Source organism: Sinohyriopsis cumingii, chromosome 12 (genome assembly GCF_028554795.1).
Source record: "Sinohyriopsis cumingii isolate HCF-2022 chromosome 12, ASM2855479v2, whole genome shotgun sequence".
NCBI classification, from domain to species: domain Eukaryota; kingdom Metazoa; phylum Mollusca; class Bivalvia; order Unionida; family Unionidae; genus Sinohyriopsis; species Sinohyriopsis cumingii.
Window position 1 is genome coordinate 20,861,722 of NC_142972.1, and position 284,674 is coordinate 21,146,395.

General features: G+C 36.1%; 2 protein-coding genes across 3 annotated transcripts; one reads left to right on the top strand and one right to left on the bottom strand.

Annotated features, from left to right (window-relative positions):
• Nucleotides 1-845: 845 nt before the first annotated feature.
• Nucleotides 846-42,050, top strand: LOC149786074 (catalase-like). 2 transcript variants are annotated; one of them, XM_089976367.1, is made up of 12 exons: nucleotides 846-1,029; nucleotides 8,338-8,509; nucleotides 11,693-11,803; nucleotides 14,364-14,494; nucleotides 15,677-15,727; nucleotides 16,770-16,949; nucleotides 19,909-20,100; nucleotides 22,521-22,673; nucleotides 25,307-25,445; nucleotides 32,159-32,310; nucleotides 33,561-33,737; nucleotides 40,769-40,830. In XM_089976367.1, the coding sequence occupies exons 1-12, from the start codon at nucleotides 973-975 to the stop codon at nucleotides 40,790-40,792; spliced, it is 1,539 nt and encodes a 512-aa protein (XP_089832493.1). In that variant the 5' UTR covers nucleotides 846-972; the 3' UTR covers nucleotides 40,793-40,830. The 2 variants fall into 2 exon arrangements, with proteins under 2 accessions (XP_089832493.1, XP_089832492.1); XM_089976366.1 differs by lacking the exon at nucleotides 40,769-40,830 and adding an exon at nucleotides 41,021-42,050 and having other exon boundaries at nucleotides 847-1,029.
• A 5,003-nt stretch (nucleotides 42,051-47,053) lies between these two features.
• Nucleotides 47,054-232,221, bottom strand: LOC149786075 (cation-independent mannose-6-phosphate receptor-like). The gene is made up of 44 exons (XM_089976368.1): nucleotides 232,048-232,221; nucleotides 212,176-212,470; nucleotides 195,361-195,589; nucleotides 193,293-193,498; nucleotides 190,996-191,158; nucleotides 189,623-189,818; nucleotides 186,174-186,280; nucleotides 181,694-181,858; nucleotides 178,949-179,089; nucleotides 173,783-173,932; nucleotides 172,536-172,673; nucleotides 171,904-172,078; nucleotides 164,735-165,025; nucleotides 162,681-162,843; nucleotides 161,510-161,668; nucleotides 160,600-160,818; nucleotides 159,072-159,249; nucleotides 152,576-152,872; nucleotides 147,670-147,860; nucleotides 144,501-144,581; nucleotides 139,057-139,285; nucleotides 136,033-136,253; nucleotides 122,215-122,362; nucleotides 120,947-121,013; nucleotides 117,932-118,079; nucleotides 116,254-116,392; nucleotides 113,080-113,223; nucleotides 104,612-104,871; nucleotides 101,052-101,270; nucleotides 93,299-93,445; nucleotides 91,786-91,965; nucleotides 90,447-90,633; nucleotides 85,551-85,624; nucleotides 80,444-80,607; nucleotides 79,386-79,528; nucleotides 77,447-77,591; nucleotides 75,305-75,373; nucleotides 71,890-71,973; nucleotides 69,595-69,746; nucleotides 65,575-65,678; nucleotides 62,218-62,303; nucleotides 59,608-59,787; nucleotides 57,868-57,928; nucleotides 47,054-52,259 (listed from the first exon to the last, which is right to left on the bottom strand). Exons 1-44 carry the CDS (start codon nucleotides 232,158-232,160, stop codon nucleotides 52,137-52,139), a joined length of 7,131 nt encoding a protein of 2,376 aa, XP_089832494.1. The 5' UTR covers nucleotides 232,161-232,221; the 3' UTR covers nucleotides 47,054-52,136.
• Between the last annotated feature and the right edge of the window lie 52,453 nt (nucleotides 232,222-284,674).

A 284,674-nucleotide genomic window follows, 5' to 3' on the forward strand; every position in this document is an offset into this window, starting at 1 on the left:
GGGGGGCGATGACATCGACGCGGTCGTCGATGTGCTTACCGGACGCTGACGACGCTGGGGATCGGCGCGCAGAAGGTGTTAATTAAACCAAATGACGATTGGACGATCCCCCAACGACGACGTCGTTTTTTTTTTACCAGGCGCTGACGACACTAGATCGTTGAGTGCAGAAAGTAATAATTAAGCAAAATAACGATTGGACAAAATGTCCGATTCGCCCCCCCCCCTCTCCCTCGGACACGATATCGTATCGGACTTGGTTAGTTGTAAATAACCACTTAGCAGCAGGGGGGGCAATGACATCGACGCGGGACGCCCGATGATTACCACGGGAAAACACCAACGAGATGTTGTCGCGAAATATAGCGTTTTCGAGCAAAAAACGCTAAGTCTCCATTTGCCAAACGGAGCCTTTATTTTTTTTTTTTGTTTGAAAAGTGAGATTTCGAAGGAAGGCTCTATTTGTCGTTTTGAGGCCTCAATCAAAATTTTGTCGGAATATTGTCCGAATCGCCCTCCCTGCTGCTAATGGAGCCTCGAGGTTCCGGCTGTGTTTTCCTCGTGTTGGACCCAATGGTTTGCCATACTGTTGGCTTGTTTGCAAGTTTGATTACATGCAGTGGGAATTTAGAATTTGCGAAGTGGCAAGCTTGATTGTACGTTAAAAAAAAAATATATATATATAAATATATATACCGATATCGTGAGTTACAGGGATAATGTGATTGAAAAGTATTATTCTAACTGGCTATCTCGCGTTCGCGTAACCGAGTTGCGCCATCGCGAATTTTTTTTCAACAGTTATGGTCCTGTTGGTTCACCATTAAGGTGACTAGTCAACCTAGATTACGGTGAAGGTCCCAAGTACTCTGTGCATCGGACTTTGCACATAGTGGGTGCGAGATCGTGGCGTTAGCATTGCAAGACTCTCAGACTTCGTTTGATTCAGTTGCGTCGTCTTCACCAGAAGCAATGGCTAACAGAGACAAGGCAGCTAACCAGCTGAATGACTTCAAGAAAGCTCAAACCGTGAGTTGTCAAGTCGGTGCTTTGCACAAAAAGCCTGTACAATGAGAGTGCTTTATTTATGCAATTATTTTGTGTAAGGAATATAAAGTCATTTATGCATACTCAGTTAAACGCGGTTTAAAAGTGTTCGAACATATGCCTATATTTAAATCGGATAGGACTACAATATGAATCGGGTTTTACACAAGTGCAGCAGCAAAAACAGTCTTGTAGGGCCTATAGAATTCCATTTTCAAGACTCGCCTTGCCCAACCCCTAGACTACCCAACCCCCTGCCATTCCAGTTGATACGTGACATTTCAAATACCTAGTATCTGTTTGTTTTTTTCAGTGCAAGCAATAAAGCTAAAGGATTATATTAGGTTCAGGAGAACAATGATATCAGACCACCAGAGTTAGGATTATTTTTGTATATGCATTGCACAAAAAAAATGTCAGGCACACGGCCAGTGGATTTGGCTTGAAATTTTTTTTACTTGCCTGGATTTAAAATCCACTTACCTAACAAGGCCATTCATTTCTTTTCGCTATTCTTTTTATACCCCCACCCCATCTCAAAAATAAAATTGTCTGCATGACTTAATATTAGTTATGAGACTGAACTCTCATTCCAGTTGTGCTCAAAAAGGGATCATAAAAGTAACATTTCCAAAAATATCTCACTTTCATGTTCATATGTGGAATTTTATATAATTGTGCCATACACCTTTGCATTTGCGATCTAACCGCTCCCGTGGCCTAGTGAATAGAGCGTCCGCCTCAGATGCGGGAGGTCGTGGGTTCAGTCCCTGGCTGAGTGATACCAAAGACTTACAAAAATGGTACTAACAGCTGCCTCGCTTGGCGCTCAGCATTAGGAGATTAGTGTTAGGACTTGTCGGCCTGGTGTCAGAATAATGTGACAGGGTGGGACATCATGCTACATGTTTGCGGCATGATGCCCCTGTACTAGACATCACTATAAACTGCCACACTGCAGACATCTTAGCAGTATGACTGAAAAATTGTTAAAGCTACGTTAAAAATCCAAGTCATACATGCATTTGCGATCTCTGATTGTATGCATTCAGCTTTGTCTTCATTGTACAGTCTGTGTATTTTGCCAAAATCTGTATATAGCAGTATTTATTTGAGAATTTTTTAAATGTTGCTAAATCAGTGTTTATTAATTAAAATTGAAAACAAATGATGTTGGAAAGGCATTGATCTTTTTCTTAAATCAGTCAGTAAAATTAGTAATGTAATGCTTTGTAATTGGTTTAAGGGATAGTATTGTGGTTGTATAACAATTATAGAAAACACTTGGCATTAACAGGATCAGCTTCTACCACCTCACGGAGCCGAATTAATTAGAATGTAATGTAATGATCCCAGTTTCTTTAGGGTGAAAAGATTGTAGTGGGGGATTTTATGTCTCTAATTCCCTAGCTTAACTTAATTGTGAAACAGTCATCACATAGAATACTAATTGATATTCTAGCTTAGCTTAAATATCAATCACTGGCAAAGGTACTGCTTCATGCATTTAACCACTGATGCATTACCTTTAGTCCACATGAGAAAGAACAGCTTAGTGTTCTTCTTTAGGTGATTAATCAGTATGTGTATGTATTGAATTTTTTTCTCAAGTAAATTGTCTTTTGTTTTAACATGCCCGATGGGCACTTCACTTAGAATACAGAAATGGCTTAATCTGAAATTAGAAGGGCCCAGGTCATTGGGTTATTTGATTTTTTGAGCACTGACTTTATGGATCATTTAATAACCACTTATGCACAAAGTTTTACTATTGCTTCACGTCTTATCTAGTTGTTTTGAATATTAGGGCTATGCTTTAGTCCAGTGCTGTCCAACCCGCAGGCTGCATGCGGCCCAGTTTTAAATGGCCCACCAGAGCTCAAACAGCTATATAGTCGTTGCTTTTCAGTTTTCTGCTGTGGCCCTTGGCGTCAAGAAAAACATTTTTCAGTGGCTCTTGGTGTCAAAAAGGTTGGACAGCACTGCTTTAATCCGTCATTCAGTGTAATATGTTACATTCAATTCTGATTGATGGTTTTATGAATTGTTCAAGTCCAGAGTAAAACAATAACCACAAATCAGATCTAACTCTAGCTTATTCTTTACACGACACACAGTTACTTGATAAAAATAGATTCAAATCAGCAGAGAAACTTAACACAAAAGTGGCTGTTAAATGATCAGTAAAGTACTTAAGTCGTACACGGGAAACAAGTTTGGAATGTCTCCTTTTATACTGATATATCATCAGCAACTGAACTTGCCAACAGCCAAAAATGGAATTTTACAAGAAATAATTTGAAAACAGCAGTGATGCAAAACAGTGTAGTTTCAACACTGTTTGCAAATTTGACAAGCTGAATGATTGTGTGTTTATCAGAAAAAAACATTCTATCTTGGGCCCTATAATATACTGTGTGAACATCTCTCTCTGGTCACATAAGCACGATGAAAACTTCAATAAACCACAAATCTTTCAGAGCCAATTTTTTGGGGAGGGGGCTTCCAAGGTTTTTGGTTTATGAGGGGTTCCACTATAAACAAATATATATATATATATATATATATATATATATATATATATATATATATATATATATATATATATATATAAAATCTTAAATTATGCACAATACATTACTTGCAAAAAAGAAATCACAAAAGTATCCACGATTTTATATCAATGTGTATCTAAATTACAACTCTGTCCACTTACAGTTTCTGTCAGTACAGACTTGTCTAAGTATTTAGAAAGAAAAAAAGAATGAAGAAAAACTTTTGGAAACATATTCCATTTGCTTCAGTAATATGATGAATTAATAGTATAAAAAGAAAACACTGTTTCATCACTGTTTTCAAATTATTTCTTGTAGAATTCCATTTTCTTTGACTATTTGAAACAGTTGTTGTTCCTATGCTGAAAATACCCCTCCCCCCTTTTCTTCACTGTAGGTTTTGGCACAGATCCATATTCATTGATCAGACCAATTTTGTCCTTGATATCTAATTTTAAGAAAACCCAATTAAAATATGTTCTATTGATCATGTAGACAAATAAATATTATCAACCACAATTACCTGCAAGCATTTAGTTCTGAATAAATAACTTCAAAACTTGTGAACATTTCAGATTAACCTATTGCCAGCACTGATCTGTGTCAGCATATTCTTCAGTTTTTAGTTAATCTTTATTCTTTAAATTTACAAATTCGTCTTAAAGATATGCTGAAATATAGTTCATTCCTTCAAAGTGTAGCCAGTAAAGATTGCAAGGTAATGGGATTTTGAGTAGCGCAAATAGTGGCTGGTTGCTCTGGCAGATTTAGGCAGGTAAATTACCTGGCTACTAATGCATAGGGAAAGCCCTGTAGTGGTTGAAATTATGTTGTTGTATAAGTTGGTTCATGATGTTGCATATTCTGAATGTGAAAACTATGTAATCTTCATTGTGTTATCTTCGGGTTGGAGTGGTTATATTTGTTAATGAAAATGGACTCATTTCTTTGTTGGCATTAGTTATCATCAGAATTGCCAATGTTAATGTTAATGTAAATGGACTCATTTCTTTGTTGGCATTAGTAATCATCAGAATTGCCAATGTTAATGTTAATGAAAATGGACTCATTTCTTTGTTGGCATTAGTAATCATCAGAATTGCCAATGTTAATGTTAATGTAAATGGACTCATTTCTTTGTTGGCATTAGTTATCATCAGAATTGCCAATGTTAATGTTAATGTAAATGGACTCATTTCTTTGTTGGCATTAGTTATCATCAGAATTGCCAATGTTAATGTTAATGTAAATGGACTCATTTCTTTGTTGGCATTAGTAATCATCAGAATTGCCAATGTTAATGTTAATGAAAATGGACTCATTTCTTTGTTGGCATTAGTAATCATCAGAATTGCCAATGGCAGTCATTATTCTCGGATAATGATTTCTTTGCCAATGAAATATTTACCAGTTGAAAATATAGGGCCATGTTCTATTATCTTCAGATAGTGGCCTTGAAGCTGCAGATAGCTGCTGGCATAGCATTTTTAAAGGCACTTGACCAGTTGCCACACTTTGCATACATTGTTTACTCTTGACTTTCTGCAGTACTTATTGAAATGTCAGAAGTAAACAAACAATAAAATGATTAACAACATAAGCTACATTAACATTTACTCGAAGAACATGATGCTTATAAAATGATGGTTACAAATTTTTGGAAACCCAGTGAATGTTAGAAACTTTTGGAATTGCAACTGTTCATTTCATCATATAATATTAGCATGTATGACATTTCTGCAGAAGCAGTTTTGATGACAGTCTTTGTTTGAATAGCATTTTTGGAAAATTAATTTGCTCACTAAAATCGTTAAACTCATATGCTAGATAAAAAGTTTTGATTTACATTGTTACAAAATTGAACCAAAAGTGTGCCAAAAGTTAGCAGAAAGTTTGCCAGAACTGTTTGCCACATCCATGCTGTAGATTGTTTTGCAAAACTAATTTGCATATGAAAAACAACATTCCTGCAATGTTTCTACACAGATATTTTGCATGGTTATAGGAAAATTATTGCAGGTTGCTACAACATACGGTACATGCCACAGGCTGGATTTTTGGTCTTGAATAACAGACTTTGATATAAGTTTCATTAGAAAAAAAATACATCAGATCCCTTGTTTTAGTCAAAAATAACAAACAGCAATTTTATGAAAATAACCCCTCCCCACCTCTTTACGTATCACTCTTATCTTCTTAGATAAATGTTGTGCCATGTTATTAATAAAATTTGCTGCTTTTATTTCTCCACAACTTTATAAAGCAAAGGTGTAATGCAGATACGTTTACACAAGAAGGGAATTACTTTTCTGTCTCTCTCACCCAATCTTTGTCCCGAGATATATGTAATTACCTTAAACATATGTAATTACCTGAACCATTATTACACTTGTTTAGAAGGATTTGTTGTGATTTCATTGCTCATAATATTGTGGAAAACAATGTGAAAGAACTGTACTCTCAGTCTATGTGGAAAGCTCGTCATGATACATCCCAGTTTGATTCAGTACAATTCATAGATACCTGTTTTCATCCTTTTTGTTTAGAAATTAAAAATAGTTAAACAGTAGTTATTTGTGTGTTTATTATCACAATTTATGCTGTATACTATGCAAAATACATAATGCAGTCAATACATTTCTGACTCGGATGCTTTCAGTTCATTCTAGAATGAAACATTATAGCAGCAAACCGAACCTTAGTAAATGAATGTAATTAATGCAGTTGGTAATTTTTAACTCTTCATTAATATAAACTGTAAATTTAGGAATTAGGTTTGGGTTAATGTTACCTGAGAAACATCATTTTAATCTGTTCATAATGTTCTATAAAAAGACTTGGGAAATTTACATTTGGAAGATTTTCTCCCATTTTGACCTTTATGGTTTGCTTGCTGAAATTCTCAGTGAAACTTTCCAACTTTTGCCATCTTAATGCTTATAATGCTTTGATCTAAAGCAGTCTGGTCTGAACTGCACATGGACAGGTGAACTTAAGCATGTAGGATAAATTCAAGATTTGGAGTAAAAAGGGGCCAGGAAATGAAAATGATGGTTCTAGTACGCAAAAAAAAAGAGAAAAAGAGGGAGAACCCCTATTTTTACCCTTGGCACATGTGTGAGCAAAATATCCAATCCAGAACAACATCTTTAATACATCTAGGCATCCAGCAAAATGAAAATCTCTTGGGAGTGGATGTATTCAGAAGTAACCCCAAAAATGCATTTCCCACCTCGATTTCTGGCAAAAATGACAAGAATTTCCATGTGTCAAGGGCCAATCTGTATAAGGCATGGCCTGATTGGACCATTAAAATTATAGTATGCTTTACAGGCCAGTTGGTAAAAGGGATGGTATAGGACCATTAACGTTATAATGTGATTTATGAGCCAGATGGTGAAAGGGAGGGCCTGATTGGACCATTGTTATTATAATATGCTTTTGGAGCCATTTGGTAATGCATCAAATTCTTATGATTTCAAGAGGACTGGACTACTTTTTTTGTCTATCAACCCTGTTGTCAGTTAATTCTGCAAGGAATACTCAAACTGTTTTAAACTATTGAAACTTCTTGTGTTCTGCTCTATGGTCACAAATAAAGTAACAGAAGAAAGTCAAACCAACAAGTTTTGTAAAACTTAGCACAGAATTTAATTATCAAAGTTGTAAATGAAAATGTGAGAGGAACTTACAGTATTATGAATCCAAAATAATCCTGATAAAGTTCTATTTAAGTCCTAGATGAATGAAAAGTTCTATATAAATTTCATAACTTAAAATGTACTGGTCTGCCAAGAGTCATAATATTGTCAAGATGGCATTGTCCAGAACTCTTTTGAATAATTCACAACAGTTCCAGAATAATCTTATAGTCCAAACAATGAGCACTTTCTGTTTCTTTGAACAGGCCAATTTCCAAACAAATGTTTTTCCTCTCAAATAATATCTAAGTACAACATAAGACTTACAACAGGAACACAAGTGAGAATGGCTCTAAAACTGGAATAAAATTCGATTGCAAAGTAGTCTCCTTATATATATATATATATATATATATATATATATATATATATATATATATATATATATATACACATACACCATCTATTGTGATTATAGACCCCAGGTGAAAAATAATACTACTCGATATGCATTGATTTGGCCAATTCATGTGACCTAACCCAACCAATGGGAAATTACAGAATTACTCTAGAAATGTTGAAACCCCATCAGCTACTGAGAAATAAAGCCTTAGGCACCACTAAGTCTTATTATTAAGATTATTATTAATAATTGTCATTACACACGTAAGTATCTATTTATAGAGCCTATGTAACTACTACACCCTTAAGATACTCAGGTCACATGTGCAAAATTTAACGAAGATATTCTGTATGATATACATCCATGAATACAAATTAAAAAATTAGACAATCATGTACCAGGAGTTACAAAAAAATATAGATATACATAACACATGTAAGGTGAAAAAACAACTCACAAAAACCAAACACTTTGAACAAAAGGAAAAAACTTATTCTTCGCATGTTTTAATTATAGGCGAAATTTATTAAGAGTTATCCCCTAGATGAAAAAAAGTACCTAGTACATATATATGGGGCTTATTGTTCTGGACACTCTCTGTAGGTGGATTTATATATGCTGGTGGTTAAGGTTCTGTTGTAATAAATGTAGCTGTACTTTAAACATGGGAAACATTGTTTTATAATTACAGAAACCTGATGTGCTGACTACCGGTACTGGGGCCCCAGTGGGGACCAAGACAGCCACAATGACTGTCGGTCCAAGGGGTCCAGTCCTTATGCAGGACTTTGTCTTCACGGATGAGATGGCCCACTTTAACAGAGAAAGAATCCCTGAGAGAGTTGTCCATGCAAAGGGAGCTGGTGAGGACTTTCTGTTACTACTTACAAGAAATTGTTTACAGGTTGAAAGTTCACTAAATTTCAATAATAACATTTTCAAGAAATCACCCATTTGTTGAAACAAAAATGATTTTTATGTTTTCAGCCTGCATTTATCATTAGTCATCAATCATTGTGCGTTATCTGTCCATCAAGAATTACTTGTTCCACTCTGGAGTCTATACTTCTGATGCAGTTTTAATCAGTCTTGTTTTTTGAGTTTATATTATCAAAATCTCAGACTAAAACTAAGTAATAAGCATTGTGTGAGATCCATGCAACGATAAGGAGGTAAACTTGAATCTGATTGGCTGACATTTTTAATAATTGGGAAGCAATATTTCTGATCTGATTTTGATCAGACTTGGAAAACTTGCTTCAGTCATGAAAATCTTGGATGAGTTTGATAAGGAGAGCCATGCATACTAATGAGGTGATCTTGCATCTGATTGGCTAAACTTGTTACCGTACTGGAAGGCATATTTCTGATCTGATTTTGATCCAGCATTGAATGGATGTTTATCTCAGTATTTGTGGCATAAAATATGGAATTAATTTCTGTGCACATTCAGTTTGCTGACTGATTTAAAATGTACATACAATATCTGAACCCACATATTAACAAACTATGAAGAAAAATTCATGATTGAGTTCTGGAATTTATTGAATTACTTCTTTTTTTTATTTGCTTGTTTTGTTGCTTATATAGAGGGGATATTTGCTTGAAATGAGTGTATAATGGATATACTTCGTAAAGTGATTCAGAATATCACTATTTTCACCAGTGGCAAGGCATGAGTGAAAATTCTTGAGGTTTTCATTCATGAGATGACATGTATCTGTTATTCACTTGGAGGAAGCCAATTACTTTTTATTTTATACTTAAATGCATTGACTAGCAATATCTTGATCGATAGCAGATTTATTGCTGTTTTCTTCATGATAATATCAGTGGTTTACCAGTTATGTTCTGTGGTGTTTTGTGTTTCCTCGCAATATCAGTAGCAACGTAATTCTGTTTCTTAATTCAAGGAAAAACAGCACATCCAAACAATTGAAGAAAAAATATTAGCATGTTATTAGATTTGAACTTGGTTCATCTGCATGCAAGGTGGAAATAGTTACCACTAGACTGCAAACATCTAAAAATAGCTCAAATTTATTGATTATAAGATTATTAACAATGCAGTGAAAATATATTTCAGGGATCAGGGATATTCAGACTGTTAGTGAATGTTAAGGATATTCATCATGTTAAAAAATATCAAATAATGCCCATTTCGTTTCATTGGAGTGTATGACTACAACTTTTAATGTATCAATTATACCCTTTACCTTATCCATGTCTTGAATATACATGTATACGACTGACCTACATATCAGAGATAAGTACCATTATCAATGTAAGGGACAGATGGTAGTGTGACAATACCTAGAGCAATTATTATGCAGGTCAGTATCTTGTAATGTAGCACTCTGTACTATGAACACCAAAATGTAAGTCAAGGACACATTTACTAAAGCAGGTAGACAAATCAAGAAAAATGTAAGCTTGTGCTGTTTGAAATTGATGTCTTGAAGCTTGTGGTAATGTAAAAATGTATATCCATGTACTCCCCCAACCCAATAAATCAATGGTGGAAGGTTTAGCAAAAGTGTTGCATACATTCAAGATACCTTTATCACTTTAATTGTTTCCATATTAATGTAGATAATTCAGGTTAGATCTTGGATATAAAATTAGAGTAACCAGATGAAATGTACTGAATAATGATTGACAGATTGATGATTTGAATGCATTTAGAATACACAAATACAGGAGTAAGGCTAAGAAATGGCTGTCCCCCCCCCACCAATTACAGAAATGTTTAAGCTAGCTTAACATGGTTTTTTTATTTAAAATAATGAAATTGAATATTTTGATTCACTTCCAATAGATGGGGATTTTGTCCCATGGTCAAAACTCCTGACACAAATAGTTTATGTATATATGACCCAATTAAGTAATACCAGCTCATAAGAAACCATATTTTGGTGAAGTGGTCCAAATATAATTTCACTTCCCGTTTGTGTACCTGGTTTCATCCACAGAGTCAATACATTCAGATGACTGCAAGACAAGGAAATGCTAGTTGCTGTGTTAATGGTTGTCTTTGGAAGCCTTTGCCAAGCAGAGATACAAAAATATAACTCCAAGATTTTATTACTGCATGCAACAGTACTTACCACCTACATTTTTTATGTCCCACCACAAATTTGGCAGGATCATATTGTGTTATTTTTTTTGTATCATCATTCTGTATGTCAGTATGGCAGGGACATATAATGTTATCTTTTTCCATCACTGCTAATGTATTTCTGTGAATATGGCAGTGGCATATAGTGTTAACCCTTTTCTGTCATTCATATATCTGTCAGCATGGCAAAGGAATATACTAAAGTGTTTTCCTTTTACATCATCCCTCTATTTCTGATTGTTTATACAGCTGGTTAGGTTTAGAGATTAAGTAACTGTGGTGATGCATTCATGTTCTATGAACACCTTTCTAGTCTGACTGTTTTTTCTTTGTTAAAAAATGACCCCCCTGTGTTCCATCATGTCATGGATTTGCATCAGTTTTATCCAGGAATTGTGGTGTTATTTATGTGCTTGATGTTATGATTCCATTCAACTGTCAGTGGAAGATTTTTCTGAGATAACTTGCCAAAGACAACTATAACAACACAAAAATAATGAAGAGTTCATAAAGGTTTTGTAATTTTTTTAATTTGCTGGATTTCTTTCTATACAGTTATTAGTTTTTTCCACATCTTCACTCAACAGGTGATTCTAGGCCATATGGCCAGGAGATCAGAACTCTTGAGCTAGAGTTTAAGCTTGAGATCAAAACTCTTGAGCTAGAGTTTAAGCTTGAGATCAAAACTCTTGAGCTAGAGTTTAAGCTTGAGATCAGAACTCTTGAGCTGGAGTTTAAGCTTGAGAATAAAACTCGAGCTAAAGTTTAAGCTTGAGGTTTTTATGATTGCCAGGTCAGGATTACTTGATCTGATTTATAACTCTATATACCAACAAAAAAGTCAACATATTGGTATAAAATATAAGAATGTTAGATATAATTATAGACATATGGAATAGTTTTAAAATTTCATAATCATTGATTTCAGGTGCCTTTGGTTACTTTGAGTGCACACATGACATAACCTCGTACTGCAAAGCCAAGCCCTTTGAATATCCTGGCAAGAAGACACCTTTGGCTGTGCGTTTTTCAACAGTTGGTAAGTAATTCTTGCCATGTGTTTCAGAATATTTAATACCTAATGTTAGTTTTGTTATTCCCACTTTACATGCAGTAAGGACATTTTGATTTGATTATTTTTATGTCCCTCTTTCCTGCGAAACATGTTTGCCCAGTTGCATTACTTCATATTGACAAATATAATTTATGCCAATGAAGTAATGTGTGTTTGCATGAAAACATTGTTAGTACAATTGCATGAAAACCACCAGACAAGTAGAATCTGATAGCTATCTATGTATGTTTTGACCCTCATACAACTGAGGCATTTTTTTCTATTTAAAATTTAATTTTTTGTTTTATTAGTTAGGGACACTTGAAATTCGCAGAGTTTGGAAACCACTCAAAAGTTTGACACTGATGCATTTGTGTTAAGACTTATTGTAAGGTACCTTTGTAATTATGCACATTAGTATCAAGCATTACCTCAATTAAAGCACTCATATGGCAAGTGCTTCAGAACTGGGCTACTAAACATGACCTCAGTTAGAACACATGTAAAGCAAGTGTTACAAACTGGAGTTCCAAGCACAACCCCAATTAGAGCACTTTAAAAGTGCTACAAGCTGGACTGCCAAGTATGACCAAAGTTAGAGCAGCTGCTTTAAAAGTGCTACAGCTGGACTACCAAGCGTGACCCCAATTTGAGTGCTTACTTTAAAAAATGCTTCAAGCTGGACTTCCAAGCATGACCCTAATTAGAGCACTTGCTTTAAAAGTGCTACAAGCTAGACTACCAAGCATAACCCCAATTAAAGCACATGCAGACTGACTTTAGTCTCATCCTGGTATCAATGTATAAAGAAGAGGCTTCTTTTGTATCCTTTTGGCATATACCAACTTGTATGGGCAATTATTATATATTTCATAGTGGGATACTGAAATACATCTGTGGGAGAAAAATGATACTGATACAGTGGCATTACCACTTTTAGTAACACAGTGGCAATATCACTTTTGGAACTTCTTTCTTTTTTCATGTAGAAAGTATACCTGCCCTTATGTGTGTTATTCAGACCCGCATTTCGAACCTCATGATTAAATATAGTAATAAAAATTTTAAAGTGGCAATTTTCACATTCATCACAAACTGAAATTAAATGACAATTGAAAATTGAATAGTTTCTGCTACCACAGCCACACAAAAATTGTTGTTTCAGTGTAGAAATGAACAAAATGAAGTATGAAAATTCTTACATGTAAACACACAATCATTAAAATATTTTGTTGAAAGATGTTATGAAGTCAGTCAGAGACACCTGCTCTTTTATGTTTCTAGATACCCCACACCGACAGTTATCAGTTTGTGCATGAAATCGGTCAACAGAAATCAAAATGTTTTTATGTCATGCTAATACAGGAAATCGGTCAACAGAAATCAAAATGTTTTTATTTCATGCTAATACAGGTTTTTATGGACAAAATACACAATCTGAAGCATTTTATGTACAAACTAGTTTTGTAAATTGTCACTATCCCTAAATTATTGTCAAATTTAGGTACTTTTTTTGACTGTAGCAATGCAAAGTGATGGTTTTTGTCTTTAAAAAATACATAATAAGAAGAAAATCTTAATGTTTTATTTCCAAATATTTCTCATGTGAATTGGAAACATGTTGTATTGTCTGCATTGGCTTTGCCACTGGTGACAGTACATTGTTTCCACTTCTCTAATGAAGTATTTTTACATATCAACTTAAGAAACATGGAAAACATCTGTTTATTGATTAATTATGCAAAAACAGACCATACATAGTTTGTTAAATTATTATAATTGGCAAAACACTTGTAGATAACATTTTAACTCCGATGCTAAATTATAATTACCAAAACACTTTTAGATAACATTTTAACTCCGATGCTAAATTATAATTACCAAAACACTTTTAGATAACATTTTAACTCCGATGCTAAATTATAATTACCAAAACACTTTTAGATAACATTTTAACTCCGATGCTAAATTATAATTACCAAAACACTTGTAGATAACATTTTAACTCCGATGCTAAATTATAATTACCAAAACACTTTTAGATAACATTTTAACTCCGATGCTAAATTATAATTACCAAAACACTTGTAGATAACATTTTAACTCCGATGCTTCACTGATTACATATGGCAAATGACAGGTCTTTAGATAATGCAGTGTATTCACATATTTTAAACAAATATTTTTTTTTTTAAATGCAGAAAATTGTGTTCATAAACACTTATGTTGTTTTATCTTGTCTATGTTTTTATTCTGTGAGAAACTTGAAGTACAATCTGAATTATATTTGTGCAGATTTTCATTGTAGGATGGTAACACATTGCAAGTCTTTGCTTCCCATGTTTTGTTTTCCAATGTGCTTGACTTTTTTCTGGGATTGAAAATCTGGTGCAGGTTTGTATTGGTGTTCACAAAATACTTTATGAGGAATTTTGAAAAAAATTTAAGTTTCAGGCCAGGGATAAAATATTGAATTCATAAAAATCATACCTGAAATGTTTGAGCATAACTAATTATGTAAGAATGAAGAAAATGGTTCTTCCAGGTGGTGAGAGTGGCTCAGCTGACACGGCTAGAGATCCTCGAGGATTTGCTGTCAAATTTTACACTGAGGATGGAAACTGGGATTTGGTTGGGAATAACACTCCCATCTTCTTCATCCGAGACCCAATGTTGGTAAGGCATTTATGTTTATAGTTTCCTCCAGGCCCATATGTGTGGCTTGTGCCACTGTTTAGATTGGTCTAATTAAAAGCACCGTAATGCTAAAATATGGATGGAAATAATTCACTTCATTTAAAGATTTTAATTTTTATGTGAACCTTTTTTTAATCTCAGTCTAAACTGCTTTATCCATTTCCGTTGGCTTTCTTAATGTTAAACAAGTGCTTTTGATAGTATCAGCAAGCATCTATACAAGTGGGGCAGGTATGACATGGAAAATGAACTTGTCACTTAATCATGTCCTTCTTTTGGTTATATAACAGAATAAGAATTTATTAATATTATGTTTCCAGCTCCCAAATTTCATATCTCCCCCCACAAATGTATAACATAAGATCAACTTCTAAGCAAGTTTGTATGGCTGCTTGATTTTATTAATATTGTATTTCAACTTCCCAGGTTTCCTCCATACCAAGCAGAGTTAAAACACCAACTTAAAAACAAGTTTTTGTGGTTGCTTTTTTAAAATTTTATTATTATGTTGCCACTTCCCACATTTCATCCACACCTAACAGTTAAACATCAACTTATGAACAATTTTATGTATTACGTTTGATTTTATTAATGTTAAGGTTCCACTTCTAAATTTCGTCTATTCCCAAAAGAGTTAAAACATGAACTTGTAAGCAAGTTTATATGGTTGTTTGATTTTATTAATGTCAAGGTTCCACTTCCTAAATTTCATCTATTCCCAAAAGAGTTAAAACATGAACTTGTAAGCAAGTTTATATGGTTGTTTGATTTTATTAAAATCATTTTTCCACTTCCTAAATTTCATCCACACCCAAAATAGTTAAGATATTAACTTACAGGCAAGTTTATATGGCTATTTGATTTTAATATTATGTTTCCACTCCCCAAGTTTCATCCAGAACTAATAGTTATAAATATCAACTTATAAGCAAGTTCATGGGGTTGTTTGTGTCTATTATATTACATTTCCAATTCCCAAGTTTCATCCACACCCAGAGTTAAACATCCCTTTATAAGCCAGTTTATATATATATATATATATGGTTGATTTTATTAATATTATGTTTATACTTTCCAAGTTTCATCCATTCCCAAAAGAGTTAAAACATCAATTTATGAGCAAGTTTATATTGTTGTTTGATTTTGTTAATATTTTTTCAGTTCCCAAATTTCATACATACTCAGAAGAGGAATCCCCAGACTCATTTAAAGGTAAGATTTATGTTGTGAAATACAGTACATTGTGTCAAATGTTCAGACCTTGGGGTTGTTGCAATAAAGCATGATGTAAATGGTCTCACAGTTCATGTGTTTTTTAGGCATTAAGGATGCAGTGGACCAGATCTAAAACAAATATACAGTCTGTGCATTAATATTACAAACACAATATTATTGACAACTAATTTTTTTAAAAGCATTATCTTAACCGATATATAATTACACACACTACTACATGTTTTGTTTGGAGTTGGTGAAATAGAACAAGTTTGATATGGTGTCAGGATACATTGAGGCAATCAGTCTCAGTTGTATTCATGAGCCATATTGAATAAGGTAAATTCGTTGACTGTCAGCAAAGTATGAATGTGGTTTTGTATTTATTATGTATTCTTTTTATGCTTTTCAAATATGTTTAGCTTTACAGTATAAATTAAATTGAAAATGAATTGGAATTTATAAAAGTTTGATTTACGGCATCTAAATTATTGACACGGATGAATGAGAAAGCTTGTAAGTAGTTCCAGTCAGGTGTGTGATATGGATTAAATAGCTGTATCAAATGCCTGTTAGACTGTAAGATTAAATGGGTATGTAATAGATTTTGTCTATCTTCTTTCAACTTGTTAAAATACTAACCTTCCCTACCCTCACATTAAAAAGTACCACGTCATGTTTTTGGGATGTTAAACTATAAAATACACCTCATCATGTCATACAGAATTATACATTTTGTATATCTGTCATTATTCAGAAATTTATAAAACTTGTCAAATGATTGAAAACGCTTTGGCTTAGAAATTATGAAACTTACAGTTTGATTTTGAACTTAAGTTTCATTTGCAGCAAATCACAATGAACTTTTGAAAAGTTCTTTGCGATTGGTGGATAACAATATTTGAAGTTTAGAAGTTTTACAGTCTCTGTGCCTGTTTGTCAGGGTTTGCAAACCATAGAGATATCACACTATTCAGTCTGTTACACTGCACATTATATGCTGTGATTCTTTAGGTAATTTGTATTTGATTTTATCAAGGACCCTGACATGTTCTGGGACTTCATCACCCTTCGTCCAGAAACCACCCACCAGGTGTCCTTCCTCTTCTCTGACCGTGGCACCCCAGATGGTTTTCGTCACATGAATGGCTATGGCAGTCACACATTCAAAATGGTGAACAAGGACGGCAAGCCAATCTACTGCAAGTTCCACTGGAAGGTATATAAACTCACCACATTCACCTTGTACAAAGAAATAGGTATTTATGTACCACTGGTTGCAGCAGGGGCATGTTGATTTTGGATCCTGTCTGGTCAACCAGCTGTCTGCCTGTCTGGTGTTATGTTTTGAGATGCCTATTTGCACAATTACACAAAATCAATTTGAGGTAGAAAATTGAAATCTGGTAGGCTTATTTTTAGCTTTATGTTGATGACATGCCTAGATTTTCAGAAAGTGTCCAGAAATGTGTTGGATAATTAATTAAACATTGTTTTACAGCAGAAATGGTTTTCATGGTGTTCTTTGATGGTGTGTTAGGTGGATTCTGATCAAATCTTGTCATGGGAGATGTGCATTCTGCTAAGAAAAAGTGGTCTCTCAAGACAGGTGTTTCCTCTTTCTTGAGGTTAGCACACTGTATGCCAAATTAAACCATACATTAAAATTCTGTCTCTTTGTACTGACCTCTAAAGACAGGTTATTTTATTGGATTACTATTAAGGATGGAAATCAGCTGAAAGTAATGAATCAAAACTTACTTCAACTTTAGCGTTCAAAATATTTGCAAACCTGTTCAAGCTACTTGTATATAAACATTTATCTTTTGTCTGTTGTAGTATATTTTGACACATTTTTAGTTGTACTGGTTACAGACTGTGAGATAACCTGTTGTCAACAGTATATCCCTCAGGGGTGTGAAATTGAGGGTTAAAAAAACACCTTGTTTTCAGAACTGGGGGTCAGATAAAAAATAGGGGGGGGGTAAAAAAAATGTACTGAAAATTTTCATCTCACCCACACTTTTTCAACTTGAAATAGGATATTGCAACTTGTATGACATTCTCTCTCTCTCATTTTCTTTTTGAATCAATATTATAGACCACACATTACATATAAGCCAATACAAAAAGCCAAATAAATCTTTTTGACCATATGGCAGTTAATTTATTGCCTGTCATAAAATATGTACTAGCATCGGGTTCATTGTACTTTGTCCAAGAACACATTTATCCAAAAATCAAAAAGGCTAATGATTAATCTTCTTTCTAATAAGTTACACTTTGACTTTAAGATCTTTCTTTTATTACAGCAAGCTAAAAACCAACAAAATCTGCAATGACCCCCTGACTTTGTAATCCAAATAACGCAGTTGTCTATGGCAAGTTTACTGATTTCTTTGTTGTGAAAGAATGTCATGGGTTATAATGTGTTCTCCAGATATCTTGTGGCAAATGAGGGCAGATTTTTAAAAATTCTTAAACCCTGTCATTGAAGGATTATTCACTTTTGCACTTTTCGCAATCACGCGATCAGAAGTCACACCAGTAATCATAACGGATGTGCCATACTCCAGTCAAGGAAATTATTTTCTCAGTTTTTCATTAAATTTAGATCCACAGTTACTCTTTTGTGTTCTGCTTCTTTCACTTTCTTCACTAATGATTCTTAGTCCACACCATTTTAATCTGGTGATCACTTTCTAGTGCAACAAGCATTGCTGTTAAACATCTGGACGACATCTTGATGAGCTCGATGGAAATCACATGAGAGCTCATGAGATTAGGGGATGCTACTCCATCATAACATTGCCTATGCTAGTCTGGTTCCCTGTTTCATATGCTCCCAGTGTTGCACTCTGCTATACAAATAGTGGAGTGCAATGCAGGGAGCATACGAAGCAGTGAAACAGACTATGCCTATGCTTGAAGTATATATGATGCCATCCCTCAGCCAAAGAATTAGATATTAAATAAGTCCTGATCACATTATGTGAATCCTTTGCATAAAAAAAACACACTGCAACAAAATGTGTGCGTCAGTTTCCTCCAGCATGCGTCCCCTGATGCACAAATATGTGTAAAGGGAAACACTGTGTTTGTCTGATGTCCATCCATCATCCAGCATCCATTTGCTGTATGTCCATTAGTGCAAGTTTCCTATCACTACTCCTGCTAATCTACTTGGAGAATTGCCATTAAAGTTAACATTAAAATTAACATACACTTTCATCCCATTGTTTACTTGGTCCTAAACTGGTTTTGCTTGGGCATCTAGTGAGGTGGCTATCTTGAAAATTTGTTTATCACTAGTCCTCCAGAATGGATTATTTTATCAGTATAGAGTTTTCACTGAAGGACTTCTTTTGACAGATAATTGGGTCTCATTAAAAATGTAGTTTTCAGTATGGTCACAATGGCAGCCATCTTCAAAATTTTGCTGTTGCTACTCCTGAGCAGAAAGTCATATTGACACTGGGTTTTCACAATACTTTTTTACAATGTCTGGTTTGTCCTAAATGAAAATTGTGCTGCTTGACATCTGTCATGAAAATCTTGCTCTAGCTGCTCCTTTTGAATGGATGATCATATCAACATGAAGTTTTCACTAGAAGACTTCTAATGAAATTTAGTTTGGCCTAAACGAAAATGGTTCTGATTTGATATCCAGTATGACCTTGATGACAGTCATCTTGAAATTCATGCTATTGCTACTATTCCTGAATGGATATTAACATGACAGATTAATATTATGAATATTTAATTTGTATTGTTTGTTGACTTTTCTACTATTCTGGAATGGATATTAACATGAGAGATTAATATTATGAATATTTAATTTGTATTGTTTGTTGACTTTTCTTAATGATTATATGTCATGTACATCTGTATTTTGTACTTGACCTTGTCCAAAATCAAGGTAATGGTGTACCTGACCAGTGGCATTTATTTTGTAAAAAACATAATACATAGCTTTAAAAAAAAATTAAAAGCTTAGATTAAATATTCAGATTATTATTAGCAGTAAACATGTTTACTTCAATTTGAGTTAAATATACAGTCTTGATTCTCATCTTAGAAACTTCCAGAATGGATTGATGTCTACAGAATCAACCAGGTTGACATAATTTAATCAGATATCATATGTTTCATAAAATATTCCGACTTTTACTTTTTAGACTGACCAGGGTATCAAAAACTTGCCAGCAGACAAAGCAGCTGAACTGGCCAGCAGTGACCCAGATTATTCCATAAGAGACCTGTACAATGCCATTGCTGAGGGCAACTACCCATCCTGGTCACTGTATATCCAGGTCATGACCTTTGAGGAGGCAGATAGGTTCCGATTTAATCCATTTGACCTTACCAAGGTAAGAGCTATCTTTTTTTTGGATAGAATATCTATTATGAAAACTTAAGAAATAGCTGGAGTTTGATGCTTCTCTATTGATATAGATTACTGCAGTAGTTATATCTTAAAGAACCAGACTAAAAATGCTGATGGCTCAGTCTTTTGAAGGAATATTGCTTAACTATGTACTCAGACAAGACTCCCTACAAATCATACATCATGCAAGGGTAGATTTAATGGACAGAAATGTATTTGAACCCCTGAATTATTTTCTTGGCTTAACGTTTTTTTTCTTCTCGAAACACATTACCCAATCACATCTTAGGAGAACATTTACTACCTTGCAGATTCAGCTCTTCCACACTAAATATGATGTTAACCATATCTTTTGTGCTGTTTTAGCAGTAAAAATGCTGATAAGTTGTCTGCTTGCCAAGACAGATGTCAGATGAGAGTGGTCTTTTCTTGGACAGATGGATTGGAGGCAAATCTGGTCATTTGTCAGTTACAACTTATACTTGTGACTGGTCAGTGCACTGTGTTAAGATGCATTCTGTTATATGCCTTTCAACAAGTTTTGGCAATCCTTACAACTTTGCTCATCACAGGGACATGTATTCCATTTGTTCTTGTCTGCTGCCTTTTAGAAAACAAAGTGGGGTGCATAATACTATTTGGCCATCTGTACATCACACTTTCATTTCTTCTCTGTAGCTTCAATGCCATTTGTGATTAAGGATTGATGCTTGGTTGTACATCATAACAAGAAAGTGTGTTGCCTTCCACATTGTGAGTCCAATATTTAGGGTCAAAGTCACAACTTAGTTTTCCTTCACCCATTTCTGCTTGGTCAGTAACTTTAAAACCTTTCGAAAGTTATGGGATAAAACTTGGTATACTTGTACCTCATTAATAGAAGTTGTGTCATTTGGCACATCAAGGTCCTATCCTTATAGTTAGGGCATACCTGCTGTGGTCAGCTTCAATTATCTTTTTGATATCAGTGAGGTTTTCATCAGGAAACAGCTTTCACATTGTTTACATTGATGTCTGCTATTGACAAAGGATTTTCCAGACAAAACAAACCTGTTGCAATGCTTCTTTCATTGGTGTACTGTTCCATTTACTCGGGCTGTTGGTGTTTTGCAAAGAAATGCAGAACCATTTGGTTTGACATTTTGCCTTCTGTTTCCAGGATATCTGAATGTTCTAAAGCTTTGCATCAAATCACAGTATTTTGACTAGTTTTAATAAATATAACTATTGTAAAGTGATTGAAGTGGTTTTTAAAATAAAAATAAAATTGCTCATTTTTTTTCTATAGATATATTTTCATCAAACTAGACAACATATTCATTTTGCAAGACAAAGATTGACAGTGATTTGTTTGCCAGTGGAGACCATGGATTGATGTCATAGTTACTTTGATCAGTGCTTTCTATATAATTTACCTTCTGCTGATATTCATGAAAAAAGGAACAGTTATTGTTTACAGACATTTTAGCTCTACAGCTCAGAGGATGATCTTTCATCAGTCCGTTCATAAACACAAGTTTGTTATTCCCATTTCTCATTACCAACTTGGGAGGTTGTCATAAAACTTTACACAAGTTTTCAGCTCAAGGTGTGTGCTGTGGCCATCATGAAAACATTTTTCTTGCTTCACAAAAATGGATGGGTTTTTCATGACAAGACACATATGTCTTGTTGGTTCTGAATGATAATGGTGCCAATCTGACATCCAGTATGGCCACCACATTGTCAAACTTCAAAATCTTATCATTTTTTTCTAAATGACTGGTCATATTGACATTGTACTTTTCCAAAAGACTTATTATAATGTTAGTTGGTCCTGATTGGAAATGGTGGTAATCTGATTTCCAAAATGGCCACTATGACAGCCATCTTGAAAATCTTGTTATCATTAGTCCTCCAAAATGAAAATAATGTCAACAAACTGTTTTCACCAGAGAACTTCATGTGATGTATTATTGGTCCTGCATGAAAATTGTGCTGATCTGGCATCCAGTATGGCCACAATCTTGAAAATTATGTTGTTTCTACACCTCTTAAGTGGACCACCATTAGTCCAAATTGAAGCTGCATAGGATTTTAGAGCCATGTGAAATAAATGGATGAAATTTAGTATCCTCCTACATCATCACTTGGTGTGTGGTGTGCCACATTGGATTACTATCTTCAAGGTTGGGGTCACATCTGAATATTTAAATTTTCTGTCACTCCTTTCTTTTGACTTGGCAACTTTAGTCACAAACATTAAGAAAAGTTAAGGAGAGAGGCCAGCCACCATTAAGGAAAAAATGAAATGGAGAGAGAAAGAGAGATAAACTGATAGATAAAAGAAATAATAGTACAGATGATCTATTCTTTAATGAGAAACTACATCTAATTTATAAACTCTTGTATTCTTGATGTCAGATTTGGCCACAAGGGGAATATCCACTGATACCTGTGGGAAGAATGGTGCTCAACAGAAACCCAAAGGATTACTTTGCTGAAGTGGAACAGATTGCTTTTTCACCAGCTCACATGATTCCTGGCATAGAGCCAAGTCCAGATAAAATGCTACAGGTCAGTATAAAGGACAAATTGAAATACAGTTAGTTACTGATGACATGACAGGTACCATGATCCCTGGCATAGAGCCAAGTCCAGATAAAATGCTGCAGTCAGTATAAAGGACAAATTGAAATACAGTTAGTTACTGATGACATGACAGGCACCATGATCTCAAATTCGAATTTTTCAAATACCAGCTTGGCTTTTTATCTTGTGTGTATTAGATAACAAGACAGAGGTACCTTTCTTCTTGGCTCAGTCATCTGAATGGTTATAGTGGCAACAAGGTAGATAAGTTCCTTAAAACTAATTTTGCCACCTTCTTTAAATAAAGTACTTATTATAATAATTATTATTATTATTATTATTATTATTATTATTATTATTATTTGCTCACCTGGCCATAAGCCCATTGTTAAGCAGTGCATCCTGTGTGTGTTAGTCATCCGTTGTTCATCATCTTTCAGATATTTGTTATTTTAAATATTTTATCCAAAACCAAGATACGTTTCAATCAAAACTGGGCAGAAAGCATCCATTCATAACGAGCGTTTAAAATTGTTTTTGTACAAATGATGCCAATCTGCCATTACTAGGAGTTAGAACTTTTGTAAAGTAATTTCTCAAAAACCACTGAACAAAATTTGACTGGATCTGACAAAGCTTGTCTTGCCTGTATTGCACAATGAAAGCTTATCTTGGCTGTATTGCACAAGCTTGTCTTGGCTGTATTGCACAATAAAAGCTTGTCTTGGCTGTATTGCACAATGAAGGTTTGTCTTGCCTGTATTGCATAGTGAAAGCTTGTCTTGGCTGTATTGCACAATGAAAGCTTGTCTTGGCTGTATTGCACAATAAAAGCTTGTCTTGGCTGTATTGCACAATAAAAGCTTGTCTTGGCTGTATTGCACAATGAAAACTTGTCTTGCCTGTATTGCATAGTGAAAGCTTGTCTTGGCTGTATTGCACAATGAAAGCTTGTCTTGCCTGTATTGCATAATGAAAGCTTGTCTTGGCTGTATTGCACAATGAAAGCTTGTCTTGCCTGTATTGCATAGTGAAAGCTTGTCTTGGCTGTATTGCACAATGAAAGCTTGTCTTGGCTGTATTGCACAATAAAAGCTTGTCTTGGCTGTATTGCACAATGAAAGTTTGTCTTGCCTGTATTGCATAGTGAAAGCTTGTCTTGGCTGTATTGCACAATGAAAGCTTGTCTTGCCTGTATTGCATAATGAAAGCTTGTCTTGGCTGTATTGCACAATGAAAGCTTGTCTTGGCTGTGTTGCACAATGAAAGCTTGTCTTGGCTGTATTTCATAGTGAAAGCTTGTCTTGGCTGTATTGCACAATGAAAGCTTGTCTTGGCTGTATTGCATAGTGAAAGCTTGTCTTGTTTTTATTACATGATGAAAGCTCGTTTTGGCTGTATTGCACAATGAAAGCTTATCTTGACTGGATCAGCAATGTATTTTTTTTAAGTTGTCAATTCTTACTATGTGGCCACCTTTTCTAAAATTTAAAAGAATGTGTCAAACAGAATTTAACAAATTTGACAGAAATCATTCTGGTGTTCAAGTTTGTACAGGTGCAGTGGTAGCTTAGTTGATAGAATGTCAGATTCCTATTCGGAGAGTTGCATGTTCAATACCCATCCAGGCCATCCTGTGTCGGCTGCCTAGGTGCCTCTTTGGGAAAGGCACTTAGCTCTCATTTCCTCCAAATGATGTAGCTAGTATTGTTGTAAAAGGATGATTAAAGTCAACAAAAAAAACAGTCCCCAAAGAAACCAAGTCAGTACAAATCCACCATCATATATAGCAACTATTATTGAAAATGGAAAAACCATTAAATGAATTTGTTTTAAAAATCTGCTGAACTGATTAAATCAAATTTGACAAAATCATTTGGAAAAAAGAGCTTTCAAGTTTGTACAGACAGTGCTGATATGCTATTAGATATGGCCACAATTGCTAAAAACAGAAACTGTTTAAATTTTTTCGCAAAAAAACACTCAACAGAATACAAGGAAATTTGATAGAAAGCATCATGGTATGACGGCATTCAGATTTGTACAAATGGCCATCAAATATAAACACTGTTACTATAAATAGAAGCTTTTGAATGACTTGTTCTCAGAAAGTGCAGAACAGAATTTGACAAAATTTCATAGATAGTACTGTCTTATATGGCTTAAACATTGCTATAAATGATGCTGGTCCACCATTTAATATGGCCACTTTTGCTAAAATAGATAAATCTTTTAGCAAATTATTTTCAAAAGCTGTTCAACAAATTTTTACCAAATTTGACAGTAAGCATCTGGCTTTGATCACATTTTAGTTTTGTACAAATGATGAATATCTTCTATCAAATATGTCCACCTTACTACAAGTAGATTCACATTTCAACAACTGTAATTAAAAGCACTTGCTCAATAGAATACTACACACTTTAAAAAATAAGCACATTCAACCCTCACTAATTTAAAAAAAAAGTGTCTACTTTTGTTATCCATATTTGACTTATCTAATTTCCACATACCCCTACTTAACATTTCTACACTTTATTTATCTACATCTTGTTCTTTCATTAATACATAAACAGTTTGTTACACAAAAGTTTTACTTATGTTCTCTGTCAATCCAGGGACGTCTGTTTTCTTACTCGGACACCCATCGTCATCGACTGGGAAGTAACTACCTTCAGATTCCTGTCAATTGCCCATACAATGCCAAAGTCAAAAATTACCAGAGGGATGGCCCACAATGTGTTAATGATAACCAAGGTAAACATCATATGTAATTTTCCTTGTATTATGGTCTTGTGAAATTTTGATTTCTAGTGAGATTGCATTAATTTGCTTGTTTGATAGCAGCAATACATTACCTGCTATCTCTTTCCTGGCTGTAGTCCCCGGTTCATCTCTTTTCCTGGCTGTAGTTCCCAGTTCATCTCTTTTCTTGGCCGTGGTCCCAGTTCATCTCTTGTCCTGGCTGTAGTCCCCTGTACAAGGTGAATATTCCCTTCTCCAATTAGTAATTTGCAGCCTAGAATAAAAAACATCATCCCATTTTGAGGCAAATTGTCTGTCTTTGTTTATTGAATTGGTCAGTTTTTCCTATAAAGAGTTTGTGGAATTATAAAAACAAATTTTGGGAAAATTCCACATTTCAAATTATATTGATGAAGTTCTGGAAAATCAAAATTGTATTCGGTAGAATTTAGTTTCACAGAGAAAAAAAATAGATTTAGACAAACAATAAGTTGATTAGACTGGTAAAACTGTTGAAAATAATGACAAAGATGAAGAGTAAAATGCTGTTAATTCCTGAGGGAAACTAATGTTCATGGTCACTTAGTTTTTCCAAAAATTCTGAAACAAACTTCACACTTTCAGAATTGGAGGAATGGATAAACCATTTATTTTCATTGGATCTTAATTATTGCTGTGTACAGGTGAATGCTGGCTTTTTTGATGATGTAATATTATTGTGGAGACATTTGTAATTTTTATCAAACACGTTATCAATTACTGATATGTTGCCTGGTTTAAAAGAATTTGGTGCTGGGATTGCAGACCTGCCAACTCTTATGATTTTGCCATAAGTCTGAAAATTACCCTTAAAATACCAACTTACGGCATAAAAGCAAAAACGACAGAAAAATGATCATTGCCGAAAAATCTTGAAAATTTGTTCATCCGTGTTTGATTTAGATCTGGGTTTCATATTAGTAGTGAAATTGATCAGGGAACCAGACTAACTTTACAGCAGCACATCAGATGCTTTAATCTGCACCTGTTTGTTCACGCAAAGCGTCTTCATGATCAAACTGTTGATCATATAATTTTTAAAAAAAAATGTCATCCAGCAAGTGATGCATCTTTAAGACGAAAGGGAAAATAAGCCTCTTGAAAAGTGTTAATAATCAACACAAGAAAAATAAAAAGGAATATTCAGATTATTGTGAATAAAAGCTGGAAGGGACACAATTATATTTATTGGACATCATGTGCCAGTTTGAGTATGGCTCGTGGTGGCAAATATGATTGCCGTAGTCATGTAAAATGGAAAAAGAATTTCCAGGAATTACGTCAAGTTGAGAGACAACAACAAGCCATTGAGCTGCATAGGGTTTGGAACGAAAATTTGTGCACTGTACTAGAGGTAAAGTCTACACGTACTTTACAAACTTTTCAGTTGAACATAATGTTTATTGTCGCTGCTTGTTCTGAATACTGAACTTTTAATTACGTTTTCGAGCTTTACAGTAGCAGTTTATGATATTTTGTTACACCTTACTGAAAACTGGTCGAACTTACGTAAAAAAAAGCAAGTGTCTTACTGAGATGGACTTGTCAGGGTAGGCAGGTCTGGGATTGCTAAAAATCATTCTGATGTTGGCATCTCTGCTTCATATGGTGAAAATTTAGCATATGTTACAAGAATACATTCTATTGGAAATGGGCTTAAATTGAATAATGCATGTGCACCATTTTCTTCTATGTACAACTTGCACTATGCAAACCATAAGTAGGGTCCTATTTTATCTCACCTGTACTCTTTCCTATCACCTGTACTCTTTCCTATCACCTGTACTCTTTCCTAAGTTCAGGTGATCCAGGTCTTCTCATCACAAGGAAAATATACCCTGCCTGTTCACACTGAATTTTACACTATCGTCGTTATAGACAAATATTTTTCAGTTTTCTATTTCACTGTAGCAGGAATGATATACTGTCAGTTTAATTCTTTATTCTAATGGTCAGTAGTACTTGCACAGTATTCAGTACCTGACTTAATTGCCACTTATTTCAAGTGTATGATCACCTTGTACAATTTTGTGCCCTTTCCTAAGTTCAAATTATCCAAACATTTTCTCATCACAAGTGAAGTATAATCCATCTGTTCTTGCAGAATTTTCCTCAGTTCTCATTGTAGACGGTCAAGTAGTTTGTCTTGTGTCTGTTTTATTTAGGATAGGCAATATGGTGCAATATTAATTCTTGATTCTAATATTCAATAGTACTTGTGACTGCTCTGGTGGCCTAGTGGTTAGAGTGTCTGCCTCGGATGTGGGAGGTCGTGGGTTCGATCCCCAGTCGAGTCATACCAAAGACTTACAAAAATGGTACTCACAGTTGCCTTGCTTGGTGCTCAGCATTAAAAGGTTAGTGTTAGGTCTGGTTGGCCTGGTGTCAGGATAATGTGACTGGGTGGGACATCATGCTACGTGTTTGCGGCATGATGTCCCAGTGCTAAACATAACTATAAACTGCCACTCTGCAGAGATCGTAGTTATATGACTGAAAAATTGTTAAAGCTATGTTAAAAATCTAAATCACACACACACACTAGTACTTGCACTGTGTCTTGCTACTTGACCAAATTGCTGCTTATTTCAAGTAAGTGACCATTATTCTCAGCATTAAGGTTATTTCTAAAATTCTTTTATGCATTTCTCTCCTGCCCTTCACCGTAAGCTGAGGATAACACTTTACTTATTTAGACTGTATATACTATTGTTATCTCAGATTATAGGTAAATATAGGCTGGAGGAAGTGAATGGCCTGCTCTAAGTTTAGGCTGTTAGAGGATAACTATAACACTATCATTAGCTCTGGGGGGTGCCAGTCTTCTTAAATCTGTTCACTTTGTAATTGGATGATAGATGGGCAATGATTCTGGCAAAATTGTTGTCCTTAGCTAGGTTAGAATCAGCAAATGGTCCAAAAAGGATGCAGATGCTGTTAACCTTTTGCCTATCATGACCAATAATGAATTGCCTGATATTTTTTGACAATCACAAGAAGACCAGAAGTAACCACTGAAGGAAAAGGTCTAGCATTCTTTGCTGCATTGGACCACCACACAAATACACACAACTCCAGTGCCCACTTTGCCACAACTCTCTTCCTGTCATACCAGCATTGCATGGACTTAAAAGCCAGTGCAGCCACAGCATGGAGGCCAAGCCCAGGAGAACCCCATACAGCATACAGGGAGTACCAGCTATTGTGATTGTTCCATAGATAGTACTGGACCTTAGGACCTTGTCCACTCCAGTTTGGGCATGACCTTAGGACATTGTCCACTCCAGTTTGGGCATGACCTTGGGACGTTGTCCACTCCAGTTTGAGCATGACATAAGGACCTTGTCCACTCCAGTTTGGGCATGACCTTAGGACATTGTCCACTCCAGTTTGGGCATGACCTTGGGACGTTGTCCACTCCAGTTTGAGCATGACATAAGGACCTTGTCCACTCCAGTTTGGGCATGACCTTGGGACGTTGTCCACTCCAGTTTGGGCATGACCTTGGGACGTTGTCCACTCCAGTTTGGGCATGACATAAGGACCTTGTCCACTCCAGTTTGGGCATGACCTTAGGACGTTGTCCACTCCAGTTTGGGCATGACCTTGGGACGTTGTCCACTCCAGTTTGGGCATGACCTTAGGACGTTGTCCACTCCAGTTTGAGCATGACCTTAGGACCTTGTCCACTCCAGTTTGGGCATGGTCTAAAATTACATGTAATGTAACCAGCTCTGAACACAGTTATATACTATGCCAACATACACAGTCTCTGACCCGTGAAGTTGATGGTATTCAGCATTTGGTCATGCCACTTCCAGTTCTGCTTTATACAGATGTACAGCACAACCGAAACCAGATTCGGTGATTAAGTTTCCCTCAAAAATCAGTACTGGACTGATAAAGACAATATGGAATACACCGGGTCATTCCACCACCTTTCTTGGTTCTTTCAGGACTTGTTGTTAGTGCTGGCTTTTGTAGTTTCACTTTCCAAGATTTACATCACCCATCTCAGGCTACTGGAGATGTTTAGAGACAATGCATCTTGTTTTACCTCACATCTCTGCCATTAATGGCAGACAATCACAATGCCATATTTCTTCACTGGATCCAGCAAAGTCCAGGGAAGATTTTGTCTTCCATGCCTCCACAGAAGTCTTATGGCTAGAGCTCTTGTCTTCCTCCTCCTGCTGGTCTTCATTTAGAACTCCTACAGCTGCAGAGATGCCAGTCATTCTGATTTTATGGAATTATGCATTTTTAGTGCCGCTTCCACATTTAAAATTTTATTAAGGAAATCCCCAAAAAATCAAAATAATAACTCAAAGTAGATTTTATGTGGATACAAGTAGGTAGAAAAGTTCTTACATAAAGTAAGATAGACTGGTACATTGAATTTAGTTTTTCAGTTTTAAAAAAACATTGTAAATAACAGGAAATGAGATTAGATTGTAAACAGATGAACAGTGGCTGCAGAGATGAAGAGAAAAGATGCATTTAAACTTATGGCTATTATTTTGTCAAAAAAATAGTAAAGAAATTTAAGGTTCTGTTAATGGAAGAATGGGAACGCGGAAGGAAAAGTCCATTGCCTGGGAGCCATGTACAACCAAGCATGCCAGACAACCATTTTTCCCAATGTGAAAGCCTAGTCAGCAACTGAAAAATATGATCAAGATATAATCATGTTAAAAAAATTGATATGGTATTTTTCCATCATTAAGATTTGGTCATTAAATTTTCCCTCTGTGTACCTATATATATATATATATATATATATATATATATATATATATATATATATATATATATATATATATATATATATATATATATATATATATATATATATATATATATATATATATATATATATATATAAACAGTTGAGTTATTGTTGGTAAAAGGGCAAACTTTGCCTTGTGTAGGCTGCCATCTTGGAGTCCACTGCAACTTTAGTAATTTACTGGGCAACCAGAAACATTTCCTGGACACCCAGATTGGCACAGGGACAACCTCTGTGATATGTATCTCTGTATTTTTTGTAACTCCTGATACATAATTTTTATTCATGGCTGTAAATTGTACAGAATATCTTTAGTTATATTTTCCCTATGTGACCTGGGTTTGTTTAGACCATAAAATTACAAATAAGCTATAAATAGATGCTGACATATTTGTTGACAGTTACTAATAATAATCATAAGACTTAATGGCAACTTTTGGTTAATTTCTCATTGGCTGATGGGGTTTGGATAGTTCTAGAAGAATTCAGTAAGTTCCCGTTGGTTGGGCTAGGTCACATGAATAGGCAAGTCCAAGATAAATTGAGTAGTAAGATCCATCATGTGGGGATTTATTGTGAAAAATATAGTTGTAATAGAAGGTGTATATAACGAGAGAACTGAGCAATCAGATTCATTTTTGTTTTGGAGTCATCCTCATTTCTTGTGTTCCTGTTGTAAGTCTGCAGATGTTTTTTATGCTGTACTTAGATATTATTCGAGAGGAAAAAAAAATTGTTTGGACTGTTCAGTGCAAATAGAAAGTATTTATTATTTGGATTATAATATTATCCTGGAACTGTTATAAATTATTTTAAGGAATTCTGGACAATGTCATCTTAACAATGTCACTAATCTTGGAGGACCAGTACATTTCTGGTTTTGAAATGTATAAGGAACTTAACTAGTTCAAAGGGGCTCCAGGTAGCTGAGTAGTCTAAAGCCTTTACTGTCTATCTCTCATGTTTAGGAAGTTCATGAAAGAAAACATTTTCTTTGAACTTCACCACATGCTTTCATTGTAGCAAGGAAGACATGGGCTGGAAGAAAGACCACACAGACCTTCAATCTAATTGTTACATCTGAATTGTGCATATGGGCTCATGAAGTCAGGTCAGTCTCTACTAGCCCGTTATTCGAAACTGTTCATCAAACAGTATTCACACCATGACACTGAGGTTGTATACAATAGTTTCCAGTTTCTGTGTGCAAAAACCTTCAGTTCAAAAGGCTTAATGTGACCTAGCGGGGCCCATATCAGCAGACCTTCCCAGGTCCTGCAGCAGTTTTATAACGACATCATTTATTTCTGCTGTATTTCTAACAGCATCCATTAAGATCACACCCCTCCATCGATCTGTGCTATCCTCTGCCTGTATCTCATATGAGACTCAAAGATGCAGCTGATGCATTAAAATAAGAGGTAGAGTCAGCTCTGAGGTAGGGAGTGTAATTCCCTCTGCCTCATCGCTTCTCCTAGCATATTATGAGCAGGTAATATATTTGAAGAAGAAACCAATTTTTTAAAATAGTTCTTGCATAATCATAATGTGAGCATACCCTTCCAACACCCATCCACTCCAGTAAGTAACTGACAGTTGACATGATTTTGCATCAGTCCCTCTATCTAGATTAACTTGGACCTCCATATGCAGTTGACAGAAGACAATTTAGCACTTTCACTGTTAACCAAGCCAGAATACATTATTGGGATTGGAAGGTGTCCAAGATGTAATGAATTATTATTTTACTTCAAAATAAATATTTTGAGCTGCCTCAGTCTTGCTTTTTTTTTGCAGTCAATACAGTGCTTTATTGAATATTCCTTAGTTTTTGCTGTAGGATGCATTATATGGAGCATGCATTATTCTTATTAGACTGACTTCAACTATTTTGCAGCGGGAGCTCCAAACTACTTCCCCAACAGTTTCAATGGCCCTCTAGATGATGCCAAACACATGGAGCACATCACCACAGTGAGTGGAGATGTGGCTCGCTACAATACTGCTGATGAGGACAACTTTTCCCAAGTCACTACCTACTGGAGGAAGGTAATGATTTTTTGTTCACCTGACCATAAGGTGAATCTTGTGGTATGGCTCTTCATCCATCATTGGCCCCTCTATCTGTCTGTGAACAACTTCATGTTAGCAGTCTAAGCGCCATATTTCTGATCCAGTGATGATTGACTATTGATGACATCATCAAGATCTTGGACGAGTTTGATGATGAACTAGATCCACACCTGCTGATGATGTGATCTAGTGTCTGATTTGCCGAGCTTGTTACCTTTCTGGAAGCAATCTTTCAGAGCTTTTGCTTCAACTTAGTAAATAAGTTATTATTATTGCTTTAGACAGGTTCTTTGATGAGAGAAATTTCACATGATTAGTGAGATGATCTTCCATCTAATTGGCAGAGCTTGTTACCATTCTTGAAGCCATATTTCAGAGCTTTTTACTTCTGGAATTTTGCACTTCAAATTTTGATTGGATTCGGTTCAACTTGGTTAATAAACTTACATTATTTTTGCTTTGGATATGTTCTGTGAGATTACATGTTATTAATGAGATGATCTTGCCTCTGATTGGCAGACTTGTTACTTCATTAGATTCATGCAGTTTGAATAATACATGATACATGGATTTATTGATTAATCAAGATCTAGGTGCATTTGATAATAAGCAAGGAAGTATATATGTTAACGATGCCATTATCTTTCAAAAGAATTTTTATAAGACTAGTTTAATAGGTACAGTCGATGTGATGATAGAGTTTGGGAGATAGTTTGCATGTGTTCTTTGATCACTGCTTAAGCCAACTTGGCAAAGTGATCAACTGCTAAATTATGTAAATGGGTGAGGGATACCAGATATTCATCTTGTTCTTTATTTTTACGAGTTTACACAGTGCTTTTGGCAATGACATACATTAATTCTGGTACGAGTTTCAATTTGTATTTTAGATAACACTTAGAGCTCTCATGAATTGATTTTCCTTTTTTTTACATGAAATATATACACAACAATTACTTTTGATAATTGCACAAATATGGGAACTTAGAAAGGATCAATCCAGATGAAATAAATGGTCGAGTGTCTTTTACAAAATGCAATTTCAGTTTTTTTAGTCTGTTAAAGGAAACTTTGGTTAACTTAATTCAATATGTATGTCTGGTGTTTAATGATTTTCAAGAGTTACAGGCATAAGTGCTTTGTGTGTATTGATGCCAGTTGTAAGCTTGACAACATTTTTGTATGGTACCCTTCTTTTACATTGAATGTCATGCATATTTTGTTAGGTTTTGAACCCTGAAGCAAGACAAAGACTGTGTGAGAACATTGCTGGCCATGCAAAGGATGCCCAGGAGTTCATCCAGAAGAGGATCATCAGTCAGTGGACCCAGGTTGATCCAGAATGTGGACAGACAATCCAGAAACTCCTGCTTAAATACAAAGCTGAGGAGCAGAAAAGACAGGTTTGGTCATCTGCATTTTAAAAGAAAAGTGGGGAACATAGTAACAGCATTTTCATCCATCAATCAGCAATTGATTGATCTATCCATCACACTTTGGTTTCATTGATTGATCTATCCATCACACTTTGGTTTCAACTCTGTAACTTTTAAAACCATCTGAGGTTATGGAATGAAATTTGGTTTACTTGTACATCATCACTAAAGATGTGTCAAATACAACACTGGAATATTAGCTTCAAGCTCAAATCACATAAAAGATGTTTTCCACTTTATCTTCCACACATTAATTTTGAAGCTGTCTGGGATTAAGGAATGAAACTTGGTGTAATTCCACATTATCATTAGAAGGTGGGTCACATGCCACATTCGGGTACTATCCTAATGCCCATTAAGATGGGGCAATAAAACTTAGTTCCTTTTCATGTCTGCCAGGAACTTCACTTTCCATGTCTGCCCAGTAACTTCACTTTCTTTGTCTGCCCAGTAACTTCACTTTTAATGTCTGCCCAGGAACTTCACTTTTCATGTCTGCCCAGTAACTTCACTTTCCATGTCTGCCCAGGAACTTCACCTTTCATGTCTGCCCAGTAACTTCACAGATCAGTCTTAAAGGTCATAGTTAGATCTCAGTGCTGTGAGTTTTTTTGACCTCAAAGCTGTTAGGTGGGGGATGACAAAAATTCACCAAATTTGCTTGTTCTTGATTTCAACTTAAAACATCTCTATAAAACATGGATGCCCCTGCCAGTATGATAGACATGTCGCTGTAGAACATGGATGCCTCCCCCCCATAATGCAGTTGAAGAAAGCTTGGATAAATATACCATGTAAAATTCCAAGTCAAGTGCATAATTTGGTCAAATATTGTCCGAAAATGTTGCAAATCAAACTAGACCAAACTTTTCTTAGTATGAAGAAAGAACCCAAATAATGTGGTCTTAAGTAGTAATTAAATTTCATTTGCATAAATACAGTCTTTAGTAGTTATTAAGGTTCATCTTCATATAGTCTCATGTAATTAATAAGCTCCTTCTTCATATGGTCTTAAGTAGTTTTTAAACTCTGTCTACATGTGATTTTAAGTAATTAAGCTCCACCTACGTATGGTCTTAAGTAGTTATTAAGCTCCATCTACATATGGTCTTAAGTAGTTATTAAGCTCCATCTATGTATGGTCTTACGTAGTTATTAAGCTCCATCTACGTATGGTCTTAAGTAGTTATTAAGCTCCATCTACATATGGTCTTAAGTAGTTATTAAGCTCCATCTACGTATGGTCTTAAGTAGTTACTAAGCTCCATCTACATATGGTCTTAAGTAGTTATTAAGCTCCATCCATATGTGGTCTTAAATAATTATTAGGCTCCATCTACATATGGTCTTAAGTAGTTATTAAGCCCTGTCTACATTTGATCTTATGCAATTAAGCTTCATCTGCATTTGCTCTTAATTAGTTATTTAGCTCGATCTACATACATATGGTCTTAAGCATTTATTAAGCTCCAGCCATATGTGGTTTTAAATAATTATTAAGCTCCTCATACATATGGTCTTTAGTAGCTATTAAGCTCCATCTACATATGGTTTTAAGTAATTAAGCTCCATCCGTATGTGGTCTTAAATAATTATTAAGTTCTATTTATATATGGTCTTCAGTAGTTATTAAGCGCCATCTAAATATGATTTTAAGTAGTTTTTAAGCTCTGTCTGCATGTGATCTTTAGTAGTTATTAAGCAGAAAAAAATCAGTTTATTAAAACAGCATAACATGATGGGACCTTTAGAAGGCTGGACACAAGTAACACTATATCACACCCACAAAAGGTATGCTGCCATTGACTGTACTGTGAAACAATTAGTGACTGAAAATGGCCAGTAAGCATTATTTGCTTCTGTTAGATATGCAGTATTTCAGATATAGAGCAAACAGAGATAAATAAATTTAGCTAAATTTATAAAGTGAATACTCTACACAATTATGTTAATTCTTGAAATTAAACAAGTGTAAAGTAGAAAATAAATTGTGAATCTTTCATGGTAGTCACATAATATTTGCTGGAGATTTTATTTTCTGACATTATTACTGGGTTGATTCTCGAAAAACAAAAATATTTCATAGCATTCTTTAATGTGTTGTATTATTACCTGTTGTGTGAACTGATGAGAACAGTGCTCCAGAGTTCTGACTTGAACAGCGATATTATGAACTGGTCACCACCTGATGACCTGAAGAATAATAATGCAGCATTTAGAACAGGATATTAATACTTCTGAGAAAATGCTGGTTTCCACAATAACTTGCCATCTTTACAGTCATGTATCTAGTCTGGGTTACAGTTTGTAAGTGATGAATCTAGTACTGGTTTTTGCAACAACTTGCCATCTTTACAGTCATGTATCTAGTCTGGCTTACAGTCTGTAAGTGATGAATCTAGTACTGGTTTCCGCAATAACTTGCCATCTTTACAGTCATGTATCTGGTCTGGCTTACAGTCTGTAAGTGATGAATCTAGTACTGGTTTCTGCATTAATGTTAAATCTTTATAAGTAACTAATCTAGCTTTCAGTATATTAGTGATCATTAAAATGCTGGTTTCTGTATTAAATTACCATCTTTACATGTAACTTGTCTGGTTTACAGTCTATACGTTATGAATCTAATGCTGGTTTCTGCAATAACTTGAGATCTTAACATTTAACTAGTCTGGCTAACAGCCTATAAGTTAGGGGATCACAACCTTTTTTGGCCAAGGGCCAGATTGCATTTTCTAAGACCACTAAAGGGCCACAAATACATTTCTTTAATATAATTACTGTTCATGGGCCGGATTTCTGTGTTGTTTTAATTTGCCCTGAGTGCTGGACAGAACACGTTCGCGAGCCGTATCCAGCCCACAGGCTGTGGGTTGTGCACCCCTGCTATAAGTGATGAATCTAATACATGACCTGTGTTATTAACCACAGCTAATGTTGTTGATCAGAAATAGGTGGACATGGAGATAAAAAGGACAATATAGTTAGCTGCAAAAATGTTTGTCAACACAGTAGCCTAGGTTTTATTAATATTAACTATCATGAGAAGAAAATTAAAGTTACGGCTCTTTATTAGTGAATTTGAGGAAAGGAAATATATAGGGCAGTGGTTTAGGAAATTCCAGATAATGAGTTTCATTGGCTGACCTGAGGTTGATGAGACATGGCTTATTATGACTTTATCAGCTGAGATGACTTGACATGGCATATTATGATTTTATCAGCTGAGATGACTTGACATGGCATATTATGATTTTATCAGCTGAGATGACTTGACATGGCATATTATGACTTTATCAGCTGAGATGACTTGACATGGCATATTATGATTTTATCAGCTGAGATGACTTGACATGGCATATTATGACTTTTTCAGATGAGATAGATTGGAAAATTGTTACTATCAACTGAGATAAAATGTCATATTATGACTTTATTCACTGAGATGACATGGCATGGCATATTATGACTTATCAAATGAGCTAACATTTTCCATTTATTCCAGGTTCCTCAAACCATGACTATATATTTCAGATGATGGTAACTGTTCAACTGCTGTATCAAGCATGTATGGGGAAAGATCAGAAGAAACTCTGTCTTAATTTATCTTTGGGTTGTTTGCAAAAAGAGATTAAATTATATATGTCTTCCTTTGCTTATGGGGCCCCAAGTGGCAGAGTGGTCTAAAGCTCTCTCCATTACGGATCACTGCCATCTCACCTCTGTCTGCATGGGTTCGAGTCTCGGATTCAGCCAATGTGGGTATGTGAGAAAGCTTGCCAGTAGCTTCTCGTGGGTCGGTGGTTCTTTCCGGAGTTTTCCCAGGTTCTTCCTCCACCATTAATACTAGCCACCATGTATAGCCTATCGTGTGCTGAAAAATGTCGTTAAACCCTACAGCAACAACAACAACAATAAATCCTTCGCTCACCTTCCTGACAAAGACATAGGTCATGTTAATGACAGAAAAAGTTAGATATTTTTAATACCTCAACATGACAGTTGATGGGGCATGTGGTGATGCCCTTGAACAATTTTTATATTCATCAGTCAGAATTTTGGTTAAGTTTTGCATTGAGGTTATTTCATATATTGTGGTGGAGCATCAGTTACATCAACACAGTTCTAGTTTTTCAATTGCACATAAACATATTTCTAGTTTTTCCATTGCACATAATGATCCACTTTCAGAATTCCATGGTGCATAAGTAATTATTGTTTTGTGCCTTGGTAACTGACAGGATGGGGTGCATTCTGCATATGTTTACTATGGTATTAAAAAACTTGGGTGACATCAGTGGTTTATTCTTATGTTACATGTCATCTGCATACAAGAATATCATCTTTTTATGTCATTGATTATACTGAGAGACTTGCAGTTTGAAATATGTCTTCTAATGACATGCAAATTAGATCAGAAAATTCCTTAAAAATGTGGGCTCGGGAATAATAAAAATAATAAAAGCAATTTTTTTTAGGTTAATGAGATATTTTTAAGAATACAGCTTCATTTTTGCCATTGAAAACTATTTCTTTATAATTCATTTAATACTATTAATTAAACACCTATGTCACAAGTCTGATAGGACAGAGTATTTTGTGTCAGTTGTAAAATTTGGAAAACAGAGAAATATAAGAACTACCTGATCAGGGGCCTGAAGTGGCAGAAGCGGTCTAAAACACTCACCTTTACAGATCACTGCCATCTCATCTCTGTGTGGGTTCGATTCTTGGGCACAGCCAATGTGAGTATGTGAGAAATCATGCCAGTAGCTTCTCTTGGGTCAGTGGTGCTTCCCGGGGTTTTCTGGGGATCTTTCTCTACCTGTTATACTGGCCATCATTTATAGCCTATCTTGTGCTGAAAAATGGCATTAAATCCCATAAAAACAACTACTTGGTTGGCATTGTTCTATTATAATGCAGTAAAGGATATTAAACCAGTTGTTGTTGTTGTTATTGTAGGGTTTAATGTCATTTTTCAGCACACGATAGGCTATTCATGGCGGCCAGTATTAATGGTGGAGGAAGAACCTGGGATAACCCCGGAAAGAACCACCGACCCACAAGAAGCTACCGGCAAGCTTTCTCACATACCCACATTAGACGAATCCGAGACTTGAACCTACGCAGACAAAGGTGAGATGACAGTGATCCATAACGGAGAGCACTTTAGACCACTCAGCCACTCGGGGCCCCTATTAAACCAGTAGAAACACTGTATACTTATTGAGTAATTTGGTCTCCTGCTATATTACCCACTTCCTACAATCTAGTAAAGCCTTTAAATGTATGTCATTTTTTCAACAAATGTACATACTGGTACTAGCTTGTTTCTTTGAATCCCCACCTATTGTACATAGGACTCACCACCGCTAAGATTACTGATGCACCTTCCATGGGTGTGATATGATCCTGTCCAGACTTATGGCATGGTAGTACACTTTCCATGGGTGTGATATGACCCCCTCCATAGATATTGCATGGTAGTATACTTTCTATGGGTGTGATATGATCCTGTCCATAGATATGGCATGGTAGTACACTTTCCATGGGTGTGATATGACCCCCTCCATAGATATGGCATGGTAGTACACTTTCCATGGGTGTGATATGACCCCCTCCATAGATATTGCATGGTAGTACACTTTCCATGTGTGTGATATGACCCCCTGCATAGATTTGACATGGTAGTACACTTTCCATGGGTGTGATATGATCCTGTCCATAGATATGGCATGGTAGTACACTTTCCATGGGTGTGATATGACCCCCTCCATAGATATGGTGTGGTGTACACTTGTCAAAGGTGTGATATCATTCCCTCCATAAATTTGGTATGGAAGTACATCTTCTGTGGGTGTGATATCACTCCCACTATAAATATGGTGTGGTAGTACACCTTCCAGGGGTGTGATATCACTACCTCCATACATGTAAATATGGTAAGTTAGTACACCTGCCAGGGGCGTGATATCACCCCACCATAGATACGTAGTACATCTTCCATGTCTGCGATATCGCTTCATGCTTATAATTTAATCGATTAAATGTAGTTTAAGTAATACACATTGCATCCTTCTCATGTCATTGCACACTGTTCCATAGTCACAGGGCTCCCTTCACTTCATTTGGGTATTGCCAAGTTTCATGCATTCACATCTTTGCTTTTGACCCCCAATTTGTGTCAGTACTTAAATGTACTCAACTATTATGCCTGTATACTTCATACCTGCTTCCTACGGTGCATGTATGGAATATGGCTGATGTTTGTTAGCAGTCCTCAGGATCAGGCTTGTCGAGTTTCAGTTATCAGTGTCCCTCTATAACTCGTATCAGCCCCTTGTGGCTCCACATACAGGTGTTGGACACTCTTCACAACCTATCAAACTCCCCAAGTCTCTCTTCCTGATGTATTCCTATAGAAAACATTCAGAGCTCAGCTGTTGCAGTGTGCTGTGACAGGATTTGCCCCCATTATGCCGAAGATTATTTTATATGTACAAGTTTCTATTGAACCTATGTATTGTGTGTTACTTAAAATGTAGATACGGTGTAGTAGTACACCTACCAAGGATATGATATCACCCCCTCTATATATTTGGTGTGGTAGTACACCTACCAAGGATATGATATCACCCCCTCTATATATTTGGTGTGGTAGTACACCTACCAAGGATATGATATCACCCCCTCTGTATATTTGGTGTGGTAGTACACCTATGTGTGTGATATCACTATCATGGACAAAACAGCAATTTCTTGGGTACTATGACAGGTTGCTATAGGAGCTGATTGGCTGATTTAGTAAAATTATATCTGATAACGTGATTGGCTGATTCAGTAAAATTATATCTGATAACTTGATTGGCTGATTCAGTAAAATTATATCTGATAACTTGATTGGCTGATTCAGTAGCATTGTATATAATAGTTTGATTGACTGATTTAGTAACATTGTATCTGATGACACTAATCTGTTACATGTTTTCTTACAGTCTGGAGTTACTTCCAACCTGTAGACAGCTCATAGTGGGATTCCTTCTATGTGTGTGATATCACTATCATGGACAAAACAGCAATTTCTTGGGTACTATGACATGTTGCTATAGGAGCTGATTGGCTGATTCAGTAAAATTATATCTGATAACTTGATTGGCTGATTCAGTAGCATTGTATATAATAGTTTGATTGACTGATTTAGTAACATTGTATCTGATGACACTAATCTGTTACATGTTTTCTTACAGTCTGGAGTTACTTCCAACCTGTAGACAGCTCATAGTGGGATTCCTGGATGGCTTTGCTACTGAAAATGGATTTAATGTGAATACTGTAGTATTCCTTTCAGCAGATTAAACAGATCAGGCCCCCATGTTGTATGGCATTGGACTGAGAAAACTACATTGATATGATCTAATATAACCTGTCATTTCATATTCAAGTGCTAGGTTGTGACGATTCCTCTGAACTAATTATTTACAGTACTATTCAGTGAATCTTAAATCTAGATAATCCATTTATACCCTTTTCATGAAGTGAAGGAAACGATAATGTTGTAGCAGTGTTTATATTTTAAGGCAGGATGAATAGGTAGCAAATACAAATGATACCTGAAACTTTCAAAGCAAAGTTTTGTAAGAATTCATTTTGAAATTGTTAAAAAATAAAATTATACAAATTTAAAATGGATTTGCAGAGATTTGTCTTGATGATATCTGCTATCATTTAAATATTTTAATCATTCAATATTATTTAAAATTTCTGTAAAACTTTTGTTGAGCTTGCATTATTACGATATTCAGATATCTATGATACAGTAATTGTAATTGATACAGATTTTTTTGTAGACCTAAAATTATACCAACTCACCAGTTTTTATTCACTTTCTTTGTCAGCAATAAACAGCATAATTTCCAATCATTTGTCCTAAGAGTTGACACATGTTGCATTTTTGAAAAATTGGTTCATTGTTTTGCTTGCATTAACTTTCGTCTTCATTAAATTGGATTTTGATTGTTAATTAAATTATTACCTGCATGCATATTTTTTATCAGGATGCATTTATCAGTAATCCTTTTTCATTGAGATGGCAGACAATTTAACAAAGTATTTGTAATTTTATCAAAAGGCCAAGAAAGTGACTGCAGGCCTTCAGATGTACATACTTTTGTATAATTCATGTTTTGTAGAAAAATGATTGCTGTTGGCAGATGGTTCTCATGGAAGAGGAGATACAATTTTGAATTGTAATTAATAACAATAAATAATCCAATAGTACCGTTTTCTTGTATTTGTTATCTTTTTATGACCATTTGTATGAGGTAAAATAGCATACAATTTGTAGAAAAGCAACTGATATCCAAAATAGCGGAGACAAAATGAGGCTAAAATATGCTTTAAACAGCTGATGTCCAAAATAGTTTCCATGGAGACAAAATGAGGCTTAAAATGCTTTATTTGAAATCCCTTATTTGCTCTTCATCTTTAAATCTAATGTTCTGCTGATATTTTATAGAAACCTATATTAACTTTAATATTTTGGAGCAAAAAGGATTCACAGAGGAGATATTTTTAAAATGATTATTAATTACTAAGTTGAAATAGAGAAAAATCATTGGTAAAATAATTTGCATATTTTTTCATTTCTATATTTTAACATGTGGAAAATATATTCCTATATTTTCATGTGAAAATACAAGATTTCTCATCATGCCATGCAATGATTAATTGTGTCTACAGAAGTTATACAAGTACTTGCAGTAAGCAGCAAAAATGAACACTGCAAGCTAGAGGAAATAAATGAAAAGGAAATTGCATTTCAGATAAGGAATTAAATTTTTCCCAATGAAATTTGACTTGATGCCATTGCATCTCACTGAAGTTATTTCTCCTTACTTCCTTGACAACAGTCAGAATCATTGGCAGAATCATTCCTATTTTTGACATCAGATACTGCCATTCTGCTCACTGTCAGATTCAAATTTGTGGCGAGATACATTTTATACAGGTGTCACAATTTGAACATCAGCACATCAAAATCACTGAAACACTCGTGATGCCTGATTCTTGTTCTTGTTTAATAGTGTATCCATCTGCTTGAGTCACAAAAATAATGTTGACACATCAAAAATTGTGTTTGTTAGCTGCCCAGATTCACTCGAGAAAGTTCTTGAACTATCTTCATAAAAGCACAATGTTTGCTCTAGAATTTCTAAACAGGATATACTGGGAATTAAGATTGAAAAAATCCCCCAACATTTGAAGTCATTATTTGTCAGGACTTCTGTGTACTGGATGTTGGTAAAGATGATGGTATGAAGGACTTCATTGTGTTGCATGGTGGTAAAGGTAATGGTATAGAGGATTTTATTGTTGCATGGTGGTTAAATAGTATGAAGGACTTCACTGTGTTGCATGGCAGCACAGATAATGGTATGAAGGACTTGGGTGTGTTGCATGGTGTTAAAGATGATGGTATAAAGAACATAAGTATGTTCCATGGTGGTAAAGACAGTGGGGTACCTTTCCTGGTCATTCAGCACAACAGGCTATCTACCCTGGTCATTCAGCACAGTGGGGTACCTTCCCATGTCATTCAACACAATGGGGTACCTTGCCTGGTCATTCAGCACAGTGGGGTCCCTTCCAATGTCATACAGCACAGTGGGTTACCTTCCCATGTCATTCAACAGAATGGGGTACCTTCCCATGTCTTTCAACACAATGGGGTACCTTCCCTTGTCATTCAGCGCAGTGGGGTAACTTTCCATGTCATTCAAAACAATGGGGTACCTTCCCATGGCATTCAACATAATGGAGTACCTTCCCATGTCATTCAGGACTGTGGGGTACCTTCCCATATCATTCAACACAATGGGCTACCTTCCCTGGTCATTCAGCACAACAGGCTATCTTCCCAGGTCATTCAGCACAGTGGCAGGGATCGTCCTGGGCTTCACCAATGTCGCAAATCGCAATATTTTCCCTTACTGGCGACAAAATATACCATCTGGTGATTTTTTACCGACAGCCTTTTTGGCCGTTTAATTTGTACATAGAGTCATGGAATTGGAGTGGAGAAATTCAAAGGGACCACAAAAAGAAGTCACAAACTTGGATACACAATGCACTGGAATCTATCAGATAAACAAATCCTTTGTTCGTATTGACAAACCCATCTTTAAAGTGTATTGTTACATCATAATCCGTTTATGTTGACATCTGGCCCAAGTACAGTAGGCTGTGATACACTCCATCATGCTACCACATTATACCTACAATTGACCGACCTCCGAAGATGCAAACAGAAACAGCTACAATTAATTTAACGATGGCTAATCCTTTTTTTTTTTTTTTTAAATGTACCAATAAAATAGTTTGCTGAAACTTAAGAGAAAACCGATTATTCCTGAATGCATGAAATCGATGGTCACATTACGCGTTACTTATCTTACAGTGCAAAGTACAATCATAGGGTTTTAGTATTAAAATGTTTTTAACTAAAGTTCCTTACAAAACTATCGGAAAATAATATATATATATATATATATATAGATTTGCTTAATACCTGACGTTTCTTTTAAAATAGAGATAGAGACTGTCGATGTCAATAAGGTAGATGTTTTAAATTTGATAATGCATTTATTTCAGGTGACAACAGTCATACCTATACACTAACGGTGATGCGGAATTCAAAGACCATGAAGTAGTGCAAAACAGTCATGTAATGATTTTTTGGCTGATTTGCTTGTTGTCAATAAAGTAATAGCTATCCTATCTTTTTCAAATTTAATTGCCTACTACATTAACAGACTTGAAAAAATATTCACTACTTGTTCTGGTGACATTTTTTAAAATGACAACAAAATATTGAGGTTGGCAATTTTTTGGGCGACAATTTTTTAAAAGCCAGTACCATCCTTGCAGTGGGTACCTTCCCAAGTCATTCAACACAATGGGCTACCTTCCCAGGTCATTCAACACAATAGGCTACCTTCCCTGGTCATTCAACACAATAGGCTACCTTCCCTGGTCATTCAACACAATAGGCTACCTTCCCTGGTCATTCAACACAATAGGCTACCTTCCCTTGTCATTCAACACAATGTGCTACTTTCCCTGGTCATTCAACACAATGGGCTGCCTTCCCAGGTCATTCAACACAATGGGCTACCTTCCCTGGTCATTCAACACAATGGGCTACCTTCCCTGGTCATTCAGCAACTTCACAATGATCTGGGTCTCTCTGCTGGCTGGAATTTTGGGAGCAAATATTTGTTCTAACTGCAGTCATGCACAAGACCATGTGCCAACCATATCTCACATGAAACTTAAAGCTGCTTCACATAAAATCAGAAGACCTGAAATGGGACCAATTCTATGGTACAGGGATATTACTCTATCTGGCTCATACCTATTCATATTATGTATTCCACTTCTGTAACACATCTGAAGAAACCAACTTTTGAAGTCAAATGTTTCTTGGATAACACCCATTCTTAACACTTGCACACCCTCTCAAGCCCTCCTCACCGTTATATCCTTGAAGAACATGTACATCCACTCCAACAGTAACTGACAATCCCTCTATCCAACTGGGCTTTATAATTAATGTAATCCCAGCATATTATGATCAGGTAAATATTCTTTAAGGAACATAGTTTGTTTCAAAATTGGTTTAACCTCATTAAACTTATTACAACTTCATTCATTATGAAGAAAATGCTTTGCACCACATTTGATGCCTTGAAGGTGAGAGTATTTTTAGCTTTGCTTTTCTACCACATGAAACCTATTAAGAATTATGGAACTTTATACCAATATATACCTTTAATGTAGGTCACATTGATATTACATACAAGGTCATATCTTCAAAGTTAATGTTACAGTAGTGACTTTTTTTCTTCAACTTTGTAATTCTGAAACCTTTTTAGATACAGATAAAAAAAACCTACTTTTATATATCAACAAACGGGAACAGGTTAACTTCATTTTCAAGGTTACGTTTTGACAATAAACAAAAAATGTTTTCTGCATGTGAAGCATGGGACATAATTGAACAGAATTGGCCTGTTAGGAATATATTTTTTAATGACACTGAATTTTAGCACTCTTAAATTTTCATTTCTAGCTCTGAAGGTAAAGTATGGAGCCTTCCATTTTAAAGAATTTTGGGATCTTCCACACCCGAAAGGCACATATTCACTGTTGACATAAATTTTATATTGCATTTGTTAACAAATAACTGCACATGTATTACCTGCCCCCCCCCCTGTATACAGGAATGATGTATCACTTGAATATAGAACTTGTAAACATTAAAGTTTTGGGGATTTGCAATACGTTATGAAATCTATAGTGGTCCTGTGCAAATTTAAAATAAACTAAAACTAATGCTATACCACAATGATTGAGAAAACAAAATGATAATTATTGTGAAGACTTAAAAGAGTACTGTGCATTCACTTGCAAAAATACAAACTGTACTTTCTAATCTTTATTATATAAACTACATTGTGAAAATAAATATACCCAGATCCACACTTCTTTTTTAAGAATACGGATAATAAGTCTTCAAATATGAATTTATATTCTTTCAAATGGTACATGATAAACCTTTCCCCCTTTGAATCTAACCCCTTATCTACCTACAAAATATTTTGCAATGTTCTACTTGACATTACTGCTCTAATTTCCTGAACATAATATCTATAAGGTGAAGATTTATTTAAGATGCGTGTTTGCAGTTCAAATTTCAGTATGCCATGGAAGGGAACAATTTACTTTTAATATTATTATTTTCTCTCTACTCATCTCTAATTTTACCCCAATTGCTGAAATGATATATATAAATTATTTTTTTCAAAGTTTGGAATTTGTAAGATTCAGACTTCTTGTAATATCATTAAAAATAAATTAAGACTGAGCAATGATATGCACATTTATAATATTAATCAATTTATGCCACTGCTAGAAACAAGGACTGCAACAAGTATCAGATGTACATCTGTAAATCCAGTATGACCTTTTTTTGGAGGAATTTTGTGTACCATGAACACATTTTAATTTTTTTTAAAACTTATTTCCCTTGTGCTAAATGTTAACTCAATCCATCAAAATCTTTCTAAAGCTTTGGGGCAGAAACAAGTTGGGGGGGGGTGGGGGTGAGAGAGAGAGGAGTTTGCTTGAAGATGGGTAGATGTAGACACTGAAACTGAGAAAAACAACTCCATGACAACTGGCAGTGTTATTTAAAACGTACACAAGTCGTACAAATAAAAGACTGTAAATTCTTTTTAATTCAAAGAAAACATAGGAAATAGGACATCAGGAAGAATCTAAATAAACAACAAAATATCACTTGAAATGATCAGTCTTTTCTCTCTGTCTCTCTGAAATTATTTACCATCAATAGATCATGAAAACTGACAAAAAACAAAGCATACCAATATTTACAAACTTGTGTCAATGACCTTTTTATTCTAACAATGACAAAAAGCAACACTGCTGACAATAAAGCATAAATAAATAATAATTGCAATCATGATTCACTTTTATTTGGCAATCATACTTCTGAACATGCATGTAGCCATAAGTGAGATAAACATTTCTTTTTTGGACATTTTTTTTCGCTTCAAGTTATCTGGTACTGGAAGAAAATGTTTAATATATTCACACATTTAACATGTGTTGATACGGCAATGATGTTAAAAAGAACTGTTTGTAATCAATATGATAAAAAAATTATAAAGACCTGGGAATTTTAGATACCATACACCAATAAATATACCTAAACATGACAAATGGCCCTAGTGGGCCTGACATTACCTGGTCTAAAAGGCAAATGTAACAAGACAGGTGCCTTTATTTAAAAGACTGTCTGTATTATTCAGTGCATGAAATTAATGGTAAATTGCTTGTTGGACAAAAAGTTTTCATGATTTCAGTAGTCTGATGGCTAGCAAGGTTTCATTTATCACTAATCAGCATACTATGGAGAGGACAAATCAACACTTGCACGACTAATAAATTCTTGTTTTGGCAATCTTCCTAGACATATAAACAGGCATACAAAATTTTACTGTATTGGAAAAGTAGTTTCAGAGTAATTGTGTTAATATTTTCACCAAAAAAAACTGTCATAGTCCATTAAAATGTGAAAAAAAATTGCTTAAATGGCATTAAGATTTCATTCAGGTCATCTTTATGTGCATATAAAACTGTACAAGGTCTTACTACATTCTATTAGCCTTGGCTAATCAGGTTATCTATATATGCATATAAAAGGGCCTACTACATTCTATTAGCCTTGGCTAATCAGGTTATCTATATATGCATATAAAAGGGCCAACATTCCATTATCCTTGGCTAATCATGTTATCTATATATGCATATAAAAGGGCCAACAACATTCTATTAGCCTTGGCTAATCAGGTTATCTATATATGCATATAAAAGGGCCTACTACATTCTATTAGCCTTGGCTAATCAGGTTATCTATATATGCATATAAAAGGGCCAACAACATTCTATTATCCTTGGCTAATCATGTTATCTATATATGCATATAAAAGGGCCAACAACATTCTATTATCCTTGGCTAATCATGTTATCTATATATGCATATAAAAGGGCCAACAACATTCTATTATCCTTGGCTGATCAGGTTAACTATATATGCATATAAAAGGGCCTACTACATTTTATTAGTCATAAATAAGCAGGTTCTGTGCAATTGTTCTAACATAGTTTGCATTAATATATACAAGAACTTGCAGAAATCTATTAAAAAAATTCAAAAGACTGTGCTTAAATGGCATGAAAATCAAAGCTGGTTATCCACATTTACATATATACATATCTAATAAATGTCATTAACCTAGATCAAGCAGCTTAGCATGTACATTAATGCTAAATTTGTTATTACACAGTCTATAAGAAAGTGCAAATGACTTGATTAAAAGTCTAATTTGGGCATCTACATTTGTATATAATTAGGCTGACCAAATTCCATTTGTAACCATGAAGCCATTTTCTTTAATTACAATGGCTTCAGAATGATGTGTTAATGAACATACTGATGTTTGTATATTCAAGTACACTGTGGCTAGAGAAGGCTAAAAACAGTGTTACTTCATGATTCTCATGAGATGATTTTTTACTGGATGGCATATCACATGATATATATTTCTTTATATCATACTGTGACACCTCAATGTTAAACTTTTAGCACAAGACTGAATGGCAACTTTTTTATAGAAATTCTGGTTTGGACTGTTTCAGTTAAGCACCTGGGACACAGGGAAGGCACTTCTAATATGGAATAGTCACCCACAGATGCAATTTGTAATTTTATATCATATTTTCATATGAATCGTTTGAGAAATAAAATTACCCTTGCCAATATTTGTCGAAAACTGCCTTCCATGGCTACCATGTTTAAATGAAACAGCCCTAATGTAATAAAATAATTACAGATCTTTGTTTAAATGAATATTATGTTTGGTGAACCAGAAACCAATTACACTGAACTATAGATCAATACGAGATTTTGGTTCATAAAATTTCATCTTCCCCTCAAGAAAGGTTTATAGCTATGTATTATCTCCTTACCACAACCTACAAGATATTAAAATCACTTCTGAAGTAATTAGAAAAGTGTTTATGGAACATGAATGCAAGTGTTTGACTTAAACCTTGACCACATGGATGGACAAGGGTAACACTAGTCCTACCACATTACTAGTTGGTCATGGAATGTAGTTTTCTCTTCTCACAGAATGTTCTAGTAGGATGATAAATGCTCACAGACCATGTCTAGTTACAAAGTACATGTTGAGCATAAATATTTTCATATTGTACAAAGGTTTTATCTGTCATACACTTGACAATTTTGAAATAATATCATGACCAATTACAGAATTTAACTGCACAGCGAAAGGCAAGTGAAAATTAATTTCAACCAATGAATGTAATATACAAAATTTTCTATACTGTTAAGTGATACCTTTCTTTATTTTGGTTGTGGTGAGCATATTTACATAAAAAAGGGAGATAAAAAAAAATCACAAGTCATACATTAACTCAAAAATGGTAAAATGTCATGGAATCTTTCATCAATGTACAGCCAAATGGTCAAGTGTCAATGTTACTTCCATCATAGGGAGACATGTTATTTTGAATAACTAAATTCACTGAGTACAAAACTTTGTTCAGTGACAAGGTGCAATCAAGTTTTCAAAAATTTATTATAAATAAAGTCTGCTTTTCCCCCCCGAGTGTATTCTGTCTGTATATAAAGATGGTCTACTTTTGAAAAATCAATGCTTATAAACCAACTCAAAATGATGTAATTATTACACTAGGATATCACCAAGGAGAATCACTGTACTATGACTCAGTTGAGAGATTTGAAATAAAATGACAGGATTGTGACTTCTGACTCTTCTAAAATAATTGTAAAGAAAAAATCTTATACTATTTTAATAACTGTATAAAAGTACCAAAAAAATAATGTCAGTAAAAAGTATATGTAGCTTTTGAAATCCATGGTGATTCCATGACCTGCTGTAAATCTGCTACACAGGCTTTCATTTCTGGAAAACCAATGTGATCTCAGTAACAATGTCACACCATAAAAAATTCAGTCACAATCATCACCTCTTCTATGTGCATTCCATAAAGAGCCTATGGTCTTTAACCTATGCAAATTTGACAAATTTTTAAATACTCATTCAACTAATATATTATGGGCAATAAATGACAAGGTATTTTTCCCCATTACTTTCTATGTAATGATTCTTAATACAACAAAATACAAACCAACCGGAACATTTTATTAGCGACTTTGAATTGCTTGGACCCTTAGCTATATAAAATAACCAAAAAATAACCATTTTTAAAAACATTAGTGATCAATCTTAATAAAATTCCTTTAGATGCAAATACAATAGAACCTGTATCAAGGGTCAACCCTTTGGGAACCATAAAAACTGGTCAGTGAAGACAGGTGATCCTAGAATACAGGCTTCTTCAAACATGTATCAAATATAAAACCAAATTGTGTGGCCTTTAAGATAGGCAGCATTCAGCACAGGTCTGACTGCAGCTTGTGGTGATGAAACAAGATCAAAGAGGTGACCCTATATACTCAATGACAAAAATTAACAATCTAGAGAGAATTAAGTCATGACAAAAGTCCCATTTTAAAACATTCTTTCTGAATAAGCAGTTGCTCAACCATCATACACGTATTGCTACTTATACATACATTTTTTAGGGATGTTGTTGAGAAAAGAAGTATGGTACGACAAAATATTTCCAAGGCACACATATGTTCTGAGCATTTGTTTCTAGGATATGCACTCATACTTTTTAGCTCATCCTTACAGGGGAACACTTTTTTCAATGTAGCTCCTATACATTTTTTTATATCAACAATATGCACAATATTGCCAGTGATATAATAGACATAACTAATTAAATGCATTCATAAATATTAGTAAATGTACACATGTAACAAGGAGAATAGGGCCGACATGTCATACCCACACTCAAAGGAATGACCTTTAAACCCAGTGATCTTGATCCCAAGGTAAAAGTGGTTAAGTCATTGACCATGCTGGATAATGAACTGTCTCAACTCCATAATCATTCACCTTAGGCATGAACAGAATCCATGTAAGGGTTTAGAAACCATATGTAAATTACCAACTTTCCCCATAATCTTAATGGCTGATCTAAGGGACCATGTTATTTAAAGAAAAATTAAGGAATGATTATGTGGCATAGATCAATTATACTTAAACAATAATTACTTATCCAATGTTGCCACTATCTAGCTCCATATGATAACATCATGGTTAGAATGTAATGCTAAGTGTGCAAAGTTTTAGAAAGCAAAAAGTGTACAAATTTTTTGACACATACAAACTTTTACCAGTCCAACTTTCTTCAGATATCGTTGGGGGGGGGGAGGCTAATTAAGGTACTTAAATCTCCATATGAGCAATGATGTAGAACATTTTTGGTGGTCAGAACAGGAACAGAGGAATAATACAGAATTTTAGTGATTTTTGAAGAATTTTTGCTAGTTCACAAGTTTAGATTTAAACAGGTGCTGAATCAGTCTGATTAAAAATACGATAAATCACCAACTACATTGAAAGACAACTTTATCTGGATTGAATAATATGAAAACAGTCCCGTTTTGGGGATTTTTCACTGTAAAGATTGCACCTCAAGAAGATAACACATGTCAGAAAATTCTGACAAAAACTGTGGAGCATAAATCCAAAAGTACATATTAAACAAACACAACTTTACTATCATACATTTCAGTCATCACCTAATCTGAGTAAAATGTTAAGTATTAAGCAAATCTTCATCACTGTCATCGTGGTAGCTATGCTGAACCGCTTCAGGATCTCTTTCATCAAACAAAAGAATTTCATCTTCTGCCTGCAATTCACTACTTGCCTGGGGCAACTGAAAAAAAAAATATAAAAAAAATGTCAGTCTCGACATTTTATTATTCAGTTTAATAGGTAACTAACAAAGTTTGAAATGTCAATTTCTTTCTCTTCTGTAGCAATTATAATCATCATTTTTCATCAACTGAAGTTATACCCAAGTAATACATAAATCACACCTCTTGGAAAGTAATAACAAAGATGAGACAAGAAGCGAAGAGCAGAAAGAGTGAGGACAAATAATTATTACAAGCCAGATACATAAGAAATGAGACAATTCTGTGAATTTATTTCCCCCAACCCATTTTCAGCAATAAGAGGATTTCAAATTTGCCATTGTGGAAGCCATATTGATTTAAGATTGTCATTATTTACTTTTGGACCAACTAGATATCACTATAAGTCTTTTGGTTAATATCTCATGTCAAAAAGACCATCCATTAAGAAGTAACATTAATAAGATTTTTAAGATGGCTGGGGGGCCCCGAGTGGCCTTAAGCACTCTCTGTTACGGATCACTGCCATCCCACCTCTGTCTGCGCCGGTTCGAGTCTCAGATTCGGCCAATGTGGGTATGTGAGAAAGCTTGCCAGTAACTTCTCGTGGGTTGATGGTTCTTTCCGGGGTTTTCCCGGGTTCTTCTTCCCATTAATACTGGCTGCCATGTATAGCATATCGTGTGCCGAAAAATGTCTTTAAACCCTACAACAACAACAACAACAAGATGGCTGGCATGGGGCCAAATTGAATGTCACATTAGCACTTTTTTCATTTAGGACCAACTGGATATCATAATATAACCCCTTGCTGATTTTACCACTTAGAAGACATATCAATAACAAGATTTTCAAAATGGCCACCATGTTATCCATATTTGAGGTTGGATTGGCACCATGTAATTTTGAACCAACATGTACACCAAAAAAAGTCTTTGGTGAAAACCCCATGTCTATATGATTTTCCACTGAGGAGTAATAAGATTTTCAAGATAGCAGCAATGGTGGCTATATTGGATATCAGATCAGAACTATTTTCAGTTATGTGAAATTAGATATAACAAGAAATCTTCTTGTCAAAACTTCATGTCATGTATTGACACACGATAGGCTATACATGGCGGCCATCCATCTAGGAACAGCAACAACAAAACTTTCAAGATGGTGGCTGTGGTAATCATAATGAAGTCAGTTCAGCAGTATTTTCAAAGGGGCCATCTAGACATCATAAGAACTCTGCATCGGAAAACCCAAGTCAATATGCTTTCTATTCAGGAGGAGTAGAAATATGATTTTCAGGATGGTGAATGTGGTGGTCATATCAGTACCATCTTCATGTAGGAATAGGAGATCTTCCGATGAGAATCCCACGACACACAACCTTCTATTCAGGTTTTGTTTTGTTTTGCGAGTTTAACACAGTTTTGATACCTGCTCTGTGCCAAGTAGTCCTATATTCAGTTGACATTTTAACTGAACTTCCTGTGAACATGCCACACTATAACTGAACTTCCTGTGAACATGCCACACTACTGAAACCTATTCAGCTGCCGCATATGCTTTAACAGGTTTCACAGAATGTATGTTCAAAGTGTCACTTACCGTCACATAACTATTCCAATGGTTTCATTTCTGTGTGAAATTCCTGTCAATACTGGTAAAAAGGTTTTCCTAGATTAGCCTACATTGCATATTAAAAAAATCAGCATACTTGAAACAATGTCAGCTCCCTGGGTTGAAATGGACTGTGAATAAATTAACCTTTACATCTGATACACAAGTTGAAGCAATGGGTTTATTTATATTTACCAGATGTGTTTAGCTATCACCCAAACTTGTACTGTTTGCCACCTTATTACTGACAAAAAGCGGCATTGATGTCTGCAGGGTATAACAGCATACACAGTATTCATTGGCTTTAAGAATACATTTGCAACCATGCTAGCAAAATAGTGTTATTTGCACTTACAGTGAATATTTAATAATTATTTGAATTTTTTTGGTTATACTGCTAACCTGGATGTAATCGTCTCTTGGTTATTTTGCTTGATTCATTCAGTGATGAATTCAAGACTGTCATGTATCAACTGTCTTATGAAATTCAATAAAATATTAGTGATAATGAATTTAAAATACAGTGTGACCCTGCGATAACACACCACTACTCCGGTGGCTTAGTGGTTAGAGAGTCCACCTCGGAAGTGGGAGGTCATGGGTTCGAACCCTGGCCGAGTCATACCAAAGACTTACAAAAATGGTACTAACAGCTACCTCGCTAGATGCTCAGCATTAAGAGGTTAGTGTTAGGACTGGTCGGCCTGGTGTCAGGATAATGTGACTGGGTGGGACATCATGCTACATGTCTGGGGCATGATGCCCCAGTGCTAGACATCATTATAAACTGCCACATTGCAGACATTGTAGCGATATGACTGAAAAATTGTTAAAGCTATGTTAAATGTCAAAATCACTCACACACACATAGGGCAGGAACAGGATAATTTTTTCTTTTAATGGACATAGAATAAAACAGTGTTGCCGAAACTTCAAAGAAAACTGATTTCCTTTGAAGCACTGATCATTCTGTGTAAATACCAAGCAAATGAAACAAAATTTCATTCTCACTGTTTTACAGTTATTCGATGTTGCTGCCACAAAAACAAATGGGCAGTTGTTTAGTCCTCCAGATTTGTTCTTAAGTGGTGACTTCAATAACATCAAGCCAACTTCTATCTTCAATAAAAATAAATCACCTTTTCATCAAAGGAAGTCAGCATCAAGCTTAAATAATAGCAATGGAATCTGATGGATTGTTGCATTTTCCAAAGTGACTGGAAGACACTAAATAAACTGTGCCATGAAAGTTTCCTTTTTGCATGAAATACAGTTATGCTTACCACTGCTACCAACAGTGGCATAAAATGCAAATTAAATTTCCTATATTTTGAAACCAAAGATATCTGGCTGTCAAGTTAATTGAATCTGTTAGATTTTTTAATTTGTTGATATGTTTTCATTTTCACTATGAATAGCCTCATCACCTGGGTAGCCTCGGCAATATGATAGTTGTCTCCATTGGACCAAAATCTAGGCCAGTTTAAGTACATGTGCAGGTAGCATATACATAACTATAGCCACATGCTGCTGGCAAAGTGAATTGTTTAGTGACACATGTTTGATGACATTGGGATATAGATCAAATGATGACTATCATTTTTATGTGTTATTTGTGCTTTCTAATGGTTGTGACTGAGACAAACATTTTATGTGATCTATACTCGAGTTATGGATTTTTCATATGCATGTACAGTACTTATTATGGACAATACTACACAAATGTAAGTTGTCAATATACAATAGTATTTCAGACTAGTTTAATCCAAAGCATGTATTTTGCACTCGCTTTTATTCACTCCATCCCCATCCATTTTTTTTTTTTTTTTTGGGGGGGGTACATGCTTCATTTTCTTCAGCTAATTGACTTGTTTGCTTATAATACAATTTGGTAGATAACACGGTCAGGTTCTATGGACCCAAGTCATTATGTTAATGTGTGTGTGTGAGTGATTAGGATTTTTAACGTAGCTTTAACAATTTTTCAGTCATATCGCTACGATGTCTGCAGTGTGGCAGTTTATAGTGATATCTAGCACTCAGGCATCATGCTGCAGACATGTAGCATGATGTCCCACCCAGTCACATTATCCTGACACCAGGCCGACCAGTCCTAACACTAACCTCTTAATGCAGAGTGCCAAGCGAGGCAGCTGTTAGTAACATTTTTGTTAAGTCTTTGGTATGATTCGACCGGGGATCAAACCCACAAACTCCTGCATCCGAAGCAGAAGCTCTAGCCACTAGGCCACTGGAGCAGTCTGTTCCTATCCTCAAAGGTTGGTCGACTGTAGCTAGTCTGGTAGCATGGCTATTTGAGTATATCACAGCATACATGCCAGATGTCAACATAAGCGGATTATGATAAAACAATGTACTGTTAAGATGGTTTGTCAATATGAACAAAAGATTTATTTACTTAAAAATAGATAGATTCCAATGCATTTTATATCCAAGTTGGCAGATTCCTTTCAGGACACCTTTGAATTTCTCTACTCCAAACCCAAGACTGCATATACAAGTTTAAACAGCCAACAGTGTCGTCACAAGAAAAGCACCAGATAGTATATTTTGTTGCTAATAAAGGAAAAAAATCGCAATTTGTGACACTGGTGAAGCACAGTGCAATCCCTGAATAAACTTTTTACGAAGATTAACTATTTTTTCATGCACGAGAAAAATACATCTATACCAAATTTCAAAAGCCATACTAAAATCATCTTATATTATAATTATAGTAAAATCGGCAAATTAATTTTCTTACTTTTAAGAAGAAAAATATATCCTTTCATGTAGAAGAAATATACACATATGAAATTTTGTGAGCCATGCTATAGCAGGTTCACATTGTATGTGACGTTAAATAGAGTTAAAAGTATGGAAACATTTTCTAAAAAGGACAAATTCTCTTTTATGGTGATAACTCTGCACTATCAATTAGCATAATTTATCAAAATCTGCAGTGCCATTTGACAGGTTGTTTTGCCTTGCTTCTAAAAACAGATTAATATTCAAGGACCTCATTTGTATATTTTTTGCACTGCTTGGTATAAAAAGTAACAACCAAATGTTTTTAAAATATCTCAAATCAATATCTGAGAGATATTGGTTGTTCTTGATTATATCTTCTTGCTAAAATGGCAGATATGAATTTAAAGCAGTGAACATGTCACTTACAGATTTTTAGTGCACGGTCTTGTTCCAAAATTCAATCTAAGATTCCTCCATTTTAGTAAACCCTTAATAATAATTAAGAATGGCACGACCTTGTCCATATTATCAATAATCTTTCAACTGTTGTGTTAAAATTTTTAAATGACTTCCTGCTGTAACTTAATTATATGCATGACTGTTTGTCTCTATTTTATTTTATAATTTTATAGATTATCATCTATACATTTCTTGATTCAAGTGAACTATATCAGCCACCTGTCTCAGTCTCATCATTAGAAGTATGTGCGTATGAGTTTCAGCAGTGTGGTATATATGTAATTAATAAACATCAGCTCAAGAGATGGATGATATCAATTGAATCAATTCTTGAAAAGAGCATGCATTTTGGAACCAAGTATATTTGAACTACTAAATGAATCAGTCATAAAATACAATAACAATAGGTTTAAAAAATAATTGATGAAAGGGTTGGTACCAAAACAAGGGAATTAGTCATGGGGCTAAATTATCTATTTTGGCCTCCAGTGTCTCACAAAAGACAAACAATGTAACCCATGAATTAAGACTTCTTTGTGTCCATGCCAACCCCATGATAAATTCTACTGTACATTGTGGTATTCAGGGACATTATTTCACGCTGGAAGAATGAGAACCAGAATGCATGTCTTGTCCATAAAACTACTATAATGTACATTTTAAAACAATTAATGGCTTTAACATAAATCATAATGTAACTGATACATTCCCACAATGCAACTGCATAAAAAAAGTGACACTTCTTCCTGCCATTTGCTAATGCGGGCAAGAAAACCAATGGCTGTATGCTACATTGGAACTTACTTGTGTATACTCAGCATTTCTTCTGGTGAATAAGCGTTTAACACGGCCAACAAATGCAGCCCTATTATAATATAAAATACATCAGTTAGTACTTTTTATAATTTGTAGAAACAATGAAAATCTATTTTCATGAAAATGTAATATTTTCTTTGCTGGAAAGTGTTTATTGTAACTTGTTATTGCTTTAATATGTGTCTCAAAAAATACAGTATATAATACAAGTTAGTAGGGACATAATGCAGGTTGAAAATTCAAGTTTTCTGCAATTTACATGTAACTTCAAAGTAATTTATAATCTTTGGTCTGTGCTGTGTTCATAGCAGTGTATCTTATTTGGTGACATGAACAGTTAGGAACATAAATGAAAGAAAACAGATCTTATCTTTCATTATCCTTGCATAATGGCTGAAAGCAAATTCACATGAATTACTGTAAATAATGAAAAGTTTTAAGTATAACAGATTTTTAAAATATTTTGCAAATGACAGGGATTAGAAACTTTAATCCATCCTAAATTCATTCCAATCCTTCATTTGAAAAAAATAATTTATTTCCATATCAATAACAACAATAGTCCTCTTAAGGGACTGATATTCAACTAAATGAAAATGATTTCCATGAATTCAAGATAACATCATTTCTTGATTTTAATGGCCAAGTGTTGATCATCAAAATTTCATTTAGAACCAAGCAGTTATTATAAAAAGTCTTCTAATGAACACTCCACGACAATATAACTCTCCATTTATGAGGAGTGGCAATAACAAAAGTTTCAAGAAAGCACCATAAAAGATGACTGCCATGGTAGCCATATTGGACAACATATCTGCATCATTTTCATTTAGGATTAACTAGTCATCATAAGTCTTTTAGTGAAAATCTCATATGATCATTCAAAAGAACTAGCAATATCAAGAATTTCCAGATGGCCACTGTGGCGGCAATATTGGATGTCCAAGTGGTACCATTTTCATTTCCAATCACCTAGAAATTCTCAGAAGCTTCCTGATAAAACCCATGTTGATATGACCATCCATTCAGGAAGGGTAGCAATAATAAGATGGCCACCGTGATGGCCATATCTAATGTTCAAATTGCACCATCTTCTCTAAAGATCAACAAGACACAATAAATCTTCTGGTTAGAATCATATTATGATGAGTTTCTGTTTAGAAGGAGTAGAGATAAGATTTTCAAGACGGCTGCTATGGCAGCATTACTGGATGCCAGACTGTCAAATTTTGTTTAGGACCAACTAAATATCATAAAAAGTCTTTCTGTAAAAAATCTTATGCTGATGTAAGAATCCAGTGAGGAGGAGTAGTGATAACAGGACCTTCAAGATGCCACCATATTGGCCATATTGGATGTCTGAGTGGTACCATTCTTATTTTTCACAACTATGTGTGTGTGAAGTTTTATGTAATCCATGTATTTCAGGAGGACTAGTGATACAAAACTTGTGCCAACAGACAGATAAATGACTGAAAACAGTAGGTCATCAAATAAGCTCTTATTCAAAAAAATTTCAGTATGTGGCAAACAAACGTTTTATGGCAACACTTGTCTAATCTGAAGAAAAAAAAAGCAGAATTAATGGTGAAATATCTGTACAATGCTTATTGTGATGATAAACATGAATTAATAATAATTTTTCCAGAGATAAGTTTCTTTATCTCTAAATATTTTGACTCTAACATGGTAGAAAATTCTAGTCTATTAAAAACAATATTTACTTACCTCCTGTCAGGTTTGTGGAATATGACCAATAAAACACAGACAATGATGGCAGCAATGAAAACCCCTAATATTGTCCCAACTGTAGAAGACTTGACCCCTCCCTTCTCACTAGACCCACTGTCTCTGGCATGTGCAGAGGTTGAAACCACAGTGTCTACTGGTTTAGGAGATGGCACTACCCTGAAGAAAAGAAATAGGAATTATATAACCCTTAAAAGGCCTAAAAATTCCAACTAGGGTTCAACAGTGTCTCCATATGAATGGTTTTATTAAAACACAGCCTTATGCTTGTGTTTTGTTTTATAAAAAGGTTTTTATGGCACTTTCAACACAATATTAGCTTATATCATGCCAAGGGGACTGAAGCTAAGTGCCTTTCCCAAAGATACACTAAGGAAGATAACCTGGGCAGGTATCGAACATAGAACCTTGAACTACAAGTTCAATGCTCTGCCAATTAAGCTACTGTGGCTCCCCATCTTATGCCTAAGCAGGCAAAACAGGAAAGCCTAGCATGCCAGGGCACACTTTGGGTATATGATAATACAGTGAAACTCCTGAAAACTTGACACTCTGTATACCAGAATCCTCTCAAGACCAAAATATGTTTGGAGTCTCAAATCTTTCCTGCAACAATATCATCTTTTTTCCCCAGTAAATCAAATTCCCTCATCTCCAAATAATGAAATAAATTTTAATCCCAAATTTTACACTTTAAAAAAAAAAGCCCTCTTAAAACCAAAATTCAGTTAAAACCTGGAGATGAATTTTAGATGCTTAATTCCAAATATGCTGGAACAGATTAATTACAGTTAGCAAGTACTTTAGTTTGCTTATTTGTTAGACAAAGACCCAGGAAATGTCCTAAAGGCATGTGAGGTTAAAAAAATACTTGACACATGCACCAACACAAATTTGTGCTGACAATAGGCTAATCTGAAAAGCCAGGTTAAAAAGGTGAAATATGAATAACTAAATGCTTATAGGTAAGCCATTTAAGAAAGATTATGTTTATCTGCTTATTGTTCCAGTAAAACATATATGGGACCCAGGGAAGGCAATTTTAATGTGGGGTACTCACCCATAGATGCAATTATAATTTTCTTACTATTTTAATATCAACGCTGTGAAATCAAAAAACCATGGCATATATTTTTTTTAAACTGCCTTCCCTGGGTACCATGTATGGAGCAGCTCCTAAGGTATGTTGCTCATAACCTAATTTATCTAAGCTAATGATGACAAAAGCTTATATTCCTGGTCTAAACTCATCTCTAATGTAATAATATAAGCTAACATACTAAAGCTGATCAAAATCTCTTTATAAATATGGTTTCTAGATTGTTCACAATCACATGCAAGATTACATCATTAATATGTGTGGCTTTGCTCATAAATAAACTCTTCTTGATGTTATCAGCTTATATTTCAAATCTGAACAGAAACGAAACCTTCATAGTGTTTACATTGATGGGCAGATACTGAATGTCCAATGCTTTGACTCATGGCCATTTAATAAACTCTCTTGGCCCATAGCTAGGTGAGCAAACAAGTAAAACTACATAAACTGTTGCTAAAATTAACAAGAGTCCCTTGAAGGGACTACACGAAAAGAATTTCCAGAAATTTATTATAAGACCATATTCTTTTTAACTGCTGAACATTGAAACGAACTGTGATATTCTGGAGTGAAAGGATTTTCACATTAGACACCATGGCCAGCCATAGTGGCTGAAAGATTGGCACAACTTCCATTTATAACAAACTAGACACTTTGGAAGACTTGCAGTGATCTGTGAAAACCATATATGGATATGACCATCAATTATGGAGAAGCAGTGATAAACATTTTTCAAGATGGGCATTATGGGTGTCAGGCATCATTTTCATGCCAAATAACTTTCCATTTAGGAGTAGTAATAACCAAATTTTTCAGTTGGCTCCTATGATGTCATGCTGGGTTTCAGAATGGCATCATTTTTATTTAGAACCAACAAGACATCATAAGAAGTCTTCTGTTAAAAAACCGATTTCGATATGACTTTCTATCTATGAGGTATAGCAACATGATTTTCAAGATGACTACTGTGACAGCTTTATTGGATATCTAATTCATACAATTTATGTTTCAGATTGCCTAGATCAAATAAGAAGTGTACCAGTGAAAATCCCAAGCTTAAGTGAGGAAGAGCAATAACAAGATTTTCAAGATGGCTGCCTTGGTGGCCATTTTAGATATAAGATTTACATCATTTTCACTTAGGACCAACTGGACATCATTAGAAGTCTTCTAGTGAAAAGCCCATACAGATATGGCAAGCCATTCAGGAGGAGTAGTGATAAAAAAAAGTTCACATGTCTAAGCAGACCCATTTACATTTAGGACCAACTGGACATCATTTGAGGTCTTCTAGTGAAAAGCCCACACAGATATGGCATGGCAAGCCATTCAGAAGGAGTAGTGATTAAAAAAAGTTCACATGTCTACATTTAGGACCAACTAGAGATCTTAAGTAATTCAGAACTTGCACAATATTTGGATGGACATCAGAGAATGGACAGGCCATCCCATAAGCTCTTCTGGGAGAGCTAAAAAGAATGCAAACTTACAACTTGGGAGTTAAACAGAGAACACTGGTTTCCCAGGAGAATAAGTAATCACAATTCTGAGACATGTACAAGAAGACTGGATTTCCCTGCAAAATAAAATATACCTGTGTTATTGTAACATCGTAGGGGATACAAATTTAATTTTTTGCAGCCTATATCAAATGAAATGAAAACAAAATTAATTTTATTTATATATACAATGACAATTGTCCCTCACTGTAAAGCTCCTCTGTAAATAGCTACAACTCTTGCGATATAGATTTGGACCTGAATGCTATTTTGTTCTGCTACTATTTCATTACATGATTGGAAAACAAGATCAAGTTGGCCTGATATCACCCACCTGGCTTACATAACCTAACAGATGACCATTTTACTAAGCAGGATAATGTAGTATAATTAGAGCACAACTCTGTAATTTTCCAACCCATTAGTGTGTTAATTTTACTTTATTTTAAAACCATAGTCCAGACCTGCCAACTCTGACAAGTTTGTCTCTGTAAGGCAGTTGATTTTTTTTCTGTAAGACTGACCAGTCTTCAGTAAGGTGTAACAAAATATCAATAACTGCTATAATAAAGCTGAAAAACATAATTAAAAGTTAGACGCAGTGACAATAAACATTATGTTCAACTGAAAAGTTTGTGAAGTATGCACAGACTTAATTTGCCACTAGTACAGTTGCACAAACTTTAGTTCCAAACCCTATGCAACTCAATGGCTTGTTGCTATCTCTCAACTTGACGTAATTCTTGGAAATTCTTTTTTCATTTCACATGACGACAGCAATTATATCTTCCGCCACGAGACATACTCAAATTGGCACATTACGTAGCATAAACATAATTGTGTGTGTTAATTATTTAAAAAAATTGTAAAGCTTATTTTCCTTTTGTCTTAAACATGCATCGCTTTCTGGATGCCATTTTTTTATATTTTTAATAATCAACAGTTTGATCATGCATACGCTTTGCATGAACAAACAGGTGCAGTTTAAAGCATCTGGAGTGCTGCTGTAAAGTTAGTCTGGTTTCCCTTATTTCAATAATCCTAATATAAAACCCGGATCAATATCAAACACGGATGAACCCATTATCCGTATTTTTTGGTGACTATCATTTTTCTGTACTATTTGCTTGTATGTCATAAGTCTGTATTTTAAGGGTAATTTTCGTAAGATTTACGGCAAAATCGCAAGAGTTGGCAGGTCTCATAGTCTGATATCAATTCTTTCCAAAGATAAAGACATAATTAACATGCATTTATCTTGCTCATAATTAACTAAACTCCTCTGACACCTTTATAATATAAACCTGCTTAAATGTTCTATTAAAACCAGAATATAAAATCTCTGGAGAGGTAAAAGGTTCAGCCAATCATACATGATCACCTCATTAACTTGTACAGATATCACTTATTATACAGATATTGCCAAACCATGACAATATAAGCTCATTTACTATTATGAGCCAATTCATATCAAAGTTTGGTCTCTGGAGAGATAACAGTCTCAGGGCTGTTCCATTAAAACATACCTGGGACCCAGGGAAGGCACTTTTAATGTGGGGTACTCACTGACAGATGTAATTTAGAATTTTCTTATCATTTTAATAAGAAGTCTCTGAAATCAAAGTACCCTAGCATGTATTTTTAAAACACTGCCTTCCCCGGGTACCATGTATGTCTGAATGGAACAGCCCTTAGCAAAACACACAAGAATCTGAAGAATGAATTAACTTGCATCTTGCTCATAAACAAACTTATCCAGAGTCTTGATAATAAAAGACTATTAAACAAGTTTGATCAATCTGATAAGAAATATGTCCTCCAGATAGTGGTAACAACCTCAGGCAATCTGATGCAAAATCATCTCAACATGAGTGGATTTTGCTACAAACTGAACAAATCAACACTTGTGACAAGATAAAAATTTGGTCAAAAACATGGCCTGCATATTGGTAACAAGCTCAATGAATCAAATCCATAGTCACCTTTTAGGCATGCTTGGATCTCACTCATTAGCACACATGTTTGAAATTTTGACATGACAAGCCTATATCCCAAGTTTGATCAATTTAAATACAATTATGGTGTCTAGAGTGGTCACAAGCCATTGTTGAGGGAAAATGGCACACAACACATCATACCATATGCTCACTTAACCTTATGACCAGGTAAGCTAAACACAATATTACTGCAGTGAAGCAAATTTAAAGTAATGGATAAGACATGAAAGAACTGGTGCTACACTGTCTAACTAGAATTTCTCGAAGTCCACAATAAGTCTGCTTTATCAGTCCATTTACTCTGTTTAACTGCTGAGTACTGAACCATCTAAGACATTCTTGAGAAATTACATTTTTTATAGAAGTAACAACTGTTCTGACCTTGGACCGCTTTCCTCCAAAATCAACATACTACTTCCTTGTCATTTGTACAAGCCATCCACACAATGTCATAAACTAAAGTTTTTATGCAAAGAAATAAATTCTGTCCCTCAGCCAGTGACTTTGACTTTTTGAGTCCAAATTCATTAGGCTTTGTTCTTATACCATGTGCAACTCATCTACAAATGCTGGTGAATGTACATGGTTGATACCTTAAACATTTGTGCAAAAACCTTTTTCTTCTTGACCTTTGATTTTTTCACCTTAAAATTCTTCTTTACCCAATGTCCGAGCCATCTATAAAGTTTGGTCCAAGTCTATAATGTGTTAGTTAATTATTTCTGAGCAGCCATGTGTTAGTTAATTATTGCTGAGCAGCCATTTTTCATCTTACAGTCACAATGACCTTGACCTTTTGACTTGTAGACTCCAAAACTGATTGGGTTCTTCCTTACACTTGGTGCAAGTCAGCCATAAAGTTTGGTAAAAAGGAATTCCACTTATTGTGCAGAAACCTTTTTTTTTTTCAGTCACTGACATTGAATTTTGACCTTAAGACACGTAAATCAATAATATTCTTCCTTACCCAAGGGCAAGCCATCCACTAAATGCAGATGGTGGGTAACTTTAGTAGTTATTGTACAGATGCCATTTTTCTACTTTAATCACAAAGACCTTGGCCTTTGAACATTTGACCCACAAATCAATGGGATTCTTCCTTACCATAAGTGCAAAAAAAGTCATCCACAAAGTTTAGAAAGTGTAATGCAGAAATGAAATTAGTAACAGATGGCTGGACAAATGAACAACAAAATATTAAAATCTGAAAATATTAATTTTTGACCAAAAGAACTGCACAAATTTTGAGCTGCAAAAATGTGCATTTCTATCATACATTTTGATATCTTCTTATGAAGACAGACAAAAACATTTGCAATTTCATGACTATTTTAAATTACTAAAAACTCACCTTTTGGGAATCTGGACTGCAGTGGAAGGTAATAACAGTTTTCATATTGTTATTATCCTTACCACACTTGGTAGTGGAATCGTACCTTGCCTCCAGCACATTGTCTATAAAATAGAGAACAGTATATTAAATGAAAGTTGTACAGAACATTTCATTTATTTTAAATTTGTTTACCTAAAATACTGTAAACCAAGAATCTTCTGTGTGTATCTTTGTTTCCTTTTTTAACTTTACTTTCAACAAGAATTCCCCCCCCCCCCCCAAGACATTTCCCAAAATCCCCAGCAAACTCACTGGAGTATGAAATGTCAATATCCTTTTACCTGTGATTAGAAGAACCCTCCATAATGAATACACCATCAAATTTCATGACTATAAATGCAACATATTCTGAAAAGCTTAAGTTACGACAAAATAATTATTTCTGATACTTCTGGCAAATGCAGTGCAAAAAGTGATAACTAGGCCCTCTGCTTGCTTTGCATTTTACTTTTAAGCTGTAATAAAAATTACACATAACAAGACACTCTGGTGCGACTGTGTAGACTATCGCTGAGGCGCATGAGTATACACTTAAAGCAGGGAACAGTGAATAAAATATAAATGTGAATCAGGAATTTTGTGCTTACCCAAAAATATTTTAAGTTTGGTATGATTCATACAGCTTATTGCTCTCTCTCTCTCTCTCTCTCTCTATATATATATATATCCTGAAATCACATATCTGGCAGATACATTTTTTACCAACACATACTCTGAACAGCTGGACAGCAGTCATAGGATGCCTCAAATATAAATAAATCGTTTTAAATTCATTAAACTGCTATACTACTCCTTCTTTCTCAGGCAATCAATAAAGATGGTGTAACTTAAGCTTAATTCAGAAGTGACCAAGTCTTGTTAACACATTGTTTCTTTGTCACACAATCAATAGAGGTGTTGCAACTATGTTTGTTTGGTCATTATGTTTTCCCAACTGTTTAAACATTCTATAGCCCAAGTAAAAATTGAAAGGTGTGTGAAAGTTCATCTACATGGTGTGTTAAGGCTGTTCCATTTAAATATACACGGTAACCAGGGAAACAGTTTTAAAAAAATATATACACCTGGGTACTGTGATTATTCAGTATTCATACAAAAATTACACAAAATTATAAACGGCATCTATGGGTGCCTACATGCCTTCCATATTTCCAAGTATGTTTAAATTGAACAACCTTTAGTACATTATACTTTAGAAACAAAATATGAGAAGCTGATGCCTGAATTAAGAAAAAAGATACCAGAAATAGCAAACAACTTAAATCATCCTTAAATCTTCTTTGGTGATGTGATCAGACAAAATGTCATCATCTGTGTTTACATGAAATGTTAGTCAACTTGGTGTTATGTATTTTGAGATGGTAAGTTTTCTTGTCAATTAATAAAATAATTTTGCTGCATTAAGTTTTGAAAGAAAACATTTGAATAAGTAATTATTTGGAAAAAAAGAAAACAAGCGAATTTCGGAAAGATAATGCTAACACTAAAGCAGCAATGAATCATGAACTGAAAATGACACATTTCCAGTGCAATGGGAAAAAAACAGATCAGTATATCCTTGATGACAAGTCAACTCAACTATAAGTTGACCTCCCCCCCCACCCATAAGCAACAAAAGACAAATTTCTCTTTGACCCTCCTATAAGTTGGGGTGCATCTGGCAAGTCAGATCCAGCTGAAGTGGGAGACTTATCATCTGTGAATCAGAGTTTCACTTTTGAAAATAACAATGACAAACTGGATGGATAGATAGGTAAAATAAAAGGCAAAACCAGCTTGAAATACATTTACATTATGAGTGGAATATGTCATCAATAAATTGACAACTTAAAATTTGTCCTAATTAAATCAACTAAAATCCATAATACTTGAATATTAATTCCATTTAAATTATTGATCCATTATTGGTCACATACCTGTATAAAAATATTAGTTCAGAATGACCTAATTCATATTATTCCATAATTGGTACTTCTTGGACAGGATACTAAAATGTTCCTATTTGTGTCAATGGAGCAGCAGGTGCAATTTACACACAGTGCATTTCCAGCTTATTGTCCAAAAGAAGATATTACATACATATCCTAAAACAAACCAAATAGTATTTTTATTTAGTACTAGTATAGTCAGATTTCACTGTACAAACTCAAGTAAAATAGCATTTGTCTTTGTCATCAAAATTTTCTGTTGCCATATTAGTTCAACTGATAACTACTTCCATTTTCAGCCTCATTTTTCAGTGTGCCATATAAGGACAGTGCATCTTTCTTTGGAACTGTAAACAGATCATAATAAATATGGCAAGCATTGAGTAATGTTTTGCAGAATATCCAAATATGGTACAGCAAGCCTTATTCGGAAAGTGAATTACCATCTCTTGTTATCAGTCATGATGGTCAAAGCATGGTCAGTGTAAACATACCAATATATCTGACCTTGCATTGACTTAATAACTTTGTCATAAGCCAAACTTCCTGAAAAACATAACTCTACATATGTAGTAGTTTTGATTCATGTCATATTTTTGTTCTTGCTCCATTGCAAGGTAAAGAATAACATTTTATCCTTGACCATGTCAATATTACATCATAGCAATCCCATAAAATAGTGATTCCAGATTTTATAGAAATAAACAATGAAAGTTAAGTCCACGTTTGTGATTCACAATATCTTATAAATGTATTATCTAATGTCATCTGCTACAATGTCCAATAATTCATCCTCATTGTCTAAAAAAGTTCTGAAATCCTCCATTGTCATCTAGTCATTATAAATTTCTGTTTCCTCAGCTTCACTGTCATGTGTGCAGGTACTTATATAAAGACTGAGCTTGGGTTCTGTAAATAAGACTTTGATGATACAGTCTGTGAAATCTGTTCAAGGCTGCAACTGAATATATGTCATTTTTGTGGTAAGATCACATGGTGTTAAAAATAACCACCCTGTTACTTGGCAGTGATCAAGTATCAAACTCACGGCTGGATCAAAGGGTGTTAACATGGGAAAACAAAGAGGGTGCTGCCTTTACAAGCTAAACTAGTAATGTTAAACATGCACCAGAAGTTGTAGAACTCTACTTGGCACTAAACAGTACTAAATTAGCAGCTCATTGAAAAGGATTGTCAACTTGAAAACAATCTGAATGCTGCCTTTACAAGCCAAGGACTTATCAGAACATGAGCACTGGAAGACTGCATCAAACACAGTGTTTATACAGCAAAACACAAATAGTACTACCAATACAGGTTGTTCCGACTTTCACCAAAAAGGAAGCCATATACTTGCTAGTAAACACCCAGGGTAAACAACAATGACTGACACTTCACTTTGCAGTGGGTAGTATTAAATTTACCAGAACTATTTTCAAATTATTAAAATCAAAATAATTTTTAAAATAAAGTAATGTGTAATGAACACCTTCATGAAATGAATAAACACAGTGCATACCATATGTGCATTATGAATGGGAATAGTGGCATGAAAACTTGAATTAACATTATTTTTTGTACCACAAACAGCTAGAGTTTCCAAGAATACAACTAGATTTATCAAACTTTTTTGTATGTCACATTCATAAGACAACACATACTCTGCATGAATTGACTGTTCAGTAAAAATGTCAACTTTTAAGGGACTAAATATAGCACATCAATCTATTTTTTTCTCAAACTGTTACATCTCTTTTAAATGTTTTTTTTTTGTTGAAAATATTAAATATCACCATAACAAACCTGGCACATTAATTTTCTGGAAAGAATGTCCAACACAAGAATTTAAAATTTCAGACCCCTGATATACATATATATTACTACACCCTTACTCTGATTGACTAGAACTGCTACATAAGGGTCATGGCTGGTCCTTGTACAAACTCTCACCAACTGGGAGTAAGCAAATGATCATCCATTTATTTTATTTCGATTTGCAAAATGGAATCATGGATTAAAGTTATATTCTACAACAACTCAGTAAGCTTACCATCCATATAATATACACCATTACTGTGTGTGCCCAGAACTACTATATTAGAATCATTGCCAGTCTTCATACAAACTGTAGCTCCTATAGGACAATACAATGATGACCCATTCAGATGTATATAGAAGGTACTCTGGTCTTCGGTAATGATACTGAAACACAAATAGGACAAGACATGAAACTAGAAACATGAGTATGCCTAACAAAATTAATAAGGACAAAGACTACAAATAATTTATTGATCCCTAGATCTTGAACCCTTTAATCCAATCCAGACTTTCCGACTGAATGACATGTGGGCAAAAATGTCTAACTGAAGTCACAATGAGCATGTAAAACATTAGATAACATTATGTACAATTCTTACTAAATGGTGTTTCATGTTATATATCTCCCTCTTCATTGCTCACCTCTATGTGTTTTTCAAAGTGATAATATAATTTTGTAACAACCAATGGTGGCTGCTTTTACTGTTGTTTTTATTCCAGTACAGCAAACCATATATAACTGCTATTCTTAACTTGAAAATTACTAATACAACACAAATTAAATACTAAATACTTACACCAACTTAGTAAGTAAATTATATACTAAATACCTACACAGATTTAGGAGATTAATACCAATTATCAACACAGCCTTAGACCATGAAGTAAATACCAAATACCTACACTGAGATAGTACATGAAGCAAATACCAAATACCTACACTGAGATAGTACATGAAGCAAATACCAAATACTTACACTGAGATAGTATATGAAATAAGTACCAAATACCTACACTGAGATAGTACATGAAGTAAATACCAAATACCTACACAGACTTGGTAAATAAAATGAATACCAAATACCAGTAAATACCAAATACCTACACAGACTTAGTACATAAGTAAATACCAAATACCTACATAGACTTAGTACATAAACTTAATACCAAATACCTACACAAAGTACATGAACTAAATACCAAATACCTACACAGACTTAATACGTAAAATGAATACCAAATACCTACACAGAATTAGTATATAAACTAAATAATAAATACCTATACAGACTTAGTACATGAAATAAATACCGAATACCTACACAAAGTACATAAACTAAATACCAAATACCTATAAAGACTTAATACGTAAACTGAATACCAAATACCTACACAGAATTAGTACATAAACTAAATAATAAATACCTATACAGACTTAGTACATGAAATAAATACCAAATACCTACACAAAGTACATAAACTAAATATCAAATACCTACACAGACTTAGTACATAAACTGAATACTGAATATCTACACATAATGAGCTTTTTAAACATGAAAATATATGTTCTCAAGTAGCACATGCACTTGTAAAATATTTACACCAACAAACCAGTTAAAACCAACATGATCATATAAGAAATTCAAATAATACCATTTAATAATGGGCAGTTTGGGCTTTATCCCACAACTGGTGGATTAGGAAGTATGTCTTCAACCAACACCGTAGTTACAAAAACTAGCTTGGCCATGGACTTGTACCACACCAGGTAAAAATAATGTTCTGTCAAAAACACCACAGGTACTGCAGAAATCCTAAGCATGTTGTAGATGTACTGTGAATTTCACTATTTTAATTGGACAACAATTTTAATGGATTTCATAGTTACTAAAAGATGCAAATTTATAAAAACCAATTAGCCATGTCCTTTCTTTGGAAACAATATAACCCTTTTCCTAATCCAAGAAATTCAGTACAGGTTAAAATGTAATTTTTTGCAAAGGATAAACTATTGATATCCACATAATAAATGACTACACTTGTTTTACTTATTCTTCTCTGTATACAAAGTAGGTGTTTGAAGTTATATCATATCTATTGTACTGACTGCCAGAATTTCAAACTTAACTCTAACAACAAGAATGGTGGTTACTATGTCAGTGATACATTAAATTTTATTATCTTCTTTTATTATTCGTTATTTTGTCCATGAAAACTGACAAGCAAAATATATACACCAGCTTGTGCTTCATGAAAGGAAAGAAATAATGAAGAAAAGACAAAAAACAAAGAATGAGTTACCTTTCTTTAGTTGAAATTATAAGTACTCAAAGATAACGCTGCTCATGCCAGCCAATAATTGCTAATAAAGGTCTGCCAATTCTATACATATATGTGATCCAATTTCACTCTATATTTCCTTTTGCTTTTTGCATTAAATTAATAAAGAATCTAAATTTAAACAACATCGCACAGTGGAATTTCACATTACTGCCCTTTATGGAAAGATTTAACTTTAAATTACCTGTCACTGTAAAGGGCCTTGAGATCTATTGTTTCACCAGAGCGGGGATCCATGATTGTACCATTCTTTTCTAACAGTGGCTGTCTGTAAAGATAATATAGTTGGAAAGCATATTTTGTAGACTGCATGACAATCTAATATCATCCATTTCATAAGTATCTCTAGCTCCACTCAGCAACCAATCTGTAAATGAAAACACTTCATATGTCTGGATTCATACCGATAATGATGCAATGTCGAGCTGCAGTTTGTCAGATATCTTGTGGAGCTGGAGTAATAATATGCCATTAGACTTTCAGCATTAACTAGTTTTGAGTGATCAGGTGCCCACATGATATCCCTGCATATATGGTACAAGTCAGTATCAGTATCAAGTCAATATTAAGTACTCCATAAAGTAGGTCTCAATAAGCACATTTGTGGTCTTTCACATTATGAGATGCAATCAGTTAAGTTTGAGTGAAAACCTGTAACAATAAAGCTATTCTAGTAAAACATAATTGAGACCAGGAAAGGCACTTTTAAGGTGGAGTAGTTACCAATAGATACACTTGAAAAATTTTGAATAATATTCATATGAATTCTTTAAGCAATTGGGCTACCCTGGCATATATTTGTATAAAAACTGCCTTACCTGGGTACCATATATTTTTTAATGAAACAGAAAGACCATTCCTTAATGAGGAGTAGTAATAACAGCATTTTCAAATTGGCCATGATGGCCATATACATGGTGTCTCAGATATCACTTTAATGACGTGGAATTAGACGATGAATGGACAGATTTTGCCACTAAATCACTTATGAATATTTTGGCAAACACATAAAAACAGAACTTGGAAAAATGAGTGGCTATTTATGTACACTGCAGGCAAAAAAATTGTAATGACATTCAACTTTCACCTTTTAATCCTAAAGTCTTTAGAATTATTTCTCAACCCATGTGCAAGCAATCCACATCATTTAGTTACTGCAGATGGTGAAGAACTCAATTTAATATACAGAAGTAAAACTGGTAACAGAAAGATGGATGGATAAATGGTCATCATGACCATGTATACTCAACCTCATCATGACCTCATTTACTCAATCTCATCATGAGCTAATATACTCAACCTCATTATGACATAATATACTCAACCTAATCATGACCTAATTTACACAATAACATCATGATCTAATATACTCAATCTCATCATGACCTAATATACTCAACCTAATCATGAGCTAATATACTCAACCTAATCATGATCTAATATACTCAACCTCATTATGACATAATATACTCAACCTAATCATGACCTAATTTACAATCTCATCATGACCTAATATACTCAATCTCATCATGACCTAATATACTCAACCTAATCATGATCTAATATACTCAACCTCATTATGACATAATATACTCAACCTAATCATGACCTAATTTACACAATCTCATCATGACCTAATATACTCATGCTCATCATGAGCTAATATACTCAACCTCATCATGACCTAATATGCTCAACCTGATCATGACCTAATATACTCTACCTTATGGCAAGCATACACAAAGTTTAAAAATATATTTAAAAAATTTAAAAATGTAAAATTCCATGTTATATCCTGAAAATGTAATTATATTATATAATTATGAATAGATATATGCCAAACCAAATCTCATTTGTCTGCCTCAAGTCGTTCTTGCTTACCTGGTAATTATGCTAACAAGATTTATGTAAAAAAGCATTCTTGTTAAAAAAAATGGAGAAATTTCTAACATGGCTTAAAAATCTACTCAGGTCATCTGCATAATAATAGAAATATGCCTAGAAAAATTTCTCAAGTGCAATGTTGTTGTAAAATTTGTTTGTTTGTTGGTCTTTAATGCTTTTACAAGACATGAAAAGCTATACAATGACACTGATTTGATAGTCAAGCGACATCAACTGAGACATCACAGCAGCCAAGGCTCTGATAGTCAAGTGACATACACTGAGACATCACAGCAGCAAAGGCTCTGATAGTCAAGTGACATGCACTGAGACATCACAGCAGCCAAGGCTCTGATAGTTAAGTGACATGCACTAAGACACCACAGCAGCCAAGGCTCTGATAGTCAAGTGACAAGCCTTGAGACACTACAGCAGCCAAGGATGTGATAGTCAAGTGACATGCACTGAGACATCACAGCAGCCAAGGCTCTGATAGCAAGTAACATGCGCTGCAACATCACAGCAGCCAAAAATGTAAAAAACTGGATGACATTCACCAGACTCTAATAATGCCATGGGACCTATACAAAGCATTGAAATATTAAATCAGGCACAATAGTGTTTGAGATATCCTGCTTAAATGTTAAGTGTGATGGTCAGTTAGAGAAACAAACAGCATAAAAATACTGTCTCCCACCCAAAGAGATGCATGTGTGTGTGTGCTGACATAATTCTGGAAAGTAGGTGCACTGATACAATTTGGTGCATTATACATTTTCATCAAGAATGCACACACTGTAAGTTTGATGTCATTAGGAGCAATAGTTTAAACAAAGTTAAATAAATTCTTGAAAGTAGGCCAAAGAGACCCAGTTTGGTGTGCAGCACATGTTCATCTTAAAATGTACCTTAAGTGGAAGAGTGGTATCAATAAGTGAAAAGATAATGAATTATAGCCTTGACACAATTTTTAATAAGTTAAAGAAATTATTCCTGTAAAGTAGGTCATAGTATCTTAGTTTTGGTATGTGAACCATAACCATTCCAAAAAACACCCACAAAGGAAGTTTATGTTATGAGCAAAGCAGTGCTGGAGTTACAGCCTCAACAAGGAGAACAAACAGACCAAAAAGACAAATAGACAAAGTAAATCTTATAATAACTCTTAGATTCTTTAAGTGGGGGTAACAAAACTGTGTCGGGGGCCCCGAGTGGCCGAGTGGTCTAAAGCGCTCACTGTTCCGGATCACTGTCATCTCACCTCTGTCTGCGTGGGTTCGAGTCCAAGGCTCGGCTAGCGTGGGTATGTGGGAAAGCCTGCCAGTAGCTTCTCGTGGGTCGGTGGTTCTTCCCTGAGTTTTCCAGGGTTCTTCCTCCACCATTTATACTGGCTGCCATGTACAGCCTATCTTGTGCTGAAAAATGGCGTTAAACCCTACAACAACAACAACAACAAAACTGTGTCAAAAGAGGAGCTGGTTATAAATAAATAACATTTTCATCAAATAATCTCACCTCAAAAAATGATCAAAATAAATATCCTTTATATTTCTTTATTTTCATTTTGTAATAAGCATGAATATGATATTTGTATATTCAAAAATAAGATTGCTCATTACTATGTTAAAATAAACAACACGATCATTAGACCATATTTCGAAACAGATAAAAAGTCATGTCAAAGCCATGAAGGTAACAAGCAATGATAATCCTACCTGTCTATCTTGCAGGCTATTGTTGTTTTCCACTCAAATTCAAACAAACAATCTTTAGAATTTGGATCCCTGAAATGGAAGACAATTTCAACATGTGTATGATTTTGTAATATGAGTGTTCTCACACACACACACGCATACACACATGCATGCACACACACACACACACACACACACACATTTCTGTGTGTGTATATATCCCACATCATGCATACCATGGAAGAGGGTGGCCACTTCACAGGTAATTGATCAAAAAACTAATTAAAGTCTGTAATTAATTAATCAATTAACAAATAATATTGCCAGTAGCTTCTCGTGGGTCGGTGGTTCTTTCCGGGGTTTTCTCTGGTTCTTCCTCCACCGTTAATAGTGGCCGCCATGTATAGCCTATCATGTGCTGCAAAATGGTGTTAAACCCCACAACAACAACAACAACAACAACAACAACAAATAATATACTTGTGCCAGCCTAAAGATCATGACAGTTAATATGAGACCACTCTAACCTTCATATTACATCTTCATAGGTAATTTGGTTAATTGCACATTACACTATAGATGATAACCAAAAATGGTGTTAACACATTAACCCCTGCAGAGTTTACGTGGCAGGAGGTAGTAGCCTACTGCCAAGCTCTATAGCATCAAAGTCATGTATGATACACTAAAGTGGCTTGTATTATAGAAAGGTAAACAGATGTAGCTCTACAATGATACCAAATAATCTGGAAGTTTTAGTTGCACTACAAAATACAGAGGGAAAAACCTCATTTTTTGGACCCGACTTTTTTCTAACCAAAATTCGCCTGTAGTCAGAATCCGATTTTGTGTTTGGATTTTAGGCTTTTGGGTCTCAGATCTAAGGCAGACCAGTATGAACTGCAGACAGACAGATGAACCTTTGCAAAAAGTAGGATAAGATGGGCTTTGCAAAAAGTAGAATAAGTGGTCTTGATATGAAAATAATGGGTCCATTCAGCAAAAAAAGAGAGAAAAGAACTCCAACTTTTACCCTTCTGCTCATGCACGAGCCAAATAGCCAATGAAAAACGATGTTTTTAACACAACTAGGCATTAGGTTATTTGAAAAATCACCTGGAAGTTGATGTATTAGGATGCATTCAGAAATAGCTTTCAAAATGTGTTTCCTACTCGAATTTCAGGAGAAAACGACAAAAACCTTCAGGAGTTAATGTGTTAAAAGAGCATGGATGACCAACCACCCACTATTTTGCAATATAACAATTATCTAACCTAAATTCAATATATCAATTATCTGACCTAAATGCAATATACCAATTATCTAACCTAAATGCAATATATCAACTATCTGACCTAAATGTAATTTATCAATTATCTGGCCTAAATGCATATATCAATTATCTGACCTAAATGCAATTTATCAATTATCTGACCTAAATGCAATATATAAATTATCTGACCTAAATACAATATATCAAATAGCTGACCTAAATGCAATATATCAATTAGCTGACCTATATGCAACATATCAATTATCTGACCTAAATGCAATATATCAATTATCTGACCTAAATGCAATATATCACTTATCTGGCCTAAATGTAATATATCAATTATCTAACCTAAATGCAATATATACATTACCTGACCTAAATGCAATATATAAATTATCTGGCCTAAATGTAATATATCACTTATCTGGCATAAATGTATTATATCAATTATCTGACCTATTTGTAATATATTACTTATCTGACTGACCTAAATGTAATATATCTTATATCGTACCAAAATATATAAATTATCTAACTTAATTGCAATACTTAACCAAAGTGTGATGGATGGATGTTGGAATGAGTAGGCTAATACAACATATTAGGATTAAAAATGACCTGCTGAGCAAGGCACATTCAATGTAAATATACTGTATGCTGCACAGTTTCTCCAACTATACAAAAGATTTCAAAAGTATTTTTTAAAAGCATCATTCTGTGTGAAAATGCTATCCTTGTTTGGAACAGAAAGCACTAAGACCTTGGAAAGGGGCATATGTATTTATGATGAGTCTGGCTAATTGATGTTTTTCTGTAGAAGTTATTCAAGTTACTTTTTGTCGAAAGTTAAATTAATAATTTAAAGGAGAGAAAATTTCAATCTCACCCAGGCAATAAAACAGGGCCTCCTACTGTCTTTCCACACTTGAACTTGATCCGAGTCTTGGCAGAAGGATTGTCACTTCTATGCTGGCCAATGGAGCAAGCTGTGGAACCTTGTGTGTATTCAAGAATTATCGTCTCTGCATCATCTAGTTAAAACAAAATAGAAATCATGCATGCTTTAATATGTTGGAATGTTTGTCAGATTACAAGGCAAGCTCCTGAACTGCCTGTGATATCAAATTATTTCCCATAAGCTCCATTACACTTTTCAATTTATTTTGACAGTCTGACATACTGTATATTCACTATTGTTTTGGGGGATTTTACTTTTCATGATTTCATGTTTTGGTACACAATTTTAAGACCCCAAGATGGATTTATAAAACTAAAAAACAATACCTTTCTGTAGCAAAATAAATTTTTGACTCCTAAGTTTTTGACCATTTCAAAGGGTCTTCATCAGAGGAAATGACATCTGGACTTGAGTCACATGATCATCTAAATGTTGATCAAAAGACAAAATCCTTTTGTATAATGGTGAGAGTTCTAATCCAGAATCACGGTTTCGCTTTGATCCCCCCTCTCCATGAGTTCATAGTTTCCCTTATTTTTCTCCATTGGGTATTATTCTCTCTATCAAGTACTTTGATGTTACTCCAAGAGAAAGTATGCCCAATATGTGGTAGAGGTGCTGGAAATGAGATACTCTGTGAATTCTTCAGTACTGTATTCATGCATCATGGTGAAAGTGTCATCTACATTACAAAACCAAACATCCAAATGATGGGTTGCAGTAGAAAAAGCATTGTCTTCAAAATCTTCCACACATAAATTTGCCACAGTCGGATACATTGGTGATCCCATTGCTGCCCTAACTCTTGTTCATAAAAATGCTCCCAGATAGACAAAATAGGTAGTGTTTAAGACCCATTTCAGTACATAGTAATTATTTGTTCTAACACCAAAGTAGTGCATTTGTTCAACTACGTATCTTTTGGTAGTCAATTTTGGATGACTACCAAGGTAGTCACCAGGTATGCTGGTAAAAAGGGTGCTCACATCATAGGATATGTCCAAATCTTTAATTTTCTGGACAAAATCTACACTGTTCTTTATGAGAAACTTCATGACCAACTAATGGACCCAACACTTCTGTTAGGTACTTTGATGTGGGATAGGTAAGACCTCACAGAAGAGTATGCGGGGGTGTGTGTTTATCTTATGTATCTTGGAGAGTCCATACATCTTTGGTACCTCCTCAATGGTGAGCTAGATATAGTTGTACAATGCTTTGTGGATCTTACCGTCTTTTCCCCCATGTTTTTAGTGTGTCAATTAACTCACTTTTGTAGTTAATGGTGGCATATTTTTTTCACTTCATGTATCTTTTCATCCAACAAAAGTGTCCAAAATTTGTAGCTATAGTCTCTTATTCATAACCAGTTTTTCTATTTTGAATATAAACAGAGAATGTTTGATGACATTTTGCACTTTTTGCAATAATTTATTTCTTCAATGGCAATTTGAAGTTATCACACAAGATACTCAGTGTTTACAAAGAAACTAATATGGCACTAATATGCTGGCTGCATTATATAAGTGGCTGTTTTTTGGGGGTACTTTTGAAAACAGACTCATCAGTGCCATGGGATTCTGTTCCTATTTAGCGGCTGGGTGCTGGTCAGGGGAGTCACTGAAGAGGGCAACCACTGTATAAGTCTGAACATAATGCTTTATAGAAATGGTAATTAAGACACCAAAGCATACACTTCTGCACGTCTATACTTATGATCCTATTTAGGACATTATTAAAACTATATCAAAATCTTTCCACTGACTAAACAATTTTGTGTCCTTTCAATTTATGATCTATCTCCCCAGGAAAAAAAGGGTAACTTAAATGATACATGTTTATCTTATTACACTTATTTGGTATTTACCATCCATATAAAGTTTCTGTGTTGTGACATTTCCGAGCATATCCACTGTGCCATCTTTAGACTGTCTACATACACCTGAGTCTCTGAGGCACATGTTATAGCTAATACTGCTGTGAATTCCTTGACAGATATTTATCCAGTATCTAAAATAGGAACAAAATAATCTTAACTGATGTACAATCTAGATGAGTTAAATAAAAAATAATATTCCCATGACTTCAAAAATATGGATGCAAATAATTATAAAAAGAAGTTCAAAGGCTGAATATTTGACAGCATATTGAGAGAGAAAGAGAGAGGTAGAGAGAGAGAGAGAGAGAGAGAGCGAGCAAGAGATACATAGCAAACAAAAAGGGAGAGAGAGCAGAGACACAGTGAGTGACAGTGGTTGAGATAGAGGGACAGAGAACAGAAGACCTCAAATAAAAGGATATTCCCATGGCAAAGCATTTAATGGGAAAATCCATGAAAATTTTCAGTCTCTATTATTCAACAGATATTCACTGCATAAATGTACCAAATGTAAATAAAATTCTAGAAAACTTGTGGTTATGGAAATATTTAAGTTTAAACATTTAAATCTTACAGACCAACCATGTTAAGCACCGCTGATTGCAAAAGTAAAATGTACATATGATATGAAAATTCTGAGGATCTTTGAATGGGTTCAATACATCATGAAGTCAGCTTGTGTTTAATGTACAAACTTCAGCTAAGAGTGTTGTCTGAGTGAAACACTTTCATAAAATGCAAACTGTGACACACAAAACCATGAATTATCTTGTTTTTATATCATCCAAACCTTTATTGTCAATGTGGAAATCAGTTTGTAATGATTTCTGACCAGACTTATCAGAGCTACCATGGCTCAGTGGTTAGCATAAATAAAATGCAACAAGGACTTTACCTTGAATTCACTAACTTTAACTAAAATAGACTGACAATGCATCCTAATACAGACCAAACACAGACCATAGAAAATGTACCAAAATATCAAAATTAATCATGAACAGACTGACCTACTCATATCTGAATCAGTGAATGAAACTATTACTTACTTATTTCCTAAAGAATCAGTAATATTCCAGCTTCCCTGTTCCCGTGACAACAACTGGAGGTCATATACTTCACCTCTATAGGCAAGAATACACTCATTATCTTTTGGTGGGCAAGCAATTTCTGTGTCCCACCAGAAGGTTGCATAGCAGCCTGATTCATCAACCTAAATGTAAAAATATATAAAGAAATGCATCAATCATGTGCATGAATGTGCACATACATACATGCACATTTTGAAATTAGGAATATTTCATAAATATAATGCAGTTTATCTGGTATTTCACATTAATACAGTGAAACCCCTCAAATCCAAAAAACCTTATGACCCACATATTTTTATGGCATTGAAAAGGTTTTGGTTTACTGAGGTTTTCACAGATTTGAAAAAGTGTATTGTAAGTGCTTATGTGACACTATAGTATCTGGTACTGGAATGTTTTTTGGTCCTAGCTTGGCTAGACCATTATCACACATGATCATTTAGCTTGTCAAATTTGTAGGCCTTGACAGTTACATCACTGTTGGTTTCAAATTCATTCCTGTAAAATTCCATTTTCTTTAGAACATCTGAAAGAGTAGATATTTGTATGCCAAATTCTTCTCTTAATTTCTTCAATGTAGGTTTTGGCACAGATCATTGATCAGACTAATTTTATTCTGTAAGGATAATCCAATCATATAATGCTTAGCTGGTCATTCTGACATCTTGACATGTGAGTGAAGGCAATGGCAACTTAAATATATATATATAGAATGACTATTCTCCATTGAAAATCAATTAAGTAAATCTAGCTTTTTGAATACCTGTTTATCTCAGCAAAAGCTATGCCAAAAATCCTGGTTAATAAAGAGCCGATATTTTATTTAATTTAAAAAATTTCTATTAATCTTGAATACAAAGGAAGAGCATTAACCACAATTTAAATATAAAAAGATACACATAATATTTCTGAAATGGTGGAACTGTTAAGTATTTAGTTATTGAATAATTCCCACTAAATGCTGGCTCTCTTTTATGGTGAACAAATTTTGGATTATCCTATTGTTAGCCCTAATCTGTGTGTGTGCATGTGTCAAGTATTGTCTTAACCTTGTGTGCATTTGCGACATCTGCCAGGTCTTTGCATCACTAATAAACCTACTATACGACTTGCTAACCAAAATTAATCTGTTCCAGAGTGTGTCAGGAATTTAGTAGCTAAATTACATTTCTAAGATTTAAGTGAATTTCAGTTTTATGGGGTTATTTTTTAACATAAAGTTGACATTTGGAAGAGAAATTTGTTTTGGTATTTGGAGATTAGGGCTTTTGGTCTATAAGGGAAAAATGATAATATTAAAAATAGAAAACGTCTGTACTCGAAAAATAATTCAGTCCTGACTGAATTCTGGTATGATAAGGTTTTGAATTTGAGGAGTTTCACTGTAACATACATATTAATATAAATTCCATTGTATTATAATATATTTCTTTGATGGCATCATATTGCCTGACATTTTTCATGCTCAAACACAATGACAAGGGTCAACTAAGAGCCATCATGCTTAAACACAATGGTCAGGGTCCATAAAGTGCCTTCATTCTAATGGTCTGGGTAAACAAAGTGCCATCATGCTCAAACACAATGGTCAGGGTCCATAAAGTGCCTTCATTCTAATGGTCTGGGTAAACAAAGTGCCATCATGCTCAAACACAATGGTCAGTGTCCACAAAGTGCCATCTGGCTAAGTTATGTATCAAGTAATATCTAAACAAGTCAGATAACTGAAGAAATTATCGCATGTGTATATGTGTGGCATCACAGCTATACAAGCTGGGGGTGGGGGGGGGACAAATACAAAAATGCAAAACTAGACTTCATTGATGCAGTTAGCAACCTTATGCATTTCACTGGGGGTGGGGGTAGCAGAGAACCATTCATTGGTACACACATATACATGTATAAGAATATTGGCAGCCGAAGTATAGAGTATTTCATTGTATCCATAATTGTAATTCCATTGTAAACATGAACAAACAAACAGTTTCTATAATTTTTCTGGTAGATTTCATTTAAAATCCAATATTTAATTTCTTGCAAATACAACCACACCAACTTATGAAACACTATATTTTTCAAAACATTCACATCTACTGGATATGTTCAATTTTAGTCAGATTTTTAACCAAGTATAAAATGCATAAATCAGGCACTGGGAATTTCTGATAAGAAACTTTAATTAATGCTCAAAAAATACTTTAATTGAAATCCATACAAAGGTCAAGGCGTAAGACCTCATAATATACTTGTAATAAGCAATTAACAGGCAGCACACATCAACTAATCTTGAAAGTAAACCATTTGATTTCATGGGTAATCAATGATCTCCACAAAAACATTTCAATTATTCTCTAAAAGACATGAGAAAATCAATACAATAAATTCTAAATCACTAAAATGCATGTTTATAACTATGATGTTGTACTATTGCAATGCAACAAAGCAAAACCAGACAGCAGTATGGCCGACTGTAACAGCAAAACTCTCCACCCCTACAACTTAGGTGGTTCTGATCCAGTGCCTGACAACAGTACAACTGTACATGCAACTTCAACATTACAATGACAGGTGGCCTGTTATATCTGTGTGATCAGAAGCTGATATCTGTATCTCTGACTAGAAATTAAAATTATTGTGATGAAAGCAGGTGGTGCTGGCAGCACATCTATGTAACAATGTCCCAAAATGCACCAAACAAATTCATGTAATAAATCTTGTTTTAAACTGGTGTGTATTAGAGTTAATTAAACAGTGTATGCATTAGTGTTAATTAAACAGTCTGTGTATTAGAGTTAATTAAACAGGCTTTGGTGATCTTCTATTTCACCTTAAACAGGTATGTAATTTAATGGCCTAATGACTTTGGGCAAGAACCTTTTTAGACCACCACAATGTTTGATTACTTAAAATAATTCCAAAACTGAGTAAGAAAAGAAACAATATGAATCTGAATTTGTAATATAGTGACAACTACCAAGATACACAAGGCCGCTCTGCCAAGTTCTTACAACTATCAAGATATACAAGGCCGCTTTGCCAAGTTCTTACAACTACCAAGAAAAACAAGGCCACTTTGCCAAGTTCTTACAACTACCAAGATACACAAGGCCACTTTGCCAAGTTTTTACAACTACCAAGATACACAAGGATCGCTTTGTCAAGCTCTTACAACTACCAAGGTACACAAGGCCCCTTTGCCAAGTTCTTACAACTACCAAGATACACAAGGCCACTATGCCAAGTTCTTACAACTAAAAAGATACACAAAGCCGCTATGCCAAGTTCTTACAACTACCAAGATACACAAGGCCCCTTTGGCAAGTTCTTACAACTACCAAGATACAAAGGCCGCTTTGTCAAGCTCTTACAACTACCAAGATACACAAGGCCGCTTTGTCAAGCTCTTACAACTACCAAGATACACAAGGCCCCTTTGCCAAGTTCTTACAACTACTAAGATACACAAGGTCCCTATGCCAAACTCTTACCACTACCAAGATACACAAGGCCCCTTTGCCAAGTTCTTACAACTACCAAGATACACAAGGTCCCTATGCCAAACCCTTACCACTACCAAGATACACAAGGCCCCTTTGCCAAGTTCTTACAACTACCAAGATACACAAAGTCCCTATGCCAAGTTCTTACAACTACCAAGATACACAATGCCACTTTGCCAAACTCTTACCACTACCAAGATACACAAGGCCCCTTTGCCAAATGCTTACAACTACCAAGATACACAAGGCCCCTTTGCCAAGTTCTTACAACTACCAAGATACACAAGGTCCCTATGTCAAACTCTTATCACTACCAAGATACACAAGACCCCTGTGCCAAGTTCTTACAACTACCAAGATACACAAGGTCCCTTTGCCAAATGCTTACAACTACCAAGATACACAAGGCCCCTTTGCCAAGTTCTTACAACTACCAAGACACACAAGGTCCCTATGTCAAACTCTTATCACTACCAAGATACACAAGACCCCTTTGCCAAGTTCATAGAACTACCAAGATACACAAGGCCCCTTTGCCAAGTACTTACAACTACCAACATACACAAGGTCCCCATGCCAAAATCTTATCCCTACCAAGATGCACAAGGCCCCTTTGCCAAATGCTTACAACTACCAAGATACACAAGGCCACTTTACCAAGCTCTTACAACTAATGAGATATACACAGCCCTATGCCAAACTCTTACAACTACAAATATACACAAGGCCCCTTTGCCGAGTTCTTACAACTACCAAGATAAACAAGGCCCCTTTGCCAAGCTCTTACAACAAACTAGATATACATGATACTTTTGTCAGGATCTTATCACTTCCAAGATACACAAGGCCCCTATGCCAAGTTCTTATAACTACCAAGAAATACATGGTCACTAGGCTAAGGTTCCGCCTGCCAACTTCCAAGATACATGTGGCCCCTTTGACAAGCTCTTACAACTACCACGATAAACATGGCCACTTGGCTAAGGTTCTGCCAACTACCTTGATGCACAAAACCACTTGCTTGGCCAAGGTTCTGCCATCTACCAAGATAAACAAAGCCACTTGGCTAAGGTTCTGCCATCTACCAAGATACACAAAGCCACCTGGCTAAGGTTCTGCCATCTACCAAGATACACAAAGCCACCTGGCCAAGGTTCTGCCATCTACCTAGAGACACAAGGCCCATTGACCAAAGCTCAGATACATAAGGCCACTTGGCCAAGGCTCTGTTAAACTTTCAATATGGAGGAGATTACACAATGATTTACTTACATATTGTTACCAAATGTAATAGGTGCGCAATCTTTTAGGATCACTCATAAGCAGCAGGTGATTTGCTGACAGATCAATTAGCATCAGGTTAACTTTTTCTGTAATTTTTAAACTGTATAATATAATGCACGTTTCACTGAATATGGTGATTGCCAATGCAATGATGCATCTGTCATATCTGAAATGCAAAAATGTTATCACAAAACTTTGAATATTAATGTTGATAACAACAATGACACCAATGCTATCAACAAAGACACATATATATCACCATGAAACAAAAAGACACTCACATCAAAGAGTCTTGGCTCTCCGGTTCCTGCAGACCTATCACACTTAAACCTAATCAAACTCTGAGCACTGCGATCTGCAAAAGAAACAAAAACACAATCTGGCTTTAATTTTCCTGTCCTACAAGATATTTGGTTAACCAGTTTTTCAAGTAAATCTGTAATATGTTACTTACCCTTTAATAATACATTAGAAGCACAGCCATTACTTCGCAAATACACAACTACCAAGCTAAAGAAAATGTTAACCATACCCTTTTTGGGTTGTTCTAGCAAAAGAAGTGCTAAAAGGTTGTCTGCATGTGAAGGTGGAAATCAGACAAGAGTCTTTTAATAACCACATGTACATCTGGGGGCCCATATGCTACTGAATTCTGTCACTGTCAACATCAGCACAGCTAAAATGATCAATCAACACATTTTCCCACTCAGCAGTTTTTTTTAAAAGAATGGGAGGGACAATAATTAGGTAATATACAGTATTCAACAATGTTAGAACATTTGGATGATTTCATTTCCAATGATGGGTCATAGTTTTCAGGTTGAGAGAAGTCAAAGATCACAAGAAGGCTAAAGAAGTCTTTGTTCTGACCTATTACATTCTACTGGAATCATCAGATCATCTCTGTAGCATTCCAGATTCCAAAGTAAAGTTCTTACAAAGAATGAAGAAATGCCTAATAATGCAAGCAAGGAGTCTATTCTATTTAACTTAATGTACTGCCTATTAAAGACCCCTGTTTAATACACACAAATTAATATTAAAGTAAAACTTCAAAAACAGGAAATTAGAATTATACTCTATTTCAATTCAATGACACCATCTACTACCATAACATGTTTCATTTGGACTTCCTTTTGACAAGAGTATTTCATAAGATTGGTGTAATTTGGGTTTATCAAATCATGTAGCCTTACATAATTTAACACCTTTAAAACCAAGCTGATATGCTTATCCAATCCAACATTATCTTTAAAACAGAAACAAATGCACTGAAAACATCGTTCATACATACTCAATCTACTAATTAGAATAAGCTACCACTTGAACTATGCAAGCTGATACTGTGTTCAAAAAGCAGGATGTTTCAACATAAGCATGTACTATCTCTTAATAAATATTCTGTCATTTTATCTTTTGTTCTGATGAGTATGTATTAATCAGCCATAAACAATATAAGTGAAGTGAAATATTTGTGATATCAACCCACAATATCCTTCCTTCTTTTCTTTTATAAATAATGTGTATTTGAATAAAATCTGTACACTCCTCAGGGCACCATGGGAGTTTAGCTAATATAAAAATTATTATGATTATTATTATTATTCCATGATACTAAAACATGTCTGAAAATGTAGAACAGTAGCCCTTGACTGTGATTGGAGCTAACTTCTCCTTGAAGAACCAAATAAGAAAGGTAGCTATCTATAATACTTCAACTCATTAACAACCAGTGCTGATGTTTTAGTGGCTCACTACTCTGCCTAGCTGCTGGTGTCATTACTGTAGCCAAATATAACATTTAAGTTGATGATTTCAGGATATGGGATAATTGTTTTATTTAGTTATTTTCCTCATATTTGACTGATTTTATAAACTAAAACCATGCAGATATAAAAGTTATAACTACCTATCTCTCTCAGACTATAAAAAGACTATTTTTAAACTTTAAACGTAATCTGTCAGACTTTTAAACAAAGTTGTTGGCCAAATGTGTATGTATAATTGTTCAAAATAGTTTAACTTGTTATTATGTTCTACTGATTCTTAAGTTGCTCTTCATAGTATCTGTAAAAGCAGTTATGCCTTACATACAGAATGACATCCCACCTCATCCCACCTATTATCTCCGGAACACGGCATCACTTTTCTGCTTGTGTGGACTAATATGCAGCACCCTTTCCTCATCCTCTGAATATTCCTACCATTTGCTGTGCAAGAGTAATTAAAAAATCGAATTGCCTTCATTTAATTTCTTTCTTTAACTTTTGGTACAAAGTTTGTGGTTGGGCAACTCCTGCAGTTATTAATGCACTGACTAAAGCAACAACAAAACAAAACAAAGACATATATCCACCATTGGCAGCTTTACAGCAGGTGGAGTATTGCATTCTTTTCTTGTCTACTAGATTAACTATTAACTACAAACATGTAATTATTATAGATTTCCAAACTGCAGCTGAAACTTCCAAGTAGCTTCCATTTTTGTTACTCGTACATTCCATCCTTCTCTCACTTGGGTCAAAACTCACTGACAGATATCAGATGGTGGGTTTTTTGTTCTTACAAGGTACAACACAATAACTGCCTTTTGTCATAAGCATACAGTCATCCCTACCATTTAATTTTGAAGACTTTATTATCGATGGCATTCAACTTCTATCTGCTTATATTGTACAGAGGCAATACATGTTTCTTTCCCTAGCTATTCAATCAGCGGAGAACTTGAAAACAAATTATCTATGTATACTACATGAGATTTCGCCCATATTTTTTTCTGTAAGATCCATTACAACAGAGGCACCAAAGCCCTTTTCTTTCTTGCATTAAGCCTGGCTTTCTTCTCTCTCTATATACACCTAGAATTCGTGCACTTGACCATTGTGTGGGTCTGGTCATTCTGAGACTTAGTCCAAATACTGCTTGAAGGATGATCTACCTTTATAAGCAATCATCGCTGCATCCACTCTCTGCTTTATCGCCCTTGTAATTATTAAGACATGCTTTGGAAAATTTGTCAATAACAAGTCTTATGTGACACAACTTGTCATGTCCAGTCATGTCTAGTTTGATAGATTCTGCCTGGTGTCAATCATGGGAAAATACTTTTACAACATTTCCAACATTTCTGGTCATAATTTGTGAATTACTTGGCATTTGGGAGGGCAACGGATATCAACAATGTATAGCACAGATCAAAAATGCCATTACTGATATAATCCAATGTATGCCTAGAAAGGCCAGCATTTCTTCCACTACTGTGGGCTGCCAGAGTGAAATCTACTTCTCTTCCATACATATTGCTGCATAGCCACTAGTTTGTGTCACGATTCCTTCAATCATTGCCAGGGGAAAATATGTGAAGAAAAAAATAGTTCAATGTCACTGCCAACATTTTTTAATTGAATACTGTCAAGTGGTCTTCAGAAAAACCTGAACGTTCCGATTCTGAATTGCTAGTGTATACAACTCCAGAAAATTTCTGTATTTAGTAGGAACAATTATTAACTCTTATTTTATTGGTTAAATATCCTTTAATCCCCCCCCCCCACATTACTGACCAATAAGATTGAAATTAACATCAACATACAGAGCAGATCTGTCACCAAGATCTTGTCTGCATAAACAGCAAGCTGATATTTCTACTATGGCAGACAGTACTGCTTGTTTACAAGCAGATCTATCAGTCACAGCAGAGGGAAGGCACATCTATGCAGTGGCTATATACATCCTGCTGGCAAGCAAATAGTTAAAGGAGAAGTGTTTCACTCACACTACTTGGAGAACACTACAATTCCTCTTATATACTTTCATAGAGGTAGGTTTTCTTACCCTAGCAGTTCTTCCAAGAACCATTACTTTTAGAGGTCTTGTTTGTAAAAAGTCAGTTGTTGTTGGTTGTCAAGAAAAAAGACTTCCAATCAATATGTGTGGAGGAAGGTTTTGACATTCCTAGGCCATAAAGATCTCTCTGGATAGGGACATCTGTGTAAAAAATGGCATGTGAGCCTTGAAGAAAGTTGGGATGAAATTGAATGAGAGTCACTACTGCAGATAGAAATCCTGCTGACCCTGCTGAACACAGCTGAAAATCCATCTATGATGAAACAGTCGTCTTTATCCCAAAGTTTTACTTGAATAGAACAACTGAAGACATGACTTTCAAAAACTGTAACAAAAAATCCTGAACATTATTCACAATGATGAACCAAACTTACTGCTTAAGCAGACAAGACAAACAAGAGTGTATGTATCTATCAGGGTGTATTGGCAAGTCAGCACATTATTGGCTATTTAGTATCAACTAAAGTTCTAAATATGTGAAGATAGAAAAATTGCTAAATACTTTTCGAAGAAAAATCCATCCAAATGAAATGCAAACATGTAGTCTTACAAGACAAATGGTACAAGGTAAAGATATTAACTTTCTTTAAAGGAAAATCTACAAAACAGATGAACAAAGTCAAATTAAAAATAAATAAAAGCTGCATTCTTGTAAAAAGTCCAAGATTTTCTCTAGTGGTACATGACCATAATGCAATTTAACTGAGGTTTCATAAAAAAGTATCAAAAGGTGGAGGCTGATGTACATTATAAGAATGTGTTTAAATATCAGCAGATAATGGCAAGGTGTCCACTCTGGTCAAGGTTCACCACTCAGAAGGAATGCACAAAACAGGTATACATGTCCTATATGTGTACAGCACAATACCACCTCACCTCCATGATTTGATCTCTATTAGTGATGTACTCTCCAAGCAGAAACAAACTCCTTGCAGAGCATTGTGTTAACTTTAGATCCATAATAATATTATCCAAAATGTTTCTGCTGAACACAGGCAATGATGAAGATGTTACTTTAAAATATACAAAACTTTAACATTGTTCACAATGACGAGCAGCAGCAAAATGGTATGTCCTTTTCTGCTACCACAGTGGTGGCATTAATAGTCCAACCATTTGTGAAGCATGGTTAATGAGCCAGACAGCTCAAACTATGTATGGTCAACTAATAAGATGCATAAAAGGTCAACACAATCTTAAGGTAAATGATCTTCCATCCTTATGTGCTGTGATATGCAAGGTCCATGCTCTGCCATCAGATCAGGAATGTACTTAGTTAAAAGCGTTAAAAGTGCCTGTTGCTTTATTTTTAAGGTGGGTGGGTGGTTACATACCTGGTGATGCTTGGCATCTGTCTCCCTTGTCATATTTAAGTGTATAGAATTTTGAAGATTCTTTCTCAATTCGAAAGTGAGAAGCATTCCCATATGATATCTTATTGCTCTGACAAACTGTGGCCGTCTTGCAGGTACTTGCTGATTTGCTGATTATGCCACAGGGATTAAGAGTGTAGTTTTCAACCTGTTCAAAGTAAAAAAGGCTATATATTATCATGCATTCCATTCAGACACATAAATGAACTGAAGAAAAAACAAAACCAATAACTTCAAAAGAATGTTGAGAATGAAGCATCATTTACTAATGCTATTGGCTGTAGGATTTATACATTAAATAAGATGCTTTATTTAGATTAACAAAAGTATAAATATCATTGTTTCCAAATAAGTGTGTCTGTAAATATTTTGCCAATATGCCCATTTAAATCAAAGCCTGATTCATGCTTTTGTTCCATCCTGATACATGATAGAGAGAAATTATTACATGATAGAGTAGAAGCAGTAGGTGTGTTATTAGTTTAACAAGATTTGGATTTTTCTGTGTGTTTATGTGTTTGCATGTGGAAGAGGTTTAAAAACCGATGACAAAAGTTGCAGTCATTCTGATTTCCTAGTGTTTTTCAAGCTGAATAGAATTTGTGTACATTGTTATTAAGAGTGACTAACAACCACTGTTGTTGTAAGCCATTCATAATGAATCCTAGCCAATCAAGTATTCTTTCTTTATATACTTTTATTTATTATAAGGTTTGTTTGTTTGATATTCAAATTTGTGAAAAATAAGTAGAAAGTAATCCAGCTTAAAAATGCTGATGGCTGGTTAAAAAAATATGCCACACATCAAACCATCTTAAGCAGCACAAATTATGTTCAGAATATCTGTCTCAGGATGGAAGTCCTGTAAGATCAAGCTATGTCATGAATGGAAGTCCTGCAAGATCAAGCTATCTCATGAATGGAAGTCCTGTAAGATCAAGCTATCTCATGAATGGAAGTCCTTGCCCTGTATTCTAGTTCAAGCTGTGACAGTGTGTCAGAGTTAGAAGTCCTGACACTGCATTCTTAAAATATTTTGCAAGAAACTCTGGTTCAAGTTAAAACCTTAAAAATTGGATGTGACACTTAGAGTAAGTTTGCATAAGTGAAATTTTGGATGTTAGTAGAGGAATTAAAGTTAAGACAATCCTGAAAACTCTATGATCTGAACTTCATTTATATCATAGTTACAAAAATATTAGAGCATTTGGAATTAAAGTTTAGCAGGCATTTCGGTACTTTATATTTTTTGTAAAATATGCAATATGAATTAACATAGTATTTAAATTACTAAACTCACAGTGTATCCCCCATCCTTCCACAGCTTTGTGAAATTTAACTGAACATTGGTCACTGGGTCACTATATACACATGAAATCCTTTGCTGGTCCGGGGATTGGCTCTCAGGTGAACATGCCACATTTGTGTCCCATTCAAAGATGTAATTGCAGTTTTCTTTGAGGATCAATTTCGGCTCACCCTGAAAAGTTTGATTTAGTCTCTTTATAACATAATATTCTTGTAGTAAGATTTTACTGTAATTTCCAACAAAAAAAAGAATAGTTCCTCAAATATTACTGATTTTAAAAGAAAATAAGGGTTTCATTATATATTAGATCTCAATTGTGATTATTTGCCAGTTACAAGAGTCACAGTTCTTATGAATATTTCATTATAACTTAATTTCCCCTCCATTAGGTCAAAATCTATATTTGTCTCTTTTTATCGTAGAAATTAACTTCAGTATAATGGATTCAATTTTACATGATACTGACATAATTTTAAGACATCTGAACTTCATTTCAATACCTGTTAAATTAAACAAGATTGCCTTCTGAAATTCTTAGCATAAGATATGCCAAGTTCAAGAGCAAATGAAAATTTTGCAAGTTACTACCACTTTAAAGGGAGGTAACTAATTTGCACTCAACTTGTGACTGATAAATGGCCTACTGTGTTATCATGTTTACAAGGCATTCAAAAACTTTAACACAAGATCTCCACATTGTTAATCCTGAAAATGTTGCTGCTGATGGAAAATGGTACATTTGGTCCCACTGTCTGCTGAAGGTTGATTTGGTCTCACTTTATACAGATAAAATGAGACAATCGATAAACAAGCAGTTAGATGGTGTTACTGTCATTTGGTAAGACTACTGTAAATTTATTATTTTTATGGGCTTCATATTTCTGTGGATGAACAATGATCCTTCTGTGGATAAAATAGGGTTTTTTCTCCGATCTGTGAAGTCAAGTACTGACAAAACTTTTCGTTTTTTTCTCTCACAAAACCACCATAACAGATGCCCAAGAAAATAAATAAATTCACAGCATACTGAAACAAAGAACAAAATATAGTCTTACATGCTGATCCAAAATTTACTTAACTGGACTGCCATTTTCTTGCATTGGAAACAGTTCTTTGACTTAGGAATTCTAGGCATTCATATGAAAGGAATGTTAGGGTTATGTCTGACAGGGAAATGCACAAGTGAAATCTATGGAATTGCAACAATATTAGAACAATGGCAATAAAAAGCAAGAAATAAAATCAAAGTTGTCTGCACTATCATTTAACTAAATTAAAATTTCAATGTATAAAATCTGCAAAAATAAATAAGAATATTTATTCCTCAATCATAGTTTTACATGCACTTTGGCCAATTAATTTATAGCACAAAATAGTTGAGTGGAACTTTTTTATATATACTGATTTAATAAAAGTCCTTATCTATTTGTACGTGTGTAGGTCATTCTTCTTTTTCTTTCTTTCCTTTCATATTCTACTCTGAAATGAATGTTGAAAGACTTACATGCTGGTTTCCTTTCAAGCAATTAAAGATGATCTTTGAAGTGATATTCTTGTCTGACCCATCACATTTGCTGCCATTGACATACTGGATAGTTATTTGTTTTGTCTGTCGGTCTATATATGGACGCCCTTTCATCTTTCCTAAACTCTGGAAAATAAAGGATGTCACATTATATAATTATAGTGTATCTATATAAAGTTTTATTAAAATACCTTGTTAATATGGTAATACATCAGCTCATGTATTATAAGCATAATGAAATCAAGGTATGACATGGCAGAAGTTCAAAGAATAAATATTTTAATTATATATTTGCCTCTTATTATTACATTGCTTTCACTTTTTCTTGTGCAAGTCATCAGTGTATGGTTATTTCACTCAACCAATTAGTACTCAGATGTCTTCAAATGAAATGACACATGGTACCAGCCTGATGTCTTAGTTACCTCCTTCATCTGGAATATCAACCTTATTTGACCTGGCTGAAAGGACAGCCGAGTGGGAAGGAAGGAGGTACATTTTGTAATAATGACAGGGAAGTATTACAAAACTGAAATTAGTCCCCACTCTCTGCCACCACCACCCACAAACATTTTAATATCAGTGATACATTGCCTGTTATTAAATTGCTGACTTTTCCAGCCTGTAAGGATGTCGACTGCATTGTCTGTGGTGATGTGTTTTATGCAGTTTATACACCCCTGTAGACCTAGGAAAACTACTCACATTTCAAGGCTGTTGATATAATGGGAGGATTCCTCCTGAGACCACCAGCCATGAAAGACTATCCCTTCAGCTCCATGTGAGCACACACAACAAATACTGAAAGCATGCCCTAATTTAGTCACAAACTCAGATGGTGACAAAATCGGGATCCCAAAAGAACTGAGCTAACAAGGGGTCACTGCAAGATCCACAGTTTGTAGGCAGTAGAAACTGGAGAAGCATCAAATGGAGTCTTCTTTTGGGAACTAGATACCCTGCTGCATCTGGGTTCCCCAGGAAAGGCAGATACTGGTATGAAGACAAAAAAGTCATCTCTAAAAGTCTTGCTATGAGAGACTGAATCTGTGGAATCCTCTTTGGTTGAGGGTGGGGTGGGGACATTAACTATCCTGGGACAGATGAAGAAATTCATTCCCAAGTAAATGAAATTTTAAGGAATCTGGTCCAACATCTCCTGGTCGGGGACTAACCCCAAATAATTCCCTCTTCCAAAAAGAGACGGGTACCTTGTCAGGACATATATATGTGAATGTTATGTATTAGCCAGTTATCAAAGTGCTGGATGATGGAAGCCCTAATGATCTTACATGAACTTCTGTCAACCTGGAAAAATGCTTTACGAACATTAGCTAGGATGGAAAGAAGAACCCAAAACTGAAAGACCTTGCCCAGACAAAACTGCAGGAATTTTCTATCGGACAGGAAGATGAGGCTATGTATGTAAACATCCGGAAGGTCTACAGAGACTACCCAGTCTATAGAGACCACCCAGTCGTTTGTCCTTATGGCATTCCTGACTGGAGTTGACATTTCCATATTTAAGCACTTTCCTGAATAAATTTTATTTATAGGAAAGATTAACAATAAAGCAAATATTTTCCCCATTTCTCTGAAAACAGTCAGATGTGGAAACAGACTCAGAGACATTGAATGTTTATTACCCTCTCTACTGCCTGCTTCTTTAGAAGGGTGTATAACTCATCCCTTAGAGATGCCAATTTTGCTTAGTGAAACGAAATGGGGGTCCTTGATAGAGGTGGACTGTCCCAGAAGTGAGTCAAGTAACACTCTCTTATAGTGGGGAGGGTGATGTATCATACATTTTTATGTCTTTGGTATGAATCTGCCAGGTGTTGCCATGTTGACTTATGTCATACACTCCAGAATGCCTAATGCTGATATGGTGTTTACAGTGCATGCAAAATATAAAATGCTTCCCCTTGCTGCTGAACTTCAGAAAGTTTAACTCAGTCTGAAGTTCTGAAATTTAGTTTTCCTGGGCTTTGCCCACTTTGTAGATGGCTCATCCATATTTTAAACTATGGCTGCATTTTGACCTTTGCCTTCAAATATAAATTACACTTGTAGATCCAAGCTCATGCTACCAGGCAAAGTGGGTGACCAAGTTGCTGACAAATTGTAAACTTCACTCTCTTCTATTAGGAAAGTAAAGATGGCTTTACACTGTGATTTTTTAGATGCAAATTGAGTGACAGCAATTTATTGATTCTGAAATGCTCCCTGACCCAGCCCAGTATCTCAGTCAGGTAAGCCCCCCTGGCAAAACATATTTCATGCAGGTGCTGACATCAACTGCTCTGACATAACATACTGACAGGTATGTGATTTAATTACTGGTTGACCAGGCTTGCATTATTTCCTTTGTAAACTCCGTCTGAAGTGGTGACCCAGTCAAGGGATAATAATGGTGGGCATTGCTGTGTCCAGGAAATACCTCATTATTAGACTGTCTTTATAATTCATTGGTCACATATATTAAAGAAAATATACATTACAAAGAGAGCAAAGTCCAAATATTATGCAACTGATTTAGTCTTAAAAAAATTTGAATCAGAAAAATATGGGACAATGCTAAGTTGCTGAATTCAAAAAGTAATGTAAAGTCAAGGTTATTTTCTTACATCACTCAGTTTTGTGAAAATAAAAGTGAAGCAATATTATCTAACGAATACAAGATGTTAGTAAATATAGACAAATAATAAAATCATAAAATTGTAATCCTATCTGAATTGTTTACTGAAGTTATAATGTGAATGGTCATATTAAAAAATTAGTTTCTAAAAACATATGCACTCACATGGCATGCATAATATTTGTTCTTTGCTATATACCTATTCCATTGATACCTATTCCATTGATACCTATTCCATTGATACCTATTCCATTAATACCTATTCCATTGATACCTATTCCACTGATAACTATTCCATTGATACCTATTCCATTAATACCTATTCCATTGATACCTATTCCATTAATACCTATTCCATTGATACCTATTCCATTGATAACTATTCCATTAAAAAGGAGGATTTAGTTCATCCTTATATCCACTGTAATGTTTCAGTTCATCTTCAGAGAACAGCTAAGGTCACATTTTATCCATAGCAACATAATTAAACAGCAAAGTTTTGATGTTATTAAATGGTCAGTCTCTGACTTAAGGTTTATGTATTTTGGACATAGAACTTTGATGTTATTAAATGGTCAGTCTCTTACTTAAGGTTTACACATCTTGGTCATACAAATTTGATGTTATTAAATGGTCAGTCTGTTACTTAAGGTTTATGTATTTTGGTCATACAACTTTGATGTTTTTATATGGTCAGTCTCTTACTTAAGGTTTACACATTTTGGACATACAACTTTGATGTTATTAAATGGTCAGTCTCTTACTTAAGGTTTATGTATTTTGGGCATACAACTTTGATGTTATTAAATGGTCAGTCGCTTACTTAAGGTTTATGTATTTTGGACATACAACTTTGATGTTATTAATTGTCAGTCTCTTGCTTAAGGTTTATGTATTTTGGACATGCAACTTTGATGTTATTAAATGGTCAGTCTCTTACTTAAGGTTTATGTATTTTGGACATACAACTTTGATGTTATTAACTGTCAGTCTCTTGCTTAAGGTTTATGTATTTTGGACATACAACTTTGATGTTATTAAATGGTCACTAGCTAACTTAAGGTTTATGTATTTTGGACATACAACTTTTTGATGTTATTAAATGGTCAGTCGCTTACTTAAGGTTTACATATTTTGGTCATACAACTTTGATGTTTTTATATGGTCAGTCTCTTACTTAAGGTTTACACATTTTGGTCATACAACTTTGATGTTATTATATGGTCAGTCTCTTACTTAAGGTTTATGTATTTTGGACATACAACTTTGATGTTATTAATTGTCAGTCGCTTACTTAAGGTTTATGTATTTTGGGCATACAACTTTGATGTTATTAAATGGTCAGTCACTTACGTAAGCTTTATGTATTTTGGTCATACAACATTGATGTTTTTATATGGTCAGTCTCTTACTATAGGTTTACACATTTTGGTCAAACAACTTTGATGTTATTATATGGTCAGTCTCTTACTTAAGGTTTTGTTATTAATGGTCAGTCTCTTACTTAAGGTTAACATATTTTGGACATACAACTTTGATGTTATTAAATGGTCAGTCTCTTACTTAAGGTTTATGTATTTTGGACATACAACTTTGCATGAGCACATTAGAACAATAAATTGTAATTATTTCTAACTGATAGGAGTACCTAGATTACAGCACTGTAATTACAAATAGGTATAAAGAGTAAATCAACTGCCACTAAAAGAAACAATTTAATTTTTCTGCCTTTCAAAACATTACCAAACGATTCACATTTAATTTTGAATTAACTCTATAAACATCAATGTAATTGTTAAGTTCAGGATATTCATCCATAGCATCAGTGACCACTGTGGTTTGAATGGATGAACACTATGGTTTGAATGGATGAACACTATGGTTTGAATGGATGAACACTATGGTTTGAATGGATGAACACTATGGTTTGAATGAATGAACACTATGGTTTGAATGGATGAACACTATGGTTTGAATGAATGAACACTATGGTTTGAATGGATGAACACTATGGTTTGAATGGATGAATACTATGGTTTGAATGGATGAACACTAAACTTTGAATGGATGAACACTATGGTTTGAATGAATGAACACTATGGTTTGAATGGATGAACACTATGGGTTGAATGGATGAACACTATGGTTTGAATGGATGAACACTATGGTTTGAATGGATGAACACTATGGTTTAAAGACACCTGTGCATATGCTTTCATGAAAGTTTTAATAGTTGTTTCAAGCTAGAATAGAAATGTTTTCAAGTGCGATTTTCGAATGAAGCTTAAGAAAATGAAAAATATCTGTTTTTTAAGTGGCAGTTGATTAAGTATTTCTACCTATTTTTAATTACAATGCTATAATCTAGGTATGCCTGTCAATTAAAATTAATTACAATGTGCTCTTCTCTATTGAAGTCATACAGCCAAAATATACATTACTGATATTTTTATTGGGGTTTACCACATTCTATATTAGAATTTTAGTAATATTCTTCAAAAATGAAGTTTCCATTAAGTAATAGTTCTTTTTAGAAAATGCTAATTGTGACCTAAGTCAAGTAGAAGGGTTTTAAAATCTTGTTTACTGGAAAAACTGTTTATTCCTGCAATAACATCTGAATCAGAAATCAGTCTAATTGTTGTGCTCATTATTTCATTTGGTTTGGAAATTATTTATTCACTGGAAATACAAAGGGCTCATCAATAATATTCTTGGACAGAGACATTAACTGAAAAGTATAGAGAATTTACACAATGACATCTTGGATTATATTATTCTAATTCATTAAAGGAATGGTGTCACATCACCATGTCAAAGGTCACTTAATGCACATCAACACCTTCAGCACAGGATCTGATTTCAAACACCTCAGGAATTTAACTGGCACTTAATTCATTAGGACTGGTGATAAAACTTTTGGGTCTATTTGGGATTTAAATTTTCCCATTGTATTCTAGGGAAAAAAATTATATATATATATATATATATATATATATATATATATATATATATATATATATATATATATATATCAGTATTACAAATGTTCATGGGTTTCATTCTTGCCCTGAACCACAAAATTAAAGACTTAATGAAATATTTAGCCACTTATGATACAAAACATTTCTTTCACTGATGATCAAAATGTTGCAAGGAAATAAAATTTTACAAACTGCTTTTGACTAAGACTTTACACAGGATTTCATACACTGTCCTATCTCTTGCATGCAGAGTTTGAATACCTTGTTAGTCCACTGTAATGTATATCTATATATGTTGTAACTCCTTTTACAGGATGTTATCTAATTTTTGTAATTTTTATTCAAAGGTGTAAATTGTACAGATTATCTTTAGTTAGATTTTGCCTACATGACAGGGTCTATTGAGAGCATAAAATTACATAGGATTTATAAATAGATGCTTACATATGTGTCCACCATTACTAGAACTTTATCAGGATTATTTGGGATTCACTTCATAATACTTTAAGTTCCTCTTACATTTCATTTATAATTCTGATAATGAAATTTGTTAAGCTTTACTCTTGGTTTTGATTCTTTCTGTTACTTAGTTTATGTTCACAGTCATGACACCACATTTAAGGAGCATATAAAGTAACATCGTTCTATACAAGATACTGAAAAGATTATGAAAATTTGTCCTTGATGAAGACATGTCCCTTATACACCACTCCCTCAATAACTTGCAAACCCACTTACAGCGTGGGGTCAGGCATGGATCCCATCTTTTTAGACTAGAAAATACCCCAAAAGACTTACCTCTATTTCTTAAACTTGAAAAAAATCGCAATCAAAACTGATAACTGAAACACTGATATATCACTCGTTTTATGGACAAAAACGGTAGATATGACCTGGAAACTTTAATTAACATTTTGAAATTATCAACTTTTAATAAGAAGTCATATAACTGGTTACATCTGCTTTCCAAATGACATTCTTAGTACACCGTAAAATTAAAGATATTCAAGGAAAATTTGATCAATGAAAATGTCATTTACACCTAGTAATCTGTGTATTAATTCTATCTTTTAGTTCCACTTAAGTGTAATCATCATAAATGGATAACTGACTTGCGGAAGTATTTGTTGTATTGTTGCACTGAATTAAAATCTGGCCTCCTTTGTATTATCACATTAATTATGTCTTTTGAATCAAATAAAGGAGGTGGTAAAAAAAGAAAAGTTAAAAGGGATGCAAATCCTACATACTGAAAATCAAGCAGTCCTATTTGTATGTCGGGTGAACTCGCTTCAATTGATCAACCAAACACTGTTATAAATGTTATTGTGTATGTAACATAAACTACCTTAAATTAACAGACTCCTACATCACTGTGATCAAAGACAGCAAGGCAACCAAGTGAAAAGAATACTTCATAAAATAACGAGCTTAGTTTCACAGATACGGACCATTGTGGGCAAGCAATTTTCTGAGAATTCCTGAACTTGCACTTAGAGATATCCTCAAGGATGATAAGAAGTTCAACTGTTACTTTCAATGAAATCATGACATCAATACTGTACTATCTGAACAATACAAAAATTGAGTTTCAATGTAGGCAATTGTCTCACGAAATAAATGTTACTAGTTTTTGAAAAAAAGGAATCTTGTTTGGTGGTGTATCAACAATTAGTCTAGTTCGCGGCTACTTTGACTCACGACTTGGTACTATACTATTAAATACTACTCCAGGAACCAGACTAATCAACAAAACAAAAAGCAGTGATGTAATACACATATTTTTGCATACATGTGATGGTTGTTGAGGATTCAGTCAATAAACAGCCCAGTTCCCTACCCCCCCATTGCATTTTTTTTGATGTATAAGCAGATTTTTTCAATTTCTGGAGGTCCCTTGGTAATTTGCACCCTCGCTTATAGTGCGGTCTATGTTTATGGACACCATTGTGCACGAGTTATCGAGGGAGAGGTGTACTTAGATCATAATGATAATGAAAAGGAAAGAGAAGAGACCCATCAACATTGCCCTGCATGAACAAATGCCCTTTAAAACAATGTGTCCACTAAGGCAGGTTTCACTATGTTAAATATTTTGGAACTGACTTACCTCAGTTTTGTCTCCAGTCACTTTGCAAACTGCAGAGCCAGGGGGACAGAGTGTGTTCTCTATTGGAGGAAGCGGCTGACACACACTGATATAGTACAGACTACGATTATCCCCTGATGCTCCTGCAGACACAACCAAATGCTTATCCATCTGACTCAGGGGAGATAAGTCCAGTGTGTACAGTTTGTCTTTATCCTGGACATCCAAGGAACATCTGACCTGTCAAAAAATAAATATAAAAAATAGAAATTTGTTTATAGAACACAAATGCCTTGCCAGAATAATTCAAGTTTAGCTATTTGGTGTTGTATTCACTAAAATGCGTACATTTCATGAATCTAATGTGAATCTATACCTAAGAAACTCAACTACACACATAACACCTTACCAGATGGGCAGAAAACTGGATGGAACAAAAGGACAAAAGACAGATGGAAAACACTACATATACATTTAACATTTATGGCAAGGCCTAAAAAGACAAATAAACATTAGTGAAGTTAATCAGAAAAAAATTGATCAAAACTGCCTTTTATTAATAGAATACTGTACAGGGAAGTGCAATTCAGTATGGTTGCCACTTTTTCAAACGTTGGGTAATACTAAAGAACTAAAACAAAAGAAATGTTCCCAATGGCATCAACTTTTCACAAATGAGGTAATAACTGACTCAGCTTCATCTAGGTAGCAAATCTGCAGCTAAAAAGGTTTCATTTATCATCTACAATGGGTCTGTTACAAGCACACCCTCAATAAATGGTATTCATTAATCAAGACAGTGGGTCTGCCACAAGCATACCCTCCATAAATGGTGTTCATTAATCAAGACAGTGGGTATGCTACAAGTTCAACCTCAATAAATGGTGTTCATTAATCAAGACAGCGGGTATGCTACAAGTTCAACCTCAATAAATGGTGTTCATTAATCAAGACAGTGGGTCTGCTACAAGCACATCCTCAATAAATGGTGTTCATTAATCAAGACAGTGGGTCTGCTATAAGCACACTCTCAATAAATGGTGTTCATTAATCAAGACAGTGGGTCTGCAACACATGCAGCCTCAATAAATGGTGTTCATTAATACAGTGGGTCTGCTACAAGTGCAGCCTCAATAAATGGTGTTCATTAATCAAGACAGTGGGTCTGCTACAAGTTCAACCTCAATAAATGGTGTTCATTAATCAAGACAGTGGCTCTGCTACAAGTGCAGTCTCAATAAATGGTGTTCATTATTCAAGACTGTGGATCTGCTATAAACACCCTCTCAATAAATGGTGTTCATTAATCAAGACAGTGGGTCTGCTATAAGCACACTCTCAATAAATGGTGTTCATTAATCAAGACAGTGGGTCTGCAACACATGCAGCCTCAATAAATGGTGTTCATTAATACAGTGGGTCTGCTACAAGTGCAGCCTCAATAAATGGTGTTCATTAATCAAGACAGTGGGTCTGCTACAAGTTCAACCTCAATAAATGGTGTTCATTAATTAATACAGTGGGTCTGCTACAAGTTCAACCTCAATAAATGGTGTTCATTAATCAAGACAGTAGGTCTGCTACAAGCACATCCTCAATAAATGGTGTTCATTAATCAAGACAGTGGGTCTGCTATAAGCACACTCTCAATAAATGGTGTTCATTAATCAAGACAGTGGGTCTGCAACACATGCAGCCTCAATAAATGGTGTTCATTAATACAGTGGGTCTGCTACAAGTGCAGCCTCAATAAATGGTGTTCATTAATCAAGACAGTGGGTCTGCTACAAGTTCAACCTCAATAAATGGTGCTCATTAATCAAGACAGTGGGTCTGCTACAAGCACTCTCAATATATGGTGTTCATTATTCAAGACTGTGGATCTGCTATAAACACCCTCTCAATCAAAGATTATCATAATAATGCTGACTAAGCTTGACGCTGTTTACAAGCCAAATAAATTGAAAGAAAATAAAAGATGTTAAGAATACTTTCACATAAAAACTCAGCCAAAAGAAACTGAAAAGCAGGCCACTTCAACCTACATTTGGTGGTGTAGAACAGCGCTACTGTTCTTCATGACAAATGTACTTGTGCCATAGCATTGACCAATTTGTCACAATGCTAAATATGACAAGGTATCAGCAACTAAAATCTGTCAAGGAGGGCTCTGCTTACTATAACTTGCTAACCACTAAAACTTCTAACCACTAAAACTGCTAACCACTAAAACTTCTAACCAAAGCAGGGAAAAGACAGGCATTCAAGATTCCTTCAAAAGATGATCTGTAAGCCTGAAATCCATCTATATCAAGGACTATATCTACATCCCATATAAAAACACAAAACACATTGACAAGGGTCATAACTTTTTCCAAAAAAGGAATAATCAAGATGAAATTCATATAAGACACATCTTGGTCCATGAAACAATATTCTATATTCAACTGCATCAGAAAATTTTGATGTGTTTTTGACCAATGCTGAATACCAGCAATTTGACGTTTAGATATTGTACTTGATGTGGTTCATAACTTTGTCCAAAATGATGTAGTTGAGACAAAACCCATAAATGAACATCTAAGTCTAACATATAATGTTATTATCAAATTCCAACAGAATGTGAAGAATGGTTCTTGAGCAATGCTTGTTTAAAACAACATTCAAAGTTTCTATTTGAAGACAAGAATTTGTATTAACATGGGGCACAATTCTGTCCAAAATGGGGCTGATGAGACTAAATGTATAAAAGGCACATCTAAGTCTGTAAGACAATGTTGACATCAGATTGTATTAGAATATGTAGACTGGTTCTTGAGCCATACTGGCACAAACAACATCCCATATGAAGATATTTAGTTAACTATCAAGGGTTGTAACTATCCAAAATCTTGCTGACCTCACAAAACACATGAAAGACATCTAGATCCTTGACACAATGTTCATGTCAAATTGCATTAGAATATACTGAACAGTTCTCAAGCTGTGTCACCTACAAGCAATATCTCATGAAGATATCAAGTTAATTGTCAATGACCATGACTATCCAATATTGAGCAATGTGGAAAAAACAAGAGAAAATAAATGACACATTTAGGTCTATGTGACAATGTACACATTAAATTGTATCAGATTGTGTGGAATCATTATTGAGCTCTGCTATAGTTACAAGGATCTGCTGCAGTGAAGATTCAAAATCCATTAAAACTGAACACTGAAAAGATAATCTGTGTGCAACTGAGAATCCACCTACCAAATAACATCCAATGATCTGCACGTGTTGCAGACCTTTTGTGGCCACAGAAAGAGGATTAATATAGGGTTCCCGTATTACAATAAGTGGCATTAAAAATTGTTTAATATAGTTTATATATGTATTGGTCCCTACAACTATTGAACATTCAATGGATTCGCAAAAATTGAGAAGGTAATTGTCTAAAGAAATTCATTTTATTAGCATTTCTAGGATTTCAAGCATGATCTCAGATGGAATTAATCATATGAAACTAGGAGGTTTTAGCTTTAACAATATACACAGATTCTACCACACATCAATTAAGAACTAAAAATAAATGTCTCACCGTCTCCTTGCAGACAACTTCTGTTTGCCAGTGTATATAATAAATGCAGTCATCAGTGTCATCAATGAAGACTGGCTTGCCTTCCCCAGTGCCTGGTGCACATACAAAGCTGATGATGACACTCCTCAGAAACTGAGCATTATTTGGACATGCTTGTCCACCAGTGTAGTTTAGGACCAGAATTCCATCATCATATTGAACCAGACTGCTGACATTGCCCACTCGAATGTGCTGGCCATCAGCAGTTGTAAGACAAGCACCTACCATCATAAATGTAATAAAGCAATATTAAAAAGCTGAAATATTAGCACCTCATCTGCAACACATGCAACCTTGTATCCCCACTTGAGACTGACTCGAACACAAAAACTTTAATACAAAATCAACAGTCTTGCTGCCAAAGAAGTGACACATTTTTACGAGTTGTTGCAGACGAGACAAAAAAATCTTGACTAGTAAACTCAACATTTTAACTAAGCAATTTATCACATGGAATCTTCCTTGTTCTGTTCTGAACCTAAGAGCAAAATATAACAAAATGATAAACAGGAGACCTATGAAAAATGGATCATTCATATGGTCATGCTGAATAAAACAACATGCAAGATCTGGTTTTGAAATTAATTTAACTCTCAAAAGTTAATGTGTGAGGAGCCACCGCACAAGCAAGGTAGTTAAATTCCAAGTAAATTACAAGTTTTACCAGCCACTTCCCTCTGTCTGTCCTATATATTTTGGCTTTATCTATTTAACGGTCATTAGTTTGCCTCTTCACACAGTTTTAAATGGAAAAGACTTGTGACCAAAGACAGGATATGTGTTTACAAAGACATATTTGGGTATTACATTCAAAATGGTAATTTAGGAGCAAAATCTTCTTATTTTATATTTCATCAGGTCAGGTTAGGGCAGTTCTCAAGTCGAATATCTTCTAGTCATTATAATGAACTTCAAATACATGTACATGTCAATTCATCAGTTACTGTTGGCAGAGATGAGAAAGCTGTTTTAGGGCTTGGTAGGGTGTGCCTATATTGTGATCAGGCAGGAACTACCAAAGTAGCATATTTAATCTAAAAAACATCTTCTTTAAATTTGTTAACAGATCATAATACATTAGAACAGAAGGAAGTTAAATCTCCTTATCCTACAGAAGTCTCCTGATCAATGTGAAGCAAAGTTTAGTAATGTGAGATACAGGCAATGGTTAGTACATGGTTATGCATAAGTATGGTTTGGAGGTTATTTTCAGTACACGAATCCAGCATGAGTTGGGTAACAAATACTATTATAAAGCTGCTGAATGACATAGGAAAGAACCCTGTTGTGTCATTGATATAGGTTTCCACCAAGTCAAACTGAGCCCTTTGAGATGAAAGGTATCTCTGATCACCATCTCACGGCTTGGATGATGTCAGTCAGGGAACTGTTGCCCTCAGATGTCATGCTAGAGGTGTCTGCCATTAACCTTATAGGCTGATATGCTCAAGAACTTCATCTTGTCCTGGGTTAGTTCCTTATAAGCTAAGCAGATAACTCATCATATCCAGGATGACTGAGCACAAGATGAAATATCATCCCTTTCTTCTTGAGAAGTAAAAACAAACAAGATATCCTTCTTCTGAATGGTTCAGTTACTTCAGGCCCTTTTAGGTTCCTAATGATACCCTTGGGGCACAAGGTCCAAAGAACATGTTTACATACCACCTCATTTCAAAGAGGACCCTAACAGGAAAAGATTCTACTTAAGACCAGTGGATGTATGAACTGTTCAATGTCATTTGGCTGAGTCCATTGGGCCAGTGATTATACTAAAAAAATTAGCCTAACTGGGCATGTGACAGACATGAATGTGGTTTTGAAGATGATAACACCACCTGAGAAAATCCTAAACCAGAAGGCAAAGGCCTTCAGACTTGTTTTCCATGTGGATCTGCTGGTCCTCTGGGCCACAGCCACTGAACCCACCAGCGTCAATTCTGGTATCTGTCCTGTTAGATAATAATACTAATGAGGACTTTCTATAGCACCTAATCTTTAGAAGCGCTTTACAACATTAGACAACACCTATAAGATAAGAAACATAATAATATTATTACAAAAACAAACAACATGAAATTAGAAAAACATTAAAAAATAAAAAACATGCTGAGAATATTTCAGGTAGGAAACATTATTAGGTCTTTACGTTTGTTCTTGCAGTCAAAATAAGTGAGTTTTGAGAGCCCTCTTGAATGTGATCACTGTGTCTTTGTGTCTAAGTTCATTGGGCAATTCATTCCACGTTGCTTGGCCCTGGTATGCAAAAGAACGCTGTCCATATGACTTTGTTTTCATAGTGGGAATAATGAGTATACGATTGTCAGAAGAGGAGCGCAAATATCTTGCTGGTGTGTACACATGGGTGAGGTCAGATAGGTATGTTGGACTGGAGTCCGACAGTGAAATGTAGCGCAGAGAACAAATTTTGTGTTTGATTCTGGATCGAATGGATAGCCAGTGTAGGGTACAGAGCAGCGGGAAGGTGTGCTCTGATCGTGGTACTCTAAGTATGATCTGAGCAGCTGTGTTTTGAACTTTTTGAAGTTTCTGGAGTAGATATTGAGATGAACCAGACAAAATTGAGTTACAATAGTCCAGTCTTGAAAGTACTAATGAACACACAAGTGTTTTAGTGGCATCAACTGAAAGATATTTGAGAATTGAGCTGATGCGTCTCAGCTCAAGATATGCAGCCTTGCATATGTTCATGACATGTTGGTGCAATGTAAGAGTACTGTCCAGAGTAACACCTAGGTTTCTTACTGATTGTGTGAATTTAATGTTGGCATAGCTGATATTTATTGTTTGAGGTAAAGGATGTGAATGAGAAAGTCTTTGTGTTGTGATCAGAATGGCCTCAGTTTTATCATCATTCATCTGCAGCTTGTTACAAGTCATCCATGATTTCACATCAGAAATGCACCTCTCTACACCTTAGATGGTAGCATCAACTTCAATTGGGTGGCTAGATTTGTATATTTGGGTGTCATCAGCATACAATTGGTGAGACACTGGATGATGATCTGTGACACTTGATGATCTATGATCTCAGAGATAAAACCTTGAGAAGGTTAGCTGCCATTAAATGACTTCTATCTTGGATGGAACATTGTTTTTGAACATGAGACTTGATGATACCTCCATCTCATAAGAAGTCCAATGTAGGCATATCTGCTCATGTGACAATTCAGAGAATGCCAAGCATACTATGTGTTTAAAAAATAATGTCAGGGGTTAAGGGGTAATATCCTAATTTCCTACCTCCACTGGAAAATGAAGTTGGAACCAATGGCTTTTATTCATGCACCTCAAGAAGTACTTAAGAGTATGGACCAGGTCTTGCACTGCTGCTCCTCCTGATATGTCAATGGAGGTGAGAGATCGGATGACAACATTTTGATTGTCCATAGACAGCATTCTGTTCTTAGCTATGACACCCAGTCGAGTCACTAGGACCAAAGAACTATCTGACTTAAACTGAAGATAATTTGTGTCAAATAAAAGAGCATACAGCTCATTCACCCTGAATGCTGAGGTTACCTCTGTTAGAAAAGCACGTCTTGTAAAACAGCAGCTTCAACAAAGTTCTGATTAACAGCTCAAAACTTACCAGAGTTGTGCCAAATCACAACCCATGAAAGACTGCACTTCAGAATCAAGGTGAGTGATTTACGTCCATTCTGGTCAAAGTCAGCCAGCAAGTCTGATAGGCCTTTGTTGAGGCCTATATTTGATCTTTAATGATGCCCTAATGTGTCAGAAATTGTGGAGTGATATCCTCTGATAACAACAAGTGCTAACCCTTTCTCCTTGTAGAACTCGAGAAAATAGTTAGCCAGCTGTGAATGAAACATTCACTGTTACGATATTGTTGTCCCTACAGCAGTCCCTGAAAACATGCCACTTCCCCTCACAATTCATCAAAGTGGTTGGTTTTATTGCTCATGAGATTTCCTGCATCATTGATGGCTAAAATATTTTTCTATGGACGGCTCTCCTTACAAGGACAAGGCAGTGGTATTAGTAAATCATTTATGATTATTGAGAGACTCTTTCCTCTCCCCTTTGTTAGATTGCCTCCTAGATTGAAAAGTCAGTGGCTCTCTGAAACCCCAATTGTAGCCAAATTTCTGTTTTGGAGTGGGATTCAACCACCTATCCCTCTACCTCTCATCATCCATCCAAAGTGGAAAAGAATGCTGAGGTCAAAATGTTGGTTGAGGTATGGAGAGCTAGTGAGGCACCTCCTGCTCTGCAAACTTTGGCACTGCCTCTATATGTCTTTAAAACAACAGTGGTGAATCAAACAGCACTAAACATTAAGTTGAAGAGTGGTGAGGCTTTAGTGGGGATGAAAACAGAAATCTGTCTCATCATATTAAATCTAGATTTGAAGAAGCTGTAAGGGCCTTGGCTATATGGAATGATGTGCTACCCTACTGATGACTTTAGTTATGCAAGCTATTGATTCCCATGCAAGTGAAAAATTGTCAGTCATGCTAAGTCCAGCATTAGCAATGGATCCACCATATTCTGCACAAGCTTATAAGTCACATTGAAAATCTGGTGAATGATGTTGTAGTACAGTGAAGAAGATTTCTGTACTGCCACAATGTTCTTCCTGACACATGGAACATCAATGTATGCATCTGAGTGAGTGTAGTACGAGTTTTCAGAACAGAATAATTGTAAAAGCCTTTCTGTGGAAGTTATTTTAAAAAAACAGCTTTAGAATTACCCAGATTAAGTGGATTTTGTCTGACAGAGTTGTTATTGTTGTTGTGGGGTTTAACGCCATTTTTCAGCATATGATAGGCTATGTATGGCAGCCAGTATTAATGGTGGAGGAAGAACCCGGGAAAACCATGGGAAGAACCACCGACCCATGAGAAGCTACTGGAAGCTTTGTCACATACCCACACTGGCCGAATCCTAGACTTGAATCCACGCAGGCAGAGGTGAGATGGCAGTGATCCGTAATGGAGAGCGCTTTAGACCACTCGGCCACTCAGGGCCCCTGTCTGACAGAGAGATGATCAGATATCTGCTGATTTTTGACAACTGCGGGAGGCAGCAAAAAGAGGGCATGGAAGGATATTCTTCCTTGTTATCAACATCTAACTGAAGCTCGACTTATAATTCTGGCTCAAAGACACAGGCAGCAGGCATTTAGACAGTGTCAAGATCCAGTACATTTTTCCACTGTGGCCTCAATACTGAATTCCATCCTCTCCTTGGTAGGATCTGAGCTGGGAGAGATATCAAGATTTTCCTTACACTCACTGTAGGTTGTCCTGTCTGACAAAGCTTCCAGGTCTGTGCAGAACATACCTAGCAGCAATGAAGTAGTAGCAGTAGTAGTATCATCATTAGGTGTCAGATGGTATTTCCTCCCTGGCACTTGTATGCCAACGATGTCAGGCCCACTAACTGTGCTAAAGCAAAGCAAATGAGGCTACAATGTACTGCCTGGGACAGAAGGCCAGAAGGAAGGCTGTAAGCTGTAAAGAAGGCTGGCTGGCTGAAAGGTGGACTTTGCAATTTGCTGGATGGATCGGTTATTCTGATCCATTTACAGTTCCTGATTACAATGGGATAGACAGCCGGAATGAGGCTGTTGACGTACATTTGGTACAAGCGTCCTCACTAACCTTGAACTTCCTGAATTTAGAGCATATGATTGTCAATGTATTCTGAAAAGACAATAGATGACAAGAAAAAGAGGAAATAACAATTCAAAAATGTCAATAAATAACAACAGCACTCATAATATAATAAAACCAATAAAAATAACAATTTAATAGATGTTCACAGTACATATATAGCCCACATATATGGTTGCCAATATTATGTGCAACTTACCTCATGTGAAAAACAATGTCCACAAAATTAGCTGGTGTGAAAAACAATGTCCATAGACTTAGACAAATATGAAAACTATTCAATGAAAATTACTATAAAGGTTACCAGTCGTTAGAGAAACCTTAAATAAAACATATCACTAATTAACAATTTTCTTGAAGAATTCATACAGCAGTGTGTGACAATTTTGATCATACCACAGTAAAAGCCAAAACATTTAAACAACTAGTAGCCACCTAGTGGTGGTACAGGGAAGTAATGTGTAAGATTTTCTTCACTTTCTCTATACGATATATAGATAAGGTGGTAGAGCTTACTTTTTAATATTAATGTGAATGTATTTGATGGAGAAATTAACAAAGTCCGTTACCCAAATGCTTGTTATTACGAGTTTCCCATCATGAGAATCCTGTAATGGAATCTGAATTTCTCATGATCAAGTAACCATTCCCCTCTGGAGTTTATTTTGAACAACTGAGTCCACACAACTTCCTTCCTGTACACCACTTTGGAAATCAATACACCAGTGTTTTTGCAGACGATTTAATTTTCTCTTCTTTACGTCTTTTATCAATGATTATTGACCATGTGATCTTGATTGGAACTGAAGCTAATCCAAATCAGAAAGACATTTCTTCTGTCAGTCAATGAACTGACTGTATTATGCTTCTTTGGCAATATGAAGACACTATTCAGTCATATTGGGATATACTCCAATCAGTCTAAAATCAAATGTAATTTTATTTTATCTTTATTTTCTTCATTTTCATTTATGTAATTTACAATGTCACCAAGAGTACTTTCTTCCACCAATGATGAAAACAAGGCACTGGGGTAGAATGAACCTAGTAATATTATTCTAGCTGTTCACTTGGACACAGCAAGTGATGCTGAAGATATGTGACTCTCAAAAATGATAATGCAAAACATTAACCTTGCTTACAATTATAAAACATGCTTTCTGCTTAAGCTGGCAAGAAAGGTAAGATGGGAACTCATTATATCAGCACAGGAAATTTAGGCCTGTTGCAATATTAAACCAAAGTTTCTGCTGAATGCAGCAATAAATGTGGAAGATATGTGACTTCTGAGAACTTCAAAACTGTACACAATGATGAACCAATTTTTCTGCTTAAGCTGATGAGACAAGCAAGACAGGCCTATCAGAAAATAAACTTTAGACTAAAGCTTCAGTTGACTGTAGTAAATGATGTACAAGATATGTGACTTTCAAATACATGAACACAAAACTTTAATGTTGTTCACAAAGATGTATAAGCAGTTAAAAAAGACAAGACATGAACACCTAGCATATCATAGCAGAAACCCCTATTATTTAATGGCATAAACTTGATACAGATACTGCAAAAGACAAGTCAGGAACTTCTTAGCATATTATGGCAGGAGCTCCTAATACATCATGGCATAAACTTGACATGATAGAGAGAGAGAGACAAGACAGGAATTCAGGAATTCCTAGCATATTATGGCAGAAACCTGAGACTGATAATGAGAAAGACAAGACAGGAGCTCCTAGCATATCATGGCATGTGATTTGGATATTTTTTAATATAGCATTAATAAATTTTCAATCATATCGCTATGATGTCTGTGATGTGGCAGTTTATAATTATGTCAAGCACTGGGGCATCATGCTGCAGACATATAGCATGATGTCCCACCAAGTCATATTATCCTAACACTAACCTCTTAATGCTGAGTGCCAAGCAAGGCAGCTGCTAGTACCATTTTTATAAGTCTTTTGTATGACTCTGCTGGGGTTTTAACCAGTGACCTCCTGCATCTGAGACAGACGCTCTAACCACAAGGCCACTGGAGTCATATCATGGCATAAACTTAAGATGATAATGAGAAAGACAGGACAGGCACTTCCTAGCATATTATGGCAGGAACTCCTAGTACATCATGGCATAAATCTGAGATGATAATGAGAAAAACAAGACAGAAACTCCTACCACATCATGGCATAAACTTGAGACTGATAATGAGAAAGACAAGACAGGTACTCCTAGTACCATCATGGCAAAAACTTGAGACTGATAATGAGAAAGACAAGACAGGAACTCCTAGCATATAATGGCATAAATTTCAGATTGGCAATGAGAAAGACAAGACAGGAACTCCTAGCACATCATGGTATAAATTTCAGACTGACAATTATACTATGAAAGAACCACCTGAATGCAGCAACAAATGGAGAAATGATTTTCATAAATTTCAACACAAAACTTTGACATTGTTAATTCAGCTGCCTGCAGACATGTGACTATTATATTTCACAATCCTTATGCAGGCGAGACAAAAAAATGGATCATGTCCTATTTGCAGTATATTGATAATTTAATAGCCATATAATAGCTTCAAAATTTGAATAAAAGTCCAAATGTGGAAATATACTGCTTAACTTTCCAAGGCAAGATGGGAATGGGGGTGTTGTGAGTGGAGGCTAATGTTATCTGGGACTGCTGTTGCTCCAGATGGAATGATTGTCTCAGTTCACCGATTTTTCAGATGTTTAAGATTATAAAATGAGTATAATTTACCTAGTGCTGAATCTCCATTTCCACAAGCTGATTTGGTCAGAGGTTTGCAGACATTGAGTTCTATGCTGTTCTTCGTGGCACTATGATAAGCCTTCCAGGGCATTCCATGTGTGTCTATCAGAGTGCTAAGGTCATACAAGATACCTGTGAATAAAATTGCTTCTTAAGTATTGTTAGACACTTACATCAATAGATGTATTGTTAGAAGAAACACAGCAAGAAAGAATATGTTCTAAGAAAGGCAGTCTGAAAGACATAGAGTCCAAAATTCCATCTTCACTAAAAAAAAACACTAGCAAAAAAAAAAAAAAGAAGTGAAATATCATTGCATTTGAGGAAGTTAATGATGGTTTTGTTATCTCAAACTGAGTTTTAAAATAGATATCTGTGACAATAAAACCACATTAAGGTCCTCAGAGTCTCAAATACAAATCAGACTTCTCCAGATTTTAACACTCTCTTGCAAATTTTGTAGAAAATAACATATATGTAATTTTCCAAGGCATGATGTCAAAGAGAGAGTAAATATATCACAATGGCATTTAAAATCTGACAGTGTATCTTTGATTGTACTTCATAAATTCTGATGTTCAACCAATCAGGAACTGTGCTATATATGCTGATATATTAAAATATGTCATTTTAGTACTGTCCATTTTGTCATTCATATTTTTGTACTCTACATTATATTATTGGTATTTTAGTACTGTACATTTTGCTATTGAAATTCTCCATTTTTTATCTGTATTTTAGTATTGTACATTTTCTTACTGGTATTTTATTAATGTAATTTGAATTATTGGTATTTTAGTAATGTATATTTAAATTTTGGTATTTTAGTCATGTGCATTTAATTAATGGTATTTTAGTACTGTACATTTTGTTATTTGTATTTTAGTACTGTGCATTTAATTATTGGTATTTCAGTACTGTGCATTTAATTAATGGTATTTTAGTACTGTACATCTCATTATTGGTATTTTAGTACTGTACATTAATGTTATTTTAGTACTGTGTTTTAGTAATGTCCATTTTTTAATGAATATTTTAGTAATGGACATTTTATTATTGGTATTTTAGTACTGTACATTATTGTTATTTTAGTACTGTGTTTTAATAATGTCCATTTTTTTATGGATATTTTAGTACTGTATATTTTATTATTGTTTTTATCAACCGTACATTATTGGTATTTTAGTACTGTGCATTTAATTATTGGTATTTTAGTACTGTACATTTAATTATTGGTATTTTTGTACTGTGCATTCAATTAAAGGTATTTCAGTACTGTGCATTTAATTATTGGTATTTTAGTACTGTGCATTTAATTATTGGTATTTTAGTACTGTACATTTAATTACTGGTATTTTAGTACTGTGCATTTAATTATTGGTATTTTAGTACTGTACATTTAATTAATGGTATTTTAGTACTGTGCATTTAATTATTGGTATTTTAGTACTGTGCATTTAATTATTGGTATTTTAGTACTGTGCATTTAATTAAAGGTATTTTAGTACTGTACATTTAATTAATGGTATTTTAGTACTGTGCATTTAATTAATGGTATTTTAGTACTGTGCATTTAATTATTGGTATTTTAGTACTGTGCATTTAATTATTGGTATTTTAGTACTGTACATTTAATTATTGGTATTTTAGTACTGTACATTTAATTATTGGTATTTTAGTACTGTGCATTTAATTAATGGTATTTTAGTACTGTACATTTAATTATTGGTATTTTAGTACTGTGCATTTAATTATTGGTATTTTAGTACTGTGCATTTAATTATTGGTATTCTAGTACTGTGCATTTAATTATTGGTATTTTAGTACTGTACATTTAATTATTGGTATTTTATTGGGTTGAAATGATACACCTGTGCTGCATATTGATAAATTCATGAAAAAAAGCCAATGATTTGCTATAACAATTTGATACATTATTGAACTTGATGATCTTTTATCTTTAGAAGGCCTGTCGTTGGTATGTTTTATATGTATTGACATACATGCAGACTACAGACAGACAGATTTGGCATCTATTTATATGCCATTCTCAATAAAATTAAATAATGCAATGAGTACATATTCATATGCAAGACTTTCAACTAATTTGTTGGAGTTCTCATGCATCACTACTCTCCAAGTGCACAAATTCATACAAATTTTGCACAATTTGTGCAACTGCACACCCTGGCAGCATATCTATTTAAATACTTTACAAACCAATTTATGTCCACTTTTGCACAAAGTTTCTCTGTTGCTTTGCCAATACTTCCTGTATGTTCTAACTGGTGATTATTGTTTACAATGGGCCAGAACAAAAAATAACCACCAATGAGAATTCGAATGTAACATATTTCACCGTGTGACACACCAGTAGTGACACTTCAAATCTAACCAAAGACAAGATACCAATCAAGATAGAAACTTCATGTAAACATATTTATTAAAGGATGAGTAAAGTACTTCATTATACACATGAGACACATTTGGAATGTCTCCTTTATGCTGAACATGCTGTGGTGATAACATAACTAGCATGCAATTGGTGGGGTGGGTGGATGCAGATTATGAATCATCTTCCTTTGTGTTAGTATGGAGAAGGCAAGTGAGTGTTCTCAATTATTTTTTTATTCTTTTTACAATCAAACATGAGTGCCTGTGCCTACAACAACTGTCTCAGATGAATTCTCAATTTAAAGAATAACAATGGCTAATAATTATTCATGACTACTGAAGATTAAAATAATGGGCATATGGTAAGTATCGTTTTGTATCGATTTTCCACCTTTTGTATCAATATGTGTTTCAGTACAACAAAAGTATCAATATATTGATGAATGTTTCACCCCATGTATTTTAATACTTAACATTTTATTATTGGTATTTTAGTACTGTAATTTGTATTATTGGTACTTTAGTACTGTATATATTATTAATATTTTAGTACTGTAATTTGTATTGCTGATATTTTAGCACTGTACATTTTATTATCAGTATTTAAGTACTATAATTTGTACTGTTGGTATTTAGACTAATGAGAGGTCACATAATTTCAATTAGCAGTATTGCCTCTCATCAGGAATTCACATTATTTTTAATATGTATTAATAATTTCACGAATATACAGTTCATACAAACAGACATAATGGTTCAGCCATATACCTGTATCAGGGGCTGTGGCAGTGCAACTGAAGTTATATTTAGATGGGCGCTGGTCACTAACTCTGCAGGCAGCAGAAGTCTCCCAGATAAAATGGTGATCACAGTCATTAACCATGAAGTGACCAGTAGGATGTGTGTTCTGAAATTGTACCAAAAAAGAAATTCTGTATAATGTTTTAAGTATTTTGTTATAAAATTGACAATATGCAAAAATCACACGACTTTTTATCCTTTCTTTCAAAATGAATACACTGAAATTATAAAATATTCAGACATCTTTTTAAAGCAGTATATTTTTAATGAAAAACAAGAAGAATTGGAGACTTATTTCAAAGTAATCTTACTTTGGAGGTTTATTTGTTATATAATGCTTTAGATTACTGTACATTACTTCTATTTCTTACCATCTTTTAAAAATTCAAAATGAATAAACTTCTGGAATCATTTGCAAATATATAAATGTTTGACTAATGGCATTTGACTAGAACTTTGAACACAATTATGCATGTAGAGTGTACATGTGTATGCAATGGGTATAACAGAAAGTCAGCGCAATCCTCACTACAGAGTGCCAATTACAAGTCTGGTTCTAAACATATCATGGTAAAGCTTTTAGAAAGCATTTGGGAAAAAAAACCTTCAAAATAAAATATAGAACATTTTCTTTTCCTATGTTAATACCCAATATATTTCATCATGTGGTACCAAAACATGATATTTTAATAAGTGGCAAAACCAAGAGCTGAAATATTTGTTTTTGGTACCATAAGATAAAAAAGATCCACAGAAAAAGAAAATTTTCTTTTTATTATATACCAAACTTGCTCCAGAACTGAAGATGAAACTCATTCTTTGGCACAACTAGCTCACCCCCATCCCCCTTTTAGTCAATTTAACATGATCATATAAATATATACATGACTTAAGAAAGTGGTAAGTTTGCATTTACCTAATCTTTCACAGTAACTTACATTTTTGTCATTTTGTACACTATCTGACCTTATGTGAAAACAATGCAAGTATGACTGAACAATGCATCACAGTAGGTTTGTCGTTACAGAAATAATTTGCGAGACACAAATGGCATCTGGTCAAATTTCTTCTCAAAGATTAATTTCAGTGTCTGAAATGTAAGGCAGTTTCTATTTATTTGATGTAGTTCACAAAGTGATTGTTCTTGTTGCTGCAAGTACAACTTTTGTAGGCACACACAATCAAGCCTCTCATTGCATGATGGGAAATTTTCTATTTTCATTTGTGAAAATATAAAGATGTGTAATTTTTGCATGAATACATAGGAATAAAAAAATATGAAAATTATTCAGACTATAAATCACATTTCACACTTAAGTTTATAATTAAAGTGAATAATGTCTCTCACAAGATAAAAGACAAATATTTCTTTCAAAAGTACATTTAAAAAAAATACAGGCTAAAAGATCATATCTGTATAATATAGGTTAAAAAACTGACCTGCATAAATGTTCAAAATTAATGATACAAATTAATGAATTTATATTTATCTTATTTGGATTTTAATACCGCTAAAATATAAAGGCTTCAAAGCATCTGAAGAATACTTTCTTTTGTATGAAGTGCAATATAATGTGCATAATTTTAAATCACCCAGCTTCAAAATCTTTGATGTTATCAATTAAATTTTTGCAAAGAATCTTACCACAGCATTTTTATCACAATACAACAAAATATGAGTCATTTGTCGGACTGTTTTATTCTTGCAGGCATCTCCATTTTCATACGAAAGCATCAGTCTATTGTTCTCTATTTTCACTTGATGTTCATTAACCTCACCTATGTTAGTGAATCTGAAAATAATTCATTAAGTTCTTTATGCAACATTAAAACTCATGTAAAGAAGAAAACTATTAAAAAAACAAGATTTTTTCATGAAATACAAAAACTGAATAAGTGAATTAGAGATACTGTATTAAATGAAATAACACACCCTTTGCTTTGGTCAAAATTAAAAGACACATATATACATACTAAGTGTTCATTTTGATTGCTTCAAGATGAGTGATGGAAGCAAGCGCTAAAACATGTTTAGAACATCATGATTTTCTTAGAATTTATAACTAAGCAGTCCTGACGTGTCACTGGGACTTAACTCAGCAGTCCTGGTATTTCATCAGCACTTAACTGAACAGTCCTGGTATATAATTAGTACTTAACTGTATGCACTTTTGGTATTACATTAGGACTTAACTCTATGCAGTCTTAATACATAAATGGAAGCCATACTGACAACAGCAAAATGATTGTCCTTTGTGTAAATTTATAAATAATTAAAATATTTTATCTAATACAAATGCTGACTGAAGTTGCATTTAAGAAAATATAATGATAAAGCTTCAAAAGTTGTACATTTTCTGTGTATACAAATCATTATTAACTCTATTATCAACCTGTCAATCTTTTGTCCAATGGCATAACTGTACTGTGGCATTAATATTTAGAAAGAGTAATTACACCTATTGGTAACAATTTGACACTAGTCTAAGTTATCATGTGAAAATAATAGAACATGGTTCAATGGCACATCAACACTATATTGTGTTATGATTCTAGGTCGTAAACTATGTAATTGAAAGAAGCAAAACCAACAAGTTTAGTAAAATAAACAAGTAATTTCTCTAAGTTACAAAGTTAAACTTTAAGAGAGACATTATTTTGAATTAAATCCCAAATAATCCTTAATGTCCTATCACAAGTACAAAAGTATAGAATGTTCTAAATGAATTCCTATAGTTTGGAATGTCCTCATGTACCAAGTCTTGAACGTTCTGATGTACCACACTGATGCAATACAGAATGTCTTTACATGAATTCATAAAAATCCCAAAATAATGCATTATTTCAGTCAACAAGCACAAAGTAATTCCAATTAATGGATTTAATAATTTTTCTAGAATTATACCTCAACACAACTGCAAACTCTAATCATACATTCCCCAAGAGTGATACTGAATGGGAATGAATAACTGTTTACCAAAACCTCTCTATATAAAATACTCACATGACCAACAATGCAGTAGATTTCCAATGGAAGAACCTAGTTTAACTGTAAAGACTGACCTCAAACTTAAATTTTAGTTTACATCTTATTCACTATTTACAAGCATGACAAAAGTCAGGTAGGCAAAAATTCTGCCCTCAATCATGGACAAAAGTCATGCACATAACAAAAATCAAATATACATAACAACTGCCTATTTAGTGCCAATTAAACATTATGTTCTAAAAAAATGTACAGATAAAAAATTTGCACCCAAAAAAAACCTTCAAAAAAATATAATGAAAACATGTAGTACTAGGCAGTAAAATATAAAAGGTAACAAAGTTAAAATTCTTTAAAAGGTGCACAGAATAAATTATAAAGGTGAAAATACAATAGGCCAGACAGTTATAGTGATATCCTAAGTTTTTCATGACCTCAGTATCAGTGAATGAATTCAAGGACATGAACTGAGACAAAGCCTCATTTGTGCTCATTAATCCCGACTCCACAGATGGGATTTCTCTATGCTATAATTATTATAATAATGATCACTTTTTTAAGAAGAAAAAATTCACATTTCTTATAGTCTTCCATGTAGGCACTAGAGGGCTTGGTTGATCCTGGACATTATTGACCAATGGGTCTTAATAATTTTGACCTTTGGTGGAGGTATACAGCTTTCAACTTAGCTAAATGTGCATAAACTATTATTGTCTTATTTGATGTACTATGAACATGACCTCTGAACCCCAAATCTACTGTTTTCTTTACCCTCAGGTACAAGCTGTCCACAAAGTTTGATAGATGAATTTACTCAAAAACAGAAGTTATTGTGCAAAATTCCATATTTTTTTACTCACAATTGCTTTGTCTTTTGTTCTTTTGACCGCAAATCAAAAGACTTTTCCATACCATAAACCTAACCTCCACAACTTTCATGAATGTGTATAGTCAAAGGCAGAAATCCTGTGCAATGACCAGCGCCTGGTCAATGACTGATTCAGATCTGTTCGAAGACCCTTCTCCAGAACTAACAGAATTAGATTGAAGCTCTCATCATAACAGGTGGTTCAATTTCATCACTGAGAATGGATTCATGTGTGTGTGTGTGTGTGTGTCACTTATAGCCCATACCAAGCTGTGGGTGAGTAGAGGGTGCAACTTATCCCATGCAGGGTTGGGGGTGTGACTTATTCTCTGCCCTTCTGGATGGAAGAGGTTGCTGCTCCTCCCTTTCTCTGAAGGACAAGACTCACTCTTTGCCCTCATGAAATGGGGAGGGTGCTGCTCCTCCCTAACAGGAAAGCAGAACTTATTCTCCACCCCTTTATTATATCCCTTAATAGGGGGCACCCTAACCCTAAGCGTCTCCAAAGAGGGATTACCAAAGTCTCACCAGAAAAAGAATGAAGGAGAATGTGCATGGCAAGGTATCTGTGGGTTGGACATGGGGTGTTTTGGCATTCCAGACCCTTTGAGTCCCGTACTGGATGTTAAGTTCTCATGATATGTTTGTGGTATTTCTGCCTGGAAAAGAGCAAGCTACACAATGGCAATAGGTTATGTTCATATTAAATTCCCTATTCTGCATGCATACACACATGTATGCTGATACACACACATGGGAACATTAGTATTACATCTGTGTATCGAACTGATTAGATTTATTCTTACTTCTTCCTGCTGTCCTCGTTAGTGAGATCCTCCATACATACTGCTGCATTGTAGGGGCAAGTGGTACCTGAAGAAAATGATGTAAAAATTCTAATGTCACATGCATCACTCTATTTACTAAATTTCTTTTTCATTTTTTAATGAAATTCTGTTTTAACTAAAATTAAAAAGGGTCCAATGGGCTTTTGTACAAAGGGATTCCTCCACATTTCTTTTCCATTTAGTTAAAGCTAAGTTTTCATTTGAAAACTTGGCTTCCACAAAACTGTTGTGAATTACCATTCAATTAATTCAACTGTACAAGCTTTAAGTATTATTTCATGTTTTAAATTTATGATCTTTAATATTTAACTATATTAAATACCCTTGCAAAGTTTGAAAATAATTATTATATTTAATATCCTTAACACTGTGTGTGAGAGAGTAAGAAACAGAGAAAGAGAGACAGCACTTTCCTGGTAACTAACTTCAGATTAATTAAAAACAAGAAAGGGTGGAAAACCATATAATGTCCTTCGGAACAGTTGCAGACTATCCATAATCTTGTTCTTGCAGACAGAAAAAAGTCAATAAGACCCTTTTTTCACATTGGATTTTGCAAATTTATTCCAGCAAGTTTTACCCCCCTTGGGTTCACATCTTTCAAAACAAGAATAACTTATTTTAAAAATAAGATGTTGTTCATTTTGTTAAACTTTGATGAAAGTAATTTTCTTTGAAAATAATTTCAAGCATACCAATGTTTATATGTTCTTGTCTCTATCTAGTCTATTTTCTCTGTTTCAAGTTTATTGTATGAAGTATGGGTAAACATTAAAGCATCACTAATTAAACCATTCTGCATGCATCCAGTCTGAGCAATGGTTACAATGATACATAACCAATTTTTTTGTGTTTGCCCCGTTGTCCAGAAAAACAAGGACAGTTGAGTGAAATACAGATAACAATTAAATAATGTCATCAAATACTTAACCAATTTTATAGCCTCATATATAAAGTTTTAGAAAAATCCTGTTAAATAACTCTGAAATCTTTATGTCTTCAATAATACTGCTAATTTCTTTATTTATCATGGTATCATTTTTCAAGCATTTTTAACAAATCATCTTTTGTTGGTACATAAATGTGCAAACATGTCTCTGAAAAAATTATTTTCCTAATAAGTAAATCAGCTCATGTTATAGCTTTCAATTTATTATTTGTAGCAACAGTGTCACCAACATAACTTGTACAAAAAAAAGTATAATTATTGACTGCACATGTCTTACCTTGCTGATAAACCAAAGACCGACACACATTGAAGTAGAATTTCTTTTTGCTTGTTGTATCAATGTAATCATAATTATCATCCTTAAGGGCCAGACTACTAAGGTCATAAAAGGCACCACTGTCACTCTGTATACTACAGCTTGCAGTCTGAAATGTAATCATAATTATTGTCCTTAAGAACCAGGCTACTAAGGTCATAAAAGGTATCACTCACTTTGTAGACTACAGGTTGCAGTCTGAAATGTAATCATAGTTATTGTCCTTAAGGGCCAGACTACTAAGGTCATACAAGGTATCACTCACTTTGAAGACTACAGCTTGCAGTCTGAAATGTAATCATAGTTATTGTCCTTAAGGGCCAGGCTACTAAGGTCATAAAAGGTATCACTCACTTTGAAGACTACAGCTTGCAGTCTGAAATGTAATCATAATTATTGTCCTTAAGGGCCAGGCTACTAAGGTCATACAAGGTATCACTCACTTTGTTGACTACAGCTTGCAGTCTGAAATGTAATTATTGTCCTTAAGGGCCAGACTACTAAGGTCATACAAGGTATCACTCACTTTGTCGACTACAACTTGCAGTCTGAAATGTAATCATAATTATTGTCCTTAAGGGCCAGACTACTAAGGTCATACAAGGTATCACTCACTTTGTAGACTACAGCTTGCAGTCTGAAATGTAATCATAATTATTGTCCTTAAGGGCCAGACTACTAAGGTCATAAAAGGCACCGCTGTCACTCTGTAGACCACAGCTTGCAGTCTGAAATGTAATCATAGTTATTGTCCTTAAGGGCCAGACTACTAAGGTCATACAAGGTATCACTCACTTTGTCGACTACAGCTTGCAGTCTGAAATGTAATTATTGTCCTTAAGGGCCAGACTACTAAGGTCATACAAGGTATCACTCACTTTGTCAACTACAGCTTGCAGTCTGAAATGTAATCATAATTATTGTCCTTAAGAACAGTTTGTGTGTGTGTGTGATCTGGATTTTTAAGTAGCTTTAACGATTTTTCAGTCATATCGCTATGATGTAGACTTCCTACAGCTTGCAGTCTGAAATGTAATTATTGTATTTAAGGGCCAGACTACTAAGGTCATACAAGGTATCACTCACTTTGTCGACTACAGCTTGCAGTCTGAAATGTAATCATAATTATTGTCCTTAAGGGCCAGACTACTAAGGTCATACAAGGTATCACTCACTTTGTCGACTACAGCTTGCAGTCTGAAATGTAATCATAGTTATTGTCCTTAAGGGCCAGACTACTAAGGTCATACAAGGTATCACTCACTTTGAAGACTACAGCTTGCAGTCTGAAATGTAATCATAGTTATTGTCCTTAAGGGCCAGACTACTAAGGTCATACAAGGTATCACTCACTTTGTCGACTACAGCTTGCAGTCTGAAATGTAATCATAGTTATTGTCCTTATGGGCCAGACTACTAAGGTCATACAAGGCACCGCTGTCACTCTGTAGACTACAGCTTGCAGTCTGAAATGTAATCCTAGTTATTGTCCTTAAGGGCCAGACTACTCAGGTCATACAAGGTATCACTCACTTTGAAGACTACAGCTTGCAGTCTGAAATGTAATCATAATTATTGTCCTTAAGGGCCAGACTACTAAGGTCATACAAGGTATCACTCACTTTGAAGACTACAGCTTGCAGTCTGAAATGTAATCATAGTTATTGTCCTTAAGAACAGTCTGTGTGTGTGTGTGTGTGATCTGGATTTTTAAGTAGCTTTAACGATTTTTCAGTCATATCGCTATGATGTAGACTACCTACAGCTTGCAGTCTGCAACATAAATATCCTTAAGGTACCACTGTCACATATGATTCATTTAAGTGTAAGTGAGGCAGATCAGATTATTATCTGCATCAAAATACCATTTCAATTTCTGAACTTGACAAACTGTTTAAAAGGAGGTCAAGAAAATGCAATGAAAATGTAAATTTTAAACTGTTACTTCCATCATAATTGGTACATTTCTTAACAAAAGTACATTTATCTCTCATGCTGCCCCTCACTAGAGAGTAGCACAGACAAGTTTGTATACAAAGGTACCCAGGATAGGCAACCACCCCTCTGATGTAGCATGTGGCCAGCATTTTAGTCTAAAAATGACTAATTTACCACTCACACGCAGCCACATTTTATTTTAGTATGTATCCAGAACCAATATTTAATTCATACGGTAAAGTAAGTAAATCTGATTATTTCTACCAATGACTGTTTCAACAATGTCAGGTTTTTGTTTACTGAGAGAAGTGTTGGCTCAAGTACATTATAACATGTACCATTATGGTTAATATTATATCATTATCTACAAACACTGACATTTACAGGAAATGGGCTCAACAATGAGTTTTGGGCCTCATGCTGTTTATTTTTTCTCTTTGATGATTATGAACAAAGGTAATTGTCAAGATCGTAACATAGTCAACATAGGATAAATATAGTTCTTGTGGATTCACACACAAAGAAAAGTGAACCTTGAAAAAAACAGGGTATCAGGCAAAGAACAAAAAGTCATGCTACAGTATCTGTATCACTTCCTTTAAAAACAAGGTAATTTGTCTTCTCTTCAAAAGTTTTGTCTGCGTGATTAAACTGCAGTACAATTAGCAACATAAGTATAAATCGTCACAAAAATGTCATCACATGATAATTAATCCAAAAGTTCTTATTTTAGAAAAAAAAGTCAGTTATTAGACTCAACAATAATGGTGAGAGTTCTTGCCAAAATATCTGATGTTGGAAAGACTCGATTGAAACAATTTAATTTTTACAACATTGTAACAAATAAGGAGAGTACTCTGCAGCAGTGGGGAAAATGGAGAATGGGGAAAGAGAATGATTCTAAATGCCATGTGATGTTTGCACCAAGATTTAAATCACAATGTTGTTGAATAATTTTGCAATGCACATGCCAACAATATCCCACTCACATTTCATGCTTAAGAATAAGAACTATTAATGTATGTTCACTTGAAATAAGTCTATTCTTACGACAAGAATCTCTTAATAATTAACATAAAAATGTAATAATTTATGTTATTTTTAAATGAAGATGTTAAATGTTTTGAACTTACATGCAGCCTTATTACTGCATACAAATAATTCTCACAAATAAGTCACCCTCTTGTAAGACTGCCCATCTTACAAGGCCACATTCCTGGTGCAAAAGAGGTGGCGGTATAAGAGGGGGACCACTGTAACTTGTTTTGTTAACATCATGATGTCCCATCTTAATGTTAACCACACAAAGAAATAAAACAAAAAACAGGACCACTGTAACTTGTTTTATTAACATCATGATGTCCCATCTTAAATAATGTTGACCACACAAAGAAATACAACATAAAAGAGGAAATTGTAACTTGTTTTGTTAACATCATGATCTTATATACTGTTGACCACACAAAGAAATAAAACATAAAAGAAGACCACTGTAACTTGTTTTGTTAACATCATGATGTCCCATCTTAAATACTGTTGACCACATAAAGAAATAAAACATAAAACATCACATACTAAAGCAACTGAGTAATCCAAAGTCCTTAATGTTTTGAAATAAGAACCTCATGTGTTCATTCGATATTAAACTTATGAAACCCATTCAATAATAAATTATGCCACTCACTGAAAACAGCATGAGGCATATTCTATTATTCAACTTGTTTCATAAAATTCATATCAAATGAACACTTGCATAAGAACCAGGCTACTAAGGTCATACAAGACACCACTGTCACTCTGTAGACTACCTACAGCTTGCAGTCTGCAACATAAATGTCCTTATGTAACAGTGGTATTACATACAATTCATTTAGGTGTAAGTGAGGCAGTGGTATTACAGTGGTATTACATACAATTCATTTAGGTGTAAGTGAGGCAGTGGTATTACAGTGGTATTACATACAATTCATGTAGGTGTAAGTGAGGCAGTGGTATTACAGTGGTATTACATACAATTCATGTAGGTGTAAGTGGGGCAGTGGTATTACAGTGGTATTACATACGATTCATGTAGGTGTAAGTGAGGCAGTGGTATTACAGTGGTATTACATACAATTCATTTAGGTGTAAGTGAGGCAGTGGTATTACAGTGGTATTACATACGATTCATTTAGGTGTAAGTGAGGCAGTGGTATTACAGTGGTATTACATACGATTCATTTAGGTGTAAGTGAGGCAGTGGTATTACAGTGGTATTACATACGATTCATTTAGGTGTAAGTGAGGCAGATCAGATTATATTCTGCATCAAAATACCATTTCATTTTCTGAACTTGACAAACTGTTTAAAAGGAGGTCAAGAAAATGCAATGAAAATGTAAATTTTAAACTGTTACTTCCATCATAATTGGTACATTTCTTAACAAAAGTACATTTATCTCTCATGCTGCCCCATACTAGAGAGCAGCACAGACAAGTTTGTGTACAAAGGTACCCAGGATGGGCAACCACCCCTCTGATGTAGCATGTGGCCAGCATTTTAGTCTAAAAATGACGAATTTACCACTCACAAGCAGCTACATTTTATTTTAGTATGTATCCAGAACCAATATTTAATTCATACAGTAAAGTAAGTAAATCTGATTATCTCTACCAATGACTGTTTCAACGATGTCAGGTTTTTGTTACTGAGAGAAGTGTTGGCTCAAGTACATTATAACATGTACCATTAAGGTTAATATTATATCATTATCTACAAACACCGACATTTACAAGAAATGGGCTCAACAATGAGTTTTGGGCCTCATGCTGTTTATTTTTTCTCTTTGATGATTATGAACAAAGGTAACTGTCAAGATCGTAACATAGTCAACATAGGATAAACATAGTTTTTGTGGATTCACATACAAAGAAAAGTGAACCTTGAACAAAACAGGGTATCAGGCAAAGAACAAAAAATTGTGTGACAGTATCTGTACCACTTCCTTTAAAAACAAGGTAATTTGTCTTCTCTTCAAAAGTTTTGTCTGCGTGATTAAACTGCAGTATAATTAGCAACATAAGTATAAATCGTCACAAAAATGTCATCACATGATAATTGATCCAAAAGTTCTTATTTTAGAAAAAAAAGTCACAGTTATTAGACTCAACAATAATGGTGAGAGTTCTTGCCAAAATATCTGATGTTGGAAAGACTCAACTGAAACAATTTAATTTTTACAACATTGTAACAAATAAGGAGAGTACTCTGCAGCAGTGGGGAAAATGGAGGATGTGGAAAGAGAATGATTTTAAATGCCATGTGATGTTTGCACCAAGATTTAAATCACAATGTTGTTGAATAATTTTGCAATGTGCATGCCAACAATACCCCCCTCACATGCCAACAATACCCCACTCATATTTCATGCTTAAGAATAAGAACTATTAATGTATGTTCACTTGAAATAAGTCTATTCTTACGACAAGAATCTCTTAATAATTAACATAAAAATGTAATAATTTATGTTATTTTTAAATGAAGATGTTAAATGTTTTGAACTTACATGCAGCCTTATTACTGCATACAAATAATTCTCACAAATAAGTCACCCTCTTGTAAGACCGCCCATCTTATAAGGCCACATTCCTGGTGCAGAAGAAGTGGCGGTATAAGAGGGGGACCACTGTAACTTGTTTTGTTAACATCATGATGTCCCATCTTAAATACTGTTGACCACACACAGAAATAAAACATAAAAGAGGACCATTGTAACTTGTTTTGTTAACATCATGATGTCCCATCTTAAATACTGCTGACCACACAAAGAAATAAAACATAAAACATCACATACTAAAGCAAATGAGTAATCCAAAGTCCTTAATGTTTTGAAATAAGAACGTCAGGTGTTCATTTGATATTAAACTCATGAAACCCATTCAATAATAAATTATGCCACTCACTGAAAACAGCATGAGGCATATTCTATTATTCAACTTGTTTCATAAAATTCATATCAAATGAACACTTGCATAAGATCCTATTTTTTTTTAAATATGGTACATGAGAGCCATAAAACACTTACATTTTTCATATCATAGGCAAGGTTACCATATCTTATTTAAACATTAAAACTAAATTCATTTTCAAAATGGGCTTCACAACCATAACAATGTTATATGAAGAACCAGACTAAACTGACATGTTACATCAGAAACCAGGCTATAATGACGTATTAAATGAGGAACCAAGCCATAACGATATATGTTATATAAGGACCTTGGCTATACTGGTATGCTTCAAAGTTTTTCTTGAAATGGTTTTGAAATCTTTACAAACAGTAACAAACACACAGTGTTAAGAAATGAAAGATAACTTTGGCACTACACCTCTCCCTCGAAAACCTGTCCCTGGACCACTTGCGAACCCCTTTATAAGTCTGGGTCAGGATCCCATCTTTTTCCAAATAAAATACCAAGAGAATTGGTTACTACTTGCTGAACATAAAGAAAATTGTGATCAAAATTATATTTTGAAACTTAGATATATTGCTTGTTTTATCGTCGAAAACAGTGGATACAGCTATGAATTTTAATTCATTGTCATGAAAGTCTCAACTTTTAATGAGAAGTCATATATTTTCTTAAGTTTTCTATATAAAAAAATTCTTAGTACACTGTAAATAACAATATTTGATTATAATTCAGTCCATGATATTGTCAGTAATGTCTAATGGTAGAAGCACTTTAAGAAAAAATACCACTAAATAAGTTCTGTTCAGTGAAATTTGTTTTAGTTGTATTGTTGAATTTGGTTACAGTGTAATCATAAAAAATGCTATATGCCATCTTGTGTCCAAACTATCTATCTACCATCACATCTATGTCCTTGAGTATTTCTGAGAACCTAGATAAGTGTTGATTCTGTTTTGATCACTGATTTGCAGAAGTGTTTTCTGTATTGTTACAAACAATTAAAAGTATAACTGCTTTGTGTTATCATGTTAATTACATATTCTGTATCAAATAGTGGTGGAATAATAAATGATGAGACTAAAAGGCATGCAAATCCTACCCATATAAGAGATAGCAGTCATGAGAGTATATCAGGTCAACTCATTTAAATTGACCAGTTGCACATTTTTTAACTATAATTATGTAGGTAGCATAATTAAAGTATATGATGAACAACAGCAAGAGAGGGAAACATACTAGGTGCATGAAAAGCATTGTTTCACAGATATGATTCATTATGAAGAAACAAGTTCCAAAGTTTGTAGTGAACTTAAAATTCTCAAATAACTTGCATTCAAATGTTTGCTCAAAGTAGAAATTTCACTATAACTTGCAAAGAAATTGCAGCATCAATATTTTACTAATAGAACAACACTTTTAAAAAACGTTTCCACATTGACTGTTGTAGTATTATGAATGAAATGTCAATATTTTTCGAAAAATGGAAATACTGCTTTGTTGCCAATAAACAATAACACTCACATAAATCCACATTCATGTACAAAAATCAGTAATGCAGCATGCAGTGTTTTTGGAGTAAATGTGATGTATGCTAAAACCTCTCAAAGTAAAGTTTTTAATGATCTTTCAAAGGTTAGTAATCTTGGTCAAAAAGTTAATTTTTACAGAAAAGCAAACAATTAGGAAAAGCATTTTTTTTATTATTAATATTTCCAACAAAAATTTAAAATGAGTAAAAAAAAACATTTAACAGCACCCTCCATCCTGTCATTGTCGATATCATTGTACTAAAGTCTATGTACTGTGCACAAGTAATCAAGGGAGAGGTGGATTTGTTTACATGAATCTACAAGGTACTGATTTAGCAGATAAAACCTGATCACACCAATGTTAGGAAAATAAGCTTGCTATTCCCACCTCCAGCCCTTCCAAAATTTAAAAAAAAATAATATTTTTCCCAGTTATGTCATACCTATTACCTCCCTTTGCTGCCATAAGGTGACAATAGTTTTTAGCTGAGCGACATATCAACAAGGATGCTTGCATAGCAGAGAGGGTTTTAAAGTAATGTGATCAGGTAAATAATTTTGGAGAAACAAAATTTAAATAAAAATCTGTTTTCTTCTTCCAACAAGTCACCCAGTCACACTAACATTAGGAGAATAGGCAAGAGGAGGAAGGAATGCGAAGCATGCTTATATATGATTGTTGAGGATAAATTAGAGTGGAATTTCCTGAGCTGTGGGTCTCCTCACTACCTTGACTTTAATTTCAAACAGCAAACTCAAAAGGTGTCATCCACAATGTTGGAGTATGATGCAGCTTAAACAATGTTGAATGTACACATGTATCTTATTGCACCAAGCCCCAGTTTTCAGAGGCAGTCAAAGCATTTGCCATGGAATGATGTTCCGCTCTGATGACAACACCAAAATGATTCCAGAGATCACTCTTTTGCCCACTTATTATTAAGTTTAAACATTGTTTAAGCTGCAACATACTCCGACATTGTGGATGACACCTTTTGAGTTTGCTGTTTGAAATTAAAGTCAAGGTAGTGAGGAGACACACAAGATTGAGATTCATTGATAATTTATTTGTCAATCATACAAAGACAAGCATTTGACTGGTTTATGTGAAAGTTCTTACTTCTATACTAGGTTTACAATGCATAAAGCTCGTTTCACTACCAGTCTAACATATGGTTAGGGATGAAATACTGATATGGGAGAATTGTGCCAGTACGAATTACCACATGGCAGCATACCGATATAATGATACATCATTATACCCCTAGAACCAGCTGTACACCATAAGAAGCACTATGATGAAAATTCCATGTCATTATGACCACCCATTCAGGAGGGGTAATAATAATAATATTTTCAAGAAAGCTGTAATGTTTGTCATACTGTAAGATCAGCATCAATTTCCTTCAAGATCAACTAGATATTATAAGAAGTCTTTTGGTAAAAGCTGACGTCAATATGACCATCTATTCAGAAGGAGTACAAAGAACAAGATTTTCATCCTGGCCACATTGTATGCTAGAGTAGCACCATTTTTATGGCTCAAAAACCAGACACCATAAGTCTTTGGTAGAAACTTAATGTCAATATGACTTTCCTTTTAGGAGAAAAAACAATAAATCACTTTCAAATTGGCTGCCATTGAGACCACATTACAAGTCAGATTGGCACAATATTCATTACAGACCTACTATAATTACAATTTTGGTGAAAATCCCATATTTCCATGACCACCCATTCAAGTGGAGTAGCAATAACATTTTCAATATGGTCACCAGCAATATAGGGTGTCATATCACCATCATTTTCATTTAGGACTAACTAGACATCGTAAGTCTGTCAGTGAAACCCCATGTTGACATGACAATCTGTTCTGGAGGACGGTTTTCAATACTGGATGTCTGAGAGAAATATTTTCATTAAAACCAAATCAGACATTGGGATAAATGTGACTGTTAAGTTTGACAGAAATCTTCCCAATAATTTAGGAGCAGCTATAACAAACTTGTGCTAAAAGATGCTGGACACTGATTGTACAGATAAAAATAATTTGTGTTGGCAAAGTATGTAGGCCCTAATGCATTCTAAAATGTATGTGTACAAAATGTCTATTAATAAAATTAACATTTGCAAAGTTCTATTTAATGGCACAACAATTTGATACATATTCATATCAACGTGTTGATCAAATTTCATTTACCGAGATCAAGATGTTCTGACATAACTGTGCTAAAAAGATTGGACTTGCACTTAAAAGGTCCAGATTAAATTGTCTAATGATGAAACATTATCAGTATTTTGAAGAAGCTAACACTGAACTGGCCAAAATAATCCAACATGTCTAATCATAAAACATTAGTACTAGCAGATAGAATGTTCAGGTACTCAAGATGAGGCCATGGCTACTTTCTTTTCTTTCTTTTTAACTGCTAAGTAGTGAACCATCACTGATTTTCTTAAGAATCTCCAACACAATAAATTTGGTAACCACACCATCAAAGTTAACAGATTCATAAGAGACCTAAAATTTAAAAAAATCATGGTTGTAGCATTGACCTTGAACCTGATATCATGGATAGAAAATCAAACAATGTCGAGCCACACCTACATGTGGTAAATCTATTATTCATTTGTTTTCTAAAAACAGCAAATTTATTTAAGTGGCATCATTCACTGTATTTATTGGATGTATTAAAGGACTGGATTTAGTTGTTTGTGTCATCATGCACAAAAGCCGGAATAGCAGAAAACCCAAGTCAGTGACCTTTAACCTTAAAATCAGTGTCAGAGTGCTGATTGTAAATTTATTCATTGGAATGACCACTCCAGTGGCTTAGTGGTTAGAGCATCTGCCTCAGATGAGGGAGGTTGCAGGTTCAAACCCCAGCTGAGTCATACCCAAGACTTAAAAAAATGGTACTAGCCTTACTTGGCACTCAGCATTATGAAGTTAGTGTTGGGACTGGTCAGCCTGGTATCAGGAAAAAAGGACTGGTGGGACATGATGCCACATGTCTGCAGCATGATGCTGCAGTGCTAGACATCACGATAAACTGTCACACTGTAGACATTGTAGCAATGTGACTGAGAAATTGTTAAAGCTACGATAAAAAATATCCACATCCTGTTCACTGGAATGCCACCAAACAAAAAATCTGGTCAAAATTCACTGTACTTATAAGCTCAATGAAACAGAAAAATGGAAGCAATGACCTCTGACTTGAATCCAGTCAGTTATGCCTGATTTCAAAACTCCTTAACAAAAGTATGGATATGTTGGTGGTGACATCTGCACCATTTTCATTCAAAAGTCAGAAATACTTTAGTGGAAAACCCATGTCAATGCATTTATTCATGCATGTGGAGTAGAGACAACAAAAATTTTCAAGGTGACCACTATAGTACCTTGTTGGAAGTTAGGTGAAAACCATTATCATTCAAAAAATAGCTAGATAATTGTATAATAATGTTGTTATAATAGAGGTTTAGTGACAATTAATGCTGATCAGACCATACATTAAGGAGAAGTAGTCATCACATGATTTTCAGAATGACCATCAGGGCAGGCATACTGGATGTTATGTCAACATCACTTGAACTAAAATATAACTATATAATGCAAAAATGATTTATATTTATAATTTTTGTTGCTATGGTCATCTGTTTAGGCAAATAAACTGTCACAAGAATTTTCAAGTTTCATTAGGTCTCATTCTCATAAGGACCAACTACTTCAACTCATTCAACCCAGAACTCTTGTCAGTATCACTGATATTATGCCCCAAAAGCACTAGGCTTTGTCTTACTGCTTGTGACCAGAGTTTTTTAAATCTAAATGGAAAATTTTGTAAACATCATGCACATGCATTCATTCTGACCTTAATTTCTCTTCTTTTATCCAATAAAACCAATTGGTCCGAATAAATTTATCTAAAAAGTCATATATTTTCTGTTATTTGTCCAATTTTTTCATAAGTTATTTATCCACTATTTACAAAATGATGTAAATCATTTTTATACTGTTATTACCCTCTTCTTCTGATGATTCAATCTTGGATACTTCTATGTTCAAGTCTAAATCTTGTAAATATGTAAGTGCAGATCATATCTTTACCTAATTTCCTCAGTATTTTCACAATGAAATCTTTTTGCTCTCATTAATCATTAAATATTGCTGCTCTTAAATCTGCTATTGTTTACTATTTTTCATGAAAGAAATATAAAGTGAAACCGATCTCAATTAACAACAGATGGGATTGGCCACTGAATGAAAAACACATCAAAAAGTATAGGTGGAATTGGGCTGAATGAGTTAAGTTAAAAGTGTTTTAGTGAAAACCCCATGTCAATATCACCATCGATGCTAAAGCTGTAGTGTTACCAGTTTATCAAGACAGCCACCATGGTGGCCATACTGGTTGTCCAAGATGAACATTTTCATTTAGGACCAACATTAGCAAAAAGAGTTTTTAGTGAAAACAAGATTTTCAAGAAGGACATCATGTCAATTTGACCATCCTCTCAGAAGAAGTATCAATAACAAGATAAATAAATGTCAGATCAGAACAATTTCATTTAGGAACAACATGATATAAAAAAATCCATTGGTGAAGACTGCATATCAGTATGATCCATTCTGAGGAACAAGATTTACAAGATGGCCAACATGGTGGTCATACTGGAAATCAGCTTTGTATTATTTTAATTTTGGTTCAATTAGAAACCATAATAAGTATTTTGGTGAAAACCCAATGTCCATATGACTTTCAATTAAGAAGAAAAAGTGATAAGAAACTCTTCAATATGGTAGGAATGGCAGCCATAATGGATGTCAGATTGGAACTATTTTCATTTTGGATCAAGTATACATTATTGTAAGTCTTTTGGTGACAATTAGATCTCATTGTGATCATCTGTAAGTAGCTATAAGAAGAGTTTCAAGAAAGCCACCATGGCAGCCATACTGTGTGTCATCAGATCAGCATGATTTTCATTTAGGACCAACCAGACATCATAAGAAGTCTTTGAGTGAACAAACTATGCTGATATAACTTTTCATTCAGAAGTAGAAACAAGATGGTTGTCATGATGATCAAAATGGATGTCAGATTAGCACCAATTTCATTTAGTGCAAACTACACATCAGATAGGGGCCCCACGTGGCGGAGTGGTCTAAAGCATTCATCGTTCCAAATCACTGCCATCTCACCTCTGTATGCGTGGATTCGAGTCTCAGGCTCGGCTAACATGGATATGTGAGAAAGCCTGCCAGTAGCTCTTCATGGGTCAGTGGTTCTTCCCAGGGTTTTTCCTCCACCACTTATACTGGTGTTAAACGATACAACAACAACAACAACACATCATATAAAGTCTTCTCATGAAAACTCTTTTCAACATTATTTCCCATTCAGGATTTTTCAATAACGGCAACAATGGTGGCCATATCTGATGTCAGATCAGCATAATTTTCATTCTCAAACAAGACATCATGAAAAATATTCTGCTAAAATAACATGTCGATATGAACTTCAGTTCAGGAGCAGTGTTATCAAGATTTAAGATTGGCACCATGGCAGCCACCTCAAAAGTGTGATCAAAATCTTTTTTATTTTTGGACAAAACAGATCTCACAAGGAATCTTCACATGAAAATCCCACACTGATATGACTTTCCATTGAAAAGTAGTAACAAATTTTTTAAAGATGTGTGCCAAGATGGCTATACAGAAGGTCAGATGGACATCATTTTTATTTAAAGCCAACTAGATATCACAAGAAGTCTTCCAATGAAATCCCATTTCAATATAACCATCCATTCATGAGGAACAGTGATAACAGTTTCAAGCTGGCTGCTGTGGCAACCATGTTGGCTGTCCAAGCAGCACCATTTTCATTTAGGACCAACCAGCTCTTGGGATGAATGTGCAAGAAGTTACATGGCTATCCTCCAAGTATTTTAGGAAGCATAGCAATGTGCTAATAGATGGACAGACAGATGGACTGACAAGAGAAGATGAACAAAAGACTATGCCATAAGCACTTATGACTGGTACTGTTATAAAAAGTTCAAACATCAATTTCATGGCATGAAAAGTCTAAAAAGTTATCTATATATCTATACGTCAACTCAAACACATCTACCAAGTTTGATTTGTCAACACTTTTTCCAGTTAAAAAATTAAATGTCAAAATGAAAAATGATATTTTCTTACGATTTAAGAAACGTTTCATTTGCTGATGTCAAGTGCTTATTTATGCAAATAAGTTTGCCTTGATGGACATATATCTGACAGAAAGGACCTAATCTAGATTGCCCAGCTGCATTGCATTTAAAACAATACAAGTTTCAGAAAACTAACCTTAAAAGGAGGACAGGCATACTTGGTAGGCCAGTCAAAAACGTAATGGCAATCATCAAGTTCATCAGTAAATGTGGGACCCCGCATGCCTTCTGTAGACTGGTCACATGAGAACTTGATGGTCGTCTTCCTCTCATATTTACCATGACAGCTATTTTTGCCCCCACTGTAATGGAGACTCAACTCTCCGGCTTCATATATTAACTTCTGGTTGGCTTGGCCTACAGGAAGTACAGAATGAAAGTCTGTAGCAAACAGAACTCCATTTAAATACTGCAAAATCATTTATTTTTCTATTGTTCATTTGAAAAATAATTTTTTTCCCCATGATGGGCTCTGGAAAATAATTTCCCAAGCATTCATCTCTGGGACAACTGAACTGCAAGAGCTACTCATCCCTGTCCTCAATATACTCAACACAGCAATTCTCCACTATCGTACTTACACTTTTACTAAAGAACCGCAAGTATCTATCTGGTGCAAACTTGATACTAAAATGGGTAAAAACCATCAAATGTGTTTATAACTTGAAATATCATTTGCACACAAAGCCTTTCTTAGTGATATTTGCATTTACAGTGAAACCTTTCAGTATTATAGGCATCATAAGTTTCCTTTTCAACAACCCATCTCACAACTTTATGAGTTAAATATGGGATATGTTAAGAAACAGAGAATGTCAAAAAATGTTATGCTTGCCCCTCAGACCACCAGTATTTTCATGCCAAAGTGAAGATGCCAGCAAATATTTACGTATGTAGTTACACAAGAAAACTGTCAGTATCTTCCATCAGAAAGAATTCCAACCGTCTCAATTTCCACCAACTTTCATACAAAATGTTCCATTTTGGTTCAACCTCCAGCAATGAGAGCTAGAAACAGGCACCATAATAAGGAAAGATCACTGAATGGCCAAAAGAACTGGAACATTACTAAGTCATTACCCTGACTCAATTTTGATGAATCAGATGTCATCAAGAAATTCTTGGCCAGGTGTGAAACTGTAACAGCATATATTCACAATAATTACCTATTTTAGCATCAAGCTTGTACATGTGTAAAACAAAGCGAAGTCTTTTCTTTGCAACATGTTCCAGACAGACAACAAGTAGACAAATTAGGCAAATGTTATTTATAACTGAGGCATGCCAAATGGTATGCTGTTTAACTTGGGTGCTTGTTAAGGTAAGAAAATATACTCAGATTTATTCTCAGCATGCAAATCTGCATCTACCTGGCCAGGAATGAGTACACAGTAAAGCTTAACTTGGCCCAGGAATGAATACACAGTCAAGCTTAACTTGGCCTAGGAATGAGTACACAGTCAAGCTTAACTTAGCCCTGGAATGAGTACACTGTCAAGCTTTACTTGGCCCAGGAATGAGTACACAGTCAAGCTTTACTTGGCTCAGGAATGAGTACACAGTCAAGCTTTACTTGGCCCAGGAATGAGTACACAGTCAAGCTTTATTTGGCCCAGGAATGAGTACACAGTCAAGCTTTACTTGGCCCAGGAATGAGTACACAGTCAAGTTTTACTTGCCCCAGGAATGAGTACATAGTAAAACTTAACTTGGTCCAGCCAATTTTTACTCTGTCAGGGAAAGAGGATGAGTGGTTTTCCTTGCCATGTAAATTAGGTTATTCCATGAATACTTACCCAAACACAATTACAATAGGATCGTAACTCATGCTATCTGTAAACAACCTCTCCTTCATCAAGCCCTCCCTAAAAAGATGAAAATCTACAATATTCCCTTTTAGATACTATTACTGACATAACAAAAACAGCACTTGAGTAAATCTCTGGTCTCTGGTAACTTTGATACAGCCACTTACCTTTGCTGTTAAATTGTTTCCTACTGTTTGCACAGATATTCAGACCACAATGTGCAAATACTGAAACAAATGTAGGAAGAACACTTTATGCACGTCTGGTGTGTATTGTGTGTATCTTCCCAGACCATGAATTTGTTTCAGTTTGTGCATTTAGTCACTACAGTGTCATAAAATGACAAAAAGTAACTAAAATAATAACTAGAATAAATCTGTAATAATATTTAGACTAGCATAAAATGTGAGAGAGAGTTTTAAAAATAAGTAAAACAGGCATAAATATGAGTGACAACTATAGAACTATGTAAAGAAAACATTTTATATACTGAAAACGAAAAGAAGGCATGGTCAGAATCTGTTAACAAAGAGTGAAAAATATGAAATATTTAGAAGCAAAATTGTAAAATAAAGCTTTATAGGAGTTTAGAAATTAAATAAAGATTGTAATTTACCAAATTTTGAGAATGGATGGCCAACAAAAGGCAGAAAAGTAGAATAAATTTTGGGGATGGTGGGAGCAACAGAGACAAAGTTACCTGTCCAGGGCAAAAATATAACTGATAAATATATGATATATGGGTAAACACCAAGCAAAACCTAATGAGTTGATTATAATCCTAACTTGGACAAGTTCCTTCCCTAGGGGTAGGGAATAACAGGAGTTCAAATCCTAAAGTAAATGTTATTGGATAATTAATGGAGAAATTACATTTTTATTACGTTCTTGTGGCCCTATGGTCTTCATATATGTTGTTGTTTTCTAGGTCTTTCAATTTGCCATTTGCAGTAACCACAGAATCATTTAAAAGTGTTACCTTATAAAGCATACAAAGAACACCTGATGTGCAAGTCCATCCCTACCCCTAGGGACTTTGCCCATAGGTCATACTCTGAAAAATACTGAGACCCCCATCCAATATATCCATATATACACTTACTGAGAATGAAAAGATGAATTCAGATTTCTGCTAAAATTTGGCCTCTATGTCCTGTCCCCCTTTGACTTTACCCAAGGATTACGATTTTAGAGGTGGGTGGGACAAACACTATAGATGAATATGTACTGGCCAAAATCTCAAGAGATCTTGCCGAAGCAGGTGTCAAAGCTAAATAATTCATCCATAAGAGACATCAGCCAATATACATTGATTTCAATAATGTATCAATGTTAATTGTGCCTGAAATTACCTATACTAATGTCTTCAACAGAACCAGTTGTCAGCTTTCTTTGGCATGCTCCACTCTTTGAGTCTTCTGGGCAAAGGCTCTTGTTTCTGAGATCACTGCACACATTCAGGTAATAAGTATATTCTCTTGTGCTGACTGCATAATCTTGGGTAATGGTGCTCAGGGCAGATAAGTCAAACACGTAATTGTATAGTGGATCTTGAACAGTACAGTTGTCACCAGTTTTACTCTGTAACAAAATGAGGAAAACCTTTCATCTGGGCACATGTACAAAACGTTCAAAATCAGTAAAAAAGAAATCCCTATATCTGTCAATGTGTTAAAATATCAATGCCTCTTCTTCTTAGCTAATTCTTATTTTACCCCAATGTACAAACACTGCCCAACTGTTGATACAATGAATTCTCGAAGTATCAGAAAAGTGCAATTGATGTGACAAATGTTCTTATTATATACCCATTGCGTGGATTATTATATACCAATTGCATGGCTTATTATATACCCATTACATGTTTTATTATATACCCATTGTGTGGCATATTATATACCCATTGCATGGCTTATTATATACCCATTACATGGCTTATTATATACCCACTACATGGCTTATTATATACCCATTGCATGGCTTATTATATACCCATTGCGTGGCTTATTATATACCCATTGCATGGCTTATTATATACCCATTACCTGGCTTATTATATACCCATTACCTGGCTTATTATATACCCAATGCATGGCTTATTATATACCCATTACATGGCTTATTAAATACACATTACCTGGCTTATTATATACCCATTACATGGCTTATTATACACCCATTGTGTGGCTTATTATACACCCAATGCATAGCTTATTATATACCCATTACATGGTTTATTATATACCCACTGTGTGGCATATTATATACCCATTGCATGGCTTATTATATACCCATTACATAGCTTATTATATACCCATTACATGGCTTATTATACACCCATTGTGTGGCTTATTATACACCCAATGCATAGCTTATTATATACCCATTATGTGGCTTATTATATACCCACTGTGTGGCATATTATATACCCATTGCATGGCTTATTATATACCCATTACATAGCTTATTATATACCCACTACATGGCTTATTATATACCCATTGTGTGGCTTATTATATATCCATTGCATAGCTTATTATATACCCATTGCATGGCTTATTATATACCCATTGCATGGCTTATTATATACACATTACATGGCTTATTATATACCCATTACCTGGCTTATTATATACCCATTACCTGGCTTATTATATACCCATTACATGGCTTATTATATACCCATTACATGGTTTATTATATACCCATTACATGGCTTATTATATACCCATTACCTGGCTTATTATATACCTATTACATGGCTTATTATATACCCATTGTGTGGCTTATTATACACCCATTGCATAGCTTATTATATACCCATTACATGGTTTATTATATACCCACTGTGTGGCATATTATATACCCATTGCATGGCTTATTATATACCCATTACGTGGCTTATTATATACCCACTACATGGCTTATTATATACCCATTGTGTGGCTTATTATACACCCAATGCATAGCTTATTATATACCCATTACATGGTTTATTATATACCCATTGTGTGGCTTATTATATACCCATTACCTGGCTTATTATATACCCATTACATGGCTTATTATATACCCATTGTGTGGCTTATTATACACCCATTGCATAGCTTATTATATACCCATTACATGGTTTATTATATACCCACTGTGTGGCATATTATATACCCATTGCATGGCTTATTATATACCCATTACGTGGCTTATTATATACCCACTACATGGCTTATTATATACCCATTGTGTGGCTTATTATATACCCATTACCTGGCTTATTATATACCCATTGCATGGCTTATTATATACCCATTACATGGCTTATTATATACCCATTGTGTGGCTTATTATACACCCATTGCATAGCTTATTATATACCCATTACATGGTTTATTATATACCCACTGTGTGGCATATTATATACCCATTGCATGGCTTATTATATACCCATTACGTGGCTTATTATATACCCATTACCTGGCTTATTATATACCCATTACCTGGCTTATTATATACCCATTGTGTGGCTTATTATATACCCATTACCTGGCTTATTATATACCCATTACATGGCTTATTATATACCCATTGCATGGCTTTCCATGCAATGACTCAATACACTTCCTCATACTTGACATGTTAAGCATGGCATTTACTGGGTACTGATAAATATGTAAGCACATGACAAATGCAGTAAGCTATATAAGCTCCACAAAATTAATTCCCAACAGGACTGTTATGATGTAATATCAAGCAAAAATCATGTTATGCCAAGTAATGATGTGTAATTCACTGCTACAGATATTTAAAATCACATAACTTATGCCATGTGATGAGAATAATTCACTGCTATAGATATTTAAAATCACATGTTATGCCAAGTGATGAGAATACTCAAGGCTACAGATATATAGATCATTACTGGGTTCCATACAAATGATGATGGGGATGCTTACTGAACATTAGCAAATGGTGAATCTTGGTTGATTCTGCTTTAAACTGGGACAAGTTTTAGTGACTACTGTAAGTGTACCTTTGTAAGTGCACTCATATTTGTTTAATATTTGCAGTTTGTGCAAACATGAATACCTCCAGTTCTGTTGACTTCTGAATGTTGTACTGCCAAATTTCCATCTACGTCAACTTGTGAAGTAACAAAATGTAAGAACAGTATTTAAATAAAAGCACTCAGTCCATCTCAAGCCAATGAGAAATTGTTCCATATTTGTTTTCTTCTTTTGGTTTTGAAATGCAACAACAACTGGTCAGACCTTACTGCTGCTGAGAAACTGAATTATACTCTGACATCTGCATTCTTATTAAACAAGACAGATATCCCACAATGTCTTGTGGTCTGTCATGCTCATGGCTGTACTAATCAGGTGCATACAAAACAGATTCATGGATTATATGCAGGTATAGTAAAAACTTTGTACAACTGTGGTAAAAGCTTAACTAGTAAATCCAAATGTAGTCACCGCGTTATACCAGGTTGGAATGACTGTCAAAGAACATGCATGACTTTGCACGAAATGCTTACCTTATGTGGTGTGATAACCATAAACCTCATCATGGCCATCTCAGTAACTAAATAAGCCAAACAAGAGCACAATTTAAGAATGCTCTTAGATTATATACGAAGGAAGAAGTAAAACAGAGCAGACTCGCTAGCCCAAAAATTTGAAAGTTTCGACTAATGTGAATTCTGGAAGCAAGTTAAACAAAATAGTATGATAACTTCCAACAGGCTACCAATTTGCAATGATGGGAACTTTGGTCAAAATAAAATATGCAACATGTGGAAAAATCATTCTAAAGACTTAATAGTGTTAAAAACAAATTGAATAAGAAGTGTTTTTTTTCAGCACCGAATACCCCGTCTGCTCATATTAAAGCGATCATACTGAGATCCAACGTGCAACAGCAAGACAAAAAGGAGGCAAATGTCCATGATCATATTTTTATATGTGGAACATTTTTAATTTTCTGATACCAGACTTCATGTCCGTTTGATGACTGCATTTAACTGTATGTTTGAACACAACTTTATTCCAGATGATTTCACAAAAATAACAATTATACTGCTACTGAAATGCTAAATAGGTAGCTGATGGACAAAAATAACTTTAGACCTATAGCTCTTGTGACAATTATTTCTAAAACATCTGAATGCATCATACTACAAATATGTGAAGTTACAATCTCTGATGATCAGTTTGGATTCAAAAAGCAACATTTAACAGATTTAGGCCTCTACGCCTTTAAGGAAACTGTCAGGTATTATGCAGCCCAGTGTTTGGATGTTTTTTAGATGCTAGTAAGTCATCTGATAGGGTCAATCATTGGACACTCTTCAAAAAGTTGCTTGATATTCAAATGCCTGTCTGTATAGTTCATACTTTAGTTAACTGGTATGGCAAACAGATGTACTACGTGTGCTGGGGAAATGTAATATCCAGCTCTTTCCATGTAACCAATGAGTGAGACAGGGAGGTGTTCTTTCCCCTTTGTTATTTAATATATACATAGATGAGCTAAACTGAAAACTGGGTCAGTGTCACGTGGGGTTACATCGGCCACCAAATGAATCATTTCTCAACAATTTTAGTTTTGCTCATGACATGTCATTGACAAGTCCTTCTGTCACAGGTTTAAGGAAATTATTAAAGATATTTGAACAATACACATTAGAGATTGATATCTAAAATACACACAAATCAGTATGCATGGTCTTTCAGTCAACTTCTTTCAAATTGTCATCTCTCCCCTTGCACATCATAATGGCCATGCTTTTACAGATGTCAACAGTTACATATATCTGGGTCATATTTTAAAATCCAATCAGTCTGATGATGAAGATATGATGAGACATTACATAATTTTATGTACTTGTAAATTTAGAAATTGTTCATTGAATATCAAAATTAGATTATACAAATCTTATTGCTACACAATGTATTGTGCTCCTCTGTGGACAAACTTTAGTGAGTGTATGAAAAGAAAACTAGTTATTGGTCATAAAAATAGTCTTCATTTTCTATTAAGCCTTCCAAGATTGAACAGTGCCTCCAAAGTAATTTGTAAATTATAACATACTCAGTTTGGATGAAATAATGAGAAGGTATGTGTTTCTCAATGATGACAAGAATATCTAATAGTAAGAACTATATATTAAAGTCTCTGTGGAACTATAACATTCATTTAAATTCTCATATTATAAGCAGATGGAAAAAATTACTCTTTAAATGTACTACATAAATCCATTCTTAACAATGCAGGGCACAGTCCATTGTTGTAGATGTGTCTGTATTCTTGGCATTTTATGTCTAAAATAACTTTAACTTTATATCAGTATTTTAATTTAGATGTATGGACTGTGTAGTCTGAAATAAATAATTGTTATCTTTAATGGCAATTTTAACACATTATCGTCAACATCATGCTGAGATATGGATGAGTTTCAAACACACGACTCTTGAATAATGAGTCTGATGCTGAACCAACTGAGCTACTGGCAAAGTATTTAATTTTGTGAAAAACTAGTATTTTGAATAGCTAAGGGTCCAAGCAATTTAAAAAAAATATGTAGGTTGATGTGCAGTTAACTGTGTTGGCTGACTTTCAAAAACAACTCAGCATCATAATAACAACAACAATAATGCCTTTACCAACGAAAAAATGAAACCTATCTCTTTCCATTTACAGGTAGGACAATACATTAACTGCAAATATATGTAAAGGGAGACGTTAAAAACAGTTTCTTGTCACGGAAAAATTCTATACATGAGAAAAGTCTACTCACCAGTACAGGGCAAGCTGCTTGAGTGAACCAATTAAATTGATATTCACATGTCTCCGTCTCACCCTCGAAGGTTGGAGTATGCTGGGGAAAAAAAGAAGTACATTCAGTGTCATTGCTTGTGTGTGCCCCAGTATTTTAAAATCTTTTGTTATGTATTTTTAATTTGTAATATTTCTTGGCTTTTCTTAATGACTTTATGTCATGTATTGTCTGTATTCTGTAATTTACCTTGTCAAAGTCAAGTTAATAGTGTACCTGTGCAGTGACATTTTTTTAGAATACATAGCTAAAATGTTCTCAATGATTATGAATCCAATATTCAGATCATTATTAATGTTCATCATATTTATAGTCTTGATTCTGACCTTACAAGCTTCTAAAATGGAAAATTTCATTAACTGACAGAGTATTTTTAGAAAATGGTAACTGCGACCTAGGTCAAGTTGAGGGGTATATAATCTCTGTAAAATTACTCATTCTTACCTTAACATCTGCAGCAGAATCAGTCTTATTATCGTTTTCATCAAATTATTATTCACTGGAATTACAAAGTGCTCAATAATATTCTCGGACCGAACCTTAATGTAGAATTATAATGAATTCAGACAAGAAACATTTTGGATTATATTCTTGTGATACATCAAATGACTAAGCACATCACCACATTTGTAACTATAGGCACATCAACACATTCAATAGCATAAATTTATTTGGAATACCACTGGAATTCAATTGGAACTTCATACATTTGGACTTGTGATTGGACTATTTAGGATTTAATTCACAATACTGTTAGCTCCTTTATTAAATTTTCACTTTTGTATTCGAAGAAAAGAAATTATTTATTGAATTTTAAAAAGTTTGGTTTTCACTCTTTTTCTTTTACTTAGTTTAAGACCAAAGTGTGGTAACACTTTGTGATGAAGCCTGTTTGCTTTGGTATTCTGTTTTATGGCACAGAAACACAAAAAGGATATTTAGGGATCAGAAAACTTTAGTAAAGTGCTTGCCAAGGACATGTTATGGCAGTCAACCTTAGCTGATACAATGGATTCTAAGAGCACCCCAATGGTCACAAGTGTGACATGCTAAGCACTGAATCACCATGTGTCATGCCACGATTAGTCTCTTCAAATGACATACAGGATGACACACTGGATCTATTCTACATCCATTTGCTGACAAGGATGGGTGGGTGGGTCTACACAATAACCTCAAATTTAAGTTTATAACCTACAAAACAGCTAAAATACACAATTTTGAAATCATTCAATAAGCTTACTTGTGAAATGTTGGAATATTTAATATCCTTGTAATTGGTCATTACATAATAAATATGAGGAAAAAAGACACCATCAATAATTGTCCAAAAAATAAAAGGTGAACAAGTATTAAAATCGTATCCAATTGTCTGAGGTTTAAGATTGCACAACCCTCTTATCAAATATACAAAGAAATTAGAAAACTTCTCGAGTAAATTTTTTCAGTTTGCCACAAGCATTGAAATCATATCAGCTTTCTAACACAGAAAACCAATACAACCATTTTATAACCTGTCATAAATTGCCAATGATTTCCAAAGGTCTTGTATACATTTCATTAAATTTAACATTTTTGTTTGCATGAGCATTATTATGACTATTAAACTGTGTAAGCATTTGTCAACTTTTCATTTTTACATAAGAAACAGAAGCAACAAATAAAACCATGTCCAATCTATCCACGAGTTCATAGTACTACCATGTTCACTCTCTCTAAGAGTTCAAAATGCTCCCATATCCAATCTCTCCTATAATTCATAATGGTACCATATCCAATCTCTCCTAGAATTCATAATGGTACCATGTCCAATCTCTCCTTGAATTCATACGTCTACCATGTCCAATCTCTCCTCGAGTTCACAGTGCCATTATTATACAAGTAAGTAGCAAGTGATGTCATAATGATAGTGGAATAATGTAATCATCTCACCATTTTAACATGCTGACTTAACAAAAATCGCCCTTCATTTTCATCATGCAAGTCAGGAAGCAGAGATATCTAAATCATGAGGTCCTCTGCTTACAATTTTATTTGACTAAGAGGGCAGTTCATCATAAATCTGAAGTATTATTTTACAGATAAAGTTTGAGTGCCGTAAAAGTTCTGAAGGTTTCACTTACATTTTAAATTTGAACTTGCATCTGAAGTTTGTGTTTTGATGTCCGAGTTTACATTTGAAGTGTGAGCTTATATTTTGAGATTTCGATTGTTCTTATAATGTTCAAAGAATATTTTTTAGATTACAAACATGTAAAACATTACAACAACATCTGAACAAGTTGAGATCACTGTAACATCAATTGCTATCCATGAGGTTTTAGAGTAAAAGTTGTATGTAACACTAGGGAAATTGTGAAAGCAAGTTTTATAATAACATGGAACTACTGTGATCAAGTTTTATAATTCCAAGGAACTTCTGTGATCCAATGATCAAGTTTTATAATACCACAAAATCAATGTGATCAAGTTTTATGATAACATGGACCTACTGTGATCAAGTTTTATACTACCATGGAACTATTGTGATCAAGTTTTATACTACCACAAAACCACTGTAATCAAGTTTTATAACAACAAGGAAGCATTGTGATCAAGTGTTATAATATCAAGGAACCACTGTGATCAAGTTTTATACTACCACAAAACCACTGTAATCAAGTTTTATAACAACAAGGAAGCATTGTGATCAAGTGTTATAATACCAAGGAACCACTGTGATCAAGTTTTATACTACCACAAAACCACTGTAATCAAGTTTTATAACAACAAGGAAGCATTGTGATCAAGTGTTATAATATCAAGGAACCACTGTGATCAAGTTTTATACTACCACAAAACCACTGTGATCAAGTTTTATAATACCATGAAACCATTGTATAAAGTTTTGTAATACCAAGGAACCAATATGATCAGGTTTTATAACAGCAAGGAACCAACATGAACAAGTTTCGTAATCCTATGAAACTAATGTGATTAATTTTCATGATACCAAGGTACACCTGTGATCTAAATTTTAAATTACTAAGAAGCCACTGTGATCTTTGAATGTGCTCATTTTGTATTTAAGATATGCACCTTTAATAATTGTACACCTGATTTTAAGCATTTTTCAAGCAAACACATCTACCATAATATCTGAACAGTAGAGTGTGATCTTTGTGCTTCTGCGAGCTTGGTTGGCTTTTCCTTGGTGACAAATGTCCCCATTTCTATAGTGTACTGTGATGGAGCCATCTTCATGTATTATTGGGTGAGCCTGGATGTACCCTAAGTTGAAGGCTCCCTGTGAAGTCTCCTGGCATGCCCCTATAAGACCTCCTGTACAAAAAACAAGGTTATACAGTGTCAAAAGTGTGTGAAATTGGGACTTTGAAACAAGTCTCCTGATATGCCCTATAAGACCTCCTGTACAGATACAAGGTTATGTCAAAGCATGTAAGATAGGAACTTTGAAACCAGTCCTAATATCTCATTAAATTTAGCAAAAAACCAAATTTCTTTTTTTTCTTCCTCTTTTAAACCTTGATGAGCAGCAAACTAAAACATTTCAACAAACTCATATTGATTGATTGTTGTTTACTGGCACATCAACAATTAGGGCCAAGGCAATGAAAGTAAGCTGAATTGCCCACAGCTACACCCTGAAAGCTGTTGCAGGCTTGTCAGGGCATTACTGGTGTTTAATAGCACATCAACACTTAGTGCCAAGTCAATGGAAATAAAATTCCTTGCCTTAGAACATCATAACAGCTAATTTGACCCTGCCCAAAGACACACTCTGAAAGCTGTTCCAGGCTGGTCAGGGCATCTCTGGTGCTTAATGGTACATCAAGACTAGTGACAAGTCAATGGAAGTAAAATGCCTTGCTCTTAGACACACTATGACAGCTTATTTGGGTTGGTCTTTGCAGGAATTGAACCACAAACCCATTACCATTAGTCCAGCACACTAACCAATGACACACTCCAAATGAGCTGAAAAGTAAATTTCTTTTCATGACATGACACAGTATAGCGATCAATGGTATAATCATGAGACCTCTAAGTAATGTGATTTTATTTTTATTTTCAAGTCATATCTAATTCATCTAATATTAAAATGAATTTTGGGATGTTATGATGTAATATAACAAACAAATACAAAAACATTAGGTTCATGAAACAGAAGAATTAATATTTTGTGGTGAATAAAATTTCAGCACTGCTATGATCATCTGCATCCCAACTGCCCAAAATATTTATTGGTTACTGCATCTGCATGGGAAAATATGAATGAATATTTTGGTTGGATATACTGCACGACATTGGGTGTGCAATATATCCATCCGACAAAACAAGTTCATGTTTTCCCCAAACAAATGCAGTAACCTTTTTATTGTATGCTCATTTTCTTATTCTACCAAAGACTTAATTATATTTAAAAAATACACTACAAGAAACAAAGTAACTGTTTTTATGCTGTATTCCAAACTAAATACACAAGTGCAGATACATCAGTACACAACAACATTACTAACGCGCACATAACTCCACCCAGATCAATCTGAACTTAATCACACGCTAGACATCACTTTCGAAAGAAAATGGTATTTTGGTCTACTTAAAATTGAAATTTAGATTCATATTGTGAATGAATGCGCATTGCAACATCTTTTCCATTTAGTCTGAAATGAATAGATTTTTGTATTTTTGTTGATTCTGCTAAGTTTCATAATAATGACTGGATTTATCTGTGTCAATTCTACATGAAGTACATCTGATTTCAGCAGCGAAGGAGCATCGTGTTGACATCTGCAAGTGTGTTTCTGTTCTGTCATTGAATGTTAGAAATCATAATGTGGGAAAAATATGAAGTTTTTCAATTGCAATTATCAAAAAGACGCTATGGAATATAATGTTTATTTAATTTTTAGTAAAGTAAGTAGGATGTAACTACACTTGGAATACAGTCGAAATTACAGTACAATTTTGAAATGTGTAATCAAACTCGAGAACCCATGACATGGCTCATGTAATTCAGATTTGCAGAACTAAGAAAGTACATTTTGATGAAATTCAGGATGTAAAACTGTAAGTATATGTTTTGCCATTCTTATTACCAGCTAAAGAAGACAGTTTATGACTTGTCACTTGCATATTATTTGTAGGGACCCAGCAATTTTATGACCTGTCTGGCATCTATCACTAGCCTAAATCCGCAACATAGTATCAAAAGAGTTAACGCGGAATGTGGCAAAGCAGCTGCTATGTTGCAGTCCACGAAACATCTGCTTTAGTTCATTCAGAAACAAACTGAATCAATCAAAACGTAAAGCGTCTACTACATAAGTGTACATGATTTGTTTACAAAGTAGTTCCTAATACACTATTGGGCACAGGTGCCATGCAAGTGAGTGCAATATAAAGTGCACAAGAGTGAAATATCGTTAAATACTGCATGATTCTGACATTGTAAAGTTAATGGAGAAAAAAATGAGCATACAATAAAAGATAATTCAAACCAGTGGCATGCCTCCCAAACCATGGCTATTTTATGGTAAACATCTTTCTTTTGCTTTTTCGGGGATGGACATTAGCATCTGCCCTATTGTCCAAGAGAACTGAGAATATATTCTGGCAATAAACAAATTTGCATCTCACTTGTCTGACTGGGTAGTTGATTTGAAGAACTAGGCTAATTTACTCGTATTTAATTTCAAGAGCATATGTCTCATAAAGTGAACAGCAACTTGACGTAACGTCAAATTAGAAAACTAGTTCAAAAGATATCACTGAAAATTGTGTCTGAAGAAAATGACAACTTCTTCAGACAAATTAATTTCACCACCTAACAGCCTGAACTGACAATTACTTTTGAATGTTAACCTCCAACCCTGTTCTGTACTAATGTAATACTATACTCCTTTCCATATATCCATTACCTGCAAATAAAACCAGAGTGAAACCAATAACCACAAAGCTCACCTCTATGAAGCTTTCAGTAATCTGCAGTCACCATTGTAACAGAAATTATCAAGGTTGAACAATGTTTCAGAATAAAGTGATTCTGACAATGAAATGTTGGCATCTTTACTAATACAAACTTTTGTTTTACATTTCTCTTTATATATACTGAACTTCAACACTTTTCAAAATTTAATAAACTTTTAATCAGCACTACATTAGCCAGCATTATGTGGATATACCATTAAAATACTTACCTACCTAAACACCTACCCACCCACCAACCTACCATGACAGGACATAAATGGGCATAAAAGACAAAACAATAAACAAGATCATTCTTTTCTATTATATCAGAGCAGCAGTACTATAATTAGTTGATCATCAACATCTGAGATCAAGCCATCTGTTTATTAGAATTTTTTTAACACCAATGTACTTAAAATCTGTCTAGGAACAATTATCACTGTCCACCACCAGAAGTCAGGGTTGAATCTGTGAAAGTCACATGTTATGAGCAATCTTGGAATGACCGTGGGACAAGCATAATTCATGAAATGAGTTCATACATGAAAAGCAGTCCATTCATCTAATTCCTATATGGTACTCATTCACATGTACAAAACAGTGAACCCTTTAAAGGTAACCGATCATAATATACAATATTAAGTCATTAATATGGAACATTTCCCACTAATAGACAAATGTATTGCTACTTCCAACTGTACTGGTCAGAAAAAGTCTTCTGAGTAGGCTGGGATGTATACAGCATAGAAGAATTTATGTGGTGATGTTGTTGTTTTTGTTGTTGTAGGGTTCAACGCCATTTTTCAGCACAAGATAGTCTATACATGGCAGCCAGTATTAATGGTGGAGGAAAAGCCCGGAAAAACCCGGAAAGAACCACTGACTCACGAGAAGCTACTGGCAAGCTTTCTCACATAACCACATTAGCTGAATCTGAGACTTGAACCGATGCAGACAGAGGTGAGATGGCAGTGATCTGTAACAGTGAGCGTTTTAGACCACTCGTGGTCCCTTATGTGGTGATAAAAAATATTTAATCCATGTTAATACAGCACAAAAATGTAGGTCACAGTTACCTTCTTTAGTAATAAGGATGTAGTATTAACAGATGTGCATTCAATTATCAATTTTAATGATTGGAACATACTAATCAATCAATAAATAAAGTATTAACACAAAATTTCATCACAGTACCCAATAAATGATCTGCTACAAAAATTTTCAATAAAGTAACTGAAGCATGACAAATAAGTCACAGAGACCTCTTTTGCCAAAAAGATGCAGAACTTATCAAGATACAATTACTCTTTATGATTCTAGGATTGATAGTATGCAAAATGCATGTCATAAACTCACGGTCATGAGCTAAATGAGAAACCTTAACCAAAGCCAGTGATAGATGAAACATGGGTCATGATGAGCTTTGTTATAACACAAAAACTTAAACTATGCCAGTAAAATCTGAACTGTGAACCATAAATCAGTGTTTTTATAAAGAATTAATAGAGATGCATACAATCACTATCTAATGATTCTAGCATGAACAGAGCATTAGAAATCGATTTAAAACAAACTTTTAGGAAATCAGTGGAACTGTAAATGTGGATCACACTGACCTACTTTGTGATGTGTGCGTAATACTTGTCAAGATGCTTCCTTTCACCAAGTTTCACAATTCCATGTACTTATACAATGTGCCAAAAACCTGAGCTAAAAGCAAATATTTAACCAAGAAGGTACAACTAATGTATATGCATGTACAAAATTAGCCCCCTAAACCTCCTCCAACAGTGGTAGATAGCATATAACCCACTCTAAACTACTGCCTTGTACCTAGCTAGAAAGAACAGTTGATATTATCTGTGCAAATGATACTGCCAGGAGAACTGGAATAGCTTTTTTCATCTTCATACAAGTGAGCTAAAAATGACGACAAATTTTACCTTGATATAAACAAATTCTCCTCTATTTCAAGTTGTTCCAGGAAAAAAAGAATTTGCTGAGTCAACAATTAATGAACAGAAAAACATGTATCAGAATACATTTTTCCCTTGTTAACATACCTGGGCATTTGGTCTTGGTATTATCCATTGGTTTACACACACTAATGTGGTACTTCAGATCAGTGTGTGACTCTCTTGTGTCCTCTACCAACCAACCTTCAAATGTCCCAAGAGATTCAAGGTCATATTCACGACCTTGACTGTCCTTTAAAAAGCAGTCCATTACTTTAGGAGGACAAGCCAGTGATGTTTCCACATCAAACAGGTACACATTCTCCTCTTTTCGAACAAATTTAGGCTCCCCTATTAGGTTCTCATAGTCACATAAAAAGGTAATTGACACTTGAGTTCGCTGGCCTGTAATTAAAATCAATATTCCAACAGAAAAATGATTATAAATAATTTATGTAACATCAAATTTTGTTTTCATGGTGAAATTAGTGAAAACATTGGAGAAATAAGTAAGACAAACAATGTAAATAATTCAAAGGAGCATTTATCATTTATCAATGTTTATGACTGATGTTACCTGGTACTTATTAGAAAACACAAAATTTGGCTGCCTTGTCATCTTGACAATATAATGACGTATTGATTCTTTTGCCATATATATATATATATATATATATATATATATATATAAAAAAGATTTCATACAACTTTATCAGATGAACTGCAGATAAAATTAATAATTTTCTGCATGCCTTTTCATCATTAAAATGTGTTTTCTAATTTATTTTTCTTTCTTATTGATATGGATGTTAATTTTGTGAAGTTTATTTCACTGAATTTGATTTCTGAAAAGGCATGCTTTTTCTTTCTCTACTTTGAATGACAAATTTTGCTTTTTGCATTGTATTTCTTGTGGTTAATTTTGCATAACCTACTCTACATTCTTCTAAATGCAGAGAAATCTGCCTTAAAGGAAACCTTATATAAAGGATACCTTCTGATAAACAACATTTTAATGAATTCAAATTACAAATCCTATATGATTGTCTGAATAATGGACACCTGTCTATATCTGAAGCAACCTCAAACATTTCAGTGATCAATGTAAATAGTTTTGTTGTGCTTATATTTCCCATCATTACTCAGCCTTCATACTGGCATACCCTATCAATCAACCTTGCAAACAGGCTTATGGAACGTTACTGCACCCACCAAGGCATAGTCAAAACTGTGTAAAAGACACTGTAACTTCTTGACTAGCATGCATGTTTCCAGTTAAATTTTCCTCAGCTAAATATAGTAAAGGTTTCAAAAATGAACTTTAATTTATTTTTATCCCATGTATACTCGTCAAGAATTGGACCTTGCTCGAATCTGTTGTTTTATATTGAAAATATATGGATACATTTATTTTAAAGAAGCACATTTCAGAGTTAACACATGAACTTTTTCATTTTAAAACTGCAAAAAATCCACAAATTTAAAATCTGACATTTTGTTGCACAATAATTTGTTTAAATTGTTGACATTATGAGGCATGCCGTTTTTATAATAGTCATAACATATATTTTTATATCTAGCATGATCTACATGTAAAATATCGTCAAGATAAAGATCAAATAGCATAACATACAAGTAACCTATCGAAGATTAGATTAATCGAATCTCTCATCTACCATCATCTACATGTAATCTATCATCTACCTTACGGTCAATTAGCATGATCTACATGTAGTTTATTACACTATTCCCTTGATAACTCACGCCCTGTTAACTGGTTGAAAACAGTAGATAGGACCCGAAAATTTAATCTACATTTTGAAATTATCAGCTTTTAATAAGAAGTTATATAATTGGTTACATTTTCTTTCCAAGCAACATTCTTAGTACACTGTAATTAAAGATATTTAAGGAAATTTTGATCCATGAAAATGTCAGTTATGCCTAGTGTTGGCAGTACATTAATATTTAAATGCCCATTAAATAATTTTCATTAAGTGAAATTTGTGTTTTAATTCTATATTTTAGTTCCTCTTAAGTGTAATCATCATAAATGCAATGTGTATTTAAATGTAAAATGTGTCAATCTACCATAACAGCTATGTCCGCAAGCATTTCTCTGAGAACCTAATTAAAAGCCGACTGTGTTTTGATAACTGACTTGTGGAAGTATTTGTTGTATTGTTGCACTGAATTAAAAGCTGGTCTCCTTTGTATTATCACATTAATTATGTCTTTTCAATCAAATGAAGGAGGTGGAATAAAAGAAAAGTTAAAAGACACACAAATCCATCCTACTTAAAATCTTGTGGCCCCAGCCGTACATCACGTGAACTCACTTCATTTGATCAAACACTGATATAAATGTTATCCTATATGTAACATAAACTACCTTTAATTAACCATAATTGTGATCAAAGATAGAAAGGCAACCAAGCAAAATGAATACTTCACCAAATAAAGAGCAGTTTTTCTAAGTAAAAGCAGATTTTTCAATTTTTGGAAGTCCCTCGGTAACTTGTGTCCTCGCTTATAGTGCGGTTTAGGTTTGTGGACCCCATTGTGCGCAAGTTATCGAGGGAGAGGTACATCTTGCTGAACTTTAATTAGCATGATCGATGTATAATATATCTAGCTGAAGGTCAGTTAGCATGATCTACATGTAATCTAACCAAACGAAAGTCAATTAGCATGATTGATGTATAATATATCTAGCTGAAGGTCAATTAGCATGATCTACATGTAATCTAACCAATCGAAGGTCAATTAGCATGATCACTGCATTATCTATCATCAAGATGAAGGTCAATTTGCATAATCTACATGAAATCTATCATCTTGCTGAAGTTATATCATAGTATCATGTTTCTGGATTTGATATTATTGCTTTTTTGGACCAAAAGTGCAAATAAAAAAACAATACAACCCAAAAAGTTTACAGTGATTGATAAAATAAACGGAACTGCTAAATCCATCACAAATCATCAAAGAAAAATCTGCAGTTGGCTGATTAATCTGCAGGTGTGGTCATCCAGACATTTTGCAAATAAGGAAAATATTTTAAAACATTACCATACAACACCACTCCCTCAATAACTTGCACCCTCATAACTCACACACCTGCTTCTAACGCGGGGTCAGGCATAGATCCCATTTTTTAAACAAAAATACCCCAAAAATTGATCTCTATTTGGTGAACTTGAAGAAAATCGCGATCAAAATTAGTAATGAAAACTCTGAAGTATCGCTCGTTTTATCGTCGAAAACGGTAGATAGGACCTGGAAATTTTAATCAACACTATGAAATATCAAACTAAAAAATAGGTCATACAATTTTTTACATTTTCTTTCCAAGCGACATTCCCAGTAAACGGCAATTAACGATATGTAAGGAAATTTCAATCAATGAAAGTGTCACTAATGCTGAGTGGAGGCAGTACTTTAATAAATAAATACAAACTAAAGATGTTTTTTCTTTATCAATTGAAATTTGTGTTCCAGTTCTATCTTTTAGTTCATTTTAACTTTAATCGTCATAAATGCTGTGTCCTCTTGTAATTAAACGTAAAATGTGTCAATCCACCGTAACAGCTACGTCTGTGAGCATTTCTCTGAGAACCTAATTAAGTGCCAGCCATGTTTTGATAACTGACTTGCAGAAGTATTTGTTGTATTGTTGCACTGAATTAAAAGCTGACCCCCTTTGTATTATCACATTAATTATGTCTTTTGATTCAAATAAAGGAGGTGGAATAAAAGAAAAGTTAAAAGGCATGAAAATAATAATAAACTTATAACAAGGCAGCCAAGCAAAATGAATACTTTGTAAAATAAAGAGCTTGATTTCACAGATACGGACAATTGCAGGCAAACGAGTTTCAGAGAATTCTTAAACTGGCATTAGAGATATCCTCAAGGATGATAAAAAATTTAACTATTACTCTGAACAATATTGTTCAATATTGTACTAATTGAACAACAAAAAAATATTGAACAATATTGTTCAATATTGTACTAATTGAACAATAAAAAAATTGAGTTTCGACGTTGATGATTATCAAACAAAATAAATGTTGCTTGTTTTAAAAAAAAGGAATCTTGTTTGGTGGCGTATCAACAATTAGTCTAGTTCCTTGCTCCGTGGACTCCCGATTTGGTAGGACACTAATAAACACCACTATGAGAACCAGACTCATCAAGAAAATAAAAAGCAGTGATGTAATACACAGATTTTTTGTGTACACGTGTTGTTCAAACCAGTTGGAACAATCTTTCTTTTGAAAATAAATGTTATTGCAACTGAATAACGAACAACTTCATTAGAAAAAGCATTATTAAAAATTATTATCGACGTAATTGTAAAATGAGGATTCAGTCATTAAACAGCCCAGTTCCCAAACACTGCTCCTCCCCTCCAACCAACGGTTTTCTCAATGTCAAAGCAATTTTTTCAATTTTAAGAGGTCCCTCAGTAACTTGCGCCTCACTTATAGTGTGGTCTATATTTGTGGACCCTGTTCTGCACAAGCTATCGAGGGAGTGGTGTACTATAAGAAGCCTATGATATATTTTTACTGCACCGAATGTGTCTTACAACAATTGTATTCGAAGCAATATACTAGAGTCAAACCTATCATAACAATCACCTTTACACAGCAGTCACCTGTTCACAATGGCAATTCTAATTTCCCACTGGCAACTTTCCTATATAAATGTCCTGTATGTGACAGTCACCTGTCTTCCACTGTCAGCAGCCAGTTGTTTCCTAACCAAACAATGATTTCTCCCTGCCTTAAGGGATCACAAGGATGTTTATGTGGAGGGAAGATTAGATAGTTGTTTATGTGGAGGAAAGATTCAGACAGGGTCCAAAGTCCCTGTAGAATTATGCCCCTAGTTCTAAATGAGCGCCCAAACTGAATCTGGCACATCGGCCAACAGACAGGAGTGGGGTTCGGATGCATGCATGGATTTGTCTCGATTCATCCACCAATGCAAATGGTGATACTGGTCCTTGGAAAATCAGTGTTGATACAGAATCATTGTGAGGTTTTCACCTTCTGAGAAGGAGGAACTGCAGAGGTCGCATATGAATATGTCCTAAGAGAACCAAGTTAGCAGCGGAATTCAAGGTTCCCAGAAAAGACAGGTACAGTCGATCAGACATGCTTTTGCTCATAGCATCTCTAAAAGAGCCAGGATTCAATCTATCTGATCCAGTGGAAGTCTTTGTTCTCGTTTGTGAGGGGGATTACATAACCAAGGCCCCCTGAGGTGAAGGGCCCCATAACCCATAGGGATTCACTGGGATAACAGGAAAGGGGGGGATACTAATCTGATTTCCTAGCCTAGTCTGAGCTGGCTGGTTAGACTCCCAATGTTGATAATGAGGTGTTAGAGGCTGGAGAAGGGGGAGGTCAGTTTGAACCCTATCCCGATACCATGAGGCCTAAGTGTGATGATTAAAGGATACAGGATCATCAACTGATGCATCACTAAGGAAGGTTTGCTGCTTATCCCTCCCAGTGGGAGGGTGCGACACATTATCTCTGACAGGATGGAGGTGGTGCATATCCTCCTCGATGGGAGGCAGCAAAACACTATGAGAAGAGCAGTGCACGTCCTCTTCTACGGGAGGAAACAAGAAGCTATGGTAGAGGCAGTGCATCTCCTCAATGGGAGGCAGCAACACACCACAAGATGAGTGGTGCATATCTTCCACAATGGGAGACAGCTACACACTAAGAGGTGAGTGGTACATCTCCAAAACCGGTGAACTAAGGAATCAATCTCAACACATCATTCACCAGGAAAACTAACAAATGAACACAAAAATATCTTTCCAGACAAATATGTGATTGATCCAAAATATCTTTATCAAGTCAAATTTGGGACTGATCCAAAACTTTTCCATATTATCCAATCCAATTAATGCAGTAAGGCTTAGACTTTTTGGCTTAAAACTGCATGGAAGTGAATGCTGATATAATGCTTTACATACATAAACATCATCACTCAATATTTTATCTTTCTTTATGGTTTCTTTCAAAGGATAACTCCATACAATGAAGCATGCACAAATGTGTATTTTGTACCAAACCCCAAAACCTAAATATCCACAAGTTTAATTAATTTCAAAGTACTTCCATAAAAATACTAATTCATAAAAAATAAATACCAATTTATATAAAATTATTGAAATGATGTTGATGTTGTTTTAGGGCTTAATGCCATTTTTCAGCACATGATAGGCTATGTATGGTGGCCAGGATATTACTGAACTGACCCGTGGGAAGCTACTGGTAAACTTTCTCACATACCCATATTGATCAAGCCTGATACTAGAACTCAAGTGGACAGAGGTGAGATGGCTGTTATCAGTAAAGGCGAGCACTTCAGACTACTTAGCCACCAAGGGCCCCCTATTGAAATGGAAATTTTGCTGTATATGATGTGTTGTGCTAAAGAGTAGGAGAACTTATATATACAATGACAACATGTCAATTTCAAATTAACTCTTTCATATTGATAACCAATGGTGGAAACACCTAAAGTACCAAAATTAACCCTCACAAAGAGAAAGTGAGAAAAGATAACACCTCACCATTATCAAGTGTAATGCCTTCATACAACAGTCTCATTCTGCCGACATCAAAATCTATCATAGTAGATACTGAGGCAAGAGTCTTCTTTGATCCATCTTTACTGATGGCACACACAGATGGATCTTTTTTCTCAAGTGAATCACACACTGTAGTTGGAACAGCTCCACAAATGTTCAGCTAAAGATGTGCAAAGAGAAAACAAATCATTAATTTCAACATGCAGGTAAAATGGAAGAACAGTTATGCAAGCTTTTAATAGGTAAATAGAAATCAAAAGTATTATAACCTGTTTACATTCAACGTTTTCATAAATATTTTGAAAACTTAAACAACAATCAACTTTAAAATGTATCTCAACATGGTCATGTAAGCACCTGCATTGATGTAAGAAAAATATCAATGATTGTCCAAAATTACAAATATAGCTTCACTAGCGTCTCATGTTATTCTTATGCAGCAGTCACTTTTTTAATAATATTATCAAATTTATATGAGTAGAATTAAGAGATGATAATAAAATGAGAATTTTTTTTTATACTGCTTTATTGTTATTTAATTGTTTAATGTAGCAAAAGATGTGATCCATAAGCAGTCTTGCAGAAAATGTAATTTGGTGGAAAAAACACACTGATTTTGCCAAAAGCATAATGGCTGGCATGTATGCATGAAATGTACCTTACTGCTGATCAATATTCCGAGTTTACAAAGGTTAAAAAAAGTATACAAAGTATATTTACATTGTTCAAACACCTCCATACACCCTGATATGAGTAATTTTACAAGTAAAAAAAAAAATGGAATGCAAACAAAATTAGAATGAGTGCAAATGAAATGCAGAATGAACATCAATGAAGTACAAGAAAATGTAGAATGCATATGCAAAATGCAGAACATAGAAAGATGAATGATAAATGAAAACACAATGATAATTTTCAGGCTGCCCCTAAATTTCCACTCTTAACAGCTCTTTCACATAATAGTCTGAGCTTAGAATCATTACACTGATAATTTTTCACTCCTTATAAACCATGATAATATTCTTAACAAGGCAGACATAACAATTGGCACTGATGTGATATTATTCATCACTTGTTGTTTGTACAATTGTCATTTGAAGTAAGAAATAAAATTTGCATAAATAAAAAGAATACATTTTTACAATTACTGCTGTTGCAGTTATATTTTTCTTATTTATGTAAATTTAGTTTCATGTACTTGTTACTTTTTTAAAGCACATTTTTAACAAGAAAAGATATGAAAGCAATAGTTTTCTCCCTTTAAGACCCTCAAACTTTTATTACAGACTGGTAAATGCTTTCAATATCTTTTCTAACTAATGAAAATGAAAGGAAACAATGAATGGAAGTGATAAATGAAAGATCATAATGTACTTCTAAGACCAAAACTGAACAATGATGAGATGGAAGCTGAAATGCAAACGTGAATGGAATGCAAACAGAATGCAAACAAAATGAATTTCAAAAGCACTTCAAATGCATATAAGTGCAAATCAATGTGAGAACCAACCTTAAATGTTGTTTCATTATTTGCTGTACTTGCTGTGTAGAAGCCATCTTTCTTCCTAAGAGGAGTAAAGTCAAATATAAAATTTGAGTTAGGGTCCTTTGCTTTGCATTCAATGTCTTTCATTACATCCCCCTTGGTGAGTGGACAGGCTGCCTCTGTTTTCCATAGAACTGACACCTCACAGGGGCTCAGTATCATAGGAGGGTCAGGGTGTGAGTTCTAAGGAAGAAAAATCTGAACACTGCAATTTAACTACAAATGAACATACACAATACCATCAAAGTACAATTTTTGAGCATGCACTTTATTTCTCAAAAAGTTTTAATAATGTATGACAATGTCTACCATGATCAGGACCTAATAGTATGTGAAATGAAATTTCATCTACTGTTTGATGGATGTTTATGCAAGTATGTAAAATGAAATTTCATTTACTGTTCGATGGATGTTTACGCAAACTTTTCCAAATATCAAAACACAAGAAAAATACTCAAACAAAATATTAAATACATATTCCAGACTGTCTTGCATTGCTTTTGTATATTCTCATCTCAACAACTCATTCTGCTTGAAAACATATCTTTTCATGCATAAAGAACTACTTTTGAAGATCCTGAAATAATTTATATACATGTATTCACTGATTAATCTTGTAAACTGATCATGCAAGAATAACAACCCTACTGCCTGAAACGCAACACCTCGTGTATAATCCCTAAATAACCTATTCTGAATACATATTCGGTATAATCTCCCAACTTTTTTGTACAGTATATGTTACAAGCAAGATGATAAAATACCCAGTCATTTAAAACTGAACAAGACTCACCAGTAGTCCTTTCCGACTCTATAAGTGTATTAAACAAGACTTATCTCTTTTGACACTCAAAGTGTATAGAACAAGACTTACCAGTAGTCCTTTTTGACACTCAAAGTGTATTGTGGTGATGTAACTGTCTGTGCCATTGTTACATGTTTTAGGTGCAATGTACTTCAGAACTAACTTTCCATCACCATCCAAAGTGGGCCCACTGGTGACTTCACCTAAGTTTGGAATATCCAGACCTTCCTAAAGAAATGAAGAAAACTAAAACTCTTATTTCAAAGCATTTTCTGATACTTCAAAAAAAAAAAATTTATAAATTTTAATATTGGCATTAAAATTACATTATTTGCGTAACTGATACAGGCAGGTGGCTTGAATGTCACTCAGAATCTTAATTTCTATTAAGATTATTGAATCCATTACCCAGCACTAATTCCATGTCTCACCATGACTTCATATTTCTCCCATCCTCCTGAACCAGGACTGTGGTATAATAATTCAAAATCCATTAAAACAAATTATGTGTTCTGTTAGTAATATATTTATACAGTTATGTCAAAGGTATTTCAAACTGTCAATGGAAATTTTGTGTTTTGGATGTTGGATTCCACTGGAGGTAACCAAACATTATACCCTTTATGAAGATGGTCACCACAAGGTCAACTTATCTACCAAGTTTAAAAAATGTTCACCTACAGCTTTAGGAGGGCAAAGAGTTACAGACAGACACACAAGGATGGACACACATATAGATGGATGGAAAAATCACAATATCGTCTAACTGAAAACCTCTAATCTAATCCATGTCAATAATCAGACCGATGCTTTGTTTTACATGTCTACAGATAGTCAAACTCCAAGACACAAGATTTTAGACTACTTTTTATGGGTGACTTTGTCAAATGAGCAACAACTGTTTTTCCAAGGTTCCATAAAAACAAGAATATATAAAAGTGAAACATACACATGACTACAATACATAAAAAGAACATAATGAATGTAAAATATGCAAAGAATTTTGAGGGTAAAGGTTTGTAACATATATAAAACACACTTATGATAGAAAATGCCAACATGAAGATAAGATATTAAGAAATTATTACATATTCTAACATTGTTGATCGCACCATCTCTGAAGTAGGTAGCTGCCTGAAAAGGGCAATCTGTCAAGCAATTTTTACACGCCTGACCTAAATGATACCTTTTAATACACATTTTACTCGAAAGCAAATAAGAACAAAATAAAATACTATACCGTGCCATCAACATATTTTGTGCGGCAAGCTGCTGCATATGCATTACACCCCGTGTCAACATTTACTGGGTTGACTGGGCCACAAATGTTGATATAGTACATTTTCCTATCCTGTGGATTTGAGTCGTCCTCAATTTCCCAGTTACCATCTGTCCTGGACAATCTATATGACAAGATATATCATTCCTCAAGCAAACATCAGAATGTGACATAGTTTTTTCTAAATTTAAATAAAGTGTAGGTTTGTGCATGCATGCTAGTGCAAGGAGTGATTTTATTTACTTATGTATATAAATATCAATGCTAATGAAGTTAAATGTATATAAAAAAAAACACATTTTCATTGCGAAAAAAAATGAAACTAGATTTGCTTTTGAGTGCACCAGCATATAATGTGAGTGCACAAAATGGATAATGGTTGATTAACATACATGTTACAATAAGAAAATACCAATGGCAATATGACTAGACTGTTTTACTTTGGTTTGTCTAAAACATTCAGCACTTTTCAAGATGCATCCCATGTATCAAGTTAAAATAACTTGCATAAATATTATCAACAAAACTATGCTCCATGAAATAGTTAAATCTGATCACTGGAACATAAAATATATATTACAGTGACTTAATTTTTGTTGAAAAGTGTAGTACTTCTCATAAATCATCTATGTACCAAATGATCTATTTCTGCAGGCAATAGTGTCTGAGAATGAGAAACTATGCCAACAAAAATATGAATGCAGGTCAATGGAGTTTAAAATATGAGTCACATTAACCTAGTTTTGACTTGAGGGCGTAGTACTATTCATGATGCATCTACATCACCAATTTAGATTACTCTGTAGGCAATATAGTTCAAAACAAAATCAGCTCTCAAAACTACATTGGTACTGATGAACTTGATCTGAATACCTGCTGACAGACTTACATGTCAGCACACATATGGACCATTTTTAGACAGCAGTATTTCTTGCAGCTTTCAAGTTAGGGCCTCCAAGTGATATGTTCAGCATATTTCCACATCAAATCTAGTTCCACATCAAATCTAATATTTTACAACCTATGGAATGTGGAATAACACAGTCCTACCTCCTCTCACCGACTGGAATTACCAACCTACAACTGTGGATATTTAGCTGTTCAGAAAATATCAAGGGACCAATCAGATTTGACTCCACTCATTTGAAATGATTATTTTGATCACGTGAAACAAGCATCTGTGGATTTGTTGTGTAATATGTTATCACCTAACACAGGTCACTGAAACATGAAATTTAGGTCACCCTGACCTACTTTTGCTAAGATGGTGTTGTACTCACCACAATGCATTTGCATATCAAGCTGCATGCTTCAGTGGCCAAAAACTGCTGAGAAACTAACCTAAATACTAAATTTAGATAAAGTCAACAAAGCATATCATTTAAATCCAAGTGACCTATTTTTGGTAAGATAGTGCTGAACTCACTGAGACCCATCTACGTTCCAAGTTCTATGACTCCTGAGGTAACAATGACTGAGTAACTGACCTAATCATAAAACCTAATCAATGTCACTAAAGCATGACATCTAGGTCACAATGACCATTTTTTCTGGTACAATGGTATTGCACTCACTAAGATGCATCTACATACCAAACTGCATGGCACAAGGGCTGACAATGCCAGAGAAACTGACCAAATGCAAAACTGCCAAAGTAAATGAAACATGAAATTTACACCTACTTCTGGTAGAATGGCATTGCACTCACCAAGATACATCTACACATGAAACTGCATGACTGGTACTAATTATACCTGGGTATCTAACCTAAACATAAATGCCAATGAAGCATGACGATGAGGTCACAATGACCTACTGTTAGTTGACATGTGTGACACACACCAAAATGTATCTACACACAAAGCTGGAACTTAAAATGGCCGAGAAATTTAACATAAATACACAAGCCAATCAATAAGTAACAGAAGGATAGGTAGCATGTACAAACAGATGGACAAGTGTAACACTGCGTCCCTTTGACATATGTGTAGGGACATAAAATAGTTGACACTTACGTTGATAAATCATACTGGTTTTGAGTCTTTGGGTCTGTAAAGGCACATTCCACAGGCTCTGTTGGACAAGCATATTTGGTGTACCACACAAAGCTGTAGGTAAATTCTGTTTCTTTAAGAAGCTTAGGATTCCCCACCCCTGCCTGTGGGTCACATAGAAAGGCTATCTCTGCTTTCCTGGGTGTTGAGTTAGCATCATGGTAATGCTGGCCATTAATATATGTCAGGTTGAGCATACCATCATAATATGAAAGAACTGTTCCATTGTACTGCCCCAATATGAAGGCATCACTGCAAGAAAGTAAAGATATGTTATTTTTCAAGCAATGTTGATTGTAGATGCAAATTTTCAATATGATTTTTCTGATATTAAAGAAAATATAGTAATGGAGTAAAGTATGCTTCTTTATTTATACCTAATTGATCATAATTCCCTATCAGTCCTTCCACTACTTCACAAATCTAGCCCTCTTAAGTGAAATGGTGTAACAATGTTTTAACACTAACAGTGGTAAAATGTCTCTTTGTGTTGGCACCAAAAGTACTAAAATATTGTCTACTTACCAAAACAGACATCAGACAAGAATGGTCTTTCTATGGGTAGAGGGACTGGTGCCAAATTATTCATCGACTACTACTGGAACAAAAGTGTTGATTTTCCAGGAATGAAATGATGGACTAGGAGTACCCATATTATAACCAAAGAAGTATTATCAACTTATTTTAATCCAAAAACTTGGTTTCAAAAACATCACTCTGTTAAAATGAGTTTGGAGAATAGGTAAAAGGCGGAGATAAACTGTATCAATTTACACCAGAGTTAGCTGAGTTTTTTTTATTAATATGAGCTTGATGAGCATTTTTGGGTAAGGGATGGAAATTTTGGGTAAGGGATGGAAAACCAAAATGTGCAGTTGATTCAGTAGGATAAAGCAATATTCAAGACACCATACTTCCCTCCTTACAATTAAGATCAATTTTCACTCAGATTTCCTCACCTTCTCAATGACCTTGAGATTATCTGTGCAATTTGGAAGAGAAAGCTTAGCATTTCACTGTGGCAAAAAGTAGTCCACTATGGGTTAATCCCCATAGGCACATACTTGTTTGAAGGCTAGTGTGTGTTTAAATAGACCATTCCTGATACAATCAAAAGGCATTAGCATTGGCTTTTATCACCATGATACTGACATACATGGAATGCTCATGAATGGACCAAACCCAACTCATTTGGCTGAAGATGGAGACTAAATTCAGGCATACAAGTATCCATGCAGATCATGATTTCTGGTAGCTCATCCTCCAAAAGGTAAGAAAGATCCTCCCATCTGCTTTGATTGCTAAAGTACTGATTGGCATTTGAGTTTCATAAATGGCTGAAGCATGGCAAGAAGATCATGGCCACATTGACCCATGGGATAAATAGATTCCTGTGCTTGCTATTCCACTCTCAGACAGACTGAAGATATTATGAGGATGAACTTCAAGGCATGATCCTGACATACTCCTGTGAGAGAGCTTCTGAACTCCATGACTGGAGGAGTGAAAAGTTGTGTTAAGATAAAATGATATATGCCCTTGTAGAACAGGAACCTAAGGTGAAACAGAAGAAACAAGGATTTTGTGTCTTTGTATAAAAAGTTATCAATTTGTATTTTAGAGAATGTTGTACAGACAGTTCAACGTGTGGGATGTGGAGCTGGTCCAGGCGTGTGATACAAATGAGTCTTTGACTTGGGTAAAAACCCTGGGGCTAAGATACAGACCAGAAGGAAGTGGAGTAAACTGGCACACTGGATCCCTTGGAAGCTTCAGGAATTTCTGAAAGACCTGTGAATGTGAGCATAAAACCACATGTCTTGGGAGGTTTAAGCTGACAATAAAGTGTCCCTCTTGTACTGAGGATCGACCTTGGGGTAACAATCTTGAGTTTGGATGCCCATATTCATTGTGAGCAAAATACTCCTGAGAATGTGTAAAGAATGCCCTTTGCTGTAAAGTCAATTGGGAAATGATGAATTCTATCAGAAATGGCACACACAAGCATGACATTATTTTCTGTAGGAAGGTCAGTCGGGAGAAACTGGGCAAAAATCAGTCCTGCTCAACCTATGCATTGTTATCTTTCTCTCTGGGAAACTGTGCATTTTCTGAGGAGTAAGGTTTGAATGATAGTTTCATGAGTGCCTTGGAAGTGGTCTTCCTATTTCTCTGGTCCCTCTTTGGGAGCAAAGGCTTGGCTATGACTGCTGAGCCTAAATAAGGCTAGACTTTTTAACAGTCATCTTCCTGATTTCTTATGTGTGGTCATGGAACTGGAGACTCAAGATAAAGGCTAAGATGATTCATGTAGTGAACAGAATGGACATGTATAGGAAGACTTCTATCTCCATGTGACAGATGTCAATAGAAACAGCTATGGAATTGAATAACAAGTTCTGGGCTGTCCTATTCAGTAGAGAAGCCATGCAAAAGACCGAAACCCAGTCAATAACTACTACAAACCATTTGTTGCACATCAGACAAGGTTTCCAGTCCATGCTTATGAAAGCATTTCCAGACCTCAATGTTTCTGTTGGTGTCTGGGACTTTGGTGTGGATAACTGGCATACAAGTTTTAATTAAGGCAAGGTTAAAGTTAGATGGGAGTTATCACTGTGACAAAAAAGATCTGTTGACCCTGTGGTTTTCAAGTTGCTTTCAAAGCAGCACAAGATATCAGTGACTTGACCCAAGTGTTTTACCTGTTTGAAGGAGGCTGATTCCTCTTGGTTAAAATCTTAACATATGCAGATTACTGAAGTTGCTGAAAACAGTGAACAAGGTTTGGAATGTATCCATACTGTAAAAGAGGAATCTCAAAGTATTGGCTTTGAGCACCTACAAAGGACTATGTGGGGAATCATGCATCCAGGAAATGGAAATCACCATAACCAGCACTGTGTATTAGTGCTGGGCTAGAATGGAGATGGATTTCGTCAGCACTGGTCTCTACTACAATGGTTAGTTCAGTACTTGTTATTGTGATGGACTTGATCAGCAAATCAAGTACTAGTTGCATTATACATCAATGACAAAAATGGGTCCTGAAATGAATGTCAGGAAGACCTATGACCATACCTGGTGCCAGTGGTTCTTGGTGTAATACAAGACAATGCTGAAACAGCAATGGACAAGGAACAAGGCCAGCTGACATCAGGTCCCAAGGCCTGTTAACAGCGGTCAAAGGCTTAGATCACCACAGCTAATGCTAAGGTGCAGGTGCACTGAGGTTCTTCAGAGCTGGTTACCATGGCAATACTGGTCCAGCACCTGTACAGTGCTGGCATAATTGGAAGAGTGGTGGCAAATTGGGCAATAACGATTCTGGGGTTATGTGCAGGGCCTGAGGAGGCAAAGGATGATGGGCCTTTTTCTTCACCAGCAACTTCAGGGCCCCAGGTAACTGTGATCTTAATAACTTTGCTATCGAGGCAACATCAGCAGAAAGGTTGAAAGTGTCTGCATCTTGCGAATCTTTTGCTGGTTCTTTCATTAGACCTAGACCCATATTCTCATAACTTATATAGCAGGAACCTCATGCTCAAGCTAAAGTCTCAAAATTTAACACTATTTACCTCTGATAGGAATATAAAAAGTCTTGTGGAACTTTCAAATGTTTCATAACTTGGGTCCCTTAGCTAGTTTGCCACAAAGGTGCACCTTACGTACATCTATTTTGGGGTTTTGAAATCGAGCCTGAGTTTTGAGCTGAACAAGTTCAGAGTATATGGAACCAGGACAGCTGCTTAGCCAAAATTTGCCCATTTGTCCTCCAGCTACAAAGTGTGGATTTCACTGGTACAAAGTCTGACTGACATTCTGGTAGATCATGCATGTGATGTGTTTTGATAACCTTAAGCATAAACCCTTCAAAGCCCCATATTTAATTCTGCCCATTGTTAGTGTAATTAAGTAGAACAAAAAAAGGAATATATACAAGTGAAAACAGTCATGGATCATGCCAAGCTTATAGTGAAGCAGACTCTAAGAAACAGAAAATCATTGAAGGAACTGCAAAAAAGACCTAATTACTGAAAATAAATGATCATTTGCTTGAAAGCCAATTTTTTCAGTAATTTTGTTTCTCTGAGAATACTTACCAAATCACATTAATGTTTGGGATATAAGCCTGCTACCTTCCAAAGTCAGCTTTGCTAAAAGACAAAAGTTCATCTTTTCTGTGTGTATCCTGTACACAAAATGCTATAAATCTTACTCATTACCTCCCCTTAACTACAGCAAGTGTTGCTAGTTTTTAAGCTGAGCAATATATAAATGAGAATGTTCACATGGAGGGGTGGATGGAAGTGTTTTTAAGTAATGTGATCAGGTAAGTATTCCCAGGGGAACATAATTTACTGATAAACTTTGCTTTCTCCTTTGAATACATTCCTTGATCATATTAACATTAGGAGAGTAGGTAATCGGAGGTGGTAATGATAAGCATTCAACCTATACCATGGGTATCCTTCTAGGGAATAAAATGCTGGATTCCCTCTGTGAATGATAACCCATTCTCTAACTTAAAAGCAACACAGCCTATGGTCATCCTTATATCAGTTAAGATACTGATAATTCTTTTTACCAGCAGCCTCATTTTGATAACAAGATTTCATGATGGCTTCTGTAGCAGCCAGATGGGATATATGATGGCTGTTGTGGCAGCTAGATGGGATACAAGATCTCATTTAGGGTCAACTAGATATTATGATTCTTTTGGTGAAAATTTGATTTTTATGTGACCATCCATTCCCAAGTAATAGCAATAAAAAGATTTCAAGACTGGGATCATTTTTTTCTCTCAGAACAAACTAGATAACATAACAGATCTTTTGTTTAAAATCCAAAGCTGATTTGATTTTCCATTTAAAATGAGTCACGATTAGATATTAAAGATAACATGATGGTCATACTGGATATCAGATCACCATTTTCATTTAGGACTAACTATATACATCATAAGGAGTCTTTGATGAAAAACCCATGTTAATATGGCTATCCCTCCAGGAGGAGTAACAGTAACAAGTCCTGCACAAGTTTCACTTAAGAACAAACAGACATATGAAATCTTCTGGCAATAACACTGATAATTTAAATTTTCATTCACAAGGAGTAGTAATTAGATTTTCAAGACTGTCATTGTGGCAGCCATATTTGATGTCTGAGTAGCAGCATTTTCATCTAGGAAAAACCTGATACTGGGATGAGGGGCATCAAGCAGAGTGATCTAAAGTGTGCTCACCTTTACGAATCACTGCTATTCACCTCTGTCTGGATGGGTTTGAGTCTTGGGCTCAGCAATGTGGGTATGTGAGAAAACTTGCCTTTAATTTCGGTGGTTCTTACTAGACTTTACTGGGGTTCTTCCTTCACCAGTTATACTGACTGCCATGTATATTAGAAAGTGAAGATGCAATACAGTTAAATGCCAATATGTAATGCAAGTAATATTGAGCATCTGAGTCAGGAATTAACAAGGTGCTGTTTAGCTTTTTGTATGACAAAATAGACATAGGAGTGACAAAATATTTATCTACAATGAGAAAAACATGCAAATTTTTCCATGAGAAAATGGGAAATTATGCTACACTTCCATTGACAAAACTATTCAGATTGCTCAAACCTGAAAAGAATCACAAAAATGTATTTGCAAGGCCTCCTGAACAAGTGCACTGACTAGGCACAAGCAGAATTAATAACTGGCACCAACCCCATCCAAGGGCAAACCATTCTCATATCACTTCCTGCCTGATATATAATGTTTTAAAACTCGAGTCTTTTGACTAGTTATAACAGAAAGACAGTGTCTTTTTTCTTCACTCTGGAGTTTTGAACTGGTGGAACTACTCCAGATTTATCATGATCAGGTCATGTATTTGAGAAAGAAATTATAAAACATGAACCTAATGGTATTTTAAGTGACACTTGTACAATCATTAACCCTTTACCTCATGCAAGCGCCTTTGGAGGCCTCTACCTGATTCGCATACAAGTATCTTTTTGATGCCTCTACACCATTCTGATGGAAGCATCTTTTGATGTCTGCTGTAAACATCAGCCAGTTTGGGCGGGTTTCGTAGTGCCACCTTCGGGGAAAACCCCTTATTAGATATTAAATTCACTGGCGTGAATGACCATTACGTCAGATCATGTGGTCGCTGTTTATGCTCTGGTTGAAATCTGCTTTTTAAGGTAACTAAGTCTTATTCTCCACTCTCCAAAATGGAGGTCACGGATTTTGTTCAGTACTTACTCAAGTTTTCACGATTGGATTCACAACTATGAAAGCTTCAATAACTTAGGTAAAGGCTCTGATATTGATGTAGGCAGCAATTAGTGATGTAAACACAGACAAAGAACTTGTAAATTTCGAATATGAGAAATGGCAGTTATGGTTGGTCACACAGCTTCACTGACTTGAAGGTGAACAAGTTCTCTCAAGATTTTTAAAGCACATAAAGAATTCTTCTGTGAAAAATAATTATACAGCTATAACGATCAGATTTTACTCTTAAATCTTTCCATACATATTATATGTTACCAAAAATGTAAAATGGTTAAATTGCTGTTAAACGTAACATACACTACACTGCTTAACAGTTAACAGGCAGGCCTACGTGTATGGAGTTGAATAGGTAACAGGTGTTCTATTTATAGTGCACTGCACTGGATAACTTTGCTACATGTATATCGAAGAGCTAAAAAGCCATGCACTCTATGAAGTAAAGGGTTAAATACTGGAAGTAGCAAGAAAGTAATATCAATCCAAAAAATGTTCAAGTGATTCATGATTTTTTTGGCCACAAAATTATGCTTAAATTCTGTTGGCAGTACAACAAACATATCTGATTCACATATCAACATACAGTAGTGAACCCATGAATAAATTCAAAGTCCTTATTATTATTAGTAGTAGTAGGTGATTATTTTCAAAATTACTGTAATCATCACTACCTCCAGAAGCCCCACTACCACTATTTAAACTACTGCTGCTACTGCTACTAATACTATTGCTGCTGCTACTACTCCTCCTCCTCCTATCACTACCATCACTACAACTGAAACTGACACCCCCACTTTCATTTTACTGCCAACATTAAAACTTTTTACAGACATCTCAGACTTACTCTTTGGTTCCATTTTTCTTAGTCTGGCAGACACCTGGATTGCTTACTGCTCCATTATCACATAATGTGCCGGTAAGTGGTCCACACACATTTATGAAGTAATCATACATGCTGTCATTCGTTTGATAATAGGAACCACTGGGCTTTGTGAGCCGTGACATGTCAAAGTTATACCCTTAAAATTTAAAAAGGAATACTGTATTAATACAAATAATTAATCATTGATTTTAAAACAAAGATATTTTTGATAAAAATTAGTCCCCTATATTAAGAATCTGCTACATTGTTTATCCTGAAAATACATAAATTGATCAAAAGTTTACATCTCTCTGGCCAAATGTGTTAAGCAGCATCTCTTTTAAAAATGTTATCAATGAATATTTTTCTATTGGATGGTATATATAAGTAAAAAGAGCATAACAGCTGAATTTCTCAGACATATTTTACAGTTTCTATATACAACTTTTGCCAATGCTACCTTGAAGTGTATGTAATAAAGAACTACTATGTTACTATGTGTGTGAAAATTACTTTCACAAATTGATCTCTCATTAATTATCAGAAATGAATCAGGAAGTTTGTAATATTAAATCAACAAAGAAAATCTTTTACTTATGTACACTGTTACATACCAGCAACATCATCATACACCTTGCAGTTAGACCCCTTCTTACGTCCTAATATGCAAGCAGCTGCAGTGTACCACTGGAACTCATAAATACAGTGGTCATCAGACTTCCTGGTCAAAACAGGACCAGTCTGTAAATTACCTATAGTAAAGAATTGTCTGATAAGGATAAAAAAATCTCAGCCTGATCTGCCTGTCATGAATGTTAAAATTGTTTTATCTGACTAATTGTGACTACGAATGAAAAACATCTTAAAATTATCAATTTTGAAAGTTTCAATCTCATCTGTGTAAACACCACCAAAATATTGTGACCTTGATCTCTGACCTGATATTTATCTGATTGCAAACAGTAAATGTAGTCACAGTGTAAACAATAAATGCAGTCATACTGTAAACAAAAAATGTTTTCCTACTGAACTTTGAATCAGAGTTTAAATTCACTGTAGCCATAGTGAACTTTGACTCAGAATACATATTCATTGTAGTCATAGTGAACTTTGACTCAAGAGTTCCAATTCATTGTAGTCATAGTGAACTTTGACTCAGAATTCAAATTCATTGTAGTCATATTGAACTTTGATGCAGTTCAAATTCATAGATTCTTTGAATATACCAATGGACTGACATATTTAAAGACATACAGATGGAACTCTTTGACTACAGAGCTTTTTATCATCAACAATAGTCATGCAACAGTTATTTGGCAGTGCAAAATGAAAGGTCTATACAAGTAATTTACATTTAAGAGAAATGCAGATTTCTTCCACCAACAATTAGCTTTTCAACCTTTTAAAAACAAATTAGAATATCCTCCTGAAAAATAACCAAATTATATATCTGCCATTGTAAAGGACTTGTAGATGACTGAGTGACTGACTCAGGCAGTAAAAACTCCAAACCTCTGGAGTCCAAATACTACAAGGAAAACATTCCCACCAATCTGGCTGATAACGAGCCATTTAAAAATACTGTACTAAGACTAACAGTTACCAGGCAGCAAAGAAAGATCTACTTTTTTTTTTATATCAAAATGCAAGTATATTATCTCATACAAAACTGAACAAGAAATTATAGGTGCTATAGATTCCTTTTTGCCTTTCATGAGATGAGTGAACAAACATAACATTTTTTAAAGCAACATTTCTTTTCCTCAACAAATTTTTCATTAACAAGGTTGGGTTAGATGCAATTGGACTTAAAATCATGTTATTAGGCCTTAAATCTCAAGACCCTCAAGATAATACTTACCAGGTTTACAATTAAATGTAATGATGGACTGAATCTGCTTGCCATTAGAGCAGGAATCCCCTTTTGTGTAAGTCAACTGGATGGTTTTGGATGATGGATCATAAACTGGACTCTGGGTATACCGACCGAGATTTTTTACTGTGGCACCATCTGTAAAATAAGAAATTTATATTGGTTACTGTGGCACCATCTGTAAAATAAGAAATTTATATTGTACATGAGTCATGTAAAAAAAAGTAAATGTTAAGTTACATGATGTTAAGTGACAAAAAAACTTCTGCATAAATAAATAACATCTGAGGAGAACCATCGAAACAAATCCCCTCAAAAGCGGGTAAAACTATGTACGTGTATTAAGTTACTGAGAGGAACTAAAACATGAAATATCCACTTTCAATTTTTCAGCAAGTTTCCAAATGAATCACTTTCCAAATATAATTTTTTGAAAACTCAACTCTAATAGCACATGAATACATTTAATATTACAGATAGTAATATTAAAATACTTAATTCATATACATTTCAATCCAGATAATACATAATTCAAAGGACTGGTAAAATTATTACTGCTTAACTACTTTTCATGCAGAACAGCATCTCATTTTTTCCCCAAATGTCTGAAGGAATAAGACAACTGAACACTATTTTCTTATAAGATGAAGAAAAACTGAACTTCAATCAAGAGTTAATTTCTAGCTAAATAAGTACAAAATCTAATTTTTTCCATGTAACTTTATAGTTCGAGTTTACACTTTCACATTTTAAACAAGATGGGATACTTAAAGACATTTTACCTGTAAAAGAAAAAGAAAACAAAACCAATTATACACATACTTACAGAAATACAAGTTAAAAAGCAAAGAACTGTCTTCAAGATATACTCGTACACTAAATCCCAATAAATATCTATAAGTGACTATGATCACAAGCCAGTAAACTCCAAGGTCAGTTGGGTCTGGTTTTCAAAATGCCTTCACAAACATGTGAAGATGTTGGTAGTTGGACCTACACCATTTTCTTTCAGACTCAATTAAATATTCCCAGTAGAGTTTTTTTGAAAACCCCATGCCAATCCCTATTTAATGCAAGACGAGTAGTAATAACAACATCTCTGACATGGTCTCTATGGTGCCATGTTCACAGTAAGCTGAAAACCATTTTCATTCAGAACTAGCCACATGTTGCCCTAGTAAGTTTTAGTGAAACCCATGCCAATAAGACTCTCCATTCAGAAGAAATAGCCATATAAAGATTTTTGGGATGGCCATCAAAGCAGACATTTTGTAGGTTATATTAACATCATTTTAATGTAGGAATAATTCTATATCAAGAAAAAAGTGTTCTTGTTTTCTTCAAATGTCAGTGTGGCCTTTCATTCAGGAAAATTAGCTGTTTTGAGATTTTTAAAATAAGGGTAGGTCACAATGGCACATTTTCATTTAGGACCAACTACATGTAGTAAGACATTTTGTAACAACAACCCCATGTGGCTATCCCTTAAAGATAAACAGTGATAAAATTTTCAAAGTGGCCACCATTCAACTGCTCTATTTTTATTCAGGACTAGATCTCATGCCTTTCAATAAAAACACCATGTCTGTAGGACAAACTCTTCTGGAAAAGAAGTGATAAGAAGATTTTCAAGATGACCAACTACATAAAACGTTTTTCAATGAAAAGCAAAGTTTCAATTAAATTATGTTTCTCTGAGACTAGAAATATAAGCCTCCCAAATCCAGCCCTAGTTAAAGATGAAACTTTATCTGTTCTGTATCACACAATGGGCAAGAACTCGTGCCCATTACCTCCCGTTGCTGCCATTAGGGCTTGAGAGGTGACATCCGGCTTTCCCGCTTTCTTGTGAAGAACAAGTCAATTGTGCTTGTCCCAACTTGTTTCTGCCTGCTTCAAGCTGTGCTTGAGGTTTCAGAGAGGATCTTGCATGACCACTGTTCAAAACTTATCTACGACAAAAAGGAGCAAATGATGACTCTCTAACTGCCCACTGATGGTAACCAGTTCTTGGCTACAAAGCCTGGTCATGTCATGAGGATCACCGAATCATCCAATCAGAGATGAAGATCATTCAGGTTGCCTGAAAGGGCACATAACTCACTCACTTTGCATGCGAAAGCTAAAGCTATCAGGAAACAAGTTTTGTAAGATAACAGCTTCAGTGATGTCCTGGCTAAAGGCTAAAAAGTATCTAAATTGAGCCATTTTCAGATAGATTCCATTTAAAAAACAGGGTGAGGGACTGTGGTCCATTCAAATCAAAACTAGCAAGCAGGTATGATAGATCTTAATCATAACAAATCTCTGCCATGATGTCTAAACAGATCAGATATCATGGAGTGACAGCCTTTGATGGTAACTGGTGCCAACGTTTTTTCCTCATAGAGCCAAAGCAAAAGGTTAGCCATTATGGCAATAAATGGGATGATGCTATTGACTTGGCACCAGTCCCTGAAAACAAGCCTTCTAAGTGGAGGGTCTTCTTTCTCTCAAGATTCTCTCCACAACTGAATGTCTAAATTCTTACTCTCATGATGCTGTCCTGAAAAAACCCAGGCATGAAGGAGAAGACAGTCTGGGCAGTGGAGGAACACCTGCAACTGTGGTTGAGAAGATTTGGTTCAGGCATGATCAACTTCCTGGTTAGGTCTATTGCTAGGCATAATCAACTTCCTGGTTAGGCCTATTGCTAGATCGAGTAGATTACTGATCCAGGTCTTGTCTAATCTGAGAGGGGCTATCAGAATTATCTTGCACTTAGTTTTAGTACTTACCCCAGTGACTGGAGGTGGGGGAGTGGGGAAAGGCAAAGGCCCATAACCCCTTCCAACTCATTAACAGTGCATCCACTGTGCTAGATTCTGGGTCTGGGACCGGTTAGACAAAGGTGGACCATTTACGGTTCCACCTTATCACAAAAGAAATGATTACTGGATGATACAAAGTGTACTAATCTGATGAAGAAACTGGTGAATGAAGGGACCATTCCATATGAATAACCTGACCGTTTCTGGGAAGAATGTCACCAAGGCCATTGAGTCTGCTGGAAAAGTGTCTAATTTGTATATTGATCCGAAGTTGGCAGTACCAATGATGAAACAGCCAAACCAGCATGCACATGTGCCCCACCACCACCACCATTTGAGGAGGTGCATGTGTATGATTTAGATTTTTAATGTAGCTTTAACAATTTCAGTCAATAACTATGATGTCTGCAGTGTGGCAGTTTACAGAGATGTCAAGCAATTGGAATCATGCCACAGACATGGGGCATCATGTTCCGCCCAGTCATTATATCCTTAAACCAGGTTGACCAGTCCTAACACTAACCTCTTAATGCTGAGCACCAAACGAGGCATCTGCTAGTGCCTTTTTTTTATAAATCTTTGGTATGACTCAGCTGGGGATCAAATCAGTGACCTCCATGAGAGGAAGCGCTCTAACCACCAAAGGCTACTGGAGCAGTCCCTTTGAGTAGACAAGTCACCACTGTGTAGTTGTACAACATAATCGGGACTGACTTCCTGCAGAATGTCATCTGATGTAGTGAAGACAATGTTATGTTCAACTAAAAAGTGAACTTGAACCCTAATGACCGCGAGTTATTTTCAGAAAATTTTCCCAACCCCATGGAGGTCGATGGCATTTTGAATGATGTCCCATCTCCATGTAAGCATTGTTTTTTTGTTTGTTTTTTATAAACTTTACATGGTGGTGCCCTAAGCAATACTCATATGGTCATGACATGATGTCCAAAAAATGTAACTGTTGCCTTGCTTGCTTTTTTTCCCAAGAATTTGAATATTCCATTTTGAACTTCTGTGTAACAATTTTAAAAAATTCTAAGCGGATGATTGTCCCTTTTGCCTTTAACATGTTTTTGTTTAGATAATGCAAGCAAAAGAATGATTCTGCAAATGCTCTGAATGAAAAGCATGGAAAGATTAAAACATCGGAGGTATCTCCAATAAAGTTTTTCTGATTCCCTGACCAACTCCACGTAACCTAATATGAAAATTCAAATCAGCATCAAACATGGTCAAGCCAATATCCAGATTCAAGTGCAACAATCATATTTTCTTATACTGCAAATTCCATAATTTAGAGGTAATTCAGAGTAGACTAACCAGATATAAAATCTGTTTTGATGAAACCCCATGCTGATCAAGCTTTGTGCTTATGAGGAGCAGCAAAAAGATTTTAAAGATGGTTCCCATGGCAACCATACTGGATGCCATATTGACACCATTTTTATCTAGGACCAATTAGATATCATAACGAGTTTTTCAGTAAAAGCCCTATGTCAAAATGACCATCAGTGCAGCAGTTACAATATAACTTTCAAGATCACCACTGTATCTGTATACACCACTGTATACTGGCTGTCCAAGTGGAACCATTTTCAATTATGTGCATTCATAGTTTTGGGGCAACTGTCTAATTAGTTTATTAGTAGTCATAACAAGCTAGTACTAATGGACAGAAGGAAAATGCACAATAGCCCATCCCAAAAACTCCTTTTATGACCAGCAGAGCTATTAATGCAGCAGCAAAGTGATTTGTCAATATGCATCATGTGATGACCATAATATTCAGTTTCATGGCAATCCATATACATCTGCAGCGTAGTTGTGCTAGCAAGATTGTCTGCCTTATGATATGTATACCTCTGACTGATTCTGGCACTCATCCATGATCATAAAGACATTCCATTTCTTTTTTTAGGTCTCCTTATTGAATAATCAACATAACAAAGTACATGCAGATAGATTGACAGTTCAATTGATAGACCGATACATAGATAATGTAACCTGGGTAGTGAGCTATAGAGATAGATGGTAAAGGTGACACATTATTGTTAATTATGTACTTTAGTGGATGATATCTATGATGGGTTACACTTTTCACACATGGGCATGTTTTATATATGAAATGAAAATCACAGAATTATAACAAGCATATAATTTTAACAATCTATAATAAAAAAATCAGCTTCTATATGGACATTACCTCACTGGTTCAAATGATAGTTGTATTACAAATGAGTAAAATCACACAAATTTGTACTGTAATTAGGCTGAATTAAGAAAATTCCAGACAATAAATCTAAAAGATCATATATTTAATCCACCATATCTGATTTATATTTACCTTTGTAACAAATGGAACTATCTGGGTGACACTGTACAGCCTGGCCCTCCAACAAGAGATCATTACAAATGTTGATGAAGTAGGATCCAGTCTTGTCTGAATCACCTTGGTCTACCTCATGCATTGCCTCCCAATTACCACCTGCAGGTGACAAAATGAAGTAACCTTCATGGCAAAATGCAAGTAAATCAAGACAGGTCAGTTATTGGTGAAATATAACTTACAAACATATCCAAAACCTATGAAATATCAGCAAATTTGTAATGAAGGAAAAAGAAAATACATAATGAAAAAATATGTATAGACTAGACAAAGACTAATTCATGTTTTCTTTCCAAATGAAGGATACTAATATTTCAGAACAAAGAATGAAATAATTGGACATTTTTACAATGGATTTACAAATCGTTTTAAAACACAGGTCATAATTCTACCTACTGATCCGAGTTTTTTATATACTGATCACCTGTAAAGTTCTAATGAAAATAATGCATGAGGGATTAATTTTATTCTTAATATTAAAGGTTGTAAATGGCACTATAAATATTAGATACATTGAGTTTAAAACACAAGTACAGTGCGACCTCGCCATAATGCACACCGCAATAACGCGAATTTGGATATAACGTGGTCATGGCATGGCTCCTGAAATTTCATATATTCATTCACACATGAAAAAATATATTTTTGTTCAAAATACATGAAATAGTGTATCAAAAATTTGTTATTTTGGGGAAGAGATCATGTATGAATTTGAATATAATACAATCATTGAGTGGTTCCTGAAATTTTAAATACATGTAATTGAATTTTCCTCATACCGGGAAAAATATTTTTTTTTTAAAAGTATGTGAAATAATATATAAAAATGTATCACCATTTTGGAGAAGAGATCATGTATGAATTCGAATATAATACGTATGTGGCGTGGTTCCTAAAATTTTAAATACATGTATGTGTATTTTTCTCGTCCTGGAAAAAATTAATTTTTTAAGTATGAGAAATAGTGTAAAATGTTTATTATCATTTTGGGGAAGAGTTTGATTGTGGCATAGCTTGTAAAATTTAACAATTTCACCAGGTTCTTGAAGTGTTATACCAAAATAAACATTATCAGAAATGTTATTTATTACTGATCCATGAGTAATGCCTGTAAGTTGTCTTTGTGATTGTCTTCAATTAGTTCTGCAAACAATCGTTGCTCAAACAACAGCCAACATCTATTTCTTCTTTAACTGCATACACAATCAAGCAGCAGACAATGCGGTAGTTGATAAAAGATTCTCACAATTTAATAAACATTAAAAAAAAACAAAGCCGCCAACATGTTCGCTGGTCTTGGAGGTGTCAGTTGACCCAATCAGTTGATCAATAAATAATGTCCACTATATTAGCTGGAAATTGAAAGGGTATGAAATTCTACATGCATTCAGCTTAAAATAATAATAAAAAAGTGACTCGTGACCATTGCAGGCCTACTGCACTTAGTTCTCGGGTTTTACATATGTATGGTGTTTGCTTATGAACTCGTTATTAATTTCCTATTTTTTATACAAATATTTTACCATTACGGAAAAGTAAGTTCACATATGCAAGTCGTTCTCTGCGCTTTGCGCAAGGATTAGTATAGTAGTTTTCACACATTTCTTTCTATATTCACAAAATCTGAAGTAAAACTTATATGCACGCTGAATGCATGTGTTGATTGTTAATTATTCTTGCTGTAGTTGTTCAAATGAATAAGCGTACAAGCATTAATTATTGGAAATTTACAATGGATAAATGTACACGAAAATGCATGTGAGAAAATTTTAGCAGTATGAAATTTGTACAGACACCCTTCATAGACCCTGGAATGTAATGAACTGTACACGTGCTTCGTCTTTCTTAACCTAATTTTGCTGTTAATTTTTCCCATTGAATTCAGATGCATAATGATCTGTAACAAAATTATTGAATAGTTTAAATATGTATACAATTTTTGCAATGGAATTACATGTTTTATGGATTAACTGCAAGCCCCAACGGCACAAGATCAGACGGCAAGTAAACAGTGTTAATACTCTGTTCATGCTATATATTAGACGTTGAATTCAGATACAATGATCTGGGACAAAACTATTAAATATTGTAAATCTGTGTGCAATTTTTCAATGGAATTACATGCATTATGAATGAACTGCATGAGACGACGGCACTACAGTAAACGGTGTTGATACCCTATTCTGCATATACATCAGACATGAATACACATGTCTGTGCCAACGACTTGTTCTCTGGAAAAAGTAAAATACTGTAAAACCCTGCATTAAAGCGACCCCGCTATTAACACGATCCTATTTTTTGGACCCCAATTATCAAATTATAGCAGGGATCCAATGTACATAATATAAACATAAACTAAGAATCAAAATATTATATGTTGAATGCTCATACAATATCTCTTCATCCTATTTAAGTACATTACTTGTGAATAGTATACTGTGCTTTTTTATTACAGTGAAACTCCTCTTCACTAGCCATAACTGCTGATGTTAGGTGAGCATTGTGGAAGGTTCGACAGTATGTGGCATGCTACACAATATGTATTACTACAATGTACACTGCATGGTCCCTTCCTTTCATATATATTGTATTATCATTTATAAAAAAAAACTGGCAGCCGTCAATATTGTTCTTCTAGAGTCAAATGTGATTTTCTCACCTCCAATAAAGATCAATGACAAATAAATTTTTTATAATTACCAGTTCGTCTGACAAGGTCTGACAGGTCAAATCTCTTGTTCTTGTAATCCACTCGACACTCTCCAAGTACAGGGTGCTCCAAACAAGCATACTTGGTCCCCCAGTCAAACATGTAGGTACAGTCATCTTCGTCACTGAATTCTGGCTGACCCCGACCATTATTTACTAAAGTACAGAGAAAACACATATTGCTCTGTAAATGCATTTGATGTGTTTTAAATGTGCATTATGTCAATAACAATGAGCTTCATTATTATGGAATAAGAAATTACTTCAGCTTCTCAACAGAGATGCTTGGTCTGGGCCAAAAAAATGCAGAATCTGGACTATCAAACATAGTGGGTCTCGACTACCAAAAATTCTGGGTCTGAGCTACCATTTGTTCAATTCAAATGTATATAAGAACTTTATCTAAAAAATAAATTAAAAACACAGAAGCTCCTTCCATGGTGAGCCACAGTAATCCACAGATTTTTTTTATTGCATCTTCTGCCACCAGCCCTGACCCAGGGTTTCTAACCCAAAATCCATTACGTATATTTTGAATCCTCATGCTGTTACTCCATATTTAAATGTTTGGCAAAATAAAATTCAGCCATGTCATTGCAATTATTTTATATTTGACCTTGGATTTTCCCCAGAAATTACGTACGAGTGGTGAAATCTCTACACTTCTTGCATATGAAGATCACATGGGCAACCTATTTACATCATATGCTCACTTATAGGTCTGATCCAAATACAAGCTGCACTGACTCAGATCTGCCAGTACCATATGCGATGGCAGATCTAGGTCTAAGCAGTTTGTTAGAACCAATCAGTAGAACAAATAGCACAAACCCTGATATGCACTCACATAATGCACCAGCTGATTCTAGTTTTTATTTGAAGCCAGACCCAAATTATATGCTAGCATATACAGGACATAGCAGAGATGTGTATCATAATACCTTTTCACTGTACTGGTACATCAATAGTTTCCATCAGTATGGAATATACAAAAATTCCTGAGTAATCTTGTTACAGATTTAATAATATTAGCAGCTTATTTTCATTTTTAATGACACAATAACTCAGAAAATTAATAAAATTATGTTACAAAACAGTTGCATTGTCACATTTAGTTTTCAATGTTACAAGTATAATTATATTTACGCTCCTTTAATCACAAATCTGACACAAGTCAAGTGTGCCAACATACTGGCCAAACATAATGTTGTGAAAAGATATTTGGGGTAAAATCTAACTTTTAGACAAATTTTGGATTGAAACATAGAAAACAAAAAACTCATTTTTAAATAGTCACTTACTAGCATATCTTAATGTGTTAAGTACATGTATTCTTTGTAAGATGGTAACCACCCTAAGATTTTCAGGACAGCACTTGTTTTCTGTGTGAAATTTACATAACATTTCAAAACCACTGAATATTTTTTCAATTGTATGTTTACTGGTCCTCTCTGACATATATCTAGCCTGGGTGTTGACATCATGCTCAAAGTTTCCCAGCCTATTATATTAATAGGGTGGTTAGGAAATTGTAGGCTTCAGTGCCAACACTTCCTATTTTTATAAACAACTTCACAAAGACACAGTGATCCCATTCAAGAGTGCTCTCAAAACTCACTTATTTCGACTGCAAGAACAAACTTAAAGACCTAATAATGTTTCCTACCTTATATATTCTCAGCATGTTTTTTATGTTTTCTAATTTCATGGTGTTTGTTTTTGTAATCATATCATTATATTTGTTTTTTATCTTATAAGTGATGTCTAATGTTGTAAAGCGCTTAGAGCTTCTAAAGATTAGGCGCTATACAAAGTCTTCATTATTATTATTATATGTCAGCACAATGTCTTATTTTAAGAGGGTGTCAGCAATAGTGCAAGTTTAAGCATTGCACTTACGTGACAGTTTTTAGATTACAACTTACAAAACAATTAACATACACAAAGCAAATTTATCTACTTTTTTTGAGCTGAGAATTTTAATTTTTTTAATTCAAGATAATTATTTCCTTCAAATAATACAATGGATATGATATGGTGTTATTTTTTTCTGTAAATCAGAGCAAGAATTGTTCCAGCTACTGATAGATGGAAATTTTAAGGAAACAAATTGTTGGTCTCTAATAAAATTACAATATAAGGTGGTACATATCATGGTATGTTCAGTAATACATCAGTACAAAATTCTCTTGACCCAGCTCTGGTACCAAGTTTGGTTAAATCCACCCAGCACTTTGGAATGAGATGGAATTGCAGACAGATCGACAGAAAATATACAGAAAGATTAAAGGTCCTTCAAATAACTCATAATCCCCAGAAAAAGTGTTTTGATAAACAATACTTCTCACAGATGAATGATTAAAATTACTCAAAACTAGTGCTGAAACAATGAGTGGTTCTTGCTAGTGAAACAAACTGTCACAAACAAAATAAATCAACCCTACATATACTCAGCTCAGGTACAACTGCAAACAAAATAGACCCTGAATGACTATCACATAATGCACCAGCAAATCATGGTCTATGTTGTTCTATTCATTATTCCTTTAAAAAAACTAGATAGACCAAGATCTGTCAGTGCACTATATGGCAGAATTTGGGTCTATGAAGTTTTCAGTTGGATCTGACTTGTATATGAGTATATATGGTAGCTGTCTAGATGTTTTTATAATTAAAACTCACCCCACCCCATCTAGATACTGTCAAACGGAGCACACACTTTCTGAAATACATGCCTTAAAGAATTCTTACTCACTACTGATCTGCAAGAACAAAACAACTATGTCATATTTTGAAATTCAAAGAAAAACTGTCTAACTGGGAAATGTGCACCCATGTTGACACTCATGCAAGGTTGGGCTGCTCATAAGCAACATAAAAGAATTACATAATTTCTATCTATATAACTCCAGCTATCTAAATAGATCAAAATACAACTGCATGAGAGTTTTCCCTGTTCAGCTTAATAAGGTTGTTGATCATCTCCTTTTGTCTATACCTTGAGAGGAACCCTGCTTCTAATCCTGCTGTTAGACTGAAATGCTCTTCTTGGAGTAAATTATATGTATACTTAATAGTGTTACACCTGGGAATTTCTTAGAGAGAGGATGGGAGGGAAAAGTGGCACTTTTAGGAAAAAGAGACACTTTCTGTAATGGAAAAGGCACTTCTTAAAACAAAGGTCATTTTCTGTGATACAAGGACTTGATGCCAATAATACCAATAAGAATTTTTTTATTTAAATTTGAGTCAAAACAGACAAGAGTACTTTCGTGTTTATTCTATATTTAATACTTTTTTCAGTCATAGATTACAAAAAAGGAAACCAATCTTTTTCTAGTAAAATATGTTTCTTCGAGAATTATACCAAATCATAATACTTTAGGAGAACTACTACCACCTTGCAAATCCAGCCCTCCTAGATAACATTTTTAGCTAAAGCTTCCTAGGGACTCAGCATCACATTCAATACCCTTACCCATTGGCTAGAGTTCTTCAGTTAGTAAGGAGCACTCATCATTAACTTCCAAGAGGGAAAGATGATATATCAACATAGGCATTTTCATCCTCAATAAAGTAGGGTATCTGTCCTACATATCGGACTAAAACCACAGGTGGATGAAAATTTTTTTTGCTTCCTTTGGTGGCACTCTACAGTTCCATATTTTGCATAGGGTTAGAGTTTAAAGAAAAAGAATTTCCCAGGCTTTCCTCATTGGTTATTCTGGCTATTTAAAAAAGACCTTGTATATCTTAGGTATAGTTCAAAGAAGCTTTAATTACCTGTATTTTGGTCTATGATGATTGATGGGTGTAATATGGGTTTACAGTATAGAGCTTGGCCTTACTCCAGATATGCACCTTTCAAAAAGGTGATAGCTCCACTTGGTCATTTTCACTTTCTGAACTTTAAAGGTAAATTGTATAAAAAAAAGCTGATAACTTTTTTTTTACATTTTATATTATTGGTAATTCATTCATTGCACTTTCAGAAGCTGGTATAGTCTAGTCTGGCAAAATTCATTTTCCCTATTTTAATAGCTTCTATGGATAGTGTACTTTAGACTAATTCAGGCTGATTTTTTGAGCATGAGGGAGCAGTCATTTTAGTTAGCAGTGTGCTTGGATCATGTACAATTTCCAAAAGTACAATATTAAAAGAAATGTCATCCATAATACATTAAAGTAGCATAGAGGTATGCCAACATTCTCTCCACTGTGCCTGTTTTAAATGCAAACAACTTTACCTTTCATATGTCACTCTCTCAAAAGTACATAATAACAGGTGAGTGCCCCCTTTAACTAAAAGTGTTACATGGGAGGGTTGGATGTGCGAGGTAGTAGTAGTTATAAGGTATTATGATTATGGAAACATATTTAATGAAGAAATGCATTTTTGGTAGTAGCAAGTTTAATTTTTTTTAGATTTTTAGATTGCAATCTATTAAGAACGGCCAAAACACTAACTTACTTGCAGTCTTGTTGCAGTAGAAATTAATTAATGTGGTTCTCTGCATGTGATTATGATTGCAAAGATCTCCTCCCATATATTCCAAGGTCAGTTTTCCATCTGCATATCTGAAATTCAGAGAGAGCAGGTATTTTAATCAACACAATGATTCAAATACACACCTGTGTATCTATGTACCATTTTTTACTCATTAAAATACACACCTGTGTATATATGTACCATTTTTTAATAATTAAAATACAAACATGTGTACCTATGTACCATTTTTTAATAATTAAAACATGGACCTGTGTAACTATGTACAATATTTTAATAATTAAAATATGGAGTTGTGCATCTATGTACCATTTTTAATAATTATAATAAGGACCTGTGCATCTGTGTAATATTTTTTAATAATTAAAATATGGACCTGTATAAGTTTGTACCACTTTTTTAATTTAACAGGAAATCATTATCCTACAGGCTCTAAAAACACTGACAATTATTTAAAAGAATAAAAAAGTGAAAAATAAATAGTAACAATTATTCAAGAGTAAACAATTGAAATAAAAATTGTCGAAAATATTCATGAGTCAAAAACTGAAATTGATATAGTGACAATTAATCACAAGTCAAAAACAAATTGAAATAGTCACAAATATTCAAAATTAGTCAAAAATGCATTAAATTATAAAGTAATAAAAAAATTGTTTGTAAAAGACAGATGCCCCCTTTGAAGACAAAAAAGTCAAAGTCCAGAATGCCCTAAGTTCCCAATACATATAAAAATGGCTCAAAATTCTAACATGTGATCTAAATAAGCAAAACAATAATGTATTCCAGACCTTATTTGCTCAGGCTGCTCAGATCAAATAGTTTCTATATAATGGTACTAAAAAGAATTCATCAAAGAGTCAGTCCAATGGTCATACAAAAAACATTCAGAAAAATTATTTAAACTGTCCATAAATTTAATCAGCTTATGTACATATTAACAGAAAACATAGCTATTCAATTAACTTTTTTAGACCAAGTAGCTTTGCATAACAAGGCTGATTCAGAAAAAGCAGAAGTAGAAAACTGTTATGAAAAATCTATGAACAAGTCAAATACCATAAAATTCTTATCAGATCATCAATATATAGGCAAAATTAAGCATACCAAATTTAATTTTTCTTTGTCCATGGGTTGTTGTTAAATCTTGCTAAAAAGCTTCCTGAGATGGATGTATATAGAAATATACAGGATTAAATCAAGATCCCCTATTGGATTGTCAAAGTATATTGTGAATTCTCTAAACTGAAAAGTGGTTGGAATGACATGAAAGTTCAATCGGGTTATCTCAGAGATAGAGAGACCTAATCAAGATGCCACTACTGGATTGTCAAAGTATATTGTAAATTCTCTAAACTGAAAAGTGGTTGTAATGACATGAAAGTTCAATCGGGTCATCTCAGAGATAGAGAGACCTAATCAAGATGCCAGGCAGTACGCAATAATCCTCAAACTCATCTTTAAGTGCTTCATGATCCAGGTGTGGTGCAACTCAAAAACAAAAGTGTTGTTACTTGTAAAAAAAAATGTATGTGCAAGTTATTCTGAAAAACAAATTTTCAAGGTGTAATATTAAACTTTTTGGATTTATCATGGTCTCATTATTACATATTTATATTTTTCCCCCATAAACCCTTAGTCCTACAATGAAAAATCTCGACCTGATATTTATATTTTGAGTGTCCAGGTCTTACTGCCCAATAACAGTGCTGTGTAGCATGTTCCGATGCCGATTAACACTGGAATGATAAGTCAAATTTTTTAAAAAATCTCACACATTTGGCATCCCATATCGGTGCTTTTCTACAAATTAAACTTATAACGTCTTAGTCAGACTTTACTTACACTGATGTTTCTTTCCTAATAAATTAAAATTCCCAAACAAGCAAATGGACATGTTTTCAAGTTCCACTGGTTTACATTTCAGATGGCTGGAATGCGATGGAAGCCGGGAATACCAAAATCAGTTAAAAGGATCATAAGAATTTTGAACGAAATGAAGCTATCTAAACACTTTCTTCAATATTAATATTTTTTATTCGTTTCACTAAATTAAGATACTTCAACTTACCCTTATTTCGGCATAAAAATTTATGTCCAAAATCCCGATACTAACAAGAAGAAATTTGTACAGTTTTTTTAAAAATGCAAATTTTTCTAAGAAAAAGCATACAAAATGATTGCATGGCCGTACACTGATGAAAATTAAAAACAAAAACATACAAATTAAGTTGACAGGTATGATGGTACATGACACACTATCTGGTCATGATACCACTCACTCATCACTCAACACGCCTCATACAGCACATAAGGCTTCAAGGAGAGAGTGTCACTACTGATAGTCTACAGTCCTACATGTGATGGTGTTCCTTGTCAGGCCACATTGCAGTTATGATATATATTTAGGCAAAGTTTCTTTCAAATTTCTCCAACCATTACAAAATTATGATCTCGACAAGCAAACATTAACAAACAGGCAGGTAAACAACATCATTTCATAATATATCACAATACACTTATTAAAAAAGTTTGAATTTTTTAAATTGCAACAAATGTTGACTTCCTATTGATCTAGCACTCCAATAACGACCTTAACCTTTGGACCTGCACATTACTTTTCAACGGTCATAACTTCCCCAGTTGCTTGCATGCACTTTCTGCTGACAATCCATGGTTATAAAAGTGAGTTATAGCCAAAAAATAAAACTTTAAACAAAAGTTAATGCCAGATTGAAGGAAGGTTTGATGGATGGGCAGAAATGCAGATAGAAGGTGGATGACCAATAGAGTACTCTCTCACTACAAGGTCCTTTATTACTGAGATTCCAATTATAATGCAAAAATGGTTTTGGATCCCATTCAACTGAGTAGTTGTACAATTTATACGTATCATGTAGTTCATTATAAGGTGATCCAAGTATAAGGTGATATACTCCATGGCTCTCATATAGGGCTGTAATGAGGAAGTACTGTATCTATTATAAGGCAGTCTCAATTTAAAGGAGTATAATACATGGATCTTGTGGAGGGCTGTATTGAGGAAGTACTGTATCTATTATAAGGCAGTCTCAATTTAAAGGGGTATAATACATGGATCTTGTGGAGGGCTGTAATGAGGAAGTACTGTATCTATTATAAGGCAGTCTCAATTTAAAGGGGTATAATACATGGATCTTGTGGAGGGCTGTATTGAGGAAGTACTGTATCTATCTTTTACAAGGCAGTCTCACTATACGGTGGTATAAAACATGGCTCTCACAGAGGGCTGTAATTAATTACTGTATCTATTATAAGGCAGTCTCACTATAAGATCATATACTCCATGGCTTCCATGCAAAGTATTATGAATAAGTACAACATGTTTTGCTTTTCACAAACAATAGTTGAGATGAAACAAAAACACTGCATACTTTAGAGTCTGGTGATCTGTCAGTCCCATCTTTTTCCCAAAGTCGGAGTCTCCTTTTTTTTTCTGGCATGCAGCCACTGTATCCATGTTGGTATTATTTGGGCATTGGATGCCAAGTCCACCACACACATTCAGGAAATAGATGTAAGTCTCATTGTGTGAGTTTGTAAATTCGACTCTGTATGGTGTATCTGATGCTGAGAACAGAAAAAAGGAATTAACTATGACTATACAACAGTTCAGCATGCTACTTGCAGTGAGTGGCATGCTGTATTATTTCATTAGTTTCATTAATTTAATATCAAACACATATTTGAGTTATTTAATTTTACAGACTCTGCATTTTTCAGTGACAGTGCCAGATAAGACTGCTAAGTATTGTTTCACTAAGTGCTATATGAGCTGTATGACACTGGCAGATCAGATTGCTTGGTATTGTGCCACAAAGTCCTATTTGATTTAGGTGACACTATCATATAAGACTACTTGGTATCATGTCACATAGTGCAATCTAATCTTGTGATAGTGACAGATATGATTGCTAAGTATTGTGTCACAAAGTACTATATGATCGTGTGACAGTCAGAAAAGATGGCTAGATAGTGTCACAAAGTGCTATCTGATCATGTGCCACTGTCACATAAGAGTGCTAGGTATTGTGTCACAAAGTGCTATCTAATCTGTGTGACAAATGTCACATTAGATTGCTTGGTATTGTTTCACTAAGTGCTATCTGATCTGTGCAATACTAACAGACCAGATTGCTTGGTAATGTGTCACAATGTGCTATTTGATCAACTGACAGTGACAGATAAATTTACAAAGTATTGTATCACTAAGTGCTGTATTATCTTTGTGACATATAAAATTGCTAGGTACTGTGTCACTATGGTTTATGTGATCTGTATGATAAAATCCTATATTCACAAAGCTCCTCAGACTGACTGTACACACAAACTCAATTTGAGGAAATTTACAAATTAAAGTTTAAAATGCTAAAATGTATTGAGATGAGAATGTTAAAATATTCAAGTTTATTTCATTAAAGTTTCAAAACTTGAGTGGGCACTCAAGCTGAGAAATTTTTGTGAATACAGAGTCAGATGTTAATACAGTTACAAACAGGAACAATGTGACTGACTGAAAATTTACACCAACTTGTGTTGTGAGGTCAAGCCTTTTTTTAAAAAGAAATGAGATCAGCTATGCTGCAGTAACTTTCAGAAAAAAATTATACAAGGTACCCCTGATTGAAAAGAAAGATCATGAATTTAAAAATTTAAGAATTTAAACAGTTTATCTGTGAGAATTTTTAAGATTACTTTTGTATTATCAATGCCCCAGAACCCTAATCCTCAGAGGATCACTGCTTACCTAAGTCATTTTTAAGTGGAGTGAGATCAACATCTATATCACTCTCTTCCTTAGTAAGGATGCAGGTATCATTGCTCACATAGGATACACTACAGGCATGTTCTGTATGCCACTCCACAATGTACTGACAGTTGAAGTCAGAGATCAAGATAGGGTCTTTGCTCTGAAAATAATGCAAGTTGTTTATTCAGAAATGCTGCCAGAATGGTATTTATAGGGGTGTGGTCATCATCCCTTTTCACCAAAACAAGAGGGGAGTACAAAATTTAAAAAAAAACATAATGGGGGGTGGGATAATGCACCACAGTTCATTTTTTACCCAAACTTAAATTTCTATCTCTACTCCTGCCTGACTGTTAGGGCTGTACTGACAACAAAATTATCAAAAGATTCCCCATCTAAGCATTAATCTGGAGACCGATTCTGAGCTTAACCTATTCCTATACTGTGTAATGTTTATTAATATGGTGAATGATTCTAAGCTTAATCTATTCCTATACCGTGTTATGTTTATTAATATGGTGAATGATTCTAAGCTTAATCAATTCCTTAACTGTGTAATGTTTATTAATATGGTGAATGATTCTAAGCTTAATCAATTCCTTAACTGTGTAATGTTTATTAATATGGTGAATGATTCTAAGCTTAATCAATTCCTTAAACTGTATAATCTGTACTAATCTGTTGACTGATTCTGAGCTTAATATAATTCTTATACGTGTAATGTGTATTAATATGGTGACTGATTCTGAGCTTATTCTATTTCTTATCTGTGTAATGTGTATTAATATGGTGACTATTCTGAGCTTAATCTATTCCTTATCTGTGTAATGTGTTCTGTGCTGAAAACCCTCATTCACAGTCTGCCATGTGATGTGACTTATGCATAGATATCTTTGTCAGATTCAACAAGTTAGGAAACTGCCCTTTTTGTTCTAATGTAGAATTTTCTAAAGTTCACTGGTATATATCTCGTTGATTTGTTTGGGCCATAAGGTATATAATTTGGCAACTCAAACTTAGTGATGTGTTGTAAGCATCTGTATTGTAACAGCCAAAACATCTTGAACTTACTGTGGGTGGGTGGTTCTTCCCTGTATTTTTCAGGGTTCTTCCTCCACCAGATATTGGCAGTCATGCATAGCTTATCATGTATTAAAATGGAGTTAAACCAAAAATAACAACATTTTAGAATTACTGCTCTCCAATGGCGAGGAACTCCACTTCATCCTTCACATGCTTCATTCTGTCATTCACTTGCCACAACTCTGCCACCACTGACAATCATTAATTTTCCTCCCAGTCATGTTTGACTACAATCTCCAGAAATGGACCAATGCTAATGAGAAGGGCAGGTGTCAACTGCAGAACCACTCCAAGTATACACATTTTTCTGTTTTAAATAATCAGCTTGATTTCCAAGCATACTTTTTGTACTGACCAACATCTGTATAATTTGGCGTTGGCAAAAGTAATTTGATCAAATAAATATCCATACTTTTAAGCTGTTTTTTTACACTCTTATTCAGTTTATCTTAACAGTTAAGTAAAAATTCTATACTGCAACAAGTGCATTTTTATATATGTGTGGCTTTGAACTCATTTGCAGGAGTTCTCATGCTTCACTCATTTCCAAGTGCACAATTTTGTAAAATCTTTGCATGAATTACACATCTGGTAACATCTGTTTATTACATTTATTCTCTGCTGCAAATGCATGTATATTCTTGAGCAGAACGTTTTTTCTTTACAAAGAAATCAATGGAAATTAAGTAAAAATCATAGAGTACATATAATTTTAAATGAGCTCTCATTTCAAATGAATATTCACCACCACACTTTAGCAGTGGGTATTGTGAATCCCTCCATCTCTCCATAACACTATCTACTCTGAAACTGCACAAATGATATTTACCAAACTTTCCAAATTGGTAGCCCATATGATATTCATTTGCAAGAGGCATCTAATTGTTGAACCTGTCCAATGGGTCCACTGTGAGGGTGTTGAAGGGCAAATATATAATCAAAGTGTTTCTATCATACTGATATAGCTCTTACAAAAATTGTGTAGTAGATATTATTTTAATCATCCAATACCTTCCAGTGAAAACAAAATGTCAATTTTGCTTTTTCTGCATATTTAGGAAAAAAACTACAGACACTGTGACAACTATTTTGCCAGACTTGTTCCTGAACATGGCCCCTGGATAAATGGATGGGCATGTAATGTACCCAAATTTATGAATGCTTTAATCTTACAGCTAAAAATGGTAAAACTGCTATCAAAATATACATACTCCACCCCTCTTTGGGCAGACGAAAAAAATAGTTGTGCTGGGCTTGTCAGTGCATCCATCCACGCTGGTATTAGTTGTGTAATGAAGCTGAAGTCGACCATCTGTGGTCATCTTTAACCGCTCATTTGGCTGTCCCATGTCTGTCCCCTTGTTGTTAATAACACGACATGACCCTGATCCCTTGGCACAGGCACTTGTATTATTGTCTGAAAAAATATTTGGGAAAAGAACATCCAAAAAATATAGTTGTGATGTCTATTCTTGTTCAATAATAGTTAAAAGTTTAGCTGTCATTCAGTTTTCCTCAACATACAACAACCTGAAACAAGAGCTACTTCCATTGCTCACCATGTAAAATCTTCATACCTTTATGTTTTCCCTTCCCCCAGATCTCAGCAACCCCATCACACTTTAACCCCGGGATCAAAATACAAAACTTGTTGCATATGTTCTGTGTTCTCCTCCTATGAATGCATGTACACAGCTTGGTTTAAAAAAAATATTTCAAAAGGATCACTGTACCTAACACAAATTTACATCTGACCTTAGATCCTCTCCAGGGACCCTCAGTTGAGAAGCACCAAAACCACACTTCTCTCATGGGTGGATATCATACGGTCAACATATGTAACAAGTCAGGTAAATTTCCACCCAGTAGTTTGGGATGTCTTTATGAACAGATGGACAAATAGAGGTTATCACTATATTCTCCCACTAAAGCCTGTGATAATGGCATCCAACATGCCCCCTGGTGGTATTGTTAGTACGCAGACCTGACATAACCATATCTAATTTCTGATGTTTCAGAAATCATGAGTAATTAATTGTCAAACCGATTGTAATACAAGTAATTGTAACTTTATCACTTACAGTTAAAGATACCCAGTAATCAAGATTACTTATTTCTTAACAACACAATTACATTTTTATAATAACATGCTTAGAACTTAAAAGATAATTTTTAAATATTTCATAACTGAACAATGTAAATTTCTAGGGATTTCGAGGGACTGAGCATTTTGTACCAATTTTTTATTCAATCTGATAAAGTACAAGTTTACAATTATAGAACTGTACTCCTTGTTAAGGTAATAATAATAAGTCATAAGTGTTGCTTTAACTATCAGTAACATACACAAATATTCTTATGATTTTGAAAAAGAAAACTGATATATTAAATAAAAAACTAAAAAATTAAACTGCAAAAGAAATGCAAATTTATTTACTTACTCTAGCTAAGGCAAGTATATGTGTGTGTGGTTTGGATTTTTAACGTAGTTTTAACAATTTTTCAGTCATATCGCTACAATGTCTGCAGTGTGACAGTTTATAGTGATGTCTAGCACTGGGGCATCATGCTGCAGACATGTAGCATGATTCCCACCCAGTCACATTATCCTGACACCAGGCCGACCAGTCCTAACACTAACCTTTTAATGCTGAGCACCAAGTGAGGCAGCTGTTAGTCCAATTTTTTTGTAAGTCTCTGGTATGACTTGACCGGGGATCGAACCCATGACCTCCTGCATCCGAGGCAGACGCTCTAACTACTAGGCCACCGGAGCGGTCTAAGGCAAGTAATTATAATAACAATTTTTAAAATGGTAATTTATCTGATTATGGGGTATGGTTTGGTGGTTGAGTAAGTATGAATATGAAGGAAATCCCTATCACAGGATGCAAGACCACTTGCCGTTACATGTGTGAGAACTGGATATTATTAACTTTTGGACTGCAGGGGTATAAAGTAATGATATATCCAGTTTCTGGTTTCCCATCAAAACAAGTTGTGTTTTTCAATCAATGATAAATCTACAGCGCTATTCAGTTTCTGGTTTCTCATCACAGGAAGTCCATCAATCAAGAATATATCCACTGCCCTATCCAGTTTCTGGTTTCACATCACATAATGTCATAATGCAAAATTTTATGATGTAATGATGCAGTGATTCATGTCCCTATTAAAAACATAATGCTGGATAGAAAATAATCATTCCGTTATCTCCTATCCTAATTCTATGAGACCAAAGGTGAGAATATAATAAAAAGTAAATGCTGCATTTCCTACCTCCTGTTATATCCCTGCAAACATTGATGTACACCTCTCTATCATCTGTTGAATCCACCAGATATCCTCCTTGTGATTTAATCAAAGGTGAAAGGTCATATTCATCGCCATCATGAATTAGTGAACATGGCACTTCTTTTGGAAGTGGGTCAGACTTGTGGCAAAACAGGTTAGACCACCACTCAAAGTATTCAATACAAGCTAGGTAGTTCAGATACTGTGGTGAGCCCTGCATCAAAACAGATTACAGCTATTAATTTATATTTCAAACTATGATGTACAATAAATTATACCTACTTATATCTACTGTTTATGTGTGTATGTATTCCAGCATACAAATGGACCTGGAAATCTGAGCTTCACCTTATACTCTGAATCAACTTATATACTGATCAACATAATTGCTTTAAGTGTCTGTAATGGCGCTTGTACTTTTTACCTCTCTGAAACATGACACACAGTAGTATCAGTTTCTAAAAATAGCCATTCACACAAGGCGAACCGGCATCAGTGATCTTTTTCATGTTATTATTCTTACTGAAAAGCATGTACCAGGCGCTACATTTGTTCATCTGAGTATAGATGTGCATTCCAATACTTGGTTACAGTGGTGGTTCAGCCTGCAGACTGTATAAATCATATAATCAAATTTGATGAATCTTTCTAGAACAGTATAATACACAAATTGCTTGCATTTCATCACTGATACATATAACCTGAATTTTCTGAGATGCAAATTCCAAGGGTACTGCACCCACCCACCCCAATTATCAATGAAGTATTCTTATATGATTCATGTTTTAACATAAATAGAGATGGATGTACATGTATGTAAAAAGTGACTATTTCTTATATTTTGCTTAGCTCATTAAATTACACTCTGCTAAGCTGATGTGATGTTTTGCATGTAGAATCTAGAAATGTTGCATATATATTCCATATATTTTTTTAAAAATGTATCAATGTTTTTTTTGTTGTTTTTTGTATTATGCATTAGTGATTTTATTACCCTTTTCTGACTGTGATGTGTTAATCGATAAGAAAGTTAAGAAAAAAGGAGAGAAAATTTATGTGTTTATTTCCTTGTCAGTTTTAAAACAAATCATAATTTTAAATGACAGTTTAGAACATACAAGAATACATTATATTCGTTTGAGTTATGGTGTTGAAAAGAGCTGCACTAGTCTGGTTGATTATATTTATACTACATGGATATTACATTTCCTTAATTAAAAGTATATACAATTACATTCTGTCGGGAAGTATAAGTGTATGCATGCATTGATGGAAATAGCAGTACTGAAACTGCTGTCTCTAATGTTGACTCCCGGCCTTAAAACAATACACATTTTACATACAAAAACTAACTGAAAAGGAAATAAAATTGATATAAATGAATACTATCGGTTTCAACATATTTATCTGGGACACACACACACACAAACACACACACACATTATATATATATATATTCCATTAATGTGTACATACATGTACAAGAGTTTGACTCAATGTAGATTAGAAAACAATAAAAACAGATGACAAAGAAAAAAAGGGTACAAAATTATTACTGTACACACTCATAGTTGATTATATCAAAACACTACATAGTGAAGGAAGTGCAGATAAAAACAACTTTATTTTTGCACATATGTCGTGAAATACTATGCGTTATTAAGTACCTCTCGGTACTTTGTCTGAAAACAATATGGAAGCAGCCTGGCACAGTGACATCATGGTCTATTTTTAGCACAGAATAGATTTCAGTACAAATGGGTCACACAGCTTACCAATTCTTGTTGAATTACCACATCAGTTTTATCATTACTATGAAATCATTTGTATTTTGCTTGTATTTTCTGATTTCTAGAACAAGTAGATTTCAGTACAAGCGCCATGCTGTGATTCTTGGATGTTATCAGCAAAATCAAAAATGGATCACACAGCTTACCAATTCTTGTTGAATTACCATGTCAGTTTTATCATTACTATGAAATCATTTGTATTTTGCTTGTATTTTCTAATTTCTACAACATGAAATAAAAGAAAACAGTTAATGGGCCACATAGAATTGATAGTCCATACTCTGCAGTGTACTGGATTTTTGAAAAGCATAACATCTGTTCCTAAGAAAGAGAGAGAAAAATGAACAGATTTTTGCATTCATCATTTTTTTTAACTACACCTAATTCTTCCAGGTCCATAGTTATTTGATTTAGAAGTATTTTATTTAACCAACTCTAGTAATTACTAGTTTATCTTTTTTCACATGAGTGATCCTACAAAGGGATATAATACATATCAAGGACTTGAATGTTCAAAGAATATCATTACAATACCATAGATTAAGCACATAATTTTCATTTATTATACGCTCATTTGTTCCCCCATTAACTTCACATTGTCAGAATCGTGCAGTATTACCCAATACTGAACCCGCATGCCAATACACATACAGCATTCACGTGCATAAAGGAACTACTTTCTATTTTAAACAAACAATGGATGCAGATGCCAGCACTTTTGATCTGTAAACAAATTATGTACACTCACATAAGAGGCACTTTATGTTGTGGTTGTTTAAATTTGTTTCTGAATGAACTAAAACAGATGTTTCGTGGACTGCCACATACCAGCTGCTTTGGCACATTCCGCGTTGATACAATGTTTCAGATTTAGGCTAGCTACAGTATACAAAAGACGCAAGATAAGGTCCTTACAAATAACATTTGGGGGCCCCAGTGGCCGAGTGGTCTAAAGTGCTCACCATTCCCTGATCACTGCCATCTCACCTCTGTCTGCGTAGGTTCGAGTCTCAGACTCGGCTAACGTGGGTATGTGAGAAAGCCTGCCAGTAGCTTCTCATGGGTCGGTGGTTCTTCCCAGGGTTTTCCAGGGTTCTTCCTCCACCAGTTATACTGGCTGCCAAGTATTGCCTATCTTGTGCTGAAAAATGGTGTTAAACACTACAACAACAACAACAAATAACATAAAAGTGACAAGTCATATACTGTCTTCTTTAGCTGGTGATAAGAATGGCAAAAAAGAAATACTTAGTTTTATATCCTGAATTTCCTCAAAATGTACTTTCTTAGTTCTGCAAATCCGAATTACATGAGCCATGTCATAGGTTCTCAATCTTGATTACATATTTCGAAATTGTACTGTAATATCGATGATAAGTGCAATTACATCCTCCTTACTGCACTCAAAATGAAATAAGCATTAAATTCCATAGCATCTTTTTGATAATTGCAACTGAAAGACTTCATATTTTTCCCACATTATGATTTCAAACATTCAATGACAGAAACAGAAACACATTTGCAGATGTCAACACACTTTTCCCTAGCTTCTTCAATCCCATATATTTCATGTGGAATTGTCACATACAAATCCAGTCCATAATCACGAAATTTCATAGAATCAAAACAAATACCAAAATCTATTCATTCCAGATCAAATGGAAAAGTTGTTGCAATGCACATTCATTCACAATATGACTCCAAATTTCAATTATAACTAGACATGCCATTTTCTTTCGAAAGTTATGTCGAGCACGCAACTAAGTTCAAATTTATCTGGGAGGAGTTATGTGCACAGTAATAATGTTGTTGTTGTGTAATGATGAATATGCGCTTCTGTATTTAGTTTGGAATACGGCATACATTCATTTATGTTGTTTCTTTTAGTGTATTTGGTTTATGTAATTAAGCCTTAGGTAGAAAAAAAAAATGAGCATATAATAAAAAGGTTACTGCATTTGTATGGGAAAATATGAACTTGTTTTGTTGGATGGATATACTGCACTTCCAAAGTTGTGCAGTATTCCATCCAAAAAACTCGTTCATATTTTCCCATACAAACGCAGTAACCTATAAATATTAACAATTGGGGTCATTCACATATGATGTCATGCAGAGGGGGAGGGGTCAAAATTTTGTGACTAAGTGTGACAAGGGGGGAGGGGGTTAAACAAATGTGATGTCACAATAAATATGAGTGTGGAATGCTTCTTTCAAAAATAATGTCAGAACAAAAAAGATTTTGTGACCTGTCCATTTTTATCCGCAATAAATAACAACTCTCTAATGGACAACTTATATTAATATTGTTATCTCAGATGAAATATTGGGTAACTGTTATAAGCTTCAACTGGTTTAAACTGTTGTTGTTTTTAATTATGCTGTTCTTTTTTTAATATAATGTAATATAAACTTTAAAAACAAAATGTACACTAAATAAACTGCAGGCCTACTGGTGATTAAACTTAGATTTTAGAAAAGTAAAACAATAGGCTAATAAGTTATCACCATCCTGGCAACAGTCAGACGAGATTAAAGACATGTGAGTTTAGCAAGTTGAAAAATGGTATTTGGTCCACAGTGAACATTTAACTATTAATATTTAACTATTAATATTTTTTGTGAAAAAACAACAAATGTAATATAGTTGAGTAGCACCAAGGATGAGCCCTGTGTTGCACAGGAATGCTGCACATTAAAGGGAGTAAATATATCCCCATTACGAAAAAAGGATCACTTCTTAACTTTGGACAAAACAAACACCATCAGTTTCAAAAAAAGCTTCTACTCAGGATAATTTAGAGTCCAATGAACAACTGACCTAAGTCTTGAATATCATTACTTCTGAAACATTGCCTTCCACAAGCCATTTGGCTATTCAGAGAAATGCTACTGTTCAATTACATTTGAAGTCCCAAACTGATGTCATAAATTCTGACCTTGTTGGTTTGTATAGTCGGCAGAAACAATGGCTACTTTCAAATCAGCAGAAGTTAGAGTTAAAAGATAAACAAAAAAGAAAAACTGAGTTGGAAAGGACACTAAAGAGGAAGACTGATGATCAAAGAAGATCCCAGAAAGCAAGGGATTTGAAAAAATCAAAACTGAATGCTTTACTGGAAGATAATCCTTAACTGTGCACAAAAAAGAATATCTGGGCCAGATGTGGTAAACTATACTTTATATCGCAATGCAAGGCTCAGCTTCTCATGAAAAAAGACAGTTTGAAAACTACAGAAGTATCAAAACCTTAGATCAGTTAACAGAGCATTTAAAAAAAGATGGCTTCTTCGTCCATTTTCTAAGCATAGTTCATCATCAGAAGGTAGGTGTCATGTAACCAATGTCCCAGTAAAGTTAATTAGAGTGCAAAATGATTATCACACAAAACATATTGATGGCCAGTTTTGCACCACTACAATTAGACATTTGGAAGAACTGTCTTCCATGCTTGGACCGGATGAGGTTTGTTTTATCAGCCAGGACGATAAATGGCGCATCCCAATTGGTCTGGTCTCTACCAATAAGCAGAGTCCACTGCCAATGCCCGTTGAATATAAAGTAAGCCTTCCAGACCATGATTGGGTAGTTGCTGCATGGCACAAGCTTATACCCTTGGTGTATGCTGGCATTGAGATCCATTGCAATGGTCTTGGAAACAGAGATGCTGTTGGCTTTTCTGGCCCAACGTTTATGGCCATCCGATCTGGAAAACACTCTACAACAGCAGCACTCAGCAATGGATTTGACTATGAAAAGTTGCTGTGTCTGACAGAGTTCGATACCATAACCAGGACTGGTATTGATAAATTAGTCAAGCCGATTCTTGTGCTTACTGTTGATGGTGGGCCAGATGACAACCCACAGTATCAAAAAGTCATTATGGTTGCCATCCACCATTTCTTGAAACATGATCTTGTCTGTGTTGCAACAAATCCTCCAGGACAAAGTTCTTTATTCAGAGTGGAAAGAAAGATGGCACCACTAAGCAATTGAATTTAGTGGATTAATATTACCTCACGACAACTATGGCATCCATCTTGACGAACGAGGTAAGACAATTGACACTGAGCTAGAGAAAACTTTGAATTTACCAAAAAAATGTTGGTCAAAATATGGTCACAGTTGACCACAGACAATTACTCAACCATTGCTATGTACAGTACATGAATCCATTAAATTCAGAGCTCATGGAACATGATATATTGTGCAGAAATCAAAACTGGTGTGACACCCATGTCCACTCAAGCCAATACTTGCTTCAGATTGTGAAGTGTGACAACATTTGCTGTTGGAAAGCACAAAGCTCATTCTTCAATGTGATAAAACACAAATTTTTCACCTTCCTTTACCCCATGTTCAAACATGTGAAGGGCTAAAAGTTCCAGATTGAGCCAAAGATGGAGCCTTGCACAAATTTCCATCCTTATTTGTAACTCAAAGTCTAAAAACGGAAGACATTCTACCTCGGTCAGCAAACACATTTCGGAAAATTCCCTACGATCTTTATTGCTCTTCACCTCAATCTGTGCTGAATGAGAAAATTTTCAAGATATGTTATGTGTACTTCAGCTCTCTGGTCATGCTGCGCAGTCACTCAGTCCTTCACAAACAAACAGCAGTTCATCAAAGCACATCAGACCAATGAGAGTCGCTGCTAGAAGGCAACGCTAAATGATGGTCATACTAGCAAATGCGGAGAATGGAGAAAGTGTGGATTGGATTGAGGAGGAGGAGCTTGATTTGGAGGGAATATCCCTTCCAATAAACGATGTTAATCTAGAAACAAATGGATTTCTTGTTCGTTCAATGGAGAAGCATCTTACTTTGCCTTGGGATAATGATAACTTTGAAGAGAAGTAATTCATTTACAAATACTTCCTATTTTAAATCTCTTAGAATTTTTGTGGATTTGTTGAAACTTTAATGTTGGTAAGAATTGAAGTGATTGATGTGTTTAATTTACATTTCATTTTGTTTTTTTGTTTAAATTTAATTAAATTTTTTAAAATAATTTTATAAACTTTTAACTAGCCAAGCAGTCCATTTAAAAGCCTGGTTAATTAAACACTATTTTACATTAAAGATTGTTGTTTTGTCTGTATAGTTAACTGATTTACATTACATACTTTTCAGTATTACACAAAACTGTGGGGGGAAAAAGGGGGAGGGTAGGAGATTTGTGATGTAACATTGAGGGGGGTCTGAGTTTTTGTGACAAAGTGTGACATGGAGGAGAGGAGAGTTTAAAACAATGGCAAAAACTGTGTGACGTCATATATGGACGATCCCAATTATACTGTCATATTTACAAAAGAATGCACATACTATAGGGTAAAATTCTGAATAGATTGCTTGTAGATCACCAACAATCCATTTTGGTTTTGCATTTCATCTTAAAGCAATATGTAATTTTAACTCATTACCTGCATTCATTCTTAATAACCTATTATTTCAGCTCTCTATTTGATTATAACTGATGAATTGGTCTTTAGTTCCCAACAACAATCCAAGCCAGTTAACTGTTTAAACCCTGACACTGGATTTAGGTAAAATGCAGGTAACCCCATTGTTATTAGTCATTATTTCACATCAATGTTAGTTTTATGATTTCAAGTGGATTAAGACAACAAGAAATGATGCCCTCTCTCTTCTCCAGACATAAATTATAAACATTAGCAAATGGCACATTTTTAAAATTTATTCTATTTATGATAATTTTCTGTTTTCTTTCTCTATCTTTAATTTTCTTAACAATTCTCATTTCTCAATGGATAGCTTTATTTTCTTACTGGTAGCTTCATTAATTTGATTTCATCTGTTGAATCTTGCCTTCAAAGAAGTGAGTAACCTGGCCAATGCTCCAGGCATATTTAATTAGTGTGTAAATAACACTGCCTAACCTTGTGGTTCTCATGATAATGGATATTGTAACTGAAACATGAATGACTTGTTTATTCAGAGTTCTCAACTGATAATGGAACAAACTAGTGCCCTTGAAATTCAAGAAGATCATGATCATCAAGAAATTGAACAATACTGTTTTACAATCACTCTGAAATTACCTCCTTTCTCCAAAACAAAATGGGGGGAAAAAGCCTGCTAGTATCAGTGACTGCTATTCCCAAACAATCTGGAGTAGCATAGAGTGATACCTTTAAATACCTTTAATATTTATCTAACTGAAAGTTACCAGCAAAAAAGACAAAGTCATGATGTTTATCAGAGTTCATCTTATGCTCCACATCAACTTATGTATAGAAGAATTGAAAATTACAAAATTAGTGAATTCAACTTATACTGATTGACTTACAAGCCAGAACATATAATTATCAGTATACATATATATACACACCAGACAGAGCAGAGTGTGCTATCCCATAAGCCTGCAAGAGGATGTGTGATGCACATGTGATGGCTGTCGGTGATGAAGGAACAACCTGATCCAATTAAAAATGTATTCCCACATCTCTGCTTGACAAGAATGAATAGTAAGATTTGTTCCTATTAATTATTTTTCTACTGCGGCATCGCTAGGAAAAAGTAGTTGTTAAGAGAGCTGGTTGGACCACATACTACACAACATTACCCTTTAGGATGATTTACTGATCTTTCTGACACAAATAATTCTTTAAACAGCATTATTACCTCTGAAAAGCATGTTCATTAATACAACTGTTGACTATAACAATGAATTTTACATAAACACCATTTCAAGCTTTTAAGCCAATGCAGTTTCCAATAGCTATTGAAGTTCATATTCTGACCACATTGGATATTTCTGCCACACAACAATATTGTAACGGGCAGGAAATCTAGCCTTTAATTTACACCAAAAAAAAAACCCGTTTCAAATAAGTTCATTCATCGTAAAGCTTTTGGTGGTAATGCAACATGAGTGGGAGTACTATTCGTATTGCCTCTACTTCATATACAGGGTTAAGACATCGCAGCTGAGTGGGTGGGTGTTGTCAACACTGACGGACAACATTAATTTATTCATTAATATCTACTGTTATTCAATACCAAACTATGATATCATTCCCAGGTATATTTAACATTCCCATATAAACTGATCATAAATCATCCTCTGAACTCTTTAATTTCACGATATTATTATGCCGGGAATGCAAGTATAACTATCCTAGGTATTAACCTAGTTTCCAAATTTGGCACATTTGGAACACTCCCATCATTATCTCGCCTAATGGTTAGTGGCTGCATTCAACATCACTCATTTTAAAGCTAAACATTTATTTGTATTTCAAATTTTGACCATTGAGAAATAAATCTGATGTAAGCACACGTAGCTAATACTATATATTACATAGGTTTTTAATTACAACTGTTAATTAAGGTGCAGTTTTGTTGCTATCAGATGCAAAGTACAGTCGCCCCTGCAAATGTGTGCTCACAGAATTTTTCCCTGTGGTTGCTACCCAGCAAACAGTAGAATTTTCCCTGCCAAGTGCAGACTTCTGTAGAATTCTGCAGGAGGTATAAAAAGGCTTGTCAGCGTCTCTACTGGGACCTGTTCAGGTTTCCAAGGGTCGCTTTAAGAGCACCTTACATTTAGACAGAGGGTGGGAAAATCATTTACTACTTTTTACTATGATTACCATATCAGGAAGTCTGCAAAGTAAAGGTAACTCTTTTGTTTATTATTTTCCACATATTAGAATTTGTAGTTATTTCATGATATCTACATAAGTAAATGCAAAGAAAATTACATGTCTTTTATAGTAAAGTTTGTATAGCTCTAAAACTAAGTTTTCAAATTGACATCTGTGTATTAAAACCTTTATGGATATATATTCATTCATTGTTATATTATAAATCAGCAACTTCAGCTTAAATATCTGCATATCAGTTAAACAGTATTCAGACAGTATTTTCATGATCTTGTGAGGTCAAGTCAAATGTTTCTTGCAGACCTTGTTCAAATAATGATGTTTCATACAATTCAACAGAAATAGGAATAATAATAATAATAGCATGTTTGAATATAGAGCAAATGAGTGTTTCTCAAGGCTCTTCCAATAGTTATTTGTTTTACTGTAAAAAGCTGATGAGTGTTTCTCAAGGCATTGAACATATGCTGTTAGTTATTGTTGCAACCATTGAGGCTTTGTATAAAATTAACCTATATGAATTTAAAGAAAAGTTAGCCTATATTTCAAAGTCTATCAGTAAACAATAATTTTAATATAACATCTGAACATTAAACTTTGACACTAATAAATGTTACTATCAACTTCTATCATAAAAACTGTTACTTAAATTACTTATGTTTGCCCAATTGCACACTACCACTGTGATATAAAATCAATGGGTGATTTTTTGGAAGTGATGCACCTGATAGTTGAGTCTTGAAATCGTAATGCCATACAAGTTTATGAAAGTTAATAAACCAGATGAAACTTAAATCTGAGTCAGCATTTCATCACTAGTCCCATTCTTATTGTAAGGATTCTCCACTTCATCACTAGTCCCATTCTTATTGTAAGGATTCCTCAGTTCATCACTAGTCCCATTCTTATTGTAAGGATTCCTTAGTTCATCACTAGTCCCATTATTATTGTAAGGATTCCTCAGTTCATCACTAGTCCCATTCTTATTGTAAGGATTCCTCAGTTCATCACTAGTCCCATTCTTATTGTACGGATTCCCCACTTCATCAGAGAATCACAGAAACCTCTTGGAGTTCAGGTCAAAGTTTAACTAGGCCTTTACTCTAATGAGAGCTTATCAACAACTTAGAGAATAGGGAGGCATTCAATGGCCACCGGAAGTTTAACTAGGCCTTCACTCTAATGAGAGCTTATCAACAACTTAGAGAATAGTGAGGCATTCAATGGCCACCAGAAGTTTAACTAGGCCTTCACTCTAATGAGAGCTTATCAACAACAGAGAGAATAGTGAGGCATTCAATGGCCACCAGAAGTTTAACTAGGCCTTTACTCTAATGAGAGCTTATCAACAACAGAGAGAATAGAGAGGTATTCAGTGGCCACCAGAAGTTTAACAGCCAATGCTACCCTGTAACAATATGTTTCATTTGTATGTTGATGCAGTAATGTCAAGAAAAATCAAATATTTTGTTTACTGAAAATTTCTTCCCCAAACAAAATCAAAATCTCTTCAGACCAATACAGCTATTTTTATGATTGGAATGAGCCCATAATTAAGTGAAAAGCTGCTAATGAAAAAATAGGTGATGTATTGGCAACTTCTTGGTCAACTATTTTGTAAATAATGAAGGTTGTCTGAATGGCGGCTAGTGCGAGGAATGATCTCTGGGACTGACATCAAAGTTGCAAGTGTGTTGATCCAACAAAGACATAATAGGCATATCTCTAGGTAGTAAATCCAGTTGTACTATCAGAATTTTACCTCATGTACATATATTCAGCAGTACAAAACATGAACATGATAATCCTAAGGATATTTCAGCAACATTATCAGATGTATTCAACAAAGACATATCTTAAAAACTAAATCCTGTGATAATAAGAGGTAAAAGAAAATAACTGCATTCTGACCCAAGTAAAGCATGCAACTGTCAATGGTTTACATATAAACAGCCTAATGTGAAGATCAGGGGAAATGTTGAATTTCTAATCATTTCAATTCATTAGTATGATTTCAGGTATTGTATACATTGTACATGCTTCAAATTTTGGCAAACATTACTGCCTAAATAAGAAGTGAAATTATACATCGCATGACCAACAATGAACTCTAAAAGCTTCTACTAAATTAATAGTTCCAACACTAGACTTAAGGGACCCACAATTTTCCCATGCAACTGTTTGAACAATATGTTTTCCTAATTGTTTCAAGACACTATACACATAAAGCACCAGACAAAAGATGTTTAAAAAGCTTATCACCCAGACTTATCAAAAACTAGTAACTGAACAACTGTCCCTGGATCTGAACTACTGTTACTACATCAGTGACCTCACACCACACTGCTCAGCAAAAGGACTTACAACCAAATGCATCTATCTGCCCTCTCAAATCATATGCATGGAAATAAAATCCTTTTAAATATCTTAATTAATACGTTAAGACCCGGGCATAAAAAAGTATCATATGCAGACAAGGTACTTTGTTTGTGATGTTAAATTTGTCATACTTTCTTAAAAGCATAACAAAAGGCCATGACCTGCTTGTTGAGCTCACAGCCACAATATTGCTCTAAAATGTGTGACTTTGACCTCAAGGTCAAAAGGATCAGTAAGCATGTCACCAAATGCATCACTTAAGCTTCAAATGATTCATCCTAAGAATGAAGAAAAGAAATCTGACAAATAGATGCAAAGGAAAATCTTTACCCAAATCCTTAATACAAATTTTCTACAACTATGACCTTGACCCCAAGGTAAAAAAAGGCAAGCAAGCATATTACATAATGAAATTATATATGCTTCATGATGCTTCAAGGTAAATATGAAGAAAATCTGTCATGGGGTTTGGGAAAAATATGCAAATGAAAACACTTTAACCAAAATTTTAGCACAAGTTTCAATTACCATGACCTTGACCCCAAGTAAAAGGGGCAAGTGAACAAGTTGTTGAATAAACTATTCTAGTATTATAATGATTCACAAAAAAAATGACAAGAATCTATCAAGAGGTTTAGGAAATATATGCAATTAATTTTTTTAACCAAAACCATAACAAAATAGTAATAATGATGGTGTAAAAAGTAACTGCTGTATCTCACTTCCCATTTATATGGTATCTAATGAACAGCATAACATCTGTATTGTCTTTACAAAGCTGCTGCAATTTATTTTATTTGTGCCTGTGAGCAAAAACTGATAAAATGTGTATTTTTTATTGAACATTTCATTGAGCATGACAAGTAAAATTCAGGTCAAGAATAGAATGCAAACAGCTATTCTCCATCATGGACAAATTATTGGCAAGGAACAAATCTACACCATCTCCAACTACAGCCTCCCCAGACAGTCTACCAGATCAGTTTCCTAATTTCTTCCGTGACAGTGTGAAAACAATCAGAGATCAATTTTACATCATCATACAACCTGACCCATTCTCACCTTAAAGCTATGATACAAAATTACAGAGGCTTCCATACACAACATTTCAGACTATATCTAAGGATTTTCAAAGAATGGTACAAAAAAAATATGCCCTCAAGTCACATGAACTTGATAGAATTAATAAATCTGCTATTTGAGTGTTTGGATGCTACGCTGCCTACTCTAACTGATGTTATAAATACATCTCTTTCTACTGGTGCTTTTCCATTAGTTTTAAAACTGCTATTTTAACCAATCGACTTGAAAAACTACTGCCCTGTCCGTTGTTGTTGTTGTGGGGTTTAATGCCATTTTTCAGCACACGATAGGCTATACATGGCGGCCAGTATTAATGGTGGAGGAAGAACCCGGGAAAACCCCGGAAAGAACCACCAACCCTCGAGAAGCTACTGGCAAGCTTTCTCACATATCCACATTGGATGAATCTTAGACTTGAACCGCCACAGACAGAGGTGAGATGGCAGTGATCCGTAACGAAGAGCACTTTATACCACTCGGCCACTCGGGGGCCCTGCCCTGTCCGTAACTTCTCATTTATGTCAAAAGTCCAATTTTTCCAGCTAAAATATGTTTCTTCACAAATACTTACCCAACCATAATACCTAAGGAGAACTACTATAATCTAAAAATTTCAGCCCTCACAGATAAAAGTTTTAGCTAAAAGAGTTAAAAGTTATCTGCCCAACTAGATGGTGGTCAGTCAGATTGATCTCCCCTTGATATAGTGACTGGTGGCAAAACCCATGAATATCTCAGTTACTACTGGAGCATAAGGTATGCTCTCTACATAGATGTAACTATGGGGAGGCTAGGAGGGTGAATATATATTACGTTTGGGTAAGTATTCGCAAAGAAAAAATATTTTACTAGAAAAAATTAGTTTCTTTCATAAATACATTACCAAATCATAATACCTTTGGAGAATATGTAAGGTGGAGGTAGGTACAACCCTTAACCATGGAGATACCATCTATGGTATGTGAGACAGATTCTAGGTGATCCAATTCCATCAATCGGAGAGCATCTTCAAAAGGGAAAATTTTACCTCCCACAAATCCAGCAGAAATTGTGAAGCTGTGTCTTATAAAGCTGTCAAATGACCTGGAAAGGGAACCTGTTGTGACATGGCTAAAAGTCCCACCAGATCGACTTGCGCCCTTTGGAATGAAGGATCACTGAGTTAAAACTGGAGAATGTGGACTCAGATATCCATCCCATGACATGGATAATATCAGTTAGACAACAGTTCCATGTCAAAGGCGATGCTTCTGGTAATTGCAATAACCTTGTGAGCCAAAATACATAACAATTTCATATGCATTGAAGTTATTTCTCAATATGCAAGAGAATAACCCACTTAATCCAGGATGAATGGGTCTATGTGGCTATACTGTTCTGTCACTGTTGGAGAACTGTTCCTGGCGATGACAGAGGGAACCGTCATAAGTGAAACTGACCTGTCTGATCAGAACTGCATGTAATTCATGTCCCCTGATTGGGCATGCATTTCGCTGATTCTGCCTGCTGTCACTAATGTGACAAGGAAGCAGGTCTTGTATGAAAGGTGAGCCAAATATGCCCCAAAAGCAGTTCCAAATGTTTTGTTCAGCCAGTTTAGTACCCATGATAGAATCCACTTGGGCACAGAGCCAAGGTTTCTTACCATGTATAATCAAAGTTGGAGAAGAGGTAGGATAAGTCATTGGTTTGTCCAATATTCTCTCTTCGATGAGGAAAAGGTGTCAGCCAGTGTGGAGCAGTAACCTTTGATTACCTCTGATGCTATCTTTTTCTCATGGAAGAGCTAGTGGAGGAAGTTAGCTATTTCAGGTATAGATGCCTGTAGTGGTCAAATGTGAACTTGTGTACAATGCTGTGCAAGTTTTAACCATTTGCCATCATACAGGTACATACGAAGGACAAACAAGCTTGAGCTTGGTTTTATAAGGACTGGTAGTAATTACTGTGATTACTTAATCAGACAATGGATAGCCAACACCTGTGGATTAGTGTGGCCTCTTAACTTATAACAATCACCAACAAGGGTCACAGTACCAGGCAAAGTGGGTGTCTAAGTCACTTAAAAAATGAAAACTTTGCCTTTTCTGTTAGGAAAGCAAAAATGACTTTTTTTTAGAGGAACACTGAATGCTCATCCTTTCTGAGATGCCCCATCTCTTTAGCCAGGTCAGTCCCAGAGTTACATTATAGCTCAAGGCAAACTGTATGATTCATGCCATCAAATAGTTGGTGTTGATATTAACTGCACCGACAACAAACTCTTGCACATTCACAGGCATGTGTTTTGATAACTGATTAACCATTAACCCTTTCCCAAGTAAGTTATCCTTTGATGATAAAAACATACAAACTTGTATTTTGAACTTAAACTTATGCAAATAGCAATTTGTGTTTTAAGAATAGAATCAGTAACATGAATATTTTAACTGCCACATGTACATTGTTTTGTTCATAAAAACAGCTTGGAACCGTAAGTGATCCTGTCATGGGGAAATAATCCTGGATATTGCTGCATCTGGGAAGTGTTACTTTATTAAATTGTCTCTTTTCATAAACCACTGTGCAAATATATTCAATGGAAAATGTACAATTCATATAAAGCAGAGTCCATATATTACATTATTGAAGATTAAGCTTTAAAATGCAATTATGTAAGTAAGAAATGTACCCGACAATGCTATGTTGTGGACTTTTTGAGACACTGTACGGTCAAGGCTATATTATGTGTTCACTCATTTTTTGTGAAAATATGAAGAAAAGAAAAACAGCAAAGTAATACTATTTAACCCCAATGCATAATGTTACTACAAGTATACAGACAAATGATAAAACCTTATATTTGCAATCCTATCAGTGGATTGTTGTAACGAATCTCTAAAGTGAGTGGTTACATTAAGAAATCTGCTCTTTCTAAATACAGATGCACTTGCATGTTGGCTGTGTCGATTTGGTTGGGGAAAAAAGGGTCTGCTTCATTCATATACTGACTTTAATTCTTCAGTGTGTTCTCTATGAACAGCTACGGCAAAGTTTTATCAGCAACAAAGAAATCAGAACAAACAGTATCATCTGAAAGGCATTTGCATTTGCTTTCATGTACATGGTAACGGGGTTATTTCAAACAAGCTGAGAAATCTTTTCAACTGCCATTGAACAGCATACTTTCAGAAGTTAAAAGAAAAATTCTTGACTAAGGGTAGTTGATCTGTACTAACTTGCAACTACAATACTGTAATCTAGTTACAGTTACAATTCATTACAGTGTTTTTCAGTTCTAATGTAAAGCTTCTTTTGTTCTCATTTTAAGTCATATTACCAAAATAAATATCAATATGATAGTTTTTAAACAAGCATCAAATGTGTTTATAATATAGAAAGAACTCAGAAATGTTCTACTTGAAAAAAAGGTACTGATTAAAACCAATGTTAAAAAAATATACATACTGGGAAATAGAGGGCATAATTCAAATAAGAAAATGAAAACAACACATCTTGCTTTGCTCCCACTTCTCCCTGTTTAGCTCCCACCTCTCCCTTTTCTGTCCAAAAGGAAAAGTCACTTCTCCCTAACATTCAAGTCTAGCTTGACCCCTGCACCAAGCACTCAGCTTCAGATTAATGTAAGGTACCTATGGCTAACTGTACAATCAAATGTTTGCTCTAAAAAATATATAAAATTTCATAATACTTTTTTAATGTTATTATGTTTGGAAAATGTTTAAAAGGTTGTCTAGCATTAATTTTAGCTGTCCAGTGTTCCCAAGCAGTGAGTTTTTCTACCCCTGTATTAATACTATCATTTATTAACAGCTATCCAAACATATTCTGAGAACATCTGACATATATTATCAGAAAGTCTTTTATCAAAACATTAATATCTTCTGGTGCATATAAGAGATTATAACATCCTTTACCATTGTCTGCCCACATTTCAAATTGAACGCTGCTGTGAGATTTTCATTTGGCATTTCTGGGCAAGGATCACCTGGAATCAGTACCCAAATTTCACCTCTCCCCTCATTGCTGTCACCATGCAATACTCCACTGGTATTTCCAACTGCAACTGGATTCTGTCCCTTTGAAAATCTGCATACTGCAGTGTTGGCATGGCAATGCATGCTGTCTGGGCCATTGGCTTGTAGTGATCTGCAGAGGCTAATTTGGTAAGTGACATTGCCATCATCATTTATTGCCTCCCATGGGGCCCATCTGAAAAATATAAATACTTCTATGACATCTGTAAATGTGCATTTTTTTTTTTTTGATTTGCTGAATGCAGTCCATCCAATATATATTGTTAGAAAAGCTAACAGATAAAAGAGGTAGCTCGCCACAAAAATGTATGCTAATTCTGATTGACTTTCAAAAAAGTTTGCTTTAGAAAGTCTACCATATTTATCCAATGACAGTTCTATATTTGCTGATAAGCTTTCCCTCATTTGTACACAATTTAATAGGAACATTTCTGTCTTACTGAATGCTGCCTTGGAATAAACCACAAAGTTGGAAAGGCCACTAGTGACTCACTCTCATGTGCCTGCATTTGAAACTGAGCACAGGACAGTGTGGATGCAAAGCAATCATTTTATTGTTTAGCCATTGAATGTTCTCCACCTGCTATATGCATTGCAAATGCAAACTCTCTAAAGGAAAATGTGTACTGAAAAACAATCTTATGCCAACAAAATATTATTTTCAAATACAAATCATCTTTCAATAATGTCAACACTAAACACTCTAAGAAAACTGATGTTTGAATTGAGAATATGGTTACAAATGAAACATGGTCTGAAAAATGTACATCAAGTATGGTTCTATTGTAAAAGAAAACAGAGTTTGGACCACCCTCACCCGTACAAATAAATTTGGCCCAAATATCACCAAAATAAGTCTTACTTCAGACTCAAGTTTCAGCCAATCAGATCTGGATTTTACCAACAGAACTTAAGTCTACAATTACACTTAACTTTAAAATCCAGATGTTGCCTGAAAATTAATCACTCAAGTGTACTGAGTCTTTTCTTAACTTTAAGACTTATGTTAGTGAAACTGATGTTGGATCACTAGATTCTAGACAATTTATTCAAGTCAAGTCTTAAGTGCAGTTGGTTAAGTCTAGGCAAGAAGAAATGGGACAAATTCTTGAAATGAATAGAACCCCATAATGACAAATATTCTTGTACTCAGAAATTTAGATGATAAACAAAATCTCCTTACTGCCTTAAAAATATTACACCATGATGGAAACTCTAAAGATCCTGGTCAACGATGTACAAAGATACATAAAGCATCATTTGTTAATTAATTTTCAGCCAATTAAAAAAATGCGCATACAAATACAATGAAAAAGGCAATATGAAGTTGACATGCACAAATGGGAAGATTGACTTTTTGTCTCAGTTGTGAATTGCGAGTCAAATTTTAAGTTCACAGAGAAACTCACAAGTAAAAAGACAAGTCGCCTTTATATAGAGACTGAATTTAAAAGTGAAACTAAGATATGGAGTACATACATAGTTTTCTACATGAACATGTGTTCTTTGCGCATATGGTTCCATTGTTTCATACTGGGGAAAACTGCACCATAATCAACCTTCATCTAAGTTATAATGAACAACTAAAAATCTAGAGATGCATTAATGGAACTTAAATGCTCCACAATGTGGTGGTTGAAAACCTGACAGATAGACAAAGATAACACTGGATGTCCTACCAATTTTATGGTGGGTCATGAAGAGAGAAACATAAAGAAAGAAAAAAAAAAGAAAAACATCATGAATTTTAATTTCTCTGATCAATTAATTACCATAGTACACTGTAACCTGCTGGTTTTTTCCTTCTCTGGCCAATTTAAAGTACTAGATTTGCAAGAAATATTTAAGCAATACTTTTCCTACTACAAGGATGAATAGTGAAACCAGTCAAAAGACTCCAGGAATCACAAAACTGTTCAACATGCATCCTTATAATATGAACGTAAATTGAAAATAGGAGCTTAATAAATTTTGTCTTTTGTAATCATGCATCCTTTATAATCTCAACATTTATGCATTTACTGATTCAAGTACCTCTTATATGTACACTGTATTGTTCCTGCTGTAAAACTGAGACTGCAAAACACTTTTTCTTCAAGACTGTCCAAAATATAACTGTACACTCTGTTCTTAGAAATCACATCTTATACATACTCCCTTTGATCGCACAACTAAAAGTTAATTATCTGTCAACCCTATCTTCTCTACAGAAAATAACATGCAAATATGCTTGTGCAAAATTTCAATAGGATGAGTAAAAGATTTAAGTAACTGATTTATCTAGCAACCTTTTAAATCATCTCTATTTAGTTCTCATTCTTTGTTTTATGTATGTGTGCATGGTAGGCCTAGAATTTAACATAAATTTTTTTACAGCCTCAAGGACTAGCAGACTGAGAAATGTACTTGACCTGTTCATCTTCACTAGTCCTTCTTCCCACAATACACTGTAGGACACATATCCAGATTAACCAGCTATTTAAAAATATGAAAACTAATAGTATGAAAGAGATGTACTGGCCTCTGGCTGGCATATAAGCATTAATTTTCAAGACACGTATTTGTACTTTTCCTTTGTAATTGCTTGTACCAGCATCTGGATTTATGTTATTATTTTTTTTACTGTTGGGAAGCTCATGTTTTCTATTGAATCTCTATTTGTTTGCAATTGCATTTGACAATGTTTCTGAAAATAAATAAGGTTTAAAACAATCTGCTCAATTTGGCATAATCCATTTGCTGATCTAAATTTGGTTTTTAGTCAATTTTGACAAGGAATCGTATAGGGAGGGGAAGGGTAAAAGTAATTTTAATGAAAAATGATAAAGGGAATGGTATCAATGAGCCATAAAAGGCAACTCGGAATACAGCAGTTGACCAGATGAACATGACACAGAAAAAGTTCCATGTCATACTGATGCTCAAGATTTGTATAAAGAGACAACTGTATGGTAACTTGGATTGTAAATTTGTTGCTCTATTAACAACTACAAGATCATTTTGAAGTGTTAACAAAGCTGATGGTATATTGTAGATATAATAATTGCAAAATTTTCCTCTTATCTAAATGAAATGAAGACATTCAATTATGATCAAAGCATTCTGATTCCTGTGGCAAACATATCACCAAAAAATGGTATAACCAAGGCTTGATGCTTTCACTTCTAAAAATAAATTTATTCTTTGTGAAAACAAGACTGGAAAGGATCACAGTGTAGTGGAAACATCTAGATTATAGTGTAGTGAATGTCAACAGTAAGTCATACTGTTATGTGACTGTAGCAGGATCAGATAATTTATCATTTTATATAATAGACATGCCATAATTAAGTAAGTCTGATAATTTAAAATTTTATATATTGATATTCATTTGTAGTTACAATATTGTCACCAATTACTGTGTTAATTTTCTTCTCCACCCCTTTAGTTAACTATGCAACATTGAGAGAGGACTATCTGTTCCACTTGTTTTGTTTTCCCTCAGGTCAAGTGGGCTACCCTTATTACCTAATTATGTTGTTTGTCCCCAAAATAGGACAAGCAATAAGCAACTACCCAACTGGTCAGTTTGAAAAATGTTAATATACTCAGGGTCATATTTATTCTGATATCTTTTTTCTGCAAACACACACTTTGGTATATATTTTTCTTTCCCTTTTTTCCTTAATTTAACGATGGTAATGCAAGTTTATATATATATATATATATATATATATATATATATATATATATATATATATATATAATTTAATTTGTATATGTACCCTAGCAGCAGGGGGGGCGAATCGGACATTTTGTCCAATCGTTATTTTGCTTAATTATTACTTTCTGCACTCAACGGATCCGGTGTAGTCAGCGCTGGTAAAAAAAAAAACGACGTCGGTCCATCCTACACGATGGTGACGTCATTTGGTTTAATTAACACCTTCTGCGCATCGATCCCCAGCGTCGTCAGCGTCCGGTAAGCACATCGACGACCGCGTCGATGTCATCGCCCCCTCTGCTGCTATGATCTTACAAACAGAGTGATCACTAACTCCTCCTCTTGTAGGTCAATTAGGTTATTTGACTGATCGGTAATTCTAAAATTAATTCTCGTTAAAAGCCGATTATGGCATCTCATATAGACCGGATTAATCGGACTCTCAACGATTAAAAATCCGGGAGGGGCTGTTGGTGAAAATGAATAAAGGATATATCCCTGTTGAGCTTGATTTGATTGCTTGGTATCCACCTGGTAACTCCCTTCGATAACATCACACACTAGATTGATTGCTATCACCGATGCGATATTTACGTTGTACGGGGCGATATGCCTACCACCATCTCCGTTATCGTGTTTGAGGATATAAGTTGATGGACCGAGAAAATCATTAAGAGATTTTCTTAGTTCTGGTGCGTTGTATCCTGAAAACTTTAAATCGGGTAAATTGGCTTCTGTGATATTATACTCGGTTAGGAGTTTTTGTTTATTACCATCGCTGTTAGCGGATATTATTTTAACGATTCGCTCATTAATATATTCCATGTCTGATATAAGTTGATTTAACACCTCGACGTGTTTTCGTGCTTTTGTTTGCCGTAGCTGTTCTAGTTGTGAATGGTAAATATAATTAATCTCGGCAAACGCATTAGTGATATCATCTAAATTAACTGTTAATACGACGATCGATTCAGGGGTTTTGTCATACTGAAAATACCACTGCATGGCGTCCATGTCTTGAAATATAAACCTGCTGGGTAATGACGTGTTTTTCATAATAGACAAATTATCTCGATACCCGGGATTAATCTCATGATACGATTTCTCATTCGTGTGCAAGTCCTCGGGTGGATTCTTGGGCCATCCTAGTATGGTTCTTATTGAACTGTTATAAATATCAACCATATACCCCGGTGTGCTTATTTCAATCGTTGACGATAACGTCGGTTCATGAACCGTAATAGCGATTTTTGATTCTTTTCCTGTGATCGATTTTATCCTGCGTTGAAATTCTTTATTGATTTGTTCTATTTGGTATGACCCAGTTGGTATTGTAACCTCCTTCCAGTCTGGGGTCCCATCGGGCTTATTTGTCCATGCAAAAACCAGCGAGTTATTAGGTTGTTGTCCGTTTAATGCGTCTGCTCGAATATTAGGCCAACTGTGATATACTCGCAATTTTGCCAGCGCTATTTCCTTCACTGGAACCGGCGATGGGAAGTTCACACTGAATTCGGGTTTCGTTGATGTTATCGATATCATACTTGTTTGTACCGGAGTGGTGTTCTCCGCGATCCGCTGAAGTAATTGAGACCCTTCGGGGTTCAGCGACATTATTATTATTCGTTGTCTTTAGTGTCTAATTTCAACAACCAGGTGGTTTCGGTTTCCAGTTGAAAATCCTCGATTTTTGACATCGCGGAGCTATACAACTGGACCATCGTGGAGAATTCAACATCGGATACGAACAAATTATCAATTGACAACGAGATCAACCCGGATAATTTCGAGTACGCGTCGGATACTATTTGATGTTTTACTGTATACTCGTTGAGTTTTTTCTGAAAACACGATGATATCTTCTTAGTGATTGCGTTGGCGACTCCAGCAACTGTTGTCATCGCGGAGACAGCGATTGGAACAGCGATCGGGGCTATCGTGGTCATCGTGGATAAAATAACACCGGCGCCAGCTACTATACCCGATACCGAGTACACGACCGCGTCGATGGCGGTTATTTTTCTGCGGTATTTTGTTATTTTTGCGCGGTATTGTTCGGAAAGCGTTTTCAAATTCGCGGAGAATTCTTTTGCGGTATCGAATCGATATTGATGTGACGTCGGTGATACCTCTGATTCAATTTCCTTGGTGGTCATTTTTATTTTAAAAGAGCTAGTGTTTTTAATTACTTAGATTCGCTACAAATTCCACATACCATGTAATGTTTGTCCTAAATATATCGCTATCGACGGCCTTAATCACAAACCGTTCAATTGTGTCCTTGTCTATAATTGTTGATATTGTATTGTTAAACCCGGATGAACTCGACGATGATATACTAAACTGCATCGCCGAAATCAATGTCAATCGATAAATACCCTTAACAGTTGCAGTGATATCTACTGTATTCTGTGTAGGAGTCCAATCGAATGATCCATGCTGAATTGTGTATACTGTGTTGATGATATTCTCATGAGGGATTTTTATTTTTTCGGATTGCTCTGTTCTCAATAGTTCTTTTCTAATCGCTTCAACAGTAAATTTGATTGTTTCTATTTCCTGTCTATACGCAGTGATATCATTTATAGTTATTGTGATTTCATCCGGTTTGATATTTTTTTTACCAAAGAATTTATCAACGGCGCTATCAATCTTGTTAACATTTTTTCGTAACGAGGGTAAATTGGCCGACAGTATCGTAAACTCCGAAATAGCATTTTTTATTGTTTCAAGATTTGGTTCGGTTACCGTCGGGGTCCCGAAAAAACTAGCGGTAGTGAGTTGTATATCGGTGATAGATTTTTTCACCTGCGCGTCAAGTTCAGTCACCGATTTATCCAACCTTGTAAAACCGTCTCGGATTAGTGTTATCGTCGATAGATGTTCACCCGGTTTGAGTCGTCCGTCATCGGTATACAACACGATAGTGTTCTCGGCGGCATCACGCTGTCGTATTAAAACGTCATTCAGTGACACATTACTGGATTTCAATTTACCCTGGCGGTCTTGAAATACAACTATTTCGCCCGGGTCAACACTGGTTAAATTCAACGTATCAGCCATTTCATCCTCAATTAGTTTTTTTATGTCATCAGTGGCGACTGTTTCCGTGGGTTTTTTCAGCGCCGAAACCGGTCGTCCCCAAATATCAATCATTATTATCTAATGTAATTGTCTCTAAATTTCCCACTAGTGTATTCGTTTACAACCACATGAGGTGGTTTTCGCGATGATGAAATCGCCGCAAGTACGTTCAATACCTCACGGCCACATATCGGTGGGTCACTTAATCGCTGTGTTGGCAGCGTGGAATAAAAAACCGGGGCTGAACACGCCCGGGCTGAACACGCCCGGATATACCGCATGAACTCTTTCGGCGGGGCTAATCCGTATGAATCAAAATAGACGATCGCACGCGGATCAATTGCGTATGCAACCCAATGAGTTCCCGCTCCGGAGGACCCATCGAGGTTAATTATACTGGTTTCAATATTTCTTGGTGCCGCCGGTAATTGATCTCTCATAAAAACACCCCTGAAGTTTTTTATCGCTAGCGCGTTTGCGGCGTCTATTAAATCAAAATTAGACATTGGAGTCATAGACTCAGGAGTCATTGACTCCCGAGTCAATAAACGGTTCCCGGTAGTCTTAGACCCTTCCCCGAGTACCATGAATACGGGGTTCCCGGTAGTCTTAGACCCTTTCCGGCCACGGGTCGTTTTTTTTGGTAGCCTTTCCCGGTTGCCTTCTTTAATGCCATTCCCGCCGCGGTACCAACGGCTCCTAACGCCGCCGCCTTAGCCACTGCTGGTGCGGCCGCGGCAATTAATGCCGGAATCGCAGCTAACAGCGGAAATATCCCACCGGTCTTTTCCATGTTTTTAATTGCTGCGGCGGAAAAATCTATTTGAACACCCTTTTTATTCTTCATCGCATCATTGAAATGTTTTATTTGACGCGCCGTCAACGATATCTTATGATTACCACCTGCCATCTGCGACGGCTTCAGCGTTATTGTGGTTCCGCATTGTTTAGCCGACTTTGATCGTAATTTCTTGACTTGACCATCAGTCAACTCTACACTGACGACACTATACGACATTTTATTGTAAACGCGTTTATGCTTTCAATTACATGTTTTCCACTGGCGCATCAACGATTCTCATTCGTCCACCAACGCCTTCCAACAGCATTGATTTATCGCTGAGAATGACAGCAACCGCTCTATAATTAACACCAGCCGGGGCTATACGAGCTCGGAAGTGTATATCAACGACGGATTGTCTCGTTAAATCAAGATGTTCCAGCGAAAAATAATAAATCGGATACAGGTTTTTAAAATCAAGTTGTGATATTTGCAAACCAGTGTCGACGTTTTGATCACGGCCCATATATGACAGCAATCGATGATACACACGTGCGATATGGTTGTCGCCGTAATTAAGCTGTATATCCTCGGATGGTTCCTGTTGTCCTTTTATTCTCAGCGAAACCTCCATGACTCCTAATCGATCAAATATCATATGGCTGCGTTCTTGACTGCCCAATCGTTCCCTATTCTGTAGCGCTATGAATATATGACGCGGGGCTGAAACACCCTGTTTTGATGCCAAGTGCCATGTAAACGTATCGGCGACGTTATCCTCTTTAGCATCAGTTGTTACCGCTAGCCAACTCAACAGCGATTTCCCTCCCTGTTCCATAAATGCTAACAATCGTGCTTCCGTGGTAACTGATGGAGTCAGCACCGGCATCCACAATGCCATTTTAGTTAAAACGACTTTACCGGCAGCGACGCCAGCAGCACGCCATATTGCATTGTTATCATCGCCCCTTCGCGTCAGCGCGATTGTATGCTTAGCCCCATAGATAACTTTTCTAACATTTCTGCAGAATCCAAATATGTGATGGAGTGGAATCGCGCATGAAAACTTTCGGCGTGGTCCTTGCAACATCCCTACTCGTGTTGCGAATCCCATATTGTAATTATCGTTAAGACTTTTTATGATATTGAAATTAGCGCCTGGTCTTGCTCTGCGGTCTGGGTTATTTGCTTCAGCCTGTGGGTCAGTTGCGGTATCTCTTTCCACTAGCACGTTAACGTACTGAAGATGGTCAGCGTTATCGGTGGAGTCCTTTGCGAACATTATAGATGGGCCCGCCGATCTTGTATAATCATCCGAGTATCTAGCTAGCCCAATTATCGTCGTTGCAACATCAACCTCGCGTTCTATTGATTCAATTTCACGCCCGTCAATAAGATATCTGGCGCTCTCAAATAACGCCATGATACCGTTGTTGACGAAGCCAACTCAAACACGATGGTCATCTGCGTATGGTGCATTATCGGCGGCATTTGTCACGAGTTCTCCCTCGATTTCGATAAACGCTTCACACGGCAGAAAGTATTTACTGGTATCTTGGACTTGAAGTTCAATTCGCGATCGTAGGTCAGGTTGCGCTGCATAATAAGAATAATATTGATAATCACGGACAGAATCATCCCTGTGCACTGGGGCATCCATATCAAACGCGGGATCAGCGGTACGCGCAAACATTCTATTATTTATCATGTTGATGTTTTCAATTGCGATTTTTTCGTCGTAAATTCTTTGAGTTTAAACCACTTCCCGCTATCGCGTTCATGAGCGCGTTGGTTGCCGCATCGGCAGATGGCGAAGTCGCCAACGACGGAGTCGCCGCCAACGACTCTAATTTTTCTTCCACGGCGTTATTTATTACTTTACTGACATTTGCAGGCATCACTGTCGTTGATGGCATTACCGGTGGTTTCTGTTTTCTTTTTGAGAATCTCTTGGATTTCACCAATGACATTAGTTTGTCCCGCGCGGCTGAAAGCGCCTTTCCGGCAACATCTCCAATAGCACTAATACCCTTATCACGAATAACATCAATAGCCTTCATTCCTAATTGTTTGGCTAACGGCGCTACTTTTGGAGCCATTCTTGTAAATAACCCCGCAATGGTGCTACCGAGACCATCTCCATAGTACGCGCGGTAAACAGGCAATCGCGAGTTTACCACGTAGACGAGTACTGGTTTATCGTGGTTGTAGTGTATGATCATCCTTATTAAAAACACCAGTTTTCCAATTAATCATCCACGAGTTCGTCTATGAGCGTTCGATATGCATTAATATCCATAATACCGCCTGCAAATAACCGCTTGCAAATATCAGCGGCTTCATTGATTATTTCCGGAGAGTTATTTCCGGCTCGTTTTCCTCCAATTAGTACCTCTAGCCGTGATATATCACTGAGAACACTGCCAGGACAGGTAACGCCGTAGGATTCTTTACCAACAGAGTATCCTTTTCCTTTTTTTGGTGTTATACTCTTAACTTCCTTGTGGAATTCATCGTAATCGGGATCACCACGATGTGGTAATGCGTCTCTATGTTTACTCGCTAAATACACTATTCTTGCCCAGTCCTTTAACGACTTTATATTTTTCTCGTAACCGCTATTGATATGCTTCTTATCTCGTATGCTCTTAGCAAAATTGTTGGCAGCAAAATTAATTAATTCTTCCCTGCTGCTGAAGCCTCTAATTTCATCTATTGTGCTCTTCTTGAGTACAATACGGGGTATATTCCCCTCTTTTTCTTCCGGTATTTCTTCTTCTGGTATTTCTTCTTCTGGTATTTCTTCTTCCGGTTCTTTCGCAGTAGCACCTAGTTCTTCTTCATCGGCCATTGTAACATAGGGTTCTTGTGGTTCCGTTATAGCGAGTGGTGGTGGCCTCCGTGTTGTAGCAGCCGCTAGTGTTTCTAAAGACTTTTTTGTTTGTTTTGTCTCTGCCGCTATCTTTTCAAGCGCACCAAGAACGGGTACAGTTGCCGCCGTAACATCTTTGGTCGCTTTAGTTACCGGGGCAAAGAGTTGTTCGCTTCCAACAGTAAAATCGGTTTGTAGTTGCTGCCGCGTTTGAAGTTGCTCTCGGACCCTGTCTCGTAACGGTATGAACTTTTTAAGCGCCACTAGCCGCTCTCTGGCTAGCCGAGTAGTAAGTGATTCGCCTACCATTATTGCAATTGCTCCGTAATTTCTAATTTCTCGCCGGAGGCTCCGTCTATAATTCTTCTAATGTTTTTGATCTTACTAGAAATCTCCCGGCGTCGTTCATAAACACGTCCGAGTTTTTTTCGTATTATTTCAACGGCAGTGAATAGTCCAATGAATGCATTTGCGTCATTGTGGTACAAGTTTTCATTGATCGTATGTTGTAATCGTTTTATAAAAAAGTACTCGCGGGCCAGGGTAAAACGCCCCCGTTTTGACTGTTCGTTAATAATCTCATAATCGGATAGTATTTTTTCACTGTCGAGACCATCAGATAATTCAATTCCTTGATTTTTCAATTTTGAAATCTCGGCTAATATATCATTGATGTCTTCGATATTCATTATTCTTATAAAACATCTTGTTTTTAAATAAAAAAAATGAAAACCCCGTGTATCAATTCCGAGGTGTTCATACTTTGTTTTCTTCCGGAACAGACAATAACGTTTCACACTGTCATGGTGGCCTTGTCAGCGCCATAGGCGCTGGTGACCTTGTCACTCGCTAATTTCTGTTATATATGAAAATCGAATTCTATGCCCGGTCTTTTTTGAGATTGCTGTTTGACATACTCGTTCTGCAACAAATCGCACTGCGGGCATACAAATATCAAAATATTTTCCTGCCGCATTCATGGAGTGAAATGTTTTTTCCTCGTGCATTGTTGTATCAAATGACTTTACGGGTTTTGCTTTCTTTGGGTATTTACCGGTTTGGCCTTTTTTGGTATTTTGACTCTGCGAGACAGCTTGCAGGTTTGTAAGAGAATTATCAGTCTTATTACTATTAATATGATCAATCACAAGTCCATTCTCGATTAATCCGTTAAATGCTTCAAATACCACCCTGTGAACAAGATAAATTTTTCCCCCGGAACTAAATATCAAATACCCGTGATTATTTACGGTACCAACCGGCTTCTTCAGTTTGCGGTTTCTAACAATACCGTCGCGAGATGCCTCGTAATTGACGAGCACAGGATGCGGCTGAAATTCTTGGTCCATTTGTATAATAATACTAATTGTCTAATTTATTATTTGGTTTAATTATAAATCTTTCAACGTAGTCTTGGGGGGGTTTTGATGACGAAGTCTGCGGTGGGGTCAATGACGGCATTTTTAATTCGCTTGTCATAATACGTTTTAGTTCCCTGTATCGCTTTCCGCCACAATTAATACACAACTGCGATTTTCCTCTTACACCGACGTGGCAAACCAAGCACGGGAGGGGGCCAAGAGAACCATTACGAACGCTTCGTAAATGATACCCGCAGAATTCACCTCTACATGATTTATTGCACGGGGTTGTCGACCCAATCATCAACCATTTGCATTTATTCATTATACTATATTCTTTCATTTAAATACTTGTTTTAATTATATGGATGAGTTTGAGAGATTAGCAGTAATTAAGCCCCGGAAAAATATTAAATTCAATCTCGATAGAGTCCTCAAGGACACACCAAAAGCGTTAATAAACGATAAAACCCTGTTGAATAAAATACGCGATTGTATCGATGAATTCAAACGTGATGGTGCATCTCATAGTTGGTCAACATTTCGAATTGATGGCGTTGTTGATGCTACCATGAACGACAACCGCGCAGCAATGATAATATCACAACTTGACGGTAAAAGATATTTCTTCAGAGTAAAATTCATTGTCCGGGTGGAATCAGGCGATTGGATCATACGTGATAAATTTGAACCAGTTCTCAGCGACAAGAAAACAGTCATTGTCAGCCGCGACTCCAAGCCAGGGCTGTTAACCGGAATTGACAAACCATACTATGAACGAGCGTATCCTGAAACAGCAGTTGTTTATGGAATATACCCGTTAAATAAGAAACCTGATATCGGAAAACTGAAACCGATGAAACAGTCAACTGGGATAAATTGTGTAGCAGAACGAATAATAGAGCATTTTACAAATGCGTGTCGAGGAAACAAATTGACTGATTTACGACGTAGCAAAATCAACCAGTGGGAACTAACCGTAAAAGAGCGTGGAGCAACCATCAGCGACATAGCGAGATTAGAAACGTCGTTGAGATTTCCAATAACCGTTACAACGATAACCGGTGAAGTATTATACGAATCAAAGTACAAATCGAAGGGAGCCCCAATCAAAATTATTGATCATAACGAACACGCATGGACGCCCGCGATCACAATATTTCCACGGGATAGAACAGTAAAGTATATACCCGAAGAATTCCTGGGAGAACAATTCTCCAGGGATGGTTTTCTCGCGGAGAGGAAACTATTTGATGCTATTGCCTACTTGTGTAAAAACGACCCTGTATCAGTGTGGTTACTTCGCAGCGCTGAAAACGATGCGGATACCTTTGATCAGTTTGTAAGACCAAACGGCGAATTATATCGCACTGAAGCATTTCACAACAGGATGAAAAAAACCGCCATAGAATTTGAGGAGCATGATGAACAACTGCTAACAAATTGTTTTACGATTCCATCGGTTGTAGCTCATGTTGCAGCAAGGAAAAATGCGTGGAGACCAACGCGCAAGGAATTTCTGCCGGATGTACAATCCAGTTGTTTGGAATACTATCACGGTGGACTATGGAACACTGAATACAACCGCGACGCTATGATCTCGGTTGATATGGTTGCCTGTTATCCAGCGAGTTTTCTCGGGTATGGATCCGCCGCTGAATATTTCAAACGATTTGGACACCCCAGTCATGAAATGACTCGTGTTGCTATTAATGGACCACTGCCTGATTTTGATTTAACCGGATTCGCTCGCATAGTATCATTTGAATTCGCGGCAGGACTCCATCGCTGTTGCTATATTTGGATCGGTAGACACATAGCTGAAAAGAAGTGGTTGCCAATAGCGCTGCTACGGTATATGATTGATTGTAGCATGCTAGTTTCGTTGATTGTCAGTGACGCGATTATATCATACCGGGCGCAGACTGAAGTCTGGTTACCAGAACCGGAGCGTCTAGATAGCATAATTGACGAATCCAGAAAAAACATTGATGCCGACGAGGAATATATCATCGAATGGTCCAGGAGGATATTTAACCAACGAAACCGCGAGGCAAAAGATCTCGGTAGAAGAATAATTGGTAAGTTCACACAAGGTGGTAAAAACCACGACTACAAACGATATTGCTCACGGCTGATTATAGATGACGCAGAATATGATTTCGTAATCAAGGACGCAGTGGCAAAAAATAGATACGTGAACTGCAAAACAGCTTTCTTGTCCAATGGAACGAGGTTGGGTACAGTTGTTACCTACAGCGATGGAGACAGCCCGGCGTATCCACATTTGAGGGCGTCTATGCTGGGTTATGCCGCTATCAATTTATTCTCGATGATAAATAGATTCCCCGATACCGCGGTTAGAGTAGCCGTTGATTCGTTTTATGTTGACGTAGCGTATAAGGGAAACGTAGCCGAGTTTACTAGTCCGGACGAGAGTTGGGGTACATGGAGAATTAAAAATGAAATACGACGCGATTATTCCCCGTCAGCAAATGTCACCGTTGAGAACAACTACTTACGCGGTGATAAATTGTCAGAATGGTCTAATGCACCATCGTGTTCTGATCCAATTTGTAGACACAAGACGGTTTATTTAAGCGGCTGTGGCGGGTCAGGAAAGACGACTCGGGCAATTGAATTATTTCGAACGCGGGCAAGTATAATCGTGCTTACACCGACCCATAGACTAGCGCGAGAGATAAAACAACGAAATGTTGACGCCGTTACTTATCACAGCTTTTTTCGATACAGCGGCGGTGAGTGGACTCCTGATCGAATGGGTGAAAAATTTATTCCCGACATTATCATCTGGGACGAAATATGTACTGTTTCGTTAGATACTTTACAAATGTTTCTTGATTGGTTGCTGCGCGCGAATACAGCGGTGATCATGTGTGGCGACCATGGTCAACCGCCACCATTTGTCGGCGAGGGTCCACATGATTGGTTAAAGGGTTTTGTGGACTATTATGAAGAAACCAATACTGATTACCGAGCACTTGATGAACAACTGCGCGAGGTTAAAAAACTAATCAGATTACAGCCGGATAGAATTCAATGTGAAATAATCCGCGAGGTGATTCCGGAAACGCCGTTAAATGAATTCTGGGAAACATGGAGACCAAACGATTTAATTGTAGCGAGTAGAAAGATAGTCAGAGACACACTTCAGCGGAGGTTGTTTGCGTTGCATAAGGAAAAGTTTCCAACGCGCCCAGTGCCGTTGTGTTATAGACCCGCTGACACACGGCGGCAGAACATTGAAGTTGAAATTCCAGCCCCGACAGCGTCGGGGACAAAAAAACAAATTCTCGTGCTGAATGATATCGTGCTCGTTGATATCGGTGTCGTCGAGGACGCGCTACGTGCTGATAAATCCCCGTGGACGCTAGGATACGCAACAACAATACATTCCTCGCAGGGACTAACCATCACGGACACAATTGTTTGGATGGTTGATAATCGCATCGAATGGTCGAATCTAGTCTATCTTGCAGTGTCCCGAGTACGAAGGATAAATCAGCTTCGAAGAATTGTTGTTGACGGAGTCAGTGACGAAGTCAGTGACGGAGTCATCGATGCAAGCGTCATCGATAGAAAACTCTCGGGTTACCGCCAACAGGATAAAAAAAAACAGCGGCGTTTTGATATTGATGCCGAATTAATAATTGCATTACGACAACAACAGAATAATCACTGCGCGAGTTGTAATTGTGTAATGCGCTGGCGTTATTCGGATAAAGACGCTCGCCAATTTACCGTGGACAGAATCGATAACAGTCTTGGTCATGTTAAAAACAATGTGAGGTTGACCTGTCTTGAGTGCAATAGACGCAACGGCGCTAGTTAAGACCACGCGGGGGTAATTGAGTATCGTCAGGTATCACTTGTAGTTGCTCGCGTGTAAATCCGCGCCGAGGAGCAGTTGAATCCAGTCTGTAGATCGGTGGTCTACCAGTTGATCGTGTTATCGTTGATATGTTATGTGTGGTAACACTCCAAATAGGATCAGTAGCTCTTTTTTTACCGCCTTCAAGCTCTCCTGGTTCATATAGATATCTCACGGTGACATTGCCGAGAATCGGCTTGGAAACGCTATTTATTTTTGATTTTCCGGGTATATACTCGTATTTAATCGCGTCGCTGGGCTTCATGTTGATTGCTCGGGTAATCTCGTTATTTAACGCTGAAATTACGCCTGGTAATCTTTTAACCCATTCACGAGATCGTTTTTCCTGGATGAATTCTTTCGCGTATTGATATCCAAATAACCGTTCAGCAAGAGTCCGATTGAATCGTTCAACAATTGCCTGATCACGATGTAGCGCAGTATGACCTCGTCGTATCGCGACGCTATGATGTTTCAGCGTTGATAAAACAGCGCCGCGAAATTCATTGCCAGGATCAACTTGTAATAGATTTGGCCAGCGCAGAGGACCCCTTCGGTAAATCCGCTCAAACGCATCGGCTACTTCAGTTGCCGACTTTGTTTTTAACGGCTCCGCTTGTTTGTATCGACTCGCAACATCAACTACGGTTAGCGCGTATTTGTAACCGTTGTCATGCGGCAGAAATAGTATTTCAGCTTGATGAACTTCATTGGGTACGCTGACATCAAAGCGCGAGAAGTTGATTTGTTTAGGCGGTGGTAGATAGATTTGCCATATAGCCTGTTTGGATAACCAATTAGCCGCAGTGGTCTTTGTTACCTTTGCAGCGCTTGCAAGCTTACCAATTGCGGCCTTCCCCTTCCAGTATCCTCTCGGAGAATAATAGATGGATTCCATGCTGTTATTATAAACGCTAGCGTTTTCAATTACCAGCGCGAGAAGCTCCGCTTCCAATCATTAATTTACCTTTCATAGCCGATTTTACCAACCATGAGGCCAATTTTTCTTTGACGGATTTATCAGGAATAGCATTTAATGCGTGAATTAATTTTACATCCGCGATATGACGCTGTTGCAGATCGCTACTTTTGTAAGCAACATCATGAGCATGACACGCCTTATCGATAGCGTTTATTGGATACTCACCGGGTTTGGGCTGATTTTGATCATCGAGTCTAATATCTAATCGTGTTCCGGGGAGATCACAGTAGTTATATCCTGGGAGGTGTTTTTCTCCTGGATACTTTGCCCACGGTGTTCCGGGGAGTTTTGCCAATTTGGCTGCAATATCACCTCCTCGCTTTTTTTTAAAACATCTCCGGGTCTAATAGAAATAAATCTAAATTTCTTTGTACCGCATTGTACACACTTACCAGTAAGCGCCGATCTGTTATTTCTTGTTGTAGCGGTTGTCATATCATTTGTGCCAGTACGTACTCTACACTTCACACAATATAGATCCATAATTTATGTATAGAAATATGAATATAATTGATTTTTCGGCGACTAAAACAAGAGAACCAGTTAAGCATGTTGCAGCGTTACCAAACTCGATCCGGATGATTATCATCGGACCATCTGGATCCGGCAAGACGCAATTGTTACTCAATTTAATAATGAGATGGATGAAGTGGGATAAGTTGTATTTGGTTGCTCCTAGCGTAGATGATCAACGATGCTACGAGGTGTTGAAAGATTTCAACGAGAATGCATCAGCGATCGCTAAAAAAAATGTCATCGAGTTTATTACAGATATCAATGATGCACCGGGTATTGATGATATTGATGGCGACGTTAACAATCTAGTCGTGTACGATGATGTTATGTTAGACAATCAAAAAAACCCAGCTAGGATATTTTCCAGAGGCAGGCATAAAAACACCGACGTGATATATGTCACTCAACGATACACTCAGATTCCAAAAGTAATTAGAGACAACTGTAATATTCTTGCTGTGTTCAACGGCGTTGATACACACACGCTACGAAATATTTGGCAGACATGGTGCGGCGGTGACATGGACTTTAATACTTTTCGAAACTTTTTTAGTCATGCTCAGTCGACCCCACATGGATTCATAACGATAAATTTACATGATCCTCGCACACGATATCGTATCGGACTTGACCAAATATTCGGTTAGTTGTAACTAATTTTCATTGTAAATAACCACTTAGCAGCAGAGGGGGCGATGACATCGACGCGGTCGTCGATGTGCTTACCGGACGCTGACAACGCTGGGGATCGGCGCGCAGAAGGTGTTAATTAAACCAAATGACGTCACCATCGTGTAAGATGGACCGACGTCGCTTTTTTTTTACCAGCGCTGATTACACCGGATCCGCTGAGTGCAGAAGTAATAATTAAGCAAAATAACGATTGGACAAAATGTCCGATTCGCCCCCTCTGCTGCTACCCTTGCATATTAGCTCTTTTTGATTTTTCTTTTATATCTCTCTGTACAAATAATTACTGAATATGAGAAATATTAAATCATTCATATTGAATGTCCTGGCATGTGGGTTAATATGTACATGCAAACATAAGTAATGTGCTGATGATGAACTATATATTTTTAATAAATGTCTGCCACCAGTCTTCTCAGAAATATAAAAGACAAAGAACAACATGTTGGTCTATTTTTATGCCAGAAACGCCAGGTCTTTAACACAAACCATTAACCTTTGATAACTGCATCAGTAACGCTGTTTAGAACCGTATACAAGGGGACAAAGTTGTTTATGGATTTGTTTGTGATAGCCTGAGGTGCTTTTAAATCAGCATCTTGTAAGTTATTTTTTATTTAAATAAATTGTAGCATGATTTTGTACCTAACAACTACAAAATTTTACTTCAATAGTAAACTTTCAACCAGTCTTTAAAAAAATCTCCACATTTAACTTATTTTGACCTATTTATTATTTATAAACTGGTTTGATAATAGTAAGAATTACAATAAATGAAAATAAAACCTTTTTCCTGCAATACTGTTGTCTCATCCCTGATTATTTGCACTTTTAGAGACATAAGTTATGAAGGATGCAAACTGGTTTTAAAGTTCCAAAAACAGTACATTCAAAGATTGAGGTTCTCTACATTCACAATCCCAGTTAAATATTAGGAAATGGTCATACACTATATCTGATTTTTTCAATCATAAGCAAACATTTTTTATCAAAAATGAACATGATAATCCCTAATTTGATTATTTTAGCTTTTTGTGAAAAAACCGGTTTCAAATGGAAAATTAGTATCAATGTAAGAAAAACTTTGGGAATGCTAAATTGTTTTTTTTTTAATGTATTGCTCCTTATAAACATGAGTTACTTTGCAATATATTATTTTCTCTGGTACATGTGTACGATGGCATAACAGGTCTAAATAGACTCAAGTGATGTGCATCAAAATGGGTGAAATAATACACGTTCTTGACGACAAGAGGATGGTCTTGAGTGTGTGCGTATGATTTGGATTTTTAACGTAGCTTTTAAAAAAATTCAGTCATATTGCTGCAATGCCTGCAGTGTGACAGTTTATAGTGATGTCTAGCACTGGGGCATCATGCTGCAGACATGTAGCATGATGTCCCACGAATAGCGGAGAACTTGCCCCATGGAGAACTCGCCATGGGAGAAATCATCCCAGGTGTCAGGGGAAGTCACCCCATGGTGGTCGAAGAAGTCACTCTACTGCACCTGGAGAAATTGCCCCAAGTCTTTGTTATGACTCGGCCGGGGATAGAACCCACGACCTCTCGCATCCGAGGCGGACGCTCTAACCACTAGGCCACCGGAGCGGTCTAAGGGGTGGTCTTGATTATAGAGAGCTCCTTTAAGAAGGAATATATCATTGTAATTTGTTATCGATACTCTGCTAAAATAACTAATGTTTCTAAATTAATTATAGATATCACTATGAAAGAAGTATATTTCTGAAAATGTGAAAGTAAGTGCTAAAGTGCGTCAAAACCAAGGAGTCTAGTTATAAAACATCACTATTCAGAAGCAAGACAGTAAAGGAACTGATAATATTTTCCTGCCAGTATATTCTGTACTACCTGTCAAGCAGTTGTAGATCATTATCACCGAATTTGCATTCTCCCTCTGAAAAATCAGTGTAAACTGACACTACAAAAATCACGACAAACCAAACGTTAACTTGCAAATTCATTGCTTGAGGAAGTTTCCACAGAAGTCAACAAGATGCCATATTAAAATCCAATGTGCGCATGTAGTCTGCGCAAAGTAAAATCACATGACAGTCACGAGAGACATAGACTCGGCAAATGCTCGGGCCTTTCCGCAGTTTGGGTGGCAGGGTCCAGTTTCGTAAATTGTGCACAAAAAGTTTTCCTTTATACCATTGTACTAGATCATGTCTAAATATGTGATATGTACACAACTTTTGACATAAACCATTTTCAACCAAATTCTTAAGGTGGCAGGGTCCAGTTTCGTAAATTGGCCCCTGGCAAATTTCTTAACTTAAGGCTATGGTGTGACTTTTTCAGCTATTATTGTTTAGTATTTATAGATATGGATATATTTGTGAACTAGGTGTTTTGGGCTTGTGTTGTTCTTGAAATTGATGTCAGGCATGTACACCTTCCATAGTTGCTCTGCAGTATGTTGATAGTGAAATACCAAAAGTTGGCTAGGAAGAAGAGCTAGCCTCCCATAGCAGTAGACACGTGGGTTCAAGGCAAGTAGAGTATCTCAAAAACGGCTTGGATGACAACTATTCTGAATTGCATCAAACTATTTAGTAGACAATGTTTTTCAAAATTTTCACCCAGGGAAAGGGCTTGCGTTTGCACTGTGAGCTGTCAAAAATGGTATTTGGATGTGAAAAATGCATGTATAAAATAGGGGTTGGGGTGCATAAACCTCTTCTGCTGTGAACTGCCATTGACTTCTCTGGTCAAGTGAATACTATTCTTATGCTTTGTTTTAATATAGGTATCTAAAAATATGGACCTTTTTGACCTCACTTGTGTATTTGATTTTTTATTATTTTTTATACTAGGTCGCTGATTGCGGCATTAAATTTGTACATAAAAACTGGACCCTGCCCCCTTATCTGAAAATAAAACTTGTCCAATCGGATATCTCTCGAAATATTTCGCGAAAAATCAAATTTCATAGAAAAAGTCCGGAAGGTCACAAATCACAACTAGGACTAACGGTACTAATTCAGTTGCCATACTAAGCCTATGCAAACATCATGATATTAAAAATTCAATAACTTCAAATTTATGAATGCTAATGATGAAACATATGAGATAAGATAAGAATTCTTTATTTCAGACTACATAGTCCATACATCTAAATAAAAATATAGATATAAAGTAAAAACATTGTAAACATAAAAGAACACATATATCATACATACAAGCATACAGATACATCTACACATATTTATCAGTATAGATGAAACCTGGATGTCAGCTTCTGTGTAGAGAAAAGGATATGAGCTGTGGCATTTTCTGGACCTACATGTGTTTGAAACATCTGCTTTCAATTCCACACGAAAGGGTCAGGTGCTAATTTCAGTAATGAGTGTTCCAAACTCAAGACTGTTAAAGGACTGAAATACCATCAATAAAACAATCAATCATTTATAATTAGGATAAGCTCTCAAAAGATTATTTTTTTCTATAAAAAAAAATTACATTATTAATCAATCCTGAACAGTCAAACCCATATATACTCTGTTTTATGTTCACAAGTTTCCAGGCTGGTTCCCATTTTCCATACAGTTAGCACCTTGTGTCCACTATTTTTAATATATATACCCTACATAAATCACATGTTGATCTAAAGTATATTTAAAGATGAATTACAGTGAAGTTCTTGTGAGTGACTGTACCGTAAACAAAATAACGTGCGATTGCATTCGGTATGTTTACGTTTATTTTCAATTGGAGTCGACTGAATGACTTCAGTCGTCTCAAAGAGACTCAGTGTGATCCTAATGACACTTTCTAAATCGGTAAGTTATACTGGCGAACGAACACCTGGCTAGATGTGAAAATAACCGTTTTATAAAAATGGTGGGTCTTTAATCTCACTGAAATCAAATCTCTACTGTCATATGTGAAGATCTGACATCGACATCTTAGGGTCATGTTGTGGTGACCTTTAAATTAGCCATGGAAATGTAGCATTCAGAAGCTTTAAAATGAATCAAATCATTTGGAATGCATTGATGCTCTTTAGCCATGCTGCACAGTCTCCCAGATGCGAAGATATAAGACTTTCATCTAATTGGCTGATACAATTAGCGATTATGGCAGTAAGATATGTCCAAAGAACATGACTCGTAAGCGGTTGCTGTCAGATCTCCACCTAAGACGGCGGGGATCAGATTTTAATTAGGTTGGTGGGTCTTCAAAAGAAGAAGACAATGTTTACAAAATCAAGGAAATACATGCACAAGAAAAATTATAATGTTTTCACTGCAGCTTTGCAATGAAAATGGTTAAAGAACATACTTTGTTTCGATTACATCCAATTTGTTTTATCATGCAATGGAAGAGGCATCTGGGTACCCTGGGTCGTCGGTAAAAACACTGTTCTGTTATTAAAAACACTAGTGTTTTCACCGACGACCCAGGGTGCTCGAATGTGGAAGAGGCTAGATTTCACTTCTGGAACAGAAAACAATATCCTAATTGCTCACTGTGCATCTTCACTACATGTAGATAGGGTTAATATGTTGGAACCTTGGCTAGCGAAGGTGCTCACTGAGCAATGTTGCCAAAATACACAGAAACAACCACACCTTTACTATAATTTGAAAGAATATACAATTCCCTTAAAATCAATATATTAATGGGTAACTAACTCGTGTTACGATTTTTTTATATATAAAATAGTTCGCTTATTTGTAACATCTCAGTTAATCCTTGCTCCTGAAATAGCCGAAGTAGTCTGAATGGCAGACATCAACATACATTCAAGCGATTGAAACATTGCACGGCCATTTCCGTTAGGTTCTTAAATGACCTGGGCAGTAGTCGTAGGAATAAATTTGATTTTAAGGTGTTTGGCATCCGTGTACCAACCAACGACCAATGTTATTTTTGCAATTATGAAAAAAAAAAACAGCAGCTGGTGATACATTGGGGATATGACTCATGCTCGAAAAGAAAGAAAGTTGTTCTGTTATTTTTCCTTTCTCGCGGTCTGGGTCGACTCACCAGACACCACATAGCTTATTACGAACTTATGTTGTTGTGAAATTCGGCTTTTCCGCAGACTATCAATTCAGTGTGTGTGTGTGTGTGTGTGTTTATCACTTTGTCAACTACAGCTGAAGTGTGTGTTTATAATAGATCGTACTTCGTTTTCGAGGGCCACGTAGTATGAGCTTAAACTCCTCCGCAGAGATGATGTTATCTTCCGACACTTTTAATGTGTGTTCTTAATGAGCTTGAAGCTAATTTCATCATGCTTTTTGGCTTTCATAATGAGGCAGTGACCAATAATATCTTCTGCAATGGAAACTAAACTATAGCTCAAAGCAGACATCTCAAGGACAGTTCCAGTAGGGGCGGCAATGATGGTTGAAAGAATCCCAATGTCAAAACGGTTGCCAAAAGAAAAGTATGTCAGTGTAGTGTCCAAACCATCCACATCGTATACTGCATTCTGGTTCATCTGCAAAGGGCATGCCACTGTTCAACCTATGTATTATTACGACTTTGTGGTCCTAAAACAAGTAATAGAAAAGGGTGCGAAGCAACAAGCTTTGTAAAATTCCACGTGTAATTTATTTCCCTAAAATACAAAATGAAAATGTTAAAAACAACTTTCAGTATTGCGAATTAAATCCCAAATAATCCTGGAATTACAGACACAGGCCCTAATGATTAAAGTTCTGAATAAACTTTAGTGGAAATCCAAAAAATCAAATGCTTAAAATATTGATATGCCTGTGTTGAGCCGTGTCATGGTGATGTACCAAAAGTTTTTGTTTGATCACAATAACACGATCTAAGAATATGTCCATATATGAAATTTCAGTATGAAATTTCAGTTTAAATTCAAGTTTCTATTTCCAAGAATGTTATTTTTGAAGAGCACTTTGTATTTCCAGTCCATAAATAATTTGAATAAATAAAATTCCTGCCGAAATGAACAACTGAACACAACAACAATACAACTGAATCCGCCGCAAGATATTATGGCATAATTAATTTCAAGGAAAAAAGAAAGATTATATAGTCCTCCACTTAACCTCTGGTCACAATTAGCATGATCTAAAAGAACAACCTTTACCTAATGGAAAGTTTCCTTCTGGAAGGTTCATAATGTTTACAAAATAAAATCTGAGTTATCCTTCGAAGTCTATTTCTAAAACTGTAATGTAAAATGTGTAGTAAACAACGGTTAGACCCAGCAATTCATGGGGAAATTCCAGAATTCTAGATCAGAATGAGATAAACAGGTTTACTACAAAACCCAAATCAATGATTCACGTCAGGAAAAAGATGAAGTTGATTTTGGACAAGGTCAAGTCCAACATACAATGTCACATTATCAATAACTGAAATATATGCAAATGCATAAAAGTATGCTGGAAGTTTTCAACATCTGAGATTATTTTAAGGCGAAAATCTTGTGGATCTTGGAGATTTGGGTTCATAGACATTTTAATTCCTTTATGAGGACCGTGATAGAATGTTTAATTGATCTGAATGAGTAGGGAGGGGTTTGGCTCCCACGGGAACATGAACCTCTAATCAGTCGCCGCATCTTGCTGGAGGATATAAGTTTCCTTAATGTCACCAAAACTGTAAATAACATGGCATTCTTCACTCGCACGCTTACCAGGAACCACAGGTACCATTCCATCTGCCCTCAGGCCCAGCGGCTGTTCTTTTATTTTCTTTATTTAATTTGCTGTTTACTGTGTTGCGGCAGAATACCTTTTCCGATTTCAACTCTGCTTTTCATCTTGTGGAGATGATTGAAAGAGGACTTTGCATATCACAACGAAAATGTTATCTGCATAAATTCAGTTTTATTAATTACCACGGTATTATTTTAGTAGCAATGGCACCTGAGAAACGTAGGGGCAGTACTTTCTGCTGTAATTTATGCTGTAGCGAAAGTGCAGTCACCCCTTGCTGATCTTCGGTTGTATAAAGGTGCCCTGGTTGGTCCCAGTGCTTGATATATATATATATATAAATATATATATATATATATATATATATATATATATATATATATATCCTGTGCCTTCTCGTTCCAATCCAATGCGAATTGCTGCATGTCAGCCACATGTTGGCACAGATACTCTTGCACTAGTAGTTTTGTATTCGTTGTCGAGGTCAACTTGTTCTGTGAGCTTGGTAGGCTGCATCAATTATATCTATATATGGTTGCTCCCCATGGCATTTGTCCCATGCTTCATGTGTTCTAATTGCACAAATATTTATAGTGACTGATCATCCAGTCAGTTGCACGTTGAAGTTGAGGCATTCGCACCAAATGGTGTCTTTGGTTGTAAATATGGACGACAGGGTAGTTGTGTTATGATATGGATTTGCATCATAACCTTCTTCTCATCTCTTGCTATGAGAAGGGATTACTCATAAGTTAAGAAATGTCTTTCCCCATGGTTAGAGAGAGAGAGAGAGAAAGAGAGAGAGAAGAAGTAATACAGGCTTTCTAACAAGGGTGTCACCAATAACCGTGAAGATACGACTACATCTTGGGGAATGAGGTACAGAATCGCTGTAAGGAAAAGACAGAGCTGTTCTGACTGGAGCAACTTATATATATATATATATATATATATAATGCTAAATTCTAAAGATACATTTATAAAGCCTTTATATTTAAAATACAAGAAATACATGTAAACATACACTTTCCCATCGTGCTTACCAACTTCATTGTATATATTGATTGGTAACTTTTAGAATGTAATAGAGATAGTTAAATCTCGATTAACTTCATGATATCCAACGAGTATAAAATTCAATGGTTGCGAATAATGCAACGATCATTTTGAAGAAATGTATCGTGCTAAAATAGGATACTAATTTGGAATAGGTTACTAAACATTACTCAATATTACATAAGGAATCTTTAGTTGCAAATTAAATCTAAACATGAAGTTGGTAGCGAATTCATCTTTTCCAATAATACATATCACAAATACAATTAAACATTCCATTAAATTATAATATAAAATATAAAGAGCTCACAAAAATGTTGGAAAATATGAACTTTACCATTAAAGTCTCAAATATTAAAAAGTACACATTCTTTAAAGAAGTTTGCGAACACAGACGATTCTTACCTCCAAGGAAAAGACAGCGCTGTTCTGACTCGAGCAACGAATTAATTCTTTATAAGCCTGATTAGCTATTTATACAGTTTATGCGTTCGCTTAGTCTTAATGAGAACATGCCCCTTTGATGTTTTCCATGGTTTACACAACCATCTGCTTAACGCATCCATTATTGATATAATTATTTGTCTGTTCAGCAGCTTCCCCCAAATCTAAATTGATGACATTTAGATACGAGTGAAATGTATTTTGTGCTGGCAATTGTTGATTTTTAGTTACGAGCACAATGTATTTTGTGCTGATAATTGTTGACATTTAGTTACGAGCGAAATGTATTGTATATTTTGTGCTGACAATTTGTTGATATTTAGTTATGAGCGTAATGTATTGTATGGGTTTCTGCACCTGCTCGTAAAGTGTGATCTTTATAAAATAGCATACAGTTATATTACACAAATATATAAATTTTATCTCCATATATTTTAGTGGAAAATTATTTTCAATATAAATTAATGGAAAATTACTTTTAATACAATTTAGAAAAATTTTCAGTCGTAATACTTTTACTTAAAAGTTCTGTCCTAATAGTTGTAAGACTTTCATGTGAGCATTAGCAGGAAAATCACCGCTGTCATTCAAACCAATGTCCACGTTACAGCAACGCAATTCAGTTTAGTTTAATGAAGTAAAAACTGGCACCCGAGTCACAAGCACTTGATCCTACCAGTAAAAAGTGAAATTCACGACAACTGCCTCATGTAGTCCCAATTAACGCAAGTTGTCTAACTCTCGCGGCTTTAAATCTGACTTCTCGATGACTCTGTGCTGTCAATACACTGCATATTGAGTCACTCATAACTTAAAAGTATTTGGGCATATGATTGGGCTATCAGTGGTGCACAAGCCCTGATGTATGCTTCAAACATCGAAACAGAGAACGCCTTAGGTGCGCAAATCAAATTTCTCGTCCTAGTAAACAATTCAATCACCAGCAGAGACGATATCCCAAGTTGATCAACAAATACGAGAAATTGATCGTGGACAACAGAAACAATCTAGCTTACTTCCTTGATAAAGGCCTTTGCATGATCGCATCTGTCATGGGTCTTACAAGCAGCATCTATGTGGGGTATAACAACAATTTTCAGGTGGCTTGCGACGACATAGCGATATGTAGAAACGTCGATGTCAGCGTGGCAGGAATGCCCCAACAAGTGTCTAAGCAAACATTGTTCAGGGGGGCATAGGGGTGGATTTTGTGTGCCATAATGAATCCAAATTAGACAGAGGCATAACCGATATATAACTAGGTTCAGCCTGTATGCCATTCACGTGTCAGTATTGCAGACAATCTTCTGCAGTGCAGCCATTGATATTGAGGCACGAATTGCACCGGTGTAAGCTCCATCAGATAAACCATATCACAGCTGAGCAAACTCAACAAACTCAGCAAGATTAGTATATGTAACGCAAGAACAGGGCTTGATATGGCACCACTAACAGAAAATGTTGATACCCATAATGCGATTATTGGCAAATTGGAGGCGGAGACAGCTGCGCTGACGGCACTGGTAGAGCAGCTTCTTCAGAACCTGTAGATTCCAACCACCGGGCTGACAGAGTCAGCAGCCAAAGAGAAGCAGATCAACAGAGGCTAAGCTCCACCACCAGCAAGCTAATGTGGGGGTGCCACCACAAAAAGGCAAGTAGCTTTACCAGTGGCGGTAGAAAGTCTCAAAGCAAAGTCTTGATACAGTATAAGAAATAAGACAACCTGCTGTAACAGTCCCTGTGGACCGCATAGAAGAAGAATTTCACATGGAAGACGGATGAGATGGCGATGGTCTGTGAATAAGCTATGGACCCATAATTGGACAGCGAGGGGTGGGGGCGCACTTGCTGATCTGAGAGTGGGGAATTGTAAGGAACTCGAAAGATATCATGATGATAAGCACCAAGAGGGTTCCGGCCAACGGTCCTCGGCAAGAACTATATTAGCCCAATAATTCCGGATAGAGTCACGTCAGTATTTCTGCTAATGTTTTCAGCATCCCGGCTTGCTGCTGAAGGTGATATTTAATCCAGTCTTAGGTTTAGCTGCCCAGGCTGGAGATTATGTTGTACTGCCCTCGTCTCCTGTTATGACTGCAAAAACTAAACGAGGTCGAAATCTAAGTGATCGTCATACATGATACCCTGCTTGCGGAAGAATGTTCTAAGCCTCGTAACAAGGGTTGTATCCTTGTGGAAAATGTTGTTAATGATTTTTCTCATTTGAGAAATGATTTCTCGTTTAGTGCTGGCAGCATCTAGCCGATGTTCGCGTTCCCCATATATCAGTCGAATGCGATTTCGTATCTCTAGGTGCCACTTCTCGTCTTCCGTTTCGGTCAGCTTTTCTTTTCTTTTACGGCGATGTCGTTATCGAGTTCTGTAAGATTGGAGTGTATTGACAAGCTCGACATGTGTCCTTTAAGGGATATCTCGCATCAAGAGACTATTAGGTTCATGTGCCGCCAATTCTTTTACCGGTGTCCTCGGATCCCGATGATGAAAACATCTCAGTATTTGTCAGCTTTCATATGTTTGATGGAAGCAAATCTAGGACAGACAACAAGCCTAGGTTTGCTTTGATACTTTGCTTGCCCTTTCTGGTGACCTGTCTTTACCTACGTTTTGCATGTATAGCTCTTCTATACTTTCTAGTGTGGAATGTCTGAATGACCTAAAGAGCTCCGACCATCTAATATTCCAGATGGAAATAATACATCAAGAGTTCAATATACCATTTTCAACTCATTACAGGCAACCCTTTCATTTATGTCACTGCGAATTTCGGTTTTAAGTTCCTTTGCGTTAGCTTCACGAGGGTTCTTAGGGCGGTCTTCCATTTAAATTATTTGATGATAACATTCGGTTGGAGGATAAATATAGTTTCTACTGTTTAATCTGATAAACCGTTTTCTTCGCTACCAACGATACGATACTGGGTACACGGCTCTAATGTCTGTAATGTGATTTGTATGTGTTGGACTGTTAATGAATAATTAGAGGGCACTTTTGTATTTCCAGAGAGAACAATCACTTGAATTAAGTAATTTGAAGAAAATAATATTCAGCCAAAACTGGTCACAACATAATACAGCCTAAAGTGCTTGATGTTAAAGCACAACTGATAAAAGTCTCACCGTCACAAGATAATATAGTTGTCTGCTTGACCTCAGGTCACATTAGCATTTTCTTAAAACAACTATTATGTAATGGAAAATAACCTCCTAGAATAATCTTAATGAGCGTTGTTTACTTACTACACACTAACCTATAAAATTCATGTGGGAATCTCCAATGCCCTATTTACCACTTTTTATTTACCTGAATACTAATTCAGTTAATGAGCTCATACACATAAGTGAATAATGAAGCTATTTTTAGTTGTTTACATAAATGAAATAAAAAAAAATAAAAATAGTCAATCAGGTCAAGCAGAAATGAACTCAGTTTTGGACAAGGTCAAGTCCTACAATAACATGTAATGAAATGTAGTTTGTTTTTAAACTAACAGACAAACAATTAAATTAAATATACATAACAATACTTAATGTAGCTTTAAAGATTGCTTCGACATCAATTGCTTCTAGGCTCAAGAAAGTCCTGTCTTTTTTCTTGGGGACAGTCAAAAAGGTCTTATGAATGGGAGTTTCATTTGTGAAAATACAATAATTTTGTATGACCTGTTACAGTATCTTGTGGAAAAAGAATTAATCTGATCGCCTCTAGTTAATAGGCTTCGAAACTTGGTCAAATGGAACTTTCTGGAGAATGCATCTGAAAATCCTTCATCTCTGAGGTGTTATGTATATTTGATTTAATTTATATTTGATTTAATTTAAATGTCTGTTTGTAAGTTTTAACTTTTTTGTTTAAAATTTCATTACATGTTAAGGTAATGTAAATGTTTTTGCTAGAAATTTTAAATTTTCCAGAAATTTCAGTTTGACCTGAATCTTTTCATAAATGCCTAATCATAGAAACAGTGTTTCTATTTTTGACTTAATGCCGACCATGATTCAGAAATCACTGAGACATGTAAACAACTTTTTATTTGTATTTTATTCTTGCAGTAAAATGATCAGGTTTTATCAAGGTCATACTAGAGAGTATGTGACTATTTAAACAGCCCTATTTCACAAACCAGTAGTTAGATTTACTAGTATGTTTAGATAGATATTTCTCAGTTTGGGCTTAAAAACACTTGATGTAAAGGTGTTCATTTTGTTGTGACCAGTTCGGAGTTAAATTTGAATTTTTATTCAAATTATTTGGATTGCAAAAGATTAATTCTTTTTCCTGCAAATATTTGAGTGCTCATACAGAATTCTTGGACAAAGACATTTCTCTAAATGTTATTCGGAAGTTCAAACACCGGAATATTATTGTTGGTGAATCAACAAAGAACTGTAGACACAACAGCACAATACTGATTACAATATACGTCATCGCCTTCCATTTTAGATTTTTCGTCAGGACTCAAACTCAATTTCATTAGAACAATTCATTACTAGGACTTCTGAAATTTAATTCGTGGATTATTTTTGGATTATTTTCAGATTTGATCCTTAAAACCTTAAGTTATTTTTAATTTTTACAGTGTTTTTCCAGGGAAATAATATATTGGTTAAATTTGTCAAAGCTTATTGTTTTCACTCTTTCTTTTGTTCGAATGCAGGAGGTCGTGGGTTCAATCCCCGGCCGTGTCATACCAAGACTTACAAAAATGGTACTAACAGCTTCCTCGCTTGACACTCAGCATTAAAAGGTTAGTGTTAGGACTGGTCGGCCTGGTGTCAGGATAATGTGACTGGGTGGGACATCATGCTACATGTCAGCGGCATGATGCCCCAGTGCTAGACATCACTATTAACTGTCACACAGCAGACATCGTAGCGATATGACTGAATATTTTTTAAAGCTACGTTAAAATCCAAATCACTTCACACACTTTCTTTTGTTATCATTTATTTGAGCCTAAACACGTAACATAAGACATGAATCTATTTGTCATTGGTTTAGAGTATCCTGCAGTAAGTCAAAATGGCGTGTCATTAATAATGGACTCTTATGCTCATGTTTAGCACCGGGGGGGGGGGGGGTCAAGCGACCTAATGGCGGCCAACTTTTTTTGGGGTGGGGTGGGCCCCATTTAATGCTCCGTTTCAGAATCAAGGCTGAAGAAATGCTGCTTTAGTGGGGGTCAACCGACCTAAGAGCTGCTAGACATGAGGAAAAAAATGACGCAAAGAAAACAATATCCAAAATATCCAAAGTCGCTAGTATTGACAAAAGATCTTGAATATGTAGCTGTTTACTGATCAATGTACTGAATTTTTATTCTTTGGTTACATAGCATGGGACGATGGGACGAAGCTAGATTACTACAGCAACAATATCAAGATCTCAATGGGAACAAATTCACATTTCCAAAATCGAACACATATTAAAATCTCATTAAAAAAATACATCAGATAACTAGAAGCAAAACAAGATGAGTTTATAAGGTTGTCTGCAATTGAGCCGTCAACATCAAGATTTGATTTTGACAGACTGATAGATGATAGAAAACAAATACCACTTGAACTGCAATTACATGAAATAATGAAAACAGCAAAGAATGAGTTTTACAAATGAATCAAAAGTTTGCTTTTAAAATAATATAAAATCTACAAGACAACAAGACGTATTTTTCAGGATAAAATTTGTAGCAGATGGATCACAGTGGATCGTACGTGATAAATTAGATCAGGCAAAAAAATCAAGATCAGCATCAATAGTCATCTTGGACAAAAATATAGCGCCAGTAACATTTACCGGAATGGATAATACATACTATAAGAACTCTTATTCTGTGACAGCTGTTATCTATGCAATTTATTATCTGAATGAACCAGACATAACTGCTCTTGCTCCGATGAAAACAGACTCGCTAAATTGTGTGGCTCAACGTGTAAGAGAACATGTTGTAAACTCAAAACGTGGGAATGGACTTACATAATCACGAATTTTAAAAAAAATCTGCACAGTGGGAAAACTTGTCAACGGAGCTAAGATAGATAACGTTATTATTTAAAAAAAAAACATTGAAGATTTCGATCTTGGTAAAAACAATAACAAAATCAATTTTATACAACTGTGGTAATTATCGTAGGAAAGGTGCTCCAAAAACATTAATTGATCATAACTCACATGTGTGGACTGAGTCTGTGACACAATTTCTACGAGAAAACAATAAGAATTTACAACGGCGATGTCTACGGAGAAATCTACAGCATAAGAAAATGTGACCCTGTATCAGTCTGGTTATTTCATCGAGATGATTCCATGGATGAATCAACATTTGATCAGTTTGTGTGACCATCTGGAGTTTTTTATCGGACTGAATTCCTCCAACGTGCGATGAAACATATTTTGGTAAAATATGATGTCGACAGCGATGATTTACTAAAAAATTGTTTTACGGCGTCTTCTGTTCTGGTGTATATAGCCCAACAAAAACATTCATGGCGTCCAGAACCAAATCAATTTCTCTATGATATGTCACGGAGCTGTGTGGAGTTTGGTCATGGTGGTCCTTGGAACACAAAATATAATTCAACCGATATGATTTCTGTTGACAATGCAGCTGCTTATCCTGCTGCTTTTTTTTTTTATTTGGCGAGTTTCATCGACATTTTGAGCCATTCGGTCATCTGACACAAGGAATCTCTAGAGTTGCAATAAACGGACCACTACCAAATATCGATTTTACCAGATTTGCGGAGACAGAAACATTCGAGTTTTCAGCGACTATTCATCCAGTTATACCACTTTGGTTCGGCTGCCATTTTGATAGACCATATACCATTATCAATCCCATCGACTGCTGCTGAAAAAAATCAACGTGGTTGGGTTCCAATATTGTTTTTATGATATTATGTTAGACACTAAGATGTTAGCTTGGTTAACGGTGACCTCTGCGATAATTTCGTACAAGTAATAAACACAAGTTTGGTTACCACAAGACATCAAATATATCTGCAGAAAGATTATTAAAAGATTCGCTCAGGGTTCATCATCTGATAATGCATATTGTTGTACAAGGTTAATCATAGACACAGCAGAATTAGATTTTGTCATCAAGGACACAGCGGCAAAAAGTGTGTTGGTGTCAAGGAGAAATGCAACAATACAAGATGAAACAATTATTGGAACTATCATTAGCTACTGCGACAGCAATTCTCCTCAATTTACTTTTTTGGGATCATCTATGCTGACATACTCGTCAATAAATATATTATCGATGATCAACAGATTTCCCAATTACGCTGTTAGAGTCGCCACGGATTCTTTCTATATTAGTTGTTGTAAAATGAATCTTATTATCCCATTTATCGAAGAAGGCACCAAAGGTGTTAATTTGGGGTCGTGGAGAATAAAACACGAACAACTACGCAATTATCTCGAGTCAGCCGACGTTAAAATACCATATATCTACTGCAGCAATGATAATTTATCACAGATTTTTTTGGCGCCGTCAGTGTATCATTCAATCACAAGACACAGATAGTCGATCTGAATGGTCCTGCTGGTTCTGGAAAAAACAACGCTTGTTATAATTATTAAGAAATTTATATATGATTGTGGTGATGTCAACTCGCATGCTTGCAAGAGATGCGACATCGTGGTGTCATGATCATAGTTCACTGAGATGGCGTGGTGATGCATGGACACCAGAACAAATGGGACAAAAATACATTCTGAGAATAATCGTTTGGGACGAAATATGAGCAGTGTCTAATGATACTTTAAAAATAGTTTTTGATTACCTAACGAGGAAAAACACGGCATTTACTATGTGTGGCGATCCAGGGCAACCTCCGCCACCTACTGAAGATTCTTCACATGACTGGATGCGCAATTACGTTGGTTGCTTCGAAGAAATGTTGTATGATCATCGTTCACATGATTAAACATTACGACATTTGAAATTGCTAATCAGACTACAACCAGATAAAATTCAATGTGAAATAATGTGTGCATTAATTCCAGACACCAATGGAACCCTGATGATCTAATACTTGTATTCAGGAAAGAGATTCACTTCAGCGTAAATTACTTGATCTTCACAACAACAAAATCCAACTAAGCAAGTTCCGTTATGTTACTGCCCTGCAGATACACGCCGAGAAAATATACTCGTTGACATTCCTGGAACTGGCATGAAACAAAAACTCGTTCTTAATGATATCGTCGAGGTTCCGATAGAAGCTGTACAACAAGCACTGTCACTAAACCCATCGTGCAGGACTTTGAGATATGCAATAGCAACTCATTCATCTCAGGAATTAACATTATCGGATACCAGTATCTGGATTGTCGATGATCGCTTCGAATGGTCACATTTAGTTTGTCTGGATATGTCTAAGGTATAACAGAGTTGTCTACGTGTTGGAGCGGCCAACAGCATCTTCAATGTAACAAAAAATAGCGTCACCTGGAATTATCAACGCAGTGAAGACAAAATTAGCTGGTTATGCGCGAGATGACCAAAAAAAAAAAAAAAAAAACAACGCCAGCTTGATCTGGATGTGGAACTTCTCATGACACTGAAACAATGACAAAATAATCACTGCGCCTGCCATAACGCAATAATGTCGTGACAATATTTTCCTAATGACATACGACAATTTACAGTGGACATAATTGATAGTAGTCTCAGCCATACGCACGAAAATGTCGCTTTGACATGTCTTGAATGTAACAGACATAGAGGAGCTTTGTTCCTCAGAGCTAGTGACTCTTGTTAGCGTTTTTTGTTGTTGTGCGCGGATCCAATCTGGTGGTAACTGGGTGTTATCAGGAATTACCTGTAATTGTTCACAGACAAATCCACGTTGAGGAGCTGTTGAATCTCGTCTGTAGATTGCAGGCTGCACAGTATATCTTATCACGCTGTAAAATGTTTGCTTTGTTACACTCCATACAGGACCAGTTTCTCTTGCTGCAGCACCCTCATGTTCACCAGATTCATATAAATACCTCACTGTTACTTTACTACCCAACACTGAATGTGGTCGATCCGCCGATGATTTTCGTCGTGGAATATGTCTTTTACAATTGGATCGATAGGTTTCATGTTAATTCCACTCGTGACTTCGTTGTTTAATGTGACTACCACATGAGGTAGTCTCGTAACCCATTCAAGAGATCTGTCCTAAACGCGTAACGTTCCGCTCTGTAATTATTGGGCATATTGATGTCCAAAGAGTCGCTGTGCAAGTATTTAATTAAATCGTTCAACAATTGCCTGATCGTGATGTGTCCACGACTGATTCTAACGTTGTGTTGCTGCATCAGCGTCTTTGCTACACCGAGAAATTATTTGCCAGGATCAACCTGTAGCAATTGTGTCCATTGTAATGGTCCTCGCAATTCAATTCGTTCAAATGCTGCTGTGACTTCATTTGCTGTTTTAGGCGATAACGGTTCAGTCTCTTTGCATCTACTTGCAACATCTACGACAGTCAACGCGTATATATTTTTTGTCAAGTCTAATATCAACGCGCATTCCAGGACCACAATAATTATATCCTGGACGATGTGTTCCCAGGAGACTAAGCCCATGGTGTTCCATGTTTTCACGAGTGCCTTATCAATATCGCCGCCCACTGTTTCAACAGGAATACTCACAAACTTATATTGTGTGTACCGCATTTTAAACATTTACCCGTAAGTGTCGGTGTTATTTCTCAACGTGGTTGCTCTCAGAATGTGTGTACCAGTGACTGTCTTGCACCGAATACAATATAAACTCATGATTATAAATAACATTATATTTGTACAATATGAGAGTGGTTGACTTTCCAACGACACATGAGCAAGCATCGGTCAAGCATCATCCAATGTTACCAGATTCCATTCGAGCTATTATATTTGGTTCATATGGGTCGGGTAAAACTCAGTTGTTGCTCAACCTGTTAATGAGGTCTCTCAAATGGGACCAACTTTATTTAGAAGCACCATACGTTGATGACCAATGATGATATAATTTTCTTAAAGAATTTAGTGAATCTGTAGCGGCTTAAGACGATGTTATTGAATTTATCAGCGCAGAATAACAACGTCACCAGCACCAAAACCTTGAGATAGTAACAAAAATTAAAGACAAAAAAATAATTTTTATTAATTTTTTTGTTGTTATTATTTTTTTCTTCGTAGTGCTTCGTAATCGTTTGTTACGCACATACAAACTAATGGTCAATTCTTCATCACGTATGTCCAATAAATTACCGTCTTGGTCGGTTAGACGAAAATGTATGCGTGACAGCGATGTATTATAAGTAGTAAGGTGGGGCGCATTAGGGACAATGGGACTTACCATTAAAAACAGGGTCCCGGCCCTTTGGGGACTATGTAAATTTAACATGGGGAAAACTGGCCCAGCCCTTTGGGGACAATGGGAATTAACATGGGAATCTATTTTGGGTTAGTCTAGGGACAAGGGAAATTTAACATGGGAGAAAAAAGCAATTCTAGGGACAAGGGGAATTTAACATGGGATTTTTTTTTGTTTTTTTAAAAAAATAAAAAATAAAAAAGGGTAGGCAATTGAAAGTCTATCTCTTTTCGAGAGATTGGAGTGGCCCTGAAAAGGGACTTTGGTTTTCTTCTTCTAATTTCTTCTATTTCTCCACCAGCTTCTTATTTTCTGTCCTACACTTTTTCTCTTCTTTTCTTTCTTTTCTTCCTCCTTTTTCTTCTTTTTCTCTTCTTTCTTCTTCTCCTCCTCTTCTTTCTTCCTCTTCTCATTTTCTTCTTCTTTTTCAATTTTTTCGTTCCATGCTCTCATCCTTATCCTTTCCTCTTCATCTTCCTTCTCCTCCTTTATTTCTTTCAACAGATCACTGATGATTTCCTTTAGTTTTCGTAAGTTGTTAATCTCCATCTTCACTCGATGGGGACTATAAGAATAGTGATCCTCGTTTAGGTTAACCAACATTTGCTCCATCATGCCCAAATTGTCCAGGACGTCTTGCAATTTTTTCATTTTATCAAGTTGGTTCGAAGCCATCTTCTTTTTTATTCTTTGTAGAATGGTGTGAATGACGAACATTGTGGGTTCTTATACGAAAAGCGCGGACGTGAAGGAAAACATCCCCCTAAGACACAAAATTTATATTACCTAGATTATTACTTAAAACGCGCGGACGTGAAGGAAAACATCCCTACTTTTCTCATCTCATATTATCCACTATCCACATACCCCAAATCTACTATTCCCACACATCAAACATCAAAAAACATTATCATTATCTACTATCCACACAAACGTACGTGAGTGCTTACAAACACAAACACATACACTCACACTAGGAAAAAGAGAGTCAGTGTTTATATTCACACTGCTCTACATACATTGGCAAATCGATTGTTATTTCTTTTCTAGAGTATTGGGTAGCCCTGAAAAGGGCTGTTTTTTGTGTGCGAAGTTGAAGCTAGGGCAATCTTTTATATTCTAAGAATGCGACGTCCTCTGACGATAGACTTTCTGACGATAGGTCTGCTTCTTCGGAAAGAGAAGAAGAACTCTTTGGTGTCGATACGACAATCGACAAAGCCTCTGTCAGGTTCAGGTTGCTGTTGCTGCTGTCTCTGCTGTTTCTGAAGTCTGTACTTCTCTGTCCATTCTTCTTTCTCCCTGTTCATTTCTTCTCTGAAGAGCTCTTCTATCAGGTCTTCAGTGACTTTTAATTCTCACATTCTGTATCTCTTCTGGCTTCAGTATCAGACTGTGTCTGACCCTATGCAAATTCACGTAGGCTTCGTTTAGCTTAGCTAGTCTGGAGCACATGTTCGTAGGAGGATGAGTCGACAAATGGATGGTTAGACTGTTGTTGTTGTTGTTGAGTTGAATTATAGAGGTGTTCGTCTGCAATAGACATGTACCTCTGGTTTCTTTGCACACGGTGCAATTTTTGGTTACTCCTGAGGGGAGGAATGGTGCCACACCCTTCAGGCATTTATGTACTCACAGAGTACTGATTGATTGGGCCGTTAGTTCGTAGACAGTTATGGCATGTCCAAACGTCACTAAATGTAAGGCCTAAGTCATGAGTAGGAATAGTGCAAACCCATACTCATGTATTCAATTGCATTTGTTTATTTTAGCTGCCCCAGGTGTCAAACCAAGCAGTATGTGACATCAGCAGCCATACGGCCAGCTATTACGTCACATTTAGGACACCTGGGCTTGTGGCAAGTGGAAATCGTTCCACATCTTGCCACTTTTGTACGAAATCCGAGCGTGGTAAAGGAGGACGAGGTGCCCAGCAAGCCAGCCCTGGATGTTGTGTACTTCCCTAAACACCAGCCCGTACTTATTTCAAATCAAGTCCAGTTGTACTAGTGGACAATAATAAAAACCAATAATGTGTAAGCCACCTCTGCAATTAGCCAAATTTTAGAGTTAAATCAATTTTGAAAAAATTTTGATCAAACAAGTTAAATTTTTACGTACATAGTGTACTTTTTTTAAATTCTAAAAAATAAACCAATCAGTTAAGTCGGAGTGACTTAAAAAAGTTAGAATCACGCATATGTAAATAATCAGTATAAGAAATTTTTACGGCGGTACCAATAAGGTCAAATCTGGTTTAAATAAAGTATTATCAAATACGGCTTTCTACCAAATGAAAGCCGTGTATCATTAAGGCAATGGTAGCTATCTTTTGTTTCTTCTTTCTTGTTCTTCATAGATAGCTATCGTTCTGGAGCTGCAGGTTAGCCGGTATAGGTAGCTGATGCGGTCCGAAGATTCCCGCATGCTTTCTTTCTGGTACCTCGGTGGTCGACCGGAAAAAAAAATCCCAGTAAGATTCTGCAAGTTCGTTCGTTCTTCGCTCAGCTAGTTGTATAGTTCCCCATAACGCAGACAAAGCTTTCAGCGGTGCGCTTCTCACAGCTACCCTCTGTTTGTTTACAGGGTTCAGGTGGAGTTCTTTGTATAGCACTTCCTCCCCGCACTCTCTGTCAGATGGCCGCCAGTTAAGAGCTGCTACCATCTTAATCATCTTTGCCGGTCATGTAGGTATCTCAAATCAGCAATGTTGTTCAAGTGAAGGGCAGTAGTTAAGCAGTTAGTTAGTTAGTTGGATTATAGTGGTTTTCGTTCTTTTGAACATGTACCACTTTTTTATTCACGCACTGCGTGATTTTTAATTACTCCTGGGGGAAGGAAAAGGAGCCTCATCCCCCAGGCTTTTATGTACTCAAAGAGTACTTTTTAATTTAGCCACTCAGGTGTAGGACTAACTAGTCCTTAACAACCTGACTGAAAGGCTAATATACATGAGTGGGAATAGTCACACCACACACTCGTGTTTCTTAGTTGGATTGAAATGCCCCAGGTGTCAAACCAAGCAGTATGTGACTCCCGCCACGATTGGTCGGCAGCGATGACGTCACATTAGGACACCCGGTCTTGTGGCATTGACGAAGTGGCCCGCTTTTTTGATATCATCAATTGCCTTTCCCGGTCCGATATTCCGGTAGACAGAGCCTGCCTTTTTTCCACTCTGTTTGGGTGGTGCAGGTTCATCAGCTTCATCGCCGCTGGATGATGATACTTCCAGGGCCGCTGCCAGCGTAGAAGTTTCAAATTCTTCAGTGTCGTCTGCCAACATTGCCTGGATTTGGCTGAGTATGTTAGTAGAAATAGCTGTGGAAGCTTGATTTAAAAGTTCAGCCAGATGTTGTTTAAGAGACAAGGAGACGGTTAGGAGTATTTTTTTTTTTTTTTTTTCTTTTTCTTTTTTTTTTTATTCATGAATTCCTTATTTATTTTGATTCCCTATCTTATTGGTTTGGAATGAAAACTTGTTTTATGGTTGTTTGTATGTTATTATGGAGTCCTGTTTTAATTAATTCCTATTTTCCTATTTTAATTTTTTGTGGCCTAATTGGTTTTTATTATTCGGGGTATGAACGGCTGTGTCAGTTTGTGAACCTACGAGACCTAGCAGGCCGTCATAATTCCCAAACAGTGATTTTGTAATATTCGTCCTTAACTGGTTTTTATTATTCGGGCTATGAACGGCTGTGTCAGTCTGTGAACCCACGAGACCGAGCCGGCCGTCATAATTCCCAAACAGTGATTTGTTATATTTTTAACTGGTCTTTGATTTACTTTCTTAGATTTTTTTGAGTAGATTGGATTCGTGTATAAAACTTATGATATTTTTGAATGTTAGATTAATATTGGGGTTTGTGTTCATCAAGAATTCTGGGTATGTTGTAGGGGATCCAATTTTATGCTGTTTAACTTTAGACTTAGCCCTTTCTTTTTCAAGTGTATGGCAGTTGTTAAAAATATGCTCTATGTCTTCTGGGACCCTGCAGTGGTAGCAGTTAGGGTTATGTGGTTGTGGCCCTATGTACTGTCCGAAGCTGTTAGCCAGCTTGGTTTTGCCCGTGAGTATTCTATTTATGAATTTTTGTTCACTGCCTTTTGTTTTGGGTGGTTTCCTATTTCTACATACTTCTTTAATGATGGTTTTTAGTTTCCTGCCTTGAGTGCTTGTGTTCCATAATTCCTGCCATTTATTATCAATGAGGGTTTTAGATATGCTATTGAGTTCGCATATGCTATAATCTAGGTTGATGTGAGTGGTTTCGTTTAGTTTTTGTTTAGCTGTTATATCTGCCATATCGTTACCTGGTATGTTAATATGGGATGGTATCCACATAAATTCTACTTGTAAGTTATTATTGTTCAGTATTTTTAACAATAAATTGGTTTGCCTAAGATAGTTTTCTCTTGATTTGGTGTTGTTATTAAGTATTGAGTTTATGACGCTTAGCGAGTCACTTATTATTACCGCTTGGGGTATTTTGTTCTCTTTGATCCATTTGAGTGCTTCAAGTATGGCCCAGAATTCAGCTGTGTATATAGAGCAGATGTTAGGTAGTCTTCGTCCTACTTTAATGTTAAGTTCGGGGATTACGTAAGCTGCTGCTGTTCTGGGTGGTTCTGTAATTTTGGATCCATCAGTGTAAATCTTAATGTAGTTGCAATATTTTGAGTTGATTTCTTCTGTACAGATTGTGTTTAGTTTGAGTTCCTGTTCGTTTTTATTGCCATATTTCGTAATGAGGGTGTTAACTGTGGGGTTGATATTTATCCATGGTTCTTTGTCATAGTGATTTGCAATTTCTGCTTGGAGTTTGTCTATAGGAAGTTGTTCAACTAATTGATGGACTAATTTCCCTGCTGGTATGTTTTGTGATAATTTAGTTCTAAAAGGTATGTTGCATTTATTTATAGCTAGCCGGGTGGGGTGTGTGTCGGGGTGTGTTGTTAGCCTGGCTGCATATCTGAGGGTGAGTTCTTGTCTTCTAAGGTGGAGCGGCAGTTCTCCAGTTAAGATTTGAAGTTCCACTAGTGATGTGGATGGTAGTGCACCAGTGCAAATAATTAGGGCCTTTCTTTGTATGCTATCTAGTTTTTTGAGGTTATTTTGCGGTGCCGAGTTGTAAATTTGGCATCCGTAATCTAGTTTAGATCTAATTAACGATTTATATAATGCTAGTAAGGTTTCTTGATTGGATCCCCAGTTAAGCAGTAGAGTATTTTTCTCTACTAATTCCAGTACTGTGGGTGCATTCTTTGTTCTGCACTCCTAACGCACGTGTTTCTTGCTTTTTCCCGCTCTTTCTTCACCGCTGCTGGTTTGACGTACTGCTCTGTCGCTGTCCACTGCCTGAATGGTGATGATGATGAATGGTTAGACTGGAGGCTACCCCGGCATTAAAGTCAAAGCGCGGACGTGAAGGAAAACATCCTCCACGGTTTTCGAGCCGGAACGTTCAATGAGTGTCATGAGAGGGATAGTAAGAAGTCAAAGAGCATGAATCAAGATTCCTATAGCCAAACAAACCACAAAGGCATTTTTTTCAAAACACAACATTTTATTTATTCAAAATCACTTAACACTAACAAACAACTATAACATTTTTAACAATAACCCAACAATTTAACATTAAACATTTTTTCAACTAACACATTATTTTGGACAGGGCTGACAACGTTGTGAATGAAATTGTGATTTCCACTGTTGGAAGTCATTAGGCCATTGATGGACACTACGTTTCCTAGCTTGAGACAAAAGACCAGTATAATGGTCACAAAACCATCGATCTACTTTCACATCGTTTCTAGAAGAAGAACGAGGATCAAACTGAGCTACTAAATGTTCTAAGGAATAGCCCCGACTACGATGATGCAGAAAATACACACAATATTGTCCACACACCAAGGAATCTGTGCCTTGTAATTTCACATTAATGAAGCGGGTGGTCTGAGCATTTCTTCTCATAAAGTTAATGATATCGTCTTCCAAAGGAGGCAATCCATATGAATCGAAATATTCCACACATCCTTCTTGAGGAAAGTAGACGGCTACCCAGTGGGTTCCTGGGAGATGACTGTCGTCCGTGTTGATCACATAAGCTTGATGGTCTTGAGGTTTGCGATGAGGGAGTTCATCTTTAGCACAGACGACAGGATTCCAAGAAGCTGTGTACGAGCTGTGGTTCAAAAGGTAATAAAGTTCCCAGGTATCCATGTTTTGTGTGTTTTTTCTTTTTTCTTCTTCTTCACAGGTAATAATAAGTGATCAATTCGATCCTGACTTTTTGCTTGAAAATGTCTGACAAATAACCGTTTCTTCGCTTCGTATCCCCACTCTGATTCAGGAGAGCTTCGATACGATGGATCTCTTGAGTGGTTAATGGTGGACAAGAATGTTCACGCAAGTCTTTATACCACTGGTGCAACACGTCTTTGTCCGAGATGAGACTCCAAGCCTCGTCCAAATACTCGTCCAATTTTTCTTCCTGACTCAGCATCAGGCATTTATCGTGTTGAATTTGACTGGGATGATCGTTTTGACATCCATAACAATTTTTCTTGATCAATTCCGTCATTTTTTCCACCAAGTGTTTGGCAAAACAGGAGACTAAATGGGCTTCTTGTTCTGGCCATCTTGACTTCATCATGAACACTTCTTCTTTTTCCACGGTCTCCTCACATTTCATGTCCAAAGTTTCTCCACTAGGTAAAGAGGGATAACAGTCTTCCATGGCTTCTAGTAATCTAGAATAACTTCTCTCAAACTGTTGATTTCTATGGTATTATCGAATTCTGCATACAGGATGACGTTCACCGTTTCATCAGGGTCTCGGTCTTTAAACTGAATTTCCACACGAATCTGGCCGGATTTTATAGGGTGGAAATGTCCCTCGTCGCTGCCTTGGTCTGGAGTGAAATCAAAAGCCCACAAAGCATAGCCTCCTGCATAATCGTCGTACGAAATACCGTGACTGGTGTTGGTTCCTAATTGTCCCGTGGCTTCGTATAGGGACAAGTACGATCTCAAGTAATTCTTCTTGTCAAAGTTAGGTTTGAAAGGTCGGGTACACAAGGTCTTGCCATCGCGACTGACTTCGATCTTGGACACGTTAAAGTGTTCAAAGTGGAAAGGATTTTTAGCGATAGTTCCGTTGAAGGCTGCATTCTCAACGATACCAACGATCAAATGTTTGGGTAACTGTCCTTGGAACAGATGATCTTCGATCATTGATCGTTGCCCCGTAGGAATGGTGAAGGTTTTCACTTCCACGCGTCATATCGGATACTTAGCGGTCGTTCTGCTCAACGTCTGACTGATGTCGTTTTCCACTTTAGGTAACACTTCCACGCGTCGTACGTAGAGCCTGGCTTCCTCGATGACAGTTTTGCAAGCAGTAGTACCTATCAAATGGAAAGCGGCACTGCTACGATTCAGTCTCAGGCGAACATTCACCCCATTCAGCAAATATTTCTCTTGCAACCACATGTCCAAATGCAAACGATCCATCAGTTCTAAACTCTGTCCGTCTTTGATTTTGTTTCTTCGTTCTACAAATCCCGCATTGTGTGCTTGTATTAATTTCGAATTCTTCAAACTGGCCTGCATCATCAGCTTCCCATACCACACAGGCATTGAGATGAGTGTTCTTGGCGTCTATTCCGTACGTCAAGAGATTTTCCAGGTACGCTCGATAGGGTAAGTATCCATGCTGCTACTGACTAGTTTGTTATTCAAGTACAAGTCCACTCCACTGAACAAGGAATGCATGAAATTGTTGACGGGAGCTATTACCTCATCACCTTCTAGGGGCGAATTGTCCTCATCGACAACTTTGACTTTCAGGTACAAGTAACTGCTATTCAGATCGCTGTAATCTTCGGGCTGTCCTTTGATTTCAAACTCGATGGAAGTTGAGGCTGTCAAAGAGGAGACGGGGTGAAATTCCACCCACTGGGATTCTTGCATGGTCATCATGGTGGGGGGCATGGCAAACAGATCCAGTTCCGACTTGGAACAAGCGCAAGATTCTCGGTGCATCATTTTTTTTTCTGTTTCTCAATAATCGAAAACGTCTAAGTCTCGAACGGTTCTTCTTTTCTTTCTCTTTCTAGCTTTAGACGTGTGAAGTCTGGTGAAAGGGTGTTTTCTTCGTCGTCTCTTTCTGCCTTGTCCTTGCTGAATGCCTGACTCGGTAGCGTGCAGGGCATTTATAGGTGTTTCTCGTCGGCCCAAAAGGTCTTTACCCGTTTGCAGCAAGACATTTTTGCCTGCCCTCAAGAAAGCTTCTTTGGGGTTTTGTTTGTCGATGATGACATTTTGGAGAAATTCTTTGCCTTGCGTCAGTGCGGCATCTTTCAAGGCGTGCAATCCTCGTGTCGCCATCGGTTTCAACACCTGGGCCACCGAACGAAAGGCCGATTTTAACATATCTCCGAAACCGTGTCCTCGCTGTCGTGCAACCCCTCGGTACACTGGATACATGACTTATGATTTGTGAGAGAACAGTTTTCGAAAATGGAGTCTCACCGTGACTTTTCCTTTGGTGAATGGAATATTTTGTCCCAGATCTCCTTTTATAGCAATGTTGACCGTGTCCAAATAAGACTTACTGACAGGCAAATAGTGAGGATGTACAAATTCGCGGTGACCGTGGTAAGTGTTTCCACCTTCCTCGTCAGCGGTCGTGGCAGAATCCACTTTGAAAGAAATGACACGCAGTAACGGCACAGAGGTGTGTCCCACCACGTTGTACTCCACTACATCAGAGTGCACAAACATCAAATTCAGTCCTTGGTTCAGTTCTACCGGGGCACGAAATAACTTGCTAAAAGACTCGTTGTCGTAAATGATTGGTAATTCGTTTTTCTTGATCATGGCCATTCTCATGTTCATGTCTCCACCCAACATGTCAAACAATTCAGGACAAAATAAGAAAGACATGATTTTACACCCGTCAAATTTCATCAAGAAGCGACGAGCTGCTTTGTGGTATTCCAGGGTGACACTTTTTTTGACACTTTCCAAAGCTTTCATAAACACGACTTTAAACCTGGAGGCTATGGTGCTGACCAAATGTTGACCACTAAAATAATAGCCTGGGGGAATTAACAAGTGATAGGTGGTCGACTTTTGATTTTTTGTGCCAGGGGTTGTCTTGTCATACTTGACATGGGTATCCAAGTACTGTTGCAATTGTTCGTCATGAACTTCCACATCAAAAAAATTTTGATTTGGAAGGACATTGAAGACTTGGGTTGGGTGAATGATTTCTACTAAAGCCACTTCCCAATGGGCTTCGTGATCTAATGGGATGGCCTGAGGTAATTTGGCCGTGTAACAGCACAACGTGTTGTGGGGAAACACCTCCATGGAACTGTCACTGGGTAAGGTTAAGTAAAATTGGCTTTGGTGACTCATAATTCCAGAGTTCTGTGGCTGTCCGAGGGCTTACTGGACGTCAGAGGCGTGTCTCCGCCCAAAATGGGATTGTTATTGTTGTTGGAGTGGCGATTGACACTTGCACTGGACACAAGGTTCCCGTTGTTCCCGTTCGAGGAGAATTTAGGGAGGGATTAGGAAGCAGGTAACCGATGCAACTGCTCAATAAAATGGTCCACAATTGTTTGTCTCCTTGTTGCAAACTCAAATTGGCAATGGCTGCCCCGATGACACAATACACCACGAAGATTTGGCAGAAAAAGACGATTTGCGTTTTAGGCACACGTTCTCCACACCACACCCACAAGGGTTGTTTTTGTAAATCTTGCAGAGAAGAACTGGGTGAAGGAGTGGTCGACGTAGCTGCGTCTGTGTGAAAGGGCATGATGGTCACTTCTTTTTATAGTCGATGACTTGCGAAGCGTCGATCCAAGAATCAAAACTGAGCGGATATCCTTTCCAACGTACTTTGACTAATTTGACACGTCGTTTGCCCACTTTACGGGTTCTGCGTTCGAGAATGCTTTCGATGTCGTACACGTCGTCTTCTTTTTTGGTGACACGTTGTAACTCGGGCAAATAAAACGTTCCTTTGAGCACTTCTCCGTTCATGTCTTCCAATTTATAGACGGCAGGATGACGACCATGCACTCGTCCAGTGACACGAAACAATTCGGTCGTCCAGTTAGGTAAGTAACCTTTGTCGAAAGTGCGTTTGGTTCTGCCAATGCGTACCCAATCTCCTACGGCCAACACTCCACTTTTCTTGTGGACAGCCCTCGTCGGGGACGTACCAAACAGGCGCTCAAACATCAGCACTTCGTTGTCGGGAGTCACCTCTTGCGGGGCACGTCCGATGCTTCGATGGTATGATTGATTATACGCTTGCACCAGGTGCGGTAAGATGTCGATGTACTTCAGAGTGTGGTGATGTGTAAAATATTTCCACATGCGTTCTTTCAAAGTGCGTTGAAAACGTTCCACGATGCTGGCTTTGGTTTCGGGATTCTCGGTGGTAAAAAAATGAATGTCACGTTTGTTTAATTCTTTTTGGAAAGCTTGGTTCAGAAATTCGGTACCTTTGTCCGTTTGCCATCGAAGAGGGTGACGACCGCTTTGTTTCAACACTCGTTGCAGGGCTCGCACTAACTCGCTGCTCGATTTGGAAGTCAAGGGCACGACCCAGGCAAATTTGGAAAAGACTTCGATAACACAAAACAAATATTTGTAGCCACGATTGTAGCTGGCCAAATGAGAGACATCGGCTAAATCGGCTTGCCATTGATGATCGATGCCTTCCACTCGGGTGCGACTTCTGGAAAACTTGCGTCGAATGGGTTTGTGTAAAGTGTAAGTAGCTTGTTCTTGTAACCATCGTTGCACTTGAGGTAAACGGAGACTTTTCAGTCGAGTTTTGGCAGCACGATACAGTTTTTGAACTCCTGCGTAACCTGCAGAATGGGAGGGATCGTAGTAAATGCTGGCTAACACCTTCTCCATTTTTTTGTGTCTGTTAATAAGTCACCCACTCTTCGGTGATGCTACTTTGGGTGGGTCGAAAGGGTGGTTTGGAAACTGATTTACGTGTCCGATGGGCTACGGGAGTCGAAGTCGAAGGTAGTGGTGGTGGAGGTGGCAATGGAATGGCTTTGGTCTTCTTTTCTTTTTTCACTTCTGGTTTCCCTTCTTTCTTTTTCACTTCTGTCGAAGGAGGAGTGGACATCCTTTTAACCCAATCTTTCATTTCTTCTCGTTGGGGTGTGGGGGACGGGGTCAACAAGGATGCTGCAATCTTACTTGAAATGGGAGCTGATGACGGTGTTTGAAACACTTCTCGCATCTCTTCTTCCTCAGGTCTTCGTGGGGTAGCATCTCTGGTGACCCGTGGGGATGGTTGTAGTGGTGGTGGTGGTAGTTATGATGGTGCTGGACTTTTCATCAAGGTCTTAAAATCTTTCAGAGTGGGTACAGCTGTTTCGTCTAAAGCTTTCTCTTGAAAGACTTGCAGTCGTTGCAAGAGTTGACCGTACTTTTGCGATTTTTCTGTTTCGGACAAATCTTGGCGATCCATCAAGGACTGCAATTCGTGTTGTAACTGGGACATCTCGCTCAAATTGGGATTGGGAGGTAAATGCGGGGTGTGTTGTTCTTGCCAACGAAGGTATTCCATCCATCGTTTGTAGGCACTAAAGCTAGTTTTCGTCCTTCCATGGGATGTCAGGGGTCGATTCTGAGATCTTGGGACTTCCGAGGGCCTTTTTATCTTGCTCCCACCAGTCCTCCCAACATGGTTCCCGAGACTCCTTTCAGCAATGGGCCTAACAAGAGGGGTAAAATTCCTCCACGTTGGACCAACGTCTTCTTTTTTTGACGAATGGGGATTTTCTTTTGAACCATTTGGCCAAGAACGTGACGATGTTTGCCTAAGCATTGTTTCTTGTGTTTGGACAAAGGGATCGTACCTTTCAAGACGTTCAAACAACATTCGCACACGGCATCGATAACCTCTTTGGAGGCCGTTTGATTGAGTTTTTTTCGTAGGGGTGGAGAAGCTTTGGACAGGACAGATAACATGTCCCCATGTTTGACTAAACGAGGAGGTAGTCCTTTCTTTTTCTTTCCTTGGGGTTGTTTAGAAAAGGGATGTTTTCTGGAGGGTGACATCTTTGAGTCTTCAGGAGCACCAAAAACACTGATACCCCTACTTGGTCACAGGCCTTTTTTATACTGGAACGCGTCGCCACTGGTTGTCTTTACGTCGTATCAACTTGAGGACAGGCATGACACGTCGTGCAGGGGTACTCAACGGACTAAATCGAGCCAGTTCTTGCTTGGACAAATCCAGTAAACTTTATAACATGCCCGATCTTTCTTGAACTTTGATTTTGGGAGAAGGTACTTTGTGAGCAGCGGCCACTGCCGCTAAATTGGAGGGACCTGCCACTGGAGAAGTTCTTGGGGTTATCAACGGAGAAGTTCTTGGTGTAATCAACGTCTCCAAGTACTCTTCAGTTCTTGGTGTCATCAACGGAGAATTGAATGAACCTGAGGCTACCGGAGACGCGATTACCGCCGTTGCCGGTCGTGGTTTGCGAGTGTAAGGTTGCGTCCTGGCCGAAGTGCCTCTCTTGCGACTAGTTTTCTTCTGTGGGCTTTTCTTTTTCTGGGGACTTTTTCTCTGTTTCTTTTTCTGGGGGCTTCTTTTCTTTTTACGGGGGCTTCTTTTCTTTTTACGGGGTGGTGACTGGTAAGAGGAGGGTCCCGCCACTGGAGAAGTTCTTGGAGACACGGGTCTCCTTGGGGACTTGGTCTTGACACCGTGGCTCTTTTTCTTCTTCTTGGAGCTTCGTTTGACTTTTTTCTTGGGGAGAAGTTTGGGAGCATTAGGATCCCATCTTAAGAGAGAGCGAATGATGACCCGTCCTAGAGTACCGCTCCCTCCAGGTTTCAAAATGATTTGTTTTTTGGTTTGAGTGTCGATGCGGGGATCGGCCAGTTGGGACAAAGCGACTTTGTTTCGATCAAAAAAGCGTTTGATTTGATGAGGAATCTGAATGATCTCTTGTAGTAATTGACGTGCTGTCACCGTGAACCATCGTAAGACTTCTTTGAGACTAGCTTCTAAGACACCAGCTCGTATTTGTGGATTTTTTTCTCGACTGATGCCATACAATGCACGAATCACTTTGACGGAAAGATGCGACTGAAGGGACGTCATGTTGAAACTGTGTGAGACAGACGAAAAGGGTCTGAGGTTTTTATAGATTTTTTTGTGGAGTGAAGTTAAGTCGAGGACGGAGACGTGTACAGGACAGGCCCTCCGTCTTGGCACCAGTGGTGAAACAAGTGGGTACGAAATCGCAAATCCTCGGGGGTCGTAGGTTTCAAATGGACGAGTAAATAGGCGTGTGGAGTTTGAGTGGCATCGTCGTACGCCTGAGTCAGCCAAGGCGTTCCTAACTGTTTGGCTAAGACGCACTTGCGATTTATCTCGAGGGCTTTTATACAAGACCACGTAATGTGCATTGAGACTGATGGTGCGATGGGCTTTACTTTGTTGAAACAAATTTTGGGTGTTGTAAACGACACTGGCATTACGGTGATGCCCTTTGCGCGTAAACCACAGTTTAATTTCTTCTTCGTCTTCTCCTAACATGTCGTCGAAAATGACCAAATGGGTTTGACGGGAGTCAGAGACGATGCCGTCGTCTTCTTTAGGAATGCCTTCCACAAACACGATGGGCCACTCTTTGTAACACCACACGATGCGTTGAGGTGGTCGATCGATCAAATGATGTTTATGTTCGATCAAACGTTTGACGAATTCGGTTTTGCCAGAACCGCTAGGTCCAGCAATGAGCATGTTAAAGGGATGGCGAAGATACAAAGCCTCCCAACTGGCACGATCTAAGTGTTCGTCGATGACTTTGACAGTGGAGGAAGAGGGAGCAGAGACAGCAGAAGTAGCCATAGTGTTAGGAATGTCACTTGTGACACGAAAACAAACAGGACAAGAGTTTATATACTTTTTTCAGGACACGTTTATTGAATGTTTTAAACATGAACACGAAACACAAAAATACATAAAAGCCAAAGGCTTAAGTACAACGATAAAAGGCACATGAAAACCATCAACGTGGAATAAAAACAAGTGTCTGTACAACATGTTTTGGGTAATGTTCTCACCAGTTCTATAGGGGGTAAGGTCACACAAGTGTCCTCCCGAAAGGGTCTTTCAGGCATGTCCACGACAGTCCTGTCCTGGGTGACGGGTTCTTCTTCTTCTGGCACTGTCACTAACGCAGGTTGAAAAGTAACTTTTTTCCTTGAACAACTCTCGTGGAGACTGGGCCACTTCTTGGGTTCAAGCTTCAAAACCCCCTTTTTTTTCCAGGCACGGACATCTGTCCAATGGCAGTGTAAGTCACAAGCTACACACATAACGTCATACACCTCTTCGGTAGCTAAAAGTTGACGAATCTTTTTTTCCCGGTGAGGTCGAGAAGTATCCAGATGAAAACGCAAGGCTTTGAGCAAAAGAAGTCTTTCGTGAGCATTTAAGGCCATTTGGGTGGCAAGTACTGTTCATAAAGAGTCCACAAGGAATCGGCTGGTAAACGAAATCCCAGAAAACAAGTCACTAAGACACACACTTTGCGTCGTCCCAAATTGAATGGATCCAGTTCTTGTAATAATTGATGGTAATGATCCACGGTTTGAATATGGTCATTGAGTTCCTTCCACGGAATCTGTTCAATCACATGTGATAAAAGTCGTGGCATGGATTCCTGTTTTTATACTCTCAATACACGTACTTTCTAGCCAGAGATCTTCGTTCTCCAGTGGGGAATCTAAATCTGCATACTGTAACTTAAACTTCAGAGTTCGATTAGAAGTTTCCTCTTCCTGTAAGTAGATTCCACGTAAAATATGTTGGTAATCCTTTAACTTGTCTTCCTCAATGCGATGCACTAGGTGAATCTCGAAGTAACCAAAATGATGAACATTTCGTTCCTTCACTAACTCAAAGTGTTGAACAAGGTCTGACCACTGAAACAATTTCTGACGAATCAGGTCTTTTATACCATTCAGGTATCAGTGGTTAAACATCTGGTGACGTAACGGATGCAACTGTTCTTTACGTTTGACTTGTATTTTGACCAGCTCTCGGTAAATGCGTTCTCTCAACTCCACAGGCAAACCACGAATGTTCTCTTGTAAAGTATCCATGAATAGGTCATACTAAATTCTCTTTCTGACGCAATAAATGTACCGTTTGCACAGACATGGTTTTAATTCATTGTCGAATCTAAATCGTTTAATCACTAATCTACACATTACAATTCGTTCAGAAGTTTCCTCTTTCACTAAGTTGACATTGCGTAAAAGATGTTGGTAATTCGTTAACTCTTCCTCTGGAATTGGGTCCAGTAAGTTTACAATGTAGTAGATAGAATTATCAATACCAAACCAATTCTTTTTAAAACCAGGAGGTCGTTGATCAATGTCTGTCCAATGGAACACTTTCAACTCAATCAGTCCTTGCATAGCATTCAGGTACCAGTGGTTCAAACACCGGTGACGTAACGGATGCAACTGTTCTTTACGTTTCACTTGTATTTTGACCAGCTCTCGGTAAATGCGTTCTCTCAGCTCCACAGGCAAAGCACGAATGTTCTCTTGTAAAGTATCCATGAATAGGTCAGTCCGTATAATTTACAATCTTCTCCTAGAGCAAAAGTAATTCACATAGTGAGTAATTTCTGACCACTGCCATTCAGGGTAACGTCCAAGAATGTCACTAAACGCTTTTGATGTAAACGGTCTAGAGTAATATAATAGGACGAATGCACCCTTGACCCAGAGAAATCTAACACTTTGATTGACTTTTTTCACTTTCCTCATGTGAATTTCTCGGCACAAAAGTTCTACAGTCACCCATTGAGATTTCACTCTGGCAAACCCCTGCCAAACTTCCTTGTAAATCTTCTCTTGCAGTTCTTTAGGTAATGATTCAATATCGCTTTTGAAATGAAGTTTAAGTACTGGTCTCGGTAATGTCCAACATTTGACTCCTAAACAGTATGGTTTCTTCTTCAACGACATGGTAAGTTTCTTCAATGTCTCGGTCCCACTAAGGGAAAGTAATGACAATTCGGTGACCAACGAGCATGTTCTAGGTAGGCTGAATCTTGTGGTTCCCAGTGGTGAAGTGACACACCGCAACTGAAGCACTTGACTTTATCCCCTTCGCCCAAGTAGAAAAATCCGGCTCTGGCTAATTCATCGGGGGTCGGTCCTCCCAGATACTTAGGCCATTTTCCTTTGAACGATTGAAGACGTTTTTCAATTTTCAAAGTCGCAGTATTCCGACAAACGCACAGGAAACGAATATTCGTCTTTCACAGGTTCGTTTCGATGAGGGTTGGGTGATATGGACAGGAGTTTACTCAGGGCTGGATGATATCCGTAGGGAGGTAGACGTGAAGGTGGACATTCACCTTTAAAACGAAACCCAGTAAAGTGTCCAAGAGGACGAGCGGCATCGCTTTCGCATCCCTCAGGTTTGACACGCACACCATCACTTTCCATGATAGGGGTAGTGAGAACAAAGTTCCCATGATGCTTTACGGCATCGCTAAGGTCACAAAGTACAGCATCGTTCCCATCGCAAGGCTCACAATCGCATTCCACTTCAGAAGCCCCAAACTTGAATTGTGCCTTTCTGAACTTGTTTTGTGTTTCTCTGAAAGTATTCGTCTTGTTCGCTTGGTCTTGGTAGTTACATGTCCAGAGCTTTGAACAATTCTACGCTGACCCAGGTTTCCGTCAAGGCCCGTTCTTCCTGGGTGTGCTGACAAGGTTGGTCTTGCTTGCACGTTTCGGCAGAAGTACGGCACAATGGAAACATCAGTTTGCCTTGACAATGGTGAGGTAACACGGGATGGTACAAGTCCGTGGGAGGCAAATTTTTGCACTTGATCAAGCCTTCGTATTGTCGAATGTTTTTCAGGTCGATGTGTTCGGTGAACAATTGTGGGTGACCTGCAGGAAAGCAACAATATTTGCACACGTAGGGATACGGCGAACACACGTCCAAGTATTTGATTTCTTCTCCTTTTTCTTCGTCGGCTTGGTACAGCAAACAGGTGGCATTGGTCCTTCCTCCGTACAAACTATCCCTCGGGTTCAGGGGGTCCATGAACTGGTAGCTTTCCACGAGGCGTTTAAACTCGGGATCGGTTTTCAAACGGTGATCGTATTCGTGTTCCCACATTTCCACCACTTGGTATCCTTCCTGTTACAAGTGTCCTGGTACAAGTCTTCCATGGTTCGTTGTAAAAACTGATTTTTAGTGCCGCGGTCAGGGTAGCAGATGGGACATCCGTGAAATAAGCAACCGTTAAACTCGTACACGATCTTGGGATTTTCTAAGTCCCAGCCATCGACCGAATGCGTTCCGATGGTCTTTTCGCCCCCTCCGTTGCGGGCATGCTAAATCCATTTGTCTTCCTTGTCGCACAAGTAATGTAACCAGCGTAGGGCTTTGACCGAGTATTGACGTTTGACATAGTTGGTCGTTTGAGGACTGATGACAGCCACGGTGTTTTCAGGCATGAATCGTTGTCGGTAGACTAAGGAGCACGCTTTGGCAATGGTGCAAGCTTCTTTCAAAGGATCGACTCCTCCGTGTTCCATGAACAGTTCTCGAAATTTTCCACAGCAACGCCGTAAAATGGCCACGTCGGAACGACAATACTTTAACATTTCTTCCTGAAAATCGAAAGGGTCTGAGGCGTGAGCCTGGTACCAAGCGTAGAAATCTTCTCGTTGTTCGGTACGCATGTTGTCAGGGTCGTAATAGTGAGCCTCGGGCAAATGGGGTAGAACGGCGTGTTGATTGGCTTCCGTATTGAAAAAGTGAGGAAAATAGCCTTTAGCCATTTCTGTCATTCCAAACGTTTTAGGCATTCGACTCAAAGGCATGGCCAAGTAACTCATCGAATCTTTAAACTGCACTTGTCCCACTTGCATGGAAATGATTTTGGATCCGTTCAGAGTCACTTTAGGACGTTGGGTGCCATGTTCCGTATAGTATCTGAGAAGAAACTGTCCATCGTATCCGGAGAAATTGTGAGCCATCACCGTGGCATGACGATGACAATCTCCGTAACGTTCGATGTCCTCTTGGCTCCACGTCTTTTCGATGGGGTCTAAGACCCATCAAGCGAAATCGGCTAGGGTGTTCGGTCCTCGAAAGATTTTTTCACGCCCTCCAGGAATCTTGCTGAAGTGAGGGCAGTAACTCAAGATAGGTTCTTGAATGCACTTCTCGCACGCTAGATGAGCCACGCAGAAATTAGGAATGTGAATGCCGGTCTCTTGCATGCATTCGAAATCGAAAAAGATGAAATTGCCTTTATTCTTGTTTCCATCTTCTTTCTCTGGTTGGGGTTGGTATTTTTGCACGTAGCATTCGTGTTCCAAGTCCACGATGTGGTGACAAATGTGACATTTTTCTTTCCTCGACATACGTGTGCCTTGGCGTTATTGGTAAGTATGCCTTGTCCACACGTAGGGCACAATCTCAGCAGTTGACAAGCACATTTCTTCTGTGAACCTTGCGTCTTCAAATTTTGTTGGTAACAGGCAGGGCTGACAAACGTGCGCAGACAAGCAGAACAATGCACTGGTTCTTGCCCTTCGCTCATACAGGGTGGAGAGGCCAAACATCCTGAGCATTTCGATCCGCAATGTTTGTGTTGCTCTCGGTTATTATAACCATAGTCACATTTCTCGCAATAATAAGCATATCCCAGGAATCCGGTGATAGTGGTAATGGTATCGAAATGGTCATCGTGATGATAGACGTGAATGTATTTTCCATCCTTAAAGTCTTGGCCTCGAAACAACAGAGGTCCGCGCACTTCTTCAGGGCGCACTTTCAAGGTGTAGCGTGGAGCTAGGACATCTTGCAATTTTTGCATCTCAGAAATGCCGCAGGGTGTGTCTTTGGATAGTCCGGCTTGTTGTAACAGGAGTTCTGCTTCGTTTCGTTGTTTGGCTCGGTTCGATTTTCGAATGTTCTCCCATGCTCTTTTCCATTCTGCCGTGTCGTTTTTGTCGGCATAGGTTCGTCCCACCACGATAGCCCTGGCTAAACACATCTGGTCTTGAGAATTGTAAATTTGGACGAGGCTCTTTTTGGTGCTACGAAGGCCGTTCACCAATAACACCTTCTTGCGTTGTCCGGTCCCTTGAGGAGGAGAGACGTGGGTCATGTCCAAAGTGGCTTTTCCATCGGTGATGTCAAACTGGTCATTGGATTGTTGTACGTGTTGAATCTTGTCCATGACTTTGGAAGCGGTCAATTCTGCAGGGGTGCTAAACTCGATCCAAACAGGGGATTTCAAACCGTCGTGTTGTATGGAAAGTCTCAAGCGATCGTCTTCTTTGGGTTGACATTGTCGCTTGAGTGTGGTGAGCAAAGAATCCCACATGTCGGTGATGAACCCTTCTGCTTTCTCCAAGGGTACTTCGGACTTGAAATCTTTAAACTTCACCGTGTATTTGTAAGCCGTGGTTCTAAATTTTCTATAGGGACGCTTTTCCGTCTCTTGAATGGAATAGTATTTTTCAGGGTTGACTAAGGGTGATGAACTTTGTTTAGAGGGTTTGGATTCTGGTTCACTTATGTCCTCTTCAAAATCACTGGCATGAATTTGTGCCAAGACTTCAGCCCTGGTACGAGGCGATAGATCACGTTTCTGCCTTTTACTTTCTTCGTCTTTCTTCTCAAATGAATTGGATCGTTTCATCTTGATAGCAAAACGTTAAATGACTAAAGTGTAAACACCATGGACTAATTTATAGTCATAGCAGACCAGCGTATATAAAAGGGTATGTGTCTTGTCCTTTCACTATTCATTTCACTCTCAAACCGAGCACAACGATGGAAGAGACTACACAAATCGAACGTTTCATCAGAGCTTTGCGAAGGGTCATTAGAAAATTCTCTTCAGACCAGCCGACGGACTAGTCTCCTTCTTTGCAAGATAAAAGTCAAGATACTTACTATATCTGTCAGAAGAAAGGGCATTGGTCTTCAGAGTGTCCAGACCGTCAAAAAAGAAAAAAAAGCGGTTAGAAAAGACAAAAGTCAAGATACCTGTTATTATTGTCAAGAAAAAGGACATTGGTCTCCAGATTGCCCAAAAAAGAAACAAGAGGAGTAAGAAGAAGAGAGCGATTCTTCAGAGGAAGGAAGCAGACAAGTGAAAAAAAAGAAGGAGGGAAGAAAGTGAGGAGGAAGAGGAGGAAAAGACTGTGAAGAAATTGAAAAAAACAGAGTAAACAATGAGACAAAAGAAGTGAATGTACTTTTTAAAGTGCTCTGTTGTGAATTGTGAATTGGATTGTTGATATTTATAAAAGAATAAATTAGGTATTAAAAGGCAAGTGTCTTTGAGTTTGGATTTTAAAATAAGAACGTACACTCACACACTCATGCACAAGTACTATAGGGGTAAAATGGTTTTTTGAGTTATTGGCACTTGAAAGTCTGTCTCTTTTCGAGAGACGTGGGTGGCCCTGAAAAGGGCCTTTTTTGGTATAGGGGCGAGTTTAAGCAATCAACTTTAACTGTCTTAAGCCTTTGCCACGGCCAAGGCCTACTTCTGGACTGAGTAATGTTGATGATGATGATGATTTGGTTGAAATCACTAAGGGTGGCATGGTAGGCTTAGTCATAGGGTTGGAGTGTTTAGCTCGGGAAGGTCGTATTCTCTTCGGTCGTAATAAAGAAGTCTGATACATTTGTTTCAGACTTCTTACTCCGCTAAAATGTCTAACAGTACCGTGACCGTTTGATTTTCACACTCTTGTTTCTTTGCTGCTGCTGCTTCTTCTTGTTGCTGTTTTTTTCTTACCTCTTCTTCTTGCTGTTGTTGCTGTAGGAGAAAAGCTTGTTCCGCTTCCTTTTGCTGTTGTATAAATTTCTCCAATTCTTCTTTCTGTCTCTGTCTAAAATTTTCTACGTGTGGTAATGAAGGAGAAGGTGGCGAAGGTTCCGGAACAAATTCTTGCGAGGTAAGAAAATCCACAAAATCCCAATTTACCTCTTCTGAAAGTAAGTCCGGGTTCTCTTGGGTGGTCTCCACTGCTGGTGCACCCCAATTGATCGTTTTCTGAGTTTCCGTCATGTTGAAAAAACTCGCATGAATTGACTGCGTACAGGCGCTAACGAATCTGTATAGACCACGTGACGTCACAGACTGCTCTCTTCCGATTGGACGTGGGCTGACTGAATTTTGTAACGCGTGATTGGATTGGTCAATGAACTCAATCCGTTTCAATCCTTCCTCTACCTGTAAATAAACGCAGTTCATTGCATTGATTCACCTGTTCTCGGCGCCTCAACATGTGGATCGACGTTCAATCTTCAACCCATGTATCTTCGATGATGTTCAGGACGGACATACCGATGTATGTCCGATCCAAGTGGACAGTTGTCCGCAGGACAGACACCAGTCTGTGGATGCGAAGAGTCTATGTGGAGCGTCAAGGATGCCTCAAAAGAGTCCTGATTTACGGTCCTGCAGTCAGGCGCAGCCTAAGGACAAGAAGACCAATGCGGTGCCCTTTATGTTAATATATCTTAATATTAACATAAAACCCAAAGGCCCTTTTCAGGGCCACTCCAATCTCTCGAAAAGAGATAGACTTTCAATTGCCTACCCTTTTTTTTTTAAAACACAAAAAAAAATCCCATGTTAAATTCCCCTTGTCCCTAGAATTGCTTTTTTCTCCCATGTTAAATTTCCCTTGTCCCTAGACTAACCCAAAATAGATTCCCATGTTAATTCCCATTGTCCCCAAAGGGCCGGGCCAGTTTTCCCCATGTTAAATTTACATAGTCCCCAAAGGGCCGGGACCCTGTTTTTAATGGCAAGTCCCATTGTCCCTAATGCGCCCCACCTTATTACTATTATAACATCGTAAATAAACAGGATTAGTGTGCACCGACACCATCAAATGATCGGGCGGGACATCCGGAGAAAAGCTATAAAGAAAATACCCTGCTGCGCCCGCTTTTGTTATGATTGCCCAGACACGGTATAGATACGATCGACTGCATCACACACTAGATATACAGAAATCGTCGACATGATATTGACAGTGCCCGGTGATACATGACGACCACCACCTGTTGGATCGCTATTATGTCGGAGAATACTTGGAAGGGGTTGTAAAGTCCCTCATGCGAAATAGATCTATGGAAAGTATTCGTCAATTATGTCAACAACATCTTGATGCATTTTATCGGTATCCAACAAGGTAGTCTGACCATTCTCAGTTGGTCTTCGGTGATCTGATAATGATCAAGAAATAACTTTTTATAATCGGGATCAATATTGAAAACATATTTTATCAATATTTCAGCACCCTGATTCACCATTAAGAGATGTTTTATTATACCAATACTATTATTCGGATATTCAATCACATACTGCTCAAATAACGTGCGTAAATTGCGTTGTGTATTTTCAAATTCTTGCATAATCACTCTCGCGATTTCTCCTAATCAAGAAATTTATACTGTCCTATCCAGACGGAACCCTTCAGAGAAGGGTTTCCGGTAATCTGTTTTTTTTTAAATAATATTTATTTATAAAATCAACATATGTCGGTGAATAATCAGATCACTTTGGTTGTGGTGGTCCAGCATAAGCTGGCACTTCCAGAGGCCACTCCAACATAGTTCTGATCGATGACTTATATATGTCAACGGCTTAATTAGATTCCCTGGAATCCCTCGCTGCTTTTTCAATGGCGGCAGTCAGCTTTGGCTCGTGTACCTTGAAAGCGATCTTCGATTCTATTGATTTAATTCTGCGCTGAAGTTCAGCATTGATTTGTTAATTTGATATGAGCCTGTTGGAAAAAAACAACTTCCGAGATTTGGAACTTGCTTGCTAGTTGCATCAGCGGCGGTTGTATGTGAAAATACCAATGAGTTGTTAGCATCTAATCCACCAAATGATTTTACTCTGATATTTAGCCAACTAACATATAGTCGCAATTGTGTCAGTGCGATCTCAAGTGACCGACCATTAGGCGCTATTGTCGGAGTTGGAAAACCAATATAGAATTGCGGCACCGTTGACGTTGCTGATATCATTGTGGTAATTGGCGGTGTTGTGTTAGCGATGATCTGTTCTAGTCTTGTGGTTATTTATGCGGTCATTATTATCTATACGGCAGATTCTAAATGTGGCGTTGGCAACATTGTTGCCTGCATGGGTATGTTTGCGTTCTTATGATACCGATAATAAATCTCCCTGATCGCAGCAAATTCAATGTCTGATATTACACTGTCGTTTAACCCCGCTGACAGTATAGATGATATATTGATACACGCATACGTCGCCGCGTACGTTATTTCTCTATGCTCGTCCAATATTTTACTGGTACATGTAGATATTTTTTCCCGCGATATTATTGAGTATATCACCAACACAGATAACAACAGAGACACCGATTCCAACCACAAGCGGTGCCGATTAACGTCGTTGTTTCAGCGAACAGCAAGAAGACCACGTATACAATATTGTCGATGACGATGATTCGTCTGCTATATTTTTGTTTTGTTTTGTCATATGCTCGTCGATGATTTCTTCCAGTGATGCATTCCACGCACATGCTTGATTATACCGAAAGGATTGTGTGGAATTCATTATATGTTATACTAATAAACAACTGAGGTGTTTTCGTGACGAATTCCAGACACCACCAATACGTCATTGCAGTTAATTGTTTTGTCTTCTGGATCCAGTATGACTGTTTCCTCGGCATTTTGATTTAACACGACTGAGAAGGTTCCGGAAGATCTGTCGATGGAATGACGCCATAGATATGTCGTAAATATACTGAATTTAGAGGTGCTAAACACGGAGAGCCTATACACCCCGGTAACCCTAGCGGTATATTTGATGGAGTTGTTTTGTTGTGACCATGTTACTCATCCAGACGCTACTGTGTATACCGCGTTAATGAACGGAGTCGTGTGAATTACACTATCTTGAATCTTTTTTTATTTTTCAGTGATGTCAGCGAGCTTAATGTCGACGAACGTTGGATTTCCAAAGAAATTATCTTTGGTTCTATTTATGTTTCTATGAAAACTCGTAAATACTATTACAAGAAGATTATATTCATATCTGAACATGGTCAGTCCATCAATGATTGTCATTAACGAGGTCATCATCGAAACGTTGCTGTTGTCTACGTATTTCTTCGTTGCAGCGTCATCGTGTGATGTTGGTACTCTCAAATTAGCAATGATATTTCCGCTCATGTTGAGATCAACAGTTATTTTATCACCGGCTTTAGCAACGCATCTACTAATCTCAGTTCTGATTGTGAAGTTTTTGTTATCCACGTATTTTTCTGTTGCCATGTCTTAGTCTGATTTTGGTTCTCTCACATTGATAATTGCATTTTTGCTCATGTTGAGATCGCCATGCATTGTATCTCCAGTTTTTCTAATAGGCTAAGTAATCTCTCGCTTTATTGTTAGAGCTGATTACTTCGAGTTTCTGATTTTACTGGTTTTAGTAAACACCACTAAGTTATCTTCGGTCGCCACCAGAACTCGCAGAAGAATATATGTCAACGAGATATTGCTCGTCTTTAATCGTCCTCGCTGATCCTGAAAAACAACATCATTTGGGTCAACATCGGCGAGACGCATTACATCAGCAATTTCATCTCGTGTTGCATATTTGGATAAATCAATGTCACTGGGACCTTTGCACGCAGTAGATCTTCCGTAAATATCTACCATTATCAACAAATTAACCTGTTTAAAATGACTGTTGTGTATGACCTAGTTTGGCTCGGTTATAAACTTTTCTCGGCAAAAACAGTAATATTGTTTCTCAAACTTTTTATATAATTCGAGTATTGAATATGTTTCTTCAATAATCTGCCGCTTACCAACTTTGAGGATAAAAGTGTTCCGAGGAGATTCGATACTCGTTTCATAATCCCCAGCTTGAATTTTACTCCAATGCCATGTAAATCTACTCTATCATAATATACTCTGAAATCCTCCACTCTTTTATGACCCATATATGATACTGATATTCTAAAATACATCTCTATTATCTCCTTTTTGTCACTTTTATGCTCAACAAAACTTTTGTCTAATTAAATAATTTCATACTCATCGACCATAAAAAATACTATTACTAATTACATCTTTCCATACATCATTTATTCTAGTATCGATATTAATTATCTTGTTGTTTATCTCCTTAATCGTATCATCAAATCTCATATTGTCCAGTATCCAGCTAAGTCCATTAGCTACTGCTGATACTCTACATAGTTCTTGATCAATAGTATTAACTCTGTTTTGTATATTATTTAATTCTGGTTTAAGCTCGATAATCTTTCCATCAATTCCTTTAATCGATGCTGATATTTTTTTACGAGCGTTTCGACTGAGGTTTTAACGCCGACTATATCATTGAGCTGTGTGCGAAGGTCAGCGAGCTTATCGCTGGCGGGTATTGGTCTTTCAAAAACAATCGTAGGCGACCTGAAGAAGAATCTGATAGTTTACTAGGTGGCTGGTAAGCGTGGTTACATGACCATCATACACATACCCTAATATGGTTAATCTATCGTTGTTAACGAGGTCCTTATCGCGGCATTACTGTTGTCCACGTACTTCTTCGTTGCAGCGTCATCGGTAATTTGGGTTTTCCAAACCAGCTATTGTATTTTCAGTCATGACGAGTAAACCAGTCATTGAACCACCGGATATAGGAACATATCTACGAAGTTCTGCAATTGATGGAATCGAATTTTTTTTATTTTTTATTTTTCCGTTGCAGGTAAATACCACAATGTTATCGCTGGCTGCACCTAAAACTCACAGGATAATATCGGCCCACTTAATATTGCTCTTTTCTAACTGTCCTTGCTAATCCTGAAAAATAACAACCTCATCCTGATTAACCCTTGTGAGACGAATAAGATCAGCAACTTCATCTTGCGTAACGTACGTAGACAGATCAGCTGCATCTGGGTATGTACGTGTAGCAGATATTCCGTAAATATCTACCATTATAAACCATTAACCTGTTTAAAACGACCACTTGTGTATTTGTGCACGAATTTCCGCGGCGGCCAGATGACCTTGACACAGCATTGAATACAGCAAGTACTTCGGTACCGCATATAGGCGGATCCGTTAATGTCTGTGTTGGTAATGTTGAATACCAACTTGCTATGTCATCGGCTAAGCCAATATACCGTAAAAATTCTTTTGATGGTGCCAATCCAAGTGAATCAAAATAAACATTCGCAGAAAGATCAAGTCGAACGCCATTTTTTGATTTATTGACGTCATCGTGGTGTTTAAGGTGACGTTCAGTCAACGATAATTTATTTGGGCCCTGCAACGACGCTGATTTCGGAGTTATTTTTGCCCCAGAATTCTTCTTCGATGAGGATTGTAGTTTTTCATCTTACCAGCTGTCAGAGTAACATTGCCGTGATGATATGATATTATAACATCATGAATGATCAAATTACAGATCGCTTGCGATGCAATTACATCTCTGGAAAACACATGTTCGGAAAACACTTACATGTTTTCTACGGGCGCATCAATAACTCTCATTCGTCCGCCAGCACCTTCAAACAACATTGTTTTGTCTGACAGTATCAGAGCGATTGCTTTTACAAGCACCAGAACCATCAGGTATATCATTAACATATACAGATGTTCCAGTGAGAAATAATACATTGGATACAGCGTTGAGAAATCACACAGAGATATCTGCAAACCAGAATCAACATTCTGATTACGCCCCATACATCTAATCAAACTTTGATACACCCGTGCTGCGTTGTTTTGTTCGAAATTCAGTATTATGTCTTCGGATGGTTCATGATGTCCATTTACCCTCAACGAAATCGTAGATACCGCTAATCTATCAAATACCATCGGGTTTCTTTCTTGATTTTCTAATCTTGTGTTGGCTTGAAACGCAACGAATATATGTCGTGCTGCTGAAATTCCAAGTTGAGACTCTATCTGCCATGCAAGTGAATTTGCTGAGTTTGTAACTGAGTCTGTGGTCATTATCAGCCACGACAATGTTTACTTGCCGCCGTTATTTATGAACGATAACAATCGAGCTTCTTCTGTGAGCGATGGAGTCACTGCTGACATCCACAACGCAAGTTTTGTTAGTATTACTTTACATGTATGTGTAGCATTATCTCGCCAAATTTCATCGTTGTCAGTGGAAATCGGACAAACTCAACTGTATGTTTGGCTCCGAGGATAACTTTCCTAACATGGCTGTAGAATCCGAAGATATCGCACAGCTGAATCTACTTTGAACATAAATTTAAGATCGTCGTGCCGCAAATTCCAAGTTAAAGTTTGGATTCACGCTATGGACTACGGGGTTTACGTTGACGTCAACGGCGCCGGCGAAATTTTTTGGTCGTCTTATATCATACTATATTGTTAGGATGGTCAGTACTATCCTTTGACAACATCACTGATGGACCAGCAGACCTTGAATAATCATCGGAATATATTTCAAGACCGAGTATCATCGTAGCAACATCGATGTCATTATGGCATACATCGATTTGTCTACTGTTAATCATATACACGGCACTTTTAAATAACGTAATAACGCCATTATTAACGAATCCACATTTGTCATCTGCAGGGTATGGATTATTGTTATCTTTAAAAAATCTACCCTGAACTTCAGTAAATGCTTCGGCGGGCAGGAAATACCTGTACGTATCTTGGACTTGTAGTTTGACTTGTCCACGTTGGTCTGGTTATCGTGCTTCATAAGAATAATATTGATAATCACGCACAGACTCATCCTTGAGTACTGGTGCGTTCACGTCAAATGCTAGACCAGATACACGTTTGAACATTTTTATTATATTCGCTGCTGTCTAAAACGATGTTCTAATACTGATGAATATGTGGTTGATCAGCAAAGACGACGGCCAGGCCACTACCCGCTATAAGGTTTGAGGCTATGTTTTTTTTTTCTGTCTCGGTGGTGGTTTGTTGTTTTGTCAGTGGCGGTGTAGTGTTAAATTTTGACGCTCGTTGAATTCTGACCCGCCGGGTCATTTTTTAACGACCGTGATCAAAATTTCACGTTAAAATCTGACTCTTTTTTAAATGTCCTGTTAAATAACGACCCAGATGTAGTATCACATTTTGACCCTCTTGCCGTATCTCTTTGTGTTTTAGAGGTCATATTTCTTCTTAAGTAAATACACGCATCAATAGACAGACAGATTGGGTCATCATCCTTGAGTTTCACTGTACTTTCGGTTCTTTACTTCATACAAACCCCAAATTTTTTAGTTTGAAAACGAAAAGATAACATGCCCCTCAATACTGTAACACGTCTGTTCTGACTCTACCGATGTGAGTGTTTATGTCGAAATGTTTAAGTGAGATATAAAAAAATGGTCAGCTTGAAAACGCGAACCAATACTGTGACGCTCAGTATTTTGATGTGGTAAGAGGAAATGGTACAACACACACAAAGAGGGCTTGTAAGTTCACATTTCAGTCTGTCTGCACTGTAATGGTAACAACGCAAGAACATAGGGATTATTATGCCACACAGCCCTAGAACAAAACAATGCATCACCCGTTGTAAGCCATTTCATTGGCTATACTTATTTTCTTAACCGCGTTCGCTTCGAATTGACTTAAGTAGCTATTCAGACAGTGACGAGAATGGCCATGCTTTACTGGGTCTATCCTATAGGCGATTTATATAAAAAAATATTTTTAAAAATTAAACTAATGCACGAACAATCGTACCATGGGCGATCCCATGAAAATTGTGTCCGTCTTATTGCAAAATACATCAACATTTAATTTAACCGTGCAAATCGCTAGAACAAACCTCTGATAATATACATTTTGAAAAGTGTTGTGTGACACGGATCGCCATTGTCGCTTGGTGTCTGCTTTCTTGTTCGAAAAGAGATCGTTTCGTCTTGACTATAAAAATCTAATTTGACTAAGTTTTACGCACTACTTGAACTCACACATTTACGTTGTAGGTGTAAGCCGTCGTTCTCAGTTTTCTGGAAGTTCGTTTTTGCGTTCCTCAGATGTGATACTATTTTTTATGGACCGAACGAAATTCCTTTTGGCGTGAATCAGGACTCGTGGTTTTGTGTCATAATTGGAGAGCATTGATTAAAGCTCAGTTATGTCGTCTTCGAAATCGCTGACACGGATTTGAACTAACACTTCAGGTTTTGTGTGAGGCGATACGGTACATCATTGCTTTTTACTTCCTCAATGAAATCGTTTCATCTTATTGCAAAATTACATTTGACTAGGTTTCATACGCAGCAGGTCCATGTATATAAGGAGAGTGTCTTAGCGTCAGAGTATTCATTCCGCTCTCAAACGATCAAGAAGATGGAAGAGTCAGCACAGATCGATCTGCTGGTCAAATATTTGCTAAAAGTCATACGAAAGCATAATTCACATGCGAAAGTGGCAACAAAACTTACTCTTTTGATCGTTGATTTGATGAGAGTCATACGAAAGTGTGTAAGTGCTAATGAAGTTTGCTATATCTGCAAAGGTAAATGGGTATTTGTCTCCAGAATACCTGCTTCGTCTAAGAAAGAGAGACCAAAGTCAAGATACCTAATATCGTTGTCAGGAGAAAGGACACTGGAATTCAGAGTGCCCTACGAGAAAAGAGAAGAAACAAAAACAAGACGAAACAGAGAAGAGGGATTCAGAAGAAGAAGAAATTGAAGATGATGAAGAACTTGTGCCAGTAAAAACATGGAAATGGAAAAATTGACAATGTGAGCCGATGCGTTGGCCCTGATGTGAAATTTCATACTACCTTCTAAAAGAGAATAGACCAGAAAGAAAACGTAAGTGTCTCTTGGTCTTGACATTGTATAATAAGGATGGCGTGTTTTGTTTTTACTCACACTTTATGAAATTGTGCTCTTTCACCTCTCTCTATCCCTCTGGATCATGTTTTAGTTAGAATTGAAATGGAAGGATGTTTTCCTTCACGCAAGCTCTTTAAGCATGCAAGTCCGTAAACAATAGTCAGTCTATTCGTCCATCATTTTGTGTCTTGATGTTTCCTAAATCACACACTGATGCCATAAAATAACGGGTTAAATGGGTTTTGTAGTGTTGGGAGTGGGGGTGGGTGGGGTGTAGGTGTTTGGCAGAGTTGGTCATTGCAGGTGAGGGCTTAGGTGCTTTCAAAAAACGTTTTCTTCTTCACTCTGTGTTGATGGAATATAATGGGTTCTTTTCTTCACTCTCTGTTGATAGTATATATAAAGGGTTATTTCTTCACTGCGTGTGGATAGTGTATAATGGTTTTCTTTTTCTTCCCTCTGTGGTGTGCGTGCGTGTGTGTGTGTGTGTGTGTGTGTTCGCGTACGTTGTGTAGATCGCATATTTGGTTGTTTTTCTTCTTCTTCCTCCCGAGTGTGGATAGTATATTTGCGGTTTGTATGCGTTAGCGACGTTGTGTGGATAGTATATTTGGGGTTTGTATGCGTTTGCGTACGTTTGTGTGGATAGTTTATTTGGGGTTTGTATTATCTCCCTTCTGTGTTGATAGTGTATTTGGGGTTTGTATGCGTTCGCGTACGTTTGTGTGGATAGTTTATTTGGGGATTGTATTATCTCCCTTCTGTGTTGATAGTGTATTTGGGGTTTGTATGCGTTCGCGTACGTTTGTGTGGATAGTTTATTTGGGGTTTGTATTATCTCCCTTCTGTGTTGATAGTATATTTGGGGTTTGTTTTTTCCTCTTCCCTCTGTGTGTGTGTGTGTGTGTGTGTGTGTGTGTGTGTGTGTTCGCGTACGTTGTGTAGATCGTATATTTGGTTGTTTTTTCTTCTTCCTCCCGAGTGTGGATAGCATATTTGGGGTTTGTATGCGTTAGCGACGTTGTGTGAATAGTATATTTGGGGTTTGTATGCGTTCGCGTACGTTTGTGTGGATAGTTTATTTGGGGTTTGTGTTATCTCCCTTCTATATTGATAGTATATTTGGGGTTTGTTTTTTCCTCTTCCCTCTGTGTGTGTGTGTGTGTGTGTGTGCGTATGTCTGCGCACGTACGTTGTGTGTGTGTGTGTGTGTGTGTGTGTGTGTGTGTGTATTGGTCTCTTCTTGTCCCTATAAAAACTCACTTTATCCCTATCAGATACACTCTACCTACCTACCTGCAGTAGCGTGTATTCAGGTCAGCCACTTGCAACACTGTTGACATTTATCCCCTAGTGTTCAGTACAGTGACGTCACTGACGCTGGAGATTTTGAGACTATAAATATCGACTTGGGGATTTCCACATTTTGTAGCTATACATATATACTAGAATTCATAAACAGGAACGTCACTCAAGCTGAGGCTATAAAAAGATAGTGGGATTTTCCAAAGGAAAAACCCACAAGTTGGAGCTATAAATAGATAGTGGGATTTCATAGGAATTTCAGCTGATTATAGATACATAGGTATTTATTCACGATCGTCACAGAAGTTGATATTGTAAGTAGTTACTAATTTTATCCATTTTAGTCTAAACCATTGTAACTTAATTTTCGGGGATATGTTTATTTTCCTTTAAATTCTGGGACAATTTCGTCATTTTAGCGTTACTTTTAGTCACATCCATTTTGTCGTTGAGCATTTCCTTGATTATAGCTATTTATAGCATCATTACAATTATGCAAATTTTTGAACACCCCAGCAAGATTTCAGGTCTTGGTAATGCTTTATATATAAATCTCACGCTTGTACTAGTGTATGTATGTTTCTGTCTCTGTTGTGTTTGACCCTCTACCATCATTGTCCCTAGACAATCCCACCATGTTCAATTCCCCTTGACGCTATACAGACCCACCATGTTAAATTTCCATATGTTCAATTCCCCTTGTCCCTAGACAGACCCAAACTCTATTCCCATGTTAATTTCCCTTTGTACGTATATCGGCCCACAATTTTTTCCCATGTTAATTCCCCTTGTACGTATATTAACCCACGATTTTTCGCCATGTTAAATTTCCATTGTATGTATATTCGCCCAGGGGTCTCCGTAATGCTAATTTCCATTGTACGTATAGTGGCCCACTTAACTACTAATGAGCTGGCAGCGGAGGCCATTGTAGAAGAATTAAGAATGAAAGAGGAGGAGGAGCAGAGAAGAAAGAAAGAAGATGAGGAAAAGAAGAGAGGGATCAGGTCTCACCCTATGATGAGACCTAAGTGTGAGGTGAAACCTGAGGCGAGGACGCCTCCACAAACAACAGTAACAGTACCACAACGTCAACCACAGCCACAGACTCTTCCACCAGTAGCACAATTACCTGTGGTTCGCCCAACTGAAAGCTGGGAAGAAGAAATAAGGAGGCCACAACATCCTAGACTGCGACATAGAAGAAGAGAGAGGGAAGTTTATATTATCCCAGAGACAGAAGATTGGGATGCTGAGGCTAATCATCAAGCCTCTGCACTCCCATCTGCTACAGTCAACTGGGATAATAACTGGAGCAGAAGATGTGTTTGTGGAAGATGCCATCACTAACAGGTGTATGTATCTGACTTGTTTAACCAGTTGAAGGAGAGTTGGTATTGGATGATAGATCCGGAGTATGTAGTGGAAAGACTTGAAAGAGAATGGAAGTTCCCAGGCAGCCCGTTTTGGCTTGGTATCCCTCCTAGATCAACTAATCTTACATCTGAATTGATCTGTTTTGGTACCGCCGTTTAAATTCTCACACTTACTCTTTTACCATGCGTTACTCAACTGCTATAAGTCGTTTAGACTTGACCGATTGGTTTTTATTTTCAATAAGTATGTACACTATGTACACTAAATTCAAACTTGTTCGGAAAAATTATTCAAAATTTATAACTCTTATGATTTGATTAATTGCAGAGGTGGCTAACACATTATTAGTATATTTTGTCCATTAGTAAAACTGGACATGATTTGGAATAAGTACGGGCTGGCGTTTTGGGGATTACATGACATCCATGGCTGGCTTTCCGAGTACCTTTCCTCCTTTACCACGCTCGGACAACGTACACGTGGCAGTATGTGGAACGATTTCCACCTGCCACAAGACCAGGTGTCCTAATGTGACGTCATCGCTGCCGACTAATCGTAGTGGGCGTCACATAATGCTTGGGTTGACACCTGGGGCATTTCAATCCAACTAAAAAACATGAGTGTGTGGTGTGACTATTCCCACTCATGTTTATTAGCCTTTCAGTCAGGTTGTTAAGGACTAGTTAGTCCTACACCTGAGTGGCTAAATTAAAAAGTACTCTGTGAGTACATAAAAGCCTGGGGGATTACCCTCATTTTCCTTCCCCCAAGAGTAATTAAAAATCACGCAGTGCGTGAATAAACAAGTGGTACATGTTCGAAAGAACGAAAACCACTATAATCCAACTAACCAACCATCCCAGGCAGCTTGGACTTTGCAAACAATCTGAAAATAGCCAGGGAGAACATTGAAGGGATAATAGAAGAAGAGGTAAAGAAGTTGAGAGGTTTCATCTCGCCTGAATATGTAAGAGTCGGAACATTGAAGCAGTCGCTTGAAATTGTTATCTAAGTCAGGTGTTTTTGGATGATATCTTCAATTTTACAGAGTGGGCTTTTGTCAAAAGGGGACGGGACCAAGTCCATAAAGCAGAAGAAATTATGAAAAGGGTCTTGGAAGAAGAAGTCAAGAACGTTAAAGACACATGGGCAAAAGATAGGAAAGAACAAGAGAACAGAAAGAAAAAAGAAGCATCTGAGAGAATGAACAAAAACTGGATGAATGTCCAGGAGAAATGTAGAGCGATAGGTCATCCAGACTGGATTCCTGAGTCGCAACACAAAAAGAAAGGAATATTGGGAAAATTTAGGAGATGGATAAAGAAATGGAGAAAGTAGAAGAAAAAGCAGAAGAACCAAATGACTTTCATGCCTAACCCTCCCCCCCAAAAAAAATATTTTTTAAATGTGGTATCAGTGTTTATAATCCACGATATATTCCCATGTTTATTTCCCCTTGACGCTAGGCAGGCCCATGATATATTCCTATGTAAATTTTCCCTTGACGCTATACAGGCCCAGGTTGTACTTCATAGTACTTGTAGCTATATCGTCCCAAGGGACCTTGTAATGGTAATTCCCATTGTCGCTATAACTCTTGTCGCCATATCGTCCCAGGGTGGTTTGTAATGCTAATTCCCATTATCGCCCTATCGTCCCACTATACTACTCTGATGTCTTTCTTCAAATGTTGGTCTACATCTGAAAGTGCTCTACAGGCGTAGGCAGTAATCTTTCCATTATTAGTTAATAATGTGTCTAGACCGACAGGAATTGCATGTACAAGTAATTGCGTTTCCTTATTAGGATCGAATTACGCTGTTATTGCGTTATTTTATTAAATTCTGTTTTTAGTTTTTCAAACGCTTTATCGTTTTTCACTGGTTGATTTTGTTTCGTTAAGGCTTGAAGAGGGTCATTGATTGTTTGATGGAACGCAGCAGGCGAAGTACAAACAAAATTACATTATATCCATTTCAAATATGGAAGATAAATATATTCATAATTTCATTACTACACGTACTGCATTACATTGCTTTTGCTGATTTTATACATACTAAGCATTTCCTTATTGACGACTCATAAACCCATGTATGCATAACTTAAAACAATATCCGTTAAAAAATGACCCGGAATCTGATCAAAATTCAACGCTGCGATCAGTTTTCAACGACTGTGAAAATCAAAATTCAACGTTAAGAACTGACCCTGGGTCAACTTTCAACGTTAAAAGCAGACCCGGAGGGTCAAAATTCAACGAGGGTCAAAATTTAACACCACAGCGGCACTCCAGCTAATTCTTTCAATCGCTCATTTATTATTTTGCTGACACTTTGTGGCATCAGTTCGGTGCTTGGTAATTTAACTGCAATGCTTGCACTGGAATGCTTCACATTCTGCTTTGGTTTTCGTCTTACTGATCGTGCGAGTCGGTCTTTGATCGCCGAGATTGCTTTACCAGCAACATTACCAACAGTGCCAATACCCATATCACGAACAACTTCGATGGCTTTCATACCTAATTGTTTTGCAACCGGAATAGCTTTGGGGGTTATCCTTCTAAATAAGCCTTGAACAATATCGCCAGATCCATCTCCGTAGATCGCGCTATAAACTGGAATTTATAACCCTGACGCTTTCAGGTCCACATTGTGCATTATGTATAATCATGTTATTTTGTTATCGCCGATCTAATTGATCACTCATTGTAGTAATCGTCGGTAATTTCATCGATCAGCGTCTGATAAACGCTACTGTCTTATGAAACCACTGGTAAATAAACGCTGACAAAAAGCAGTTGCTTCATTGATGATTTCGTGGGAATTGTTACTGGCTCATCTTCCACTACTCAGAATTTCTAGTCTGTCAATATCAGCGATTATGTTATTGGGACAAAATTTATATTGAATCATCGGCGATTCAGCGATCACATTACCACTTTGTTTCCTACGACGTCGATTACAAATGGCAAGGCCACTTCCGGTTGCTTCTTCTTCCTATACACGAGGCGTTCCAAACTCTGATCATTTAGGTTATAATATATCTCCAAGTAATTTCGCTTTTCTAGCTTCTTTGACTTGTTTTTCAACTTCTTCAAATTTATTCTTGTACTCACCACTAATCTGATTTATATCATGGTAATTTCGAAACACAGAACGAGTCGATTTTCTTGGGTGACATCGTTGTTCGTTGGATCTAATAGTTCGCGACGAATTTTTGGTGTCTTGTTGCAGCAATTGCGATATAATTCTCTTGAAGTTTTCTAGACATTTCTTCGGTAAATTTCTCAAGTATCTATCTTTTTTACAG

Coding starts and splice junctions, on each gene's coding strand:
- LOC149786074 (XM_089976367.1), top strand. CDS start 973: ATGGCTAACAGAGACAAGGCAGCTAACCAGCTGAATGACTTCAAGAAA. Junction 8,510..11,692: donor TGTCCATGCAAAGGGAGCTG/GTGAGGACTTTC, acceptor CATTGATTTCAG/GTGCCTTTGGTTACTTTGAG. Junction 15,728..16,769: donor ATCCCCAGACTCATTTAAAG/GTAAGATTTATG, acceptor GATTTTATCAAG/GACCCTGACATGTTCTGGGA.
- LOC149786075 (XM_089976368.1), bottom strand. CDS start 232,160: ATGAATTTGCAAGTTAACGTTTGGTTTGTCGTGATTTTTGTAGTGTCA. Junction 179,090..181,693: donor AGACCTTGTCAGACGAACTG/GTAATTATAAAA, acceptor TGTCACCTGCAG/GTGGTAATTGGGAGGCAATG. Junction 172,079..172,535: donor GGTGTATGATGATGTTGCTG/GTATGTAACAGT, acceptor TTAAATTTTAAG/GGTATAACTTTGACATGTCA.